Source organism: Phacochoerus africanus, chromosome 4 (assembly GCF_016906955.1).
Source record: "Phacochoerus africanus isolate WHEZ1 chromosome 4, ROS_Pafr_v1, whole genome shotgun sequence".
NCBI lineage: Eukaryota > Metazoa > Chordata > Mammalia > Artiodactyla > Suidae > Phacochoerus > Phacochoerus africanus.
The window spans coordinates 88,336,401-88,624,758 of record NC_062547.1 but is presented as its reverse complement, the minus strand read 5'-3'; the positions used below and the strand labels follow the sequence as shown (position 1 = coordinate 88,624,758).

Sequence of the window (288,358 nt, the reverse complement as noted above, 5' to 3'; positions counted from 1 at the left end):
TTTTTTTGGTACTGAGCTGCAGAAGGTATTAATAAATTTTGGAGATTAATCCCTTGTCAGTTGATTCATTTGCAAAGATTTTCTCCCATTCTGTGGATTGTCTTTTCGTTTTGTTTAGGGTTTCCTTTGCTGTGTAGAAACTTTTAAGTTTAATTAAGTCCCATTTGTTTATTTTTGTTTTAATTGTCACTACTCTAAGAGGTGGATCTGAGAAGATGTTGCTGTCCTTTATGTTGGAGAGTGTTTGGCCTATGTGTTCCTCTAAGAGTTTTATAGTATCCGGTCTTATATCTAGGTCTTTAATCCATTTTTAGTTTATTTTTGTCTATGGTGTTAAGAAGTGATCTAATTTCATTCTTCTACATGTGGCTGTCCAGTTTTCCCAGCACCACTTATTGAGCAGGCTGTCTATTCTCCATTGTATATTCTTGCCTCCTTTGTCATAGATTAGTTGACTTTAGGTGTGTGGGTTTAATTCTGGGCTTTCTATCCTGTTCCACTGATCTACATTTCTGTCTTTGTGCCAGTACCATACCGTTTTGATGACTGTAGCTTTGTAGTATAGTCTGAAGCCAGGGAGCCTGATTCCTCCAGCTCTATTTTTCTTTTTCAGGATGTCTTTGGCTATTCTGGGTCTTTTATGCTTCCAAACAAACTTTAAAAGATTTTGTTCAAGTTCTGTGAAAAATGTCCTTGATAATTTGATAAGGATTGCATTGAATGTGTAGATTGCCTTGGGTACTACAGTCATTTTGATAATATTGACTCTTCCAAGATAGTCTTAAGATAGTCTATTTCAACAAATGGTGTTGAAACAACTGGACATCCAAAAAAAAAATTCATAGACTATTAACTCAAAATGATCATAGACTTACATGTAAAACAAAACTATAAAACTCTTAGAAAACAAAATAGGAGAAACCGTATGGCTTTGAACATGGTGATGATTTTTTAGGTACAACAACAAAGGCATGATTGATGAAAGAAATAATTCATAAGCTGGACTTCATTAAAATAGAAAAATTATGCTCTTAAAAAGATAATGCCAAAAGAATTAAAAGCCAAGCCACAGACTGTGAGCAAATATTTGTAAAAGACCTGCCTGGCAAAGTTCTGTTATTCAAAACATAGAACTCAAAACTCAATGCTAAGAAAGTGAACAACCCAATTGAAAAATGGGCCAAACACCTGAACAGACACCTCACCAATGAAGATATACTGATGGCAAGTAGCATATGGAAAAGATGCTCCACATAATGTATCAGCAGGGAAATACAAATTAAGACAATAATGAGATACCACCAAATACCTAATAGAATAGACCCAATCAGAACACTGACAACCAAATCCTGGCAACAAATGAGAGTTCCAGCACTCTTAGTCATTGCTGCTAGAGATGCAGAATGATAGTCAGTTTGTATGAGAGTTTGGCAGTTTATTAAGCATACTCTTACATATGATCCAGTCATCACACTCCTTGGTATTTATCCAAAGGAGGTGAAACTTAGGTGCACAAAAATCTGCAAACAAATGCTTATAGTAGTTTAATTAATAATTGCCAAAACTTGGAAGCAATCAAGATGTCCTTCAGTACATGAATGGGCAAGTAAACTGTAATATATCTAGAGAGGGTAATATTATTTAGCACTAAAATCAGCTCTCAAGCCATGAAAAGACATGGAGGAAACTTAAATGCACAGTAATAAGGGAAAGAAGTCAATCTGAAAAGACTACATACTCTATGAGTCCAACTATATGACATTCTGGAAAAGGCAAAACCATGGAAAGAATAAAAGATCAGTGGTTGCCAGAGGCTGGTAGAGGATGATGGAAAGGGATAAAAAGAGCATTTTATTTATCTCTGTGCAGACCACAGAAGAGTTTTAGGGCAGTGAAAATATTCTGTACGCTATGATGTTAGACACATTTTTCCAAATGCATAGAATGTACATCACCAAGAGTGAACCCTAAGGTAAATTATGGACTTTGGGTGATTAAGGTAAGTCATTGTAGGTTTATCAATTATAACAAGTGTTTTACTTTGGCAGGGGGTGTTGATAAGGAGAGAGGCTATGCATGTGTTGGGGGTTAGGAAGTATATGGGAAATCTCTACACCTTTCTTGCAACTTTTCTATGAATCTAAAACTACGGTAAAAAATAGCCAAATAAATTCAAACAATGAAAAGTAAAAGTCACCTGTAATTTCCTTTGACAAAAAATTGCTAGTATTCCTACACACACACAATTAGAGTAGAAATATGCTATGCATGTTTTTCTGCTACTTTTTGTTCTCTTTTTTTTTTAAATCGCCGCACCTGCAGCACATGGAAATCCCCAGGCTAGGGGTCAAATTGGAGCTGCAGCTACAAGCTGCAGCCAGCAGCCTACACCACAGCCACAGCATCACAAGATCCGAGCCACATCTGTGACCTATGCTACAGCTTGTGGCAATACTGGATCCTTAACCCAATGAGCAAGGCCAGGGATTGAACCCAAATCCTCAGAGACAACATCGGGTTCTTAACCTGCCGAGCCACAATGGGAATTCCTGCTACTTGTTTTCTTATTCAACAATGTGTTGTAGCTACAAATAATATGTATCAACACCTTAATTTTTAATGACTGCATATTATTCCATTGGAGGTTCTCAGGCTTGGGGTCGAATCACAGCTATATCTGCTGGCCTAGGCCACAGCTACAGCAATGCCAGATCCAAGCTGGGTGCGACCTATACCACAGTTCCCCGCAACACCAGATCTTTAACCCACTGAGTGAGGCCAGGGATGGAATCCTCAACCTCACAGTTCCTAGTCGGATTCGTTTCTGCTGCGCCACAACAGGAACGCCCATAACCTGTTTTAACTATCTACTTACAAATACATTATATCCGTGTGTTTGTCTGTGTGTATATGTGTATACTTGCCTGATTATCACCATATTATGAATTTCTAGAAATGGAATTAACGAGTGAAAAGGAATGCCCATGAACCAGTTCGATACATAATGCCAAACTTCCCGCCAGAAGGGTTGTACCAATTTATGCATCCAGCACTGTTTGTTGATAAGAGAGCTCACTTTTCCAGGTATTACAAGTCTTTTTTTATCTTGGCCAATTTTTTAGGCAAAGAAATGATTCCTTATTACTTTTAACTGGAGTTGATTTCCAGAATTGTTGCACATATTTCCTTTTGTATATTGGCCAATTGTGGTAAAATCTGCTTGTCTATGTGCTCTGCCGTTTTTTTCTATAGGGATGTTTGTCTTTTGTCACTGATTTATTAGACCTCTTTTGTGGATTGGGACCATTGACTCTTTGTCCCAAATAATGCACAATGATCTCATTTAAATACAGTTTTCATGAAGCTGGTCTATAACGTTTCCTTTTCCCCTAGATTTGTTCAATCCTGGCATAGTCTAGGCAAGCTCTGTAAAATCCCTGCTGCTTGTCAGCTTGGGTATATTTTCTTTCTGTGTACAGCACTGTGTTCTTTATGTTTTCTTACATCCTGAGATGCTCCTCTATGAGGAGAAGGAATTTGTGGACTTACACTTTTTAGTGAAAAGAGAACGTCTTCCAGTTTCATAGCTATTTGGAAAAAAAACCCTACTCCCCTACCTGGGCTCAAAGCCTTACCTTCTAACCACACAGGTTAGTCTTTCTGGCATAGCCAGCCTCCACCCTGAGCCATCCTGTTAGTGTAAATGTAGTTACGGTCCAAAGGGCTCACTATGAATAACAAAGACACTTCTATGCCTTGGGAAATCCCAGAGATTTAGAGATTCTCTTCCAGGGACTAGGGAGAAAGACCACCCACCTTTTTAAATTAAACAATAAAGGTGATGGTGATGATGATAAAATGTCCAGTATTCCCCACTCCCTCTTCCTACTTTGGAAACAAAACACCCTAACTCAGTGAAACTCTTGTCTCTTAAGAGAATGCTTAAGGGAATTCCTGTCATGGCTAGGTGGGTTTTGAACCCCTCTAATATCCAGGAGGATGTGGGTTTGATCCCTGATCCTGCTCAGTGGGTTAAGGATCCCCTGTTGCTGTGGCTGTGGTGTAGGCCAGCAGCTGCAGCTCTAATTTGACCCTTGGCCCGGGGAACTTCCATATATGTGGCTCTAAAAAGAAAAAGGAAAAAGAAACGAAAATGCTTAAGAAGCCAGTCTCACGGGGAAATCTGGGGTCTAAGTGGGGACCAGTGTTTCAATTTCTCCTTTGGTACAGAAGAGATTCATGGCCTCGGCTTCAGGTAGGAGGCTTTCTGTTGGTCGATCCTCCCCAGCACACACTCAGAAATCTCATCAAACGGTTAACTTCCTTTCCTGCGAACACTTCTCTGGTTAACCAGCCCCTGGGCATTTTCCAGTGGAAAATGGAATTGCTGGCTTTCCCTGGCTCCTGTTTATAGTCCAGTGAATTGAAAGATGAATCAAGTAATTACCGTATTCCACACTGATCGAATACAGGTGGAGGTTGGAAAGCAGGAGAATGTCAAGTAGTTCATTTGGATCCATTGGGACCCATGGAGGGAAAGAAAGCTGAAAGGGAGAAATATGCAGAGACCAAAACAGCGGAAGACACAGCCTTTAAATAGGAACCATCTTAATGAGACTGTGTCACCTCAGAGCCAACAGATGTCAGCGGATGGGATGCACCTGTCCCTTGAGGTTGTCACAAAGCAAAATCAAGCACTAGAGCTCAAAATGGAAACTGGGAAACCAAATCGCAGTCCCAGATACATGTTAGCAAATAATGTCTCGGCTCCCAAAACAACAGGTGTTGCTCAGAGGGGGTGCACCTGATATTTCCACCCCCCCCCCCACCTCTATGGCTTCTCAGAGAGGAGCACTCTTTGGGGAATTTTACAGCCTGCTTCTTTGGTCGGTCTTTGAGTGATGGATTTTCACCATCAACAATCACTGATCTGCATACATTAAGTCAGGTTGCTTTGGCTATAAGAGCAGCTGGAGTTAGAACAGTCCAGGTCTCTGGGGTCTGTTTTGCAAGAGGATCATTTTAACTCAGGTGATGAATTCACTAGGATTTTGGAGGATGGCAAGAAGGAATCTGTTAGAGTGTTTTTTGTTTTTTTTCCTAGTTGTTGGTAAAGACAGAGCTCTTGGAACAAAGAATTAGGAGATGGGTTGGCTGCTATTTCATGTTGACCCTGTGAATCCCCGGTATGTAGGGCAAATATTTGCTGAGCTTTTTTTTTTTTTTTTTTTTCTTTTTAGGGCCGCACCTGTGGCATAAGGAAGTTTCCAGGCTCGGGGTGGAATTGGAGTGACAGGTGCAGGCCTACACCACAGCCACAGCAATGCCAGATCCGAACCGCATCTGCAACCTACACTGCAGCTCACGGCAATGCCGCATCCTTAACCCACTGAGCGAGGGCAGGGATGGAACCTATGTCCTCACAGATCCTAGCTGAGTGCGTTAGTACTGTGCCACAGTGGGAACTCCCTTGCTGAGCTTTTGCTAACTTAGGGCAGCTGGCGGAGGAGAGGTCCTACATAAGGCTGCTAAGCTGAGCCTTCAGACCTCCCCCACCTCCCCAGTGTGTTTGTGTTAATTGTTGAGGGAAGAGCATTTTAGAGGCCTCCACGAAAGAGGTGGCCTCATCCTCCACTCCCTTCTTGCAGAACTGCTGCTCCTGGGGCTGTGTGCAGACACGAAGGGAAAGGTTATTCAGAAATACTCCATTTCAGCCTCTAAAGAATGACATTCCAGGGACAAGTTTATGCTTTTGGAGTGGTGGTTCATCAAGACAGAAGCCAAAAGGAACTTAAGGACAGAAGAAACTGAACCAAAATAATAAGCAGAGGCCAAAATCAGAGGGAAGGCTGGGGGCAGCCTCCCACCCAGGTTTCTAACTCCTTTTACTGCACCTGGGGGAGGGCCTTGCCTTTGTTAATGTCTTTGTCTTGGCAACAAAGACCTTCTTTTCCCCACCAGGCCTCCATCTCTGCATTCCCCTCCCTGCAGAGATGTGGCACCTCTTGTGAACCCTGGGATTGCATTTTAGCCCCCTGAGAGGTTTTGAAATTATTGTTAGGGGAGGCACACTGTTCTTTGGCTTTTTAAGGAATGGTGCTGAGTCACAAAGATCAATGCTGTGAAGAAACAATAAAAAAAAATAAATGGAAGTATAGGTGGGCCTTCAGGCTCTGCTGGTATGCCCTTGGGTTAGGGGTTGGGAGGGTGTAGCAGGTAGGGTGTAGGGTGGCAGAAGCACCTTTGGAAGCAAGAAGGGGATAGGATGGCAAGGACATTTTGCTATCTTTAAGAGTGCACTGGGAGTCCCCACTGTGGCTCCTTGTCCCTCACTGTGTCCCTCACTCAGTGGGTTAAGGATCCAGTGTTGCCATGAGCTGTGGTATAGGTCATAGATGTGGTTCAGATCTGTGGTTGCTCTGGTTGTGGTACAGGCCAACAGCTGTAATTGTGATTTGACCCCTAGCCTGGGCACTTCCATATGCTGTAGGTGCAGCCCTAAAAAGCAAAAAAAAAAAAAAAAAAAAAAAAAGAGGGTAGCCTGGGTGGAGAGCCTCAGGCCTCCAGGCCAGATCAGCTCCAGGAAAAGATGCAAAGGAAGCAGCCTGACCCCCATGGCTCTTTTTCTCCTTTCCACCCCTCCCACTTTCTCCATGCTTCTTTCTTCTTCCTTTCTCCAAAAATTATTCCTCTGGGTAACTGGGTGACCCATGGTGGTTGCTGGTTATCCCTCCCAGAAATACTTGGGGATGATCTTTTCATTAAAAAAAAAAAAAAAAAGTACTTCTTGCCTTTACATTTTCAGTTTCATTGGGTGACAAGGACATATTGGAGGGCGGGCTGTGGGAAACTTGGTATTTAACCATTTGTTCATTTAACAAAGAATAATTGAGCACCTGTTATGTTCTGGATCCTGGCAGGGGCAAAAAGAAGGGTCCTTCATGTCTTTTTGTTCTTTCAAAATCAATGCCATGGCTGGTTTTCTCCTAAATTACCCAATGGTAGTATTCGCCGTGGTGAGTATTGATTTTCTTTCAAAGTCAACATGGATGTTCTCAATTAGGAAAGCATTAAGGTATTAAGAAACATTTGACCTTTCCTGGGTCAAATTATACTACAAAGGTTCTAAGCTTAGCTGAGAAGGGCTCCATATGAGTCATGTGCAGTTGACTCCAAGTTTGAATTTCTAGCTCTCACTCTTGAGCTCCATATGTATACCTCCACTTGCCTGTTAATCAGCTCTGTTCTTTTGTCCACAGGCCCCTCAAGTTGCACATGTCCAGAGTCAAACACACTGTCTTCCTGAGACACTCGCTCTCCTCTTCCTGTGTCCTCTGTGTCATGGAACATCTTCTCCCCCTACTAGCTACCCAAGCTGGCAGCCTGGGCATCTTTCTTGAAGATCTTTCCCTGCCCAATCCTTCAAACCCAATATCCAAGTCCTGCCTTCCTTCTACTTACAGAAGAACAAAGCTTTGTCATGTATTTAGACCAGAGCTGGCTAAAGGCATGCTTTATTTAATGTCAAGCACTTTGCTGGGAGAAAACTAGCCTAAGCAGTCAGGTGCTTTCTGTCTAATATAATACACTGAGTGGCAGATTAATTTGTACAATTACCAAGTTCATGGACAACTTTGGCAAGTAAATTCACTTTCCCTTAAGAAACACATTTATGACTTAAATAAATAATTTCTTCAAAGAATCCATTTTCTATCCCTAAATGATCACAAGCCTTTAACAGTTATTCTGAGAGAATAAATAAAAGCTCTGTAAATAGTTGTGAATCTTGACAAAACCCTTTCTCTTTCTTACTGAAAATCTTAACCGCAGAGAGGAACTGGCATCAGGATTCAAGATGCAGAATATATACTTTTAATCCTATTTGAGACCTTTGTTCCAGGTGGCTTTTTAAAAATTATACTCCTGTTGTCACTAGAATGTAAATGTGAAGTATTCTGTGTCCTTTTCTTCCTTTTTGGGGGGGGGGGGTGGTGGTAGAAGGGCCATAAATAACACAGTGCTTAATATTTTAAAGCCCTCATGTCAACAGTATGATTTCTTCTTCTTGTGGCCTGTTTGGGCTGCTATAACAATACCACAGACTTGGTGGTTTAAACAACAAATACTTGTTCTTACTGTTCTGAGAAGCCCAAGATCAAGGGTGGCAGATTCAGCGTCTGATGAGGGCCCACTTCCTGGTTCATAGATGGCCACCTCTTCCCTGTTTCCTCACAAGGCAGAAGGGGGAGGAAGCCCTCTGGGGTCTCTTATAAAGGCACTAATCCCATGTGTGAGGGATCCACCCTCATAACCTAATCACTGCACAAGGCCCCCACCTCCAAACACCATCATATTGAGGATTAGATTTCAACATATGAATATTGGGGAGACACAAACTTCAGTCTATAGCACTTCTCTTTACAGAGCTTCTCATAAAACATCATATTTAATCGATATTTGAAACATCATTTTTCATTCTGTATTCCTAAACTTCTCCTGTCTCTCTCTCATCATCTCTGCTGTCATTGCCCAAGTTTAGGCCCCATCATAATCCTCCTGGAGGGCAACTGAGGTTCGTATCAACAGTGATAAGTCATATTACGAATGTTACCTTTGATATGATGTAATGAGAACAGCCCTTTATTCTGTGATCTTCTTCTCAAAACCTATAACCCAATCTAACCACGAGAAAACCATCAGACAAATTTCAACAGAAGGGTACCCTATAGTCTACCTAACTGGGCTCCTCAAAACTTTCAAGGTCGTCAGAAGCAAGGAAAGCCTGAAGAAATTGTCACAGCTAAGAGGAGGCTAAGGAGACATGACAATACATAAAGTGGTATCCTGGAACCCAAAAGGAGGATTAGGTTAAACTAAGGAGATCTCAACTAACTATGGATTTTCACTAATAATAATATGACAAATAACTATAATATTGACTGTAGCAAATGTACCATATTATTTTAAATTGTTAACAGTAGGTAAAATGGGGGTGGGGTTGGGTAATATGAGAATTCACTGTATTAACTGTTCAATCTTTCTGTAGACACAAAACTACTCTAAAAAGTCAAGTCTGTTAATTAAAAGAATGATTTGCCTGGAGGAATGACCAACAATCCCTAGCGAGTACCCTCTTTCCTGCCTTGATACTTTCCTACCCATTCCCTAGTGTGCAGACATGCTCTTGCAATTCTTCTGCTTAAAATTATTTATGGGCTTCCCTTTGCTCCTTGATTAAACAGAAATTCTTTAGGGTGTCATAATAGGCCCTGTATAGAAAATAGGTGAATCTGTAATATTGTGATTTATGATGAGAAATATACATTTGGTCTTTGTCCCTGTTTCTGGCACAGAGTTCCTAAATCCTCTAGGAATTTCCTAAGTTATAAAAGGAATAAAGATGTCTTGATATTCATAATATACTCCTTTTAACCATACTTGGGTTTATGGTAACAAGGTGACTTTTGGAAAGCAGGAAGGATGGGAGCTGGTTGCCAGGGAAACCAACCCTATGATTAGAGGGTTGGAACTTTCAGTCCCATTCCTGACCTTGAGGGGAGAGGTGATAGGCAGGAGGCTGAATCAAGTGGCAGTGGCCAATGACATGATCAACCACACCTGGCTATTGAAGTCTCCATAAAAACTCAAAAGAACCAGTTCTGACAGCTTCTGGTTGGTGAACAGGTAGGGGTTTGAGAGAGTGGCACACTCAGAGAGGGCGTGGAAGCTCTGTGCTCCTTCTCACATACTTTGCTCTTTGCACGTCAGCCATCTGGCTGTTCCTGAGTCATGTTCTCTTAGAACAAACTGGTAAACTGAAGTAAAAGGTTTTTATGAATTCTGTGAGCTGCTCTAGCAAATTAAGCCTGAGGCAAGGGTCATGGGAACCTGTGATCTATAGCAGCCCAGATGACAACCTGGACTTGACATTGATGTTTGAAGGGGGCGGGGTGAGGAAGTCTCACAGGACTGAGGCCCTAACCTGTGAGGGTCAAAGCTATCTTTACAGAAACAGTATCAGAACTGAATTGAATTCATTGCTTGGCAATGTGGGAAAACACACACACTCAGGAGTTCCTGTTGTGGCACAGTGGAAATGATTCCGACTAGGAACCATAAGGTTAAGGGTTCAATCCCTGGCCTTGCTCAGTGGGTTAAGGATCTGGCATTGCCGGGAGCTGTGGTGTAGGTTGCAGATGCGGCTGGGATCCCGAGTTGCTGTGGTTATGGTGTAGGCCGGCAGCTGTAGCTCCAATTAGACCCCTAGCCTAGGAACCTCCATCTGCTGCAGGTGCAGCCCTAAAAAGACGAAAGACAAAACAAACAAAAAAAAAACACCAAACCAAACAAACCACCCCCACCACACACACACACAGAACTCCTCCCTGAAATACTCCTTTCATTCAGTCAGGATTCAAAAGAATAAAATAAAGCACTCTAGGCATTTTAAGCAGAAGAGAAATAGTATGGAAACTAGGTGTTGATTAAAGTGTTGGAAGATCTTGGAGGTGTTGCTGGATCTCCATTAATGCCATCACAACCATCCTGCCAGGAAAGATGGTACTTTTGCCAAAATTAGGAAGGTAGGAAATCAGAACACACTACCATGGCTATAATCCAGGTGCTAAGAAGCTGCTACCACCACCAAGAAAGCTCACCAACCATAAAGCTACCAACTAGACACTGGAACATGGCTGCAGAAAAGCTCCAACTTCAACAGAAATAGCTGAAAGCATCAAGACTATATGGCCTCTGTCTCAGTCCCAAACCTCCTAAATCTTGAGTAGTACATGTAATTTCTGGAACCTAATTTGCATCCAGGCCTCTGCTTGCAAGGCAATCTTGGAAAAGTCGTCTTTAGCTGTTCAGGGAAAAATAGAACAGAAGGTAGGCATGAACCCTGAGTGCCCATCAACCATCCCCCACACACCTTTCTCCTGTCTTCTCTTCCGACACAATTTTCTGGTTTTCACCATAACCCAGTAGCACCTTATCTTCTACCTGTTCCTTCCATGTTGCTGTCACTCAGAATTCAAACCTATATTCTCACTCTATATTCTCCTTCTGGGCAATTTCATGAACTCAGTATGTAAGGATTCCAAAATCATCATCCCCAGCCAGGTTTCTTTCACACATGTACCCACATCTCCAGCTGCCTACTGGATGTCTGCCTAGATGTGTCATAGGTACTACAAGCTGAATATATCCAAAATTACACTGATCAGGTCCCCTCCTCAGACCTGCTCTGTCTCCCGACACCCCTCTCTCGGTAAACAGTGAGATAAACTATCTCATTTCCCAAGCAAGACACCTAGGAGTCATCCTTGACTCCTCTTCTTTACCTTCCATGTCTAATGAATCCCCGAGTTAGAGAACTGTACATATGAATTATCTCTGGCATCTACTCATTTCTGCTATCATCTCCAACCTGAACTCCTGCAAGGACATCTGAACTGTTTCGTTGAGTCCAGCCTTGCCTTCCTTCAACCTGTCCTCCACACTGTATTCAGCAAGCTTTGTCAAAATCATACATCAGATCTCCTAAAACCCCTGTAGCTCTCCATACCCGCAGGATGGAGTCCAGAGTCATTAATACGGCTTTCATGGTCCCAGGCTAATATTTGACTTATGTTTACTGCATGGCTTAGTTATCTTGGCTGTTTAAATATGGAAATACTCCCATACTTTGGAACTACCTCCCCTACCACTTCACCATCCATCCACGGAGGATTTAGTGCTGAATCTGGTTCTGATTGGTTGATCCTTATGCTAGCGAGTACCCCTCAAAGTACTGAATAATGGGTGCTGCCATTGGCTTCCGCCATGAAAGGATTGACACATGTCTGAGTCTCGGTGCTCCCCTGCCCTCGATTCCCAAGTAGGTGTTGCTTACAGATCATTCTGCAAGCACACCAATCTACTAGGCTCCCCAAGCTCCAAGTCTTACCTCGGTGAAGTGCCCTAAGTAGAGTGTTCCCAACAACATTCTATGGTCAGGTGATGATGCTGGCTCTGGTGGACATGCTAGAACTCAAGGGCCCTCTGAGACTGGTCAACTACCAGGGGCAAGTACTCCCTCAGAGTCACCCTCGTCTGGCCACATGGGGGAACTTTAGCCTCTGTTGGACCTGAGTTTTCAGAGGCTGGGATGAGAAGCGGGAGAGCAGATGGGTAGATGGTGAAAGGTCCTAGTTAGGTCCAGGCAGGGTTTCTTCAGGAATAATGGACACTCCTGAGAAAGATGGGTACCCATAGGGATGGTTTGGAGACTGGTGTGAAAGTCATTTCTATTGAATTCCTCCTTTATTTATTAGAAGGGCTTGGTTAAAACCCACTTGATACCCACCTATCTTGGGCATCTACAATATTAATGTTATTACTAAATGTGGGAACTAATGAGGGTAGAGTGCCAACTCTGTTCTACTCCAAGTGTATATTAATTCGGTTGAGGAATGTGGATGTCATAATCCGCATGTTCTGGGTGAGATCACTGAAGTACAGAAAGGTTAACAGAAAGGTTATCTAAAACCAAAGGGTTCTCAGCCAGGACTCTCAACTCATGGTTCCGTACTTATCTGCCAACTAGAGCTTTTCATCTAGTCTGAAGGATTAGGTCAGACCAAAGTATGTCACTCCAGTAGCCAATTTTCATAATCTGGTCAATATGGAGACATGGAATAAATGAAAATCTAAAGTAGTAATGTATGAGCTAAGACATTTTGTTAACATAATTGCTCTTCTGCAAATGCCGAGAGAAAATGAAGCATTTTAAAAAATTTTATAGTTAAGTGAATTCTCCTTTTCCTAAGGCTATGGGTTACTTAATGTCCTGCATTTTAAAGGGAAAACCTTGGGAAAAGTTTTATCCCAACTCAGGGGCAACATTTATCTAGTAGCAGGTACATCTAACACAAAAATTTCGTCTTTAAACAAGTTGTACTGTGAATTAAATCTCTTAGTAAGCAAGAGACGGAATCAGATCTCTAATTTATTGTATTTAGAGAATAAAATGGGCTACAATTAAAAAATTAGAGTTTATTTCATTATTGACTAATTTATATTCATTTCTCAGTTGTTAAATACTTTTATTTCAATCCTTTTTTTTGGTCTTTTCTTCTAGGGCCATACTCGTGGTTCCCAGCCTAGGGGTTGAATTGGAGCTGTAGCCATGGGCCTACATCAGAGCCACAGCAACGCCACATCCAAGCTGCGTCTGTGACCTACACCACGGCTCGCGGCAACATCAGATCCTTAACCCACTGAGCAAGGCCAGAGATTGAACCCACAATCTCATGGATCCTAGGTGGATTCGTTAACCACTGAGGCACTCCATTTTCATCTCATTCCTGCACAGCTTATACAGTCTGGCCCTTGCCTATCTCTCTTCCTTTTACACTGTGCTCCAGCAATTCTGGAATTTTCAGCTCCTTGGAGTCCTCCCCTCTTCTTGGAACTTTCTTCTCTGGACAACCTCAATTCTGAGCAACAGCTTAATAATCACTTCCTCTGGGAGATCTTCTCTGCCCTCTGGAATAGAAAAAGTCCCCTGACTATACATTAGCAGAACCCTCCAGGATTTTTGCACCAAATCCTCATCAGCTGTTATTGCAATCACTTATCCTGGTCTTTCCTTCTTGCCACTGAGGCTATAAGCCCAGCAAGGGCAGGTCAGCCTCAGTCCTACTGCATCTTCAGGGGTCTACAGATGGCTGCTCAACAGCCACTTGTTGAATGAATGAATATCTGTATGTTGTCCTTCAAAGCAAATTGCATTTGCCTGGATGTAAAGAGATAATATAGCTGTTTATTTTTAAACTGACTGAAATTTTGCAGAAAGTTAAATTCACATTCTTTTCTAAGGGGGTTAAAATTGGGATCAGGAGTTCCCATTGTGGCTCAGTGGTTAACGAACCTGACAGTATCCATGAAGACGTAGGTTTGATCCCTGGCCTTGCTCAGTGGATTAAGGATCTGGCATTGCTGTGAGCTGTGGTGTAGGTCACAGACATGGCTTGGAACTGGCATTGCTGTGGCTGTGGCGTAGGCTGTCAGCTTCAGCTCTGGTTCTATCCCTAGCCTGGGAACCTCCATATGCTGTGGGTGTGGCCCTAAGAGACAAAAGACAAAAAATAAAAAATAGAAATAAAATAAAATTGGGATCAGAACCCAAAAAGTTTCTGACTGCCAGGAGTCTTTCTCTAGGGCTGGCTGTTTAATTGACTGAGCAAGAATTTTCATTATTCTTAAATTTTCCTCTGTTGTCCAGGGTACCTGCTCTGCTCTCTCTACCCACAGCTCATCACCTTCAGAACCTCCACATTTGAGCCCGGGGAAGGCCCCTCCTGTTGGTTGGAGTAGGACGGCATTGTGACCTTTGCTTGTTGGGTTTTTTTTTTTAAGACATGCAAATGTTATATTTGGTTGGGTCTGTGGTTAAACATGTCTTGAATGTTTCAGACCTCAACTTCTTGGTGATCTCATAAAGTTTCCACAGACTGTGTGTCATTCACAACCTAAGTATCTGGAAGGAAACCCAACTTTAAAATGCAGTTCCCAGTGATTTCAGCCTGAAAGGTGATCTGTCTGTTTTTCTGACATCTCCAAGTCACTGGAATGTGCATTGGCAATATTTCTAGACCAGATTTCTGGGGAACTGCCTCACTTGTCTAAGAGACACAGTTAAGTTAAAGACACTAAAACAAGGCTCTTGGCTTCCCCATTGCAACTACACAGATGGCTGCTTTGGAGACTAGCATATATACTAGCCGAGACAAACAGGCACATGTCCTGAAAGAAGAGAATTGTCCAACTGACCTTAGAAGCATGGCTTCTGAGAAGGCCATTAAGAATATCGTAATTGCTTTACATGGTCAGACCACTGGTTGATATAGCTCAGCATTCATTCATTTGACATACACGTCCTGCGTAGGGGCTACAGGCCAGGCTCTGTGCTAAGCCCGCATGAAATCAGACACAGTTTCTGTCCAGTTGGGCAGACACATACAGTGCCCTGTGCAGCTGTTCACCTGGTGGAAGAGTGACCACCCTTGCCCTGGAGGAGTTGGGGAGCTTCCTAGAAGAGGCTCCATAGGAACTGGGTCTGGAAGATCAGTGATCATTCACCTGTCTTAGAAGAGAGAAGCAAGGGAACATCAAGGAAGTAAGTGTAACAAAGGGATGGCATTGAAAAGGAGCACTCTGGAGTTCCCATCATGGCTCAGTGGTTAATGAATCCGACTAGGATCCATGAGGATGCAGGTTTGATCCCTGGCCTTGCTCAGTGGGTTAAGGATCTGGCGTTGCCGTGAGCTGTGGTGTAGGTCACAGATGCGGCTCGGATCCCATGTGGCTGTGGCGTAGGCCGGCTTGGTAGCTTCAATTCGACCTCTAGCCTGGGAACCTCCATATGCCACAGGTGCGGCCTTAGAAAAAGACAAAAAAAAAAAAAGAAAAAAGAAAAAGGGTGCTCTGTGTTCTTAGAACTTGCAAGCCCAGAACACAGGTGCCTCGAGAGGGGCAGCAGGAACATTTCTGTGGGACACGGTGGCTTGGTCTTCCTAGGCTGATCTTCACCACCTATTGCATCTACCCAGGCATTCCTCTGGCCTTTTTCGGACCCACTTTTAATTTTCATTTTCAACACCTTATAGGCGTAACAAGTTCCATTTAGAGGCCCCAGGCTGTGTAAAGATGTACTTCGTTTCAGTTGTCCTAAAATACTTCCCTAAATGATCCCCAGCTGGGTCATGTCCCCCCTCTTTTTTATAATTACAGCATTTTGGTCCTCCTACCTAATCCCCAGGAGTCACAGAGATCAAGAATGGATTTGAAAGGCACTGTTGAAATCCTGACTGGGGGAACTATGACCACCTAGAAGCCAAGAGCCACCCCGCTTCGCCTTCCACCTCACACCCACAGGTTGCATGTTGCTTTTTTGTAACGCTTGCCCCCTTTGATAACCTCCCTGGATGTTAATGTTCTCCTTTTATTTGTGTTTCAAATAAAACCAGAAAACCAATTTATTCATGGCAACGAGAACTAGATCTGCTAAGGGACTCAGGGTAGTCAGCGCAGGAGGCTCTCCCCTTGCTGCTGGTTAGAAGGATGCAGATGCTGAATAGCACCAGGTGCTGAGCGCCCGTGGCGTCTGTCTCCACAATAAGGACTCCCCAGGCACCTGGGCTAGATAGGCGAAGCCTGAGGCCTGGGAGGGCCCCCCCCCACAAGGACAGACTCTGGAGAGTCACCTGCTTATGATACCATAAGGATAAAACGTTCCTGGAACAGCAAAGTCCTTCTAAGTGAAATGAAAGTGGCTTTGTGAACAGTGGTCCTCATTCCCTAGGATACTTTGGGATGCTCCTGAAACAGGATGCTATCAGCCAGAGCCATTCTGGACCATTTAAAGGAAAGGATGGAACCCATCTCAAACAATCCCTGGAGTAAAGTGTTGGCTCCTCGTGTGCGAGTTTTCTTCCTCCTTCTCAGATACCTGAATGTGCATGGCTCTGCCCTGGGTCTTTTCCCTTTGGTTTCTCCTTGCTTCTTGGCATGGAAGGCAGTAGGATGGAGGGGCTGGAATAAACAGCATGGATCCAAGTCTGAACCCAAGTGAAGGGGGTGTTGGGGGGAGGAGGCGTCTTGGGCCACAAGCAATCTAAGGAAGTTTGACAAGGCTATGGGGGCTTCCTGGAACCTAACTGCCATCAAAAGGGTCTGGCCTCCAAGAAACAGATTGCCTAATGCCCTTGCCATTCTCAGTCACGGACCAGAAGAGCCTGTGGGAAGCCTGGCCCCCGCACATGGTGATGGATCTCGAAGAGCAGCAGCTGGGCCTCGGCCAACTAATGTCCCTGAACTCAGAGGTCTACGAGGTCCATGCCCGGGGTGGCCTTACCAGGAATCCACCTCATGTCATCGCCACCCGCCAGCTTCTCTCATGCTTCAGGTCTTAGACCAAACATCACTTCCTCAGAGAAGCTACCCCGAACTTGTGGATCAATGAGGTTTCCCTGCTCTCTGCTCCCCCAACACATCACTTTACCCCAAGTTCCTGTTCAATTATCTGACGCCCCAGATACACTCTGAACTCAGAATGGCTAGAACTGTGTCTGTACTGTTCCCCCACTGAATCCACACTACTTGGCAGCACCTGGCCCCTGGAAGACAGTGTTTGTTGCATGACTAAATGACTAGTCTCTGATGCAGGTGCCATAGCTCAAACTGTGTGACAGTCTCAGTTTTGGGGAAGGTGCTTCTTCTGAAATGGATCTTTCTAAATATAAGCATCACTTTTATGGGGTATTTTAAATTTTCAGGCTGAGGTTTCAGAACCATTTAAGAAACCCCTTGAGGGAAACATTCCGAGTTAGAATGATATTCCTGAGTCATGGTGGCTATTTCCCAATTCCACCTTGGCATAGAGTCTGGAGCCAGAGAGATGGAGATGACAAGATTTAGTAGAAACCTAGCTCCTGCTTTGATCACCAACAGGATCTTAAATTTCTTCTCTGAAAACCTGTGTTCCTACTTGTTTTCCTCCTTGGGTTATTAAGAGCCTCAAAGACCATAAGAAATATGAGAATGTATTGGCTGGTTCTGATGCCAGCCCAAGCCCGGCTTGTGTGTTACTGCTATTGCTTATGGACTACAGGTCAGGGCGAGGGCAATGCGGGTGCGAGTGAGTGAAGGGAAGGGATGATATAGATCAGGACATCAAGACTCCCCAAAATATTTGGGGGAGTGGTTGTGCCTTGGAAAGCACCATAGGGCTTCAGAGAAGACGGAGCTGCCTAAAAAGGACCCCAGACCTGTCTGGGAAGTAAGGAGGGATTCAGAAGCCATGGAGATCCCCTCACTCCCAGAATTGTGCACTAGGAGTAAAAATGGGATCCTGAGGTTGCCAGACTCTAAAGTGGTCTCTCAGTTCCAACGAATACTCTTCACTGGGAAAAATGTGGGCAGTTCTGTGGTATGAAGCAGCACTTCCTGACAAAGAAGTCTGTCGATCCATTTAAGATGTTCCGAAGAGTCCCTCAAGATGTCTCAAATGCCTCCGTCAAGTTGGCCAAGGCTCTAGGAAACATTACATGCTGCTGAGAACCATGTGGGGTTGGCAGAGGCTGCTCTTCTGCTCTGCGCACAGACCAGTTCAACCTCGGCCCCCCCCAACCCCGGGAACGACCTGCTGGGGCCCCTCCCTGCTTCCACTGGAAACACCTCGGGTCGGGAGGCCCTTCTCAGTGCCTGAGGTTGCAGTGCGTGCTTGGAATGCATCTTAGCATCAGAAAATCCAGAGATCTGGTCCAAGCCTTGATTTCACCGAATCAGCTCTGTGACCTTGGGCTATTTCCTTCATAATGACCTTTTCATCTATGAAATGGAGCAACAGCAGCAGCCTTCCTCATGGGTTTTGTATAAGCATTCCAGATAGCACATGCCAAATATCTGATACACAGTAAATACGCAATACATGAGCAGAATCATTATTGAACTTAGTTGGGAGTGGAAAACAGACCCGGAATTGGACCCTAGTTTTGCCACTTATTAGCTGTGTGACCTTGGGCACCTTACTTAGCTTCTCTGAGTCTCGTTATTTTCCTTAATTGTAAATTGGGAAAATAGTACTTAACCTTCAGCAGTGTCACAAGGATTAATTTAAGAAAAGTGCCTACTTAGGTGCCTGGCACATGGTACTCAATAAAAGGTATCTGTTTGGATTATCTGTAGATTAAAGAAGGAATGGAAATTCTTCATTGAGTTTGAACTAAATGAAGTACAAACTAAATGAAGTATGCATAGTATGTATAAGGATAGCATGCCAATTTGAATTGTTCTGCTAGAAACAAATTGTTTTCTAAAGCAGGCTGCCTGATATAAAAATAATAAGAAATTTAAAAATAAGAATAATAAAACAAGCTGCCTTTTTTTCCCCAGGTTAGATCAGTTCTGAACCTGTGGGCAGCAGAGGCAGAAGCTGGGGACTGGCCCAGGGCCTGGAAGGGTCAGGCCCTGGCTCCCCGCTATGGGGCCCTCCTGCATTCGCGTATCTTCCATGGGACATTTTCGCCTCCAGCCCAAGGTCCCCTGAGGAGAGCTGGAGCAAGAGGTCACCGTTATTTACGCTGCCACAGAATTTTCAGACCATGAGACTCCTGTCTCTCCCCAGGCTGGGCTGGCCCATCCCCAGGAAGGAAGGAAGCCAGGAGGTGGAGGAGGTTACAAAACCATTTCATATCCATCCTGTTTTTAATTGATTTCACAGTAGGGGAAGAAAAATCGGAATCCTTCCTACATGACCTTTCAATGCGGGAGTCCTCCTCGGCTCAGGAAAACGCATCTGGGAAGTGCTGGAGGTAGTCTTTGCGCACGCAGTTTTTCTGCCCACAGCGACAAGCGCGGGCAGTGCCAGTCCTGCTCCTGCCAGCACCCGCCCCGAGGGCTGCTCCTGTGGCCCCCAGTGCGCCACCCCCTTCCCACACCTGGGTGTGGGAAGATGGGGGCAAAGACGGGTGGCCGGGCCTCTGCCCTGAGCTCCAGCAGGACTCAATGTGCCCGCTGGGATCTCCCAGCCCCTTAGATCCAGGCACCCCCCACTTGTGGAGGCCCCAAGTCCACCTGAGATTGTTCATGGCTTCCTGGGAGGGGACAGGGGTGGCTAACATTCTACAGGTGCCTTTGGCTTTGCTAATTTTCTGCATCTTGTGCCTCCACCACCAGCAGCAAATTGTGTATGATGTGTTCTTCATCAGGATTCATTGGTTGTCAAGAGTGGCCATGGGAGTTACAGAGAAATTAGTGAACACATGCAGGTTTGAGACTCCTTTTCTTTTTTCTTTTTTGTCTTTTTTAGAGCCACACCCACAGCATATGGAGGGTCCCAGGCTAGGAGTCTAATTGGAGCTGTAGCCACTGGCCTACGCCAGAGCCACAGCAACATCAGATCCAAGCTGTGTCTGCGACCTACACCACAGCTCATGGCAACGCCAGATCCTTAACCCACTGAGCGAGGCCAGGGATCAAACCCGCAACCTCATGGTTCCTAGCTGGATCCGTTTCCACTGTGCCACGAAGGCAACTCCGAGACTCCTTTTCTTAGAAGGCAACTCAACCATCCAACCACGGATGTGGAGGGGATGGGGCGCATCTGCATTTATTAAATATTTTTAAATATAAACTCTGCCTCTAGGGAGGGAAACCAGGTAACTGAGGAACAAGGCAGGTGGGGACTTGGCACATCTTTTTAACTTTTGAATTTTGCACCATTGATATGTATGACTACTATACGCCTATATGTGCACACACATATATCATGTGTATATACATACACACACACAGACATTCATATGTATGTACACCTTCTGCCTTCTAAATGCCCCAGCCCCTGTCCCTCTAAAGAGCCAGTCCTTCAGGGCTGATTTCTCCTAACAAATTATGTCCTTAGCAATTTCATCCACCCTCTCTGAGCCTGCACAGAATTTCCAGTCAGTCTTGCTCAGGTTGGACCCAGGCACAAACCATCTCATGGTGGAGCAGGGTGTAACATAGTATCTATTTCCCCAGAGCTACCCTTGTCTCCAGTCAATTCTTTAAGGCCTACTAGTGGAGAAGTAAGAATGTAGACACCAGTGATCAAGTTTGCAGTCTTGTCTGGGGGTAGTTTGTGGTGCCCCCGAACCAATGACAATAGCCACGTCAAACATCACTGATCACCATAACAAATGCAGAAATGAAAAAGTTTGAAATATTACGAGAATTACCAAGATGTGATACAGACGCAAATGTTGGAAAATGGCACTGACAGACTTGCTCAACACATGGTTGCCACAAACATTCACTCTGTAAAAAAGAGAAAAACAAAACAAAACCCACAAACCTGTGCTATCTACGGAGCATAAAATAAAACAAGCTATGCCTATATAGACTATGTTTCCCCTGTATGTACATACCATGTGTAAAAAACTATGATAAAGTTTAATTAATAAATTAGGCACAGTAAGAAAATTTCTTTCCTTTTTTTTTTTTTTTGTCTTTTTAGGGCCACATCCATGGCATATGGTGGTTCCCAGGCTAGGGGTCTAATCAGAGCTGTTGTTGCCAGCCTACGCCACAGACACAGCAACGCCAGATCTGAGCCATGTCTGCGACCCACACCACAGCTCATGGCAACACCGGATCCTTGACCCACTGAGCAAGGCCAGGGATTGAATCCGCAACTTCATGGTTCCTAGCCAGATTCATTCCCTCTGCGCCACGATGGGAGCTCCAAGAAAATTTCTGAATTGTCACTCTTGTTCTCCGAAGACATTATTAAGTAAAATAAGGGTGGCTTGAACACAAGCACAGTGTTATCGCGACAGTCAATCTAATAACCCAGCTGGCCACTAAGTGACTAACCACAATCAGTTGGACAAAAGGAATGAGTCATTCCCCAGGCGAGATGGAGTGGGAAGGTGTACAATTTCATCATGCTACTCAGAATGGCCCACAATTTAAAACTTGGGAATTATTTCTGGAATTTTCTTTTCTTTCTGTCTGGCTGTCTTTTTAGGGCCACACCTGAGGCACAGGGAAGTTCCCAGGCCAGGGGTTGAATCAGAGCTGCAGGTGCTGGCCTACACCACAGCCACAGCAATGCTGGATCTGAGCCAGTCTGCCACCTGCACCACAGCTCATGGGAATGCAGGATCCTTAACCCACTGAGTGGGGCCAGGGATTGAACCCGCATCCTCATGGATACTAGTGGGCTTTGTCACCACTGAGCCACTACAGGAACTCTCTGCAATTTTCCGCCTCATATTTTTGGATCAATTGACCAGGGGGAATTGAAACCCAGGGTAAGTGGGGACCACTGTTCTTCTCACTTTTGAAAATGGAACCCAAACAGAAGAAGGCCTCCCTCCTACAGCTGGCCCCACCTCCCCAGTAGTTCTGGGCAGCGTGGGACGGTCCCGTCCCCCAGAGTCCTAGAGGCTCTTCGTGGGCTTCTTCCCCTCCCCCGTGCAGTGTGAATAGTGCTGCCCTTCGCCCCCCTGCGCTGTGGTCTCAGGGTTCAGCCAATCCCAGGAAGCTCCAACCCCAAAGACCCAGGTCTGTGAGGGGGCCTTGGTCCCTCCCCAGCTGCCACAGCTCCACAAAATTCCAGTACAGAAGGCAAATGGCTTCATCCTTTCTGCCTCAGCACCCCACCCCGCCCCCTCGCCTCCGAAAAGCATCTCCCAGGGCGCTGCACTCCGCTCCGCAGCTAAATGCCGGAACCAGCCAGACTCCTCCTCCGCCATCACCTCCCACAGCCTCTCCATCTCCAAATCCTAAAACCCGGACGTCTGCTTTGGGAGCCCAGAATAAAGTCTCATCGCTTGTCATGTTCAAACCGCCTCTGCCTGGGCTGAGCAGAGCGGCTAGTTGGCCACGTGGGGTCTCCCTCCACTGCTGGGAATCCCTGAAAGGCACAGCCCAGGGAGCGCTGGTCATCCCATCTGCCTCTTGGGGTTCCCCGCCGCCGCCTGAGCCCCCAGTTCACCTCCCGAGCTCCTGTAACTCGTTTCTCCAGGATGAGCTTCTTTAACTGTATAGACTCACTCTTTGCAAGTGGGCAAGTGACACTGCCCCCACACCATCCTTGATCCCACGCAATGTAACTTTCGGGTCTAGGACAGACGGTGGTTCTTCCTGAATGGCTGGGGGCTAAGAGAAGTGGATCATTTGCGTTCCTCTTGGGACTCAAGGCTGGAAAAGCCCAACCTCAAGAACATGTATGGCTCCCAACAGGCTCCCTGACCTCAACGGGACTCCTTAGATCCACACTGAGTCTACATCCCTCCACACCTCTTTCCACTGTCCCCTTCCGGCCTATGGCCTGCTCATGCTGCACCAGCACAACTGGCCCCGAAAACTTCCATTGCCTTCCAAAGAAACCCCATCTCTGATTCCCCAGGGCCTAGATAAGATCCCTAGGCCACTCAACCTAGCATTGCTTGTGTTATACTAATTTAAGCACCATGCAGAGGTAGAGAAAAGAATAGCCTCTCACTGCAAAGATACCACATTTTAACCTCCAGAACTTGTGATTATATTTGGTTACATGGCAAAGGGGCATTACCATCTCTGATGGAATTATTTGCCAACCTTGAGCCAGGGCAATTACCTCCAGTGCTGGCTTTGACGGGTCCATGAGCCAAGGAATGCGAGTGGCCTTGGAGACAGAGAAAAGAGCTTTACAGCTTCCAGAAAGGAACACAGTCCTGCCAGCACCTTGAGAACCAGGCCAGACTTCTGACTTAGAGTACTATAAAATCCTGTGTTGTTCTAAGCCACTAGGTTTGTGGTCCTTTATTATGGCAGCAAATAGGAAACCAATATCTGGAGGTACCAAGAATTCAGTCTTAAATTCTAACTTCGGGAAAAATTGTTCTAACTCCGTACCACTTAGCATCTAAACCTGCAGCTGTCTTACTCAGATTTATGAGGTCTTCACCATCTGTTTCAAGAACAACTTGCTTTACTTTGGTGTAAACAGATAGTTTATCCTGGTGATTTCCTTGAAAACAAGAGAATCTGCTCCCAAGTTTAAAGTGCCCATCTCCAGAAACCCAAATGGCAGTTCCTTTACTAAAAAAATTACACTTTAAGGTCCCCTTCTTTAGGAAGGCTCTCCAAGGCATCTTCCCTCCATTTCTTTTCTTTCTTTCTTTCTTTCTTTTTTTTTTTTTTTAAGGGACGCACCTGCAGCATATGGAAGTTCCCAGGCTAGGGGTCCAATTGGAGCTACAGCTGCCAGCCACAGCCACAGCCACAGCCACGTGGGGTCTGCGCCGCATCTCTGACCTACACCACAGCTCACGGCAACACCGGATCCTTAACCCACTGAGCAAGGCCAGGGATCGAACCCACGACCTCATGGTTCCTAGTTGGATTCGTTTCAACTGCACCATGATGGAAACTCCTTCCCTCCATTTCAATTGCTGTTATGAGGTTCAGATTTAGGCCAGCTCTAGCACTTCCTTGAGACAGCCTCGCCCTGCCCCCATTCCATTTCTCAGCACTTCCACTATCAGGATCTTTCTAGAGTCTGACCATCCTTCTCCTGTTGGTGAATATTCAATGGCTCCCTATTGCTCTCAGGATACAGCATGTAGCCTCTAAGCACAGATCAATCCCTGCCCACATTTCTGGCCTCATTTCCAGCACAGGAAGAACTAGCAGCAGGTGTGTCTATCAAACATGGAGGCACAGAGTCAAGCTGTGCAAAGGACTGGGGAAAGCAGATCCCCATAGTTTTGGGAAGTCAAACTTGGAGCACATCGCCTTGGCTGTGACAGTTTGAATTGTGTCTCCCCCAAATTCAGATCTTGAAGTCTCAGCTTCCAGCACCTCGGAATGTGACCTTCATTGGAAAAAGGGTTTTTGCAGCTGTAATCAGTTAAGATGAGGTCATACTGGAGAAGAAGGGTGGGCCTCTGTTCCAGCATGACCGGTGCTCTTATTAAAAAGGGCAAGGAAGCACGCACATGGGGAGCAGGCCACATGAAAAGGGAGCTAAGTGGCCAGGAGCCAAGAGACCGCCGGAAGCCAGGAGAGATGTCTGGAGCAGATTCTTCCCTGACACCTTCTCAGGGAGTGTGGTCCAGATGACATCTTGATTTCTGGAATTCTAACCCAACTGTGAAGCAACAAACGCCTGCTGTTCTAAGTCACCTAGGAAGTGGTGCTTTATTACAAGAGACCTAGGAAGCTAATGGAGAGACACCCCCCCCCCCCGCCACCCCAGTTTCTCAGCTTCAGACCTTCTCCACCATTTGCTGGTTCTGCCCATGGCTCTCTGTGTGGAAATGTGGGCACACAGTAGGGCTGCGAGAGTGGAGAGACTCGCATCTTCAAAGGTCCACAAAATTCATGATGATGCAAATTGAGAAGCCCCTGCCATTTACTCTCTCCCTGCTTCTCAACTTCATGGAAACCAGTGGCTACGAAGAGCTCATTAAAAGAGAGCATTAGTCAGTCTGTCTGCAGCAGGTTGGTTTTGTTCTGGTCCTCCTAAGAGATAATGAGGGGTCAAGGACCATTCGGTTTTCTCAAAACGTCAAATGTGCCATGGAGATCAAAGCATGACTTTCATCTCTTTCCTGTGCTCCTGGTGCTTCCTTTCAGTTTACCCCAATCCTTGTGTCCTCTTAATTAAAACCAAAATGGACTCAACTCTTCAGTCACATTTAAGAAGAGGTGAAGCCAGAGTGGTTATGTCTGGGCTCCAGGAAATGCCCTGAGCACAATGTCCATGTGAGAAAAGACTGTGCCAGGGAAGCTCCTGCTGTACAGCACAGGGAACTGTATCCACTCTCTTGTGATGGAACATGAAGGAGGGTCATGTGAGAAAAAGAGTATCTATATAGATGTATGACTGGGTCACTTTGCTGTACAGTAGACATTAATGGGACACTGTAAATCAACCATGATGGAAAAATTTAAATCATAAAAATTTTGAAAAAAAGCCTGTGCTAAGGGAAAGCGAACCCAAGCTGTGGCCATCCTTTCCTGGAAGGATGACCATCCTATGTCCAGGAGGCTGAACGTCAGGTGGGTCCCACCAGCTCCAGGGAGGAAGGAGACCAACTGGACACAAAGGCCCTGCTCAGAGGAGGTGAGGCTGGGACACAGGGCCAGGAAATGGGTGGGGGACTTGTGTCAGATCTGCTCCCAGATCCCCCCTGAGGATCATCTTTAGATGGATGAACGTCCATGGGCGAGGGTGAGGGGATGGAGGCTGGGCTTGGGGAGGAGAGGGAGCGAGGAGAAAAAGAAAAGAGAGGGAAGGACGACAGGTGGGAGGAAGCGACTGAAGAGAAAACGGCATCAAGGCTGATGCAGAGAGAGAGGCTGTGTCCTGTGGTCAGGCCCTGCAGACAGTCTATGGGGTCCTGGGTCCACTCCCTGTCAACTTGGCCAGCCCTTGGTGGGCTTGTGCCCAGGCAAGGCTGGCTTTCCCTGGAGGAGGGCCAGGCAGTGCCACGTAAGGGCTTCCATAAAGGCCACCTTCCTTCCCCACAAACATCTTCCCCATAAACGCTGGCCTCAACTGTCTTTGCCATTTGTCCCTATGGGTTAAAGAAACAATTAAAGCTAAGACGTCTTGAAGGTTGACGTGCTCCAGGCACTATGCGTTGTTCGTGTATGAGCTGATCTCCTAGCTTCCCGAGGTAGGTGCCCTGACTGATCATCATCTCCACGTTTCAGACGAGAAAGCTGAGGCCCCAAGTGGTGGAGTGACTCACTCAGTGTCATCAAGCTGCTAGGTGGCAGAGCCAGGATTTAAACACAGCCTGGCTGGCTCCCGAGTCCACATTTTTCCCATCGCACTACACTTATTTCCTAAATGAAAACCATCGGGAACTCTACTGCCACGGCTTTCAAAACCATGTGTTGCTCCCTAATTGGGGTGTTTTAGGAGGAGAGGTTGTTTTGAAGATAATTAATGAGAAACATTTGTAACCATGGCCACTGAGCACCTCTCTGAGGTCCTCCAGCTGGGTTCACTAACAAGTACTGTTCACACTCTTGTGCCTACCACCCCCTCCCCCACCCCTCCCAACCCCAAGCTGCCAATGGGAAGCAACAGGCAGATTCCACAAATCGTAAAACTCCATCTCGTTACCTTATAATACTATGTGTAAAAACAGGTCATCAGGCTGGCAAAGCTGTCACATCAAGTACCATTACTTAATCTTTGGAAGCCAAACGACAACACTGGATGATAGAAAAACAAGTCAGTTTGTCATGTGAGTTTACTGACCTTCTTCTCTCAGCTTCTATAGGCAGTGAGATTCCATAACAGTAGTATTACCAAAACACAACAGTAACTACTGTCATAAATTAGTCCTCTCCTGGACAACTTTTACGCATTAGAAGAGAATACTGGATGTGGAAATTGCCTGCTTAATTTTACCATTGAGAGAAGCAAGGCACAGAAGGAATACACGTTTAAATGATTTACTGAAGGTCAGCTGGAGGCCAGAAGTTTTTAATCCTAATCGTAAATCAAAATCACCAACAGAAGCTTCTAACTATGCAGCTACTTGGGGACCAGTCCAGCTCCAAGTCAGGACCTCAGGTGAGTGACGTCAAAGAGTAACTAGGCAGGTTGATTAGTGACAACAACCACTAGCCAAGGGTCCTGACCCTATATGATGCTCTCTCCCTCACCCCCTGTTGTCTTTTTCCATGCCTCTTTGTTATTCCCAGGATATATAAAAGAAAAAGACAGACATATTATCATCTGTGTTTCATACACATACAGAAAGCCTTTCAACAACATTTCCCTGTAAAGGCACGGCCCCTACCTCTATCTTGATACTTACTTTAGTGCATTACAAGTATCCCCCCAACCCTGTGCCATAGGGTGATGTTTGAGACAAGGACGTGACTTTGCTTCACAAGATTTATATATTTAGATGATAAGCTCAGTGAACAAACTAGATGTTCAATAAGTGTTTCTATATAAAGGAGGAGGAAAGAGGATATGAGGAAAATGGCTGTAAGAGGAACAATTAGAATCTTTTAATTCATGGGCCCCAAGATATTCGGAAAATAAGTATTTCTGTCAGTGACAGGAAAGGATATGTGTCAGAATTACTTAAAGGGCCATGAGGAAATCTTGGTCAATGGCACAGGTTGAACCACTATGGGAAGTTTCTCATTATGCTCTGACCCCATATAAGTTCTGGATAAAATAGAGCAACATAATGTTCCTGTTGTCGTCATCATTATTACCATTGTTTTACAGAAAATCTCAAAATTAAGCAAGGAAATTTCCCAGTAGGAAAGAAGGGGAAACTCAAACTCATAAAACTGTCCATAGGACCATGAGAAACATGTGTGGCAGACAAGATGCAGTTTAAGAGCCATGAAAAGAGAATTAAGCTTTGGGCCCGCAGGTGGTAAGAAGCAGAAACTGACCTCTTTTTTCCAACCCCCTAGAAACATCGATGGCTTGATGGATGAGGGAGCTGACATGTCTGAAGCAAGGTCCTGGAGCGACACCCCACTGTGTTTGGCAGACTGCGGGCAGGACGTGGCAGAAGTCTTCACTGAGAGGGGGCGGGTCAGAGAAATGACCAGTTGTGTCAAGTTGGCTCATTAGTTACCAGGGAAACCAGTGAGTGGCGCGCCCCTTCACCACCCCCTTTGATAAGAATAATTACCAGCTGGGGCCTGGGGCAAGTACATAGGAAGGTCAGTTATGTGCTTTGGGGACAGGTGAAGCAGGCACTGGTTGGTCAGGGGATGTTTAGAGAGAAAGAGAACAGCCATCCTGAGTGGCCTCCACCCCTCCACACTCTGCATGACCCTTCCAATCTTGGTCTGCTCCTCTTGGTCTGCGATATCCCTGGGGAGAACCTGACCTCTTTGAATAAAGTTAAAAGCCAGGACGAGCTGTTCCTTCCATGAAATAAGGACTAGAGAATTCTGCCCACTGGTCTAAGCAACAGCAGGAAGCTGACCATCTGCCCAGCGTTGTGGGTGGTGGAAGAGTAGACCTCTAGAAATCAAACTTCCAAAATTGTACCATGTGGAGGTGTTAGTCAGAATTTCTCCAAACCAGAACTAAAGAAAGTTATAGTCAAAAAATAAACATATAAAGTGTCCAGGAGTGAACCCTGCAAAAGCAAATGTGAACCGAACGATCTAGAAGCCCACATGACACATGTTCAAAGCATTCTACAGGAAACTCTACCGCAAGAGATGAGCTCCTGGTGAAGAGGTTTAATTTCATGAAGAAAGGAACGATCTTGAAAGACCGTCAACAGAGGAAATACTTGGGAAAATCTGTACCCCATCAGCAACAGATAATAGAATAACATGAAAAGGTTTTTAAATACTCATGTAACTATTCAAATGGAGGAAAAGGAAAAGACGCAAAGCAATATTAGGGCATTAGGAAAAAGGAACATGAAAATTCAAGAAAGCAGCATTTTCTGATATTAGTATATACACCCGAAAAATATAAGCAATGGGAAATGATAATGGGACACAGTGAGATGGTTAAGGACAAGATAAATAGAGAATGGTCTTCCTATATAAAAGCAATAACCCCTTAGGACATAACAACAAAAAGACCTCATTTGTAATAACCACAATAACAAAAATATATAAAATGTCTAGAAGTAAATAGGAAATATTTAAGATCTATATGAAGAAAACTTTAAAATTCTACTGAGATATGCAAAAGACGCTTTGATAAAATGTAAAAACAAACCCTCTTCATGCATAGGAAGATGTGATGTCAAAAAATGTTCATTACCCCTAAGTTAATCTCTTCTTGCTTATTTATTTTTCAGAAATAGAAGTTGATGAAATAATGGCCAAAGTTTTTCCAAATCTGATGTAAACAATATACCCACAGATCCAAGAAGTTCTGCAAAACCCAAACAAGTTAAAGACAAACCACACAAAAATGCATCATAATCAAATTGCTAGAAACAAGAAACAAAGATAAAATCTTAAAGGCAGTCAGAGCAAAACAAAACAAAACAAAACACATTACATATTGGGAAAGTTCAAAATTCTTTGGTCATTAGCGACAGCGGAAGCCAAAAAGAAAAAATAATTTGAACTGAAAGATTATGAAGATACAACATATTAAAATTTGTGGGCTGAAACTAAAGTGGAGCGTGAGAGAAATTTATAGCTTTAAACACTTACATTAGAAAAGAAAAAAGTCTTGAATCAATTATCTAAGCTTTCCTCTTAGGAAGCTAGAAAAAGAAGAGAAAATTCAACCAAAGACAGGCAAAAACAGACTTGGGCAGAGATGGAAGAAGCCCATTACAGACTCTTCCACTGATTAAAATACTGGTCAAAATACAAAGGCAGCTGCCTGAGCACTCTGAAAAGTAAAAAAAAAAAAAAAAAAAGCAGGCAGATTGAGGAGTCTAATATGAAGTAGCATGCTACATGGGGGCATGTTTCTGCCCCTGCTTCCCCCCACCACCACCCCTCCCCACCCCCCCAGGTTGCTTATGCCTTTGATCCAAGGCTGGGCTGCAGTCATGGCTCCTATGGAATCTCTAGTCATTAAGGAAAAGCAGAAGACTTTCATACCGGCGGACCTGCTCTAAAATAAATGCTAAAGGAAGTTCTTCAGGCAGAAGGAAGATGATAGCAAAGGACAACTTGAAACTTCGAGAATGAGGAAGAGCAACAGATATGATAAATATCTGCATTAATAAAAACATTTTTTCTCCCCTTCAGTTACTCAAAATGAGTATGACGACTGAAAGCAGCAATCCTAAGATTGTTCACGTTTCCGTGTATGTAGATGGACTACATTTGACAACTGCAACACAAAGAGGGGACAGTAAGGATCAGCAGGGTTGTAAGCTCTCTACGTTTTCCCTGAAGTGGTAAAATATTACCCCTAAGTAGACTGAAAGTTTATTCCACACACACACACCATATAGTAACTCCTAAAGCGTCACTAGAACAAAACAAAACAAAAAACCCAAAAAAGGTTGACCTCAAAAAGCCAATAGAAAAATTGAAATGGAATCAATAATAGTCAATGTTCAAGTAATCGAAAAGAAGGTAGGAAATAGAAAACAGAGGAACACAAATTAGAGTGGAAAACAGAACACGGCGAATCTTCTTTAAACATAAAAACACAGATGGGAGACAAGTAAAAGAATGGAGAGAAAGAGACCATGCTGGACTGGCTGTACTATTATCAGGTAAAGTAGATGTCAGGGCAAGGACTATTTCAGAGATCAAGAGGGACATTTCATGATAATAAAGGGCTCAATTCACTGAGAAGATGTAACAATCTTAAATGTGTATGCCTCTAACAAAAGAATTTCAAAACACATGTGCAGCCAGAACTCAAAGAACTGAAAGGAAAAACAGACAAGTCCACAATGATAGTTGGAGGTTTCAACAGTCTTCTCTCAGACAGATCAAGTAGGCAGAAGATCAGCAAGTGTATAGAAAACACAAACAATGCTATCAACGAACTTGACCTGAATGATGTTTTTATACAACACTTAACCCAGCAGCAGCAGCAGAATACACATTCTTCTCAAGTGCACATGAAACACTGCCTACAATAGACCACATTCCTTGGCAAATGCAGAATCATTGGAAGCAAACTCTAGTCTCAGAGGGGAATGGAATTACTCTAGAAATCAATATCAGAAAGATATTTGGAAAATGCTCATATTTTTAACGAGCAGAGTATCTGTGTTTATATATTACTTTTCTGTTTTGTGTCCTTAAAAATTTTACAGTAAAAATATAAACTAAAACTTTAAATGCTTAAACTAGTACAGAAGGAAAGCTTGGTGAGAATTAAAAGAATGAGTGCCCCCCCCCCATCATCAGATTGTTATCAGAGACTCTGATGAAACTCAAAGGAGGGAATGGGATGGGTAGGAGGAAAGTGAGACCCTCCCAAACACCCAGAAGGAAACATCTATAACAATTGAGAACATGGTAGAGGAGTTCCCGTTGTGGCTCAGTGGTAGCAAATCTGACTAGCATCCATGAGGACACAGGTTTGATCCCTGACCTCACTCAGTGGGTTAAGGATCCAGCGTTTCCATGAGTTTTGGTGTAGGTCACAGACGCAGCTCAGATCTGGCATTGCTGTGGCTATGGTGTAGGCTGGCAGCTACAGCTCCAATGCGACCCCTGGCCTGGGAACTCCATATGCCTCAGGTGTGGCCCTAAAAAGACAAAGAAACAAGAACGTGGTAGAATTCTCATCTGCAAGTCAACTCTTCCATGTAAACTATTCAACTGTGAAATGTAAGCTATAGTTCCATTTGGTCTGTGACACTTGGTAAAGTAAAAATAAGGGAAAATTGAGAACCTGCTCTCTCTCCAACAGCCTCTATTTGCCATGTCTCCCTTCTCTCCCACGACTGAATTTTTCCAATGTTAGGATTCCTGGCAGAGATTGGACAGAGTCACCAGGGACTCCGGGTCATGTGCAATGTCAGTTCAGGCCATGGAAAAATTCACCTGTTTCTGCTCACGGCTTGGCTCATTCCTCTCCCCTCAACATAAAACTTTTGTCAACCTCTACCTAAGCTGAGCAGCCACCACTATTACAGGATAGACCCTGAGGCCCAGCTCTGGGAATTTGAGCACATTGCCTGACTGCTTCGGCTTGGTTTCCCCATCTGGGAACTACAGGTAAAGAATCCATCTCACAGGAGCTGTGAAGATGAAATAAAATAATAGGTGTGAAAGTGCTTCGTGAGCAGGAAAAGCACCTCACAAATGATTTAGTCTGAGGCTCCGAGGGGGTGCTCCCTTGGGGTTGTGATCAGTTTCTTTCATCCTCCCAGAGATGGTGTGACCTGAGTCAGTGAATCGTCTTATCATAGATGGAGGGCAGAGATGGCCAGCTGACCCCCCAAATCTCTGCTCCCCCCCATGGGGTAGAATTGGTGCTGGAAAGTGGCTGGCCAGCCAGAAACCACATTTCCCAGCTCCCTTGGCATCCACGTCTAGATCTTGCCACTCTGAATGTGAGCCACAACTTTAAAGAAGCAGAAGTGCTTTCTCCTTGCTCTTTTCTGCTCTTCTAGCTGGCTAAATGTGGATGAAAATGAGCAGACCCAGCCAACAGGGAGCCACAAGCCAGAAGGAGGCTGAGTCTCTGCATCAGCACATGGAAGAAGAGGGGCCCCCAGTCCGAAAACATACCTGCATGGGGCCATTACAAGAGTATGTGATGTTTGTGTCATCATATGTTTTTGGAATAGGTCATAAAGCAGTTGGCATGACCTGAACAAGGAGGGTGCATAATGATTTCTAGGTTAAGTCCTTGCTCTGCCAAGATTTTGTGACCATGGCCATGGCACATGTTACCTGTACACTTTAAACCTCAGTGACCTCACCAGGAGAGTATGGATGATAATAGTTTTTTTTGGTGAATGCTGAGTTGTTGCAAAAGTTACTTGATATAAGCCATACAAGGTGCTAATAATGATAAATGTTCAATAAATCCTGGCCACTATTATTATTAGCAGCATGGGATTACCAACCCCGCCACCCACCCCCCTTTCTTTTTTTTTTTGTCTTTTTGCCTTTTCTAGGGCTGCTCCCGCGGCATATGGAGGTTCCCAGGCTAGGGGTCTAATCGGAGTTGTAGCCGCCAGGCTATGCCAGAGCCACAGCAATGCTGGATCCGAGCCGCGTCTGCAACCTACACCATAGCTCATGGCAATGCCGGATCCTTAACCTCCTGAGCAAGGCCAGGGATCAAACCCACAACCTCATGGTTCCTAGTCGGATTCGTTAACCACTGAGCCACGACGGGAACTCCTACCAACCCTTTTTTGAAGGGTCATTCATTACAAGAACAATTTCTACCTTGGCACCTTGTCTCCAGGTGACTATGGCCATTGCATGCATATCAAGTATTTTCTAAGGAAGCTTTTTCAGGGCTTTAATGTTTTCCTGGGCAGTTTAAAAATCTTTATTTAAACACAATTAACTGGCAAGTCTCCATGTCTAAAGTTTAAGGCTCAGCTTACACCTAAAGAGTCATGTGTTGGTCATGACTTGACCAACAATTTCTTAGAAGCCTCACTCACCTGCCCGCTCTCCAGGCTGCGGTTAAGAAGTCAGGGACGCTGTTGTCTTACAGCTGCAGGTCCGACTGTAACCAGCAGAGGGCAGTGCTGTACACAAACTGCTGCAACTTTTGAAGAGGCCCGGCCTTTCCATTACCAACGTTTTTTTCTTGTGTTTTGTTTTGCCTTTTTCCTCTCCCCATTTTCATTCCTCGCCTTTAAAACAATGACCATGATATTTCAGAAAAGTCTGGTTATCTTCGGTTGTGCTCAGTTTTTTTACAGATCTTCCGAGTCTCTGGATGGGTCTCTGGTGCTGGTGTGCTTGGAAGAGGCATGTATCCGCTGAGTATGACAGGAGACCCCGCGCTCTCCCGCATCTGCTGGCAAGGTCACTGTGCTCCTTGTCCTCCTTTCCTGAGTCACTTGACACCCACCTGGTTTCTTCCAATGATTCCGCCCCTTCTTCTCCCATTCATCGCAGATTCCAGGACTCGGTCCTATTACCTCAATGATTCTCAACTGTGTAAGCATGTGTGTGTGAGGGAGGGTGGGGTGGGTATGATACATTTAAGATTCTCCTCTGTGAAGTGTTTGGAAAACACACGTGCCCAGGTCTCATCCCAGAGCTCCTGAATCTGGTGCTGCCGGTGGGTGACGCCTGCAAACAGTTCCTAGGGTGATCAAGGTCTGACAAGCACTCCCACAGCCACCCAGCCTGCCCCTGGTGGAGTTAATGAGGACCAAGAGGAGGGCCCGGGGGCGGAGCTGGCATGACTCAGTGATTGATTGGTTGTTACTCTCCCCATTTCTCCCTGCAGGGAGATCTGAAACCCACTCACTCCCAACAGGTGATTCACCACTTTCCTAAAAGAGAAAATGAAACTCTCCAACTGCCCTGCTCTCCTCAATAATGCACATTCTCCACCCTTCCTCCCCACTCGGGATTCGGCCTCTCTTGGCTTCCACCTGTGTTTGGCTTTCTGGGGACTTTCTGGGGACTCCTCTCCTCCCATTATCCATCCCCCACCTGTACTACTGGGGTCTCCCTCTCTAGGGCTCCTTCCCTCCTTCCACAGCCCCATCACGTGTGCTCAAAGGGTCCCTCTTAGCTGCTCCCTCAACCAGTCATCACCAGTTCCAGGAGTTCTCCCTGCTCCTGATGATCCTTCCACTCCGTCCCCTCTTCCCTGCCCTTGTGCTGAAAAATGAACTCTGTCCCTCCTTTCTATGATGACTAATATCCTCTGACCTGGCCCATCTCCACAAAGGCCACCCCGTAGACTGACTCCAGAGATGCTTCTAGTTTGCTATTCGGACATATCCGGCCCTGACCGAAATCCTTCACTACTACCCCCTCCCCCACCACCAATGGACCAAGCCCCCTGCTCTGCAGCAGGTCACACAGGCCCTTCTCAACTTACCCTTCCCCAGCCCTGCACTCTGGCACGATGCACCCATCAGCCTCTTAAGGAATCTCTGCCTTTGTGTGGCCGTCCTTTCCCCATTTTGCTTCCTGAAGTAAACTCCTATTCATCCCACAAAACCCAGCTCAGGCACCACCTCACATGAAAAGCCTCCTCTGATAGCTCTGGAGAGAATTTCATCCTTCTCTCTTGCAAGATAACTCTAATCTAGTATCCGGCTCTCACTGGGGTGCCCTCCCACTCTTCAATGTTAATGTCGTTAAGTATTCTCTCTCTGCATACTTCATTCATTCAAAAATCTCTTGTCCTTTCCAAGCTGTGAACTTCTTAAGGGCACGGGCTGGGAATTGTTCATTTTAGCCCTCCTAGTGCCTAGCACTAGTACCTGGCTCAGTAATGGGAATGGGTTAGAGTGATTCTCTCTGCTTCCTTTCACGATCAAAGTCTTTAAAACAGCAGATCCCAGCCTTTACGGTGTGTTTGCTCCCCCTAAAGGCTGTTCTCCTCCCATGTTTCTGATCTTTTACAGGAACAGATGACCAGCCACGTGTCTCATGTCTGCTGTGCCCAGTTGATTGCCATCTTCTTCAACTTCTGGGTCATCTGACACTGGCGACTACCAACCGCCTTGACATTCTTCCCTTGGTTTCCGTAGTGAAGAGTCATTATTTTTGCTGTATCCTTTCCATCTCCTGCTGGGAACAGCACCCCAATCTTCCCCCAGGGAACCCTCCCTCCCTCATTCTCAGTCCGTGTGGTTTGGATGCCTCCATTTGTAACTCGAGATGGGGGTTGACTTAATTCTGCACATCAGAGCAGGACAACCCTTCAGCTTAGAAGTGGGCACATAATGAGCTACACCAGAGTCAGACTAATTCAGGGCCCTTCACTGAAACTGTCTGGGGAAGAAGTGCTCTTCTGGATGGAGAAGATAGAATGGCGCTCTTAGCAGCCGTTTTGTCATAAGCAGAAGCTTTCTGAGCCAACACGGGAAAGAGTAGGTAAAAAGAGTAAAAAGTCCTCAAATCATTGAGCCCCTGAATGCAAATGAGCCTGGACTACCCTGGACTGACTTAACCTGATATATACTCTCATTATTATCAAACTGATTTGAAACGAGTTTCCTATCACTCGTAAAAAAAAAATCCTACACACTACTATACAGAAACTAGATAACCAACAAGGACCTACATATAGCACAGGGAACTATACTCAATATTTTGTAATGACCTATATGGGAAGAGAATCTGAAAAGCGTGTATATATATATATGAATCACTATGCTAGTCACCTAAAACTAGCACCATATTGTAAATCAACTATACTTAATTTTTTTTTTTTGTCTTTTGTTGTTGTTGTTATTGTTGTTGTTGTTGTTGTTGCTATTTCTTGGGCCGCTCCCGCGGCATATGGAGGTTCCCAGGCTAGGGGTCGAATTGGAGCTGTAGCCAACGGCCTACGCCAGAGCCACAGCAATGCGGGATCCGAGCCGCGTCTGCAACCTACACCACAGCTCACGGCAATGCCAGATCGTTAACCCACTGAGCAAGGGCAGGGACCGAACCCGCAACCTCATGGTTCCTAGTCGGATTCGTTAACCACTGCGCCACGACGGGAACTCCTCAATTTTTTTTTAATTCTGACTAATTATAGTTACTATGATCTGTATGAGGTCTCCTCCTAAATTCCTTCCCCACCGCCCCCCACCGCTGCCCCATTGACTGCTCCTAGGGCACATGGAAGTTCCTGGGCCAGGGATGGAATTTGAGCTGCAGCTGCGACCTGTGCCACAGCTGTGGCAATGTCATATTCTTAACCCAATGCACCAGGCCAGGGATCTAACCTGCACCTTAACAGTGACCTGAGCCACTACGGTCAGACCCTTAACCCACTGCACACAGTGGGAACTCCAGGTCTCCTCCTATATTCTCTTTCTCCTTCACTGGTTTCCTGTTTTCCTCTTATATGTGTGATTCTGATGCTGATATAAATTTTCACTGGCAGAATGTTTTATAGCCTGGCCAGAGCCCTCTCCAGCTTTTCCGTGCGTACACACACACACACACACACACAGACACACAACACACAAACTCCCTATTGGACCCAACCAATCCTGGCGCTCTAGTTCTCCTATCTATGGAATGACCCAAATTCTCATCTCCCCTTCCAACTTCTCTAAAAAACCCCCACCCTCACTTTTTAACCACTTTCCATTCATTGGCATGCCCCCAATTCCTTTCTTTCCTGAAACCCAATTCTACCTTTCCAGTTGATCTTTTCTTCCCAACCTAGGGCTCTTTCTAATTATCTTAATTTTGATCACGGTATTAACATTTTCTAGCTTCCCCTGGTCAGCAGCTCTGGCTTTTTCCTTCATTATTCCTTCCCTCTTAGTTAGGGAATCAGCTCGGACTCAAGCTGGGCTAATGAGCATGCCCAGGACCAGGAGGAAGAAGAAACTGTCTTCTTCCTGGGATGCAGGGGTCCCCTTGCCTGGTGGAGAGTGAGACCACTCCTGGGGAAAGCAGACCTGAGAGGCAGAGAGCAGAGGCCTCGAGATAGGGCCATTCGAGCTGCGACACCCAGCCTTGCTGGATGCCAGAACTAAGCCCTGGACCTTTCCATTATATGAGCTATTACATTAGCTTCTTTGCTTCAGCGAGGTTGCCAGGTTTCTCTTAGAACCCTCTTGTAAGACAGAGACAGGCTTGTCTCAAGGATGCCAGAGCTGATGGCTGCTATTTAAGAAAGCTCAGACAGACTGACTGGTTAAGGGGTCCAGGAGGGATCTGGATGGGTTGGCGCTAGATGTCCTTTCAGACACTGAGAACCTGTGCTGGGTTCATGTGTGAACCTTCTCCTCCGTTTGGGGAACACAGGCTCTCCTTTCCTCGTTCTGCCTCACATTCCCCCCTTCATCAGGGCTGCTCCTGCCCCTTCCTCCCTTCGCTGTTAATGCAGGACCCCTTGGAGGGAACGCTTCAAGCTTTTCTTCTTAGCTTGGTCAGTGCTTATGGGAAGGCAGGGAAGGAGGAAGGGCGGGAGAGACAGGATCGAGGGAAAGGGAGAGGAACACCAGAAATCTTCCTGTTCCTGGTATTCGAAGCACTTGTCAAGCTCCATCTAGTCTCTTAATTACTGATTTGAAGTCCACTCCTTGCTGGGTTGGCTACTTCTAAAAATCCGAAACTCTCCTCTAAGCTTACAGGTCGCTTTTTAAAATGCAATCCATAGATGATAGTGCCAAGTAGCAGAGACGCCTGGGGCAGAGGCTTTCATTCTCCACTCCAGTGTCACCTTCTCTTGACCCCGTCTTCTTAACTCTACTCTCCCCTGATTTTCTTAGTTTCCTTCTTTATCAGAATGACGCGCTCAGACCCAGAGTGGATACCCTGAATCATGAGGGTGTATCAGGGCAAAATAGCAGAGGGTCCCTCCAGAGGTATTTAGACACGTGACACTATTGTCTAACTTCTCAAAGAGAAGCAAGAGAATGAGATAATCCTCCCCAGCAAGTTGCAGAAGCAAACAATCGAAGGTTTGTCTTCTCTGTTTTCATTATCAGAGACTTGACTAAGAAAGGAAGGAAGGAAGGAGGGAAGGAAGATGGGAGGATGAACGAAAGAGAAAGAAAGAAAGAAAGAAAGAAAGAAAGAAAGAAAGAAAGAAAGAAAGAAAGAAAGAAAGAAAGAAAGAAAGAAAGAAAGAAAGGAAGGAAAAGAAAGAAGGAAGGAGGAAGGAAAGGAAGGAAGAAAGAAAGAAAGAAAGAAAGAAAGAAAGAAAGAAAGAAAGAGACCCTAGACATCTACTTTCCATTGTCTGAAAAGTTTTTCCATCTAGACATTTCTTAAGTGGTTAGAGGGGTGCGGAGCGTAATTGTGGCTGCGGCTCCAGCTGGCCCAGATTTCCCTACAAGGGCCTCTGCCTCGCAGCATGTTTCAAATCGTAGTCACGGCCTCAAGTGGATGAGATTTCTAAGGGAAGGTTGCTGTGCATCCGTGCAGCCAAGAATTCCTGTTTAAATACTTATTGAGAACCCACCATGAACCGCACTCTATTAAATTCTGAGGAAGGAGACTCCAAGCCATGGGGGCACCGTACTCGCTCTCTGGATATTTATTATCTACTGAGACAGAGAGGGGACCCACCCACACATACACATGTCCCTTCAGCCTGAAGCCGGGGGTTCAAAACCCTGGCCTCACACTAGCGCCACCTGGAAAGATTTGTCAGCACGGTTGATGCCTGAGACTCGTGCTAAACAATGAACCGAGAAACATCTGCGTAGAGCCCAGGCACCAAGATTTTGAACCCCTGCCTCTCCCCGCATCTCGCCCCACCTCCCAGCAAGCCTAAGGTGCAATCAGCTTTAAGAAACTGGTGTACATGCTACCATTTCTTAAACACAGAGATTGGCTCTCGCTCCCTTTTTCCCCCAGCCAGAAGGAATAAATACTATTGATTCTCAAAAGGCCAAGTGTTTCCATCAAAGAAACACCCAGGAAACTTCAGACCAAGTTGTCTTTTCCAGAGGGCGCAGGAGGAGGGGGAGGTGGCTGTACCCCTGCCCTCACCTGGAAGGCTCCTTTACTCCGTCCTGATGAGAGGTAGGGTGCAGTCAGCCAGCCTGGGAAATGATGGACATCAATCCCAATACAACCCAACCCTTGGACTAAGCATCTCTTTCAGCCACTGGATTTGCTAGAAGGTGCCTACATCCATAAAGTCAGGGTCTGGTAATTATCTGGACCAAGGGAGAAGTACATTTCAAATCACAAAACTGGAATCTTCAGAGGCATCAGAGGATGACCTAGATTTTCTCCTCCTGGGTGTCCATCTCTGACCGCATTCCCAGCCTGCAGTGCAGAGGCAGAATCCCAGCTAACAGCGGTGAGCCGGGCCTTCGTGTCCCAGAGCAGACATTCCTGGGCCCTGACCACGGCTGCCTGGCTGGGAGATGCGGCTGAGTCTTGATTCAAGTAGTCGTTTCTTTCCCTTCATCTGCGTGAGCCCATTCAGCCAACACGAATCCATTGGTGCAACTGATTCTAACCTAATCGCCAGCACCCGCAGCCAAAACCTCTCATGGCCTGACCTCTCTCTGTCATTGTCCTCACTGACATAGCTGCGTCCCCTCACTGACAGTTCAGACCCGGCCAGACTCCAAGCTCTACCTCAGAATGTGATTCATCCGGGACATCAGAGCACGGGAGATGCAGACTGGAAACTTTTATATGCTACATGCAAACAACCTCCCCCCCCCCAAAGAAAAACCAAAACGAGACTGAACAATGAAGATGCAAGCTTCCAAATAACTGTTTCCCTAAGGGTATGGGCAGGCTGCTTTGTCCAGAAGGTGGCGCATTTTCTGAGGCTCCAGAGGGGCTCCTATGCTGACCTACTGCTGAGAAGGAAACAAGAGCTTTTGTACCAATAGAAAAATCCAATCCTCGAGCCCACCTGGACACACCATGTCAGAGCGGTCCAGGCTTCCCAGAAGGACTCTGGCATCATTAAGTCTCACTTGCTCACCAGCTATGTTTTTCCGGGAAGAGTGACACCTGGGGTTCTGGTCCTTCGACTGCCTCCCCCAAATGTTGGCCTTGTCCTGAGGGGTGAGATCAGTCCATTGGACCCCCTGGTGTCCTCAGCCCTCCTGCCCCTGAGACTCCAAGTGTCACGGTCTCAAATGTTACCTCTAGACCATCTCTAGGCGATCCTCTTCTCAGCTCTCCTTTTGAACCAGCTTGGAAGGAGAGTGGAAATGCCTGTCTCGAGACATACAGAGAGTATGTTTGTTGACCTTTCGGCAACAGGAGGTGGGGACTGTTTTCCTGGGGGGTGCAGGGGATTTCACCCACAAAGCGCCCACAGCACAGTCACATTCTAAAGGCTCACTCCAATGTTCACTCTTTTTTACCACATACCTGCTAGGGGCTAAGCTGCATACTCCACAGGACACAAGGCTGAGTAAGGAGTAGCACCTCAGTGAGGGAGGCCAGAGATGCCTAGGATTCCTAGAGAGATGCAGCAATATCAAGTGCTGTGATACTGATGTTGGTCTAAAATGATACCTCATGGAGTTCCCATCGTAGCTCAGTGGTTAACAAATCCGACTGGGAACCATGAGGTTGTGGGTTCGATCCCTGGCCTCGCTCAGCAGGTTAAGGATCTGGCGTTGCCATGAGCTGTGGTGTAGGTCGCAGACATGGCTCGGATCCCCTGTTGCTGTGGCTCTGGCATAGGCCGGCAGCAACAGCTCCAATTGGACCCCTAGCCTGGGAACCTCCATACGCTGCGGGTGTGGCCCTAGAAAAGGCAAAAAGACAAATAAAATAAAATTAAAATAAAATAAAGTAAAATAAAAACGATACCTCACAGCTTCATTCAGCCCATTTACAAAAAGGACAAAGTCCTCTCCCTGACTGCATCTCAGAAGGAATCTGGAAACTTATCCCATGTTGTTTCAGAGCCCCTCACTGAGACATCATTGCCAACTTTCTGCTGTCCTGGCCTGTCTCCTCCTCTGGTGATTGGTGTGGCTTTCTGTATGGCTGTCCTGTCCATCGTTAGGTGTTTTCCTCCTTAGGAATAGAGTAGTCTTAGGAGTCTGGCATAAGAGTGTGTTCTCTTCTGAACTCATTCTATGAGGATGGCATCACCCTGATACCAAAACCAGACAAAGATACCACAAATAAAGAAAATTAGAGGCTAATATTACTGATGAACATAGATGAAAAAATCCTCAACAAAATACTAGCAAACCAAATCCAATAATATGTTAAAAGGATCATATACCATCAAGTGGGATTTATCACAGGGACGCAAGGATTTTTCAATACCCACAAATCAATCAGTGTGATACACCACATTAACAAACTGAAGAAAACCATATGATTGTCTCAATAGATGCAGGAAAAAGCTTTAACAAAGTTCAACATTATTTCAAGATTAAAAACTTTCCAGAAAATGGGCTTAGAGGGAACATACCTCAACATAATAAAGGCCACATACGACAAACCCAAGCTAACATCCTACCCAATAGTGTAAAGCTGAAAGTATTTCTTCTAAGATCAGGGACAAGTCAAGGATGCCCACTCTTGCCACTTTTATTCAACATAATTTTGGAAATTCTGGCCACAGCAATCAGATTAGGAAAAGAAACAAAAGGACTCCAAATTGGAAAGGAAGAAGCAAAACTTTGCCTGTTTACAGATGACATGATACAATACACAGAAAATCCTAAAGATGCTACCAGAAAAACTGCTAGAGCTCAACAATGAATTTGGTAAAGTTGCAGGACACAAAATTAACATACAGAAATTGGTTGCATTTCTATATACTAACAATGAACTATCAAAAAGAGAAATTAAGGAAACAATCCCATCGAAAAGAATAAAATACCTAGGAATAAACCTACATAGGATGGTAAAAGACCTGTATTCAGGAAACTATAAGACACTGATGAAAGAAATTGAAGATGACACAAGCAGGTTGAAAGATATTCTGTGTTCTTGAACTGGAAGAATTAATATTATTAAAATGACTCTACTTACTCAAGGCTATCTACAAATTTAGTGCGATCCCTATCAAAACATCAGTGGTATTTTTCACAAAACTAGAACAAAACATTTTAAAATTTGTATGGAAATACAAAAGACCCCAAATAGCTAAGACAATCTTGAAAAAGAAGAATGGAGCTCAAAGAATCAGACTCCCTGACTTCATACTATAATACAAAGCTACTGTCATCCGAACAGTATGGTACTGGCACAAAAACAGACACATAGATCACTGAAACAGAATGTAGAGCCCAGAAATAAACCCATACACCTATGGTCAATTAATCTATGACAAAGGAGACAAGAATATACAATGGAGAAAAGATAGTCACTTCAATAAGTGATGCTGTGAAAACTGGACAGCTATCTGCCAAAGAACGAAATTAACTCATTCTCTAACACTGTATACAAAAATAAATTCAAAATGGTTTAAAATAAAAGACTAATTGGATACCATGAAATTCCTAGAGGAAAACATAAGCAGTACACTCTTTGATATAAATCAAAGCAATATTTTTCTGGATCAGTCTCCTAGAGTAATGGAAGTAAAAACAAAAATAAACAAATGGGACCTAATTAAACTTTAAAGCTTTTGCACAGCAAAAGAAACTGTCTACAAAATGAGAAGACAGCCTACAGACTGGGAGAAAATATTTGCAAATAATATAACTAATAAGGGATTAATATTCAATATGTATATAAACAGCTCATACAACTCAACATCAAAAAACCCCCAAACAACCTGATTTAAAAATGGGCAGAACTGAATAGACATTTTTCCAAAGAGGAAAAGTAGATGGCCAACAAGCACATGGAAAGATGCTCACCATTGCTAATCATCAGGGAAATGCAAATCAAAACCACAATGAGACATCACTTCACAGAATGGCTGTCATCAAAAAAAGAACAAATGTTGGCAAGGATGTAGAGAAAAGCCCTCCTCCCTGTTGGTAGGAATGTAAATTGGTGAAGGCCCTAAGGAAAAGAGGATGGAGGTTTCTTGAGAAACTAAAAATGGAACTACCATATGACCCAGCAATCCACTCCTGAGTGGAATTATATGCCCAACCCCCCCCAAAACCCCAGGAGTTTCTGTTGTGGTGCAGCGGAAACAAATCCGACTAGGAACCATGAGGATGTGGGTTCGATCCTTGGCCTCAATCAGTGGGTTAAGTGTCTGGCATTGCCGTGAGCTGTGGTGTAGGTCGCAGACACGGCTCAGATCTTGCATTGCTGTGGCTCTGGTGTAGGCTGGCAGCAACAGCTTTGATTCAACCCCTAGCCTGGGAACCTCCATATGTGGTGGGTGTGGCCCTAAAAAGCTGAATGAATAAATAAAAATTAAAAATCTTTGCAATTCTCACTTAATAAAACCCTCAGAGATATTAATTTTAAAAGATACATGCATTGCTATGTTTACAGCAGCATTATTTATAATTGCCAAGATATGGAAGCAAACGAAAAGTCCATCAGAAGATGAATGGATAAACACACACACACAGACACACAGACACACACACACAGGAATATTACTCAGCCATAAAAAATGGAATTTTGCCATTTGCAGCAACATGGATGGACTGGGAGGGTGTTACGCCAAGTGAAGTAAGTCAGAGAAAGACAAATACTGCATGATATCATTATACGTAGCATCTCAAAATACAAAAAACTAGAGAACATAACAAAAAAGAAACAGACTCACGAATAGGGAGAACAAACTAGTGATTACCAGTGAGGAGATAAAAGGAGGGAGGGGCAAATTAGGAGTAAGAGATTGAGAGATACGCACTATTAGGTATAAAATAAGCTGCAGGGATATATTGTGCGACACAAGGAATATAGCAAATACTTTATAAATGGAGTATGACCCTTAAAAACTGGGAATCACTATATTATATACCTATAACATATAAAATTATACATCAATTAAAAAAACCTTTTTTAAAAACCAATTTTTAAAAAAATGGCCACCATTCGCAACAACATGAACGGACGCTGAGGGTTAAGTGAAATAAGTCAAAGACAAATACCGCATGTTCATAACAGATACAAATATGAAATCATTATAGCACATGCCCCAAACTAACACAGTGGTGTATGTCAATTACGTCTCAAAAATTTTTTTTTAATGTAAACAAAACAGAAAACAGCACTGGGTTCCCTCAGCTGAGCAGTGCCCCGACGCGGCTACTGTCGAAGGCGAGGGAGCCAAGAACCCCATGCATTGGGGAATTTCGAACCCTCCACCCAGCCCTCAAACTAGTTCACTTGGAATGAAGATTAATTAAGACCAAAGAGGGGAACGTGGTCTTACACTGAAAGGTCCAGCCAAGTCCCACGGAGGTGCAACCAGAGAGCGTCTTGACCACACGCCCTGCGTTGTTCTGTCATCTGGAGTCCCTCCTGGCTTTGGTTCTCCGTCTCTTTTCTGGGAGGCAGTGGCGCTTGGCCAGCCCCCATCTCATTTCAGTTATTTCAGGGCATCTTCCTTTCCTAGATCAGTCTTTGGAGATCCAGCTCCCAACCCGGGTGTCTGAACTGTGGCTCGGGGCCTTAAGCACTGATGTCTGGGAGTTGGTTTGGGGTGGGGCCTGGCCTCCCAGGTCCCCAGCTTCCCAGGTGATTCTCTGGTGCCGTGAAAGGAATTCGACTTTGGTTTTCTCTCCCAGGCTTTCTCTTCCACTTTTATTCTGAGGGCTCGTCACTCTCAAGAGGGCGCTGAAGCCGGGGCAGTAGCTTAGTTATGGAAGTTCAACGTTCCTCTACCTAAAGAATTTTTCTCCCTTGTTTTCCACCAAGGCTAAGAGACCTCTGGTTCTGGCCTGAATTTTATCCTCAGTGTCACCAGGTCCCAGGAAACCCATTGCCCATATTTCTGCTTATGTTTGTAAAAACCTAGCCACACCTTTATATCTTAAAAAGCCAAACTTCAGGGCTGTGACTCCATATAAGTCATGGTCAAGGCTGGCACTCTGGGTGTGTCTTTGCCCATTTCTTTTTGTCTCTACTTTCCTCTGCCCCTCAGTTTTTTCATCTTTAAAAAAATCTTTGTATTAGAAACTGTAACGGCAATTTCATTTTTTCATGTTTGAGATGAATTTTTGAGCTTCATTCTTATTTCTTTTAAGATACATCTCCCTCTGAAAGAAAAAGAAATGGATTGTTACTTAGGTGGCCTTCTCCCAGTTTGTAAAGGCAGGATGGGGCAGAGAGTGCCCCATCCCGGGGTGACCAGAAGGCCCAAGTCCTGTCCCTCATCATTCACTAGCAACGTGCCCTGAGATGCAAGCCACCAACATGTCCTCTCATTGCTCAACTAGAAAATGGAAAACAGGAGTTCTCATTGTGGTTCAGCAGGCTAAGGACCTGACGTCTCTGTGAGGAGGCAGGTTGGATCCCTAGCCTAGCTCAGTGGGTTGAGGATCTGGTATTGCTGCAAGCTGTGGTGTAAGATCCAGTTTGGCTGTGGCCTAGGCCTCAGCTGCAGTTCCGATTCTACCCCTAGCCTGGGAATATCCATATGCCACAGGTGTGGCCATAAAAAGAAAAGAAAAAAAAGGAAACAGGATAACATCGTCACAGCCCATATAAACAAGCCATCCATGAGTGATCATGAGAATCAAATGAGGCAGTATCTGTGAACACAGTTTGAGGGGAAACAAAAATTGATTCCTTCTCACTGGGGGTAGTGTGAGCTTGAAGGGTTCCACAGGGTTCCATCAATGCTCGTTTCAATTTCTTTGGAAACCTTGCCTTCCCTCTTGTGATTGGAGCCCTCGCTGCTGCATAGGAGGCATTTCTCTTTCTGGGAAGGCTGATCTGAAGTTGGCCTGCTGCTTTCTGGAGGTTCCATTTCAGAAGGCAGCCCCAGTGAGATTCCATCCTGACATCTGCAAATCACATCCGCAGGGAAAAGATGACTCACTCGAGTTACTGTGTTAAGTTTTCGTGGATGTTGTTCAGGGAGTAGGTGTTGTCTTTGGGCCAAATCTCTTGAAATCATCATGACATCAGCCCTGTCTGTCACTGAAAAACCGACTGTGCCCTCATAGGAAGCAGGGAGAAGAGTGGCCACTGGGGACACAGGTTTCTCTAAGAAAGGTCCCTTTCCTAGCAGTTCTGCAAGATTTGATAAGGCAGCCAGCAAACGCAAGAGAACACCCCGCATATGTAGGAAAGCAGTAAGGGGGACCCGCCAGTTAGGGCTCTTCCTAAACAACCCAATACAAACGGAAGCAGCTAAGGTGACCCAACCCCCAAGAAAGAGGAGAGATGCAACAAACCATAGCTGAAGCTGTTCAGATGATCAGTAGCTGAAATTCTCGCTCCCCACTCCCTTTTTTTGACTACATCTGACATCACGAACTGGTCATCACATTGCCTGCAGGTGAACCGGGATGCAGCTCCAGAATTCTTAGTGACTCAATTGAAACAGCGGCTATCAATCGATGCAGGACGCTAATGGGTATGAAACGGTTGGAAATTCCCAGTGAAAAGGTTTGGGGAACTGAATTGGTTCATGGGTAGCCCTTGGTCAAACACTTGTATCATATGAGTATAGCTGGCCCTTCCTTCCTCCTTCTCATTTTCCTCCTCAATGGTATCATTGCATCTGCCATCATACAACTAATTTGAGTGGTTGTCACAGAAAGGCATATTAGTCTTGAAGTGGCACTCCACCAGGGTCATGGGGGCCTCCAATCTATCCTTTAGGCTTTAATCTTGGTGGCTAAGCCTGTTTCCCAGTCATTTCAGCACACTCTTCTCCTTTATTGTCCCTCCACTTTCGGTCGTATCTGGATACATTCCTTTTCTTTCTTTCTTTCTTTTTGTCCTTTTGCCTTTTCCAGGGCTGCTCCTGCAGCATATGGACATTCCCAGGCGAGGGGTCTAATCAGAGCTATAGCCGCCAGCCTACAGCAGAGCCACCACAATGCCAGATTTGAGCCGCGTCTACAACCTACACCACAGCTCACGGCAACACCGGACCCTTAACCCACTGAGCGAGGCCAGGGATTGAACCTGCAACCTCATGGTTCCTGGTCAGATTCGTTAACCGCTGAGCCATGACAGGAACTCCATGGATATATTCCAAAAAGAGACAAGAAACTATGTGCGTTGTCCCTTTCCATGTAGGGCTTTCTCTCTTTATATGAGTAGAATGAGACCACAAATCCAGAGCTGAATATTAATGAATTATTGAATCCCAGAGAAAAGGCTACTGACATTGAGGTGGACTCTGGGGAGAAAGATCTGGGAGGAAGGGAAGAAGTTCTACAATCAACTGCAAAGGAGCTTGGCCAAGAAGAGAAAAATTAAAGGGATTCTCCTAAAGGGAGAACAATATCTTCTACTGAAATACTCTATATTCAGTGTAGAAAGGAGCTCATTATCTTTTGATTTCTCCTTGGCCCCTTCGTACAGGAGCTTTGAAAGGAGCACTTACCCAGGTCCCAGCGTTCTCTTCGTCTTGGCTTGGTGACTTCAGTTCTGGGAAGCTGGGCTGCTTCAGAAAGTTGGCAGTTAGGTGTGCAGATGAGCAGAATAGGCTCCTGAGGGGCTTGCAGGGTTTCTGGCCTGCAAACAAACAGGAGAGCCAGTCCCCCTCCTTCTTCTAGTGCAGGCTTTGCTAAAGCAGCTTAGCAGGCCCTGATAAGGTGGCTGTCAAAGCTGGTGGGCCAGAGACCTGGCTTCTGAAGATTCGTGGGCATCGATCTCCATTGCATCCAGATGAAAACTTCTACCCCAGCCTCAAACCAAGGCTTCTCCAGTGTGTAAGTGGGAAGAGAACATGCTGCTAAGGTGTAGGCACAGGGTGGCTATAGGACATAATGAAACTTTTTAAAATTTCCTTTTATTTTTTTACATTTAAAAAACTTAAGCATAGTTGATTTACAATGCTGTGCCAATTTCTGCTGTGCAGCAAAGAGACACAGTCATACATCTACATATGCATATATACATTCACTTCCTTATATTATCTTCTCACATGGTCTATCCCAGGAGATTGGATATAGTTCCCTGTGCTGTACAGTAGGACCTCTTTGCTTATCCATTCTAAGTGCAATAGTTTGCATCTATTTAACCCTAACTCTCAGTCCATCTCTCTCCCTCCACTCTTCCCCTTGGCAACCACAATTCTGTTCTCTATGTCTGCAAGTCTGTTTCTGTTTTGTAGAGAGGTTCATTTGTGTCATATATTAGACTCCAGATATAGGTGATGTCGTACGGTATTGGTCTTTCTCTTTCTGACTTAGTTCACTTAATACGAGAATCTTTAGTTGCATCTATGTTGTTGCAAATGGCACTATTTCATTCTTTTTATGGCTGAGTAGAATTCCATTGTACATATGTATTAATCTTCTTAGTCCATTCATTTGTCAGTGGACATTTAGGTTGTCCCCATGTCTTGGTAAAAAAAAAAAATTGCTTTTAGAGGGATAGAATAAAAACACCGAAATGAGTGTAAGTCATCACTTCTAATTAGCCCTGAATTCAGTGCTGGAGGGAAATAATGAACCCAGCCATATTATAGAAGCCAAGAAAGAGGCCTTGATCCATCAGTAAACGCAGACTCCTCTATGGAAATGAGTGAACTCACCACTGAGCTCTCCAGCCACGCCCCACTGGACAGCCAGGCTAATGTGGAGCTGAAGTGTCAGGAGCACCAACTATGTGTGCTATGGGGGTTGTGCACATGAGGGAGCTTTGGCCAACATAAATCTGAAGGAACAGTACAAGGCTCTGATTCAGACGCACCTGTCATCACCTGGTCTCAGCAACCACTGTGGCCAGCAAAGATGCTCAGGGAAGTAAGTGACAAAGGCCAGAAAAATCAGAGAGACCAGAAGTTACCTAATTTCAAGACTGACCAAGAAGCAGGCTGTGAGCTAAGGTCTCACTTAATAGCTAAGGTCCTTCCCCTAGAATCTGAAGGATAGATGTGAAGGAGGGGTAGGAATCCCTGAGCTTGCTCAAGAGCTGCCCAGAGTGGGTGTGGACTTCAGACTCTGAAATCCTAAACCAAAAGGCACTAGGACCCCAACTCCAGCTTCACTGACCCCTGTGTTCTAGACATGGTAGAAATCGAGGCTTGATCTGCCAAAGAAAGGAATTAAAATGACCACCTGTCTTGAGACTGGGTCAAGAGCCTTACTTATGTTTATGCTTTGAGTGTGGGAAAGAGGGATGTAGGTTACAGAAGGAAGGGGTGGAGCTGATGAGAATGAGAGGAAATGCAATTTAAAATTTCCCATTCTGGAGCAAAGGGAGTTTGACTTTTATCCCAAGTGAAACCAGTCAACACATCCCAGCACATCCTGGGACTATACCTTCCCAGAAAAGTGTTACACCATATCCACTTTGTCATCCTCTGTTAATTCCTCTATGGCACCCAGGTAGGTAGATACGCTCATCTTTTTTTTTTCTTTTTTCTTTTTTTGTATCTTGTCTTTTTAGGGCCGCATGTGTGGCATATGGAGGTTCCCAGGCTAGGGGTTGAATCAGTGCTATTGCTGCGGGTCTACACCACAGCCACATCAACGTGGGATCCGAGCCGCATCTGCGAACTACACCACAGCTCACGGCAACGCCGGATCCTTAACCCACTGAGTGAGGCCAGGGATGGAACCCGCAACCTCATGGTTCCTAGTCGGATTCGTTTCCACTGCGCCATGACGGGAACCCCCTAGATACTCCCATCTCTTAAGGAAATACTTGTCTCTGTCTCCTTGCCTAGGATTGGGTGCATTTGACTAATCAGATTTTCTAATTCTGATGCTCTTGGATGTCCTGTCCGGAAAGAAACCTCCCCTGATTTCGCCACATCCTCCCTCACACCCAGCAGCTGACATGTCCCTTGTTGGTACTTTATAATATCTTGATCCCTATGTGTCCATCCCCTGAGGCCCTAAGACTACAAGGGGTGGAAGCTTTATCTTATTCCTTACCTTATTCCTGACATGTCCCCAGCATCATCTTATGGTCCAGTCAATGTTTCTGGAAGGGAAAAGGGAACTCAAATGACCAATTTGCCCAGGGTTGCTGGGATTTTCCTGGTTTCTGATTGTGTGTAAGTCCTGTGTCCTGAAAAACCCCTCAGTCACGGGCAAGCCAAACAACTGGTCACCCTGCCAGAAAAGAAAGAGGGAGGGAAGGAGGGCGAAGCCAAGAAAGAGGAAGGAAGGAGTGAATTAAATTAGGTCCAGTGGGCCGGGGGCAGAACCCTGTCAGCTGACTTTCTGGCATGGGAGCCGTCTGCCTTCCTGCCAAGCTAAGTAACAGGTGAGCTCTTGGGGACGCTGGGGACATACAGTGAGCTCATCCCTATAAAGGAGCAAAGAGAGTGTGGGCCAGATGTGATCCAGTCATAACTGAATTCTGAAAATAGACTTCTTATATGCCTTCAGGGAGATCTGTTGATTACCTACCCTTTGGCAGGTTCTGTGTTAGATGCTGAGAATATGCAAGAAATAAGGACAGGCCCTGTCGTCCAGAAGTCAGAAGAAGCAGGATAGGCTAAGGGAACTTGCCAGGCACCGAGCCTCCTGTCTCAGCCCGTGGGTAGGGCTCTACACACACGGTGGATGCACACAGTCCCAGGCTGGCATGCACACTGTCTGCCTGGGGAACCCTAGCGGACAGGGGTACCACCTTAGGATAGGCCTTCCCCGTGCATCCCCTTGTCTGTAAAGCCCATAGCAGAAGAGGGCTGTTGGCTGGCTGGTTTTGAAGCAGCATGTAGGCCTCTCGGAGGGCTGATAAGAGGATCACCAGGCCCCTAGCTTAAATTAGACTTGATGCCACGGCCAGGCGGACACGAGGCTGCCAGGCCTGGCACTGGGAGGAGGCCCAGGGAAGAGAAGGATGCAGGGCTTCCGCTGAGCTCGGGTCAGATGGGGCTAATCCCCCCCAGAGAGCAGCCTAGCCTGCCCCTTCCACAGCCCCCCAAGGAGGAGCCCCAGGGCCAGGGGCCAAGCAGCTGTCTCCTAGCCCAGGGATGTGGCACAACCAGGCCCCGTGTGACCAGACACAGGCCAATCAATGTCTTGTCCTCTTTTTTGCCTTACTCCTGATTTTCTGTTTTCAGCCTCAGATTGAGGCCCAAAAAAGCCTTTTTTTTTTTTTGCTTTTTCAGAGCCACACTTGCAGCTGATGGAAGTTCCCTGGTTAGGGGTCAAATCAGAGCTACAGCTGCCAGCCACAGACACAGCCAAAACACAATGGCTCTGTCTGTCACAACGGCCACAGCAATGCCAGATCCTTAACCCACTGAATGAGGCCAGGGAATGAACCCATAAACTCACGGGTTCAGTGGGAACAACGGGAGCCCCAGCGGGAACTTCTGCAACAAGACTGCTGTGGTGACTTTCTATCGAGGCCCACAGAAGAGGGACCCAGCAAATGTTGAGTGGAGTTGATTGTCTATCCCTGGGTTGGTCTCTAGCCCATCCTGAGAGTCGACCTCCACAGGTCTCACGCTGTGTCTCTTTGGCTCTTAACAATAGCTGACTTCATTTTGTCCCTAAATTCAGGCCCCACCCTGATCCCCTACAGTGCTTTCAGAGAATGGAATCATTTATGGAAAGAGACATGTCATCTCTGAGTTATTGCAGAACTCAAAAACATTGTAGGAGGCTCTTGTTTAACAGATCAGAGGGAAACAGACATGAAATAAGTCTCTGAATTGGGATAAAATCACCAAGCCTATAAATGACTTTTCTCTCTCGCCTCTTATCTGTTTATAGGATTTCTCCTCCCTTGTTTCTGGTCATGAGCTGAGGTGTATAACAGGAACACTGGATGTGTTTTGTGCCTTCTGGGAACTCACTCGTAACTGGGGTTTGTTACTATCACAAGGCAAAGACTTGGAGTTCAGTTCCTTAATGAGCAGGGTCCTAGAGGAAGCTCTGCCTCGATCTCCTACATCCCCTGTTAACGAAATATTTCCACACAGTATGCTCAGGAAAGAGGGAGAAAGAGGGAGGAAGAAGGAATCAGAAAGGCTTCCCAGAGGAGGTGGCATTCAAGTTGAGATTTGAAGGCTGGATAGGCGCGTACTATGCAATTACACTTAAAAGCAAATTCTCAGCCATCCATGATGAAGATACATCAGAAACATGAAAATGCAAGTTTAGATCAGAGATTTCGCTTTCAGGATGCACACAGGGGTTCTGCATCTATTTCACCCAGGCTGGGAGGTCTCCTTCCACAGACTTTCCAGTGTGCAACTGGTGTTCCTATCCAGACTACTGCCCTTTCAGACGCTGTAGGAGCCCATGTTCTCCATCTGTAACCGAGATAAGCAAGTGCACTCACACTCTAGAGAAATCTTTTCTAAACTAAGGGTTAAGACAGTAAGATATTGGCTCCGTTCACACTTCGCTAGAAACTTCAACTAACCAAAATGCCCCAAGCCCCAAGCCGGCTGGCTAATGGAGGTCTGGCGCATCTGTCTCGTTGTTTTGCTTTCTTCCTTCCGCTGGCTGCGAGGCCCTGGCTGTTGCTCTGGGCTCCCCTCTCTGCAGCAGCATCGTCCTCTCCTCTCCACCCTCTCACTTGTCACTGCCTGACTCAGCCGGAGCTGTGTGGGATCCGGCGGGAGTGAATCAGTGCGTTGGGACTCGGAAGGAGACTCACTGTCCATTTACTCCTCGCTTGCTAGGGTACAGCGAGTGCCTCCCCAGCTGACCCCACCTCTGGGGGTAGCTATTTTTGTGGGTGAGGCAGAAACCCCAGGCTCCAGAGTGTGGATAAAAAGCAAGGCTCCTGCGAGGGACGGTCAGAGAGATTGGTGTTTCTGAGGGAGGAGATTGGAACTTTGACAAGACACAGCTGGCTGAGGGCGTGAGCTAGAAGATTCCGCCCTGGGGTGAGGAAGAAGGGGGGGGGGTCCTTAAATAGCAGGTGGCTTCACTGTTGCTATAAATGAAAACAGTACGTTTTCACTGAGCACTGATTACGAAAATGGTCTTTTATTAGATAGCTGCATCCACCCCCCAGGACAGCACCGGAGGCTCTGGCTGGGGGGCTTTCCCTGCAGCTCATAAACAGGGTTGACTGCACCTCGCCCTGGCGCCAGGAGTGTTTGTTTTTCTTTCTGCTCAAGGACTCTGCACAGGCCGGGAATGAGAGACCCCAGAGGGTAGAAGGATCGTCCCAGGCCAGGGCTCTGCTTCAGACGCTGCCAGATTTAATTATCCTCTCCATTTGTGTATTTATCTGAGAGTCATTCATCCTTCTTTAGAGGAGATTGAAAAAGAGACCCACGTCTTCTGCCCTGGGGGCCGGGGGAGGGCAGAGGGGAGGGGGCTGGGAAGAGCGGGGCTTGTAAAGATGCTCGAAAGGCTTCTCTCCTTAAGGCAAAGCGGAATGTAATGTGTCTCGCCTCTCTTTAATTAACGAAAAAAATGCCTTCTGAAATGGCTGCTTTGGCAGGAGGTGAGGAGCGCTTCCTCTCTGAGTAAACCTCTTGCCTTCCAGCCTCCTTGCTTTGGGGAAGTTGACCCCCCCTCCCCCCGGGTCTCATGACAGGTTGGAGGAACCCACGCCACTGGCCAGCTTCCCAGGAAAACATGGCCACCCAGATGGTTGGAAAACCACAGTCAGGTGTGATGGAACATGATTGAGGATAATGTGAAAAAAAGAATGTATGTATATATATATATAGATATAAAACTGGGTCACCTTGCTGTACAGCAGAAATTGACAAGACATTATAAATCACTATAATAATTTTTTTTAAAAAAAAGAGAAAGAAAAAACACAGTCAGGGATGAGTGCAAACCTCATCATCAAGTCCCCATGCTAAGCCTGGGAGCCACTATTATTTTCTAAGAAGGAGTGAATGATAACAGCTGACTTGTACTGAGCTCATACTATGCATCAGGCACAGTGCTAGGTGTTTTATATCCATGAACTCATTCCATTCTAATCACTCCATGAAGTCAGTTCTATGTTCAGATGAAGCTGCCAAGAAGAGAGGAAAGAACTTGCTCACCAAGACACAGCTGGTTAGTGACAGAGCCAGGATTCAAACCCAGGCTGGTCAGAAGCTTAACGCTCTAAATTACCCTTCCACACTGCCTCGTTTCATGCTGCATTGAGAAGGAGTTCAGAATGGGCCATCCCCCAATGTGCCATGCTGGCACATGGACGGTTCTGAGATAAAGGTACTGAAAAGCAGCAAGTACAAGAAAAACACTCTGACCTTCCTTCTAGTTCTTAAAAGCAGGAGATGAAATTCCTGCATGAAAAATGCCTTCCTCATAGAAAACAAACGTATGGCTACCAAAGGGGAAAAAGAGGGCAGAGGGATAAATCATGAGGCTGGGATTAACACTGCTATGTATAAAATAGATCCAACAAGGACCTATTGTATAGCACAGGGAACCCTACTCAGTAGCTTGCAATAACCTATGAAGAAAAAAAATCTGAAACATATATTTCATATATATATATACACACATACAAACATATGTATACATAAAAACTCACATATATGCACTCTCACACACGTGTGTATGTATGTGTGTGCGTGTACATATATATATGTCACTTCTCTATATACCTGAAACTAGCATGATTTTGTAAATCAACTATACCTCAATAAATAAAAGTAATAATAAAAGAACAGAAAGAAAGATGTCTTCCCTTTGCCAGAAGGAAAGTAACATTCATATCATCAAGCATAAGTTGAGATTGAGAGAATTCTATGTGAACAGCCCTTGTTAAAAGAATTCTTATCTTGCAGCTGTCCAGTTTTCTGGGCACCACCTGCTGAAGACATGGTCTTTTTTCCCATTTTGTATTCTTGCCTCCTTTGTAAAAGATTAATTGACCCTAGGTGTCTGGGTTTATTTCTGGGTTCTCTATTCTGTTCCATTGGTCTGTATGTCTGTTTTTGTACCAGTGCTACGCTGTCTTGATGACTGTAGCTTTGCACTATTGTCTGAAGTCTAAGAGAGTTATGCCTCCTATTTGTTTTTTTTTTTCCCTTCAGGATTGCTTTGGCAATTCTGGGTCTTTATGGTTCCATATAAAATTTTGGATTGTTTGTTCTAGCTCTGTGAAAAATGTGATGGGTAATTTGATAGGGATTGCATTAAATCTGTAGATTGCTTTGGGTAGTATGGCCATTTTAACGATATTAATTCTTCCAACCCAGGAGCATGGAATATCTTTCCATTTCTTGGAATTCTCTTTAATTTCCTTGATGAATATTTTATAGTTCTCAGCATATGTCACCTCCTTGGTCAGGTTTATTCCTAAGTATTTAATTTTTGGGGTGGGATTTTAAAAGTTATAGTTTTTTATATTCTTTTTCTAATATTGCATCATTAGTATACAGAAATGCAACCAATTTCTCTTATATCTTACTACATTGCTGAATTTGTTGATCAGTTTGAGTAGGTTTTGTGTGGAGTCCTTAGGGTTTTCTACATATAGTATCATGTCATCAGCATGCAGTGACAATTTGACCTCTTCTTTTACAATTTGGATGCTTTTATTTCTTTTGTTTGTCTGATTGCTATGGCTAGGACTTCCAACACTATGTTGAGTAAAAGTGGTGAGAGTGGGTATCCTCGTCTTATTCCAGATTTTAGCAGGAAGGCTTTCAGCTTTTCTCCATTGAGTATGATATTGGCTGTAGGTTTGCCATAAACAGCTTTTATTACATTAAGATATGTTCCCTCTGTTCTCACTTTGGTAAGTTTTTATCGTGAATGGATGTTTTTGCCAATTGCTTTTTCTGCATCTATTGGGATGATCACGTGGTTTTTGACTTTTGTTTTGTTAATGTGGTGTATGACGTTGGCTGATTTGCATATGTTGACCCATCCATGCAAATTAATGAAACTAGAACATGCCCTCACACCATGCACAAAAATAAACTCAAAATGGCTTAAAGACTTAAATATAAGACAAGACACCATAAAATTCCTAGAAGAGATCATGGTCGAAACATTCTCTGACATCAACCATACAAATGTTTTCTTAGGTCAGTTTCCTAAGGCAATAGAAATAAAAACAAAAATAAGCCAATGGGACCTAACCAAACTTACAAGCTTTTGCACAGCAAAGAATACCATTTAAAAAATGAAAAGACAACCTCCAGAATGAGAGAAAATAGTTGCAAACAATGCAACTGACAAGGGCTTAATCTCCAAAATGTACAAACAACTAATAACAACCCAATAGCAAAAAAAAAAAAAAGAAAAGAAAAACTAAACAAAAAACAAAAATAACCCAATAGAAAATGGGCAGAAGATCTAAATAGACATTTCTCCAAGGAAGACATATGGATGGCCAACAGGCACATGAAAAAATGCTCAACATCACTAATTATTAGACAAATGCAAATCAGAACTACAATGAGATACCACCTCACACCAGTCAGAATGGCCATCATTAAGTAAGTCCACAAACAACAAATGCTAGAGAGGGTGTGGAGAAAAGGGAACCCTCCTACACTGTTGGTGGGAATGTAAATAAGTATAGCCACTATGGAAAACAGTATGGAGGTTCCTCAGAAGACTAAATATAGAACTACTATATGATCCAGCAATCCCACTCCTGGGTATATATCTAGACAAAACTATAATTTAGAAAGATACATGCACCCCTATGTTCATTGCAGCACTATTCACAATAGCCAGGACATGGAAACAACCTAAATGTCCATTGACAGATGAATGGATTAAAAAGATGTGGTACATATACACAATGGAATACTACTCAGCCATAAAAAAGAATGAAATAATGCCACTTGTAGCAACATGGATGGAACTAGAGATTCATACTAAGTGAAGTAAGTCAGAAAAAGACAAATACCATATGATGTCACTTATATGTGGAATCTAAAGTATGGCACAGATGAACCTATCTACAGAACAGAAATAGACTCACAGACATGGAGAGCAGAGTTGTGGTTGCCAAGGGGGAGGGGAGAGGGAGTGGGATGGACTGGGAGTTTGTGGTTATAGATGAAGACTACTACATTTAAAATGGACAAGCAACGAGATCTTGCTGTATAGCACAGGGAACTATATCCAATCACTTGCGATAGAACATGATAGAAGATAATATAAGAAAAAGAATGTGTGTATATATATGTGTATTACTGGCTCACTTTGCCATATAGCAGAAATTGACAGAACACTGTAAAGCAATTAACATAAGCAATTTTTTTAAAAAGAATTCTTATCTTTCTTTTACCTCCTCACATAGTGTAGTCACTTCTCCACAACTGCCTCTCTTTGCTAAAATAAAAGCAAGAAGGTTTTCCCATTCCTTGGGCCTTTATTTCGTTATGAGGGCTCCTGTGTCACATAAAACTCATATTAAATAAATTTGTATGTTGCACTCCTGTTGATCTGTCTTACATCCATTTAATTCGCAGGCCCAGCAGATTAAATTCAGAACCCTAAGAGGGTGAACGTCAAATTTTGCCTCCTCTATACCTGTTCCCTTCCAACTTCATCCTATTCTCTCACTCTCCCTTTATCTTCTCATCTGTCTTCCCAGACTTCCCTATGGACATGCGGCATTACCGTGGGAACTCTCTGTAAATGTTAAGAGTCTCTTGAGCAGGTTTGCTTTGTGTGGGGCTTTCTGCTGAGATATATCAGGGATGTTGCCACTTGAAAAAATGCAAGCAGAAGTTGTGTACAATCCACATGCTGTGTAATGAAAAGAGATGCTGAAAGGCTACCTGGTAGAACTGCCTTCTTTAGAAACCTGAGAGGACAAGGAGGCCATAAGCGGAGTCAAGACCCTGTCTAATCTGAGCCCTTCCAAGACAGCACACCCACCCAGAGGCACAGCATTCAAGAAGGTCCCACAGAATGAAGTCCCCTCTCAAAGGTACATCTTGTAAAGTCATTTCAACCAAATGAGGAAAATTGATTTCTCAACATGGAAAGATGGTTTTGACAGCAGCCCTGGAAAAAACACTGGCTCTTGGACACTCGATCAAAGAGAGGAACGTGGAGGCTTAGCTGGATTCCCCAAGCATTGTGTGCAGCTTCTAAAACCCTTCTCCTCCCTCTCAGAGAGAGACAGACAGACAGACACCTGCACATTCCAGGAGCAGTCCTCACAGGCATCTTATGGTGTGTCCATTCCTCAGGGGGGAGCAGCAGGCAGCACATCCACTCTCCAGATGGTGGGTTTTGGAAAACAGGGGCTGGCTGCTCCCCAAGCCCCTTCCTGATTGCCTGACTTTGGCTCAGGGACCAGGGTGGAGGCTGCTGCTCTGAGAAATGCATTTGCTGTTTGTCTGCAAAACATCTCTAAGTGATTGATGAACCTGCCCCAGGGAAGAAGAAATAAGTCACCAGGACCTGAAATACAGCCACCTCTAGAAGACCATATTTCATCCTTTCAGGAAGCCCCAAGCCACATGGACATGAATTAGAACAAGAATCAAAGAAGATCAGATTCCACCTTAGTTGTAAGGACTCCAGGAGGGCTAACAGAGGAGCCAAGCCCGTAAGGAGATGAGGAATTTACTCACAGTAAACCGTGACCGTTGTTTTCCCCTTTGGCTAACTGTCCCTAGTACCCCATCCAGCACCCCCATGGGGACAATTACTCTTTCTCAATCAGCCTTAGGAAATCAGGCAGCAGCCCTCCAGTCTGCAGGTGGAAAGGCCACAACAGGCCTATTGGCCCACAGAATATTGCTGGCTCAGGTCAGAGCTGACTTCAGAGCTGGCCCTCAGGGAAGCCACCATCCTTGTTCAGGCCAGATCGCCAAAGCCTGTGTCCCCATTTTGTGACCTGGTGACAACAGGGTCACCTCTCTGGGCCTTTGATTCTTCTTGTAAGAAAGGTAGGGATCAGACAAGATGTGTGTTTTCATACCTTTATCAGCAGTGGAGCCCATCTTTAGACTAAATATGGCAAGACGCCCAATAACCCAGAAAACAAATTCCAGGGGAGCTCCTTGGAGGTTGGGGTCATGTGATGCAGAGGAGTTTTATCATTCATATTCCAGCTGTGTCACTAACTAGTTGAGTGACCTTGAACAAATTACTCTTCTTCCCAGCCTTAGTTTTCTCATCCATAACCTATGATAGTACCTACTTCCTAGCACAACTGTGAGGGAAGATGAGATAACACATGTACAGCACTTTGTACAGAAGGTCTGGATAAGCACATGCCACTGTTATTCACCATTATTGGACTGTTGCAGGGTGGCCAGGCTCAAGTTTCATCCATTCCATCTTCCGCCTCATTTGACCGCATCCTTCTGTAGCTCCAAAGAAGCTCAGAGGGTCCTCAGGGCTCTGCAGGGCCCAGCCCGAAAATCACCGGATGGGTAAATGAGTGTTTGTTTCCCAGACTCTCTGAGATCAGTGTCTCTGCAAGCACTTACCAGATTCCTAGCAGGGGAAAACTTCAGGAGGTCTTGGTACAAGTCTGGGACCCTCTGCTTAACCTGCACACAAGGTACTGCTTATTTCCAAGCTTTCAGGGACGGGGGGTGAGGGCCACCAGGAGAGGATCCCCAGAGTGTGCCAGGATCCCATCTCCATTTCTGCCTCCTTCAGGGCCAGGACCCCCACCCAGATACTCCCTGTGGGCTCAAGGCCACTCCTACCAGGCTGGTGGGGAAACAGCTCTGAGGCACCTCCTGGAGCAGCTGGGGCTCGGCCTCCCGCTGACCTCCTGGATTCCGGCCTCTCTCTCTAAACCCATAGCCCTTGCCCATCCTCTCAGCCTCAGCTGACTTTCCTGGCCCTCACATGTGCCTGCCCAGAACCAAGGTCTCTGCCTGACCTCCCTTTGGCCTGCCTTGTTCTGTTATTGCCAGCATCCTGGTGGGACAATTTCATGGGTGGAATCAGAGTGCATTAGAGTAAGAAATCTTCAGAGATGCTATTTTCTGCCTAATCTGTTTTCTCCCCATGGGTCAATCTGGCTGCACTTTTATTTTGAAATAAAAGAACCCAGAAACAAATGAGCAAACACCTTATTGTGGAGAACCATCTGCAGAAAATCCTGCAGAGCAGCTCCAAGGTCAAAGCTTATCTATTCCGCCTCATGCACAAAACAGCCAGCAGGCAGGCCGGATGGGAAATCATAGTATCAGACGTTTGGGTAAAAGCCTCTTCTTTCCAATCACAGTAAAAGTAAGAGTTCTCTCCGCAACGCAAATCTTGAAACTAAGAACGTTTGTATATTTCACGGAAACAATCAAGACCCTGTTGAGCTGGCTGGGGTGGTCAGGAAAAATCCACAGCAGCCCTGAGATGCTTGCTTGGCTCTTTCCTTCTCTTTGATCCCAAGTTTTCATTTTTTTAAAAAATGCCATCTGTTCTTTCTATAACTCTCATGTTGAAGAAGAAGAAGAAGAAGAAGAATTTCAATTCTTGAAATTGTGTATTTTCTCTCTTTCCCCTCGCTTGGGTCCCTCTTCCTGCACAGGTGAATAAGGCAGGGAGTCAGAATTGAGTTTCTATTTTTACTGTGTGGGACTAACTCCCAGCAGGAACGGACGAGCCCCCGTGATGCCAGGCTAGTAAGCGGTGTTACAAGTAGGCCCATGGTAGGATTTGCTTTAGGTTGCTTATAGACCTTTCCGTGGTGATAGAAACATTCTATATCTGAACTGCTAAACGCCATATCTGGCTAGTAAGCTCTTGAAGTGTAGCAAGTGCAACTGAGGATGTGAATTTTTAAATTTATTTTATTTTAAATAATTTAAATCTAAAGTTAAATATTTAGATATGTGACACAGGCTAGAGGATCCTGGGGGTGTGTGTGTGTGTGTGGGTGTGTGCACATGTGTGTCTTAGGGGAGTCTTTAAGGGAGATAAGCAACGCTAAGATCCCACAGCAGGCTTTGACCCTCTCCTTCCTCTCCTGGTCTTCTCTTGGTCCATGGTCTTCCCATGCATTCCCAATAGTTTCCCAAACGTATCATGAAGCAGTTTCCTCCAGCACATGGCCGCATAGTTTTTATTCCCCAATGCTTATAGCTTCCAGTTGCAGTTGTCATTATATGGGCTAGCCTGGTCTAAATATACGCATCAAGGTTTCTAGCATAAAAAGTCTAAACCATTAAGTATTTTCATGAGAAGGAATGTGGGGTCAAGTTCCAGCCCAGACACGAATGCCATAATCCCTTAGAAATGTCTGCAGGCACAGGGAAAATGATGGTACAATTTCTCATGTCTGCCACCTCACAGTTCATCCTTGTTGCTTCGCTTCATAAACTAGTGAAGCAATCCCCTTGCATGCATCCAGTATAGTCTATATAGGGGCTGTCAGGCCTATGTGCTTGGATTTCTTTTACAATAGATACCCTCTTGTTTTCTTTTCTTTTTTTTTCTTTTTCTTTTTTTTTTTTGGTCTTTTTTTGCCATTTCTTGGGCTGCTCCCGGGGCATATGGAGGTTCCCAGGCTAGGGGTTGAATCAGAGCTGTAGCCACCAGCCTATGCCAGAGCCACAGCAACGCGGGATCCGAGCCACATCTGCAACCTACACCACAGCTCACGGCAACACCGGATCCTTAACCCACTGAGCAAGGCCAGGGACTGAACCTGCAACCTCATGGTTCCTAGTCGGATTCGTTAACCACTGAGCCATGATGGGAACTCCACCCTCTTGTTTTCTTTCTCACTCTCTTTCTCCCCATATACTCACCTACCTTTCCCAGGCACCGTTGTCCCCTCAACCCCAATATGGTGACACTTGATAAAGTCGCTTGGCAAGATACTAAAAAACTTTATAAATAAATCATATAAGGGTAATCTGTTCTTTAACAAGACTCAGCTAGGCCAGCTAGGTTGAATTAGGGGAAGGAAGCCAACCCATCCTGCCAGTCTGCCATGCTGGGCTAAAAGAAAAAAAAAAAAATGCCCTTGACTCCTGGTTTTCTCTGACTCAGGACAAAGCTCTTTTAAAGTTCTTGGTCATTGATGGTGTCTTCTAAGTCTCCTAACTGACATGGAAAGGGTGTGTCACATTGTACAGATGAAGAACCAAGAGGTCCAGGGTAGACAAATGCCTGGCTGATGGTTACGGGTTCATTTGTGGCTGGGAGCAGGGATCCCAGATTGAGGCTGAGGTGGGACCCAGCCCTCAGGGTCATGTCTGACAGAGTGGAGGGACGGCCTGCTAGGAGATGACCTACAGGAGGAGAACTTTTACTGAGAACAATGGGGAGAGGGCTCCCATTCCTCTTGGAGGAGAACATGGTGTCAATGTCACATTTTCAGTCCTGGAGCCACCTCCACGGTTCTGGGTCCAAGTCTTGTGGAGAAAGGGACTCTGAGGAGAAACTGGGAAAAGGGTTCAGAAGCTATTTCTGAGGGCAGGTAATAAAGGTAACTCCAGGTACGGTGTTCTCTGTAGTTCTACATGGACCACGCCAGGGCCCTATTAGATAAGGTCTCCTGGAAACCAAATACTGCTTTGCAGCTCTAGGCTCTGATGCTTGGCACCTGCAACTGTGTTCTTGAGGGAAGGAAGCACAGCAGGGGTCTACCATCCAGACGCAAACACACACAAGGTGCCATTCTTTTGCCCTCCTTCTTCGTAAGTCTCTTGGAGGGCTTGGGGGTGTGTAGACTGCTCCTTGATTCCCACCTGCCACTGCCATGGGACTCCGTGGTGATGGTGACCCACAGGCCCCAGTGGATTCCCAAGCAGATGGAGAAGAAGGGCAGGAGGAGAACATAAGGACTTAGGTGGGAAGGTGTGAGCTGCCGCAGGCACCCGACTCCCCGACACATGGAGGCCTTGGAGGTGCAGTTATTAAGTTGTTACTGGGTTATTATGATTCCGAGGACTTCTCTGTTATCAGCAGGCTTGGAGAAACCCAGTTGTACAACGATAAACAGACACATGAAAGTCTGAAGTGAATTTTACAACCTGATCCAAGCTCTCACCGGAGGATCCTACATGCTCAGGTGGTGCAGTCCGACCTGCAGTAGGATCAAAGGCAGAAGAAAGCCAGTGAAGGAAGTAAAACAGAGCACAGCACTTTTATAAAATGCTCACTTGTTTGCAGCAATAACATCTTTTCAGAGAGAAAGAGAAAAAAAAAGAAAAGAAAACACTGAGTATCTTAGTAGTGGGCCAAGAAGAGACCCCGGAGAGGCAAAGATGGCTCTCAGCCTGATGGACAGTTGGGTGCAGCACCTAAATCAGGCACTGTGAGAGCCCAGGAGGTCTGGCTTCATTGCATTGCTTGCAGGCCTCCAAACACAGCATCCTCAACAAATACTTGTTAGCTGATTCCCTAATTTTAAACTCTCACACATTTACATTTTTCAAGGAAATTTGGCAAAGGAAACCAAGGAACTATTTTTGGTTTCGCTTTAGGTTGCACTTTATTCTGCACCATTTTGAGCCAATACAGTAAGAATGTATAATTGCATGTCGGGCAGTTTTAGCACCTTTACAGAAGATGAACTTCTCACCACTGGTATTTATGTTCTGATGCAGAAGACATCAAAAGGAGATGCTAGTGAACTGTTCCCAGTTCAAGACCTTTTACCCTCGATCCATACCGGATTTTCTTTTCATGCATTTCCATGTCTTCTTTTCCTGTGAGAGTAGAAAACAGGGCTGGGAGCTGAAGCAAGAGCGAGGGCTATCAGGGAGTTCCCATCGTGGCTCAGTGGTTAACGACTCCAACTAGGAACCATGAGGTTTCAGGTTTGATCCCTGGCCTTGCTCAGTGGGTTAAGGATCCGGCGTTGCCATGAACTGTGGTGTAGGTTGCAGATGTGGCTCGGATCCCGCGTTGCTGTGGCTCTGGAGGCCGGTGGCTACAGCTCCGATTGGACCCCTAACCTGGGAACCTCCATGTGTCGAAGGAGCAGCCCAAGAAATGGCAAAAAGACAAAAAAAAAAAAAAGCGAGGGCTGTCAATCTTCATCATGGCGGCAGTGACTCTGGAGAATTCCTTTCCTTCAGGGCCCCTCCTATAGGAAGGGTGAACTAAGGAGCAAGGAGAAACACTGTTAGGGGCAGACCAAGCAGAGCCTGTGGGTGCAAGATATCCAGGACAAGGAGGGAAAAAAGAACCCTTGACTTCCTGCCACCTGGTTCTTCCCCCCTCAAAATAAATGGCTCCCCTTGAAGTGGAGGCCACTTCCGGGGAGAAGCAAAAGCTTAAACTCAAAAGCTTTTGCACAGCAAAGGAAACCATTAAGAAAAATGAAGACAACCCATAGATTGGGAGACAATCTTTGCAAACAATGCAACAGTCAAGGGCCTAATCTCCAACATATACAAACAACTCACACAACTCAACAACAACAACAAAACAACCCAATTGAAAAATGGGCAGAAGACCTAAAGAGACATTTCTCCAAAGAAGACATACAGATGGCCAACAGTCACATAAAAAATGCTCAACATCACTAATTATTAGTGAAATGCAAATCAAAACTACAATGAGGTACCACCTCACACCAGTCAGAGTGGCATCACTAACAAGTCCACAAATAACAAATGCTGGAGAGGGTATGGAGAAAAGGGTACCCTCCTTCACTGTTGGTGGGAATGTAAATTGGTGCAGCCACTATGGAAAAGAGTACAGAGGTACCTCAGAAAACGAACTAGCATATGATCCAACAATTCCACTCCTGGGCACATATCTGGACAAAACAGTCATTCAAAATGGTACATTCACCCTATGTTCATCACAGCACTGTTCAGAATAGCTAAGACATGGAAACAACCTAAATGTCCAATGACAGATGAATGGATTAAGAAGATATGCTACATATACACAATGGAATACTACTAAGCCATAAAAAGACAAACTAATGTCATTTGCAGCAACACAGATGGAACTAGAGACTCTCACACGAAGTGAAGTAATCCAGAAAGAAAAAGACAAATACTATATGATATTACTTACTTGTGGAATCTAAAATATGGCACAGATGATCCTATCTACAAAACAGAAACAATCATGGCCAAGGAGAGCAGACTGTGGTTTCCTTGGGGGAGAGGGATGGGAGTGGCATGGATGGGCAGTTGGGGGTTTGGGGGTGTAAACAGTTACATTTGGGATGGATGGGCAATAGAGCCCTATTGTATAGCACAAGGAACTGTGTGTGATTGGGTCCCTTTACTGTACAACAGAAATTGAAGAAACATTGTAAATCAAATATACTTTAATAAAAAAATACAAAAAAAAAAGGAACTGAGAAAGGAAGAAATAAAAAAGAGAAGCCTCTGGAACTGTGTCCATAGAAATGGCTGGACCTCTTTCCTCTTCACCCCCTTTGTCTTTGGCCCAACTCTAAATTATAAAACTCTTCATTTTCACTTTATCCTACATATATATTATTTTATGCAGTGCTTACAAATTCCTTATTATTGTTAATTTCATACTAAAATGTTTTTAGTTTCTCACCTCATGGTTTTTGGGTTTTATCTTAAATCATGTATTACTTTGTTTTTTATGCTTTTAATCCCTGATTAGAGTTCAGCCATTTGTTTTATTTTATTTATTTATTTATTTATTTAATTTTACCACTGTACAGCAAGGGGATCAAGTTATCCTTACATGAATACATTACAATTACATTTTTTCCCCACCCTTTGTTCTGTTTTATTTTAAATCTCATCCAGTTGTAGCTTCTTTTATGAAAAAAAAAAAACTTTATAATCTTTTATTAGAATTATACCTTTTTTTCCGATTTCCTACACACAAACTTTCTTAAATTTAATTTTTTGACCTTGAAGACTTTTATTTCTCTCATTTTTAAACCTAATTTATTTGAGTTATTTTTCTTCTTTTGTTTAGGCTGAAATTTCAAAGTGCTTATTTTTAAACTTATTTTAAGTTAATGTTCTGTGTTCCAAATGTTTGAGTTTAAGCCCATTTTAGTATTTTAGTCTTCTTTTATTTTTGAAACTAAGTCTTCAGAAAGGTAATAACCCTTCTGCTCACATATATTTATATTATTATATATATCTTATATGTAAAAGTTTCCATGATTTGTCTTCCAAATGGCCAGCAGAGATGTTGCACCAGTGTTAACAGAGGGAAACGCCCCTTGGGGTGGTCACCTTCCCTCCTGCTGTCCCAGCAGGCCCCCCATCTTCTTTTAACAGTTACCACCCCAGTTAAAGGTTGTCGGACAAAGACCCTCTCCTCAGCTGGCTGGAGAGATCTAAGAGTTAAAGCTCCAGGCAGTAAATGTCATTGAACAGATGGAGCCTTGGGAAAAACAATCCCCTGGACTTTCATTTCTTTTCTGTGCTCTGAGGATCTTCGGGGTCTGGGAAAAATCTGTGTGTCTGACTCTGAGCATCCCCACTCTGCTGTGCCTCAGGGAAGAGGATGCCATTCTGAGCAGAATTGTGATTAGTATGGCTAGGATGCCTGGTTCAACTCTCAGAGCCCCACTGGATTGATGAGATACTGACACTCTGCCATTTGCCTCCAAATCTTCTCTGAATCCCTTTGGAGGAGCCCCCTAAGGGCTGCTTCCCCAAGAGGGGGTCCGCCCCACTACTGGGTACTCCAGTGCTCTGTGCTCCAGCCTGTTTGGGGAAAGGTATCTTCCTCATGTCTTTCCTGACAGAGGCTGGCCTTCTCTCCCGTCAGCAGCCACCATCCGTACCTGTTGGTCTCCCTTGAGAAGGCTCCATTGGCTCTGTTTCTGGTGAGCTACCCCAGTGCAGACTACATGATTCAGAAAGCCCCTGGGAGCCCCGTAATTCCAGAGACCATCTAAACCAACTGTCATAGCTTGGAGGAGCTTGGCCTGCCAGCTCTGCTGAGCCGTCTTAGCTGGAAAAGCCCAACCGAATGCCACTATAAAAAACTTGATCTATGATGAGGACCTGCTGTGTAGCACAGGGAACTCTACTCAATATTCTGTGACAACCTTTATGGGAAAAGAATCTGAAGAAGAACGGCTACATGTATATGTATAACTGAATCACATAGACAGAAATGATAGCAGAAATTAACACGACATTGTACATAACTATACTTCAATAAAGCTATTTAAAAAAAAAGCTTGACCTAAAGCCCAGAGTTCTCTTTGAGTAACAAATAAAAGAATCTGTACCCCAGTGGAGAATCAGGTAAAGAATACAGTGTGATTGGGGCATATTTAGGCCCAGCTTTAGGTCACGGAATTCTTGACTTAACCTGGGTCACAATCATCCCACAGGAATGTTCATAGGATCCACTTTGTTTGGGTACATTATTCTCTTGGGAACCAAGAGCTGAAAAAGTTTTCTTTTTTCCCTAGGAAACATGCCAGGTTTGCATTCTCCACAGTCCAATCTGCTTCTTCCTGTAGTTCTGTACCCTGAGGTCTCCTGCCTGTAGCCAAGGAGCAAGCAGATGGGTTGGGGTGGGATGGGAACCGATGGAACTGATGCCGTAAAAAGCTCTTGACAGAAATAATACCTTGTCTTTCCTATAGTACTTAATACCACCCTTCTGGCAGTGGATGCTCATTCAGGTGTGTTGCATGCAAGGAACCCAGGCCACAGGCTTCCCCTGCTACCTCTGGGATGGCTGGATGGAGACATCCACATCAGTTCTCAGCCTCTAGGGGAAGCTCAAGCTTCCTCCAATCCTGGGCTGTGGGGGAGTGAGAGGAGAGGAGGAGGTGCAAGGAGAAGCTTCAAGCAGCATGCTCTAGGCATCGGGAAGGGACTCACCTGCCAGCTCCCTGGACAGTTCTTGGCCATGGTGCTACCCCTGCCATGGGAGCTGGCAATGTGGACAGAGAGGAAAGGAGCTGGGGGTCCACCTCTGCCTGCTTTGGCCTGAGGCCATTCAGAGGTGCTCTCTCCCGCATCAGTGAGCCTAAGCTGTCACATACTATGTGGGGTGTGGCAGCAAAGATCTGTGGCAACAGGGAGCCTGCATGTGCTTGGCCTCATCCTCTGTGCTTGTTCTCCTTCTACCAGGAGACTCTGGGCTGGACTGGGAGGGAGGGAGCAAGAAGGAGAGGACAAAGAATGACGGGATAGGCATGGGGGATGGACCACCTTCAAATTCTGGAAAACCATCCACCTGATAACAGCGACCTGTGATACTCAGTGCTACTGACTATAGAGGAAGAGGAACACTTCCAGGCAGTGCTGATGGAGGCTAAGTTAGATAACCCTTTTGAAGGACAATATGGTCACCGGAAACCAACATCTAAAAAAAGTCAATATCCCGAGTTTGAGGACCAACTCTTTATTTTTATTTTTATTTATTTATTTTTCGTCTTTTTGCCATTTCTTGGGCCACTCCCACAGCATATGGAGGTTCCCAGGCTAGGAGTCCAATCGGAGCTGCAGCTGCCGGCCTACACCACAGCCACAGGAACGCAGGATCCGAGCCGTATCTTCGACCTACACCATAGCTCATGGCAACGCCGGATCCTTAACCCACTGAGCGAGGCCAGGGATCAAACCCTCAACCTCATGGTTCCTAGTCGGATTCGTTAACCACTGCGCCACGACAGGAACTTCAGGACCAACCCTTAAGAGGTGAAAAATCATAGTTGGAGCAAAGACTTAGGTACAAGGAAGTTTATCACAGCATTATCTGTAATCATAAAAAACAAAACAAAAGAAAGCAAACCATAAAAACCCACAACTTAAATGCCAAGGGGTAGAGCTTATTTAAATACATTTTAGCTCATGCAGATGATGAACTATTTCGCAGTCATTATACATCAGATTTTCACTACCTATTGAGACAGGCAGATGCCCTAGCATAATCCCTATCTTTGAAAAACAACTGAAATTTGCCACATTTCCTCATTTCTAAGATACTAACAACTGAACGAGGCACCAAAGGCTTAACAAAAGTCTTTTAGGAAGAAATAATAATAGGACATTAGACATATATCAAGCAGCAGCGGAAACGAATCCGACTAGGAACCATGAGGTTGCGGGTTTGATCTCTGGCCTTGCTCAGTGGGTTAAGGATCCGGCATTACCATGAGCTGTGGTGTAGGTGGCAGACATGACTTGGATCTCGCATTGCTGTGGCTATGGCTGTGGCTGTGGTGTAGGCCAGCAGCAACAGCTCCGATAGGACCCCTAGCCTGGGAACCTCCATATGCCATGGGTGCGGCCCTAAAAAGACAGAAAGACAAAAAAAAAAAAAAAAAAAGGAATAGAAGACATACAGTATATCTCTGGGATTACTACTGATTGTTATTTTACCTTTACACTTTATTTTTTGTATTTTCCAAATCTTTAACAGTGAACATAACTGGATTACAGGAATGCCTGGACCCTTGTCAAATGTTTCCTGCAAGAACCTTGGTGATTTCTCCTGGTCCCTGTCTCCCTCCATCCACAGAGGTCAGAGGAGTCACCAGATTGGTGGGTTTAGAAAAGCCACTAGACTTGCCCAGTCCTTATCAACCCTCTTCCTTCAGGGAGCCCCCCTACCCACCCAGAGCGCACCCTCTTGATAGCCCCAGTTCATGGGGGGAAGGTAGGAGGTGCTGTCATTTGAGGGATATTCGGTTCAGCTCTGGGATTCGATACTAGGTAACCCAGTTGCCTGCAGATACAAACCCCATTCTCTCATATCAACTTTGTCAGTGAACCGGTCATATTTGGTTTGCCAAGCACCTATTTTTTGTCCTATTTCTCAGTTCAAAACCCAAGCAGGGAAGAGAAGTGCTATCTTGAATCCTCTGAAAACCTCCAACAAATGAGGTTGAATTTTGTAATCAGGTAATATCATCACAAAAAGAAACACATTCAAGTATAGCTAAGCCCCCTGGGGAATGATGCTACCCCAAAGTGAAGTCTGGGGAGGGGAGAGCGACCAGGCCACTCGAGATGGGCCTCTCTGGAGACCAGAGGACACGCCTAGGTCAGAGTTGCCCCGTCTCTCCTCTTTGTGCCTCAGCATCTCAGTTACAAGATGCCACTGAGAGAACAATCTGCTTTTCCTCGCCTTGCAGCATCACTTGGTTGCTAAGCAGATCCCTTGGGTAACTATGTGGGCATAAAACCTTTGCAGAACTGCCAGGAATCTGCTTCACCCAATTGTCAAAGTGAAAAATGAAATCATTCCTCTCACCTGTCACTACTCTGTACAAAGCTTCCATTATTGAATGGTGATGGCCCAGAATGTTATTCTCACCTACTTGCGGGAATATAAATGAGTTGCGCATGTTTCACCCCCAAGAGAGTGGGAGGGGAGGAAGAGGGCGTTGAGATCTCTCCAGCTGATACTCTTATGAGTCAATGATCGGGGAGAAGCAGGCGGAGCAAATCAGCAGTGTCCTCTGCCCTTGAAAAAACAGCGCCTTCGGGCAGGTGAAGACAGCAAGATTTAGAAGAGGCTCTCCTTCGGCTCAGAGATGCTCATGAACCCCTCTGATCACCCCTTGAATTAGAGTCAGAATCTCTGAAGGTGAGGGCAAGACATTTCTGCATTTCAAGGCAACTTTTTAGATGATGTGTTTGTGCACTGGGCACTTTAAAGGTTGCAAACAGCTGCTTTCTCTAACCTACACAAGCAAGGACACTAAAATAGCATAGGTGTTATGATCAATGTACGTCCCGGAAAGAGGAGGCCACTATCAGAGGAATGGTCCACTTGCACTGAGTGTAAGGAAAGCGTTGCTCTGAGTCTTGAGCAATGAGTAGACTTTGTCCAGGCCGAAGAGGAAGGGGCGAAGGACATCCTAGGCAGAGGACAATTACTGGCAAAGTCACAGCCACCTAAGCTGGCCTGATGCACTCTAAGAGTAATAAAAGCTCGAGTGTGCAGTGTTGGGAGGGGCACCACCAATGAGGGGAGGAGGGAGGGCAGGCCCTGGAGGTTAAAGAGTTAAGAATCCAACCTGTGGCCTGTGAGTGGCTCCCAAGAGGCATAAGATGAGATTTGCATCTTCAATAAGTCACTCTGAGTGCTGGCACAGAAGATGAACTGGGAGGCGCAAGCCAGGAAGCAGAGAGGCTGATTGGAGGCTATCCTAGCAGCCCAGGCCAGGCCCCAACAAGGGCATGAGGATGGCAGGATTGAAGCCCTGATCCTTGGCCCTGACCCACTTGGCCACCAGGTGGTCAGCACTGAACAGGAGCCACAGCACTGCTCCAATACCCTACTTAGGTATTGAAATAAAACCACGGAACTATGGCTTAAGCACCAAATACAATGATGCCACTTCTTTGCAAATACTTAAAAATAACTGTTTTCTCTTTTTCAGCCACACCCATGGCATACAGAAGTTCCCAGGCCGGGGATCAAATCTGAGCCAGAGCTGTGACCTGTGCCGCCACAGCAGCAGCAACGCCAGATCCTTCACCCACTGCACCAGATTAGGGATCAAACCAGCTCCTCCGCAGAGGCAAGCTAGACCGTTAACCCCCTGCACCACAGCAGGAACTTCAAAAATAAAATTTTTAAATCATCTCATGAAACTAGCTGTGGCTCTGAGGCAAGTTAGTTAATCTGCTGCTTCTCAATCCAGGGTAGGATCGTGCTGTGTTACAAAACACCCCAAGGTAAAAAGAGTGTATCTTCTAGGAGCATATAACCTCTCTGAAGATTGGGGGGCATTATTTTTTTATTAGTTCAAATGCAAACATATTATGTTGTGGGGAACCAGTTTGGACCCTGATGGCTCATTCTTCTCAGCTGTTGGCACACCTGTACAAGGTGGGGTTTGGTTTCCATGACCTCTGAAGTCCTTTCACTCTCTGATATGCAATGATTTTTTTCTTAACTAGTTAACATCCTCATCTTTTCCCCCTAGATGTCAGAGAGAGGTCATTTTCTTCTATTTCTGTAAGGTCACCCTCCTGAATTCACATTCCTGCTGCTGGCACCTCTTCACCCAGTTCTCAGATCCTTTTAAGCACAGGGTGGGGCCTCTCACCCTCCGCCCCAGCAGCACTTGCTCAGCCAGAGTGTCTTCTGCTCTCCCTTCATCTATCTTCTCTAGAGTTTGTCACCTTCCTCATCCTTAATTTAAAAAAGGAAGAGTGGGGGAGGCAGTCGAGACCCAGTAGCCCTTTCTTCTGAGAAGGGAGACTTCATCCTCCATTTGACTTTTCCTTCAATTACTGCTGGTTTGACATTTTTTTTCCCTTTCATTCTGAGATGTCCCTCCTGAACTCTCTCATTTGGAGTTCGAATTATTTTGCATTCAACTTTTCAGCTTTTGATTTAACATTTAACAACTTGGCCTGTCAGCCTCCCTTCCTTTTCTTCCAAAATGCTGAAAATGCTGTGAGAGAGCCGAAAGGAGTTATGACTTCAAGTCATAACATCACTTAGAGTGGAATTTGGCTGAAACTAGAACCAATTTGATTGGTTTCATCCAGCATGGAGGTAAGGATATAAGCCTGATGTTGCTGAGTTCATAATCTGCATTTTTCCCAAACTTTTGACATTATCACATACACACACCCCCCATTCATAAAAACTGTATTTTTAGGGATTTGGTTGGAGATTGGAAAATGTTGTCATGAATAGAACGCTAGTTTAAGAACAAAAACAAATGATAGGGATAAATAAATTTTCTGTTCAATGGAAAAGGAACCACAGTAAAGTGTCTAGGGAACATTCTTAGTTAAATCCTATAAAATTGGATTGTGATGATCATTGTACAACTACAAATGTAATAAATTCATTGAGTAATAAAAAAAAAGAAAAAAAAAACTTTTGAAAAATTACATGTAGAGTAAGAAACACTTGTGAAACCTCCAGATTTCAGAAGTCTTTTCAGGTTACTAAACAGCAATTCTTTTTTTTTTTTGTCTTTTTGCCATTTCTTGGGCCGCTCCCATGGCATATGGAGGTTCCCAGGCTAGGGGTCCAATCGGAGCTATAGATGCCAGCCTACACCAGAGCCACAGCAAAGCGGAATCCGAGCCGCTTCTGCGACTAACACCACAGCTCACGGCAATGCCGGATCGTTAACCCGCTGAGCAAGGGCAGGGATCGAACCCGCAACCTCATGGTTCCTAGTCAGATTCGTTAACCACTGCGCCACGACGGGAATGCCCTAAACAGCAATTCTGATCAAGGCAAACCACAGAGTGGTCTCTCAATGACAGGTGAATGAGCAAGAACCTTGAAAAAGGATCAGGGTGAAAAAGTGTTTAGTTATATACTTAGGGAGAAAGAATTTAAATTATATTTATAAAAAAAAATAATACCTGAATTTTCCATTATGTCCCAGAAAGTGTACAACATTATAAGGAAATGCCATTTAAAACCACAGTGAGATAACTCAGTACATGTACTACCCTAGACAATATGGAATCTAGGAGTCATTGTACATTTATTAAAGACATTAACCTGGTTTAGTTGCTGGGGTCAAAACTAGAGTGGATGGTTTTGCATATTTAATGAGGATGCTGGGGACCAGAGTGTGTGTGTGAAAATGACTATGACAATAGTAGTGATAATGATAATAACAGTAAGGAAAAGAGAAGCTCCTCTCTATTGCACCTACTCAAGTGCCAAGCATATATACGTGCCCAAGAAAGCACATTAGGAATTGAAACAATGGGACAAAAAACCCCGCTAAGTAATTATTTGAAGTTTTTGGATGTGGAAAAAACAGAGAAAAATCAAGAATTCTCAGGTTAGAGAGGTAAGACTCTATGGGGCTTGATGAACTTGTGAAATTCACCTTGGATAGCATTAACTCCAGCTAACTCCACTTGATCTAATTGTGCTTTCCAAGCAATCTTCCAATAATAATTTGGCTTTCCACATGGATTTGCCTGTAGAAACATAACCGCTGCTCCTGTGACCCATCCTCTCCAGACCCTTTCCCTGTTTCAGCTTTGGCACCAGCCAAGGGCAGGGCCAAGTTCAATCACTGATTCTTTCAAGGATATTTTCCCATCATCTATAAAATGGATAAGATCTAAGAGGAGGAAATAGTTCTTTAAGTGTTCTGAACTCTTGAAAATGAAGGTGTCATATCCATGTAGATAGAACTTAATATGATTCATCTTCCAAACTAGAATGGTTTTGAAAGCATCTAGATAATTATGCTGGGCAACAGGTATACATAAAGACTACCACTCTGCACCATCAGTGTGAGTTAGGAAATGTTTCCAAATGCTCGCTCAAAGACCAGGAGACATTTCCATGAGCCCACAGTAAGATCAGAAAAATGAGGCTCTGAAATGTTTTTCTCAAACATTATGAAATATTTCATGCAAACAAAAAGAAGATTTGCAATTGATGTGTAAAGCATAAAGAATAAAGTAACAGATGAAGTGCCTATAAATTTCTTCCCAGTTACATTACCCTCCCTCTTCCCTATATTATTTCCTTTTGTAGATTTTTTTGAACATTATGTAAATGGAATAATCATTTGGTAGGTATTTTTACAGAATTTATTTTAACTGCCTAACATCTTATACATGAGGAAGAATACAGGGTCACTTCTGTTATATTCCTACCAAAAAAACCTATCCTGAATCCAATCATAAGGCGACATCTAGGAAATCCAAACTGAGGGATATTCTACAAAATAACTTGCCCATCATTTCCACAAGAGTCAAAATTATGAAAGTCAAGAAAAGACTGAGGAATTGTTCCAGATTGATGAAAATTGAAGAGACAGAACTAAATGCAATGTGTGATTCAGAACTGTACACTTTTGCCATAAAGGATATTTTGGGACAATTAATGAAACTTGAATGGAGGTCTGAGAATTAGATGATAGTAATATGTCAACACTAATTTTATGACTTTGGTAGTTGTACCATGGTTATATAGGCTATGTTTCTTGCTTGTAGAAAATATAAATAAGAAATGTGTAGTGTCTAATTTATCTTCAAATAGATCGCTAAGTGTCACAGTATCACTTATTGAATAGGTATCCTTTCCACACTGACATCAGTGCTACTTCTATGGTATTTCAAGTTTCCATACATGTTGGGTCAATCTGGACACTCAAATCCATCCCATTGGTCTTTCTGTCTGTCCCTGAGCCACAGAATCATGTTCATTTTTCCTGAAGAGCATTTGGTATAAAAAAATTAAAATCTTCTTCTAATCAATTTGTTTGTATCATGACGAGGTCACCACTCTCTGAAGTGCTTCCCCCAGTCCCTCCCCTTCCTTATATCTCACATGCCAGCCATCAAGAGGCCGCTGGCTTTTTGTTTCTCAAACACACACCAAGCCTGTGACCTGGATGTCATCTCTGGAGGAGCAGCCCTGAGCCCTTTGCTCCTCCACATACCTTGGCTCCTGCCAAACTTTTTTTTGACTGTGGTGCCCCCATTGCTTGGTTCCAAACCCTCTCCAGGACATTGTATGCTTGGAAATACAACACCAGAGATTTCTTTCCTCAGCAGCTTTGGAAAGAAGTAGTCCTCACTGATGAGGGAAGCTTGTGAGCAAGGAAAACAGAAAGTGAAGGCCTCTTCTGCAAAGGATCTCTTGGGCCCCAGTGCACAAACAAGGTGTGCTTCCTCTTGGAGCCCACTAACAGCCGAAGGCAGCAGTTCTTGGGTTCTTGAAGTGCGGTCTGCTCAGCAACAGAATCACCTGGGAACTTGGTAAAAATGCATCTTCTTCATTATGTTGAGGTAGGTTCCTTCCATGCCCACTTTCTGGAGAGTTTTCATCAAAAATGGGTATTTGAATTTTGTAAAAATTTCTTCTGCATCTATTGAGATGACCATATGGTTTTTATTCTTCACTTTGTTAATGTGGTATATCACACTGATTGATTTATAGATATTGAAGAATATTTTAATCCCTAGAATAAATGCCACTTGATCATGGTGTATGATCCTTTTAATATATTGTTGGGTTCAGTTTTCTAATATTTTGTTGAGGATTTTTGCATCTATGTTCGTTAGAGTTATTAACCTGTACATTTCTTTTTTGGTGGAGCCTTTGTCTGGTTTTGGCATGGGGGTGAGGGTGGCCTCATAGAACAAGCTTGGGAGTGCTCCTTCCTTTGCAATTTTTTGGGAAGAGTTTCAGTAGAATAGGTGTTAACTCTTCTCTAAATGTTTGATAGAATTCACTTCTGAAGCCATCCGGTCCTGGACTTTTGTTTGTTGGAAGTTTTTAAATCACATTTTCAATTTCAGTACTTGTGAATGGTCCATACAGAGTTTTGATTTCTTCCTGGTTCAGTCTTGGAAATTTGTACCCGTGCAAGGCCATATATGACAAAGATAACAGTGAAAAGTTGAAAGAATTTCTGCTAAGATTAGGAATACGACAAGGATGTTATATATCCATTGTGAGTTGGCTGTGGACAAGGATGTCCACTCTCACTACTGTTATTCAACAGTATAGGCTCTGGCCACAGCAACCAGAGAAGAAAAGGAAATAAAAAGAATCCAAATTAGAAAAGAAAAAGTAAAACTGTCACTGTTTACAGATGATATGATACTATACCTAGAAAATCCTAAAGACATTACCAGAAAACTGTTAAAACTCATCAATGAATTTAGTAAAGTTGTAGGATACAAAATTAATACCCAGAAATCTCTTGTATTCCTATACACTGACAACAAAGTATCAGAGAGGGAAATGAAGAAAACAATGCATTTACCATCATATCCAAAAGAATAAAATACATAGGAATAATAAACTTACCCAAAGAGGCAAAAGAACTGTACTCTGAAAACTGCAAGACGTTGAAACTTTGATCTTCCTTCAAAGCATCACTGTTCAGATGCAATTACCAAACTCTATTGATTTTAAAGTCTCTACTTTTCCACACTTAGGGGCTTTCTAGGTGCACTGCTTTTTGCCAAACATTTTACAAGGTACTTTATTTAGTCCCAGAAATCAACCGTGGAAGGTAATACTCTTATTACCATCCCCATTACACATGGAGGAGGAAACTGAGGTTTAAGGAGGCAGAGGAACTTCCCCAGAATCATCCAGCTATAATATTTCAAAGGCAAAAAAAAAAAAAAAAAATTTCAAAGGCAAATCTTTGAAAGGCATATGTCTGAAACCAAAATCAAATTCTGGAGTTTATCTACCCCTATCTCCTTTTGCCCCAAAGAGCTCTAAAATCATCATTACTCTCCTAGTAATGGTTTCTAACTTGTACCTGGCCTTCAGTGAATCCTTAATAATGCCTTCAGGGTCTTTCTTGGAAGACGATGCATCCCAACACTCTAAAAAATCTTCCATGGAATTTCACTGCCTAAAGAATAATTTTAACCCCCTACAGCCTAAGGACCTCCACACACAGGCTCCACCATCTTCCCCAAGCTTTCCTCCTACCTTGTTCCTCTAACTTAAATCACATACTGCACTTGACATCTGCTCAATTTCTCACCCCACCTGAAAGACCTTCAACCCACTTGGGCAGTGGTACTTGCCACTCAGATTCTCTGACTGTTTCAAAAGACGGCAAATAAAGGTCCCATCAGTATGTATAAATTAAGGCGGTAATTTTACAATAAAACTGAGAAATAACGCCCTTGGTGACCAGCTGCGGTATATTGTATTATTTTCCACAATTATTCCATACTACTTCTTGGGGGAGGATTATCCTTTTCCTGTACCACTGACAGTGGACTTGGCCATGAGACTGACTTTGGCCATTGGAATTGGTGCAGAAGAGCCTTAGATGACATCCAAGCAGAAATTTTAAGAGCTTCCAGGTGGTTCACTGAACTCATCCCCCGCAGGAGATAACAATGTGGGGGGCCTCCTGCTTCAGTCTGGGTTCCAGATAAGGTGGGGCAGAGCCACAGCCAACTCACAATGGACATATAGCAAAAGGAAGAAGTAAGCTTTTGGTTCATAAGCTGTGGAGCATTCTGGGGTTTTGTTGTTGAGGCACTATCCTGATTGAAGAAACAGGGAATTTTTATTTTATTTCTTTTTTATCTTCTTGCAATGGAACCAACTAGTTCTCATCTGCCACCATGACATCAAAAGAAGGAAAACTGGGCCAATAGTGTGGATGTCTTCTGGGTAATGAGAAGATGCCTGACCTGACTATCTTGGCCTCTCCCTGGGGCAACTGACTACATAGGACATCAGTCCAGCCAGACCGCAATCTACATGGGTAATTACTGTCTTACCCGCCAGTGCCACACCAGGAGATGAGCACCATCTATGAATGAATGCGTCCTAACAGAGGGGAGGGTGGAGGAGGGGGAGAGCTGTGTCCATGCTCCCCACTTCCTGCAGGCTCCCACTTGAGGATCCCCAGTGTCAAGAACTCAAAGTCATCGGTTCAGGGGGCTCAGCAGTTGGGAAGAATTGGTATATGCCCCTTCTTCAGCCTGAGCCAGTCCTTCCCAAAAGTTCAGACTCAGAATGCTGAGCCGGATTAAAGCCAGGGAACCAAGGAGAACCTCCCTGTCAGCCCACATACACCTGTCTTGGTTGAGGAGGCTCCGTACACAGACTGGGATTAAGCTTGGGATAAATTTGCAGACACGCCACTCCCTGCCCATGGCTTTGGGGTGGCTTCTATATTACCTTCCTCAGGAGTGCCTGCTGTGCTTTTCACCTCTGACCCGGTGCTCTCCTATGCACTTTCTGTAATGACTAACCCAGGGTTGCCTGTGACAACACTGGACTTGATCCTCAAGGTCAGCTCGGATGACACAGCCTCCACAAAGCCTCTTCTCATCTGACTGTTAATTTTCTCCTTATTCTGGAAAGCAGTGGGCATGGTGCCAGACTGACTGAATTCTACATCCTGTTGTCCACAGAAATATCCTCGAGTGGTCACAACATTTATCATAATGGAGCAAGACCATCTCACACATTCTCTCATTTTTTAAACCTAGCATTGATTGACCAAAGCCAATTTAACAAACAATTTCAAATGAAGCATGACAGTCGCTTTAAGCTTAGTTACTAAGAGATGACCTCATTGTAATTTCAAAATCCAGAAGCTCATATTAACCTGCTTGACTTAATGTAAATTTTGTACCATTGAGAGAGCAAACCATCACTAAGACTTGGGCTGTAATTAGTATTTAGGGAATAAAGAATGAAAATAATTGTAGGTCGATCACTTTTTTTTTTTTTTTTGCCTTTTTAAGGCTGCGTCTGTGGCATATGGAAGTTCCCAGGCTAGGGGTCGAATCAGAGCTGTAGCTGCCAGCCTATGCCACAGCCACAGCAACTTGGGATCCAAGCCACGTCTATGACCTACACCACAGCTCATGGCAACACTGGATCCTTAACCCACTGAGTGAGGCCAGGGATTGAACCTGTGTCCTCATGGATACTAGTCAGATTCATTTCTGCTGTGCCACAATGGGAACTCCATAATCACTTCTTAAAAGTATATCATTGGAGGTTCTGGTTAGTGAAATGGGGCAAGAAAAAAATAAAAGACATACAAATTAGGAGGAAAAAAAGCCTATCTTCTTACTCTAAAAAAAGTTCAGGTACCACAACAATGTGAATACAGTAGCCCCCCTTATCCGAGGGGGATACAGTCCGAGCCTCCCACATACAGCACTAAGTAAAAGAATATCTGCATAGCCAGCATCACTACTCTTGTGCTTTGGTGTGATATTAGGTAAAGTAATTGTTACCTTGACAGTCGTTCTGATCGTTGTCACAGGAGGGATGGAGCCAGACAGCATGAGATTTCATCATACAATGCAGAACAGCATATGATTTAAAAATTGATGAATTGTTTATTTCTGAAATTTTCCATTTAATATTTTCAGGCTGCAATTGACCTTGGGTGACTGAAATTACAGAGAACGAAACCTCAGATAAGGGGGAGATGACTATATACCTTCTATATACTTATCTCTAAACCACATGCTTCAAAAGGGTTAAGACTGTAAATCCATGTTATGTGATTTTTACCATAATTTTTTAAAACTTAAAGTCCACCTAAGAGTTCCCTTCGTGGCTCAGTGGTTAATGAAGCTGACTAGGATCCATGAGGACGTGGGTTCAATCCCTGGCCTTGCTCAGTAGGTTAAGGATTCGGCATTGCATGTGCTGTGGTGTAGGTCACAGATGTGAATCAGATCCCATTTTGCTGTGGCTGTGGTGTAGGACGGCAGCTGTGGCTCCGATTCAATGCCTAGCCTGGGAATTTCCATTTGCCATGGGTGTTGCCCTAAAATAGCAAACAAAACAAAACAAAACAAAAAACCCTTAAAGTCCACCCAGATCTACGTAATGTGCCTGGCAAGGTTGCAGCACCCCTGAATCCTCGTATGGGACTGGGGTAGGTCCAGCTGTAACAGAATGCTATAGGTTAGAGCCATTCTGTAGTTACATAAATACAGTTCTGTCTTTGCCCCACCTATGTATTTGCTCAGATCTCCTGGGTCACTCACCACAGCAGGGATGCTCTAAGCCCTAGAGCCTGTGGATGAGGGTCCCAGGGCTGCCCTAACAAATTCCCACACAAAGGGCAACTTAAAACAATAGAAATTCCTTCTCTCATAGGCTGGAGGCCAAATGTCTGCCATCAGGATGTCTACAGGGCCATGCTCCTTCCTAAGGCCCTAGAGAAGGTCTCTTTGGCTCTTCTGAGCACCTGGAGGTGGCTGGCTGCCAGCAATCCTTGGCATTCCTTGACTTACAGATGCGACCCTCCAACCCCTGCCCACGTCTTCACGTGGGCATCTGCACTATGAGTGAAGATCCCAATCTCTCAATGTCGCTCTCTACTCACTGAATTTAGGGCCCACCCTATTCCAGTTGATAACATCCGCAAAGGCCCTATTCTCAAGTAAGGTCATGTTGACAGGCACCAGGCTATTCCTGAAGGTCGGGACCCCTTAAGGGCTACAGGTCTGACTTTGCTCCAAAGAATACATCCCCGCCTTGGTGCAGGTAAATTAGAGCCCTCCCACTAAACCCTGCATCACCATGGCAACTGAGAGCCCTGCCCGCCCGGACTCAGAAGGGTCTCTTTCCTGAAACCGCAGAAATAGCCTCGGTGCCACCTGGCTCAGCTTGCTCTGGCTGAGGACAGGCGATTACAGTTACTCTGCAGTCTTTCTGAGGCTTTCATAACCCCTTTAGAGTGGGAGAGCCACCTCCCCTGACACTGCTGCTTCTCTCCTCCACCTCTCCTTTCCTTCCTTGGCTATAAACACGGTACATGAAAAATGGCATGCGAGAGTATTTATTAGCAGTTTCCGACGTCCATCCCCCAGCCCCACTGATCCAGTCCTAGGGCGCTCCAAAACATCGTATCATCTGCATTTCATTCCTGGATCCTCTGTAGCCTATGAAAGAAAACAAAAGAGCAACGGCAAAAAAAAGGGAAAAGGGACTCTATGGACTAAACGAGAAAGCAGGAATACTGCGTTGAAGGGAAGAACCACCTGCTTCCACTGCCAGCATACTCAGCTTTAAGGACTTGAAATTAACAGGCAGGCTTTCATGTCGAGATTTTTAAATTGTATCCCCAGACAGCCAATCTCACATTTAGGTCAAGTAATTTCCAGTTTGCTGGATTCTTGTGTCATTAGGAAGGTAAACAGCCAAAAAGAAAAAATATATATATATATATATATACACACATATATATATATTCAGTGAAGTATATCAGAAAAAAGTTAAATTACATAAATATATTTGTATTTTTAAAGTTGGTATCATCAGCTTCTCAACTGCATGATTATGATAATTTAAAACCACATTCTCCATATGTTTTTTTTTTTCCGGTTGTGTTTAACTCTGTGTTGATTCGGCATTTTTAACCCATAATTCCATTTCTAGGAACTTACTGAGAGAAAATAATGAAATGTATGTACAACTATTTAAGACAAGGATTCTCATTTTCGGATAATTTATAACCAAAAGTTGGAAACAAATGTCCATCATCAGTTTTGGTTAAATAGATGGTGCTATATCATTATAATGGAATATTTAGCACATACTAAAAACTATATTCCTTTTTGCAAAAGAAAATAGAAAATTGGCCAAAATGTTTTTTAGAACACGTGTACACATTAACAGGTAATGGATTGGACAAAATAACTAAAATAAAAAAGTTTTTCTTTTGCATCCAAAAAAAGAAAATAAAATAAAAATAAAAACTATATTCTTAATGAATCCTTAAGGACATGGAGGAAAATATGTGTATACACACCACTACACATACACATACCTCAGATGGGATTCTCTGGCTGCTGGTATCAACACAAAACAATTTGAAATGGCTTAAGCATTTGTGACAAGGTGACAATGCAGTACATTAGAGAAAGAATGATCCTTCATGAATGGAACTGGATCAGCTTTTTTCCATGAGGGGAAAACTGCATTTTGAATTCTACCTTATGCCATATATGAAAAATCAAATATATATATATGCATACACACAGATATCAACAGATCAATTATATACATATACATATGTATATGTGTGTACATATACATCTATATACATATGTTCATATGTAACATAAATGTGAAAGCTAAAACAAAACAAAACTTTTAAAAAGAAACTTAAGAAAATATCTCCATGACCATAGAGTTAGGGTAGGCAAAGCTTTTTTAAATGGAACACAAAAACTAACCATAAAGAACAAAAGATAAATTGAATTTTACTAAAATAAAAAACTTTCGTTTATCAAAAACCATTAAGAGAGTGAAAAATTAAGCTACAAAATGAGGGGGGAAGCTGTTTACAAAATGTATATCCAACAGAGAATTCATATTCAGAATATATACAGACACACGAGCAAAAGACAGACAGATAATATAAGAGAAAATGGGCAAAATATTTGAACAGAAATTTAAACGGCTGATAAATCAGTAAATATATGCAAAGGTATTCAACTTCTATAACTATCAGGGAATCGCACATTTAAGCCACAGTGAGGTACTAATATATATCCAACAGAATGGTTAAAGCGAAATAGACAATACCAAGTATCAGAAAGATAGGAAGTAACTGAAACTTTCACATAGTGCTGGTTAGAACTCAACTGTGGAAGCGTTTTGCCAGTATCTACGAAAGCTGAACACCAGCACACTACAACTCAGCAATTCTGTTCCTAAGTATGTACGCAACAGAAAGTGTACACACATTCACTAAAAGAGGTACAAAACTGCTCATAGCAGTACTAACGGTAATAGCCCCCAACTGGAAACAACTCAAGGTCCACCAACAGCAGAATGAATAAACAAATTCCAGTGTATTTATAAGTTACACCACTGTAGAGCAAAGAGAAGGAACAAATAATGCTATGCACAGCAGCGTGGATAAATCTCAGAAATATAATGGTGAACAGAAGAAGCCAAAAGCAAAGAAAAAAATATTGGGATTCCATTCACATGAAGTTGAAAAGACTAATTTATGATTATTTGCATATATGGTTTACTTAAGGAATGGGAGTGATTGGGAATCACTTCTCGTAATGTTCTTTTTCTTGATATACATTTATTACATGTCTACATGTGTATTAATAACATATGTGTCTTGGAGTTCCCGTCGTGGCTCAGTGGTTAACGAATCTGACTAGGAACCATGAGGTTGTGGGTTCGATCCCTGGCCTTGCTCAGTGGGTTAAGAATCCGGCGTTGCCATGAGCTGTGGTGTAGGCCGCAGACGCGGCTCGGATCTGGCGTTGCTGTGGCTCTGGTGTAGGCCAGTGGCTACAGCTCTGATTAGACCCCTAGCCTGGGAATCTCCATATGCCACGGGAAGTGGCCCTAGCAAAGGCAAAAAGATAAAAAAAAAATAAAAATAAAAAAATACACATCTTCACATACATCAGCTTTGAAAAATGCATCATGCTATAAACTTGTGATGCATTTTTCTGAATGTATGTTATACTTCAAATGAAAGCTATTTTAATGGCTTAAAGGGATAGAGGTTTAATGAACTCAAGACTTACAAAGTAGAGAGGAAGGTGCCAGAGAACTGGAATACTGTCTCAACAATGTCGTTGGGGCTCCAGGCTCCCATCTTCAGGCTCCTTCATGCTCGGCATGTGAATTTCATCCTCAAGGCTGCAGGATGCCTGTGACAGCTCTAGGTATTGCCTCTGCATTTGAGGAAGACAAAAGGCCAAAATCAAAGAACATACCAACTAGGTCTGTGGAGTTGTGTTTATTTTAGTCATCATTTTCCATAGTTTCCAAAAGTTCCACAGTGATATGTATTAAGGTTTTTATTTTTTTAAAGAAAGCTCTAATTGAATTGGAATAAAGCAAAAATCATTTTCTGATTTTGAACTTCAAGCCCCATCGAGGTATTTCATAGGCTGAGTAATTGGAGACTCATTTCCATGCCTCTATGGGCAAAAAAAGTAGCATCGAACTTATTCTTGGGAGGGTGAGGACAATGTACTGCTCCCTAATTCTCACATTATATGGTGCACACAGAGACCTTGTGTGGGGGCCCATAAATGCTATTCTTTGGGAGCAGAGGTGTTTCTGACCTGAAATGACTTGGGGAAAATGGCAGCGTCCCACACAGCCAGGATTTGGTGTGTAGGTGTCTGCCGCTGCTGTTCAACACTTAAATGCATATTTTATCCATTTTTCTGGAGCTCTGCAGGGTAGAATTTAGCTCGGAATAATTAAGAAGAAATGCAAATCAAGAAATAAGCTTGGTTATGGTTTAATTCACTGAAAGAAGGCAAAAGTAAAAAGCAGTATAAATTACATCTCCACAGTGTTGATTTCCTGAAAAATACTATTGATCAACACCTTCTCTTAAGAAAACGACCTTTGAAATAGCTTGCGTTTTGAAAAACTCAAGTTTATTCACCCTGTCTGGATAATAATTCTTGACCCTGAGGCTTCAATTCTTTACTCACCTCCATTTACTCATTGAGAAAACCTGGTGACAAACAGACTCCATTTAGAGCTTCTGCTTGAGGGACCCGAACATTTTTCTCCGTCTGACTTACAATCCAAGGGCTGTTTGGAGACAGCCCACAAATTTTCCAGTGCAGAGATGTAGGAAGTTGACACGTAATGGTTCTGAATGGTGAGAAGGGAAATTGTGCTAAAGAAGAACAAAAAAAACCTATATGATTTTCAGAAGATGCATGCAGCCCTGTGTTTACTGCAGGGCTATTTACAATAGCCAAGACATGGAAGCAACCTAAAGGTCCAGTGACAGAGGAATGGATAAAGAAGATGAGGTACATATGTGCAGATTACTCCGCTATAAAAATAATGAAATGATGCCATTTGCAGCAACATGGATGGACGTAGAGATTGTCATACGAAGTGAAATTCGTCCGACAGTGAAGGACAAACATCTTATGATGTCGCTTATATGTGGAATCTAAAAAAAGGATACACACGTTCTTATTGGCAGAACAGAAACAAACTCACACACTTTGAAAGCAGACTGAGGTTTACCAAAGAGGATGAGGGTGGGGAGGGATGGACGAGGGGGGTTGGGATTGGCAAATGCACCCTGAGGTGTATGGAATGGGGACCTACTGTATAGCACAGAGAATGCTACCCAATATTCCGTGATAATCTATGTGGGGAGAGAATCTGAAGGAGAATGGATGTGTGTGCATGTATGGCGGGATCACTTTGTTGTACAGCAGAAATGATCACAATATTGTAAATCAACTCTACTTCAATAAAACTTTTTTAAAAACAGAAAAAAGCATAATTTTCAGACTTCACTTTCAGCCATATTTATATACAGCCCAACTTGTATGAGGCCCTAAAACCTGGGGTATTCAGAGAAAATCTCCCCTACCACAGGAGCCCTCCAGAGCCATGCCCTAGAGTCACCCGAAAAGCCACTCCTGTCTCCAAGCCCCAAGCTGACTCTGGGGCATCAGGCTATTTCTCACCTGCTCAGCTTTACTCTACATCAGGAACACGCTTCTCTTCCCTCCTCCTGTCTTCATAACCCAACGCAATCTGGCCAACTCCTGTGCAGCCATCAGGTCTCAGCCTAGACGTTTCTTCTAAGCCCTTTCAAGTTCCTCTGCCTGCATTTTCATGTAGAGCTTCCTTCCACCAAATAAGCTTAAAAGGGCACAAGGAGACAAAAATAAAATGTCTCCTATGACTCGATCTCCGGAGTCTTGCTCATGCGACACGCTAGTGACGTAAAAGTAACACTATTTGGTCACAACAAACAGAATGTTCTCTCCCGGCTTTGTAACCCCATGATACACCAGCCTATATGCCGATTAGATGCCTGTGCTTCTGTCCTGGCCTCTCCAAAGGTAGGGATGGTGTCTTACTCATCTTGGTTCCCAGCAGGAATCAGTATGGTATCTTGACATGGCAGATGTTAAAGAAATATATTTAAATGGAATATATTAAAAATAATATAGTGAATTGACCCAAATATAACTGGGCACCAAGCTTTCACCTTGAAGGTGTTTCATTCAGTCTTCCCAACTGGATTTATAAAAGCTGGTTCAAGGTCACAGTAAATATGGAAACAATACAGACTTTCCCATGACAAATTCAAGAAAAACTGTAGGCCAAATAGTGGAGTTGGTGTCTTTAAAACCAAAGCATTTTTATAGAAACTAAAACTTGAAAGAGAACTGAATCATGAACTGGTTGAGTAGTCTAAGATCCATTTTTCCAGTGGACTGCATTTGGGCATTAAAATAGTGATAGGAATCTTTTTTTTTTTTTTTTTTTAGAGTATACTTGATCTATAGTGTTGTCAATTTATGCTATACAGCCCAGTGACCCACTCACACAAAAATATACATTCTTTTTCTTGTATTATCTTCCATCATGCTCTACACCCAAGAGACTGGACATAGTTTTCTGTGTTGTACAGTAGGACCCCATTGCTTATACAGTCTAAATGTAATAGTTTGCATCTACCAACTCCAAACTGCCTGTCCATCCCACTTCTTCCCCTCTCTCTGCTGGCAACCACAAGTCTGCACTCCATGTCCGTGATCTGTTTCTGCTTTACAGACAGAATCATTTGTGCCATATTTTAGATTCCATACAGAAGTGATACCATATAGTATTTGTCTTTCTCCTTCTAACTTACTTGGTATGAGAATCTCTAGTTCCAGCCATGTTGCTACAAATGACACTATTTTGTCCTTTTTATGGCTGGGAATTGTATTCCATTGTATGTATGTACCACATCTTTTTAATATGGACATTTAGGTTGTTTCCAAGTCTTGGCTATTATGAATAGTGCTGCAGTGAACATGCTGGTGCATGTGTCTTTTTCAAGGAAAGTTTTGTCAGGATATATGCCCAGGAGTGGGATTGCTGGATCATATGGTGATTCTATATTTTGTTTTCTGAGGAATCTCCATACTGTTTTCCATAGTGGTGGTACCAGTTTACATTCCTACCCACAGTGTGGGAGGGTTCCCTTTTCTCCACACTCTCTCTAGCCTTTGTTACTTGTTGACTTGTTAATGATGGCCTTTCTGACTGGTGTGAGGTGGTACCTCATTGTAGTTTTGATTTGCATTTCTCTAATAGTTAGTGATGTTGAACATTTTTTTCATGTGCCTGTTGGCCATCCATATGTCTTCTTTGGAGAAATGTCTATTAAGTCTTCTGCCCATTTTTGATTGGGTTGTTTTTGTTGTTGTTGAGTTGTATGAGATGTTTGTGTATTTTGGAGATCAGGCGCTTGTCTGTTGCATCATTTGCAAAGATTTTCTCCCATTCTGTGGGTTGTCTTTTCATTTTTTTAAAAAATGGTTTCCTTTGCTGTGCAAAAGATTTTGAGTTTAATTAGGTCCCATTGGTTTGTTTTTGGTTTTCATTTTCATTATTCTAGGAGGTGGACCAAACAAGATGTTGCTGTGATTTATGTTAAAGAGTGCTCTGCCTATGTTTGCCTTGAGGAATTTTATAGTCTCTGGCCTATGGCAGGTGAGTTGTTACATGCTGCTTAATGGATTCTGGCCTCCATGGCCATCATCCTGCTGAATCTCTTTGTTGATGTGTGAAGACGTTCATGACACAGCTCTAGGTAAGAAAAGCAGATTATGTAACAGTGAATTCATTTACATTTGTAAAGCAAGTGCGCACACACGTGCATATGCGCACGTGCATCCGAAGGAAAAAAAGGAGAGCCTGAGAGGACACACACCAAAGGTTAACACCACTTCTTTCTTCTTCTTTTTCTTTTTTGTCTTTTTAGGGCTGCACCTGAGGCATATGGAGGTTCCCAGGCTAGGTGTCAAATCGGAGCTGTAGGCACTGGGCTACGCCAATACCATAGCAGTACCAGATCTGAGCTGTGTCTGTGACCTACGCTATAGCTCATGGCAATGCCAGACCTTAACCTACTGAGCGAGGCCAGGGATTGCACCTGCATCCTCATGGATACTAGTCAGATTTGTTTCTGCTGAGTCACGATGGGAACTCCCAACATCGCTTCCTTCTGAGTGGTGAAATTAAGGATAATTTATCTTTTGTTCTAAATACTTTTCCTGGATGTTTACAATGAGTAAAAACAGGACAATATTAAACTTTCATTGGAGATACAACAGCCATGGATAGTAAAACTGCATGCCAAGGTGTGTGTGAGGACACTGCTATTCTGAGGGGTACATGAAACTCTTTGATTATAAGAAGTGCCTGCCTGGTAGCTGAATTAATAACAGCAAAAATTTTTGCTATTGGTATATGCCCAGCACTCTGCTAAGCATTTTACATACATTAATTCTTTCATTTACATATTATAACAACCCTTTCCTACTTTATTATTTCTTATAGCACTTAACACTTTCAGATATTAAGCAGTGTATTTATTTATTTCCTTTCTTGTGTGTGGGTCCTCTCAAGAGAATACAAATTTCCTGAGGGCAGGGCTATTTGTTTTGATCACTGCTGGACCCCTAGTACCTACGGCAGTGCCTGGCATCTTAGTACTTGAATGAATAAATGAGCAACATCATGACATCATAGTGCCATTTCTACTCTATAACAAGGACACTAAGCAAGGCTAAACAATTTGCCCAAAGTCACACAGCTGCAAAAGCACAGAGCCATGTCTCCCTCAACCCAGAACTGCAGGACGACCTGTGCTCTGACCCACTTTGATCAATCACAACATATCCTTGAATGAAAAGCATCCGCCTCCTCCCTCTGCTCCCCCAGGCAGTCAGTCCTTGGAAGAGACACTGAGATGTCACAAAACAACTTGCGAGTATGGTTTCCTCTGACTCTTAAATTAGTAGGATCCTCACAAAATAGGCGACAATCTATTATTGGCAATGGCTGTCCTAACATGCCTGGTATTTTTTTCTGATCAAAAGCAGGAGAAAGAGGGCCTAGCAATCTAATCAGATCTAATCAAGTATTCACTGGATGAAGAAAAAAAAATCTAGAGCCTGGAAAATGGTCTTAAGACATTTTTTTTTTTTTTTTTTAATGATGAGTGTAAGAATTTGGACTGAATAGATGAAATCCCCAAAGGACAATGATTTTCTCAAGGAAAAATCCTCAGGGCTGATGCAAGGAGAAAGTACTTGGAGCAACACATCCAAATATTTGGGCCTATGGCCATGAAGATCTTCCAGTAACTTGCCCTGATCACTTTTCTTTTGATGCACAAGGCTTCCCATATAAAAATCTGTCAATTCTCCTGAGCCTGTGTGACTTTAAACATAAACAGCCACAGGTAATGTTTGCAGCCCAACACTGATCAGGGTGGGTGCCCAAAAGTCTTGGAATTCAGGGGCCTACAGAGAGAATCTTATGACCTCTCCCTTTGGCAGTTTGATTTCTCATAACAGCTTAAATGATTGGCATTCTAAATTATTATCATTATTATTGTCTTTTTAGGGCCTCACCCACGGCATATGGAGGGTCCCAGGCTAGGGATCAAATGGGAGCTACAGCTGCTGGCCTACACCACAGCTCACAGATCCTTAAGCCACTGAATGGGGCCAGAGATCAAACCTGCATCCTCATGGATGCTAGTCAGATTCGTTTCCGCTGAGCCACAATAGGAACTCCCCAACATTCTAAATTATTGTGTCTTTTGTGGGCTTGATTAACGTGAGTGAGTCCCTGTGGACCTGACAAACTTTAGGAGCTCTGTCAAGTCCAGTTTCTAGATCTTCAATGGGAAAACCAGACCTGAATCTTAATGACAGTTCTAACCCCCTTCCCCCATACACACACATGCCCACACACACTACACACACGAAATATGTTCAACATACAGATGCACACACAAACACACTCACATACACACATACATACACACCGATGAGGCCCCATCTGAGGCCCTGTTTGAACAGGCAGCCTCCCTGGATGACATCACTATCTCAACTTCCCTATAACTGCAAAATCACACAGTTGGAAAGATACATAAAACATTTCCTCCAAATGTGCTTGTGTTTCTCCATCTTTGGTGGTTTCCAACTTTTCATCAAGGGTAAACAGACTCAGGTCAACACAAAGTGAGCCCAGGTACAACAGCCCGCCCCACCCCCGGTTCTTCACAAAGCTGGTCCTAAAGGCAGCCAGTCAGCAGGGCTGTTCCCCTAGAAGCAGGAAGTGAGCAAGGCAACAGGGTTCCTGGACAAAGCTGAGAAGGAGACAAGAACAACCTTTCTTCTCTCCCACCCACACCAGCCCCTTCTCTGCAGATGAGGGCTGACAAAGGCCAGCCCAGGGGGCCTTTATGAAACATCCTGTTCAATGCTGCAAAACATAATACCCAGACATGTGAAAAGCCAATTCTCTGAGGATGCCATTGCATTACTCCTTATACCTGTCACTTTTTTTTATATTACTAAATGAATTTATTAATTTATTATCGTACAATGATCATCACAATCCAATTTTATAGGATTTCCAACCCACAACCCCAGTGCATCCCCCCACCCCACAAACTGTCTCCATAAGTTTTTCAAAGTCTGTGAGTCAGTATCTGTTCTGCAAAGAAGTTCATCCTCTCCTTTTTTCAGATTCCACATGTCAGTGAAAGCATTTGATGTTGGTGTCTCATTGTATGGCTCACTTCACTTAGCATGATAATTTCTAGGTCTATCCAAGTTGCTAAAAATGCTGGTATTTCATTCCTTTTAATAGCTGACTAATATTCCATTGTGTATATGTACCACACCTTCTTGATTCACTCCTCTGTCCGTGGACATTTAGGTTGTTTCCATGTCTTGACTACTGAAAACTGTGCTGCAATGAACATCGGCATACATGTGACTTTGCGAGTCATGGTTTTCTCTGGGTAGATGCCCAGGAGTGGGTACCTGTCACTTCTTAACTCACCCAGAATATAACCTAAAATCCTTACCTGGCCTTGAAGGCCAGGATGAACTGGTCCCCAGCTCCTGTCTTCATCCGCAACACTCCCTTTTTGCTTCTTCCACTCCAGCCACCCGGCCTCCTCACTGGTTCTTTAACACAACCCCACGCTGCTGCCTCAGGACCTCTACAATGCTGTTCCTTTTGTAGGGAAGACTCTTCCCCTGCAGATATTCACATGACCCATTCCCTCACTTCAATTAGGTTTTTATTCAAATAGCACCTTACTAGAGACACTTTGCTATCATACCTACAATATATGGCAGCCCCCACCTCCTCCTACCCTTCATTTTCTTATGCTGATTTATTTTTCTTTCTAGTTCTTATTCCCCACTGACATCCTATGTATGTGTTTACTGTCTGTCTTCTTCCACTAGAATGTGGGCTCCTTGAAGGCAGGGATTTTGTCTGATTTGATGACTACCATTTCCCCAGGGACTAGAATGGTACCCTGCCCACAGGAGGACACAAATAATATGTGTTGAATGAATGAATTGTGCTTCTCCTTTCTCATTTTCCTCTGTCCTAATTATTTTGGAGGCCTCCAAAGTTGTAAAATCCACAAATAACATTTGACATTCTCCCCAAAGTGCCTGGCATAGAGTGAAGTCCTTGGCAGAGCTGAGGCAGCCCAACCCAAAGTCTAGGGGCTTGTATTGGGTTGAAAAAGGATTTTTTTTTCCCTTTTATGACTGTAGCTGCAGCATATGGAAGTTCCCAGGCTAGGGGTCGAATGGGAGCTACAGCTGCTGGCCTACACCACAGCCACAGCAACAGTAGATCCAAGCTGCATCTGCGAAATATGCCATTGCTTTTGGCAATGCGAGATCCTTCATCCACTGAGCAGCAAAGCCAGGGATCTAACCTGCATCCTCACAGACATTATGTCAGGTTCATAACTCACTGAGCCACAATCCTCAAAGGATTTTCAATCATTAGCTAGTTGTACAGAAATCCACAAAAGGGACTCTAAAACCATTCCAGGGGGAGTTACTATCATGGCTCAGTGGTTAACGAACTCGACTAGCCTCCATGAAGACACGGGTTTGATCCCTGGCCTTGCTCAGTGGGTTAAGGATCTGGTGTTGCCATGAGTTGTGGTATAGGTTGCAGACGCAGCTCAGATCCCTCATTGCTGTGGCTGTGGCTGTGGCTGTGGTGTAGGCTGGCGGCAACAGCTCCAATTGGACCCCTAGACTGAGAACCACCATATGCCACGGGTGCAGCCCTGAAAAGACAAAATACATAAATACATAAATAAAATAAAAGCATTCCAAGGGTAATAGTCAAATTCATCTTTGGAAGAGAAGGGTTCTTTCGTTTGAGGAATTGTTTTGAATAGGCCTTTCATTCCTACAAAGAAAGGTCTAAAGTCTGAGCAGGACACATGAAGGCACAATTCTGAGATAAGAGGGTACAATTTCGCTCTCGTTCTACCGTACAAGATGTCTGTATGAGTAAGAGAGGTGTTGGTATTTTGATGTTTTACAGTGGCTGATCTGAAAAAACAAAGTTTGAGCAGGAGCTAGAAACTTAAAAAATAGACTACAATGGAGAAGTTAGTCTGCTCAATATGTGCAGAAAGTGGGGGCTGAAGGGGCTTCTGCAACATGGGATTCAAACATTCAGTTTTATTTTGTCTCATGATCCGTGAAGAAATTTCCCTGGTTAACCCCAAGGCTTCAACAAAAGCTGTGCTAACTGCTACCCATGTCAGCCTTGTGTTAGTGCTTCCTTAAGGAATCAGTGGAGACTGTATCAATGTCTTCTGATGGTGGAGGTCAAATGGGACCAGGGAAGCATGAAGAAGTAGTGGTGAGATGGCTAGAGGTGGAGGAGAATTTGGAAGCAGGAGGGTAGGGCTGTCAACAGGGAGAATAAAATCATTCAGAGAAATTCGTGGAAGTTTGGCATAGGAATCAGAATTTCTTCCCATCAGTATATCGTTATTTGGACAGTAAGGGAAAAGGGACTCAGAGAGAATGGAAGATTTAGGGACTTTGGGGCCCTTGCAGTGAATTCTGCAACACAGAATTCAGACTTGAATCTCAGTGATTATCTATTTTCCAAACTTCATGTAACCACAGAAACCTGTTCGTCAAATAAATCATCGTATGGAACCCAATGTGTAAAACAGGTCAAAACTGAGCTGCTGTGATGGAAAGGGAGAGGGGTTTGCATTTGTGCCCACTTGACTTTCCCAGTGGATCCCAGGTTGGCTCTCAGGTCCCTCTGTGAGATTCTAGTACTCCAGGAACACAGTTTAAAACCATGGATCTGGAACTCAAAGCAAGAACACACTCTTTAATAGTCCACACAGTTGATCCTTCAGCCTAACTCTGAGTGCTTGTTATCTGCTAAGCAGCATGTCTCTGAGCCAGCTGTCACTGATGGGTTCATCTCCCTTCTCCTGAACCAGCTTCCTCAACTGTGGGACTTCTGCCCACTGGCCCTGGTGTGAAAATCAAAGTAAGCCAATTCCTTCACTTCTTTGAAGACCTCTGATTTCCTTCCCAAACTTGTTTCTGTTCCCAGCCAAACATTCTCAACTCTAACTTTTCTCAAGCTGTTCTTACAGGTCATATACTATCTGGGCACCTGAAATTACTGATATCGATTGGAAGAAACAAACTCAGCACAGACTAAGAGTTAAGACCAAAACAGGGGCACAAAAACGACAGGTACAACCACCTACACTGTGAGGGCAGTAAAGGAAAATGAGAGATGTTGATCTTCTACTCTGAAAACAGTGCTGAAAATGCATGTCCCCCTGAGCACTGGGAAGTGGGCTGGAAATTAGGTCCAACTTCATTCAGCTCAGAGCTGGGCCCTGGATCACTCCCTAGCTGTCTCCAAACTAGGGACACGAGGGGATGGCTATTGGCAGCAGAGGCACTCAGTTCTTACTATTATTATTTTTGAAACATCCCCCAGCAGTCAGACTCTGGAAGTCAGGACAGTAAGTGCCCAGCATGGGTTCATTCCCACTCATCTTAATGGCCACTCGTGAGTCCATACAGTTATTGATCCTTACCTAATGCCATGGAATCTATTAACTAAAAAGAAGTGACATTCCATAAAAAGGGAGCCATCAGTTGTTTGGGAGCAGGATGTATCAGGCTGTCAGTATCGTTGAGTAATAATCACTGGATTTATCTTATGCACTAGTTTTGGTGGAGCCTATAGGGGGCAGGGAGGAGAGTTTCAAAGTATAGATAAAAAGTGCCTATGTGGCCAACTCAGCATCAGAGGCCCCCCACCATATTCCCCGAAACAAATCTTGGGCTTCCTGGTACCAAGATGCTACACATACACACACACACACTGGTGATGGCTTCAGGCCTGTGTACACTGTGCATCCCAACACTGGGAGGACAGGAAGCCTAAACTTGACATCAATGCCCATCCTTCCTCTCTGTGGTTCTACGGTAATCTTTGCCTGCAATAAAGCTCTTCCTTGAGTATAAACTGTTTGAGTCCTGGAGTTCCCTGGTGGCTCAGCATGTTAAGGATTTGGCATTATCACACCTGTGGCTCAGGTCACTGCTATGGCATGGATTTGATCCCTGGCCTGGGAACCAAAACATAAAATAAACTACTTGAGTCCTGTGAGTTATTTGTGAGTTCTTTTAACAAGTGAGCAGCTGAGATGACTCGTGCATAAATTTTTTGGTCTCTCTCTCTTTTTCTTTTTTGGGTCACACTCACAGCATATGGAAGTTCCCAGGCTAGGGGACGAATCAGAGCCACAACAGTGCCAGATCAGAGCTGTGTCTGTGACCTATACCACAGCTCATAGCAATGCTGGATCCTTAACCCACTGAGCAAGGCCAGGGATGAAACCCACATCCTCAGGGATACTAGTTGGGTTCATTACCACTGAGCCACAATGGGAACTCCCTCATGGGTAATTAACATGGCAATGGTGAGAAGGGACTTCAACTACGTGCCATTCTGAGGCCTGAAGGGTGCTTCTGATGGGAGAGTGTTAGTGTTTGGTGCTTCAAGCTCACAGCTTTTTAAGTGGGTGTGTTGAAGTACCACCTTCAGGAAGCACCTCCAGAAAAACAACAGGAACATGTTCTGGTTTGCTCCACCCAAAAAATATCTCTGACTTTGACAAAGAATATATCCAGCCAGAGTTGTATGTATGCAAACAGATAAAGAAGAACTACCATGTTTAATCCTCATTTTTTTCAAACTTTTCCCCACACACTCCTTTATTTTGGCCTTGTACCTCTTAGAAGCAACGTTGTGGTTTCATGTAGGTTTCATGTCTTTTCTCCACAAATAGAACATGACAGAGGCTTCTGAATCCTAAATACTGTCATTGGCATGGAAGAAAGAATCAAAGGTATCTTACATACACCAGGGGGATGACAGCACTGAAACCAAAACAGAGGCTTGGGAAGGAAGTCAGCTCAGGAGGGAAGAGAATGCATATGTAAGAATGAATATATGTGCGCATGTGTGTATGTTCATGTGTGTATGTAATTACACATGTAATTTCCACACATCCCATATATGTAGAAAGAGTGGTCTGTGATCAAAAATGAAACAAAGTATAATCATTTTATTCTCTTAGCTCAGGATCTAAATCCATGCTCTGCCACCTGCCTGCTGTAATTGTGTACAAGTTATTTAACGGCTCCGAGATGGATTTCCTCACCTCTAAAACGGCAACTTGTATGGAGCAATGTTCTGATGGGAATTAAAAGAGGTAACGCTTGAGCTATGCATGTTCTTAACCTGATGAACACCATTGACAGATTTCCAGAGGAGTCATTTTGACCTAAATTTGTTGACTTTCCTTCCTTTCTTGAGGATCTGTGAGAAGAAAGGAATGGAAGTCAGAGAAGAAGGGCCAAGGAGGAGGATGACGGGGAAACAGCACCAACTTCGCTCTCCTTGTCCGCACTGGAAGAATCTGCTAGGAACCAACCAGGAACTCTCCGTTCGGTCCACAGGCAAAGGAAGGGAACACCTGATCTCTTGGCCCCAGAGCCCTACCTTTCCCATCCGCTTGTTCCAGAGTCAGAGACAGGCAGGCCCCTCACCAGGGGTGGGGTGGAGGGTTGGTCACGTACGTCTCTGGTGTCCCTCGTCAGGATAGTCACATTCCAATCCTGTGCGCTTTCTCATGCTTATTTAATCTGATGCTTACAATCATCCTGAGAAAAAAGACTTCACTAAAGCACCTGACTTGCCCAGAGTCAGGACCTAGAAGGGCTGCTTCAGGATTTGAACCTTGTTCTTCCCATTACTGTGTGGCTTCCTCCTTAATACCAGAGCCATGTCTGACTCGCTGCTGGACGCTGCCAGGGTCTGGTCCCACCTGCCCAGCTCACCTGGGTGCACCAGCAGCCATGTCAGAGGGTTGTCAGCCTGCAGTCACCTGGGTCAGGCACCTTTCTCATGTCCTTTGAGGGTTTTCTAGTGACCACAGGAGCTTACAAGGAACACAGCCTGGAAAGCTAGGGAAAAGGAATTTAATTGCCCCCCTGGGCAATGCTCAACCTTGGGCAGGAGCGCGTACACATCAGCCCCTGGCATGTTCTGAGTGGTTTCCAGGGGTGCCCCCAGCACGATGGAGCTCCAGGTGTTCATGGCATAATAACCCACCCGTAAAACATGTCCTTATTGGCCCTTTCCCCCTCCTGTCTCACTTTTCCCACTTCCTCACGTAGGCTTCCTGGAATCACCTCCTGTGACAACAACCTGCAGTAAACCTTTCGCTCGAGGTCTACTTCTGGAAGAACTCAAATGGAGACAAATTTCAAAATTCATGTGGTTGCTGCTACTGTTGCTATTGCTTTTAATTATACTACATTCTCACCAAAAAAAAAAAAAAAAAAAAGCCATAGTGACTTATGGGTTGCTGATCAGTCAGAACCTAGTAACACTTTTAAGACTTGAAAAAACAAAAGACAAGCGTTCCCACAAAGCATCAGGTTATTCCTGTTTTGCTAAGTAGCTTTCTTGCCAGCAGCTGCTCTAATTTCAAAGCAAGGTGGTGATGGCTTTAAAGAGGCTCTGTCAATGCAGTTACAGATCCAGTTTGAAATTTCTATTAAACAATGTACTTTAGGATCTATTCTAAGAGTAGGAAATTCTTTCTTTCTTTCTTTCTTTTTTTTTTTTTTGTATTTTCTAGGGCCGCACCTGCAGCATATGAAGGTTCCCAGGCTAGGGGTCTAATTGCAGCTGTTTCTACCAGCCTACACCACAGCCACAGCAACGCAGGATCCAAGCTGCGTCTGCGACCTACACCACAGCTCACAGCAATGCCGGATCCTTAACCCACTGAGCAAGGCCAGGGATCGAACCCACAACCTCATGGTTCCTAGTCGGATTCGTTAACCACTGAGCCACGATGGGAACTCCTAGGACATTATTTCTTGATGTAAGAAAACAACTAGCTGTTTCTCTGTGGCTCAGTGGGTTAAGGATCTGGCATTGTCAGTGCTGTGGTGTGGGTTCAGTCCCTGGCTCAAAAACCTCCATGTGCCACAGGTGGGGCCGAAAAGGAAAGAAGAACCCGACTGAACGCATAATGTTAAAAAAAAAATCTATAAAGATGATCAAAGTATTTATATTGCAGAGAACAAGAGCAATCATCTCAATATGCATTCTGGATTTATCAACTGTGCACACATATTTTAGGAAGGTTTTGAGAGATTTCAGCATAATATCTAAAAATGACCAACCATTTTATTTTTAGCAAAAAGAGATTCTCAGTTTCTGGTAGCTGTCTGCAACTATAGGCTGAATATGTTTAGATTTTAAAACATATATGTGTAAAATTCTCACATGAAAAAGAGCAGAAGCACAACCCACCGGGATGATGGTTATTTATCCGCAGTTTATCCTGTCCGGGGATGCCAGGCTTGCAAGGCACATGTAATAAGATCACATGCCATGTTTTGTTTTATAGACGCTAACCATTTATTTAACAAAATGGACATTCCTAATATCAAGCACCTTTCTACATTTACAATTTCAGGGGAAAGAAATTTGTGTTCTCTCGTATATACGATTACAAAAGAGTTCCTTATCAACTGAGAGGGGTTAAAACACTTTCTCTACTGATCAGGATCCAGCATCCTTTCGTGAAGTGAGGTGACATTGTTCTTGCGGAAAAAGTCCATGTTTCTTGTCAGAGAAGTAAGTCTTACTCATACAGCCTTCCCTTCACTGTCCATCTGAGGATTTCTTTTACCAATGAAACGGGTGGGAGCCATTTCTCTATTTTGGTTCCCAATTTCAGGTATAACTTCTTCTAACTCGGGAAAGAACTCAAACAGACACCCCGAAGGGTGGAGGTTGTCTTTTTCATCCTCTCTACTCACGCGCTGCTCTAGAAAGTCAAGGGTTTTTTTTTCCAGTGGCTTTGCTCGCGTGCCGATCACTGTGCGTGGAGCTGTCATTAGCACACATGTGCAGAAGAGGCTTTGAAAAATGTTTAGCGCCCACAGGAAAGAACAAGAGAGAGTCCCCCCACCCCAATTCGAATGATTGCTCTGGCAAACTTTGAAAGCCAAGATCACTTGTGCCTTGCAGAATCCGGGGGCTCGATCCCCAGGTGCAAAGTACACTTTCCGGGTTTCTCCAGGGCAAAGGCAGGGTGGACCCCCTCGTTGAACCGGTGCCTAATGATGAAGAGCAACTGTCCAGTCTCGGCGTTTAGAAACAGGAGCCTCTGGGTGGTGTAGTCCAGCAGGATGCCCACTCTGGCGGGATGCTCCGTCACATGGACATCGCTCACAATGCCACTGTAGAAAAATGTGTATCTGGAATGGAACGGAACAGGAATTGAAAACTTCGGGAATCTTGAGGGACCCTGATAAAATCACTCGGGGAAAAAAATCACTTGGAGATAACCAAATTTTCAGTTATTCACTTCAATTCACAATACCGAGGTGCAATGACGTGTCCCAAATACTTGAACCAGATCCCTTCCTAGATGCTAAGGTGCGTAGCTCTTTCCAACAGATGAACATTTTTAATAATTTCGCTCCTTCTGCATCAGGAGGCAGTTCCAGAATAACCAACATATGCCTCCCTTGTGATTTTTTTCTCAGCGTTTTAATTCTTTCCCAGCTGCCCACATGTTTTAACTACCGCATTCATGGTGTGTCATTCTTTTGAATAAGACTCCTTTGAGGCTGCCATGTATTTTTAAAAGTCCCGCAGGCTTGCCTTCCATAAAATGTATTAATTTTACCATTTAAAAAATTTGTAAGAAACTTACATAAGGGCCTTTAGGAAGCCTAAAAACAGTTCATTATTTTTGCCCAGCGTCATCCTTGGTATGTACGTCCTTGTCCCAAACCAACTTTCCTTTTCATCTTCTCAGTGTTTTCTGCAGTCTTACCGCCAAGGGGGGTCATCTTTGATTTCTTTCTTCAATTCAAACAACTTCAGCAAGTATTCCTTGGGCATATCTGTGTGTCCTGCACCTCACTAGGCCCCTGCACCTCCAGAGGCTACGAGGGACCCGAGCCTGCCGTCCTTGCCCCCAGGAAACCCACATTCTCCTGAGCAGGAAGGAAGGTGATGGTGATTTAAACATGGGCTGGGGCTGAGACTTCAGCTCAGGGCACAGACTGGTAAGGTGTTTCCTAAACACATTCAATGAGCCTGGTCTGGTTGTGAAACAAAAGGTTCAAGACCAGGCTGGCAAGGAGAACTGGCTCAACAGAGGAAGCCAAATGGCTCTGCACAAAAAAGTAACACAAGGTGGGAGGCTTCTCCTGGCAAGTTTAGAAACAGAGGGTGGGGCCCTGAAAGCAGGAGAAGAGAAGAAATGAGAGATGGAAGAGAGAGAAGGGATGAGGGGCAGAGTTGTGGATGAGATAGGTCTGAGGGTGAGAGCAACACTGGGCAGCCTGGGGCTCTTGAACCGGGGTGACTCTGGTGGGGGTGAGAGAAGGACAAGGGCCTTAAAGACCTCTGATGTCTGTCTTAAAGGCCCAGAAGCTTGAGTGCAGGAATATTTAGGGAATGGCAAGTTGGCACCTTCCCTGCAGAATGAAGCTCACAGGAAAGGGCCGAGGTTCACGGGGACGGAAGGTCAGACTTCCACAGGGATGAAGGACCCTTTGGATGCCTTGCTAATGTGAAATAGGGCAGAACATCATGAAATTGGAGCACCTGTAGAGCCCGCAGAGGCTGCCCATGGCAATGATGGGGAGCGGTGGTGTGGGCTGGGGCTCTGACAGAAGGCTTGGGGAGCAGATGGCTCGCACTCAGCCAAAGAAGAACAGTCAGGACTGGACAGATGGAGGAAAGGGAGAAGGTGATCCAAGCAGCGGGGGCAGCAGAAGCAATGATAAGGTGGCCGAATAAACCTGTATATTGTGGGAGTTCCCATCATGGCTCAGTGGTTAACGAATCCGACTAGGAACCATGAGGTTTCGAGTTTGATCCCTGCCCTTGCTCAGTGGGTTAAGGATCAAGTGCTGCCGTGAGCTGTGGTGTAGGTCGCAGATGAAGCTCGGATCCCACGTTGCTGTGGCTCTGGTGTAGGCTGGCGGCTACAGCTCCAATTCGACCCCTAGCCTGGGAACCTCCATATGCCATGGGAGTGGCCCAAGAAATGGAAAAAAAAAAAAAACAAAAAAAAACCAAAAACCAAACAAACAAAAAAAACCCTGTATATTGTGGAGAAAGTTACCACCAGCTTGGCAGGTTAAAAGGGGGCATGTGAATGACTCTGAGGATGTCACAAGGAGAGGTGAGTCAGGGGCTAGGCTCTAGACTTGCCCTGTCCATTAGAGCAGCCACTAGCTGCATGTGGCCACTGCAAGTCCAAAATTCAGTTTGTCAGTCTTATGTAACCACATGTCACACATGGCATCATTTTCCTATCACAGAACTTGTCTAGAGGGTTCTGAACACCCAGATAAGCCATTGCCCTACCGTACCCGAAGGCCCCTGGTGCCCACAGGCCCAGCCTCGGTCAGTCCCTGAGTGATTCGCTACCATAGAGGTAACGAAGGGAAAGACATTCCTTGAAGCCTTGGACCCATCAGTTCCGCAGGCCCTGGAATTCACCCTGCCCTACTTCTGCACCATCTCCTACTGCGCATAGCACCTTCTTCTCCACCCTGCCCTCTGGCCCAAGACCAGGCCTCTCTGCCTGGTGTCTGCCTCCCTGCCCAGTTTGTGCCTGTCCCTCCTTGGGACTGCTGGTCCCTGCTCAAACAAGGGTCATCCAGAAGCCTGATTCTTGACACCTGCATGCCCCTGGAACTACCTGGGTGAGAGCCCCTACCTGGGGGAGCCCACCCCCTGGGAGTCTCACTGCTGGCCCAGAATGAGTCCAGACTCCATTCGACCTTGGTGATCCGTCCCCTTGGGGCTTCTCATCCCCTGGCCTGGCCACATTCTTCCTGGCATAACCCCCCCCCCCCGCCCCCCGCCGTGGTCCCACTGGAGTGCCAACACCAGTGTAGACATTTTTAGATTTTTCAGCAGCAAAGGAAGGGACGTGATGCAAATGATGTTTTAGAAATATTTGCCAGTTGTGACACAGAAGGGCTTGGTGTGGGCGGAGACTGGAAGAAAAGCACAGGCATGGAGGCTGTGGGCGAAGTGGCAGAGGAAGTGAAGCCCCGAACTTGGAGGGGTAAGTTAGGAACAGGCAGGAAGAAATGATTCTTTCTCCTTCGATGGTCTCTTTTGGCCTTTCCCACGGTGCCACCTTAGAGCTCGCATGCAATGCAAGTAGAATCAAGAGTAATACCACTTGGTTTAAATCACGAAGTCAGAAAAATGGAAAAACACCAGAGGGTCTGCCCCTGCAGTTGTCTCAGTGACCTAAAGGCCAGGGTGTTCTGTCTGAACCATGAAATGAGGCCCTTAAGACCTGACTTCTCTGTGCCATGACTACAGAGGCAGGCACACACCTCCTCCCAGAATCCACAAAACCTACCCTGGGCCTGGAAGAGCTGAAGACCAAAGTTGTGGAACTTGTTGAACAAAATCCACAGTTCTGTTCTCTAGAATCTGGAACTTTGTTATTGGAGACTCGTCTGGTTTTGGTTCTGAAGGATTCAAGTGTCTAAGGCAATTGTCATGAAATCAACACCTAGTTAAGCAATGAGGTCCTACTGTCTAGCACAGGGAACCACATCCAGTCTCTGGGGATAGAACATGATGGAAGACAATAGAAGAAAGAGAATGTATGTGGATGACTGGGTCACTATGCTGTACTGCAGACACTGACAAAACACTGTGAATCAACTGTAATGTTAAACAGAGACACCTCATTCCAGCTCTAAGTCTACTGATTATAGACTGTGGGTTTGAATGATTTTTTTCCGTGCTGGGCAGAGGCTGGGACCTTAAGCATGGCACTGTGCTGAGTATCTATTAATCATACTTGCTCTGACTTGATGATGCCATGACTTTAAATAGCTCTTGGAGATGGTGTCCGCAGGAACCATGTCAGAGAACCAAACTGCCAAGAAGGATGCAGGGAGAAATGTGCAGCCGGATATATGCAAAATCCCAATCTGTGGGCCTTTTTCTGGGAACTTGTTAAGTACAGCTTCCTTTTTAAGCATTGCATTTGAATAATGCCTCCCATTTGTTTGGTCCTTTACAATTTCAAAGCTCTTCCTTGCACCTGACTTTGTGGGACTCTCACAATCCCGAAAGGTAGCAGACCAGGCATCACTGTCCCCTGACAAGACAGATGAGGCACATCAGATATGCTCATAGGATTAACTCACTTCTGGTGAGTAGCCAAGAGGAGGCTACTCAAGGATGGAACCAGGACTAAAATAAAGTTTCTGGCTCCAGTTCTGTGCTCTTTTATTAGGCCATCAGTTATATTCAGTTCATAACATGCCTGCCTTACATCTCTGAGACTAAACACAAGTTAACGGCTTTCACATCAACCAATTAAACCATACTCGTCATACAGACTCGAGGTTAACAAACCTTGCCTATAAAGGGCCAGACAATAAATATCTTAGACTTTAGAGGCCACTCAGTCTCTGGTGTGAGTAGTCAACTCTGCCACTGTAGCACAAAAGCAGTCACGGGCAACATGTAAACAAAGGAGCTTGAGAGTGTTTCAATAAAACTTTATTTACGAAAAAGGCCGCAGGTCATATTTGACCTCTGGCCTGTAGTTTGCCAACCCCTGATATAGACCAATGGTGGTGGTGGAGGGGGGAGTGTTGGGCATCCCCTTCTTCCTCAGTCCTGCTGACTCCTTCTCCCTGGACAGAGCCCTTTCAGCCTTACTCTTGTAGTCTCTCCCCATCCTGGGATGAGCTTCAAAGGAAGACTTGGCCACTTTCCTAACTCTTCACTATGAGCTTCCTGAGGAGACACACATCCTTTGGGAACCCACTCTGCCCCGCGGGATGGGGAAGCTGGCCTGGCCAAGGCTCTGGGTGGGTACAAGTCTGTCTATTAATAGGAATTGATATAAGAAACACTCTTGTTCTCACGTATGAACTACATTCTGTAAAACTGGCTTCCACATTATCCTCCAGGAACATGTGAGAAAAAGAATATATCTGGGTCACTTTGCTGTACAGCAGAAATTGACAGAACATTGTAAATCAATCATTATTTTAAAAATTGAAAACAAAAACCAAAAAACCTAGCTTCCTCAGTAATTAGAGTAAGAGTTGAGTCTCCATATACTTGAACTCTTGTTTTCTTTCTCAGCTGACTCAGAATTTGAGCAGGGAAGGGAGAGGCTGTGTATTAGGCCCCTCAGAGCCCTCTGCCTAGACATGAATGCATGACACTCAGAGTAAGTGGGGAGGGTCCGGGCTGCGGCTTACCTCTGCGGCTCAGAGCAGTGCATGTACCACGAGCTCTCCCCCTGTCCCAGGGTGCCGGCCTGCACGGCCGAGCTGGAGCAGATGCCAAGTCGGTAAGCTGGGCAGTCTGTGACGGTGGTTTCCCAGTAATGGCGGCCGCAAGCAGGCAGCTCCTCACCCAGCACTGATGGGATTCTGCAGGCAAAGGTGATCAGGTATTGCCAGCCTTTATTTCATAAACATCAACATCCACAAATGCACACACAGTTTCAGCAGGATTCTATCCTTGGAAACCGCTGGAAGTCGGCTAAAAGACATTCATGGTTCCTTGGACCCCTGACCTTGACCTGATCACCAAAGCCTCCCTATGCATTTGACCTATTTCTACTGCCACACACAAGATGCACAGATTGCACACTGCTTTTCTTGGAGGAGCCGAGAATTCAGAAATAATTCAAATAATGGCAGGATAAAAAGAAAGGGCACAATCTTGGCTTCCTTTTGAGAGAATAAGAAAACAGAGGGAGGCAAGTAGGGAGCTCCAAGCGAACAGGACTTGCAAAGTTTTCTTCTAAAATTTGTGGTGGGCAGGGTCTGTGGGTGGGGGAAGAGTCTCCAAAAGCTTTAACCATGACTTCCAGGGTCTGCTGACCTTCCTGGGCACAAAAACCAAATGAAGTGCTGCTCCTGAACGGCAGACAGTTGGGGAGGCCAGATCAGGGATTAACCGGGTCTGCTGCGCATGCTCTGCAGGAGCTTGCGGTCAACAGCCTCTGGGACCCTGGCCGCTTTAGATGGTAGCAGGTATGCCTGAGAGGTGGTCAGAGGTCACTTTGGTCTCACCTCAGCTATTTTTAGAACAGAAAGGGTGAAGGGAACCAAAGCACTTACTGCTGATGGGTGACCTTGTGTGCATGAATCGCTCAATTTTGCTTTGAAATGGCTGAGGCAGCAAGGAAGTGTTTTTAATTTAAGCAGCATTAATAGGCAGTCAGCACCCTCTCCCTCTCCCCTTTAACAGATGAGAAAATGATGAATGCAAGGGAATGTATTTCACTTTCTCGTGTCTTTACCCAACAACCTCATTTCCGTGAGGGGGCTACTGATGGGCCTTGGCTCTCTGGAGCAAAGCCCGGCCGCCTGATATTTATTAGCTCCTTTTCAGGTTAATAATAAATAAACAAAATCCAATAAAGTACATTACGGTTTTCATCAGTTATTATCGATGAACTCTGACCAACCTCCAGTCTACCTCTTTTCTGACTTTTTGAGAACTCCGCAAGGCAGATCTACGTCTTAGATCTTTTTTTTTTTTTTTTTTCCCCTGAATTCACTCATTTGTACATGGTTAGCATCTCTGGTGTTCTGGGCCCCAGGCTGGATTCTGCGGATTCACAGATGCGGAAGACAGGGCTGCTACCTGAGGACTAGTCGAGATGAAGCAGATGACAAAGGACTCTGCAAGTGCTCAGACCTTTTTGCAGACAAGGTCAAAGGGCTCCAGGGCCCAGTGATGGCTTGGCCATTTCCAGGAGCAGTTAATAGCTAAGCCGAGCCGTAGACAGGTGACTAGCAGCATGAGAGGAAAACGGCCCGCATCACCACTGGTGGACTCAGGGCTGTACTGAGAGCTCCCTGGCAGCCTGCCCCAGGGCAGCAGCAGCATGTGCTTCACACGGTTCCAGTTTTCAAAAGTCTTTCACGTCCTTTCTCCCATTTGACCATTGTGACCCTCAAGATATCCACAGGGGATTGCAGACAAGTTGCAAGGTGGTTTCCTACCATGCCCTTGGCTTCTGGCTCTTCTTTACCCTGATGCTTCCTTTTTGTGGGAGCTACTGGGGGAGGAGGGGTCAAGATCCTCAAAGTCCTGCACGTGGCCAGACCCAGAAGCACAACAGAATGTCATTCTCTCTATTCCTTTTCCAGGGGCTAGATATACAATCGGGTCTGCTATTAAAAATAATGGAAGAGGAGTTCCTGTTATGGCTCAGTGGTTAACAAATCCAACTAGGAACCATGAGATTGTGGGTTCGATCCCTGGCCTTGCTCAGTGGGTTAAGGATCTGGCGTTGCTGTGAGCTGTGGTGTAGGTTGCAGACGTGGCTCTGATCCTGCCTTGCTGTGGCTGTGGTGTAGGCCAGCGGCTACAGCTCCCATTAGACCCCTAGCCTGGGAACCTCCATATGCCGCGGGTGTGGCCCTAGAAAAGGCAAAAAGACAAATAATAATAATGATGATGACGATGATGATGGAAGAATTAACCCAGGCTCTTTTTTCATTGAACCAGAGATAATGCCTTAAAACAGCCAATGTATTAAACAAAAGCATCTGTGCTTATATTTCCAACAAAAATACTGACACTTGCTCCAAGTTATGAACTATCTGTCACTTTCCCCCTAGTGATGAACCATCACCGAACTGTACCCATTTGTGCTCAATTCCACCCATCTAGGCAAGTGCACTAAACCAAGGCTGTGCTCAGGTGAGGCCGCCCCGAGGTGACGCACTCAGAAGATACTGCCAAGGCTTCTCCTGCTTTTTACTTACTCTGTCAGGCGTCTCCTCTCAGCGAAGCTGATCACTGTCCCACTTGAGGAAATCTGCAGAGCAGGATGAGCCGTTTCTCTCAACAAGAGAAATCTGGTTCCTAGTGCAGTTAGGAAAATAGGACACTAATGTTACCACAATACCGAGGGCCATCCCGGACCAAGCCCCACATTGCAGAATTTACTCTCCCTGGCCTCTGACATCAAAATCCCCTGCTCCATGTTTTTAGATCCACAGCATTATTTCATCCGTGATAAGTGAACTCCTCGGCTGGTCACCTGGCCTCACTGTGGGCCTCTGTACCAGTGCTCACTCTGTTATGCCACGTATGCTCCCTGCACCAGCAGCAACTACCTTACCCAGAAACTACTTAGAAATGTAAACTCTCAGGTCTGCCCCAGACCTCCTGAATCACAGTCTGTATTTCCATGTGCATGTTCACGTTTGACAGTGTGCTGCTGTAACCTGCAGGAGTGGTCCTAACAGTGGAAGGAGCATGCACCGTACTGGGACTGCAGAGAAGACACATGTGGACAGGCAGCCCCATGTCTTCTCTTCATACACATCAGGCTGGGCCTCGCCACATCCCATGAAAGGCACATGCACAAGTTTTTACTGGTTAAGCAGATCATTTACTGTGCCATCTTGGGGTCTAAGATCATAAAATGATCATCTTTCCACTCCGCATGTCTGTTCACAATAATTGAGAACACCCAAGCATTTCTTGCTGGCACCATCAGGGTATTTTCCCCAAAATGCCATCCAACGGTTTCATCACTTTCTTGAATTACTCATTTGTTTATTCATTCATTCATTTAACAAACACTAATTAGCCCAAAACCATGGGCTAGGTGTGGAAAATAAGCAGAAGAATAAGACTGGAAGCTTGTTCATGGAGTTCACAGTGTCATAAGAAAATCCCCATCCTACTCTTCTTCCAACACACACTCCAAACATACCTACAACTTACAGCACGTTGTGAGCCAAAACAGTATCATCTGGGGAGATTAATAACACATGGTAGAGCCCATATCCAGGTAAATTAGATCAGGATCTCCAGGAGTGGCCATGCCCCTACCCCCAACTGCACCAGTATTTTTTAAGCTCCTTGGCTGATTGCTCATGGCAAGCCAAGGTTGAGAACCTCTTAAACCAGAAAAATTAAAGAAATATCTTGGAGTTCCTGGTACAGTGCAATGAGATTGGCGTCATCTTAGAGACATAGGTTGGATCCCTGGCCCGGCACAGTGGGTTAAGGATCCAGCATTGTTGCAGCTATGGTTACAACAGCAGCTCAGATCTGATCCCTGGCCTGGAACTCCATATGCCACGGGACAGCCAGAAAAGGGAAGAAAAGAAAAGAAAATACAAGAGAAGAAAAGAAACATCTCAACCTTTGGCTCATCTTGGGTCCTCATGCCAAAAACCTAGCACTGTCAGCAGGTTAGGGGCTTAAATAAATTACCCCCCAGGATGTCTTCTCTGGGTGGTGAAAGGGAAGGAGGGGGAATGCTTGGAAATTCTTCCCTGTGTGCAAAGGAGAAAGTACCTCTGGTGGAAATGAGGGCAGCTTCACTCTGTTCACTTGTCCCGAATGCATTGATGGCTCTCACGTAGAAAAAGTAATTGTCATTGGGTTGGAGGTTAACTTTCAGCTGGAGTCCTTTAATTCCAGAAAAAGATCTAAAAGATGAAGGGAAATTAATAATTTTAAATGTAATGCTACATGCTAAGCAACTCATCATATTTCAGTCCTGGAACAAATGAAGATCAAATAATTTATTTTCCCCTTTCTATGACCATGGATTTAGAAAGGCAGATTCTACACAATGTCCATTGTCCCCTAAGATGATCCGTTCACTTCTACCTTTGCCAACTTTTATCTAATATTGTGCCTTCCAGAATGTTTTTTGGAATAGAACCAGACCGTTCAGAACTTCAGGAAACATACTAGCTTTTTGGTTAATGAGTCTCCAAGCACATATTATTTTCTTAATCAATTTTTGGCAGAGAGGGCACTTCTATATTAAGATGGGGTTGAGCCAATCTATAATGCAAAACACATTAATTAGCTCATTAACAGATCCTGAAGAATGGAAAACTTAAGGTGAGTTATGATTTTGCACATGGCCATCAGGCCAAAGCCAGCAGTTATAGAAACCGAAGACTTCTAAAGACAACAATGGTCTTTAAAGCAAGCTTAATCCTGGCAAGAAAAGAGAATTCTAACTGCCAAATAAAATCCCCAAAGTTGCTGTTCCTAAATCTCCAATTTACATTAAAAGAAGGAATTCCCTTCGTGGCTCAATGGTTAATGAACCTAACTAGCTCCATGAGGACTTGGGTTCGATCCCTGGCCTCGCTCAGTGGGTTAAGGATCCGGCAATTCTGTGAGCTCTGGTGTAGGTCAAAGACGAAGCTCTGATCCTGTGTTGCTGTGGCTGTGGCGTAGGCTGGCAGCTATAGCTCTGATTAGACCCCTAGCCTGGGAACTTCCATATGCCCCGGGTGGGGCCTTAAAACAAAACAAAACAAAACAGAACAAAACCAAGCATACATTAAAAGAAAAGCACTGGACATGGCATCTAGGTGGCAGCAGGCTTGGCAAGTACACCGTTAACAGCCTAACCATTTAAGCACATGTGGACTTGCTGGATTTGCAAACGGAGTTCTCTGGACTTGCCAATGAGCTGGAATAGTTCTGTGCCTCTTTTCCATTCTCTTTAATCTGCTGGATATCATGTCCCAGAGCATTTATATAAATACAGGACACAAGGGCTCTTTCTTTTAGCCTTCATTTGGAGAGGCTTTGGCGCATTCGGCTCCTTGCTAATAAAAGAAGTCCTAATCTGAGTGCTAAAGAATCAGAATCCTGTTCCTAGGAGATGTGCACTGGATCCTGGTCATTGACAACAAGGCTGCAATAGCCCTCAAGTTCATTCTGAGGGAGAGGGTTTTTTGGGTTGTTTTAAGCTGTTTGTTTGCTTTATTTGTTATTTTCTTTGAGTTTGTTTTGTTATTAATGAATGTACTCAAAAGCATTAGAATCAAAGAGTAGCCACAATTCATTCTCAGATTTTTTTTTTCAGGGTATTTCTGTTTTTGTTGACATTTCATTCTCAGTACCTGCCTTAAAGAGTATCATGGAGAACCAGGAAAAGTAAAAAGTATCATTGACCCAGGAAACAAATGAATATAGATGTTTTCAAAGGCAGAAAAAGCCGGTCAGAGTACCAATCCCTCCCCCCACCAATGAGCCGTCTGAAAGCACAAAAGCTCACCATGTGTTCTGCAGAAGGGGGGATGGGTTGGGAACAGGGGAGCAGCCCAGGTCTATTTATGTATTTGCTATTCAGTGTCCTATCTGGAAAAGGTCAGTACAAACTCCCTAAACCTTATTGGTTGTTATTTCAGAACCTACCACCTGACCAGGCCCTCAGAAAGTACTATCTTTAGATGCATAGAGAATTGGTGATGAAATTGAGCCACATGTCCACCGACAACCAACTATGCTTTTATTAAACAGTAAAAACCCAGGTCTTGTGATTGAGAATGCAATTGCCAACTACTATCTTTTTCTTTTCTTTTTTCTTTTTTTCTGTTTTTGTTTTTTTTAGGGCTGCACCTTCAGCAGGTGGAAGTTTCCAGGCTAGGGGTCAAATCGGAGATATAGCTGCCTGCCTACGCCACAGCCACATGGGAATCCAGCCACATCTGTGACCTATACCACAGCTCTTGGTATCACTGGATCCTTGACCCATTGAGCGAGGCCAGGGATCGAACCTACAGTCTGATGGATACCAGTCGGCTTTGTTTCTGTTGCACCACAACCGGAAGTCCCGCCAATATCTTGATTATTAGTCTGGGGTAGACGTATTGCCGATCTTTTCTGAATTGATGACTGAAGAGATGTTTTCAATGTACATTGATTATAACAAGCTTATTGTGTCACTAAACACACTCAGGTCTGAACTGAATTTCAGACTACATCCACTCCATTAAATAAATATTTTTGATCACTAATCATCTGCCTAGGCCCTGTCTCTGCCTAAGGGGGAAGGGGCAAGAATAGGTGAGGAAATTTTGTCTCTAGAAAAGGGATAGAACATATGGGCTTCCTTGTAATAATGCAGTTATAAAATGCCAAGGATGCAGTTTTGGGGGTAAGTGGTAAATGTTTGCTCTTAAATTTTATGAGTTCTGTCAAAGAGAAAATTCCATCTACACAGTCAGCTGCATGCTATGCCTTATTACTCATTTAAAGAATAAAAGTTTACATGGTACAGAAGCCAGTACTTGGAATCAAATCTGCTTTCAGTGTGAGAACAGGTCATACAGACCTGTATGCACAAGGCCCTCACTGAATCTATAAAAGCACCAGGCGTGAAAATGAAAGTAATATGAAAGGTGGCAGGGTTTTATTGTTATAATTTCTATCTTATGCTCAAGCACCAAAAATAAAGTTCAGTTAACAAACAGGTCGTTTCCGTGTCTATTTATTCTGGCTGACCTCACAAATATCACAAGTCTTCACATAAGCAGTCCCTACTTTTTAGCCAAATGAAAACTTCAAAACTTTTGGAATTTGAAAACTAAAATGCGGCACTCTTCATAGATCATATTTTTAATTTCAAAACCAAAACCTTTTCATTACTGCAACTGACACACGAGTTAAAATGAGCTTTGCATAGTTTGTAATTGAATTCAAATTCACAGAATATCCAAACTGGAGTAAGTGATTAGACAGCAAGTGGAACCACAGCAAGTTGTTGGTGCTTAGGTAAGAGAAGATTTTAGCCATATCAATAACATGGGTAGTCTGGATATCCCATTGTGGCACAGTGGAAACAAATCAGCCTAGTACCCCTGAGGACGTAGGTTCGATTGCTGGCCTCACTCAACGGGTCAAGGATCCAGCTTTCTTGTCAGCTGTGGTTTAGGTCACAGATGCGGTCAGATCCTGAGTTGCTGTGTCTGTGGTGTAGGCTGGCAGCTGTAGCTCTGATATGACCCCTAGTCTGGGAACTTTCATATGCTGAGGGTGTGGCCCTAAAAAAGCAAAACAACAACGATGATGACAACAACAACAACAAAATAACAGTGAGTAATCTGTTAGAAGTCTAGAGCCAATAATAAAATTCCAAAGGCAATAAAAAATATGAGTCTCATGTTGGGTCCTAACTGTGGGATCTTCCCTCAATCAAGAACTTTAGGTGCAGCAGAAAAGGAAGGCTTTTACAGGCAGAGATTCCAGCAATGTAAGGGCAAGGAAGCATCCAGAAACCCTGATACAAGAGCAAATTAACTGCTTACTGGTGGAGCATAAGATGCTATGGGGTTTGATCACAGAGGAGCTCTGCACCCAAGCAGGTCTTCAAAGGAGTCTCAGCTTGCTCATTGGTAGGAAAAAGGACATGTGTTAAACTCAAATGCTGTCAGGTAGAGAAACCTGACTTAAAGGAGACCCACTGTCTCCTCAGAGGTCTGAAGGACCGCCATGTGAATTCGTTACTTTGTGCAAGGAATGATTGAAAAGTTTGTCACAACTCACCATGGACAACAAGACAAGCATTATTTTACCTGGGAACTGAAAAAGATCTTGATGAAGTAAAAAACCATTAAGGACTTACTGCGTAAATGGGAAAAGAAGAAAAGCATTCCCTAATAATCTAATAATACAACAGACATGAGTTAAAAAAAATTGGGAGGTAGGAGGTAAAATTATTATCATTTTTAGACAATATGACTGCTATCTACAAAGCTCAGGAAAATCAGCTGAAAAACTCAAATTTAGTAAGCTAGCTGGATGTGAAACTAATTTAAGAAAACAAAATCCTTCATATGCAAATAACAGCTAGATAGACGATAAAGCAAAAGAAAGGTCTTATTTAGAATAGTGGCAAACATAAAAAAAGAGTATAAGATTTATATGAAAAATATCTCTGAAAGGAATACTGAAGGAAAACACAAAAAACTTGACTGAAAGGAAAGGCATATTACTTCTTGGATAGGAAAATACAATATCATGAAAATTTCAATGCTCCCTAAATTAATCTGTCAATTTAACAGGATTTCTAAAAATACTAAATTGCCAGGGGCAGGGGAGTAGAGATGACTACACAGTTTGATTCTAAAGATGTAGGTGAAAAATAAAGTAGCAAATAGAAAAAAAAAGTCATGAAGGGCAACCTAACTTACCATGAATTCTAAAATTATAAATCTATAATAATAAAAACAATATGGTATTGGGGTATAAATAGATGGGACAATGGAACATGTTATAAAGGTCAGAAATGGAGCCAAATGTGGATTCTTGAGTATATAATAATAGAAGCATTTCAAATCAGAAGGGGAAATGATGGGTTTTCTTATTGGTACAGCTGCACAGCCATTCCAGAAAAAATAAAATTGGATTTCCTACTCCATACTTCATTTCAAAAGTAGAAGTAAACTAGAATTAACATTAAAAAATATGCATGGCACTAAAACAACCAAAAAAATGCAACTCATATCATAGATAAGAGTTAATGTTCTTTAATAAACAGAGAATTTCTACAAATCAATAAGAAAAAAATACTTCAATCTAACAGGGCAAAAAAGGTCAAGGAAAGGAACAGTTCATAGAAAAGGAAGTACATGGCTCTGAACATATAGAAATATGTTCAACCTAATAATAGAAATGCAAAATTAAACTATAATAAGATTCCATTTTCTACTTATCAAACTATCAAAGATAAGTTTTATCACATCTCATGTAGGAAAGAGTATGCAGAACCAAGCACTCATATATGCTGGTGGATAGAGTGTAAATAGCTACAGCCTCTATGGAGACAGTTTGGTAATATTTATCAAAATTCAAAATCTACTCGATGTTCTATGATAACCTATATGAGAAAAGAATCTGAAGGGAAATGGATATATGTATAGGATGGCTGCTCTACTTTGCTGTATACCTGAAACCACACAACACTGTAAATCAATTATACTCCAACAATTTGTTTTTAAATGTACATACTTTTTAACTAGTCATGGTACTTCTAGGAATTTATCCTACAGATATACTTGCACGTGTGTGAAATAATAAATGCATGAGGTTTTTTCTGCAACACTCTTTGTAAGCATGGAAACACCTTAAGTGCCCCTCAGTTGGTCAAATAAATTAATTATATTGTTAGAACACAATGAAATTTCTTTTCTTAAATTGATGCAGTTCCATATGTATTGATATGAAATACCAAGAAATATTTTTTAATGAGAAAAGGTGGAAGAAGTGTATATAGCATGCAATCATTTGTTGAAAAAATATAGATGCTATATATGCACAGACTACCTAGAAAGATAAATACAAATCAAGTAACAGTAACTGCCTCTGGGGAAGAGAAGCTAGCAGACAAAGCATAAGTAGAAAGGAGACTTAATTTTCAGTGTTCTTTTTGATATGTTTTGAATTTGTACCATATATATGTATGTATTATCTATCCATTAATTAAACGATTTACTTTTGGAGCTATATCCTAAGTTCACGAGGTGGTTGAATGTGTTGGAAAGATGCACAATGGTGTGAACTTAGTAAAGTAGCTTTTCCAGGAATTTGATAATTCAACAATTAGCATTGACTAGAAGCAAGGATGCACATGTGCTCAAGGTAAGCTGAGGAGCTGGTCGCCACGAGAAGTGGCTGTCCTCTGCACTGCCACGTCTCATACCTGAATCTAAGCATATTTTCTCCCAGGAAAAGGGGGTGGCATGTGTACAAACAATATGGAAGAATCCAGTGCCATGACTCCTGGAGGCAGCCTACGGATGGTGCTGTCACTGCAGTGCACAACAGATGGCTAAGTATGGATTGTTTTTTAAAAACACTGTGGGCTCTTCTGTTGGCAGCGCCAATATTCAGCCAGTGAATCAACACCATTAATATCATATCAACACCATTAATATCATATCAACACCATTAATATGAACTGTGAACAGAGCACACTGCTGGACCCTAAGGGGACCAGCTAGTAAAGCAGTGTTTCCCATACCTGCTAGGGCACCATAAGATCTTTGAATCAGAACCTCTTAAGAGGGGCCTGTGAATCTAAACTCCAACGAGCATCCCTTCTTTTAAAAAAATAATTTTTATTTTTCCCATTATAGTTGGTTTACAGTGTTCTGTCAATTTTCTACAGTATAGCAAAGGGACCCAGTCACACATACGTGTATACATTCTTTTTATCCTCCATTACGCACCATCATAAGTGACTAGATATATACAGTCCTATACAGCAGGATCCAGTTGTTTTTTAACGATCAATTAGGTTTGAAAAATATAATCATAAGAGAGTGTGGGGTGAGAAGAGGTGGAAAGGGGAAACAGGAAAAAGAAGAAAAATCCATGAAAACATAAGCAACATTAAATACAACAACTAACTAACTGGCTTCAGCTATTGGAAGCCATTAATAAAATCTGAACTCACTGTAAACAGGGAACTTTTTTAAGATGAAAAATGTGGTTAAATCAAAACTAAGAAGAAAATTATATATTGGCTTTTGTTTTTTAAAAAACTTAATAAAAATTGGGGGCTTGTTTGTTTGTTTGATAAATGGGGATTTTTGAGACCCAGTGTTAACTAAGCATCACTGTTAGTTCATAATAGTACAGAAACGTAACATGAAGCTAAAGCCTGCTGACCATGAAACTTAGGTTTTCCTATAATTTGAGTCTCACAAAATCAAAGAGAGTGAAAAGATTCTAGCAGAAGGATCCTGGATTTTTGTTTTCTCTGTAGTTACCTTCCAACACCTGAATGACACCATTTCAAGGAGAGAATCCCAAGAGCCTTGTAATACTCATTCTTTTAGATTCTCTAAGATCTCCTTTGCCACTCCAAGGTCACAGAAGTGGACAATCACCTGAGGTCCCATAGAACTGCCTGCATAGAATGGAAATTTAACATTATGCTTTCAGATCCCAGTTTTAAAAATGGTTACTTAGGGAAAGTTTTTCTATCTTTTGTAAAACTGCTCTTAAAGACAATCACTATTATCTTATTCAATAGCCCTTATATAAAGATCTACATGAAAAATTCATCTTAGAACTGAATGTCAAGAAATATAATTGTCTCTTTTAGTGAAATGTTGTGCTTCCTTTTTTTTTTTTTTAAAAAAAAGATGAGTTATGTAATCTTTCTTTCTTCCTCTTGCTCTCTCCCCCTCTCTCTTGTTTGCACCTTAGCTGCCAGGAAGTTCAGATTTAAATTTTATGTTCCACTGAGGCTCTGTTCTTAACCTGTGCTTTTTTGATACAATCTCTGTACCCCTACATTATCTGGCTCTTGCTCTCAGAGGGGTTGCTTTTAGTGGTTCTGTCATGTCTGGGTCTTTTATTGTGAACAACTTGAATATTTTTGGAAATTGACAGAACATAAGTTAGAAGTGAAGGAACAGGTTGGGTTTCCATTGACTGAGGTTTTACTCTACAACCAGGAGTTGTATAAGATTTTTAATGATCAAAGTGAAACGAGATTCATTTGGGAAGAAAAATTCCATAGGAAAAGCTGAATGCCAAGAATTCTGGTGGGGGTGCCCCGGGGTGGGGGGTTATATTTCCAGAGCTCCCTTTAGAAGAATATGACAACCTGGGTCAAGAACAAGACATATAAAGATTGTCTATTAGCCCATAATTACTCAATGAATTTTGGCCCAATCATGCTAGTGGGCCTCCTGTCACCCCTTAAAGTAATAAGCACAGGGCAGGAATGACCTCCTTCACACCTAGGTTGTGGGGAAGGTCAGATCACTTGCTCTTCAAGTATAGTCAGCCGTCATCTATCCAGCTGAAAGCTTAGTAAACACTTTTTAAAAAGAAAAAAAAAAATGTTGGGATTCTTCATCTCCTGCTCAGGCACTAAGTTCATGAGGAAATTCAACCACATCTGTCCTTACTATTCAAAGTGGCAGGTGTCCCCAGCTGGGAATATCCAGCTCCCCCAGACAATTCTATTCCTGCCCCACCATGTGTGGCCCCAAAAGCTAGAAGCAGGAGGAACATGAGCTTCCAGGTCCAGCACCCAGAGCCCAACCCACCCTGAGGATGCTCCCAGGGAGGGTGGCCCTGGAGGGTCTCCCGCCCCAGTCCCCGCCAGCCCCTAAGAGCAGGAAGTTCACTACCAACCACTTTTGTGGTGTATTGAGTCTCACAGATTTGTCATTCAGTACACAGCTTCTTTCTGCACAGCCCACACAGCTAATCCCTGTACTATATTTCTCTCAGCTTTCCCTCCTCCACCCACAGTTCTGCTGACTTCTCTCCACACAGGAGAGACAGAACAGCCGAGGAAACAGGCGAGTGGTGGAAAATTTCTGAAAGTGTTTTGAGCCCACCCAACCTGAGGAGAGCATTCAAAGAAAAACAGGAAAGGGTGAGTAGGAGCTCCCTCAGCCCCCGCACACAAGCCGGGGATTGTCACTCCCGCCCACCCCCAAGCCCAACAGGGGCCGACTGCTGGGACACAGCCACGGGGCGCCCACACACCAAAATATGCAAATGTGCTTTCTGTGAGGATGATGGAATGGAGGCGATGGCTCGGCTATTTCAGACACCACGTCACGGAATGTGGGAGCACAGTAGGCTCATTGCATTCAAACACCTCCTCTGAGAGTTCAACCAGAACCTTTGGTCTTAAATTGGCATTTCTCAAGGCCATCATACTGGGAGAATGGAGGCAGGTCTGAAGGTGGATGTGGTTCTGATCTGGCAACAAAAATTAGAGCCCCGAATCTAAAGAATTAACTCCTAGTCAAGGTCCTGTGTGTCTGTGCGCGCACACATGGGTGCACGCAAGCATGCAATTTCATATTACTCATCTTTTCTCCCTTTTCATTTCCTTCCCACTTCTGTTCCTACTCCAGACCAGCACTTTTAAGGCTGTCTGTCGTTTCAGGGATTGGGGTGAAATAGAGATGTAAATTCACTGAGTTCTTAGTTCTGTTTCCTTCTCCATCTCTCCTTGCTGGAGATTCCTGCCAGTTAGATGACTTGGCAAGGACCAGAGAAGACTGGCTAATGTCATCCTCCATCCGCTCATTCGCTCGTTAAGACCTTTGATAAACAGGGGCATTAATATGGTTCCTGACCTTACCTGGGTTTTTTGTTTGTTTGTTTTTGTGGGACTTTTTTATGTTTTTTTTTGTTTCAGTTTTGCATTCGATTTAGCATAGAGGTTTTACATTGAATATAGAATTTATCTAAGGGTTAAGTAACCAATGGCTAAACAAGATTATAAGTGTGCTTCCCTATAAGTGATCCACAGAAAGGTTTCTAACCCACAGCTTAGATTTGTCCTATCTCCTAGTTAAACATCCAAGCACTAAAATTAACTCATTTACCATTCTTCTTTACTTTGTTGGCACAGGTTTTTGTTTTTTGTTTTGTTTTGTTTTTTTCCCCCATTTTGAATAAGAGAAGGGAAAGCCTCAAAGCTGGCTTAACTTTTTTGGTTGGTGTCAGTATTATGTGTTCATTGTTAATGAACCCATTCATGTAACACATATGTACTGAGTAGCTACAATACTTCAGATACTGTCCAAGGCACTGGAGCTGCAACTTTACATAATAATCCCTACATGAAGCCAACAAATGAGTGGGATCAGACCACCCTTGGCTTGCTGTTCTTTTCAAGACAGAAAATAACTTTAATTATGCACTGCTATGCAGAAAACCAAAGTGAATAATGTGGTTTGCCTTTGTTGGCTAGGGGTGATCAAGCTTTGAGGTTCTTTATTGATTCTAGTGTTTCAGTAGCTGTCTACTTGGGCAATATACATTTTAGTTAGATTGTTAATCTTTTGCTGAGTTTTCAACCATCAGCCATTGTATGGAATGTTTTAAAGTTGGTTATAAGAACCAGATGGTCAAAAGACCTAAGATGCCTACCCACCTCAGAAAAGCAGAATTTTCCTTCCCTCCTCAACTCTTAATTGGAGAACCTAAAGAGATACAAATGAGTTTTGCAGCCCTGGGCCTCTAAAATTAAGGATGAATTATTTCAGTCTATTGATGCCAACCTAAGGTACAAGGTGGTGATATTTCTTGTATTGGGGAGGGATGACCATGATGTGGTGCAGCATTGGTAGACTTATTGGATGAACAGGGTAATGATCTGTGGCCAACAAAATTCTGCATCCTTCAAAACATTATCTCTTGTGAGAGTTGGCAGGGATCAAGAGCCTGGAGAGTCATCCTGGGCTATGGGTTAAACATACTATTCTACCTCCTGGCACTGAGGGATCTTTTAGCACCTAAATGGAAAAGAGCTCCATCTCCAACACAGCTCCAAGCTATCAACAAGGCTCTGCCTGTGGAATGTCCCTTCACATCTAAATCTGCTGGACCATATCCATTCAATAACAAAGGATTCTTGTATTATTCCATAATGACTATAAACTTCTTCTTATCCAGTGTCTCAGATGTTCTCCTTTGGCAAGAAAAAATAAAATGAACCCAATGGCAAAGTCTCAAATGGAATAAACTAATGACAAGTCTTGTTTTAATAAACTCAACTTTTGTCTTAATGAAATTGGTGGATAGCCATTTCCTTCCCCCCTAGAAATAGAACTGTTATTGAATTCTCTGGCTTTGATGAAGACTTTGTTTGGAATGTATTGTTCATTGCTGATATCAAATAGACTTTTCTGAGGGCCCCCACATGATCAGAGAAAGGAAAAACATTAATCAAAGGGGTTTTGCATGGTACCGCATTCTCTCTTTATGTCTATGTTTTTCTTGTGGCAAAGGGAACCAAGGATACACAAGAATTCTCAGTTGTCAGGTTGTTAAGGCATGCTAACTCAAACTGTGTAATGACACAAGTTTTAGAACTAGTGGAAAGAATAAGACAAACCTGAATTTGCATCCTGACTCCAAACTCATACTCCATCATTTAATACCTTGGCCAAATTATTTCACCACCCTGAGACTCATTTAATGGAGATCATGATCTCCCTCCTAGAACTGCTGGGAGGATTAGATGAGATTTAGCACATGTCTTGGCATGTTGAAGGCCCTCAGTGATGCCATTTCCCCTTTCATCCCTGCTTTCCCTTCTCCCTGTAGCCACATTTATGAGATGACATCACATAGTGAAATGGCTACGAGGTCTCAGGGTTTCCAGATTTCTGCTGATTTAAGAATCTGACTGTGCTGATATTATTTATGCAAATGTCAGCTGGGGACCGGTGCTATCACAAGGATGAGTCATTCCAGAGCCCTCCTGAACAGCCCGATCTGGCCTCAGAAGGAACTGCGCTTTCCTCACGGATGGTGGAGAATGATGGGAGGTTGCCCTGGGACACAGGCACGCCTGATTAAATGCCCTCCTAGCATCAAGAGTTTTTGTAGAGAAGGTCCAGGATTCCCCTAAGTGACATTAAACAGTGGTTGGCAGCTTGGACTTTGAAATCCAACCAAAACAAGCTTTGAGTCCTGGTCACCACTCACTAGCTGCTAGCCTCTCAGAGCATCTGGTTTCTCTTAGCGTCAGTGTGAGGATTAATTAAGGCGATGTGCATAAAGCATTCAGGACAGTGACTTGGCACATGGTTAATGCTCAGTGGAAGCCAGTTATAATCTCTCTCTCTTTCTCTGCATCTCTGTCTTTTGTCTTCCTCTCTCTCCCTCCCTCGTTACTTTCTCTGTCTCTCTGTCTCTGTCCCCATTTGGGTCTGTCTCTCTCTTTCTCTGAGTTAACCTCTCAGCTATTTGCTAATCATTGCAGACTGCCTTCCAGCAATTGGCACATTAACACAGATGATGTTTCTTGTACATTTACTATGTTCTCACTTCTGCTGAAACGCCGGCAACCCACCCATACATACCCTACTCATCATTTAATTCATCCTTTGATCAATATTTTGTGAAAACTGTCTTCACATATTTGAAAGAAACTATAATTACTGCTCAGTCGTATGACTCTTTGCATCATAACTGAATAAATAGCTGTTGATTGATCATGAAGACAATTAAGAACTTAAATAACTCATTTTCCTAAAAAGCTCTAATTTCATACCATTATTTCCAAGTTCCATATCCTGCCAAAATAGTTTATCTTGGTGAATTTTGTTTGAACAAGTCTCTATCAAAATATTAATATTAATAAAAATTATCTGAATATTCATCACAGAACTCAAAGTTGCTTAGTGCCATGAAGGTTAAGAAAAGAGCACCTTAGTAAATGAATTAACATTTACCCAATGCCCAGTGGTGCATAGCCCTTTATTGATAAACTTTTGCTTCATAATTTTAGCTAGAGAGCTTTACATTTCTTTTTTCCTGGAAAAGTCTCTAGATTCTTCATTCTCTTGAAGAGGCAGATATGTCTCTGTGATAATATATATGTAATTAGCTCCTTTTTATTACCAATATATCACAGAGACATTCAAATTTACATTATATACAAGCTCACTATTTAGTTTCCCGAGTTAGGTGGTACCTATTTTGATGGAACTACTAAAAAGCACATAACATATGCATATATCCTGTCTAATGACTCAAGTTAAATATGCCTCAAAGAATGTTCTATCTTATTAAAATTCACATACATTTTTCTTACAAGGGAGTTATTACTCTGCATTGTAGCCTGTGTTTTATTACAAACTTTGAGTTCATTGATGAATAGTGATGGAGCTGCAAATCAAGTCAACACCTTAATTATCTCGGCAGGATTTTAGGAAGATTTTCTCGTTCTGAGCCCTGAGCTGGGTCCCTGGCACCTCAGGCTCTCCCCATGGGGAAGGATCCTTACCTGAGGCCCTCACCCTCCGGAGAGTGTTGTCTGCAGTACTCCAAAGTGTAGGTCTCAGTGGCCTCCAGGTTGGCAGGCCGCCATCGGATGGTGGCCGTGTTCCAACAGACAGTACAGTCCTCGGCTCGGATAACAGGGGTGGAGGGTGCTGCAGAGAGAGAACCAAGTCAAATGTGGAGCAGGCTATGGCAGTTCTGCTTCCTTGGCATGCTGGGAAGGATGCTTGGACATGAGTTTTATTTTATTTTTTATGTATGTATGTATGTATGTATGTATGTATGTATGTATGTATGTCTTTTTGCCTTTTCTAGGGCCACTCCTGTGGCATATGGAGGTTCCCAGGCTAGGGGTTGAATTGGAGCTGTAGCTGCCAGCCTACACCAGAGCCACAGCAACACGGTATCCAAGCTGCGTCTTCGACCTACACCACAGCTCACGGCAACGCCGGATCCTCAACCCACTGAGCAAGGCCAGGGATCGAACCCGAAACCTCATGGTTCCTAGTTGGATTCGTTAACCACTGTGCCACAACGGGAAGTCTGAGTTTATTTTAATTTTGATTGAAATATATGTTCTGGGTTGAAAACCCAAAAGGTATAAAGATGCATGTAGTGAAAAGTCTCCCTCTCATACCTACCTTCCGTATCTCCCAGTTTTCACCCATCTCCAAATAACCTCTAATAGTAGTTTCCTATGAATCCTACCAGAGTTTCTTTATATACAAACAAGCCAATAAAAACAAAGGTTCTTGTCCCCCTCCTGTTACACAAAAGTTAGCCATGATCTTGCCATCAGTAAGTGCTTAATAAATACCCATTTTAAAAGGCAAGAAGAAAGGATAAAACAGCAGCAGTAAGTAATTTCTTCCCCTGAGGTAGATACAATTACCTTAAAGGCAATGCAAACTTGGCTCATGATACACCTGCTTCAGTGCCCTCTGAGAATAATTCCCAGTTGAATATCATTGCTGAAAAATATTTCTGGGGACTTCTAGCACCTGTATGAGGAATACTGAGCTTCTTACCTTAGCAAATGTGAACTCTATACACTAGCTTTTCTCACCTCATATCTTTCCTCTCCCTGTTTTTAAGTCAAAGAAATAATACCAAAATTCTTGTGTCCTGCACACTCCATACTTTTTCTTACCTTAATACCTGTGCTCAAATATCTTCTTCAAATGGAACACACTCTCTTAACACGTTACTTCCTACAGATCCTTTAAAGGATTCAATGTAGGCATCAGTTCTAGGAAGCCATTTCTGATCCTGTCCCCGCCCCCTACCCCATGCCCATCTTGAATACCCTTCTGGAGTTCTCATAATAACCCATGTATAACTAGATCATGCCCTTAAAAATCTCTTATCATCTTCTGTTTTGTAACTTCTCTACTGAAGTATGAGCTTCTTGAGAAGAAGAACCCAGTCTCATTCACTGTTGGAAACGCAACACTGCACAACACCCAGCATGCAGTAGGTGCTTAACAAATACTTATTGCTTGACCTTCATAGTCTGTGAAGAATTGAGTGTTGTTTCTACTTCCCCCTTAACACCTCCTTACCTGTTCTAAAGATTGCCCTCTCGCTGGGCAGGCTACATCCAGTGAAGTTCACAGCCATTACCCATACTTGATAGCATCGGTCAGGTTCTAAATCTTCAAAAACGCAGTAGCTCTCTTTCACTGTCACTCTGTATTCTTCTACCAAGTCTAGCATAAAACACAATCATAAACTCTAGGGTATCTTTCCAAGTGAATTGAAAGTAGTAGTTACTAGAAAGTTCATCTACATGGTTTTTTAGTGGGAAACACAAACTGATAAGCTTATAGATAACACTATGTGATAGGCAGCACTTTCGACTACTTAAGAAACCACAGCATTCTGAAAAGATATAGTTAGAATGTCACAGTATTACTTGTGAATACTTACCAGAAAATAATAGCATATTAGTAAGATTCTGAGCTTCATATACCACAATTAAAGTAACTTATTTCCATAGCAAATACTAAAATTGCATTATTTATGTTAACTTAAGTACTCAGTAATACATTCTCAAGAAAATTCTTAAGAAACAATGCCAATATTTCAGGAGAATATGTAATAAAATAAGGACACCCCAATGTTTTCTAAACTTATGATGTTAAAAAGTGTCTTTATAGATTAGAAAACATTTTTGTATTCAGCTGATTTTCAAAGTTTCAAATCCTGGTTCCTTCTCATGAAATCCAGAATTGTTTCAACTATGGAGTTCCATAATTTATAGAACTACTTAAACACCTTTGAAAGAGCATAAACTATTCTAAGAAATAACTTTGTTCAATCAAGACATATCCTAAAATCACTTAAGTTATTTTACTTCAAATATTTTAGTAGTAAATATTACTCAATAACATTCTGAACACCTGCCTCTCAGGGCCAATCTGATTATTCTTACAGAAATAGTCTCTCCTTTCAAAAGAACACTTTTCTTTTCTAAATTAGCCTATGGTATTCCAGCTGCCCTCTCTTATTACTCTAGAATGTCACATCTTCAAAACCTCTCTAGTTAAAAAACCTAGACTGTTTCCTTTTAAAGTAAATTGAGGAGATCTTCAACTCAGCAGGTTTCTTCAATTGCATCTCTCTCTCCAAAAGAGCTTTACTTTCTAGACAGAAAGTTTGGCCTAAATAATAGCATAACGACATATACAATGAAAAATATTTTTCCCATACCCTAGAAACTGTGACTGCAGTTTTCAATGGAATCATCCTTTTAGGCTAAGTCCTGTTAGCCTGGTCCTCCTTTTAACAGTGGACATAACCTATGTTACTGGAAACCTATGACACACAGCATTATATCAGTCTAGATCATTAGATTAACTAACTGGCATCAGCAGAGTTCAAGGCATTTAATGAATGATACACGGCAGTGTTTGGGGGATGGCAGAAGGAGGTGAAACACTTAAAAAAAGTATTCCAGGAAATAAATAGTTGTTAAGAGGAGTCTGGGAGACCCATGATGCTCCATGATACAACTGGATACACAAAGAGGTGAAGTGTGCCATAACAAAACAAAGTCAAGCAAATAACAGAAGCTTTGGAGTCTGAAAGATCCGTATTTAATACCTTCCTCAGGATGGCCTTGGACAAATTATTTAACCTCACATCAGTTTTTTCAGTTCCAAATGGGGATAATAGCACTTTGCAGGTTGTGTTGTGATAGGTATACAGGTCCCCAGTAAGATAGGAGTTCTTATAGACCACTTAGCCAACTTTACAAAATACCTGTGGTGGCTTTCTTATTTTTTTCTAATTTAAATAAGTATCAAAAGACCTCCCAAAAAGACCAATATTGGTGACAGTGAAATACATTATAATTCACTCCTTATTACAAACCAGGTTCCTTGTGGCATGTCAATCCTGCCACATGCTCATCTGTTTTCCGAAATATACAGGTGTGCCTTCAGCAAGCAACACAGAATGCCAGCACTCCCAGTTCTGATTCATCAGCAATGCAACCTCAAACTGCCTGGCTTCTAGGTCTTATCAGAGGTCCTGCTGAACAGAGCGATATTTGCAGAGGCCCAACTATAAGATGCCATGCATTCACCTTCCTAAGCACCTTTAACTCCATCTTCGAATTAATTTGGGGCACCAGAACACTATACCTTTTATAATCATCTCATTCCTTGAGAAGTGTTAACTCTGCATTTACCTTTATAGTTTGTTTGCAGCTTTTAACAAAGGTGGATCTAAGAAAATACCAGCCATGACATCCAATACCGTATTTGCCTTAAATTTTCTGTGAGGACTGTGTCCTACATACAACTCATATCTCCTCTATAAAGTGGCATGCATTGTACTTGTCTTTTAGACTTCAGCTCTGACTGAAACTTGGTCTTCAAAACTTTGGTATGTTACTGCCTCTCTGAAAATGAGAATCACTTAATTGTTCCTGTTACCCTGAGAGCTCAAAGCCAAATGTGAATTTCAATTAGAGTATTCGTGTTGACCGTTGGGATGATATTTATGCATTTTTCTGTTTTCCTTGATCTTGACTTCCAAACTGTGCTTATATGTTATTTCCTTATATAATTGTTGGTTCATTGTTCTTTTTTTTTTTTGTCTTTTGTCCTTTTTTTTTTTGTTGTTGTTGTTGTTGCTATTTCTTGGGCCACTCCCGCGGCATATGGAGGGTCCCAGGCTAGGGGTTGAATCGGAGCTGTAGCCACCGGCCTACACCAGAGCCACAGCAACTCGGGATCCGAGCCGCGTCTGCAACCTACACCACAGCTCACGGCAACGCCGGATCGTCAACCCACTGAGCAAGGCCAGGGACCAAACCCGCAACCTCATGGTTCCTAGTCGGATTCGTTAACCACTGCGCCACGACGGGAACTCCCGGTTCATTGTTCTTATAAGTGGCTACAAATGCTTTGTAGAAAGACTCATAATATGTATGGGTTTAACTACTACACATTAAGATGTAGAAATGTATATATGCGTCTGAATTCATGTTAGCAATCCTACCGTTTACTTCTTGGTCATCTTGTGGCTCCTCCATGCAGTAAACCTGGAACGAGTCAATGACATCTTCCTTGCTCATGCTCCAATATACTGCAATTGTGGTGCTAGTGGCGGAATTTGGTTCTTGAGGTTCTAATCTAGGAGGCTGTGGAACTGGAATATAAGCAAGATTTATAATAATTAATGCTGTTTTTTTTGACTGATTGATTTTTCTTTTTCAAAAGTCACTTGTGCTTAATGAAAATAATGCAAACAATACAGAAGTACATGGAGTAAAACTGGGAGGGCTGCCTTGTTCCCAAACGCTCTCCCAACCCCAAGGATGGGAGGCAACCACTGCTAGAGTTGAATGTGTATTCCTCCAAAAGGTTTTCTCTGCAGTGTGTGTGTGTGTGTGTGTGTGTGTGTCACACACACACAGAAATAAACAAAAACAGATCTCCCGGTGGGATCACTCAAGTGATCTTCTGTAGTATTCTTTTGTGGTCCTCTATTCAGTCCAGCAAACTTATACAGGTTAAAGGATGCATCAAATGATTTGGTTTTTCTTCAAAACAAACACTTAAGGATGCACTGATAGATAACCAATGTTGTATTCTTCTATGTCAAAATAGAATCTACATGCAGATAGAGATAAATGAAACCCTTTTTAGCAAGCGTTGCTATATCATCAAGGCTGAAAAAGACTTGCATGAATAAAATACCTAATGCACTTTCTGAAACTACTATCCCATTTTCTTTTTTCAACATGACAATATCTACAATTTTTTTAATTAAACAAAATGTAAAAATTACATAGTGGGAAGTAACCTATTAACTGATTCAAATATAAAGTTTTAATATCTAGAATAAATCCATTTTTCTGAATTTTAAAGACAATGATATTCTCAAATGTTTTACTAGAGATTTCAAAAGTTTATAATGATGCATATGGAATATTAATGGCATATACAACACCATAAATCAAGATTCTAAGTGGAGTTCCCATTGTGGTGCAGCAGAGACGAATCTGACCAGGAACCATGAGGTTGCAGATCTGATCCCTGGCCTCACTCAGTGGATTCAGGATCTGGTGTTGCCATGAGCTGTGGTGTAGGTCACAGACTCAGCTCAGATCCCACGTTGCTGTGGCTGTGGTATAGGCCAGCAGCTGTAGCTCTGATTCGACCCCTAGCCTGAGAACTTCCATATGCCACAAGCGCAGCCCTAAAAAGCAAAAAAAAAAAAAAAAAAAAAAGAGGATTCTAAGCAATTCTCCTCCTCCTCCAAAATTTTCGAGAAAATAAAGGCATTGAATACATTTTACAAATTAGAAGAAAAGGTTATTCCTATAGTTGAAAAGATGTCCTCTTTTTAAATTTATTTTGGTGGTTATTATCTTCCAGTCAACAATTTCCTGAGAGATGAGTTCGCTGAATAATATAGACCAAATCTTATGAGATACTTTATTAAAAGTCAACACTGAAGAGAAAGAAAACAAAGGTTAGTTCAACAGAAAAGTGGAAATAAGAAGAAATAAATGGGTCTTAATTTAGATAATGGAACAAAAAGAGACACATTGAAAAGATCCAATAAAGAGATAAGGAGCTGAGGAAACACACAGTTATGAAAAATGAGCAGGATAAGAGAGTGATCACGTTCAAGGGCTCTGGAGCAGAGAGGCTGGCCTAAGGTTAAATGTCAGACCTCCCAGTTACAAGCTTCAGTCCTCCCACGTTTAAAATGGGAAAACAGGAGTTCCCATCATGGCTCAGCATCCACGAGGATGTGGGTTTCATCCCTGGCCTTGCTCAGTGGGTTAAGGATCCTACGTTGCCATGAGCTGTGGTGTAGGTCACAGACGTGGCTTGGATCCTGCGTTGCTGTGGCTGTGATATAGGCTGGCGGCTGAACCCCAGCCTGGGAACCTCCATAGGCTGTGGGTGCGGCCCTAAAAAGACAAAAAGACAAAAATAATAATAATAATAACAGAAAAAAATAAAATAGTAATACCATTTCCTCCCAGGGTTGTTGTAGGAAGCAAGATAATGTATACTATAGTGCTTAGCAAAATATCAGACATATAACCAGTGTTAACATTCGAAAAGCAAAATGGCCTTTGCAGGAGCACAGAAGGTGGAGGGGAGAAGGTAGGAAGCTCCTGCAGATGAAAGTGGAATTCGGGATCCAACATCTGGTAGAGCACAGGAGGGACCACAGAGGTAAGGTGTGCTGGGCAGGCCCCACAGCAAGGCAGGAAGCCTGCCTGTCAGAGCCTCCCCGAGGACTGATAATGGCTCAGACACTCTTATACTATCTTTGAGTTTTCTCTTTGTCTTCCCAGCAAGAAATCAGTGTCATATTCTAAAAGAGTCCACCCAGATAAATGTAGTTCAGTAAATTTTCATGTTTCCCAGGTTTATGGAAGAGCCAAGCAGATTGACTATTGTCAATCATCTCTGAAGCAGGGCTAAAGAACTTCTTGAGGTAGGAACAATGAAAATGCTCCTTTTAAATTGAATATGTTGGAGTTCCCGTCATGGCTCAGTGGTTAACGAATCCGACTAGGAACCATGAGGTTGCGGGTTCGATCCCTGACCTTGCTCAATGGGCTGAGGATCCAGCATTGCCATAACCTGTGGTGTAGGTTGCAGACGCGGCTCGGATCCCGCGTTGCTGTGGCTGTGGTGTAGGTCAGCAGCTATGGCTCTGATTTGATCCCTAGCCTGGGAGCCTCCATATGCCAGGAAATGGCAAAAAGACATAAATAAATAAATAAATAAATAAAATATGTAATAAAAACACTCCCTGCAAATCAAAGTCCAGGACCAGATGGCTTCACAGGCGAATTCTACCAAACATACAAAGAGGAACGTATACCCATTCTTCTTAAACTTTCCAAAACATTGAAGAAGAAGGAACACTCCCAAAGATATTCTATGATGCCACCATCACTCTAATACCCAAACCAGACAAAGATACCACCAAAAAAAAAAAAACAAAACAAAACTGTAGGCCAATATCTTTGATGAAGATAGACGCAAAAATTCTCAACAAAATTTTAGCCAACCGAATCCAACAACATATGAAAAAGATACACCACGACCAGGTGGGATTCATTACAGGTGCACAAGGATGGTTCAATGTATGCAATTCAATCAACATCATACACCACATTAACAAAAGAAAAGTCAAAAACCACATGATCATCTCAATAGAAGCACAAAAAGCATTTGACAACGTCTAACATCCATTCATCATAAAAACTCTTACCAAAGTGGATATAGAGGGAACATACCTTAACATGATAAAAGCCATTTACAACAAACCCACAGCAAATATAATAATCAATGGAGAAAAGCTGAAAGCCTTCCCACTGAAATCTGGAACAAGACAAGGATGCCCACTCCCACCACTGTTATTCAACGAATACAGTATTGGAAGTCCTAACCACAGACAACAAAAGAAATAAAAAGTATCCAAACTGGAAGAGAAAAGGTAAAATTGTCACTTTGTGCAGATGACATGATACCATATATAGAAAACCCTAAGGACTCAACCTAAAAACTACTCGAACTGATCAACAAATTTAGCAAAGTAGAAGGATATAAGACTAACATTCAGAAATCACTTACATTTCTGTATACAAACAATGAAATATTTAAAAAGGAATACAAAAATATAATACCTTTTAAAATTGCACCCCAAAAAATCAAATGCCTGGGAATAAACCTGTCCAAGGAGGTGAAAGACTTACATGCTGAGAATTATAAAACATTAATCAAAGAAATTAAAGAGGATTCAAATAAAAGGAAAGATATTCCATGCTCCTGGGTTGGAAAAATTAATATCGTTAAAATGGCCTTACTACCCAAAGCAATCTACAGATTTAATGCAATCCATATCAAATTGCCTGTGACATTTTTCACAGAACTAGAACAATCCAAAAATTTATATGGAACCACAAAAGATCCAGAATTGCCAAAGCAATCCTGAGGAACAAAAACCAAGCAGGAGGCATAACTCTCCCAGACTTAAAGCAATATTACAAAGCCACAGTCAGCAAGACAGTGTGGCACTGGTACCAAAACAGACATACGGACCAATGGAGCAGAATAGAGAATCCAGAAATAAACCCAGACACCTATGGTCAATTACTCTTCGACAAAAGAGGCAAGAACATAAAATGGGGAAAAGACAGTCTTTTCAGTAAGTGTCACTGGGAAAACTGGACAGCTGCATGTAAATCAATGAAACTGGAACACACCCTCACACCATGCACAAAAATAAACTCAAAATGGCTGAAAGACTTAAATGTAAGACATGACACCATCAAACTCCTGGAAGAGAACATAGGCAAAACATTCTCTGATATCAACCTTACAAACGTTTTCAGGTCAGTCTCCCAAAGCAACCAAAATAAAAGCAAAAATGACCCAGTGGGACCTAATCAAACTGACAAGCTTTTGCACTGTAAAAGAAACCATAAAAAAAAAAAAGACAACTTACAGCATGAGAGAAAATAGTTTCAAATGATGCAACTGACAAAGGCTTAATCTCTAAAACATACAAACAATTTATACAACTCAACAGCAAAAAAGCCAACAGCCCAATGGAAAAATGGGCAAAAGACTGAACAGACATTTCTCCAAAGAAGATATACAGATGGCCAACAAGCACATGAAAAAATGCTCCACATCTCTGATTATTAGAGAAAAGCAAATCAAAACTACTATAATGTACTAGCTCACACCAGTCAGAATGGCCGTGATTAATAAGTCCACAAATAACAAATGCTGGAGGGGGTGTGGAGAAAAGGGAACCCTCCTGCACTATTGGGGAATGTAAATTGTTACAATCACTATGGAAAACAGTATGGAGGTACCTTAGAAAACTATATATAGAACTACCATATGACCCAGCAATCCCACTCTTCAGCATATATCCGGACAAAACTTTCCTGGAAAAAGACACATGCACCCACATGTTCACTGCAGCACAATTCACAATAGCCAAGACATGGAAATAATCTAAATGTGTGTCAACAGATGAATGGATTAAGAAGATGTGGTTTAGGAGCTCCCTTGGTGGCACAGTGATTAACGAATCCAACTAGGAATCATGAGATTGTGGGTTTGATCCCTGGCCTTGCTCAGTGGGTTAAGGATCTAGCGTTGCCATGAGCTGTGGTGTAGGTCGCAGATGTGGCCTGGATCCCCCGTTGCTGTGGCTCTGGAATAGGCCCGTGGCTACAGCTCCGATTAGACCCCTAGCCTGGGAACCTCCATATGCTACAAGTGTGGACCTAGAAAAGACAAAAAAAAAAAAAAGAAGAAGAAGAAGAAGAAGAAGATACAGTTTATATACACAACGGAATACTCCTCAGCCATAAAAAGAACAAAATAATGCCATTTGCAGCAATATGGATGGAACCAGAGACTCCCACACTAAGTAAAATAAGTCAGAAAGAGAAAGACATATACCATATGACATCACTTATATCTGGAATCTAACATATGGCACAAATGAACCATTCCACAGAAAAGAAAGTTGTGGACTTGGATAATAGACTTGTGGTTGCCAAGGGGGAAGGAGTGGGATGGACTGGGAATCTTGGGTTGAGAGATGCAAACTATTGCCTTTGGAATGGATAAGCAATGAGATCCTGCTATATAGCACTGGGAATGATATCTAGTCACTCATGATAGAGCATGATAATGTAAAAATATATATATATGCATGTATGTGTGACTGGGTCACCTTGCTAAACAGGAGAAAACTGACAGAACACTATAAACCAGCTATAATGGAAAATATAAAAATCATTATTTAAAAAAAAAGAAAATGCTCCTTTTTTCCCCTATGAATTATACATTGAGCTGTAACTGCTTTATTATTTTTTTTTAATTTTTATTTTATGGCCACACCTGCAGCATATGAAAGTTCCCAGGCGAGGGGTGCAATCAGAGCCGCATCTGGGGCCTAAGCCACAGCCATGGCAACACTGGATCTGAGCCACATCTACAACCTACATTGTAGCTTGCAACAAGTGTGATCCTTAACTCAGTGAGCAAGGCCAGGGACTGAACCCTCATGGATCCTATGTTGGGTTCTTAACCCACTGAGCCACAATGGGAATTCCTATATCTGCTTTGGAAAAAAAAAAAAAGTAACATCTTTTCAAAAATCTCTCTCTCTCAAGTAGCTTAACCAACTTAATATTGAGAATTGGCCCCCAAATCAACACGTTTTAAGGAAGAAGCAGTTGTAAAGAGTTAAGCAAAGCATGTAGGTTAAAAATAATTTTGTACCTAATGGAATCCTTCCCCTAAAAAACATTCACATTAAAACATCTCTTTTAAAAACAAGAACCACTTTTATTTTTCAAAGTATTCTAAAATTAAAGAGGGGGTATACATATTCCACAGATGTACTCTGATAACAGCAGCTGGATTTGCAATTCCTGTGTGGAAGTACAACATCAGAAGCCCGGATTTTACATGTTAGCTATGCTATTTACACTTGCGTAGTAATAAAGTTGAGTAGGAGTAATGCCAAAAAATACAAAATGATTTTAAGGCTTCTTTGCCAGAGGCTAGGGAATCAGGTAGAGGAATTACCCCCATGGATTCCCTCTGCCTGATAGAGCATGCCGGTAAAGAGCTGTCACGCTCAGCAAGCTAAGCATAAGACCAACCCACACTTCAGTACCTGTGGTGGGTCCTCAACCTAGCTTTTCAAAAACATCCCCAGGAGAGCTGCATTATCCACAGTAGCTACAAGGTGAAAAGAACCCAAAAGTACATGGATAGCTGAATGGATAAGTCAAATGCAGTATAGACGTACAACAGAATGTTATCCAGCTTTAATAAGAAAGGATGTTCTGACACATGGTACAATACGGATGAACCTGGAGGACAACATGCTAAGTGAAATAAGCCGTCACAAAAAGTCAAATGCTTCATGATTCCACTTATCTGAGGTATCTCGAGTAGTTAAATTCATAGAGACAGGAATTAGAACAGTGGTTGCCCAGAGGTCAGGGGGAGGGGAAGGAATGGGGAGTTACTATTTAATAGATACAGAGTTTCAATTTTGAAAGAGGAAATGAATTCTGGAGCTGGATGAGTGGTGATGGTTGTACAATGGTGTCTTCAAAATGGTTAAAATGGCAATTTTTTTTTTCTCGGCACATGGAGGTTCCCAGGCTTGGGGTCATATTGGATCTACTGCTGCCAGCCTACACCACAGCCACAGCAATGTGGGATCCAAGGCCTGTCTGTGACCTACACCACAGCTCACAGCAACACCAGATCCTTAACCCACTGAGCAAGGCCAGGGATTGAACCCGCAACCTCATTATTCCTAGTCGGATTTGCTTCTGCTGCGCCACAATGGGAACACCTAAAATGGAAAATTTTATGTTATGCACACTTTATCTCAATTTAAGAAAATGTACGTATGAGCAGAGCCAAGGAAGCCTTGGATGTCACTAATCTACAGTTAGCCCTCCCTCCACAGCAATTTATTCCCCCTCTTTGGTGTAGCACCAAGGTAAAAAATGTTATTCCCATTTTGACCATTTAACTCTGTGACACCTAAAATATACAGAATATCCTCTCATTGCCCATCAGATATTTAAAAGACTATCCTTGTAAATGAACAACAGCATATAAGGAATCCCTTAAATGTAAAAGAGTTACTCTGTTAGAATTTCTTGTTTTGCAATCACTGCTCTATTCAAATGCTTCTTAAAGACATTACAAGAAAATACTCTTGTTCTGATACATTTCTACAGAAAATGTATTAGGATAAATGACTGAATTTTTCATCTTATATAATAGGGTTGATGGGTTGGGGGTGTTTTGCTTTTTGGTTTTTTGTGGGGTTTTTTGGTCTTTTTAAAGACACAGTAGCCTTTTAATAGCTACTAAATTAAAACTTCCTACAGGAATGGAAGTTAATTGGCAATTTGAAAACAGAAATCATCTTTAAGGTGGCTTTGAAAGACTGCAGCATCTTTTAAGGAGGGCATCTAAGCACATTTTACAGTTAGTGAAACTTAGTTATTTCACTGAAACACAGTAGCTTTGAAAAATCTAAATACATTTCATTGTCTTGTTTGTTAAAATAGCACATTAAAAAATATTTTTGAAGAGCTGGCAGGATGCTTTTGACAGTTGAGTAGGAGGCTCCTGGCTACTGAGCATGATGCTGAGCTGTTAGTTCTCCAAGTTAATCTATTTTATTTGAAAAAAAAAAGGAAAAAGAACTCAACTGAAGAGGGGGAAACCACTCAGAAAGAAAAATCTGTTCAACACAGATGAAATACTTGATTTTTTTCTATACCTGGCTCTCTAGAAGAGAGAGAGAGAGAAACTATTTTAAAAGAAAAAAAAAAAAAAAAAAGGAGACCCTTTGATTCTGCTGCTACTTCCTTCCACCTCCTCAATATCCCAGCATGGTTAAAGCTTCAAATGGAAATGCAGTTTATAACTGAAATGGTATGCTTGTCTCACGCTTTATTTCAGAATCTAGCTTTAAAGTTTTACAACTGAGCTGTTTCTTTTTCCAGTTGTATTTCCTTACATTCAAAATCTTTACAAAACAAACAAGAAAAAACTGCCAACTTTCATCAAGGTAATTAACATATTGAAATTCCTACCAGCCACTTGTTTTAACATCTGGTCACTTCTTGCCGAGCTGTCATCATAATGTTCAAAGAGTGAAAACGCAGCAGGAATTTTCTCTAAAGAAGCAGTGCTCTCCATTGCAGAAAGCAACCTATCAGGAAAAAATATGTCTCTATGAGTCAAGAAATTATTAGCATACACAATGAGAGCTAAGAACAATTATTCAAAATGAAGTTGGTGATACTGGTGGTGGTGGTTTTTGTGAGACCTTGTATCCAAAAAGGATTTAAACTGTTTCAAAATCTGGAAATAGATGTCTAAACTCTATTCTTGGGATTCTTCAGTGCAAAGGGTAATATTAGAAACTCCATTTCTATAGCCTTAAATCTGAATAGATTCCATTGAATTATACAGTCTTAATTTGGCTTCTATAAAGTTAGTCCTAAAATGATAACATTTCCATGATTGCTTTTATCTCCTAAAGATAAAAAGTCTCAGAGCCTGTCTGAAAATTCACATGCTGTGTGATGTCTTTGCTGTTTCCAACCCTCATTGCTGTACATCAAGTCATTTAGTCTTTCCAGAAAATATGTTCACCTACTATGTGTCAGGCAACTGTTCTGGGTACAGGGATATAGCAGTGAAGGAAGATAAAGTCTATCCATTCTTAAAATTCTAGACAAGCCACAATATATAAATTGACAGCTTGTTTATACTCAAGACCCTCTTAGGAGGAATGCCAACAAATACTCTAAACATTGACATCTACAGGCGATCTGGGCTTAAAATTTAAAAAAAAAAAAAAAAGGTTGATTCTGAGGAGGGAAAAGGGGAAGGAGGGATTGCAAAAAGTGTTTATTTTTTAGCATGAGGAGCCTAAAATTTGGTGAGTTCTCCTTTCTGTCTCTCACTCACACAGAACTGGAATTACCTTGCAGAAGTTAAGTCAACGGCTAGGAACTGCATCAGCTTCATCATCATGGACTTTGGGGTTTGGGCAGCACAGACCCACCTCTAAGGCTTTGCACCTGCTGGTGGAACTTTCCTCTCCTGGCTACTTGTGTGGCTCCTTCCTCACTTAATTTAGATGTCTGCTCAAAGGTCTCTACTTCACCTGAATACAATCTACATGCAAAATAGGACTTTGTTGGGTTCACTACTGCATTATAATCAGTTACTTGGCATATGGTAAGCTTTTAATAAATAGGTTCTGGATGAATAAAAGGACAAGGTTTCATTTGGTGAGAATATCCAGATCTCAGGTCTGGAAAATGTATCCATCTGAGGGGACAAGATTATAAAGTATAACTGACATATTTAAAGGGTGCCTGCTATGCTTACTCATGTTAGGAATAATACAATTCACTACCATCTTGTTTGGGGAAGATGATTCCAGTAGGGGCTCCAAAGAGGAGGTGATATTTGGGCTGAGTCTTGCAGAATGCATAGGAGTTTCCTGGGCAAAAATGTGAGTACGGGTGTTGCAAAGAGACAAACAGCATGAACAAAGGTGAGGAGTTGTGAAGGAGTGTGGCACTCGCAAGGGCCAGAAGGGACCACAGGCTACCTTGGGAACTGGGAGATGGAGACAGAGATGAAATAGAAAGGTGGTGTGTGGCTTGACTGGGAAGAGCTTTTCCTGTCCATCAGGGGTTTCCATTTTGTCTTTTCAGGCAGGGAGAGCCACGGAAGTATTTAGACAAGGGAAGTTTGGAAGAATATACTCTCACGAGTCTGAGGGAGGGTCAGAGCACGTCAGCTCAAGAGGTAGTAAGGTCAACTGGGAGAACCCCATAGTGCTCTAGGGGAGGGAAGAGAATGCATGCCTTCATTAAGGCTTTGGAGATGCAAAGGGTGTGAGCAATAGACCCAAGATGAACATACAGGGGCGATTAGTGCATGTACTAAGCCTTCTCAATCATGTCACTGACTAAGTGGAGGATTTTTGTAGCACAGACGTTCTGGCTATAGACAGAACATGTGAAATGTTTGAGCTTTCCCTTTGCACTGACCTGTTACATCAGGGTATGAAAGGACCAGTGGACATCTTTCTATGAGCAGGTCTTAGAATGGTTGTGACTTTCTTTTTCATTATAACACAAAAGAGCAAAACAGAGGGGGAAAAAATGCATCCTGCTAGCAGAACAGCATTTTCTAAGCAAATGTGTTTTTCAAAATATGCAAATTTTGAGTCTAAATATGCTTGACAGCATTCTTTAATTTAAACATTTTTAGTGCTGAGAAAATCATTTATTATACAAGCACTGCCTTTAGAGATATAATGTGACAGGAGGGAGAAAAAGCAGCAAGGGAAAAAACTAGATAATTAGCACTTCTCATAGAAAGGAACACCAATAACATTGAGACTGGGAGGCAGAAGTTGTCTTGAGAACATGAAAGGCTTCTTTTAGTGTAAAAAAAAAAATTAAGCTTCATCACATGTGCGCATGTTGAACAGGATTTTCTTTAATTGTTCATATTTCTTCCCCAAACCTCGAATTTTGTTATCTTTTTTCTTTACAGAAAAATAATGGTTATCCCAAGTGTACTTAGGCAACATGCAGCTTCAGCAAAGATTAATTCATTGTCAATTGGAAAATGAAATCAAAATTAATTAAAGTGACACACAGATGAACAAGTTCAAGCATGAAACCAAGGAAATGGTATTTAGAATTAAATGGATGTCAATTCACACTGGCAAGTTAATAGTTTAATGTTTAGAAAAGTAAAAATGTGAAGCAATAGCATTTTTAAAGGTAAATGCATTAGCAAATTTTCATTCACCAAAGTTTTCCTGCCAATCCATGAGTGTATGGAAAGTAATAAATAAGCAAATAACTCCTCTACACTGTGCAATGCATATGGAATGGCACTCTTAAATTCTTATTCTTTGGGGGTTAAAAAAAATAGCTCTAGTATTTACAAGAAATGTATAATTTTTTAAAAAGAAAGGAAACTGGGAACAAATCCTGAGCATCAGTTTCCAGACCTGCCAGATGTGCCTCTGACTCCTGCATGACAATAGGTCAACATGTGGATGCCTGGTCCCACCGTGGGTTCTCCTATAGTGCATCTGGGATGGAGCTCCAGGAGCTTTGGTCTAACAGACTGCACAGGTAATTCAGGTGCCGCCACTGGGCCAGAGGACAGGTTGTTATAAACCAAAGATTCTCAACCTTGCCTGTGTATTAAAATCACTTAGCAAGCTTAAAAATGCCCTGGCCACACCCCACACCAGTTAAGACAGAATCTCTGGAGGTTAAGATTCAAGCATTAGCATTTTTTTTTTAAAGCTCCCTGAGTAAATTCTATTTCTAAGAGAGCCACTCTACTGAAATCCTTATTGATTAATGCCAATATCAATATACAAACTATTTTTCTAAAGCATCTCAGCAATATTCTGTTCAAGAGATTTTTTTCCCAAAGGTAATAGGATTCATTTGTTTTTCACTTACCTAAAAAAAGCAGGTTTCTAATCCAAGTCTGTTTTTCTTTATTTTATATATCACAAATACAGATGTCTGATTTAACTTTATGCTATTTCACAATTTGGCATTGAATAAAGCAAACTGAAGATCATATTTTTGATTTTAGAAACTGATACTCAAGGGAAAAAAACTGGCTTAAAAAAAAAAATTAGGCTCAACCCGTAGGAAAGACCTCAGGCCTGGCTATGGGGCAGAAAGGCAATGTGTTAGATCAGTATAAGCACTTCATTATCAGCTGCTCCCGAAGATAAACATAGATCTGCTGTTACATGTTTTGTTTTTTTTTAATTTTTCTATGACTTTTTTTTTTTTTTTGGCCACACCTGCAGCAAGTGACATTTCCCAAGCCACAGATCAAACCCAAGCCACAGCAGTGACAATGCTGAATCCTTAACTGATAGGCCACCAGGGAACTCCTGCCATGTGTTTTTATAGACAACATGTCCTAATTTCTTGTTGAGTGTTGTGCCTTTGAAGTGAAAGAAGAATTTCTCTTAGGCTGAGCGTTAAGAACAACAACAAGAACAAAACAAAAATCAAAGGGGAAGATTCATTTAGGTGAGCTGAGCAGAACGAGAAGATAAATGCCTGCCTATCTTTTGAAGAGAAAATGAGAGAAGATTCCATTAAGATTACATAAGTCATCAAACGGCTCAAGGCAGATATGAATGATGCTTTCAAAGACTCACATTTCACCAATAAGTCTAAGTATCTACAAAATGTTCTGTATGCAGTGGCAGGAAAGATGGCCTAGCCTAGATTAGGTTGGAAATACAGACTACATTTCGATGAAGCAGTTAAAAATCTACATTATGATAATTGTTATTTAACTAAAGCACATGCAATTTTCTTGCAAAGCTGTCATTTAGTTTTTTTAAAAGCACCATATCTAAAAGTGCAAATCCAGCAGTTCACTAAATGTATGTATTTTTTCAACTGGCAGTTCATTTTCTATAAAGCATCAAAATATTAAAACTAAAGCATACAGTCATGCTAGTCTCAGTCACCACAACATTGTGCCATGTTTTATATACCTTTCATTGATTTCCTCAAATGACTTTGGGGGAGTGAGAGAGGGAGAGAAATGAGATTGAGAGAGGGGAAGGAAGAGAGGGACAGGGGTGACAGAATGAGAGAGAGAGAGAGACACTAATTAACAACAAGAAGAAAAACCCTGGAGCATTAAGATTATGCATGTTCTAAAACCATTACTCTTCTGCTACCCCGAGGCTGTTTCTCTTGGGGGGCCTTCCTTCTAGGCAGCAAAGAAATTAGTGCTCAGAAGGGGTGGGGGGCAGGGTCTGGGATGGTGGGGACTTTAGTTTCCAGGTCTGCTCCACTCTCTACCATCGGCTTCCGCTCTGCTTCTCTCCACTCATGAACAAATGGCTTAGCTTCCAGAATAGAATTCTCCAAAGCAAGAAAAATGACTGAACTTTGTTCAGTGTGAGAGAGGCAGCAAAATGTGATCAGTAGTTATCTCTGGGTGATACCTTGTCTGTGCTTTTCTCTATTTTCCAAATTTGCTAAAATGGATATATATTACTTTTATAAGTAGGGAAAAATGCTTTCTTTTTCCCTTGTTCTTCTAGAGAGAAGAAAATAGTCTTCTCAAAGAAAGGTAAGGTTCTTTGGGAACACGAAGCACTTTATTAATGCTATACTGCACATGAGATGATGCATTTTAAAATCCCAAAGCGTTGCCTTAATGAAGCATAAGGTGACTGAATGGTTTTCATCCTCCTTCGAGGATGCGGGTCCACCTCCCTCAAATGTGCACTGGACGGAGGCATCCCCAAAGGCAAATCAAAAGCCTAACATTGCCCCATTCTGCCTTTCTCCAGCTCCAGTCTTTACTGGAGGTCTGGGAGGACTGGGGAGCCTTGAAAGGGCAGTCCCCCCTCATCATAGAATGGTGCTTTCCTCTGGTTACTGCCAATTAGGTTTGGGCTTGCCCTCAGGGAAAGCAACTCCACTACTTTTGGTTAATCCTGGCTCCATGGAGAACCAGGGCTCTACTGTAGCCTCCAGGGAATTTGGAGACCAACAAACTGCCTCTGCGTGCCATTTGAGGAGCACTCAAGGGAGTCTCTGTCCACATGGTACTTGTTTGAATTAAGGAATTTGGTCCCCAGGAAGACCCTTGTAAAAAGATCAACATGGGAGTTCCCGTCGTGGCACAGCAGAAACGAATCCGACTCGTATCCATGAGGATGCAGGTTTGATGCCTGGCCTCACTCAGTGGGTTAAAGATCTGGTGTTGCTATGGCTGTGGTGTAGGCCGGCAGCTGTACCTCCAAATCGACCCCTGGGCTGGGAATCTCTATATGCCTCGGATGCAGCCCTGAAAAAAAAGGACCAACATGTTTCTGAACAAGTTACCATGCCATGTCGTCCTTTTGCAGGCTGAACATGCCCCTGCCTGCTACTCTCCCCTTGGTGAGGCTCAAAGGGAATGGTCCCTATGAGAGGTCATTTCAGATTAGGGAGTGGGTGTGCATGGGCCAGACACTGACAGACCAGGCCAGCACCTAAAGGAAGTGTGGCCTGAGTGAGGTTTTCAGGCTGCTTTCCCTCCCTCCTTAGAAGGTGACCAATCCATTGTGACAGAACCAACACATGATGGTGGGGCCTGGCTTCCAGGCCTCCTTCAGCTGAATCTGGGTGTCACAGCTTTAAGGATTGGCTGGGCCTTTTCTAAAGACCTCAGGCATCCCCTAATAATTTTTAAAATCAGAATGCTATAAACCCCAAACAGATGTCAATGATCCTAGGGAATAGTAAAAGATGAATTTTTAAAAACAGACTTGGGGCCAGGGTGGGTTCAAGGTGCCTGGACCTGTTTTAATTGGTGCTTACAGTCAAGAAAACGGTCTCATCAAGCTCCTCAGCTTCTCTCACGATGGTCTCCAGGGTGTCCTTGGCAGTATCCATGCTCTGCAAAAAGTGGACCATCTGGTCGTGCAGGAATTCCATCTTCTTTCTCTTCACTTCCTCGAAGCTCTGGGCTTTTTCATCATACTGAGCTAAAACCTTCTTCATCATTTCCTCATTTTGTTCTTCTAGCCTTTTTTCATTTTTACTACAGTTTTCCTATTAAACCAAAGCAATAAACAAAAAATACTTCTGAATGAAAAAAGAAGTACATTTTTTAAGATAAATACTTTTTTTTTTTTTTTTGGTCTTTTTAGGGCTGCACCCACGGCATATGAGGTTCCTAGGCTAGGGGTCCAGTCGGAGCTATAGCTGCCAGTCTCCACCACAGTCACAGCAACACCAGATCCAGGCCACCTCTGCAACCTACATACACCACAGCTCACCGCAACACCAGATCCTTAACCCACTGAGTGAGGCCAGGGATCAAACCCGCATCCTCGTGGATACTAGTCAGATTCATTTTCACCGAGCCACAATGGGAACTCCAGAAATACTAACCTTTTAAAGAATTAACCTCTGGCATCCTGATAAAGAGAATCACAGATTATCTGCAGTGTAAATTTCCAGCCCACCAACCCCTTTGCAATGGCACTCACTATAAGAGGCTTAACAAGAAGGATTTAATTAATGAAACACACAAACAATGATTTTCAGGGATAACTTGCCCCCCTGCATTCCCACATGATAAAATAAAAGTGGCACAGGGTAATGCAGATCCACAGCCTTCAGGTAGTAGAGAGGGTTTCGTGCCATTTCTACCACTCCACTAAAATCACAGCATGAGGGAGGAAACAGCCAGGATACTGGACAAGGTGCCACATTCATAAATGCTCATCAGGGGAGGGGCAGCTTCCGTCAGGGCAGAGAAGCTTTATCGCCCATCTGGACAAACTCAGATGCTTAGCTGTCCTCACTAGAAGGCTAGTGATAAGGTGATTATATTATTTACTGTCTGAAAGGAACACTTTGGTGGCGGGGGTGGGTGGGGGGCAACAACACTAAAAATAATCCGCAGGTGTTAACTGATCTACAACAGGCCTGGCCCTAGTGATAGAAAACAGAGCACTCGCCTTCTGCAGGGACCCTCTGCCAATCGTGATGGACACGTAAGGATGCCTGGGCCGAGACTGCATATGGATGGAGCATTGCTATCCCCTTCTTCACTGCAGAGGGAGCAGGGGCCAGCATGAACTGATCAAAGACAGCGGTACCAAGAGAGGTACTCCTCTGACCTGGGCATGGAACCCTAGGCAGTGCCTTTGAGCACCTCTGCAGAGCTGACCCACTGAATGCAGGGTGGTGGGGCAAATAACTCAGATCTGAATCCACATCTTGGCTCTCAACTTACTATGATCTTGGGTAATATTCTTAACTTTAAATTTTGGTTTCTTACCCATAAAATTGGGACAACAATAATAGCTCCCATTTCATATGGTTATTGTGAGGATTAAACCGAATAAAGCACATAAAGCATTTACCCTATCATAACATGTGCCCAATAAATGTGCGCTGTTGTTTTGCGTGTTTTTTTAATTATTATTATTATTATTATTATTTTAATTTTTGGCCTTGCCCATGGCATGCAAGAGTTCCCAGGCCAGGGAACACATCTGCGTCACAGCAGTGACCCAAACCAATGCCTGATCTTTAACCTGCTGAGCTACCATGGAACTCCTAGGTTTATGCGTTTTTAAGGGCAAATCATTTATTCTTAAATACAAAGTAGTTGCATTGATAACACACAGAGAAAAGGTTTAAGAACCTGACTTTTAATCAAACAAGACCAAAAATGGCAAACCTCCTATGCACACACAAACCCTAATTCAGGTCCTTTTAAGCTTAGAATCATTTACTTGTGATGCTGTGAACAAACCAGGTTAAAGTAAAAAAGATAACGTAACTTACCTCGATGGTATTAAAGAAAGATTCTATCTCACTAACAAAGGCTTCGATCCTCAGGGACTTTTCTTGTAAATCTTCTAGAAATTCTGCTAATTGAACCTGAAGAAAAGTATTAAGATATCCTTAGTATGTGACAATAGAGAAGAGAACTTCAAGCAGTGAGTTCCAATCTCCTTATAAATTGAGTATGTTTGGTAGAGATTCACTATATCAAGTTCACTAAAAACCAATCTTTAAGTTCTTTGCTGCTTCAACTAAAAAATTGACTATAGGTAATGCATGATAAACAGTGAGGAGGTTTGTGAGTGAAAGCAATAATTTATTTTCTTATGCAAGAGGAAGGACTTTTTGGTAAGTTGATGAGTTCAAAACATACTTGTTTTAGTAAACTACGAATTTAATTCTTCCTCCTTAGTAAGGCCTCGATTTTTACATATTGTCTTTTATCTATGATAGCAGACTCTTTTCTGAACTGGTCCAACATATTTGAGTAGCTGCCTCATATTTGCACCAACGGTTTCAAGCGCTTGCAGCACTTGATCCTGAGAAGGTGAACAGAGTGCGACCAGGCCAGAGGTAGCATATCAAATGATGAAACGTCTCTATTAAAGAGGACTTAAAGTTCTAAGGACTTTCAAAGGGTTAAAATACTCAAGGAGTGACAGCCAACTAGAAATCGTGTGGGTGATGGAAGATGGTACCTATGAGTTATAAACCCAGCTGTAATCTATCCTGAGAAACGGAACAAGTAACAATCCAGACTAAAAGAGCGTCCACCTGACTGATGCACTATCCACAGTGATGGAGAAATCACACTGACAGAGGTCCCTTCAGGATCTGGCCTCTGCTTTGCTCTCTAGTTCCTACCTCTTTCTCTACAACCACCCAGGCTCCAGTCACACAAGGCCCACCTTTCCTTGGACTCTTTCCACCTAGTGCTTTGCTATAAGGCATAGCCTGTCTCTAGAATGTCCTCCCAGCCCTTGTTTTCTAGGAGAACTCTATTTTAAGGGTCACCCAAGCTTCAGCTTTTCAGGACACCTTCCCCATCCCTCCCGGCCCACTACATCATTTCACTCCCTCCCAGAGGGTGCATTTCCCAGAACACTGTGCTCCTACAGTGCTGTATCATTTGGGGGAGCTATAAGTCCATCTTCCTTTAGTTCTGTTTTAATTCTTTTTTTTTTTTTAATTCTTCTTAGCTTTTATTTCTTTCTTTCTTTATTTTGTCTTTTTGCCTTTTCTAGGGCCGCTCCTGCGGCACATGGAGGTTCCCAAGCTAGGGGTCCAATCGGAGCTATAGCTGCCAGCCTATACCACAGCCACAGCAATGTGGGATCCGAGTCAGGTCTGCAACCCACACCACAGCTCACAGCAATGCCAGATCCCTAACCCACTGAGCAAGGCCAGGGATTGAACCTGAAACCCCATGGTTCCTAGTCAGATTCATTAACCACTGTACCACGATGGGAACTCCTCTGTTTTAATTCTTGATAGCTTTGTTTTAACTCTTGATATGGAATGGAAGGTCAATTAATAATGAGAAGGAAGGAAGGAAGGGAGAGAGTGAAGGAAGATAATATAAGCTACCACAATGGGGATGGAGTTGGAGGAGAAGCCCGGACCTAGATAATCTGCAAATGCAGCAATCAATTCCTGAATAATCACAAATGGTCTACTCACAAGATGCTAGAAAGTTCTCAAGTAACAACTTTTGAAATTTACTTTTAATTTTTAAAAGTTGCCAACCAATTCAACCTTCACAGTTGATCTAGTGAAGCAAGCCTCTTTGGCTTAGTCAACTAGTTTTCCATTTTCTCTTCCTCATGCTGTTTGGAGAAGATCCGGGGGAAAAAACAAAAACAAGAACTTTAAAATGGTTTTAAAGCAGGAGACATCATATCTCTCTGTTTTTGAAATTTGTTTTAAATTAACAGTATTTAGACAGATTTTTTTTTAATTTCTAACACTTTTAGAAAGAAAAAAAAATTATTAAGAAGGCTGAAAAAAATCTAGTCTTCTTTCTGCTGGCAGTGCCCAAGCATTGTCGTTAGTTAACAAAACTAAGTGACATCAGATAATGGGGCACATTTCACTGGTGCTGATGAAATGCATTGCCTGAGATTTCATAAAATCTACTCCCAAACTTTACCAGGTAGGTTCAAAATTTTTTCACCCTGGAGAAACAGAATCAATATCATACAAGATGAAAAAGATTACTTTTCTGGGGGGGAAAAAAGCCAAGATTCTAATATGATAGCATATTGCATCAAAATAAGGTTGACAAATATTGAATAGTGACTCAAGTGAATAATCCTATCGAAAATTGCTACCATTAGGAAGGCAGGGAGTGGAGCAACAGGGATATACAGAAAAGAGCATGAGCTCTGACATCAGACAGACCTGGGTACCAATCCTACTTCTGTCCTCTTTGACCTTGGGCTTAAACTCTGAGCCCATTCGTCATCTGCAAGTTGAAAACCATGACAGGACTGTTGTGAGGATTCAAAGATATCTTGTAGGGAATTCCCACTGTGGCTCAACGGTAATGAACCAGACTAGTATCCATGAGGAAGTGGGTTTGATCCCTGGCCTTGCTCAGTGGATTAAGGATCCAGCATTGCCATGAGCTTTGGTGTAGGTTGTAGACTTGGCCCAGATCTGGCGTTGCTATGAGGTAGGGTGACAGCTCCGATTTGGCCTGGCAACTTCCATATGCCTTCGGTGTGGCCCTAAAAAAAAACAAGAAAAAAAAAAACATCGTATCTTGTATATGAAGAACTTAACACATTGTCTGGCCCAGAGTAAGTGTTCAGTTCTTATTTTTTGTTTGCATTAGTTTTAGCCATTTTGTTTATTTTTTAATTTGAAGTAGAGTTGATTTACAATCTTGTGTTAGTTTCAGGTGTACAGGAAAGTGATTCAGTTGTACACACACATGTATGTATGTATGTATGTGTATATATATATATATATGTATATTATACATATTACAAAATACTAAGTTCCCTTAATTCTTGTTATTATTTGCCATTTCTGATTACTCTGGCTACTGTATGGAGAACAGACTGGTGAAATAAGAGTGAAGATTCCTGTTAGAGGGCTAGCGAAAGGTAGATGAGAATCTTCAAGACTAAATGCCTAATTTCCAATAGTATCTCTGAGGAAGTGGAATATTTAGTCACATTCCTAAGGACATGTGTTGTGACAAACTTTCTAGCATTGGGAGCCTAGAGACATAACCAGAAGGAATGAAAAGTTTTTCATCTCGAACATCAATTTTATAAAGAAGAAATGCAGAGAAAACCAAAATTTACAATATATGACCATCTTGAGTATTTTATCAAATTTGCAATAAAATTACTCAATGTAATGTAAATGTGTATTTTTAAAGGATGATATTGTAGATAGCAGAAAATAGTGTTTTATGCTCAAACATATATTTTTAAATTTTAAATTATTTCCCTTTTTTGGATAATGTTAAGGGCTACTGCCATAAGATATGTCAAGGCAGTACCCCCTGTGCTATCAATCCTGGTATCCCCAGAATCTAAAAATACCTGGCACATAGTGTGCACCCAATAAATGTTTGTTAAAGTGATCTTAACAAATAACTAGGGAAACAGTCTTAGCTTTTTTCCCCAGGATATTATGCTTAAAGATAAATGTATTAAATATTGGTCATTTTTAAATTGAGAAAATAAGAAAATGAAACATCTCTATATTACGACGCACTTATATGCTATAAAATCTATTTACCTTTACAGCACTTATGGCCGTATCAAGTGTTGAAACCTCATGGTCTTTGTGGGTGCCAAACATCTTGTCCACAGCAGAAATTGGGCATTTGCAAGTGTAGCAGTATGTGTCAATCTGGGACCTTTTAGGTTCCTTCTCTGCAACCACCTCTAATGATAACTGGGTTTGTTGTGTCATCTCTCTGCCCAAGTCTTTCTGTTCAGCAGACATGCTTTGTTCCACCTCACTCACAAATTCATTTTCACTGACATGCTCAAAGGATTCCTTTCCTTGAGATAACACATCCTCGGGGGTGGATTCTGAATACAGTTCTTCTGATAACGTGTCTTGAGTAACTACTTCATAATTCAGGGATTCAGCAAATTCATACTCGTCCTGAACAGGGCTACCACGGAGCCTGTCCGCACTTGGCTCAGGGGAGACCATTATTGGTGGTTCCTCTTGCAGTGTTTCTTGAACACAAGTGGCACCAGGTGAAAATTCTTCTTCTGGGAAGGACACTTGAACTGGGACATTCAGACTGACCTCTGGATTTGCATTTGCTGCCTCAATAGCCTGACTGCTCGTTTCATCGACTCTCTCCAAGACATGATGGGTGTCTTCAAATGGAACCGCATAGCTTATCCTCTGGGTAACCACTCTGACCTCCTCAGTGATGGGAGCTTTCCTCTGCATAGCTACAGTGTCAAGGGTCTCCACATGGCCTAGTGATTCTCCTTCCCTGTAAGCAGCTTTCTGTTTCTCTTCCAGACTCTCCTCCTCCGAAACAGTTCCAAACCTCCCCCAAATTTCCCCTTCTGCAGTTATTGGTTCATATGAATCATCCTTACCAACTGGTTTTTCGTCTAGACCTTGGCCTTGGTCCTTTTCAGTTACAGATGTGTCATGGAGAATGTCATCTTTGAGTATGTATTTCTCAAAATATATTCCCGTTCCATCATCGGTGTCAGAATTTCTGCTAGGAAATGATGCTTCAGAATTCACACTGTCACCTTCAGAAGCTGTCTCTCCTTCCCTCTTTTTCTCTCCAACTGCTTCTTCATACAGATCTTTGTATAAAAATGCAAGTGCAGGTGGTTCCTCCAGAAGTTCAGGATTAATGGCTTTAGCAGTGGTAGGAAATATCTGGGTTCGTGACAAAACTCCTTCCTCTGCATCAAATAAAGGCATCCCAGGTGACTTTGAGTCCACATCTCTATTTGTGCTCTTTGGAGCATCTCTGTCAGCTGATTTTTGGATAACCAAAACCTTTTGGGTTTCTGGGTCAGGTAATTTGTTATAGTCCTTTTCTGGTCCATAAAACCTTTCATCTAATTTCACCAGGTCATACTCATGTTCTAGGGCACTTTCCTCTGAACGTTCTGGGAAAGAGACAGTTTCTTCTGGAGCTTCTTTTGATAGTTCTGCTTCAACATTTAATTTCCATGGAGCTCTCTGTTTTTCCGGGTCTGGGGAGATGTTATAATCAATCAATGTATATTTTTCAAAATAATCCTCTTCACTGGGAATTGCGGGTGGATTAAAGGCTAAATCACCAGTTTCTGAATCTGGGGATAGCTCCTTTTCAGTTCTATGAGTTTCCTCTTGTTTGCTTTCTTTCAATGGTGTAACTTTTTTATCAGCATCTTCTAACTTATCCTGTAATGTTTTATGGCAAGCAAGTGCTTCACTCTTGTCATAGAGGGATAGAGGTTTAAATAAGGGCTTCTCTTCCAAATATTCTAACTTATCTTGCATTTGTTCACTTTCTTCCTGATCAACAGAAGAAATGAATGCAGGAGCATGAATATTCAATATCTCACAACCTTCAGAAATGATACTAAAGGCACTCTTCTGATCTTCTGAAAGTCCAGCTGGCTTACTAGTCGTAAATTCTCCATCTTTTACATATGTGCCTTCAGGCTCCTTGGAAACCACCTCATCAGCATGGACTGTTGATGCATTAATTATAAATTGAGCATAGTTGCTGCTTGCTAAAGAGTGTGGTTCATTTACATGGGCATCTTCCACAGCTTCCAAGTGGTGCTTTGAAATGAGAACAGATTGTTCAGACATTTCAGATGTTACATCTCTAGATGTTTGAACAGTATGGTCTTCATGCCTATCTGGAGTCAATTCTGACCATGATATTTCTTGTTTCTTCATTTTACTAATTTCCGGAGACCCTTCTGAAACACGTGTTTGTGGTTTCACAGACGACAACAAATATGGTGTTTCTAAGTTCTTCGTTTCACCAAAAGGATGATCTAAAATCCTTTCAGATTCTTTAGATGGAGATCCTTCTCTCATACTTTCTTTTGGGATATCTACTGGAGCATATTTTGGTGGCCCCGACACTGTGACCTGTCCCTTTTCTTCACTGTGACTCACCACATCCTCGTTTGACTTTTCCAATACCAGATTTCCTTCCTTAGGTGAAGAGCGGTCATCTATTTCATCACGATAAGGAAGATCCAATGGAACCAAAGTCTCGCTTTTCTCCACAACTTTATGTTCTTCTAATGGATGTGGTTGGACACTTACTGCCTTTGTTTCCCTGATTTCTGGGTAAGCCTCTGAGATCAGGGTTTCTGATTTTTCAGTAATTGCTGTAGTTTTTTCTAGTGAAAATGGTTGGGTTTCACCCAAAGAGTGACTGAAAGAGATCTCTAACTCTACAGGCATATGCCTGGCTATATTCTCAGAACAAGGCTGAATTTCTTGCTGCTGCTTTCCTTCTGAAAATTTTTCTTTTTCTTCTTTCTCCTCTTCAATAATTTTGTATCTTTCTTTGTGGTCTTCATTGTGACAGACCTGCTGCCACACAGCAGCAGGTTTTGCTTCTTTCAATGTAACAGGGCTCAATCCATGTGTAATTTGTGCCTTCCCTATTTCATTATCACCTCTAAGCTGTAATGGGGCCACAGGTTTTTGTTTTTCTGCCAGAACTTGCTTTTCTGCTGAAGAAAATGATCTCGTTCTCAAGTTATCTTCCTCCTCTGTTGGGCTAACAGATCTGAATTTTATTTCCTCTTCAGAAATTTTCAAGGAGGTACGTTTTGGCATTTCTTTCTCTAGTCTATCTTCATCAAGATGAATTAAGTTGCCTTTAGATTCTTCTATTGGCAAAATTATTGACTCCAGCTTCTCTGATTCCTCTGTGGTGTCTTTAATTGCAAAGCTAGATGACGGTGATTTTGGCTTTTGTGGCACTTTATCTACTGCATCAAATGAAAAGAGTGATTTTTCTTTTTGATCACTTCTTGGCTCTTCCTTAAGAATAGAAATATTCCATTTAGACGGAGGGGCGATTTCTGGCTTCTGGAGTCTTTTACTGTCAGTGACATGAAGAGGAACAACATTTTTGGCTTCTTCCACAATGGATTTCTCACCTTTGGGAGAATAAGATTGAATTCTAAGATGTCCCTCACCATCAGCAGAAGTAAGTATTGAGTTTAGGTCTGTCTCCTCTGTATAGTCTAGGACTTCTTTCTTCCCATAACCTTCACTAGATCCCTCCAAGTTGGATTTTGGCTGTTGCAAAACATCTGCATTTGATAAAGATGTGGGTTTTTCTTTAAAGTCTTGACCCTCACCAGATTTAACTAAAGTATCTCTGGGTTTGTCAGCAATTTTAGGTTTGGGCTCTGGTATTATGTGATCAGCTGGCTTCTCAGTTGCCTGAATGTCAGCTGGAGCTGGACCTCTAGACTCTATCACAGTCTCTGCTTTCTCTACAGATGGGCTTGGCTTGGCTTCTAAAGCTTCTTTTTTGGCCACTTTATTATCTGGAGTGCTTGATCGAAAAAACAAACTGGACATCCATGATGTGAAAGATGAAATCCCTTTCTTTCCCTTTTCCTCAGAAAGGCCTGGCTCCACTGCCTTCTGCACCTCAGGCGGCTTCTGTACTACCTCAGGTGACTCTGGGAGCTGAGGTTCTTCATTTTCTTGGGTTGAGGGGAGGGGTTTTGTTTGTGTGGGTATTTTCACTTCAGATGCTGGTTTCCCTCTCTCATTAGCATCATCTACAACCTTTGACAGAATCACTTTTGATTCTTCTAATGGCTTCTCTCCACGTGAAGGACACACAGGCTGCTGTGCTTCTTTTTCATTGCCCAATGCAGGTTCTACCTCTTCTGCCAGAAAATGGGCTGCTTTCACAACAGAAGGAAGAGTTTCTGATTTGACCTGGTCCACTGATGGGCCAGACACTGGTTCCCGGAGGATTATTTCAGATGGTGTTTTGATTTCTTCTTGGCTGTCTTCTATGCAAGGCCTGGAATATTCTCTGTTTGCTTTCTGCAATACCAAATTCTCATCCCCCATGAGAGGAAGGGTCTGCTTCCCCTCTGCATCATTTCTCTCCACTTTTCTAGCTGGAACTAAAGATTGTGGCTTGGGGGCCAGATTTATTTCTTCAGAAGAATAAGTCTTAGTTGACAAGGTCTCTGCATGACCTCTGGAGGTGTCGAGAGTAGGCACCTGTTCTTGTAATGGTAAGTGAGATTCTTCTGCAGAATGTGGCAGAACTTGCTTTCCGATTTCCATTGTATGGTCCTTCTCTGACAGAGTAGGCTTGAGCTCTCCTGTCATGAGATCACTGGTACCAAAGGAACCCAGCTGCACAGATTCCGGCACTCTTTCTTCATGATAACCTGCCACATCTTCTGGCTTTTTCAGCATCCAGTTTTCATCCTTTGGAGAAATAAGGGCCTCTTTCAAGTGTGTTTCTTTAACATATGTAGGTTCAGTTGTTGTAAATGATCTTGATTCCTCCAAAGGCAGATTTTCTTTCATAACCAAAAATGGTTTAGTACCCAGATCTTCTTTATCTGCAAAAGACCTGCTTACGTCAGGTAATTTAACAGTTTGATCTGAATGAAGTCCTTCTTCGGGCTTCTCTTGTTCCATAAGGAGGTCAGAAGAAGCAATCTTTGATGGCTCTGTTATACTCTGGGGTGCATGAAATGAATTTGGTTGGTCAGTTTCTTCCTTTAGTCTAATTATAGTATCTCCTGTCACTTGTGCCTTCAAATTTCCTGTCGACAGTAATGAGCTGATTTCTTGTTTTTCCCCCTTTTTAAAGTCAGCTGAATGGGTCAACTCCTCTGATAATCCTTTTAAAGACAACATGTGTGGCTGAAGTTCTTCTGGGCTGTCTCCTTCAAGCAGAGAGGTCAATGCTTCCTTTGACCCTAAGCTAGGAGAGAAAGATTTAATTTCTTGAATCTGAGGTTCCTCCCTAAGGCATGATGAAATCTCCGAAATTTCAGGCACAGGAGTTGACACATGAGGTTCCCTGTTTTCTTCTTTTCCTTCTCTGCTCCTAAGCTCAGCTGGGCCCTTTTCTAAGACAGAATCCCCTGTTTCAGTTACAGGAGCTTTTATTTGTTCTGTATCTATAGATCCACTTTGCCTACCTAAACCACTAGTGAACTCTGAGCCAGCATTTGGTAATTCTGATATTCGATGTGGCTTGTCTTTTTTCTCAGGTTCCAAAAAGAGCTCTGCTGGAGCAAGACCTTGTTTTTCTGATAGGAACTCTCCCTGACCTACAGAAGATGTCTCCATCACCTGTTTGTTCTTATAGTCTCTGAGGGTTGGTAATGCTGGAGGTAAATCTTCTGATGCTAAACGTTCGAACTCAGGAGAAGAACCTGCCATTTCCTCATTCTTGCCTTTTGGAATGATGTGTTTGGGCACAGGTGACACATTCTGTAAGGAAGGAAGTTCAGTTTCTGTTTTCTTTATCTCACCACCTCGGTTGAGCAAAAGCACATGTTCAGGTCCTGATACCTCTGCAGCAGACATGGACATTTTCATCTGTGATAGATCCAAATGTTCAGAGTCAAGGACGGGAGACAAAGAAAGATCTTGTTTGTTTTCCACCATTGCTTCCTTTGACACATCTGATTGCTGAGAAGGCAATGCTTTGGTTATTGGCAACTCAGGTGTAACTTCAGTTTCTATCTTTGACAAAACAGAATGCTCTGATATTGATGATATGCTTGGAGGTACATCAAATTTAATTTCTTTCTCTCTTTCTGACCAAGTTGGATGCTGGGATATGGCAGTTTCAGGGGGAGAACTAGCTTTAATTGCTACATTTTCTTCTTCTTTAAGAAGTGAATGATCATCTGTAGATGATACCAGTGGTGGCAAACCACTTCCTAATTCACTCTTTCCTACTTTTGTTAAGACTGAATGTTCCACAGGGGTCGTAAGAGACAAATCTGTTGGGATTTCTTCTTTTGCTAATTCAGGTAAACTTGAATCATGCTTTGTTACAGATGTGGTTACTGAAGGACTAGGTTCAATTTCTTGCCTTATTTCTTCTGACAAAGCTGAAGATTCTGGTACAGGTGGTTCATGCTCAACTTCCTTTTCCACTCCTGGTGAAGCTGACTGCAGCAGTCCAGGTGTACCAGTTATTTTAGAAACGTGTTTCACTTCTGTTTTCACTACAGATAAAATCTCAGGTCCAGAGAAAGATGTTTCCTTTAGAAGTGAATATGGTTTTATTACTTCAGGCTCATTCTCTGACAACATTCTCTGTTCTAGTTCAGATGTCACAGTTGGAGCTAAATCGGGTTTGACATCCTTCTTTGGCTCATCTACCAAGTCAGGCAGAACTGAATATTTCATCCCAGACTCTGGAACATTTGGAGGCTGAGGCACCATTTCTTGATCCCGTAATACATGTGCTATAGCTTCTTGAGAATCGGGCACAATTTCTTCCCCATTTTTAACTTTTAACAAAGCCATCTGTTCATCTGCAGATTCTGGAGTGAGTGATGCTTTGGGTTCTTGTTCTTTCTTAACTGCATGGACTGCGTCAGGTGAAACTAAACACTGAGATGTAGGCAAAACAGGTTTGGTTTCTTCCTTTACAATGGATGATTGTACAGGTGTTGCAGCTAGGGATGAACTAGGCTGAATCTCTCCCTTTTCTGAATCACTGGTTAAACATGGTGGATTCAAGTCTTCAGACTCAGGTTCTAAATATGTTCGCGTTCTCTTCTTCTGTGCCAAAATGAGATATTCAGATACAGATGTTGAGGTTATTTGAACATCTGACTTAATTTCTGCCTTCTCTGCTTCATCTGTTGAAGGTAGCTGACTCAAGTCTTCAGGTGTGGATGTGGAAGGAGGAGGTTCAGCTCTTTGCTGCTGTGATGAACTTAGATGCTCAGGGACAGGTGTCGTACTTGTTGATGCAATTTCTTCCTCATGTGCTTCTGCGAAGCTGGAATATCCTTGTGCAGCCATCGCAGTTAACAGTGAACCAGGCTCAATTTCCTTTTTGTTTGTTTCTGGAATCCTATATGGTGGGATGGAAGCTTGTGATGCTGAGTCTGGAGAAAAAAGTTCAGCTTCCTCAGTGTCTTCATCTGACAAAAGAGTGTGTTCAGACGGTGATGTTAAACATATTGGAGAATCACACTCAAATTCTCTTTTCTCTGCTTCCTGGGCTGCATAGGATGGAAATGAGAATTCTGACACAAATGCAGAGTCTGGAGAAAAAGGTCCAATGTCTTCTTGCTCTTCTTCTGAGAAGTTCACAGGTGAGGAGGTCCCTTTTAGATTCTGATGGGATATATGGATAATTGGTTCCTCCTGTGGTTCTGGTGTTGCAAATGGTGGCACTGAAAATTCAGAAGTAGAGATAGAAGAGGGTGTGTACCGATCCACTTCCACTGTCTCTTCTTCTGATAGGGCCACGTGTTCAGATGGAATGGTTGAAAGTGGTGGGACCTGGCATTCAGAAATCCCCTTAATTGTGTCGGGTGGAAGAGGGTGTTCAGGTACAGAGGCCACCTCAGGGGAATACAGCCCAGTGTCTTCCTTCTCTTCTTCTGATAGAATCTTGTGCTCAGAAACTTCTTTTGATTTTAACAGGGAGACATCATCAATTACTGTCTTTGGGGATTCCTGTGTTACGTTTGGTAGAACTGCATATTGGGAGGTCAGTGTTGAATCTGGAGTGAAAGGCTCATTTCCTAGGTTCTCATTCTCTGATAGGACCATGTGTTCAGATGTAGCAGCTGAAAGTGGTGGGGCCAGCCATTCAGAAGTCCCCTCAGTTGTGTCTGGTGGGAGAGCGTGTTCAGGGACAGAGGCCACCTCAGGGGAATACAGCCCAGTGTCTTCCTTCTCTTCTTCTGATAGAATCTTGTGCTCAGAAACTTCTTTTGATTTCAACAGGGAGACATCATCAATTACTGTCTTTGGGGATTCCTGTGTTACGTTTGGTAGAACTGCATATTGGGAGGTCAGTGTTGAATCTGGAGTGAAAGGCTCATTTCCTAGGTTCTCATTCTCTGATAGGACCATGTGTTCAGATGTAGCAGCTGAAAGTGGTGGGGCCAGCCATTCAGAAGTCCCCTCAGTTGTGTCTGGTGGGAGAGAGCCTTCAGGGACAGAGGCCACCTCAGGGGAATATAGCCCAGTGTCATCCTTCCCTTCTTCTGACGAGATCATGGGCTCAGGAACACCTTTTGATTTTAATGGGGACTTATGGTTAGTTGTTTCCTTCAGTGACTCTTTCGTTGCCTGTGATGGAAGTGAATATTCAGAAGCAGATGTGGAATCTGGTGTGTAGCGCCCACTTTCTGAGGCCTCTTCTCCGGACAGGACTACGTGTTCCAATGTAACTGTGGAAGACAGTGGGGACTGGCACTCAGGAGTCTGCTCCATTTTGGATGGTGAGAGAGAGTGTTCAGAGGTAGAGACTGAAGCTGGGGAATAAGGCTCAAATTCATCATTCTCCTCTTCGGACAAAACTGCATGTTCAGATACAGCTTTTACATGAGATAGAGAAACTGGCTCAATGTCCTGCTTCTCTAGTTCATAGCTAAGATCCTGTGGGACAGAATACTCTGATACAAAAGCAGAATCAGTCGAAACAGACTCATTTTCTTCTCTTTCTTCCTCAGACAAAACATGTTCAGATGTTGGTGTTGTCAGCAATGGTAGAATGGTCTCCTCTTCTTTCTGCTCCACTTCAGGGGCCAAACGAGGTGGGAAGGGCTCCTCAGAAACGGATGGGCTTTCTGGGTAATCAAGTTCTATGATCTCTTCTTCTACTAAATTGGAATCTTCAGGTTCAGGGGTAGCAGCTACTCGTAGAGATGTTTCTATTTCTTCTTTCTCTGGCTCCTCTAACACTAAAGGCTCAGAAAGAGAAATGGATAGCTCGGGCACATTTTCTTCCTTGTCTCCTTTGACACTAAGAGGAGGAGGGGTGAGTTGTTCAGAGACTGGCTCTGCCTGTTCTAGTGCAGTCAGATCCAACTCTTCTCTCTCTGGGCCAAAATCTTCCTGGATAGAGGCTGCAGGGGCTGGTGAACCTGTTTCCAGAGAGCCCTTCTCTGCCTCCAGTGAAATGGAATGGTCAGCAGAAGACACGTCTTCCTTCTTTATCTCATCCACTGAAGGTGGTGAGACTGAAGAGTCATGATCTTCAGTTATAGTTTCTTGTAAATCGGCCTCCAGTTTTTCCTTTGCTGGTTCCAGGAACGCAGCTGCAGATACATCCACAGTAAGAGAGGCAGGCTCCATTTCACGGGATTTTGCTTCATCAGCAGGTGGCTGTGGCACTGACTTTGGAGTGCTGACCTGTGGTTCTTGTTCTGCTATGTCGTCATTTGTATAAGAGGAAGGCATGGGCTTGGTGGCAGATGCAGCCCTGAGAGGAGAATCAATGTACATTTTCTCTCGATCTTCATGACTGAATAGGGAGGTCGGGGACTTTGACCCTTTGGAGAGTGCACCTCTCCAGGGTGAAGCAAGCTCTTTTACTTTATCTTCTTCTATGCTTTGGGCTACTAATTTGCCTGTTTTGGAAACTGCAGTAGAATCACGATTGCCTAAATCTGGCTCTAGACTAATGGATGCATCTTTCCCCCTCCTATAATGTATTTCTTTAATTACATAACCCTTTGGCAATGTTCCATAAAATTGTAGAGGAATTAATTCTTCTTTAACTGAATTAAACATCTTGATTTTATATTGCACTGTTCCTATGTAGACTGGTCTTAACACCAACGGCTTGTGTTCTTTGTATATTGCCCCAGTAATAGGAGGTGTACTTGAAGTGGATTTCTTTTTTTCTGTCTTATCATAAATGCCAGTAGATGACTTCTCTTTCTGGGTGTTCAGTACCTGGCTTTCTGAAATTGAGGGGTTACTTTTTCTGTTTGCTGGAACATCTTGGGATTCAAAAGAATTTCTTTTTTTGTTGCCTTTCCGACGTAATAATGGTGATCCATGTTTTGACTTAGGCTTTCTTTTCCGAACTTTTTTAACTTCATCCACAATAAAGGAAACATTCCCTGGAGGAGAATTCAGAGTTGACCCTTCCAGACTACACACACCAGAAGTCTGACTTTCTTCGGAGGCCCAAGGGGTGGAAGACCTGCTTGAATTGGTCTCCCAGGTTATTCCACTATCTTCCCGTTGAACTGTTACCATGGAAAAGGAGGGGTCAGATATGATACACGTCTTCTTGGTCTTGCCCTCTTCATCCTGGTCTGATAACCTGTAGTAAATAATGATATTAATAATTATACATATTAAGATATTATGTTAATTGCATATTATAATAATAAGTTAATATCCTGTTTTTCTGGGTAAAGGATTAATGTGAAAATAAATAACAGATAAATAGTGCCATCTATATTGAAAATAAGGAAGTATGCAACATAAAGTTTAAAAATTGAAGTTGGCCTTGAAAGATACATGCACCCGCATGTTCACTGCAGCACTATTCTCAATAGCCAAGACATGGAAACAACCTAAATGTCCATCAACAGATAAATGGATTAAAAAAATGTGGTATATATACACAATGGAATACTAATAAGCCATAAAAAAGAAAAAAGCCATTTGCAGCAACATGGATGCACTAGAGACTCTCATCCTGAGTGAAGTAAGAAAGAAAAAGACAAATACCATATGATATCACTTATATCTGGAATCTAACATACGGCACAAATGAACCTTTCCACAGAAAAGAAAACCATGGACTTGGAGAACAGACTTGTGGTTGCCAAGGGGGAGGGAAAGAGAAGGGGATGAACTGGGAATTTGGGGTTAATAGATGCAAACTATTGCCCTTGGAATGGATAAACAATGAGATCCTGCTGTACAGCCCTGGGAACTATATCTAGTCACTTATTATGGAACATGATAATGTGAGAAAAAAGAATATATGCATGTATGTATGAGTGGGTCACCTTGCTGTACGGTAGTAAATTGACAGAACACTGTAAACCAGCTATAATGAAAAAAATAAAATCATTTAAAAAAATAAAATAAAATAAAAATTGAAGTCAGGATACTAAACACAGTAAAACATCCCAAACTGGAATGAATCAATATCTTGAAAAGTAAAAAAAAAAAAGAAAGAAAGAAAAGAAAAGCTAAATTCACCGCCTTCCCCTATCAGGATTGCCCCCAGATCTCCTGTGGCTCACCGCCTAGTCACCAGGACATAATGGCACTTACATCTGTGCCTTCTCTGTTACTTCTATCACTACCTTGACCCAGCTTTTTATCACATCACCCCTAGATTATTTCATTAGCTTTTTAATTGCTCAGCTGGTATCATGTTTCCCTCCTACTCTCTGCCATCCTCAATCCATCCTGCCTCTTTCCAGACCAGCTTTACTAAGAATATTCATCATGCCACTCCCTGTTCAAAAATGTCCATAAATTCCTCATACATGTAGAAAAATAAGTTCCAAATACTTAACTCTCTGATCCCTAGCTGACTCTATTTCCAATACCTACTTCAACCCTGCCCTTATATGGTACATTTCTGTCTTAACTAGATAGTTTGCTGTCCATTAAAAATATACCAAAATATACCAAAACAAAAACAAAACAGTCTGCTATACTGTACTTTTCTCCTCTGTAAACCAGGGTTCATAAGAGAACCTACCTCACAGGGTTGCTGTAAGGATTCAATTAGTTAATATACATGAAATGCTTAGAAAATGTGCCTGGGATATAGATAGCACTCAATAAACATTATATGCAATCACAGAGTCTTTGGATTAGAGATCAAAGGAGTCTGGGTTAGCATTTTCAACTGCTAACAGAGGTGTGGAAGGTGGCGTCCTTGAGCTGCCCTCATATGCCCTCAAGAGATGGCTGGCTTTGGCCATGTCTTTCAATCGCCACTGGGCTCCTGTCCCAGACTCTGCAGCAATCTTCTCCGGAATGTTCTTATACTTTCTCCTCTCTTATGCTCATGGCGTTCCTCCACTTACAGTTCTTAGCTTCCACCTTAATCTATCCTACCTACATATTTAAATGTTATCAACTCTTCAAGGCCTAGTATAAAAACCTCCAGTGTTATCATTCCTGACCAATTCAGCAGTCATATTTGCCATTAAGTTCAAGATTGAGATAAATACAAAATTAATGACTGGTGTATATACTTCTCTATAACAATAAAAACAAAACCAAAAAACTCTATGCTAAAAAACCACTAAGCATAAGAATTAAATTAAGGCACTTTTTAAAAACATGATCAGAAATTAGGTCCCTTACCCATAATTATTTATCATTGGTCACTGCTTATATTAGTGGTTCTTAATTATGGACATATTTTAGAATCATCTGCAGGGGCATTTTCAAAAAAAAATACTGATGCCATCCTATATCCCTTCCCATAGAGACTGTGGTTTAATTACACTAGGGGAGGAAATTTTAAAGCCTTCTGGTGACTCCAATTGGCCTAAACAATCTGAGCTATGAACCTTAACTAGTAATGCCTTTCTTGGTTACTCTGAATCTTTTAAGTTTGTTAGGTTAGGCTGAGAGCCAAGACCATAAATCCTTGCAGGTACATTCAACTCTGCTTTCTTAAACCTCAGAGTTTCCCCAGGAGTCGGCTGCAAAGTGATTATGGACTGCTGAGATTCTGATCTCTCTAGCATTCCCACAGAGCCAGATGGAGCTTGGGGCAGCCAGAACCCCTGGGCCACTGGTCTTCAGTAACAAGCAGCCTCATCCATTCACCCCAGTGTGTGGAAAACAATTTCATTTTCAATATGTGCAGTGAGTGAAAAAGGCTGGAAAGCAATGAGAACAGGTTTCTCCATTTCCCTGATAACTCTGCTCTCACTTATTTGCTTTGGTATTAAACTACTGAACTTAATTAGCAATAATATCCTATCTTGGTTTGAACAGAATAGTATTTTTTTCAGGCTCTTTTACATACCTAATTAAACTTATTACTCAGAGCTTTCAATTCCTTCTACCCCCTCTCCCTTCTGTTTAACCTAACAGAAGCGGGATGAAATTAAAAATTAAGGTTATGATATGCAACTGAGAAATCAGCATTCTAAATGCCCATGATTGTAGTAGTATTACAAAAACAATTATAAATTCAATTTAGAGTTAATTATTGATTGTAAATTCCATGTACTCAACCAGAGAAGTTTTCATTACCAGCTAGAATGAGTTCATGAGTGCTGAGCAGAATACTCAAATGGTGATTATAAAAAGATAGAGAGGCCTACTGAGGTGGGTTCGGTCAATCATTTACTTATTCATTCACTCATTTATTTCTTCATTTAATACACTTTTATAGAGTTTAAATACTAGGAATGCAAATATAAAGACATAGAATCTTTTCTCAAGAAATTCAAAATCTAACAGGGAGACAGAACTAAACATTTTATTACAGTGTGATAAGTTTGTTCACAGAAGAAGGGCAAAATACAATGACAATGTAATGAAAGGAAGACTTCACACAAGAAAGACACCTGCAATGGATTTTGAAGAAGAAATATGAGTTCACCAAATATGAGGAATGGTGGTGGTGTGAAGATCAGAAGGTCATTCCAGGAAAATGCCACAGAACATGCAACATGTACATATGAATAAATCAGTTTGGCTCATTGAGAAACCCTAAATATTTTAGGATGTCTGTATTATTGGAAAGGAGCAAAGGAACAGAAGAGTAACAGAGCCAACAGGAATCAGAGAATGACTATATTAGCATGTGTAAAGTCACAGCCCAAGTATTCAAATTACATTCAGTCTAAAGAAACCATTTCCCTTAACAGAAGACCAGTGGTCCCCATAGAGTTCAGAAGTTTCTTACTCAGGAACACAGGTGTTCTCACTTATGCAAAGACGTATATATCTGCTTCCCATAATTAATGGATATTGGTGATAAACATCATCTTATTTATTCTCCTCTACTCCATACAAACCAACCATCTGATTACTACTGGCTTCCCAAAAAGATTTACATATCTATGAGAGTAAGGAGAGACACATCTTGATGACTTGGGTAGCTCACACCTTTCCTCCTTGCTGAATTCGGCAAGGAGAAGGTTCACCACTTCTGAGTTAGACCCACAACTGGTACTAGAGCTGAGTGCCAAAGACTTCTCCTTCCTTTTGATGATAACTGTTATCTGATTTCTTTCTACTCCTATTTGTTAAGAGAGATTTTTGACAATGGATGAATGCTAAATTTTATTATACAAGTTTTATACAACTATGGAGCTGACCATATCCACTATTCTGTTAATGTGGTAAATTACAATTACTGATTTCTAGATGCCAAATCAACCCTGAACTCCTGGAATGACTTCAATATGGCTGTGATAAATTACACTTTTTATATTAACAGTTAGATTTTGTTTAGGAATTTTGTTCCTTTGTTCATGAAAAACTGGCCTATAATCTCCTTTCTTACACTGTGCTTGCCAGGTTTTTGTATCAGGACTGTGCCGCCTCAGAGAACAAATTGGTTAATGTTCTCTCCTTCACTATTCTCTTGAAGAGTTTGTGGAAGATTATATTTTTTCTCACTTGCATGTTTGGTCAACTTTATTGGTGAAGTCTTCTGGACCTGTGGTCTTTTCTATGATAATATTTTACTTAGACATTTAATTTATATTAAAGTGTATATTTATATAAAGTATATATATTTATATTTAAATTATATTAAAGTTACATGATTACTTGGAATTTCTTTTTGTATCAGTTGTAGTATGTTGTATTTTTCTAAGAATTGATGTATTTAATGTAAGTTTTGAAAATCATTGGATTGAAATTGTTCATAGTATCCTTTCAGGATGTTTTAAGTTTTTGTAAGTTCTAAAATTATGTCCATTTTTTTTTCAATTCTGATATTGGTTATCTGTGTCTTTTTATTTTTACTTTTTTGTCTTTATAAAAATTGGCAGAGGGGAGTTCCCATTGTGGCACAGCAGGTTGAGGATCCAGGTGTTGTCTCTGTAGCAGGGCAGGTTCAATCCCCGACCCAACACAGTGGGTTAAGGATCTGATGTTGCCATAGCTATAGCATAGGTCAAAGTTGCAGCTTGGATTCAATCACTGGCCTGGCAACTTCCATATGCCATGGGTGTGGCCATAAAAAATTGTCAAAAGTTATCATTTGGTAATCTTTTCAGATAAAGTTTGGCTTTATTGATGTTTCCTATCTCATAAACGTCTGCTTTCCATTATCTCCTTTTTTTGACTTTGAGTTTAATTAGCAAGTATTCTTCTACCTTCTTTGGATAGATTCTGACATGCCATTAATTTCCACCTTTCTCCTTGTTTAATATTAACTTAAAGCATTTCTCTTTAACCACAGATTTTGATGTATCACATAAAAGTTGGTATAAAGTTTTTTATTATTATTAATCTCAAAGTATTTTCAAATTTCCATTAAGATTTCTCATTTGACCCAGAGATTATTATTTATTTTCTTTCAGTTTTACTGAGTTTTAATTGACATACAGCACTGTAGAAGTTTAAGATGTACAGCATAATGGTTTGACTTGTGTATGTCATGAAATGATTAGGGTAAGTTTAATGAACATCTATCATCTCATATATATACAACATAAAAGGAAAAGAAAAAACATTTTTCCTTGTCATGAGAACTCTTGCTACTCTCCTAAAATTCTCCAGTTTTTTCATTATAAATGAATTTTGAACTTTGCCAAAAGTTTTTTTTTTGCATCTTTTGAGATGATCATATGATTTTTATTCATCAATTTGTTAAATGCAGTGTATCATACTGATTGATTTGTGGGGTTGTTTTTTGATTTTTTTGGCAGCAGTATGCAGCAGCTTGATGTGGGATCTCAGTTCTTAGACCAGGCCACAGTAGTGAAAGTGTCCTAACTCGAATTGATTTGTGGATATTGAGCCATCCTTTTTTCCCTGGCATAAATCCCACTTGATCATGGTATATGATCCTTTTTAATGCATTGTTGAATTCAATTTGCTAATATGTCATTGAGGATTTTTACATCTATGTGCTTTGGTAATATTGGCCAGTAATTTTCATTTTTTGTGATATCTTTGTCTCATTTTGGTATCAGGGTGATGCTGGCCTTGTAGAGTAAATTTGTAAGTGTTCCTTCCTCTGTAATTCTTTGGAAGAGTTTGAAAAGGATGGGTGTTAACTCTTCTCTAAGTGTTTGGTAGAATTCACCTATGAAGCTACCTGGTCCTGCATTTTTGCTTGTTGGGAGATTTTTTCTTTTTGTTTGTTTCTTTCTTTCCTTTATTACTGTTAATCAGCTCATTTGTATCTTCTATTCCTTCCTGATTCAGTGTTAGGAGATTATATATTTCTAGAAATTTGTCCATTTCTCCTAAGTTGTCCATTTTGTTGGCAAGTAATCAAAGTACTATCTTATGATACTTTGTATTTCTGTGGTATTGGTTAAAACTTCTTTTTTTATTTCTGATTTATTTGGTCCCTCTCTTTTTTTTTTCTTGAGTCTGGCTAAAGGTTTATCAATTCTGCTTATCTTTTTCAAAGAACCAGCTCTTAGTTTCTTTGATCATTCTGTTGTTGTTATTGTTGTTTTGGTTCTCTGTTTCATTTATATCTGCTCAGATTTTAAGATTTCTTTCTGTCCATAAACTGTGGTTTTTGTTTCTTCTTTTTCCTTAGGTGTAAGGTTAGGTTGTATATTTGACATTTTTCTCTTTTCCTTAGGTAGGCATATATCACTGAAGACTTCCCTCTCAGAACTATTTTTGCTGTATCCCATAAAGTTTGGACCATTGTGTTTTCAATTCTCTCCAGCAAATTTTTATTTCCTCTTGGATTTGTTCAGTAACCCAGTATGGTTACTGGGTTCAGTATGGTTGTTTTGTTAGCATAATGTTTAACTTCAATGAGTCTGTGTTATTTGCAGTTTTTCTGGTAACTGATTTTTGGTCTTAGAGCATTGTGATTAGAAAAGATGCTTGATATTATTCCAGTCTTCTTAAATTTACTGAGACTTGTTTCATGGCCTATCATGTGATCTATCCTTGAGAATGTTCCATGTGTATTTGAAAAGAATGTGTATTCTGCTGCTTTAGGATGGGATGTTCTCTATATATCAAGTCTACATGATATAATATTAAAGCCAGTGCCTGCTTATTGATTTTATGTCTGGATGATCTTTCCAAAGATGTAAGTGTGTATTAAAATTCCATACTATTATTGTGTTGTTGTCAATTTCTCCCTTTATGTTAATATTTTCTTTATGTATATAGGTTGAGTGTGTATATATTTACAATTGTTACATCTTCTTGGAGTAACCCTTTGATCATTATGTAATGCCCTTGTCTCTTGTTACAGTCTGTTTTAAAGCCTATTTTGTCTAATATAAGTAGTGATATCCTGGCTTTCTTTTCATTTCCATTTACATGGGATACCTTTTTCCATCCCCTCATTCTCAACCTATGTATGTCTTTTGACATGCAGTGAGTCAATTGTAGGCAGCTTATAGATGGTCTTGTTTTTATATCCATTCGGAGTGCTGTGTTATTTAACTGGAGCATTTAATCTGCTTACATTTAAAGTAATTTTGATAGATATGTACTTATTGCCATTTTGCTAATTGTTTGGGGATTGTTTTTGCAGGGTTTTTTTTCCTTCTTCTTTTGCTCTCTTTCCTTGTCATTTTATGACTTTAGTGTTTGGATTTTTCTTTTTTGTGTGTTTCTTTGATGGATTTTTGTTTGTAATTACAGTGATGTTTATTTATTTGTTTTTATTTTTATTTTTGAAATTTTGTCTCTCTAGGGCCACAGCCATGGCATATGGAGGTTTCCAGGCTAGGGATCCAATTACAATGAGGTTTATATACAGCAGTATATATACTACTGTGTGTGTGATTATTTTAAGTTGCTGACCTCAAGTTCAGTCATATTTTAACAATCTAGCATTTTGCTCCCCCTACATACACATTTAATGCTTTTTACAGCATATTTTATATCTTTTTGCATTTTTTGTTTTGTGTATCCCTTAACTATATATCGTGTATACTATGATTTTACTTTTGTCTCTTAACCTTCCTACTAGGTTTATAAGTGGTTGCTCTACTACATTTACTGTATATTTGCTTTTACTAATGAAATTTTTCCTTTTGTAACTGTCATATTTCTAATTATGGCCTTTTTGTACATCAGAAAAATCACTTTAACATTTCCTGCAAGTTGGTTTTGTGTTGCTGAACTCTCTTGGCTTTTGCTTGTCTGTCTCCTTCAAATCTGAATGATAGCTTGTGAGGAAAGTACTCATAGTTGCACCTCTTTTCCTCTCATCACTTTAAACATATCATACCCCTCCTTCTGGCCTGCCAAGTTTCTCCTGAAAAGTCATCTCATAGCTTTATGGAAATTCCCTTGTACAATACTTGTTGATTTTCCCTTGCTGCTTTTAATATCCCCTCTTTAATTTTTGCAATTTTAATTACAACATGTCTTTGTGGTTTCCTCTTTGAGTTGATCTCATTTGAGACTTCTCTTTGCTTCCTGGACTTGGATGCCTATATTTCCTTTCCTAGGTTAGGGAAGTTTTTAGCTCTTATATTCTCTGCTCCTTTCTTTTTCTTTCTCTCACTCCCTCTCCCTCACTTCTTCTGAGGTCCCTATAATGTGAATGTTAGTGTGCTTGATGTTGCCCTAGAGATCTCTTAAACTGCCTTCATTTTTAAAAACTTTTTTTTTTTGTTAAGCTTGAGTGATTTCCACTACTCTGTATTCCAGGTCACTGATCTGTTCCTCTATATTATCTAGTCTACTGCTGATTCCTTCCAGTGTATTTTTTATTTCAATTATTATAGTCCTAAGCTGTGTTTGGTTTTTCTTTACCTTTTCTAACAGTTTGTTAGAAATGTCTGACTTCTCGCTGTGTTCATCCATTCTCCCAAGTTCCCTGAACAACATTATGATCATTATTTTGAACCCTTTATCAGATAGACTGCTTATCTCCACTTCACTTAGTTCTTCTTCTGGGGCTTTATCTTGTTCCTTCATTTGGAACATATTCCCTTATTGCTTCATTTGGCACAATTCTCTGTTCTTTCTTTCTTTCTTTTTTGTCATTTTGTCTTTTTTAAGGGCCACACCCATGGCATATGGAGGTTCCCAGGCTAGAGGTCAAATTGGAGCTACAGCTGCCAGCCACAGCCACAGCAATGCAGGATCCAAGTCACATCTGCAACCTATACCACAGCTCATGGCAACACCAGACCCTTAACCCACTGAGCAAGGCCAGGGATCGAACCCACAACCTCATGGTTGCTAGTCTGATTCGTTTCCACTGCACCACAACAGGAATGCCCTTATTTCTATATATATGGTATGTTGGTTACTTTTCCCAATCCTGGAGAAGTAGTCTTAAGTAGGAGATGTCTTCCTGTCCCCAGCAACACACTTCCCTTTGGTAATCAGAGCTGTGTTGTGGGGTACCCTTTAGATGGGCTGAGTGGGTCTTTCTGTTGTGACAAACTGACTACTGTGGGTGCACTGCTAGGTAGGTGTGGTTGTCCTTCAGTTTGATTGGTTGCCCAGACCCTGCCTGGTCAGACTATCTTAAATGTATTTCTCAAGTTCAAAATACATGGTGATTTCCTAGTTATCTTTTTGTTAATGCTCTCTACTTTAACTTCATTGTCATCAGAGAATTTATTTTATAGTAAGTTATACTTTGAAATTTATTTATATTTGTTCTATGGCTGCATAACCAAATTTTTCTTATTTGTTTGTTCTGGAAAAGAACGTGTGTCCTGCAGTTTTTCAGTAGTGTTCTACATATGTCAGATAAGTCAGACTTATTAGTTGTGCCATTCAAATCTTTTTATCTTTAATGATATTTTGTATCTGCTTGTTTTATCAGCTACTGAGAGATATCTTAAAATTTTTATCATAATTATAAAAACTTAACTTTGGGAGTTCCTGTTGTGGAGCAGTGGTTAACGAATCTGACTAGGAACCATGAGGTTGCAGGTTCAGTCCCTGGCCTTGCTCAGTGGGTTAAGGATCCGGCATTGCTGTGAGCTGTGGTGTAGGTCACAGACACAGCTTGGATCCCACATTGCTGTGACTGTGGTGTAGGCTGGCGGCTACAGCTCTGATTCGACCCCTAGCCTGGGACCTCCATATGCCGAGGGAGCGGCCCTGGAAAAGGCAAAAAAGACCAAAAAAAAACTTCTTTTTTTTTTTTTTGTCTTTCTTCCAGCCAACTTTACACTGTTTGAAGCTATAAGGGAAGGCATCCAATATAAGAAATGAAAACTTGGGGCAGTAGAGAGATGATGGCAGAGTAGTAGGACGTGAGGCTCACCTACTCCCACAAATACATTGAAAATACATCTACATGATGAGTCATATAGAAAATTTGCTGAAGGCTGGCAAAAGACCTCAGGATTCTGATAGAGCAATAAAATCTTCATGAAACCAGGTAGGAGAAAAAGAAAAAGTGAGAGAACATGAGAAATGAAGTGGGAAGGGAGCTGTACCTCAAGGAGGAGGAACTGAAAAGAAGAAAAGCACCTGTACCCTGGGAAGTTCCCTGACTAGCAAGAGGACGAGCTGGGACAGAGGAGGTACTTTAGAGCCTGGGGGAAAATGCATCAATGGGTGTGAAACTGTTAAAACAGAAATAGTCCTCCACAAATGGTCAGTGCTACCACCCTGTATTTCTCAATACCTGGTATGGGCTTGGGTTGGGAACTGAAACTCAGGCTTTGGAAATCAGATTTAGAGAGGTAGCTGGGGCTGGCAACATAGGGAAAAGCTGGGGTTGGCCACGTGGAAACAGACTGGAGGGACTAGATTCTAGGACAATCACACCTGGTGGTGTAAGCTGAGGAAACCTAGACAGGCTTGGAGGCCAGGCACCATTGTTTGGGGGTCATAGAGGGAAAGGGTGGGATCTACCACTACAGCCTTGTTTCCAGTGAGCACTCTTGGGCTTCAGGACACCACCTTTTCCAGCTCCAGGAGCCATAGCACTAGCAGCTGCTGCCTAACAAAAACAGGGGAAAATGCCTCACCATTGGGGCAACAGAGATCACTCATGTCAGTGGCTCAGCAAAGGGAGGGATTACAGGAACAGCTTTCAGCCCTGTGGTTATAGAGAGCCAGTCCTGAGAGCCTCCCCAGCAAAGGGAGGGACCGCAGAAGCAGCTACTGATCTTGCCAGGTACGAAATGGTCCTGAGAGCTGTCTGGTAATGGGACAGGTAGCAGGAGCCATTGCCACCCCACCCCCTGCTACAAAAGCAGTCATGTGAACCATGAACCCCTGCCACCTCCCTCACAGACCCTGTTCCCAGTAGCCACTTGACTCCAGTAGAGGTAGTGTGATACCACTGCTCCCATCACATGCTCTGGGTACACATGAGCCACAATGACCCCCAAGAACTCCAGAATGGGCATGAACTGCTATATCTACACACCTGCTGTCAATGGGATCACAAATATAGAAATTTAGACAATGTGAGATGAGAAAGAAATAGCTTTCAGACAAAAAAACAAAAACAACTAAATGAAGAAGAGATAGGCAATCTACTTGAAAAAGAATTCAGAGTGATGACAGTAATATCAGTAATATCAGAAAAGAATGGAAGCACAGATCAAGAAGTTACAAGAAATGTTTAACAAAGAGGTAGAAGAATTAAAGAAGAAACAAAGATGAATAGCACAACATCTGAAATGAAAAATACACTAGAAGGAATCAATAGCAGGATAATGGAGGCAGAAGAAAGAATAAAGTGAGGTGGAAAAAAGAGTGGTGGAAATCATGGCCATTCTTTCAGAAAAGAATAAATAAAGAAAAGAAGAATTGAGGAGAATCTAAGAGAGCTCTGGGACAACATTAAATGTACCAACATTCACAGAACAGGGATTCCAGAAGGAGAAGAGAGAAAGGACAGGCCAGAGAAAATATTTGAAGAGATTACAGCTGAAAAACTCCCTAATGTGGTGAAGGAAATACTCATTCAACTTGAGGAAGCACAGAGTCCCATACAGGATAATCCCAAGGAGAAATACAGTGAGACACATACTAATCGAACTGACAAAAATTAAATACAACGAAAAAATATTAAAAGCCACAAGGGAAAAGCAACAAATAACATACGAGGGAACCCCCATTAGGATAACTGCTGATTTTCCAGCAGAAACTCTGCTGCTAGAAGGGAGTGGCAAGACATATATAAGGTGATGAAGGGGAGGAACCTAGAACCAAGAATAGTTTACCCAGCAAGGCTACCATTCAGATGTGACAGAGAAATCAAAAGCTTTTCAGACAAGCAAAAGCTAAGAGAGTTCTGCACCTCCAAACTGGCTTTACAGCAACTACTAAAGGAACTTCTCTAGGCAGAAAATAAAAAACCACAATTAAAAACAATAAAATTACAAATGAGAAAGCTCACTGGTAAAGGTAAACAAAATATAAAAGTAGGAGATCAGCCACTTACAGATATGACCAGCAAGCATGAGAAGACAAGATGACAAATGTAGGATATTGAAAATGCATTTGAAATTAAGAGACTAGCAAGTGAAAACAATTCTTTCCATCTATAGATTGCTATATCAATATCGAATGGGAACCACAAACCAAAAAAACTAAGAGACTTACAAATAAAAAAGAAAAAGCAGGGAGTTCCCGTCGTGGCGCAGTGGTTAACGAATCCGACTAGGAACCATGAGGTTGCAGGTTCGGTCCCTGCCCTTGCTCAGTGGGTTAACGATCCAGCGTTGCCGTGAGCTGTGGTGTAGGTGGCAGACGCGGCTTGGATCCTGCGTTGCTGTGGCTCTGGCGTAGGCCAGTGGCTACAGCTCCGATTCAACCCCTAGCCTGGGAACCTCCATATGCCGTGGGAGCGGCCCAAGAAATAGCAACAACAACAACAACAATAACAACAACAACAACAACAAATAAAATAAAATAAAAAAGAGAGAGGAGTTCCCTTAAAAAAAAAAAAAAGAAAAAGAAAGCCAAATACAATACTAAAGACAGTCAGCAAATCACACGAGAAGAGCACAAGAGGAAGCAGAGAAAAAAGATACAAAAAACAAATCCAGAACCATTGAGAAAGTAGCAATAAGTTCATGCATATCCATAACTACATTGAATGTAAATGGATTAAATGCTCCAACCAAAAGGCAGAGACTGGCTGAATAGAAGCAAAAACAAGACCTGTAAATATGTTGTTTACAAGAGACCTACTTCATACCTAAGGACACATATAGACTGAAAATGGGGGGATGGAAGAAAGTATTACATGCAAAAGGAAATCGAAGGAAAGCTGGAGCATCAATACTCACTTAAAATAAAGAAAGTCACAGGAGACAAGGAAGGATCCTACATAATGATCAAAGTATCAATACAAGAAGAAATAACAATTGTAAATATATACGCATCCAACATAGGAGCAATATGATATATAAGGCAATAGCTAACAGCCATGAAAGGAAAAACTGACAATAATACAATAATAATGGGGGACTTTAACAGCCCACTTACATCAATGCATAGATAGTCCAGACAGAAAATTAACAAGGAATCACAGGCCTTAGACACCCTAAACCAGATAGACTTAACTGACATTTATAGAACATTCCATTCCAAAGCAGCAGACTAAATCTCCTTCTCAAGTGCACAGGGAACATTCTCCAGGATAGACCATATCTTAGGCCACAGATCAAGCCTTGGTAAATGTTTAAAAACTGAAATTATATGAAGCATTTTCTCTAACCAAAACACTATGAGACTATAAAATAACTACCAAAAAAAAAAAAAAAAACCCCAAAATCCACAACAACAACAACAGCAAAATGAAAACCTACAAACTCCGGGGAGCTAAACAATATGCTACTGAACAACCAATGGGTCACTGAATAAATCAAATAGGAAATCAGAAGATACTTAGAGACAAATGACAATGAAGATATGATAATCCAAAACCTATGGTACACAGCAAAAGCAGTTCTGAGAGAGACCATTATAGAATATAGTATTATCTCAGGAAACAAAAAGTCTCATAAACGATCTAACCTTACACCTAAAGCTACTAGAGAAGGAAGAACAACAGACAAAGCCAAAGTCAGTAGAAGGAAAGAAATCATAAAGATCAGAGCAGAAATAAATAAAATAGAAACAAAGAAAAGAAAACAAAGTTGATACACCTTTAGCCAGAATCATCAAGAAAAAAGAGGACCCAAGTCAATACAATTAGAAATGAAAAATAAGTTATAGCTGACACCACATAAATACAAAGGATCAAAAGAGGCTGCTACAGGAGTTCCCGTCGTGGCTCAGTGGTTGACTAGGAACCATGAGGTTGTGGGTTCGGTCCCCGCCCTTGCTCAGTGGGTTAATGATCCGTCGTTGCCATGAGCTGTGGTGTAGGTTGCAGACGCGGCTCGGATCCCGCGTTGCTGTGGCTCTGGCGTAGGCCGGAGGCTACAGCTCCAATTCGACTCCTAGCCTGGGAACCTCCATGTGCCGTGGGAGCGGCCCTAGAAATGGCAAAGGGACAAAAAAAAAAAAAAAAAAAGGCTGCCACAAGCAAATACATGCCAATAAAATGGACAACCTAGAAGAAATGGACAGATTCTTACAAAGGTTGAGCCTCCCAAGACTGAACCAGGAAGAAATAGAAAATTGAATAGACCAATCACAAGCATTGAATTTGAAACTATGATTTAAAAAACTTCCAAAAAAAGTCAGGATCTGATGGTTTCACAGAATTCTATCAAATATTCAAAAAAGAGTTAACACCTATTCTACTGAAACTTCTCCAAAAAATTGCAGGGAAAGGAATACTCCCAAGCTTATTCTATGAGGCCACCATCACCCTGATACTAAAACCAGACAAAGATTCCACAAAAAAAGAAAATTACAGGCCAATATCACAGTTAAACATAAATGCAAAAATCCTCAACAAGACATTAATAAATGGAATCTAAATTACATACTTAAAGGATCATACACCATAATCAAGTTGGGTTTATCCTAAGAATGCAAGAATTCTTCAATATCCACAGATCAATCAGTGTGATACACCACATCAACAAACTGAAGAAAAAAAACATACGATCATATCAATAGATGCAGAAAAGGTTTTGAGGAGTTCCCGTCTTGGCGCAGTGGAAGCAAATCCAACTAGGAACCATGAGGTTGTGGGTTCGATCCCTGGCCTTGCTCTGCAGGTTAAGGATCTGGCATTGCCACGAGTTGTGGTGTAGGTCGCAGATGCAGCTTGGATCCCAAGTTCTTGTAGCTGTGGTATAGGCTGGGAGCCATAGTTCCAAACCAACCCCAGCCTAGGAACCTCTAAATGCTGCAGGTGTGGCCTTAAAAAGCAAAAAAAAAAAAAAAAAAAGAAAAAAAGAAAATTAAAAAAAAGTAAAAGAAAAGGCTTTTGACAAAAATCAATACCCACTGCTGTTAAAAACTCTTCAGAAAGTGGGCACAGAGAGAACCCACTTCGACATAATAAAATCTATATATGACAGAGCCATAGCTAACATCATTCTCAATGGTGAGAAACTGAACTGAAAGCATTCTGGTAAGATCAGAAACAAGACAAGGATATCCATATTCACTGCTGTTATTCAACATAGTTTTGGAAGTCCCAGCCATGGTAATCAAGGAAGACAAAGAAATAAAAGGAATCCAAACTGGAAAAGAAGAAGTAAAACTATCACTGTTTGCAGATGGCATGATACTGTACCTAGAAAATTCTAAAGATGCTACCATAAAATTGTTAGACTTCATCAATGAATTTATTATAAAGTTTCAGAATACAAAACTAATACACAGAAATCTATTACATATCTATATACAAACAATAAAACATCATAAAGAGAAATTAGGGAACCAATCCCATTTACCATCACCTCAAAAAGAATAAAATATACAGGAATAAATCAATACTGTCAAATGTTTATCTAAAGAGACAAAAGACCTGTACTCTGAAAACTATAAGATGCTGAAGAAAGAAATCAAAGATGACACTAACAGATGGAAAGATACACCATGCTCTTAGGTCAGAAGAATCAATACCATCAAATGACAATATTACCCAAGGCAATCTACAGATTCAATGCAATCCCTATCAAATTACCAATGACATTTCTCATAGAACTAGAACAAAATATTTTAAAATTTGTATGGAAACACAAAAGATCCTGAATAGCCAGAGCAATATAGAAAAAGAAAAGCAGAACTGGAGGAATCAGGCTTCCTGAATTCAGACTATACTGCAAAGCTATAGTCATCAAAAGATGGCACTAGTACTGGAGCAAAAACAAAATTATAGATCAGTGGAACATAATCGAAAGCCCAGAGATAAACCCAAGCACCTATGGTCAGGTAATATATGACAAAGGAGGCAAGAACCAGTGGAGTAAAGACAGACTCTTCAATAAGTGGTGCTGGGAAAACTGGAAAGCTACATGTAAAAGACTGAAGTTAGAACATTCTCTAACACCATATACAAAAATAAACTCAAAATAGATTAAAAACCTAAAGGTAAGGCCAGATACTATAAAATTCCTAGAGAAAAACTTAGGGAGAACAGTCTTTGACATAAATTGCAGCAGTATTTTGTTAGATCCATCTCCTAGAAATGATGATAAAAACAAAAATAAACCAACAGGACCTAATTAAACTCAAAAGATTTTGAACAGCAAAAGAAACTATTAAGAAAAACAAAAAGACAGGAGTTCCCATTGTGGCTTAGCAGTTAACAAGCCCAACTAGCATCCATCAGGATAAGAGTTCAATCCTGGCCTCACTCAGCAGGTTAAAGATCCAGCTTCTCTGTGAGCTGTGGTGTAGGTCACAGATGTGTCTTGGATCCTGTGTTGCTGTGGCTGTGGTGTAGGCTGGCAGCTACAGCTTTGATTAGACCCCTAGCCTGGGAACCTCCATATGCTGAGGGTGCAGCCCTAAAAAGACAAAAAAAAAAAGAAAGAAAGAAAGAAAGAAAGAAAGGAAAAAAAGACAACCTACAGAATGGGAGAAAATCTTTGCAAATGATGCAACAAAGGGCGTAATGTCCAAAATATACATACAACTCAACAACAACAAAACAAACAACACAATTGAAAAATGGGCAGAATACCTAAATAGACATTTCTCCAAAGAAGACAGATGCATGGCCAACAGGCACATGAAAAAATGTTCAACATCACTAAATATTAAAGAAATGCAATTCTTTACCCTTCCAAGACAATGCAAAGACGTAAATCATTTTAATTTCAACTTACATGCTGTTATAATTGTACATTTTATTTTTTTAAATTCCATAGCCATAATTTTATTGTTTTAAACTGTCACTATTCATTTGTATATACCTAAATACTTATTATTATTATTTTTTTTTTACTTTTGTCTTTTTAGGGCTGCACCCTCAGCATATGGAGGTTCCCAGGCTAGGGGTCGAATCAGAGCTGTTGCTGCCAGCCTACACCACAGCCAAATTAATGTGGGATCCAAGCTACATCAGTGACCTACACACAGCTCACGGCAGTGCCGGATCCTTTTCCACTGAGTGAGGCCAGGGATTGAACCCACAACCTCATGGATCCTAGTCGGATTTGTTTCTGCTATGCCATGATGGGAACTCCAATACTGAACTTTTATTGTTTCATTTCATTCTCCATCTCTAACATTCCATCTGGAATCACTTTCCTTCTCTCTGAAAAAATTCCCTTTAGTATTTCTTTTATCCTACTTTTTTCTTTAAAAAAGGAGGTCTTTTTACACCTCCTTTCTTAAAGGGTATTTTTTCAGGGTATAAAATTCTAGATTGGTTGATTTTTCTCTCAACACTTTAAAAATTTCATTTCACTAGGTTTTTTTAAAATCTTCCATTGTTTCAGCTAAATCAGCTGTTAGTATGATGTTGCTTTTCTGAAGATAATCCAAGTTGTTTCCCTCAACTACCCTCCAGCTGTTTCTCCAAACTAGTTGTCTTTAGTTTTCAGAAGTTCTACTAACATGTGCTTAGGAATCTTATACTTCTTGGAGTTTATGTGGCTTCTTTAATGTTCACATTGATGTCTTCATCATTTTTTTTTTTGTCTTTTTGCCATTTTCTTGGGCCGCTCCTGTGGCATATGGAGGTTCCCAGGCTAGGGGTCCAATCAGATCTGTAGACGCCAGCCTACGCCACAGCCACATGGGATCCGAGCCACATCTGCGACCTACACCACAGCTCATGGCAATGCTGGATCCTTACCCCACTGACCAAGGGCAGGAATCGAACCTGCAACCTCATGGTTCCTAGTTGGATTCGTTAACCACTGAGCCACGATGGGAACTCCAATGTCTTCATCATTTTTGAGAAATTCTCAACCATATTCTGTTCCAATATTACTTCTGTCCCTTTTCTCCTCTTATTCTAAGGTTCATAAATTAAACATTCTCCTGTGTCCTTTCTGTGCTTCATTTGGATGTTTTTTCCAGTCTATCATCCAGTACACTAATTTTTGTTCCAACTGTGTCTAAACTGCTAGTAAAATCAGGTGTGTTATTTTTTGTTACTGTATTTTTAAGTTCTAGGATGTCTGTTCTACTAATTGTTCCCAGTTCTCTGAGAAGAGTTCTCAAGCTTGTCTCCTGTTTCCATGTTCCCCTCTCCCTACAAAAACTTAAGCATTACATAAGCACATCCCCCCTCTAAGACCCTTTCCCTTTCTGTAACAATCCAGCTATGCCCTATTAAGTCTGATTCTTTGTGAGATAAGAACTTGAAAGATTTGTGTGCTATGCTACTTCTTCATTTCTAAATTTCTCCCCAGTAAACCCTACTTTATATTTGTATTATGTGACACAGTAGTGTGTATATGTCCATGCCCCTTTGGATAGTAAGGATGGAGTGTGATAACTCCTTAATGGTGTTTTGGTATGCTTCTGGTAATACTCTTATATCCCATTGCTAAATTGACATTATATTTTCTAAACGATTTTTGAGTTGTATTAGTATAAATCATTTCTCAAAAGATGAATTTCATTAAATGTGTTGGGGAAAAAAATCTAACTTCTGAATTTCCAAAACGAAGAATAAGGTTTGGAATATGTCCATGTCAAAAAAAAAAAAAAACAAACAAACCTGTTTCCTGTCTATGTAGTTTCACTTTAGCTGAAACAGAGACTAATAACATACTGAAAATTAAATTATTAGTCATGAATGGAAAGAGACTTATGGTTTTATAATATTTCTCGCTTTATAAGAGAGGAAACCAAAGAAAGGGAATACATATTTTTCCAAATTTTATAGAGGAAAATGACTATCAAAGAGGTGCTACCAAAATAATAACATCCATTATTTCATCATCATCTTTGTTTTGATTGGTACTTTGATTTTTTTTACTTAGAGAAAAAAGCTACACTTCTGAAGAAGTAAAACATGTCCTCGAATTATTTTTATCTGAAGGCTAAGATTTAAAACAAACTTTGTTTCTCTTAGGCTAAAGATCTGTATTTTAAGAACTGGTGCTCCCTTTCCCTGACCAGCAGTTAAAGTGACATTAAAGTTCCTTATAGGAATATGATTATGAACAATACCTTATATTTTTATGATATTTTATTCTACTCTCTAGCAATCACAGTGCACTCACAGGAAGTGTTTCAAAGAAAAGAAGGTAATGGGTAGAGTTTTTTCCTACTAAATCTGCTAAAATGCATTATCAATTGTCACAGCAATGAAGTCATATATGATCTTGCTTATGTCGCAAACTTTGAAAACATGTTTTCAAAACCGAAAATGCTAAGCATGTTTGTGATGTTACAAACAATGTGTTAGTATTTTTACGAGGGCCTTAGAAAAAGTACCAAGAGGTCTGAAAAGCATAATCACTAATTCTGTAATTAATATTTCACCAAGAATAAGTTGAATAAACATGTCCTTAGCAGAAAATTAATCATATGCATTGCTGAACAAAAGTAATATAAAATAGCTTAGGTTAAAGGGAGCTTATAAGCCATGAGAGAGTTAAGAAAAAAAAAAAAACATGAAACCATGAATGAAAAAATTATTATTATACAGATTATCATGCCCTAATACAAAGTGATCATTCTGTGGTTATAATTAAGATCATGCAAGTTCAGTGTGGGTGAGAAGCATAAGTATCTTATTGTCACAGTGACCAGACATTTCCTAAGCCTGGAAGATAGAGTCCAATACTATTAGAAACCCAATTATCTTCCTGGCTTTACCTTTTACTTTTCCCCTTCATGAATCCTGTGCTCCAGCCAAGTACTGGCCTTACCTCTCAAGCTTTGCTTATACCCTTCTCTTCACTAGGAATGAATTATCTCTGCACATCCTAACTTCACAGCCTTCAGAGACCAGCTTGTACATCAACTTCTCTATCAGTTTTCTTTCCCTGAAATTCTAGACTCTTCATGTAATCTTCTCCTATAGTATTTACCACCTTACATTAGAGTTATTTTGTCATATATCTTAGCTACTCTACAAGGCTATAAACTACCTGTCAGCAGGGATCACTTCTTTAGTGATTCTTCTAGGGGCTCTCCTCCTGTGAAGTCTTTCCAAAATATTCACCTTCATTTTCAGAGGAATAACTGTTTTACTTTTGTACTTATTCCAACAGCTTTGGTAATATGATATCATATAATGACAAGGGCAACTAGGATGAAGAGGTTTGGGGATAATCACAACTGACCCTTAGTTAAAATGCAGGTCAAAATGATGGGTATTATTAGATAGTAGCCTGCTAAGAGACATGGTTAACATGCCTTAGGTATCAGTCTATTTTACAGAGAAAATGGGGAGCTGTGTTTACACCAGCCAATTAGGTTGAGTGGAAAGTAATTTTTAAAAGCTTAGAAGTTCCCGTCATGGTTCAGCAGAAACGAACCCAACTAGTACCCGTGAGGATACGGGTTCGACCCCTGGCCTTGCTCAGTGGGTCAAGGATCCTGCGTTGCCGTGAGCTGTGGTGTAGGTTGCAGACATGGCTTGGATCTGGTGTTGCTGTGGCTGTGGTGTAGGCCTGAGGCTACAGCTCTGATTTGACCCCTAGCCTGGGAACCTCCATATGCCGTGGGTGTGGTCCTAAAAATGACAATCAATAAGTAAATAAATAAAAATAATTTTTAAAAGTTTATATTCCCCTCTCTGTCACTTCTGGTTCCCATTCATTAGCATTTATATCCATGAAATTTCTGTTTCAGATAATTACAAAACTACGAAATTTCAATCATCACTGACTTTCAACTGATCTCATATTGAAGCACAAAGTCAGGACTCAATCATCTAACAACTATTTACTGAGCTCCAACTGTGTACTAAGTATTATGTTAGACATGATTTTTTATAGTAAGACAGCCATTTGGTGCAAATTTTTGAAAAGATATCTACAGTCACTTTAGATTAGCTAATTTGGTCTGAGCAATAGATTTATGGAAGAACTATAAATTAATTTTTCCTTATTTTGTTTTTCTAAAATCTGAGATGTATTTGCATGTTGCTACTGGAAGCAGCTCAACAGAAAAGCAAATTAGGTTCTTGCCTCAGGTCTTACCTGTCTAAGAGCATCACTAGACGCAATCGATATTCTCCCAGCCTAGTTTGAGAACACTTAGTGTGTGAACATTTTTGTGCTTCATCTGTACAAGGATGTATGAATAAACTCTGTGATATAAAGATTCACATATTTTTGGCTTTTTTTAAAAGCAGGTTTTTTTATTTGTAAAATATCTTAAAATACATGATTTCTGGTGTTTCTTTCCATTTGGAATGACATCAGCTAGTGTAACACTCCTTTCTGGCTGGCTTCCCTCCATCTCTTCCCCCATTCTATTCTGTTCCTTCTACTGTTAGGTATACAAGGCGAGTTCTCATGGGGAGAGGCCTGTAGTTTTTCAGAGATCATGACTGTGTATATAAACTATCTATTTCTGAGATTTGGTGTTAGCACACTGCTGTCCTAGACCTAAGCCACATTCTCTGATGTTATCGTTGTCGGTAATAAAGTTGACATTCTGATCTCTGTCATTCCTTTGATAATCTATCAATCATTTCAGAACTTAGGCAGAGAAAAGAGGGTTTAGCAATTATATTTGCCAATGCTGAGTATAAATAAATGACCACATGCACAGTGGTTGGTAAAGCCTCAAGTACACCACTTGACAGCAAGAACAAATATGATAGCTAATCATGTGCTTGTGAGAATCCACCATAAGCTGATATGTGGACCAATCAGACCAAGAGAAATTTGGCAGTCAGAACTCAGCAATGCCTTGATGGCATATGGATCACAAGCACCTGGTCACATGTCTATTTATTTGTATAAGTTTTAAGAACCCCCAAACTGCAATGGTTGACATGATGCTTTATAAGCCAAAGAGACCAATTTTTTAAAAAATTTTATTTATGTATTTCTTCACTGCTCCCAGCGCATGCAGGAGTTCCCAAACCAGGGATCAAACCTGAGCCACAGCAGTGACATCAGATCACCAATCCACTGAGCCACCATGGAACTCCGACAGAAACCAATTTTTAAAGTATACTACCTATGGTCAGAAATAAATAATAGTATATCCAAGGCAAAAATGCCCATGAGCTGGAAAGAATAAGGGTCGGCAATCTGAGTCAGATTATGCAGAAAAGCTAAAGTTGGTATTCTTAAATGGCTCAGGTTACTTCAGCTTAGGACCATGCTAGCACTAAGGCTGATTCTGCTGCCATCTGCCAACAGGATGGAAACCTGGATTTAGTGCTTGCTTATGCAGGGTCTGGCTTTTCAGCATGAAAACAAAACAAAGTCTCTGCTCTCATGTTGCTTAAATTTTGAGGGGAAGACTGAGAATGAACAAATGTTAGGTGGGGATACGTCCTATGATGAAAATAAAACACGGCAAATGGAAGAAAAGACAATAGTTATGATCTGGGGTGCTACGTTACATAAGGCAGTCAGGGTAGACCTCGAAATTCAAGAGATATTTGAGCAGAAATTTGAAAGGAGTGAGGAAGTGAGCATGCAAATATTAGGAGAAAGAGCAGAGCAAACAACAGTATGAAAGTTGCTGAGATGAGACTCCTCGGCAAACAAAAGCAGCAAAGATGGGAGTGTATTGGAGCTGAGAGAGAAAGAGAGATGAGATCAGAAAAGTATCTAGGACCCAGTTCACTTGGGCTTATCCATAGGAAGGGTTTGGATTTCACTCTGAATGAGACAGTAACCACTGGACTGCCAGCTCTACCATCTTCCATTAGCTCAGAGATGGGCAGCTACTCAGGCTAAGCTGGTTGGGGCTCATCTATGCCCCTCCTCTACCCCAGTCAAGCAATTTGAATCTTAAGCAAAGTGACTAGAAGGCTGAAACTCCACAGTACCCAGACCAGATAATGTCTTTCTTGCCCCACCCAGCACTCCCCTGCCTGGTTCTCCAGTCTACCATTTATTTCATGAGCTCTTTAAAGTTCTTCTAATAGCTCTTTAAAGTTCTTCTAATTCTGTTTGGTATATAAAGAGTTGTTTCTTTGCTTGCTGTTAGAGATGGCTAGCTTACCACTGCTTATTTCTCTTCTTCAGGGGCTTACAGAGAGTCTCCATTTCCTAGCCTCCCTTGAATTAGGAGTGGCCAGACGGCAGCCAAGTGATGGAGCTCCAGCCAGTGGAAGGGGAGCGCTAGTAATGTATGCCATTTCTAGGCATGGATCGCTAAAACCTCCCACACGTGATCCTCTGTGCTTTTCCCATGCATAGCTTGAAGCATGGCAACCTTAAATGCCCACGGCAAGGGCTGACCCACGGCAAGTAAGGTCCCTGAGTCAATACTTGGAGGAGAGCTACTTAACCAAGAATACCTGCAGTGGACTTTGAATAGCGCTCAAGAGAATCTTTGAGTGCACTAAGTCACTGAAATTTGGTTTGTTACAACAGCTAGGGCTATCTTATCTAATACTTCTTATCTAAACCCTAACTAAGAACAGACTAGGGGTTGCCAAAGGGGAGGGAGAGGAGTGGGATGGATAGGAGTTTGGGGGTAACAGATGCCAACTATTGCATTTGGAATGTATAAGCAATTAGATCCTGCTGTATAGTACTGGGAACTATATCTAATCACTTGTGATGGAACATGATGGGGGATAATGTGTAAAAAAACAATGTATATAAATGTATAATTGGGTCACTTTGTGTACAGCAGAAATTGACAGAACACTGTAAATCAACTATAATAAAAATTTTTTAAATAAAAAAATAAAAAATAAACCCTAACTACACCTCTCAGTCATCATTAAATATCTCACTCCAACATGAAACATCTGTACTCCTTGGCAGAGAAAACAATTTTTGAGATATATGTGTGTGTATCATATTGCACAATGAAAATATTCTTGTTGTAAAAAAATGAATCTGGGAGTTCCCGTCGTGGCGCAGTGGTTAACAAATCCGACTAGGAACCATGAGGTTGCGGGTTCGGTGCCTGCCCTTGCTCAGTGGGTTGATGATCTGGCGTTGCCGTGAGCTGTGGTGTAGGTTGCAGATGCGGCTCAGATCCCGCGTTGCTATGGCTCTGGCGTAGGCCAGTGGCTACAGCTCCGATTGGCGCCCTAGCCTGGGAACCTCCATATGCCGCGGGAGCGGCCCAAAAAAATAGCAAAAAGACAAAAAAAAAAGAATCTAACATTGATTAAGCAAAGTCTCCCATATCTACTACAACACCTATTATAGTCCCATAACCAGAGATAATGAATGCAGTTAATCAATAACATTTTACAATTTAAAAAACAAAACAAAAATGGAATCTGACAAAATAAGTAGTGGAAATTCTGTGTTTAAATTGTAACCAGCACTCCTAATGTGCAAAGTAATGGAATCTAAACCGAATAACACAGTGCCTGCCTTCGAGGAGTAACTGCAAACAGAACATTATAACACAGTGTGACACATGCAAGAACAGAAAGAATATGCAAAAGACATCAGACATGGATGTACAGAGAAGGAGATTTTAAAATCTTGGAGTGAATCCAGGCAGGCTGTACAAGTAGATGCATGAGAGGAGGGTCTGGAATGCAGTCACTGAGCATGAAAGGCTGATATAAGGTTTTGCAAAATGAAAAGGAATTTTCCAGGAGGACCTGGTTGGGGGTGGTTGGGAGGAATTCAGGTAAAAGGAATGACATGTGCAAAAGGACGGATGTGTGAACCCATATGGTATGTCTGAGGGTATTTTGGGGCACCTTGGAAGATGTCTGGAATCTTCTTGAAAATCAAAATACCCGAAGTTCCCATCATGGCGCAGTGGTTAACAAATCCAACTAGGAACCATGAGGTTGCGGGTTCGGTCCCTGCCCTTGCTCAGTGGGTTGATGATCCGGCGTTGCCGTGAGCTGTGGTGTAGGTTGCTGACGCGGCTCGGATCCTGTGTTGCTGTGGCTCTGGCGTAGGCTGGTGGCTACAGCTCTGATTGGCCCCCTAGCCTGGGAACCTCCATATGCCGTGGGAGTGGCCCAAGAAATAGCAAAAAAAAGAAAAAAAAAAGAAAATCAAAATACCCAGGGGCATATATGTTAATATTAGATGCTTCCAAATGCTAACGCAACCTCCAAGCAGACTGAGAAACACCCATCATCCAGGCTTTCCCAGGGCTTTAGAACAGTCCTGATAACTAGTTAATGGTGGGCTACACATATATTTGTTATTGAAAGCCAAGATAACTTGAGTCATCGAATGCCTAAAACATGCTTGCCCTGACAACCAGGACTAGATGAAGAAGTAATCCATCTGAAAGTACAGGGTTTCAAAAAGGTGACCATCTTTCTTCTTTCCTACCCCTACCTATACCCAATCAAATTATTACATGTACACCACATGCATAAACTTTCCCATTTATTTCAAGAAGGAAATGTCACCTACTGGTGGGTAAAGTTGTTACATGACTCATCAGAACAGTGACATTATAGGAGCCACTTATCTGCTCAGAGTTAAAAAGAGTAATTTGGGTTTTGAAATGAGCAATCAATTTATAAACACTTAGGGAGTATCTATCTATTCAAGACCTGGCCATGGACTGGGGACGATGACTCAATGGAATAAACTGTAGACAGACATCTGAATCCACCAAAGGGAAGTATAAACTCATTCACTAAATTCTCCACTATTACAAAAACCTAAGGGCAAAATATGCAAGACCTAGAAAACCCAAATAAATGAACTATGGTGTGACAGGGCTAGCGCATAGCTTGGTGCCCACTTTAGAGCAAAATGTTTCAGGTCAATTTTTTGTGGTCTTAGGAGCCCCTCAATGGCACTATTGACATTCAGAGTTACATAAATTTTTTGTTGGGGAGGGGGGCTATCCTATGCGTTGAGGGTGTTTAGTGGTATCCCTAGGCTCTACCTGCTAGATGCCAACAGTACCCAACATCTAGTTTTGACAAGCAAAAATGTCTTCAGAGTTATACTGGTTGAGAACCACTGGTATAGGTAGAACCAAGAGTGAAAGAGAAAATAAATAAATAAACAATCAACCACAGGCAATATTAACCTTGGCTGAGGATATAAACAAAAAACCATGGAGGATAAGAATATTCCATGTTCTGGGATTCCCAGCTGAGGAGTTAAATCCAGGCTTAGCTCTTTAGCACTGGAATTCTTCAATAGCTACTGACTATTAGCACAGAACAGAAACTGTACCCCACCAGCCACTGCTGTCAAATGCCTGTGAAGGTTGAGTGGTGGTTACCAAGAAACAGCACTTCATCTGAATAGAATGTGTCAGGCTGGGATCTTTTTAAAATAAATCAGTGAGGCAGGACAGACTTCTTCCCTGCTGTTCCACAGACTTTTTTTTTTTTTTACTGCAATTATAACTTCATAAAAGTACAGAAGATGAGGACTAAACTGGCCCAAAAAGCAGGAGAAATCTGATCAAGTTTCCCTATTTCGTCAGAGACACTCCTGCAATTTTTCTTAGGTTTGCAACAAAGAGTCCTTAAACTGTGGCCTTGAAAAGAACAATAACATATTTAAAAATAAAACTCAGCCCCTGTATTAGATGAAATGAAGGTTTGTCCATATACCTACTGTACAATGGCAACATTTTTCTTTTCTCTGTTGTTTTTCAAAGGAAATAATAGTAATAAAACACAGGAAGACTTCAGTCTAGAAGATGCTACTGATGAGCAGGGATGGGTGAAAATCCTCCTAACTCTGAAGCTTCCAGAGGGAGGACACCTCTGCCTATGCCAGCAAAGAGGCTTGAAGGACAGGAGGTTGGCTCAGCCTCAGAGATACACCACTGGAGGCTCCCTCCAGCTATGAAGAGAACATACTTGAGCATCTTATGTGCTACGTATTGAGGCGTACAAGACAGAAGGGACAGGAGTTCCCGTTGTGGTTCAGGTGTAACAAACCTGACTCATATCCATGAGGACGAGGGTTGGATGCCTGGCCTCACTCAGTGGGTTAAGGCTTTGGCATTGCCATGAGCTGCAGGATAGGCCATAGATGCAACTTAGATCTGGCCTATCTGTGGCTATGGCATAGGCCAGCAGCTACAGCTCCGATTCGACCCCTATCCTGCGAACTTCCATATGCCACGGGTTCAGCCCTAAAAAAAAAAAAAAAAAAAAGATAGAAGGGAGAGAGAAGTTAGACCAGAACCTTCTGAGTAACAATCACATGTCTTCTCTTTAATTCCAAAGTGCTCCTCCACTGACTTCTGATCTAGTCCCCAAACTAATGCTGCCAATAATCCCTCAAGGAAAATCAATCATGATGTTACAGTTACCGACAAATTCTCTGACATTTTCTGCCAGATCTGGATGAAAACTCATTAACACCATGAACTTCATGGTTTCCGCAAGTGCAGTGTTGGGAAGTATGTTCTTTTGTGCATACACAAAATGTTTAGAAAATTTCCCAATCTCCATTTTCTTCTTTATTCTTGAATCAACGATCTATAAATGCTGGTGTGGAAAACTTTATCATTTTTTAAATGCAAGTTTTATTTCCCTCTCCAATGCAGGCTTAAAAGCAGCTATAATGGAAAAAAAAAAACATTAAAAAAAAAAAACATTAAAAAAAAAAAACTGGAGAATTGCAACCTGAAAGATTCATCTCTGAAGAACACAATTTAAAAGTCTGGTCATAAAATCTACACTGATAATGAAACTTCTTTCTCTCCTTTTCAAACTTCCAAGCAATTGTCTGGCTATTTTACGTTCTTATACCCTTTCTAATGAGACAGGCTGGGACCTGGGAACTGGGACCCTTTGCTGCAAGGTTTGCACCTTGGCAAACATCTTCTTGTCTTCTTGAGAAAAAAAATGTGAAGAAACTACATGGGACCAAAAATAATTGTGTGCATGCACAGCTGGGGCAAATTATGGGCAAGAAAATCCAAAAAGACTAAGAAGCCAACTGACACTTCTGAAGAACCACCAGCAAAAGCAAGATACTGTACATGCTCCCTGCACACAAAGTGGACAAACCACCTGAGCCACCCCTCTGGCCCAACCCCTGGACCTGCTGCTACTCTCACCCCATAAAAAGAACCAGCTCCCCCCGCCCGCCTCTCCCCACCCTCCAGCAATCAAGCAAGGGAACCTATTGTTTGTTTTTGCTCCCCCTTGCTGCAGCAGGGGCCCCAGTAAAGCCTTGCCTGAATTTTCCTGTCTGACCTCTTTACCAGTTTCTATTGATTAGGGAAGCCAAGAACCCTGGACAGCAACACTACTTTTAGTGATTATTACAATTTATAAAATTCTGTCATGTTAGATGGGTGGCAGGGGAGCCTGGTTCCCAGAAAGTTGAAAGCAGATCGGTAGCAACCTGGCTGGAGCCAGAGTAACTGGGTGACAAACTCCAGAAGTTTACTCATTAGGCTCAAACACAACCACTAGAAAGAAATAAGGAATCTTTTACCTACAACATAAAGTAGACAATAAAACCAACCTCATAAGAGGAAGACTCTCAAATTCCAGGAGGAAAAAGAAAGAAAAAAATTGAATAAAATTCCTGTTGCTAGACTAGGAAATAACTTGCCAGTAGATTGCTCTAGCCTTTTTGTTTCTGATTGTAAAAGCTCAAAATTGGAATGAAGCAAAACAGATTCAATAGTTTCGTTCATTCTTACAGGGGACTATGCTAGGATAAATAGGATTAATGTCAAACTCTGCATCACCAAATCATTTTTATTATAAGATTTAAAGCATTTGAGATCTCTTCAGCAGTCCTAAAAATTAAGATGAATTTTCCAGAATACTCTCTTATTCATCACCCACAAATGACAGAAAAATCCAGCAAAAGAGATCTGGATCTAAATCTAGTATGTGATCTAGTAAAATGTTTTAAAAAGCATAATACTTATTAATACTTTCATACTTGTTCCTCAGTTGAATTAGAGTAAAAATTCAAGACTAATAGCTCCCATCTTTAAAAATATAGATTTGTCATAGTTCCTGTCATGGCTGAGCAATAACAAATCCAACTAGGATCCATAATGATGGGGGTTCAATCCCTGACCTCACTCAGTGGGTTAAGGATCCAGAGTTGCCATGAGTTGTGGATCCAGGTTGCAGACAAGGCTCAGATCCCAAGTTGCTGTGGCTGCGGTGCAGGCTGGCAAGTGCAGCTCCAATTCGATCCCTAGCCTGGGAACTTCCATATGCCATGGGTGTGGCCCTCAAAAGAAAAAAAAAAGAATAAATAAAGATTTTTCCTAATTGCCAAATATAAATTTCACTGTTGAATATGTGGAAAAACAGAAAGGCACAAAAAAGAAAATCAGTAACCCCAACATTCAAAAATGACTACTTTTAATATATTGGTGTATTTCTTTCATTCTCATTCTATCCTGAAATGTGCTCTTTTTATTTTTTTTTACAGAAACGGTATGTTTTATAATGCACTTTTTAAATTTAAAAATACATTCTGAACATTTTCCCGTGCTACTAAATATTCTTTTCCAACAGCTCTTCTTAAATTTTTTGGACTGAGAATCACTTTATACTCAAAAATTATTGAGCCCTTCAAAAAAGCTTTTATTTATATGGGTTGTATTTACTGATATTTATAGCATTAGCAAGTGAAATCGAAATTTTTAAAAATTTCTGTGCATTCATGTAAAAATAAAGTAACTCACTTCATGTCACCATCAATAACATATCTTACAAAAATGAATTCTTTTTCCTAAAATACACACACAAAAATATTTAGTGAGGAAAGTGACACTATTTTAAATTTGTACAAATACTTTCAATGTTTGGCTTAACAGGAGACAGCTGGATTCTCATAGCCGCTTCTTCATTCAAAATACAGATATATGCTGGTAGAATGATATGAAGGAAATCTAGCCTTAGACAGATATGCAGTTGGAAAAAGGGAAGAATAATTTTTCCCATTATTGTGGATATTTTTCTTTATACACAGCAAAAATTGACAGTTGCAGTGTTTTAAAGATGATTTGCAAAGTGGAATCTAAAACAAAAACAGAAAACAATGAACTTTTCATATTCTACACTCTCATGAGAGAATAAAAGTGGAAAATGAAAATGTCTTAGGATTACAATGAATAGAGTTTTGACCATGAGGACAACCTGAAAGACTTTGAGAACCATTGTCCTGTAACCTCACATGTAATAGTTAACATAGCATTCTATCACAGGATATAACCTTTTTTTTAAAATTTTTTTTAGAGCCGCACCCTCGGCATATGGAGGTTCCCAAGCTAGGGGTTGAATTGGAGCTACAGCTGCTGGCCTACACCAGAGCCACAGCAACGCGGCATCTGAGCTGCATCTGTGACCTACACCACACCTCATGGCAATGACGAATCTTTAACCCACTGAGCAAAGCCAGGGATCAAACCCACGTCCTCATGGATACGAGCCAGGTTTCTTAACCACTGAGCCACAATGGAAACTCCAGGATATAACACTTTATTCGACACCAGCTTGTCAAACATTTAGATTGTTGCCAAGCTTTTGCTATTATAACAAATGCTATGACAAACATCCTTGTAGATACCGCTTCTGCACATTCATTTCTTTAGAGTTAACATCTCAGGAAGTAGAATTTGAGGGTCAAAAAACAAAGTTATCTTCTCAGACTTTCTATCCATATTTCCAATTTTCCCTCCAGAAAGGTTTATTAATTTGCATTCTTATCAGTATCCTGTGTAAGTGCTTTACTTACCCACACTCTTATCAACACTGGGTATTGTGTGAGCCCTGTCACAAGAACTTACACAACTCAACAGCAAAAAAGCCAACAACCTAATTGAAAAATGGGCAAAAGACCTGAATAGACATTTTTCCAAGGAAGATGTACAGATGGCCAACAAGCACACAAAAAAATGCTCAACATCACTGATTATTAGAGAAATGCAAGTCAAAACTACTATGAGATACCACATCACACCAGTCAGAATGGCCATGATTAGTAAGTCCACAAATAACAAATGCTAGAGGTGGTGTGGAGAAAAGGGAACCCTCCTGCACTGTTGGTGGGAATGTAAACTGGTACAACCACTATGGAGAACAGTACGGAGATACCTCAGAAATCTATACAAAGAACTACCATATGACCCAGCAATCCCACTCTTGAGCACACACCTGGACAAACCTTTCCTTAAAAAAGACACATGCACCTGCATGTTCACTGCAGCTCTATTCACAACAGCCAAGACATGGAAACAACCCAAATGTTCAATGACAGATTATTGGATTAGGAAGATGAGGTATATATACACAACGGAATATTACTCAGCCATAAAAAAGAACGAAATAATGCCATTTGCAGCAAAATGGATGGAACTAGAGACTCTCATTCTGAGTGAAGTAAGCCCGAAAGAGAAAGACAAATACCATATGATATCACTTATATCTGGAATCTAACATAAAGCACAAATGAACCTTTCCACAGAAAAGAAAACTATGGACTTGCAAGAATAGACTTGTGGTTGCCCAGGGGGAGGGGGAGGGAGTGGGTTGGTTGGAGAGCTTGGGGTTAATAGATGCAAACTATTGCCTTTGGAATGGATTAGCAATGAGATCCTGCTGTGTAGCACTGGGAACTACATCTAGTCACTTATGATGGAGCATGATAATGTGCAAAAATAGAATGTGTACATGTATGTGTAACTGGGTCAGCATGCTGTACAGTAGAAAAAAAATGGTATTGGGAAATAACTATTTAAAAAAAAAAGAAAATCAATGTGACTAAGATGGATGAAATAGAATCCTTGAGATTTACTGGAATTCTCTGCTCACAGACTAATTCTCTGATAATTCCACCACAGTGTTTACTTACTGCCACCTCGAATTATTATAGTAATACCATGCATCTGCCACTTGGCAAGTTTCTTGAGAGAGAAACCATGACTCCTTACTATAGAGGAAACTGCAGTGCTGAGCCCATGGGACAGGCTGCAGAGGATAACTGTGGAAGGTGCATTTTTCACTGCAGAGAGACCTGGGTTTAGACTGTGGCTTCCCCACAGGCTGACTGTGTGAGCTTGGGTGAAGTACTTGCCCTTCCTTTCCTGAGCTTGAAAGTCATCATGGTAACAGGGAGACTAATATGAACTTCATAAGGCAGCTGTGTTGCAATGCTACGTGTAAAAGACCTCATAGGATACCAGGCAAATAACAAATGTTCCATATGTTTGTTCTCTTCCTTTTCCTTTCCAATGCTGAATTAACCTTGTGAAGGCCAAACTTTGAGGAGCTACCGATTCACTTTGATTTATGAATAAGGCTATAATTAATTAAGACAGAAGGCATCTGTTTAACAATAATTACCTCTGGAAAGTGTAACTGAGCAAACTTGATGAGTTTTCTAATTATTCTTCCCTGCATCACTCAACTGTTACTCATTCTCTCAGACAGTCGCAATTTATGAGTGTGCACTCTGTGTTCCCAAGACAGATTACACCCAGGCCCTAAGCAAAATAGAAATGTAAAATGAAATCTTTTTTTAGTGCCAGAATGCCACTTCTCTGATCACACTGAAACCCAAATGCAGAGAAAAGCCATTCATAAAGTTATGCTGAGAGAGCTGGTCTACCTGTACATTTCTGTGGCTGCAGAGACATCACCCCAGGCCCTATTCTGGTTCAAAACTGGCACTTACTGCAGTGAAGCTTCAGGACTGGAACATTTTAATGTGATCCTGATATGTATTCAAGTGTCAACAAGAAAGCTTTGATATTTTCTGATAATCTGACCAAGGAAATTAGGGAAAAGACGCTAGTGAGATAGGTGCAGTCTAAGTTGAAGTTCACTTCTGGTTTTACCTCAAAGAGTAAATAAAGCATGAATCAAGGGGAATTACTTATGTATCTAGGAGTATACTTCAACTAAGAGTGTGGGCTGAGGAGTGTTCTCTGGGGAATAGCATTGCTAGAGATGGCAGTATAAGCCCAGGAATATACTCAAGACAGGGGGTCCTGACAAATTATACTCAAAGGAGGGAAGGGGAACTGATACTCATTCATGCTCTACTCTGTTTCAGGCACACAGGATTGCCTGGTGTGTTCATATTCTCACTTACCCCACCCCAGCCACACCTACATCCTTCAGAGTTTGAGGCTCAGAGAGGTCAAGTGGTTCTCAGCAGCCTATTCTGGAGAACTGTATGTACTAAGGCTTTAACAGCTCCAGGAGAGATGCAAAGAAAGTCTGTCTGGGACTCTGATGCTTGAGGTCAAACTGAGATTGATCAGAACTATTTGCTACCAGCAACTGAGTGGTATATGCTGATGTTGATGTTAGCTCACCACAAACCTCTCTTTAGGTCTATAACTCTATGTTCAATAGAGCTTAAAAATTGGCAATGGGGAGGCATGAGGATGGGAGGGATTAGTTTCTTCATATCTGAAGCAGATTTTTTAAAATATGATGGTGGCATGTTATGGTCAAGGAATACCAACGGCAGCTTTGGGTTTCAATACTGTGATGTTCAAATGATTACTGATGTGGGGGATGGGGGAGTATTTCTGGGAATGTGGCATGACTCCACCTTTTGGGGGTTCTCATGACTAGCCCCGAGACCATTATTTCAAGGATATGTGTAGCCAAGGTCTGTGGTGGGGGGAGAGGGTGTTAGAAATGCTAAGAAGTGAGAGCACTCTTGATGCTAAAAGCCAAATGCTCTCAAGCACGCTCTCATAGAAGGGATTTATCTTAAGGAAATAAAGATTATCTCATAAAATCAAGGGCAGCCAAAAGAAATGTTCAGCCCTCAAAGGGAAGAGGAAACGGGAAATCCACCAGGAATCAAGGGAGCTACTTGTCTCTCTGTCACTGTGTTTGTCTTCCTCTCCTCTAGCATAGCCTCCTCGGTTTCTCTTGCACATGACTCGACACAGCTGCCACCAATGGCACCTTCAGCCCCAGAGTCTACAAAATTGTCTTGGAGTCCTTAGTTTTTCTTTGTAACAGACCATTATTTCAAGGACATTAAGTGATTCACCAAAAACAAAAGCAAAGGCTCCTGGCTTTCTGAAAAGGTATTTAATTGCTTGACCCCTTTCCAATTACTACATTCCAGAGAACAAGGAGAAAGGGGTGGGAGAGCAATGGAATCTCACCACTGGCTGTTGGCCTCACAGGCCTTGATAAAGAATGGGGCCCCCCTGGGTAACAATTAGGTCCAAACAGCTTTCACTCTCTTATGACTGGGTAGACAATAAGGTGTACTCACAGAATTCTGAGCCAGTCCTTCCCTGGTACGTGCTCTGTTTTGGATGGATAATTTTAAAGTTTTAGAAACTAATTTAAAAAAAGTATTTCATGCAAATGAAGACAAGAAATCAGAAGTTCAAAACTCATCTCAGATAAAACAGACTTTAAAACAAAGGCCATAAAGAAAGACAAAGAAGGACACTATTTAATAATAGAAGAATCAATTCAAGAAGAAGATATTACACTCATCACGGTATATGCTATTATAGGCGCACCCAAATACATACAACAAATATGAACAGACATAAAAGGAGAACTTGATGGGAATACAATAATAGTAAGAGAATTTAACACCCCACTCACACCAACGGACAAATCCTCTAGAGAGAAAATCAAGAAGACAACAGAGATCATAAATGACACAATAGAAAAGTTAGACTTAATTGACATTTTCAGGAAATTACATCCAAAAAAAAATCAGAATATACACTCTTTTCAAGTGCACATTGAACATTCTCAAGGATTGACCACATAGTAGGGCACAAAACTAACCTCAACAATTTTAAGAGTATAGAAATTATTTCAAGTATCTTCTCTGACCACAATGGCATGAAACTAGAAATCAACCACAGGAAAAGAAATGAGAAAGAAAACTGATACAGGAGATTAAACAACATGCTACTAAAAAACCAGTGGGTCAATGAGGAAATCAAAAGCGAAATTGAAAAAATACCTCGAGACAAATGAGAATGAAAACACAACCATTCAAAATCCATGGGATACTGCAAATGTAGTGCTTAGAGGGAAGTTCACAACAATACAGGCCTTCCTCAGAAAAGAAGAAAAATCTCAAATCAACAACTTAACCCACCACCTAAAAGAATTAGAAAAAGAAGAGCAAACAAAACCTAAAATTAGAAGGAAGGAAATCATAAAGATCAAAAAGGAAATCAATAAAATAGAGATTTAAAAAACAATAGAAAAATTCAATAAAACCAAGAGCTGACTCTTTGTAAAGGTAAACAAAATTGACAAACCTCTGGCAAGACTCACCAAGAAAAGGAGAGAAAGAGCTAAAAAAAAAAAATAAGAAATGAAAAAGGAGAAATTTCAAAGGTTACAGCAGAACTACAAAAGCCTTATGAGAATATTATGAACAATTATATGCCAACAAATTTGACAACCTAGAAGAAATGGACAACTTTCTAGAGCCTTACAGCCTGCCACAACTGAACCAAGAAGAAACAGATCAACTGAACAGACTGATCTCTAGAAATGAAATTGAATATATAATAAAAACACTCCCTACAAACAAAAGTCCAGGACCAGGTGGCTTCACAGGTGAATTTTACCAAACATACAAAGAACTGAAATCCATCCTTCTTAAACTTTTCCAAAGGTTGAAGAAGAAGGAACACTCCCAAAGATATTCTATGAAGCCACCGTCACCCTAATACCAAAACCAGACAAAGATCTGCCAAAAATAAAATTACAGGCCAAAATCTTTGATAAATATAGATATAAAAATTCTCAACAAAATTTTTGCCAGTGGAATCCAGCAACGTATAAAAAAGATCATATACCATGACCAAGTAGGATTCATCCCAGGTGCACAAGGATGGTTCAATGTATGCAAATCAATCAACATCACACACCACATTAACAAAAGAAAAGTCAAAAACCACATGATCATCTCGATAGACTCAGAAAAAGCATTTGACAAGGTCCAACATCCATTCATGATAAAAATTTAAAAAACTCTTACCAAAGTGGGTACAGAAGGAATATACCTTAACATAATAAAAGCCATTCATGAAAACCCACAGCCAATATAATACTCAACTGAGAAAAGCTGAAAGCCTTCCTGCTAAAATCTGGAACAAGACAAGGATATCCATTCTTACCACTTTTATTCAATATAGTATTTGAAGTCCTAGCCACAGCAATCAGACAAATAAAAGAAATAAAAATGTATCCAAAAAGAAATTAAATGTATCCAAATATATATATATATAGACTCCAAACAAAAACTACCCAAACTGATCAATGAATTCAGCAAAGTAACAGGATACAAGATTAACATTCAGAAATTGCTTCCATTTCTGGGAGTTCCCCTTGTGGGGAAGCAGAAATGAATCCATCTGGGAACCATGAGGTTGCAGGTTCGATCCCTAGCCTTGTTCAGTGGGTTAAGGATCTGGCATTGCTGTGAGCTGTGATGTAGGTCACAGACGCGCCTCTGATCTGATGTTGTTGCGGCTGCAACGTAGGCCGGCAGCTGTAGCTCTGATTGGACCCCTAGCCTGCGAACATCCATATGCTGTAGGTGCAGCCCTAAAAAGCAACAAAAACAGAAACAAATAAACAAATAAAAACCCCAAGAAATTGCTTGCATTTTTGTATATTAGCAGTGAAATATTAGAAAAGGAATATAAAAATGCAACACCTTGTAAAATCACACCCAAAATATTAAATACCTAGGAATAAACCTGACCAAGGAGGTGAAAGACTTATATGCTGAGAACTATAAAACATTGATCAAGGAAATCAAAGACTCAAAGAAATGAGAAGGTATTCTATGCTCCTGGATTGGAAGAATTAACATCTTTAAAACAGCCATACTACCCAAAGCAATCTACAGCTACCCAAAGCAATCTACAGATTTAAAACAATCCCTACCAAATTACCCATGACATTTTCCACAAACTAGAACAAACAATCCAAAAATTTACATGCAAACATAAAACACCCAAAATTGCCAAAGCAATCCTGAGGAGAAAAATAACAAGCAGGAGGCATAACTCTCCCAGACTTCAGACAATACTACAAAGCTACAGTAATCAAGTCAGTGTGCTACTGGTACAAAAAACAGACATACACACTAATGGAACAGAATCCAGAACCCAGAAATAAACCCAGAAACCTATGGTCAATTAATCTTCAACAAAGGAGGCAAGAATATAAAATGGGAAAAAGACTCTTTACCTCTTTAGCAAGTGGTACTGGGAAAACTGGGCAGCTGCATGTAAATCAATGAAATTAGAATAGATCCTCACACCATGCACAAAAATAAATTCAAAATGTCTAAAAGACTTAAACATAAGACAAGACACCATAAAACTCCTAGAAGAGAACATGGGCAAAACATTCTCTGCTATCAACCATGCTTTCTTAGGTTAGTTTCCCAAAGCAATAGAAATAAAACAAAAATAAACCAATGAGACCTAATCAAGTTTTGCGCAGCAAAGGAAACCATAAAAGAAAAAGACAACCTACAGAATAGGAGAAAAATAGTTGAAAACAATGCAACCAACAAGGGCTTAGTCTCCAAAATATACAAACAACTCATACAAGCCAGCAGCAAAAAAACCAACAACCCAATTGAAAAATGGACCGAAGACCTGAATAAACATTTCTCCAAAGAAGACATAAGATGGATGGCCAATAAAAATGGTCAACATCACTAATTATTAGAAAAATGCAAATCAAAACTACACTGAGGTACCACTTCAAATCGGTCAGCATGGCCATCATTAGTAAGTCTACAAATAACACATGCCTGAGAGGGTGTGGAGAAAACGGAACTCTCCTACCCTGTTGGTGGGAATGTAAATTAATACAACCACCATGGAAAACAGTATGGAGGTACTGCAGAAAACTAAATACAGAACTACCATATGATCTAGCAATCCCACTCCTGGGCATCTATCTGGACAAAACTTTCACTCAAAAAGACACATACACCCCTATGTTCACTGCAGCACAATTCACAATAGACAAGACATGAAAACAAAGTACACACCCAAAGACAGACGAATGGATTAAGAAGATGTGGTACACATACACAATGGAATACTACTCAGCCATAAAAAAAAAAACAAAAGAATGCCATTTACTGTAACATGGATGGAACTAGAGACTCTCACACTAAGTCAGAAAGAGAAAGACAAATACCATATGATATCACTTACATCTGGAATCTAATATATGGCACAAATGAACCTATCTACAGAAAAGAAACAAACTCATGGACATGTAGAATACACTTGTAGTTGCCAAGGGGGAGGGAGAGGGATTGGAATGGACTGGGATTTGGGGGTTAGTAGATGCAAACTATTGCATTCGGAGTGAATAAGCAATGAGATCTTGCTGTATACCACAGGGACCTCTATCTAATCACTTGAGATGGAACATGATGGAGGATAATGTGAGAAAAAGAATGTGTATATATAGTATAACTGGATCACATTGCTGTATAGCAGAAATTGACAGAACATTGTAAATCAAGTATAATAAAGAAAAATTTTTTGTCTATTTAGGACCACTCCCAAGGCATATGCAGGTTCCCAGTCTAGGCAACTAAATGGAGCTGTAGCCGCTGGCCTATGTCACAGCCACAGCAACACAGGATCTGAGCCATGCCTGCGACCGACACCACAGCTCATGGCAATGCTGGATCCTTAACCCACTGAGCGAGGCCAGGGGTTGAACCTGCGTCCTCATGGATACTAGTCAGATTCGTTTCCAATGAGCCACAATGGGGAATCCTAATAAAAAAAATTTTTTTCATAAAAACTCATTTGGGAAATCTTGTACTCAGAATCCTAGCCTCCCCTCTGTGTGGGTTCTCCTCAAAACTCATCTTCTATACAGAGGTCCTCCTTTTCCCAGTTTTGCTTTCTAGGATTTCAGTTACCACAGTCAACAATGGCTCAAAGATTCAAATGGAATATTCTTGAAATAAACAATTCATAAGTTTTTAATTATGTGCCATTCAGAGCAACATGATCAAATTTTGCACCATCCCACTCCATCCCACCCCACGCGGACATCTTCTGCTCCTGACATCCAACCATCAAATTGCCCGGCTCCATGATCCAGGATCACTCAAAGCAGATGATCCTCCCTCTGACCTACTGTCAATTCAATACTAGCCTAACCTACGTCACAATGCCTATGTCCTTTACATCCCTTTATCTCATTACGTTGGCATTTCATCTTTGCACATCACCACGAGAAGAGTGAATACAGTTTAGTAAGATATTTTGAGAGAGAGACCACATTCATAAAACTTATTACAGTGTATTGGAACTGTTCTATTTTGTTATTAGTTATTGTTGTTAATCTCTTACTCTTCCTGTTGTCTAAATTAAACTGTATGTATATATGTGTGTATAGAAAAAAAACATAGGATATAATAGAGTTCAGTACCATCTGGGGTTTCAGGAATCCAATGAGGGTCTTGGAACATACTCCCTGTGCATTAGAGGGGACTACTGCACTCTGGGCTCCTTGTCTTGACACATCGCCTTTTTTTTTGGCCACACCCACAGTGTATGGAAGTTCCCAGGCCAGTGATCGAACCCACACCACAGCAGCAACCCAAGCTATTGCAGTAGCAAGGCTAGATCCTTAATCTGCTGCACCACAAGAGAAATCCAAGATAGCTTTTATTTAGCATTAAATACCATTTTTTTCTGGATACCATCTCAGATACCAAATCATACCCAACAATTTTAGCTCATGTTCTTCTTGGACAGCTTACAGGTACAAATTTGGAAGCTTTTTTTTTTTTTTTTGGACTAACAGAAAAATATACTAATAGTTTTCAAAAAAAATAACAACCAATATTCTGACATAACATTATTAAAAAGATCAAAATAATATTGAATACATCTCCAAAAATTTGAGACTTGTCCTCAAACTCTTCTAAAACTAGCTAAACAGAATCTGTGCCTCCATTTTCAAGTTACCAGAAAAGAGAATCTCATACTACTTGAGTCTCATTTCTCTGCTTGACCAGGTCACAGCATCCTACCTTGTAAGTTGTAGCACAATTTTCCAAAGAAGGATGGACCTAGGTATACAGACTAGAAGGATTACATGGCAATTAATTTTCTAATTATAGCAAACAGAGAGTTAACAGACTTTAATAGGGCTCTGAAACCCCAAAGCAGAAAGAGCAAGGTAGGTAAGACAGGCCATGCTGAGGCCTTAATGAAAGACACGTTTGTTTTTGTATAATAAATGGAAAGTTAAAGCTAGAATAAACAGTAATAATCAGGTTCATCTGATATTTAGTGGGGAACGATTTTCAACCTTATGTGGTTGTTGGTCATTGCTCTGGGTTGTATTTTTGATTAAATTCCCTATGGAAGTAACAACTAGCTGATTGGCTCCATTGTTTTAATAAAAGTGTTGTACTCCCATCAAAAAAGCAAAATCTACTGCAGGACTTATTAATAAAACCAAGGATCAGGTAACAAAAACTGAAGAAATTCTTGTCTAGTGCTCATGCTGTTCTAGGGGACATGTGACACCCTTTTTGACTGCCCAGCATCTGATTTCTCTTGCCATTTGGTAAATTCCCCACTCTGGATCCCAGAGGAGGCAGAGCTGACACTGCCAGATACCATCCACTGATGACCTTCAGACCCATTCCAGGCTGATTTGAGGGCTCCTATTGGAAGAAACGGAGGTGGAGCCCCTCAATCTCTCTGGAGGTAACAGAGGTTACAGCTGGTGCAATACCGAGCGACTATTACGGAAGTGGCAACAGTACAAACAGTGACATCTACTGCCCAAAAGTAATGACCACTGTTTCCTTATCAGAGAACTTAAAAAAAAAAAAAAAAAAAAAGCTTTATTGGGATATAATTTACATACTACACAATTCACCCACTTAAAGTGTATAATTCATTGGCTTTTAGTATATCCGCAGAGTGGTGCAAACATTACTACACCATTTAAAACATTTTCATCCCCCAAAGTTAACCCCATACCCCTTAAACATCATCCCCCAGGTCCTCTCTCTATCTCCCTCCCAGTTCTAGGTAACCACTAATCTACCTTCTGTCTCGAAAGATTTGCCTATTCTGGATATTTCATAATGGAAATATACAATACGTGATCCTTCGTTCACACAGCATACTGTTTTCAAGGTTGAGGCATGTTGTAGCAAGAATCAGTATTTCGTTCCTTTTGAAGGCTAAATCATATTTCATTGTATGACTATACCAAACTTTCTTTATTCACTCAATAGTTGATGGACATTTCAGTGGTTTCCACTTTTTGGCTATTAGGAATAATGCTGCTAGGAACACTTGTGTACAAGTTTTTTGGTGGACATAGGTGTTCACTGCTCTTGAGTATATACCTAGGAGTCGAATTGCTAGGTCATATTGAAGTAAGAGTTTTGACTAGAGAAACACCCTCCCACCCCCCTACACCCCCACTGAGGAGGCAGCTACCTGCCTGTCAGCAGCTTTGCCTACCCCATACCGCCCTTCTTGTAATCTTGTAGCAACAATGCGTCTTATGGCCTTGCTAGCAGCTCTGCTAGCTGTGCTCCAAGGATTGCTTATCAGTTTTGTTTTTGTAATCTTTTTTTTTTTCCTTTTCAGGGCCGCGCCTGTGGCATATGGAGGTTCCCAGGCTAGGGGTCTAATCAGAACTGCAGCCACCAGCCTATGCCACAGCCACAGCAATGTGGGATCTGAGCCACATCTGCGACCTACACTACAGCTCACAGCAATGCCAGATCCTTAACTGGCTGAGCAAGGCCAGGAATCAAACCCACAACCTCATGGTTCCTAGTCATGATTTGTTAACCACAGAGCCACAACCAGAACTACCCTGTTTTTGTAATGTTGCTTACTCAGCTTCTTAGGCAGGAACACCATCTGCTAGGGGAAGGTGGGGGGGTTAGGGGGGTGGGACAAGACCGGAAGTCTGTATTGTATAAAAGCTACCCAGAGCAAAGACCTTGTGCTCCAGACTCTGGAGGCAAATCCTCTGAGCCTCCACTGGTGCTAAAAAACCCGGCTACTCCACATCTTGGGGTGCCGCTTGTCTCTTTCTGCTGCCATGGTTTCTGTAACAACATGGTAACTCTATGCTTACTATTTTGAGGAACTTCCAGATTGTTTTCCAAAGCCGCTGCAACCCCACAGCAGTATATGGGGATTCTGATTTTTCCATATTGTCACCAACACTTGCTATTGTTTGTCTTTTTTATTATAGCCACCTTAGCAGGTGGGAAGTTGTGCCTTGCTGTCGTTCTGATGTGCACTCCCCTGATAGTTAATGATGGTGAGCATCTTTTCATGTGCTCACTGGACATTGGTATGCCGTCTTTGAGACCTGTTGATTCAGATCCTTTGCCCATTTTTAAATCGGGTTATTTGTCTTTACATAATTGGATCATATAGGTCACCAGACCAGTTTTGAGGCATGGTTTTAAGGGTTGTTCCTAGCTACCTAAACCTACTCTTCCACAATTCTCATGATTCTAGGAGCTACCAATATCCTTTAAATAAAGTCATTTTCTGTTTAAATTGGCCACAGTTAACTTGTATGGCAACTCCAAACCCTGAGTGACACAGACTCTGGAATCCAAGGCAGCAGATTTCATCTAGAGAAAATCACCTACATAAGACTTTCCTGGCAAATGGAAACCTATTCAGTGGCAGTACTGTTACTGAAGCTTAGGTTTCTAAATTTATAATTCTAAACTCTTAAACTATGCAAATTCAATCCAAGGGAACTTATGGGACTGACAAGTGGAAACTTTGGCAGGTTGAGTAGCAAGTAGGAATTGGAGCAGAGAGAAACAGAAACCTCTTAAGTTTCTTGCCATTTTCCTCCAACATAAAGTAGGCCATTGATTCTTATAAGTTATTCAGATGATAAGGTCCTGACTTTCTGATGCTGGCAGTCCTCTCTCTGCCTTGGTCCTGTATCTCCCTGATCATCTAGGTTGCTCTCCAGGGACTCCACTAGGCTTTTCTTCCAAAGGGTCAACTGTGTAAATTAAGTGGGAGTCCTAATTCTGTTGGCCAACTGAACTATACATTTGCTCATCAGGCAATTTTAGTTCCAATATCAACACTGCTAACTTTGAGGATGCTTTCCCCCCATCCCGTGCCTTTTTTGTATTCTGGATTCTCCAAGGAGTCAGGGAAATAATATCACTCCCTCTCAGAGCTATTAGTGATCTGAGGACAAGGGTTTAGAGAAAGCTGGTTTTTTGTTTATTTATCTTGCAGTTTGCTAGGTAATATCCTTAGCTCCCTCCTCTGCAAAGAATAAACTGGGGAGGCCATCTGCCTTTAGTGCCCTCTCACTCTTCTTCTAAGCACCCACTTTTCCCTCTTCTTTCAGGAGAGCTTTTTAGATCCCATATCCAAAGGGATTTGTTCCAAAGGGAATCCAATCTAAAATAGATGCAGACAGGTTTACTAACCCTCTCCCAAGTATTTGCATTTCTACGTCATTAATCTCTTTACTGACTTGCATTTTCCAAATTCAAGACAATTCTGTTTTCATTCTCCATGCCATGGTTTGGGCAACTAAGAACAAGGTGCTTGAAGAATGGTGTTGATCTGAGAGAAAGAAACATGAGATCCTAAAATGCAACACTTTGTGGTATAATCCAAACAATGATTCAGTTAACCACCATTTCATAAGCACCTACTGTGTGCCCAATACTGTGTTCTAGCTGCTAGAGATAACAGCAGAGAAGAAAAGCAATGCCCCTGCTTCCAGTCTAGTAGTGGCAGTAAACAATCAATAAACCAAAAAAAAAAAAAAAAATTTCAGATAGTGATAGGTACCAAGAAGAGGAATATGAAATAATGAATGATGTGAAAGCTATGAAGAAAGCCCATTAGGCAGGGTGGTTTCGGAAAGGCTCTTTAGGAAAGTGGCATTTGCACTGTAACCTGAAAGGTGAATTTGGGGAAGAAACATTCTAGGGAGAGAAAAAGGCAAATGTGCAGAACCATATGCAAAGACACGCTTAGCAGGCAAGAGATTCAGAAAGAAGCCAGTGTGGTTGGAATATGGTGAACAAAGAAGAAGGGGATGAGATGAGCTGAGAGGTAAGCCATTCAGGTGGGCCTTGGAAGCCATGGTACAGATGCAAAGAGGTTCTTTTGCTCCAAGTCATATAGCTAGTAAGTAGTGGAGCCAGGAGGATAATCCAGGTCCTTTTAATCCCATCCAGTGCTTTTGCTTTATAATCTGGTTTATGTCCCAAATGGTGATTTACTGAATTCTTTTACTGATTCACTGAAGTCCTTCTTGAAGATCCTAAAACTTTAAGAAGAGTCAGATTGTTGTCTCACTCTCTTCTCTTCATTCTCTCTTGAAAAAACAAACGAACAAAAAAAAAAAAAACTATATGCGCAAACTTCAAAGTGAGGAAGGAGATAGATGGGCCCCAGCCTGAGAAGCTAGAATCTGTCCTCTGTGGACAGATACTTCAAGATAAAGATAATGGCAGGAGCAAGGAAAAGCTGGTCCTGCTTGGGTAAAAAATAAGGAAGCCATGTAATTCTCATTCCTAGGATCAAGGAGACCTCTCAAACTACACATGTGCAGAAAGGTTCCGCAGGGGTCAGAGAAGGGAGGAGGCCCTAGCCCATAACATATCCTGCCAACCTCCTAGAGGCCCTCACACTGGAATCCATCTTGGCTAAAAGATGTGTGCACACATCTGGGAGGGCCCTGATTCAGACCAAATATGGACACAAAGCCAAACAAAGAAAATGATTGGCCAGAGGGAACCAGAAAACTGCCCCCATATAAATGATTTAAATCACCCCCAAGTGCACAACTCCCACCGAGCCTGCCCATGTGTCCTTTTCAGACATACTCTGCTACTAAGGAACCCTTTACCTATTTCACTATTTTCCATCTCTTTGCTGAAATTCTTTCTCCGAAGAAGAGCCAGAGCCCTGCTTCCAGCCACTAGACCCTGATGGTCTAGTAATTGGGATTTGGTGCTTTCATTGCCATGGCCCTGGTTCAATTCCCAGTCAGGGAACTAAGAACCTACTTCAAGCCATCATAAATTCATACTGCAGCAACTCCCCTCACACCCTGCCCCATACCAAAAGTGTACCATGCTAAATCCAATACAAATTCTGTCCTTTTTTTTCAATTGTCTTTTTAGGTTCACACCGGTGGCATATGGAAGTTATCAGGCTAGGGGTCTAAGTGGAGATACTGCTGCCAACCTATACCACAGCCCCAGCAACTCAGGATCTGAGCTGTGTCCGCAACCTACACCACAGCTCACGGCAATGCCGGATCCTTAACCCACTGAGCAGGCCCAGGGATCGAAAGCACTTCCTCATGGATACTAGTCAGGTTTGTCACCGCTAAGCCACAAAGGGAATTCCCACAAATGCTGTCCTTTAAATGGAGGAGCTGATTTTTGAGGGGTAGGGAGGTCGGATCTGCAGTACAAGGAAGTTCTCAGACCAGGGACTGCATCCAAGCTGCCATTGTGACCTACGCCACAGCTGCAACAACGTCAGATCCTTAACGCACTGCAATGGACCAAAGATTGAACTCACACCATTGCAGAGTCAACACCAGATCCTTAACCTGTTACACCACAGCAGAAATTCCATTATAGATACTATAAATAAATACCTATTGAATATTTATCATAGGACACCATAGAGCATTCAGAGAAGTTATTTTGGTATTACTATGTTTGACCTTTGAAAATTCAAGTACACTGGATTGCTTAACATCTATTTTTAAACATAAGACCTACTCTCCCTATTACACATTGGAAACTTAATACAGTTAAGTTGCTGGTCAGATTAGCTACTACATAGATTGTCTGGGTATTTTATGCTCTGCTTTTAAAATTATAAATAAATTGAAATAATTAGTTTTTAAAATTAAATGCAAGTTAAAAAAAAGAAAGACAGAGCTCCTGTCATGGCTCAGGGGAAACGAATCTGACTAGTATCCATGAGGACGCAGGTATGATCCCTGGCCTCACTCAGTGCGTTAAGGATCCGGCATTGCTGTGAGCTGTGGTATAGGTTGCAGAAGCAGCTTGGACCTGGCGTTGCTGTGGCTGTGGTATAGGCTAGTGGCTACAGCTCCGATTCAGCCCCTAACCTGGGAACTTCCATATGCCACAGGTGTGGCCCTAAAAAAAAGAAAGAGAGAGAGAAGAAGGAAGGGAGGGAGGAAGGAGGAGAGGAAGGAAGGAATAAATTAGTTAATAAGGACCAGATGTGTGTAAAATCTTGAGATGAGCACTGAATGCATGAGTGTTCCAGCACTGGCTCTGTCATTAGACTATGGTTAGACTCCTATCATACTTACTAGCCCTCTGACATTAAGTCAATTACTCATGATTGCTAAGTCTCCACCTTCTCTTCCAGAAAATGATGAAAACAATGCCTGTATCATACAGCAACTGTGAAAATGACTCAAAGTAACAAGTGACTGTGCTTGGAACAGGCTAGCTACTCCTTGAGTCGATGTTGGTTTCCTTTCCTTCTCTGGGTCTCTATTCACTCTTCAGAAACATAAACCAGCCAGGAGATGATGCTAAAGTCACATGTAGGATAAGTGTCATTAGCAGCCAGGCTTTCCTGCAATACCTGGATCATAGGACAAGGAGGCCTCCTGCTTTAGGCAGATACAGAAGTTGCTGGCCAGATGACATGGGGATTGCCAGAAAATTCCCCATGGAATGAGCAGGAGGCCTAATAGACTGGGACTTGAAGGACCAGGGTCCTGGTCAAACCCTACCTCTGCTCCCCAGGCCCAATTCATTTGACCAATGCATTCACTTCAGCTATTGACTTATGAGATGACTTGTTGAATGTCTAATCTCTCCAGAGACTCAACTCTTAAAGATAAGGAGCTCTGTTTTGTTCACTCATTTCCAGGCCTAATTTGCTTTGTTTCATACACAGATGGCTGTCAACAAATATTTGTTGACTGCATCAGCTTCTTTTCTTATAGTAGATGCAATTCCGAAATGGGAGGCATCTCATATTTAGCTAAGATACACTGTGGCACTGCTGCTGTGGCCCATTTTGTTGGGCCAAGTGGCCTTCAGAGGGGGCCTTAAACTGACACCGGCTCCCTCATGCAAGAACATGCCCTGGCAACAGTCCTCAGACAAAGCTCCTGATATGACTTCTCCAACACTCCTTGTGATTAATGGTCTCCCCTGCAGTCCAGAGCCTTCCTCTAGTGAGTCCCTTAGATAAGACCTCTGCGACCTTGATCAAATCCCATTCATTTTGGTTTGCACTGAATGATCCAGCCTTAGTCCAAGAACCCCTAAAACACTCCATCCAGAGACCCTCATGAAGCCATGTGTCCTGGCGTCTGCCTCTCTCTCTGCCTTGACCTCCCTGTGTGGCCCCTCGAGGAATGTGCCATGCACTTCCTCCAGGATTTGCAAGTAGTCAACTTCTGTGGTTCAATTTCTCTTGCAGATTTTGTTGAACTGCTGCTCACCACCCAGCACCCTATATTCCACTCAATAAATGTTATTTTAACAAAGGCATTACAGGAGGAAACTCACTTTATTTACAAATCAAGAATTTTAAATGCTGTAGTGAACTCAACCATAAAGAAGAAACTTGAGATGAGTGCAGATTTCTGGTTAGCATGTGGATTTTTTTTCTTTCTTTCTTTCTGAGAGAGAGAAGTGTACCCCAAATAAGAAAACACAGTAATGGTTCCACGAAAGGGCTTTGAACATTTGCTTTGGTAGCAACAATTAATCTTCCCACATACCTCAGACTTTTATCAGATTAGGATGTGGAATTTTGGAACTGAATACACCCCAATTGCCTTAACAGAACACTTTTCTCTGGGCAAAAAGCAAAGCCTATTCTTACCCTACCATCGGATGATCTGGCTCAAGGGTCAGTCTACAGAGGCTTCCTGACGAGTCACAGAAAGTGGGAATGATAACCACAGACATCCTAATTGAACAATCCCTCAGTTCTTATCACTGTCCCTTGAAGGTACTGTGTTTCCAGAGTCCCTGGCTCTTGTCAATCCCTGGAAAATGAATGGTCAGCAACTGATGAAATTCTACCTCATCTAACAGGTTCAGCATCCCAATGAAGTTCGCTTCTCTAGGGAGTCTGTGTGGCTTGACACTCACTTACTCATTCATTCATTCATTTATTTTTGCCATACACTTACTCACTGAACAAATATTCCGAGTCCTGGAAATACGGAGTGATTCTCAATGAGAAAAAGAAAGCTTAGACAGAGTAATAATTAGCACAAGAGCTGGAAACAGGAACTAAAGAATATCCAATCACACATATTATGGCTGGAATATCTTTCTGCCCAGCTGCAGTATCACCTCTGCAAAACCTCTCTAAGTTTCATTATAAGAATAATACATGTCTTTTCTCTATTCCTTTGTTAATATTCTTAGTGTAATGCTTATGACATTATGTTGGGTTAACTGCGCCTCTCACCAGGCTGTGAGCTCCTTAAGAAGGAACTGGGCCATCCAATCACGCTGATGTTCCTGGTGCCAAGCACATAAAAAGAGGTATTATCAGGCCAGTATGGTCCAGTATGGTAGCCACTAGCCCCACATGGCTAATGAACACTTGAAATGTAGCCAGGTGGAGGGAATTAAGATGTACCATCAATGTAAAACATCAAATTGCAAAGATTTAGCACACAAAAAAGTAAAATATCCCATGAATAGTTTTTATACTGACTACATGTTGAAATGATAATACTTTGGATACTGAGTTGAATAAAATATAGTATTAAAATTAATCTCACCTGTTTCTTTTTACTCTTTTCACGTGGCTATGAGAAAATTCAAAATGATGTGTGTGGGTCACACTGTAAGTATTTTATTATCCACTATTTCTGTAAGATAATATTGGAGTAAACCAAAGATTACTTTTCTGGTACAAATCAGATCCAGTCTCTTGCAGCTGATTCCTTTGAGGTTTTGTTGTTGTTGTTGTTGTTGTATTTTTTGTGTTGTTTTGATAGGAAGGAAGGGGAATTTGAGCTCCGGTTCAGAATATCTGGGAAATATAAGACACATTTTTTTTTTAAAAACAAAATTCTATCAGTTAATATGTCCTGCCCTTTAGTAGGTTTGCTGTTTTAAAGCAAAAACATCCAGCTCTTGCTGTAGCCCCGTATATTGAGTCAAAGTCTCGCCAAGGGCATGTAATTCCCATGCAGCCAACACTTAAATAGCTCTTCAATTTCTGGCTCCAAGTGCCTCTGTTTTATCTTCTCCCTCAGTCTCTGGCATCCTAAGCAGTCACCCCTCCCATCTCAGCTCTTTCCACTGACCTCCAAAGAGGACTGGCTCAAATAACACCCCTGTCAAAACACCTAGGTAAGCACAGCAGTAGGAGACATCATATAAATAGATAAAGGGCAACAGAGTAGGTGCCATACTGATAACAAAAACTATTTACAAACTCCCCTCACCTTCCAACAGGTTTGTTTCTTACAATGATTAATTAAACATAAATGTCACTAATAATTTTAACTCTATCAGCTTAAGCAGACCTTTCTTATATAGGCCCTGGCCAAGTTGTCAACGAAGGTGATTTTTAAGTTTTAGGTACCCCTGTTGCAAAACTCCTCTATGTTGAAATAGAGAAATTGACCCACAGAAAATGATCCAAAACAAAAATTCTGAAAAATTTCTGAGTGATCTGTGGGAAAGACTAAAGAGTTGGGTTTTGGTGGACTAGTCAGAAAAATACGAAAATCATGAGGGTCTATGTACATATCTTCCTCCATATAAGAAACCATAAGCTTGAGACATGTCATACAGTATTTGGCACACAATAGGTGTTCGATGAATATATGAATGTATAGGTGCTTACCATTTAATAGGATAATGCAATCACCATAGTTTTCTTGTGTGTTTTTTAAAACCCTACATGGTACAGTAGAAAGAAGCTAGCTTTCTATTTCACTCAGAATAAAATTTGAAATCTTTACCACCATCTACAAAGTCCTACCTGATCTGCAACCCAATCACCTCGCAGGCTCATCTCCCAGCACTCTCCCCCTTGTTTACTCTGCTCCGGCAATGGGACTTCCTTGTACTCCTCAAACAAGCCACACATATTGCTGCCTGGGTGCCGTTGCCGTTGCACCAGCCTCTCCTCTTTGCCTGGATCATTCATTCCTTCAGCCTCTTCTCGTTTCAGCTCGTCACAGAGGCTTCCTTTATCCACTGATCCCAAACAGCACGACACTTACCCTACTGTATTCCTCTTCATATCACTTATTGCCAACTGATATATTACCTATTTTTTTATTTGTCTCCCCAACCTGGAAAGTCATGCCCAGGAGGGCAGGGACTTGGTTCATCTTACTCACTGCCTTATCCTTTGTGCCTAGAAAGTGCCTGGCATATACTAGGAGTTCAATAAATAGTGTTGAATGAATAAATTAATGAACATGAGACTGGAGTCCAGACAAGTGGATCTAGTCCTGATTCTACAGCTTAAAGCTGTGTGACTTTGAAGAAATGTCCCCTGATACTCAGTTTCTGAATGTGCAAAAGTATTGGTTGGAAAGTGACATTTCTATGGCCTCTCCCAGCTCTCAAATCCTGGGGATTTTACAGAGATGCTTTCAACATGTAACTTTTATATGAAGTTTCAGCAATATGGAAATCTTTTTTTTTTTTTTTTTGATGTTCACGAATGATAAGCCCTCTGGGCACTTCCTTCTGATTGAAGACGCTGCTCCAAAGGCCCCCAGTGAAGCCCTCGTCAATCTTTCCAGGAAGGATGGACCCCAAGACTTTCTCCCTACTTTGAGATATTTCATACAGGCCTTTTCTTCCTTAAATCTCTTATAAAGTTAACGATGTAATTATATTTTTCTGTTTCTCCACCTAGAATGTGAATATCCTGAGGACAGTAATGGAGTCTAAGCAATTTTTCATAACCCCAGCATGGTCCATGGCAAGTAGTAAGCTTTCCGTGAATGTTTAGTGAATGAAGTACAGGAAGGCAAAGTGGAAAAGGACCATTTCTCATGCTGAACAGGAAGCAATCAGTACTGGCAGCCAAGCTACCTGGGCATAGGGTAGCTTGGCTGCCAATACTGATTCATCTGAAGGGATGGAAAAACTACAACTTACTGAGAACCTATTAAAGGCCAAAAACTTTTTTTTTTGTCTTTTGTCATTTTAGGGCCTCACCGGTGGCATTCGGAGGTTCCCAGGCCAGGAGTCTAAATCAGAGCTGTAGCCGCTGGCCTACACCGCAGCCACAGCAATGCTGGATCTGAGCCATGTCTGCGACCTACCCACAGCTCACGGCAATGCTGGATCCTTAACCCACTGAGAGAAACCAGGGGTCGAACCCATGTCCTCATGGATACTAGTCAGGTTTGTTAACCACTGAGCCACGAAGGGAACTCCTCTCTTTTTTTTTTTTCCAAACAGTCTAATGTTCACATAGTTTATTTAACCCTTTGACAACCTTATGAATAAGGAATTATTATTAATTATCCCCTTTTACAGATCTGTAAAATTCATCCCGTTGGGTAATTTTGGAGCTCAGAGAGGAGAGGGTATTTGCCTACGATGGAATAGCAAACAGGGTTTCCATTCAGGCCTCTCCATGCCACATATCATATTCATATCACTGAATGATCTATGAGAAGGGGACTTCTCTGATCCAATATAAATATTAACATGTGTAGTGGTGAGCTTTCCTACACTAAAACGCATTTTAACAATTAAAGGTGATTTTTTTCCCCCTTGATTCAGAAAGGCGGCTACAGGTAATTCTATATATTATTCCTGGAAGGCCAAATAAAAGATTACTCTTTGTATCTTTTAAATTTTTAAAAGTAAACTTTGGGCTTTTTTTTGATAATAGAATATACTTCCTGGAGTTTCTGTCGTGGCTCAGTGGTTGACGAATCCAACTAGGAACCATGGCCTTGCTCAGTAGGTTGAGGATCCAGCACTGCCGTGAGCTGTGGTGTAGGTTGCAGACGCGGCTCAGATCCTGCATTGCTGTGGCTCTGGTGTAGGCCAGTGGCTGCAGCTCCGATTCGACCCCTAGCCTGGGAACCTCCATATGCCGCGGGAAGCGGCCCAAGAAATGGCAAAAAAGACCAAAAAAAAAAAAAAAAAAATATATATATATATATATATATATATACTTCCTGCTTATTATAGAAAAATCAAAAAAATGTAGATTAAACATAAAGAAAAAATGTTAGCCATTATCCTACCACTCAGAGATGACCACTATTAACTGTTTTTAATTTTAAGGTTAGTAAAAGGTAACATAACCTTTATCTTATTTATTATGTTAACCTTTATTAACCTTTTAAGTGTCTTTCCAGTACATACTTTATAGTGAGATCATTCTAAATCATAGTATGAATATTTTTTCAAATTCAATATATGCATTTTCCATAGTGTTAGAATTCTTTATAAATAACATTTTAATAATGGCATAATAATACCACATCATTATATCACTATTACTTAAGCTATTTCCATTTATTTACCTTTTTTTTTTTTCTTTTTTGGCCATCTTATACCATATGTTGTTCCTGGGCCAGGGATCAGATCCGAGCCACAGCTGCAACCTAAGCCGCAGCTGTAGCAACACTGGATACTTAATCTACTGTGTGGTCCCCAAGATCAAACCTGTGACCCAGCGCTCCCAAGACACTGCTGATTCCATTGTGCCGCCTCTGGAATTCCCATTTATTTACTTTTATGTACCTCTCAATTAAAAAAAAATAAGTTTGTAATTCAATGTCTGGGAATGGTTCTGCTCTCTAAGGAAAGGCAAAGACAAATTTTCCACTCAAGAAGAGGAAAACTCTCACGATTCAGATGAGGTCTTAATTTTCCTCTAATAACATTTCCATGTAGAAGCCAGTTGGAGCCATTCATATTTCCCCTACAGTAAGGAAGGACCTCTCCTCTGAAAGAAGGGAGGCAGTGGAAGTCTAGCTGTGGCTGGGAGTAAACAGCCCCAGGCTCACACCTTTTTGTTTGTTTGTTTTAGGGCCACACCTTCGGCAGCTGCAAGTTCCCAGGCTAGGTGTCAAATTGGATCTGTAGCCACACACACAGCCATAGTAACACCAGATTCGAGCTGCATCTGCAACCTACACCACAGCTCATGGCAACACAGGTCCTTAACCCACTGAGCGATGCCAGGGATCAAACCCACATCCTCATGGATCCTAGCTGGGCCCGTTACTGCTGAGCTCTGAGGGGAACTCCGCCAGGCTCACATCTTGGTTCTTACATTTACTTGCCTCATCCCCTCAGTAGATTTTATCAGAACAGGTACCTCAGAGTGTTGGTGGGAGGGTTTAAAATGAGAAAACATATGTAAACTCTTAGTAGTGAGACTGGCATGGAGTGAGTAAACCCTCTCTTAATTGTAAAACTTTGATGGAGGAGCTGAGAGGAAGAAAGTCTCCTGATTCTTACTTCTGCAAATTAGAGAACATTCCAAGCTCTCACCTGTAGTCCGAGAAGTAAAAAGAACTTCGGGCCATATTTCTAAACTCATGCCCATCAAACAGTTTGATTTCTGACCACATCTTTTTTTCTTTTTAGGGCCACACCTGAGGCACATGGAAGTTCCCTGGCTAGGGGTTTTATCAAAGCCACAGCTGCCAGCCAACGCCACAGCCACAGTCATGCTAGATCCAAGCCGCGTCTTCGACCTACACCACAGCTCACGACAATGCTGGATCGTTAACCGACTGAGCGAGGCCAAGGATGGAACCCGCAACCTCATGGTTCCTAGTCGGGTTCGTTTCCACTGTGACACGACGGGAACTCCTCTGTCCACACTTTTAGGTACAAGAAATTCGCAGATTCCTGGTTCCCACAGGAGTGCCTTCCAACTGACACCTCTCCTGAAAGGAGCTACAGCTGCATCTCCTTTCCACTTGCCCCCACCGTACCACAGTCCTTACACATCTCCTTTCCTTCTCTCTGCTACTGGCACTTCTCTGATCTACTCTACTCCCTTGTGGTGTCCACCCTATGGTGTGTAGTCAGAGCAGGCTGAGTGACGTTTACTGAAGGTAAGTCCTATCTTTACCTGAAGATCTGGACCTTTTTAAAGAGCAATTCACCTTCAATGTGCTACTGTGAATCACTGTCAGCTGCTCCCATTTTAAAGTAAATGGGTTTTCAGATTCTGGAGAGAGGGGCCACAAATTTTCACTGGGCAAGGATATGAGGATGCCTATTACCATTAAGAGAAAAATGCCATTGGGGTTCCCATTGCGGCGCAGCAGAAACGAATCCGACTAGGAATCTTGAGGTTTCGGGTTTGATCCCTGGCCTCGATCAGTGGGTTCAGCATCTGGTGTTGCCGTGAGCTGTAGTGTAGGTTGCAGATGCAGCTCAGATCTGGTGTTGCTGTGGCTGTGGTGTAGGCTGGCAGCTGTAGCTCCGATTCGACCCCTAGCCTGGGAACCTCCATATGCCTCAGGTGAGTCCCAAAAAGAAGAAAAAAAAAAAGAAGAAAAAGAGAAATGCCGTAAAGGCTAGGATTGACAGACCTGCCCTTCTCAGTACTTCCGAGGAACCACAGGTCCCTTACTCTTTGTTCCATCTCCCACAAGTCCTTTCTCTTCTGCATCTCCTGCCTATCATGCCCACTCCTTCTGGAGGCAACCACAGAATTACATTCCCTTCTGACCTTGCACAGAAGGTCTGTCCTTCCTGCCCCTCTCTTATATTTAGCACACTGTTTTATGGTCCCCATACTGCTTCCAAACTTCTTCCATAAAGCCCTTGAGGGCAGGGACTGTGCCGGCCTCCCACTTAGTAGTTACATGGTAAATTTGTGTCTGAAATTCCAGACTTCTTATCTGACAATTTGCCCTAATCAGTGCCACTCTGTGGGCTTTTTCAGCTTCAGCTCTACTGGCTTTGATTAAGCAGCGCTTCTAACTTTTGATAAGACGGGCACATCCATCTGTCACCTACAAAGCCTTTGTACTGATATTAATAGACTTAGGAAGGGGACAGAACTGAGGGACAAACCAAAAAACAAACAAAACCCCTAAAACTAAAAAACAAACCCTCAAACCCCATACTCAAAGAGAACCAGGAAAAGCAGAAACAAATCCAAATGGAGAGATGACTCCTATTACTTTCATTTTAGGGCCTACATTAGAGGGATGCAGAGAGATAGAAATGAAGGGAGACCCATAATTTTATATAGTACTACCTAGTTATATTCACATGCACTGAAAGGTTGATATTTAAGAGAAAAAAACCACCACCACCAACAGAATTTTAAGAAGAGGAGCGCCTGAAATCCGTGCTTTCCTCCAGAGAATTATGAGCTTTGTACCAAAATTAGGTCCTCCTCTAGCAGTGCTGGGCATCCAAGAGACCTCCAGTCATTTGAAGTTTCCAGAGCAGGCGTCTCCGCCTCCACTTGCACCCCACACCCTCTTCTCCTCTAACTAAGGCTTTCAAAATTGTTGCTAGGCTTTGGGCCAAAGCTAAGCGTTTCAGCCCAAATCTGCAGTTAGGGAGGACGCGAAGTAAATCCCCAGGAGTAAACAAGAGCCGCAAGTCACAAGGAGCTGCCTGTGGGGGGAGGGGTGGTAATGAAGGAGGAAGGGGGGATGGGGAGGGATGAACTTTGCTGCTGCAGGCGGGCCTGTCACTCCAGCTGACACAGGCACCTTCACCTTCAAGTTTTTCACCAAGTTAGCGCCCCCACAGAGAAAGTGCTTAGCTCGAGGGACGTGAACTCCAGCGCGCTCGAAAAGAGGAAAAGGAAGGGGGCGGCATTTCCCCGCGCAGCACCTGCCCTCCCCGACGGCCGCACTCGGGGCCCGGAGCAAGGGGTCCACGTTACCTGGCGTCCGGCTCCGACTCCGACTCCGCGGCCGTCTCGCCCTCCTCGTCCTCCGACTCCTCCTCGGTGTCCAGCTCCCGGGTCGCCTCCTCGTCCCCATCGGAGCTGAGGGCGCTCTCCGCGGCGTGGTTGCTGTCGCTGCTCGCCATCGCGCCTCGTCCGGGCCGGAGCTGGAGCCGGAACCGCCCGCGCCGCGCCTGGTGTTCTCCCTCTGAGGGCGCCTCCGGCCCGGCCCGGCCCTGCCCTGTCCCGGCGGGGCGGCTCGGGTTCCCGCCCGGGGGCGGGCGAGCCCCGCTACTTTAAATAGAAGGCGTCAAAAAGTTTCGCCACCGAGGTTCTGGGGCCTGGGCTCAGCTTGTCCTCTTCCCCGCGCGTCTGCCAACTCCCCCCAGCCCTCCCCGCCCGTTTGGACAGATCCCGGGCGGGCCGTTTGCGCGGTGGGAGAACATCCCTCCGAGGGGGCGCAGGCTCCCGCTGCACCCGGGAATTGGAAGGGGGAAAGGCACCGGGCCGCTCCAGCCTCTCTTTGCCCTCAAGTGGGTTTGGAGCCCAGCTGAGCTTCTCCATGGGCCCTCATCCCAACCAAGTAACTACCCTTACAGCGAGAGCAGAGTACTTAAGACTAGTTCAGGCAGTGGTAATTATCCCCTTCAACTTTGCTGTGGTAGGTTTAATTGCAATGCTAGTTTTAGAAATGAGAAAAACTGTCTCAGAAAGGCTTGAGTTCCTAGCTGGCTCAGGGTCTCCTTGCTAGTAAAGCGACCCAGTGGGAAACAAAGTCTGCCCATTTCAGAAACCCAGTTTTGAACCATGGATCAGTATTGGTTCCCTTCATATCTGCAAATCACTACGTTGTGTATTCTCCTCAGTGACCCCTGGATTATTCAGCCAGGAACTGTTATCTTCATAAATCTTAAATTTGTGAATAAGGAATAATTTCCCCCACGTTGACCAAAATCTGTTGTGTCTGGAACTCAACCCCAAAAATCCAGATCTTTAGTTGGATCCTGTTATGCTAATGCTTAAGAGCCCTCAGTGGCTTCCAACTGTGCAAAGACTGAAAAGCTCAAGCTCCTCAGGAAGAGAAGTGCTAAAAACACCCCACAATTTACAACCCATATCTTACCTTGTGGTCTCATCTTTGGAAGTCAGGACTTCCTAACATTCATCAAATCACACCATGGTACCTTTATGGACACAATTCCTTCTAAAACATTCATCCTAGCTTCAACATTCCTCCTACCTTCATCTTCCTGGTTATTCATCATTCAAGATCACACCTTTCTCTGAAAACCCCAGCTTAAGCTCAGTATATCTGTTCCAGGTTCCCACATTATCCCATACACAAATTAGGTTTATGTCTCTTTCCCCCAGGAGACTTTGGAAGTTTGTTACTCATCTTTGTCCCACTATCCCCATTTCTCACAAGCACAGAAGCTTAGCAAAGTACTTAGCACATAGTAGGTGCTTAAGGACTGTTCCCTGCACTAAAGAGAACAAGACAAAACCAGCTGATTACCTACTACAGGTAGAGATATCTTCATACTTTTTTTTTCCGTAAGATGATTTTATGGCTAGAAGAGCTAACACTGATTTGTTGTTTTTGCTTTTCAGAGACACAGGTGTGGCACATGGAAGCTCCCAGGCTAGGTGATCAAATCAGAGCTACAGCTGCCAGCCTACACCACAGCCACAGCAAGGCTGGATCCAAGTCATGTTTGTGACCTATACCACAGCTCACCACGATGGATCCTTTACCCACTGAGTGAGGCCAGGGACCGAACCAGTATCCTCATGGATACTCATCAGGTTCATTTCCGCTGAGCCACAACGGGAACTCCCTAACACTGATTTTTAATTACAGCAAATTCTATTCATAGAGTTGTTAAATGTGATCATGTAAATTAGGTAGTATCCACCAGTTACACTAGCTTGTATGTACACATTACGTCTATGGACATAGAACTGCAGATAGCTGAGGCAGTGCACAGAAACATCAGCTAAGGGGCATGAGAGGGAAGATAGCAAAGTCCAGCCTCCCAGAGTTCACTGAACCAAGTTTAATTAACAGCAGCAATATGCATTCTCTTACATGAGCTGGGTTTTTCCATGAGTAATCCGAAATATATGCTCACTAGGACAAAAAGAAATCAATTGCAGCTGTGGCATTAAACACTAATCAAAATTACAGGAAGCCACTGTATATACTCTCTACTTAAAATTTTATAGGAACACTAACTAGTCAACAAGATTTATCTGTAAAGACTGTAGCTCAAACCAATCCAAAATTTAGAGACTGCACATTTTAACTTTCTAATGCTACTTTAAGTAACAACAGATGCAAATAAATAAAAATGGCCAGATCAATACAATAAAAAATAAAAGAATTATTCACCAATGACATAATTCACATTGAAAAGAATTTCAGTCTCAAAAATTATCTCATACATTAGCCCACTTATCTGACATATTTGGCTGTTACAAAGTTTATAATCTTAGGCTTCAGTCTGATATACAAATGAGTGTAAATGTATTAATTTCTTATCTATTTGTTTTAGTTATACAGCTGAAAAGCAGCAGCAGTAAGATGAGGGGTGCAACAATGAAAGCTGAGAAAACAGTGGCAGTGAAGGAGTCCATGGTAGATTCTGGGGCTTTATTAGGAAATGTCATAACACTGTAGAGGCAGAATGCCTGAGACATTTACCCATCCCTGAGAGCTGCACAGAATTACTATGGAGTACTACAGCTACTATTTATTGTTTATAATTATTACCTGGTCAGCACTGGAATATTAATTATTCTCAACACATTCTGATAAAGGAGAGTTGCACAGTGTTAAATATATTTTAGGAAAATTTCCACCAAAAAATTAGTATATAAAACTTAATTGCTTCAACATACTGAAAATAGTCACCTGTATGGCAGGTTTCATTCCTAATAATGCCAGAGAAATAGGGTACTGATGTAGCTAGTTGGCTTAACCAAGGATGAACTTGATTTTAAGATTCTCTATGTAATCTAGATAATCTCGCACAGTAATTGAGATAACTGCAGCTTCAATCTCATCTTAGAAGTAAAGACTTGCACAGAAAAAAAGGAAAAAAATCAGTCATTTCCATATATAAACTTTATTCCATTTGGTCATACAAAAATTTAAACTTAAAGAAAAAAATGAAAATATGCACCTTTTACGAGTCAAAGCAAAAGTCTTAGCATCTGAATTGGTCTGCAAAAAACCCAAATACATTAGAGGTACAAACTGTGCTACAGCAGGTCTAAAAGAAGTTGTACACAGTCCTTCTGAAAAAGTTAAAAACTGTTTTTAAGATTATTTATATTTAAATTTACAGGCACTGACCAATTTACAAATATTTACATAAACCAAAAACACTGCAGCTTTTTTAGCAGCCCCTATTTCTTCACGTGGAAAAGAAATACTAAAAATGGTATCTTTACAAACATTAAGCTTTTATTTATATTTTGTTATGTCCTAAAACATTTCATACTGGCTTACTGCCTAAAAAATTCCAGTTGAGATTACAAATCCTATAACTGTACACAGAAAAAAACTCTGCTACTATCAATAGGATATAATCTCAACTTTGATCTTTCAGTTTGTGATGCTTCATGTCAAAGGGAAAACAAAAGCAGGAAAACGGGAAGTAAAGCCAAAGTGCGTATTGCACACTAGGCTAACATGAAGTACAAAGGACTTGATCTTTTCAAAATGTCTACAATGAATTCATTCTTTCAAACAATTCCCTAACTGCTGTCCAATACAGAGTTAGTGCTCATATTACTACAGTGCAAATGTTCTGTTGTTTCAACACAAAATTTAAAGCAATCTCAACTACACCAAAAGCATGTGAGGTACTAATGAAATGCTAATTAATATAGACTCAACCAAAGCCTCACGTCTATCCTGAGGAGTCGAGTGAAGACCTAAGGCAACTATCCAGTATTTCATGCCTCTGCTGTGATTCCACTGAAATAAGAGATTTCATTTTGTTTCAAGTACCCGAATAACTGACTTGAGTCTTCACTTTACTAGAACAGACTCAGGCAACAAACCATCTACTTTTCTCCAAAAAAAGTCCACACATCTCTTCAGTATTAGCATGTGGTACAATTATTTAAAGTTATATCAAAAACCTTTTATTTGTTAAGGTAATTCCCCCCAAAAATATTTTATCTGATTTCCTGAAAATTCATGCCATAATGTTACTAATCATCAATGTAAACATTTTTAAAAATACATCTTTAAATCAAAGTGTTTCATTAGGAAATGTCATAATAAAATATGCACTCTTTTTATAAGTATGTCCTCTTAAAAATAAAACATGAAAACAAGAATAATTAAAGAGAAACCATGATGACGGTAAACAAGATGCATTATGATGTTACTACTGTTCTTTATTAAGAAATAGAGGCCAGTTATCTTTTCAGGATAGCAGCTCTTAAAGGTAGTATACTGTTCAAATCCCGTTTGTTTTTCAATCGGTGCCATGACTGGAAGAGAATAAAAATCATTTTAAAACGTAAAATATATGTGGAACAAAAGACTGAGAGTTATTAGAACGTTAATTGTGGTTTTTCTAGGCAATAACATTTTGGGTGACATGTTTTTCTTTGTTTTTATCTCCCAAGTTAACAAAGTCCAAGTATTGTTTCTGTGGCAAGAAAGAAAATGTTATTTTAAAATGTTATACCCAGAGGTCCCATCCTGGCTCAGCAGTTAATGAATCTGACTAGCATCCATGAGGATGTGGGTTCCATCCCTAGCCTCGCCCAGTGGGTTATGGATCCAGTGTTGCCCTGAGCTGTGGTGCAGGTCGCAGATGCGGCTTGGATCCATGTTGCTGTAGCTGTGGTGCAGGCCAGCAGCTACAGCTCCAACTGGACCACTAGCCTAGGAACTGACATATGCCACATGTGCAGCCCTAAAAGACAAAAATAATAAATTAAAATTTTATACCTGTGTAGTTCCAATTATTAATAAGAAATGAATACATAGGTGGGACAAAAAGATACAACTGACAATATTAACATTTATTCACAAATTTAGATCATTTCATCTAAAACAGCAATGTAATTCATGTAGAACCTTTGGGTTTGAGAGGGTAATGAAAGATTACTTCAATTATCTGACTGACTTTTTTTGCATCTAGAAAGCTCTTTCAATTAAAAATTGTATTTATGAAGGAGAGAGTAATCTATAATAAAGCACCATATCTAATATATCTAGAAAAGAATGAACAGAATTGTTAAGAAGAAAGAAACTGAAATTATTGTTCATAAGCTAAAAATCTGGCCTACTACCTGGTGGCTGTAGATCTTGGTAGTTTGTTCTCACTTCAGCTGTTCCACTGACTAAAAGTATTGGTTTTTATAGTTTAACAATCATAATGAAAGCTCTCCCATTAATAAAAACAGCAATGTAGCAATGCGATCTTTGAGCTCTCAATTTCATCTGAAGACAAAAATATTCCCTCTTGGTACTTATTTTGCCCTGCAGAATACTGCATTTTAAATTTTCTATTCTGGTTGACAAACTGAGAGGACCTAATTTCTTAAAGGACAGCTTGTAATATGATTCACTTGCATTTTTAATCATCATCAAAATACAGTCTACTTGTATGTCTCAATAAAAAATATGCTTCTGAAATCATTTTTTACAAGTTCCCTGAACTTCTTCTATGAACCATTCTCTCCTCTATGTCTCACGGTACATATTCCTATTAATATGTTTCTACATATTGTACTGTTGAATTACTTGATAGGAACCAAGCCTAGCAAAATGACTGATGAATAAATTCATTCTGTAGACTAGAAAGCTAAGGAATAAACTACAATTTACATATGCATAGACTGAAATGTGTATGTATAAAATACGTGTGTACACAAACATACGTACACTTTTAACTTTTCAGAATATAAACAAAGATAAAATGGAGCTCTATTTCCTTGTTGCACTGGGTTATGCAGAAAAAAATTATAGAACAGATGTGGCTTTCTTCCAAGGCTACATGTTCCATGACATTTTAAGGAGGGAAAGGAATCTGTTAGGTTACATTCACTCATTTTGAGCGTTTAATAAGCTGACTGTGAAAATGCTCATTTCCACAAAAGTGAAAGCCACTGAGTAAAAGCAGAGTCGATCGCGCTGCAGGAGAAGTACTTCCAAATTCAAGCAATAAATTCCCTATTGTGCTACATTAATTGCTTCACAACATAGAAGCCAGAGCTTTTCTTTCCTATTACATTTTTTCTCATTTTCAAAGCTAGCTAGTGCAGTAAGGTTTCTAGAGTTAATGTGATGCATTGTTTACCTTTAAAAATTGATCCTTGATCACATCAAACTTCTGCTTTTCATGCACAGCTCTGGCTGTATTTGTTCCATCAAAAGGTTCTGCAATGTTAAGTTCATATATAAATAAGAAAATATTACAATGAGAACTTCAGTTTTTTTATGTGGTCGAATTATATGAAATTGCCAATATTTGACAGTTTTTGACCTACAAAACAGCAACTGCAAAAGTTTAATATAACATCTTATTAGATTTAGGCAAATAGACAATAGTTTTATAACAGTTACGAACTGCCTAATAAGGCAGAGACACTTCAATTAAGTCATCAGCATAGGTTTGTTAAGTCTAAATCATAAAAATGGGTAAGATTTCTGAAGAATTAGAGTCAAAAACTACCCTGAGAAGAAGAAAAATTAAAAAAAATAAAAGAGTCATCAAAAAGAATAAAGCACTACACCAAAAGAGGTGGTCAATGTCAAATATCACAGAAAGGTAATTTTAAATTTAATTCTAATTGAAAAGAGCACTGATTTGTCTAGTATGAAAAATGTCAATACCTCTGAAAGTTAAGGTTTAATACAGGTAAAGATGGAAGACGGTGCAGAGAATTATTGTATAACTAAATGGCTTCAAAAAGATGCATAAGAACAGTGACTTGTATTAGGAATTTGGCAGTAGGAAAGAGAGAACCAAGATAGCAAGTAGAGCAGACAGAGAACAAAGGAAGAGATTATATGTGTGTGTCTCCAACAATACCTACCTTCCATGATTTAACCCCCTCCCCCCGACTCACTCTTCACCCACAAAATAAGAGAGTAGAGAGTTCATATACAGAGACAAAGAAGCTGATCCTATATAACAGAACAAGAAAACTGAAGATAATAATGAGAAAAGGAGGATAACTAAAGACATTAGTTGGAAGGCGAAATCATACCGGCAATAAGTTAAAATTACTAGAGTTTAAGAATTCTGGCACTAAAAAAGAGAAAGAAAATACTTAGAAGAGCCAGTAGGATCAAGTTAAGAGTATTTTTCAAGGATGAAAAGACCTACATATGTTGTTAACCTGAAAGAGAGGGACTAGAGAGAGAACAAAGCTTCTAGAATGAGGGGAAAGATGTGGAAAAGTATAAAAGAAAAGGAAATCTGAAGGGGAGGTTAACTTCAGATCTGTCATATAATCTAGGTAGGGCCATAATTTAATTTTTTTCTTTTTTTTTTTTTCACCTTTCTGAGCAAGAAAGAGTTTGCTGTCACAGTACTTTTTTTAAAGAATAGAATAACGCCATATGTCAAACTATCAGATCACATATTGCATAGCACTTTACAACAGTATTTAATATTCAGAAGAGGAGTTCCTGCTGTGGCACAATGGGATGGGCCGCATCTCTGCAGTGCCAGGACAGAGGTTGGATCCTGAGCCTGGCACAGCTGATTAAAGGATCCGGTGTTGCCTCAGCTGCAGGCATAGGTCACAACTATGGCTCAGGTCTGATCCCTGGATCAGGAACTCCATATGCTGTGGGTGGCCAAAAAAAAGACGAAAAAAAAAAAAAGACAAGTAACTAAAATAATATACACCCATTGTGTAATTAAGCAAACCAAAGACCAAAGCAGAAGACAGAATTTCACATTTACAAACTCTTAATTTGCTGCATTATAATTCAAGATTAAAATATTCTAAATTTGATGTTTCCCTACAAATGTCAAATCTCAACTCCTTATACTTTTTTTACCTCAAGATTTACAAAGTCATCAACTTGGCATCTGTGAGAACAATTTCTGCCTCTTGAAGTCAGTTTCCACCAGTTCAAAGAGATACTCAACTAAACGTGGAGTTCCCGTTATGGCTGAGTTGGTTAAGAACCCGACATAGTGTCCATGAGGATGCAGGTTCAATCCCTGGCCTTGGTCGGTGGGTAAAGGATCCAGCACTGCCACAAGCTGCAGCGAAGTTCACATACGCGGCTCAGATCCAGTACTGCTGTGGCTGTGGTGTCGGCCTGCAGCTGCAGTTCCAATTTGACCCGTAGCCTGGGAACCTGCATTATGCCACAGGTATGGACTTATAAAAGGAAAAGAAAAAAAAGAAATATTCAACTACATGTAAATTAATATCGTCAGAGCATCTGATTTTTAAAGTAAAATCAATTTATATTCATAAAATATAACGCATTAATTATCAATACTTTAAGTATAAAAGAACTAATTTTATTTCAAAGAATCATCACATGAATATTTTCTTCCACTTACAAGTCATGAAACTACATTTCAACCAACTACAAGCATGAAAGGTGCCTAAAGGCTGCTCAAGTCTTACCAACTGGAAAGACTCAACACTTAAATTCATATTTATTACTTCCTACAACTAAAGAATTTTTAATTATTTTTTAAAAATTAAAATTTTATCATTACAAGATTTATAAACCACTTTAGAACATAAATGCACGGCTTTTAATTGAAATATAAGCTGAAATTACACAAGTAATCCTCTCAGTACCATGATGATAGTTGGATAGTAAACAGAGAGTAGGCTGTAGGAAAGCTACCTTCTACACAGATGAATTTATTTCTCCATTCAATACCATCAGGCCTGGGAATGGCTTTGGCTTCACGAACCGAAATCATTTGACTGTTCCAGCTATAAAAAGAAAAACACTGATCATGTTAACTATTTTCTTAACTTCTCTTTAATTATTTTTATTATATCAGTAGTTAGGCCTACTCTGGTTTTCTGATAGAACTGAAATTTGCTTCAACTCTCTGCACCTCAATCCCCATTTCCCCTTCTCTACTTCTTCTGTCTCCATAGCACTTACATTCTAACCATCTGTTTCTTTATCACGTTATTTACTGTATGTCTCCCCAAGCAGAATGAAAGCTCCAATATGCTAAGTTATTTATGCATATTTTTTCAGTGTGTATCTACATGCTTAGTACAAACTAGGTATTCAATATATATATTTTGAATAAATGAAGGAAGCAAAAAAATACATTCCTTGTTAACACCCCACTAAGAATTTTTTACTTGTTAAGAGAAAAGTAATCATTCTAAGTTCTTTTCTGGTATCATTAGATAAAATTTTTATTCAGGTGTACCTCTACTGATCGTTTTATGGTAGAAAATGTTTAAATTTTCCAATAGAAGTAGATGCTGTTTCAAAAAAACAAAAGCATACTGTTATTGCTGTATATCAGATGTAGCTGTTTTTTTTGTTGTTGTTGTTTTTGTTTTGTCTTTTCTAGGGCCACACGTGGGACATATGGAGGTTCCCAGGCTAGGGGTCAAATCGGAGCTGTAGCCACTGGCCTACACCACAGCCACAGCAACGCGGGATCCGAGCCACATCTGCAACCTACACCACAGCTCACAGCAATGTTGGATCCTTAACCCACTGAGCGAGGCCAGGGATCGAAACTGCAACCTCATGGTTCCTAGTCAGATTCGTTAACCACTGCACCACAACGGGAACTCCCACATGTAGCTGTTAATAGTGAGGTTTTATTCACTAAACAACTTTATCAGCATGCCTGAAGGTAACTGTCCAGTCTGCAGTGTGTCCTAACCTTACACTGTCTTTTTAAATTTACAATAATTTTTACAAGTTTAAATTATAATAATTTTACACAAGTACAATTTCCCTTTTTTTTCAAGGAACACTTTAAAACATATGACGATTCAGCTTGTACTCAAGAAAAAAAATGAGTTTAGGGAATAGCTGTTATCTTTTTTCTCAACCATATTTAGTTTTTGCCATCATTTTAGTAATAAGAAGAAAACACCAGTTTGGGACCTTCCAATTTGATCACTCATCCTACTCTATATCAGACAAAGAATCCATTAAGATAGAAATATGGATCCAGGATGGCATTTGTTTCTGGGAAAATGACTAATTTCTGTGTTAAACATGCAAGAAAATACTGCATGTTGTGATGTTTGATAACCGAAAAGGATCCTCCAACTCTAATTTTCTATTTTTTTCTAACCAAGAGTACAGCTTAGAAATAGTTTACAAAGACAGCCTTAAGTTCTTTAAAAATACATGTAAGAATTTAAGTTTTTTAAAAATAAGTGGGTTGTCAAAAAGAAATACTTAGTACTGGTTACAGTAAGATGTTTTAGATCCTTCATGTACAGCAGCTTCATTAGTATGGACTCCAAACAGAAAAGAAGTATACTGCTCTACTGGTCCAAGTAGGTTTCCAAAATTTTCTTAAAAATAACAATGTAAAGGGGAGAGTTATATAACCACATGCCTGAACTAAAACAGGATTACAGTAGAATTACATTTTGTGCTACTTCATGTTATACCACTTAAGACAAATTTCAAAAATAAAATGAACTTTTTCCTGAGACTACTTGTTTCTAATATGAACTTATAAGATAGCTGAATCTGCAATAGAAGTAAAATGGAAACATTAAGTCAAAGGGGGTGGATTGGGAGTTCCTGTTGTGGCTCAGTGGTAATGAGCCCAACTAGTACCCATGAGGGTGTGGGTTTGATCCCTGGCATTGCTCAGTGCGTTAAGGATCCGGTGCTGCCATGAGCTGTTATGCAGATCGAAGACTGAGCTTGGATGCCGAGTAGCTGTGGCTATGGTGTAGGCTGGCAGCTGCAGCTCCAGCTCCAATTAGACCCCTAGCCTGGGAACCTCCATTTGCCACACATGTGGCCCCAAAACTGGAAAAAAAAGGGGGGGATGGACTGCTTTTTCTTCTCTCAGACAAGTTTAAAATATTGAAATACTATATCCTGACATTAAATTAAAACTTTTACTTCATTAAGTCAAAGGAATTTTCCTCACTTTCATGTCTATTATATCAAATCCTGAATTTATATATTACATGTCAGTACTCGGTTCTAAGTTGGATCACAGAAACATATGTCACATATCTATATTCACTTTTTCATCCCTAACCAGATATCATTAATCTTTAACCTGTAACAGCCTAAACAACAGTTATTTAAATGACTATATCATTTGAGGTTCTTCACAGAGGAAAAAAAATGAATGTTTGAATCATTATTTAGACTGATTCAATCGGCTGCATTTTTCAAAGAACTTTTAAATATGTTTAAATTATTAAGTATTTCAAACCATAAGACATGATACATACACTAGTTTTACTCTTGGAGGTGAATGTAAATGTAGAATTCAAATGATAATTTACAAAGTTTCCCTATACATTTCCTTCTTTAAAAGAGGCTCTAAACTAAACTTATAGCCTTTTATCATAACAGATTTCGCTACAATAATTTGCTTCCCATGTGAAAATGTTATTGTCATTCAAAAAGTGTAAAATAAGATACAGTGTATAAAAGAGGAATGTTCCAGAAAAGAAGATATATGAGCTTAATTTAATCTAAAATAGATTTGATAAAGTATAATAATCCTTTGAATATAAAAGTGAGAAGTTTTCATGTAGCATAGCATGTGTTAGGGATCCAGCATTGCCATAGCTGTGGCACAGGTCGCAACTGTGGCACAGGTTCCATCCCATGCCCAGGAATTTCCACATGCCATGGCTGTGGCCAAAAAAAAAAAAAAGAGACTACTGACTCTGCATTACTAAGATGCTTGCTTTTTTATTTCAGTATAACAAACTGTAGGCATCTACTAATTCTCTTCTAGCCTTTCTTTTTGAGATAAAGTTTTGGGTTTTTTGTTTTTTGTTTTTCTTTTTTCAGCCACCCCTCATAGGCATATGGAAGTTCCCGGGCCTGGGATCACATCCGAGTTGCACCTGCACCCTTCACCACAGTGGCAGCAATGCCAGATCCTTAACCCACTACACCAGGCCAGGGATCCAACTGGTGCCTACACAGAGACAAGCCACATCATTAACCCACTGCGACCACAGCAGGACCTCCCAGTAACAAAGTATTTTGAGATGGCTGATTAAACTGGAAATGTAGTCTTCAACATTATAACTTTATACATTTGTTTGAACAAATGTCTATTTTTGTCCTATTACTGAGGTCTGGGAAGCAAACAAACAAAAAAAGAACACGCTTTGTTAGGGATGTCAAACCTTGTAAGGAGAGAGAAAACTTTAATCCTGGTGTTTTGCTTTGTTTTGTTTCGACTGGCTCCTCTTCTGCCTGACCATTTAAATTTTGGTATCTTTCAGGACTTGGTTTCTTTTAACCTTATCCAAGTGCTAAAGCATTCACCCCAGGCTTTAATACTCTGATGTTTCTTTACCAAATCTTTTGTTCCAGCTCTGAGCTTTCCACTAAGCCCAGGCCAAAATTTACAACGGACTACTCGAAACAGCCACCTAGATGTCCTACAGATGACCCTGTGCCTACATTTTCAAGACTGAATTTAATGTATTTTGTCCATGGTCAATTATTAAAAGCACTCCCTTGCCTATCCCTCAACTCTCTTATCTGCTCTTGTCAGCACTGAACTTAGTTGACTGAAACAACTATAATTAAATCTTTGCTTACTTCTTTCCCAAGCAGCTAAACAGGGCTGGAGAAGTATACGCAAACATGCTGACCTTTCAATTCATGATCACTTTAAATTCACTTTAAATTGGTGATGGCTCAGCTCAAAAAGATCCTAAACACTACTAGACATCAATCATACTATATTTCCACCATTTCACTCCCTTATTCTTCAACATGAAAATTCACACCCTCTCCTCATTTTTCAAATTTCCTCCCTCACAATCATTCCCAGCTGATGTGCACCCTTCATTTCATTTTAAAAAAACTGTATCAAAAGATAATTTCTACTAGCTCCCATCACATTTGGCTGTATCTATATATTCTTTTTTTCATTATTAATGAATTGTCAGTCTTCTACTCCATTTGTGCTCTAGATTTCAGTCCCCCCTACTCAAACAAGGAGAGTTGAACAATTTACTATGATTCTTCTGGTATCACTAATTTTGCCATCAAGATGGGTTAGTTCTTTTCTAAAAACAAAAAACTAACCTCACTTAATCTGCCAATTTCTACCTGATTTTTTCTTCTCCCTTTACAAGTATGCAAATTCCTCTACAGAATTAACTACACTATCTATATCTAAATCTTTTCTCCTTAGCTCACACCAATAATGGTTTTTATCCACATTATTCCACAGAGTGCTCCTGTCGAGGGTCCAATGGCCTCCACATGGACCAGTGCTCCAATGGTCAGCTTTTAGTTCTCACCTTGTACTTGATCTATCGAAAAATGTGACAGATAAATCATTCCCTCCTCCTCAAAATTCAAAACACCCCCCCCCCTTGGATTAAGGCACTACAGTCTATTGGCTTTCCTTCTTTCTCAATGATTCTTCTTTTTAGACTATTACATATTAGCTCCTTTCTCATACCTAATCTCATTTTTTATTTCATCCTTGTATGATGACATTTTTCAAAGAAAAAAAATGAAAAGCATAAAACTCAAAAAGTTAACATTTTGCTACATTAACTTGTGTGTGTGCATATATGAATACGTTTTGAACTGAACCCTTTCTTAAGCTGTGAAGAGCATGAAAGTTCATTTCTTTATCCTTTGGCATATATCTAAGAATAAGGCCATTTTCCTTATGACACCAACCACATCTATAAATTTATGTAACTCAAATGCCTCTTATAATTTCTCCACCCCAGTAAGACTGTAACCATTGTATTTTTGTTTTATCTCTTTAATCTGGAAACATTCCCTCCATTCTCTTTAAAAATGACATTGACTTTTTGAGAGACTAGGCCCAATGTTTCACAGAATACCTAATTCTGAATTCTTTCTCTCTTCAGTGCATCACTTAAAATAGTCCTGTATCGTCTGTATTTCCCCTACACCTCAACACTGGGGTATCTAAGGGTTTACTCCTGGGCCATTTCTCTTTTCTATCTATATTCCTTGGTTTTCCCCCAAAACTTCCTAGTTTTAAAATGCTGTCACAACTTCCTGTGACCTCTCTCCTGAACTCTCTCCTCAGTAACTCTACTTGAATATCTTCTGAGTATTCCAATCTTAAAACACTCAAAATGAGTAATGCTCCTCCCTTGTCTCCAAAAGGCACCTAATGACAATTCCATCATTTCAGTTACTCAGGCCAAAAACTTAGAAGTCATTCTTTTTTCTTTTTTTTTCCCCCTTTTTTAGGGCTGCACCTTCAGCATATGGAAGCTCCCAGACTAGGGGTCGAATCAGAGGTACAGGTGCTGGCCTATACCACAGCAATACCATATCCAAGCTGCATCAGTGACCTCACAGCAACACTGGATTGTTGCTGGATCCTTAACCCTCTGAACAGGGCCAGTGGTCCAACCCACATTCTCATGGATACTAGTCTTTCCACTGAGCCGCAAGGGGATCTCCCTAGAAGTCATTCTTGACTCCTTTCTCTTATGTCACAGCTAATCTGTTGCAAAGAAAAACATAAATGGAATCTGATCACTCCTCCTCCACTGCCACTGCAACCATCTCTATCCAAGCCACATGGTTTCCCTTAGATTATTACAGTATCTTTCTAAGTAGGGCCCTTGCTTCTGCCTTTGGCTCCCTCTTCAGTCTATTCTTATCGAGCAACCAGGGTGAGCACGTTATAAACTAAATAAGATCACATAATTTTTCTAATGAAATGCCTCCCGTGGTTTTCCATTTTACCCAGAGGAAAAGCCAAAGGCATCAAAATGAACTCCTAGACCCTGTATGATACAGACTTCCTTAACTCTGACATCACTCACTTCTACTCTCTGCCAGTCACACTGGCCTCTTGGCTGTTCCTTAAACATGTTAGGCAAACCTCTACCTCAAGTCTTTGCAGTTGCTTTTACTTCTGTTTGGAAAGCTTTTTTCCCATATAGATATGTAACTGACACCTTCCTCTCCATCAGGTCTTTATTTATTTCAAAGGTCAACTTTTTAGTGAGACTTTCACTCACCATGCTAGGTATTAAACTACAATAAAGGTACTAAAATTGCAACAACTACATATACCAGAATCTTCTATTTTGGTTTTTTAATGTTTCTTCACTTACCACCATTTAACGTAATATAAATTTTGCTTATTGTCTCTCTCGCCATACTACAATGTAAGCTCCATGAAGACAGTTTTGTTAACTGCTATATTCCCAGTGCATAGAATATAGCTTGATATTAAAAAAACAGTAAGAGGCGTTCCCGTTGTGGCGCAATGGAAACAAATCCAACTAGTATCCATGAGGACTCGGGTTTGATTCCTGACCTTGCTCAGTGGGTCTGGAATGCGGCGCTGCCATGAGCTGTGGGGTAGGTTGCATACGCAGCTCAGATCCCACGTTGCTGTGGCTGTGGTTTGGGCTGGCAGCTGTAGCTCTGATTTGATTCCTGGCCTGGGAACTTGCTTACGCCTTTTGGGTGCAGCCCTAAAAAGCAAAAAAAAGAAAATAGTTTGGTATAGAGTAGGCCCTTAATGATTTATTAATTAAATAAAATGAGGAAAAATAAGTACAATAAAGGAGGTAGAAAAATTAGACCTTTGTATTTCCTTTTTAAAAAAATATATCTACTTAGAGTACGTATGTATTTTTAATTCAATAGATACACTAACAGTAATAACATGTGATTAGGCATCCAAAAAATAAAGAGGATTATAAAATAGATACCTTTTAAGGCTCCTAGAATCTCTAGCATCTATGAGTTTGTAAGGTATTTAGAACTTAAATTTTTCTTTTTTGCTAAAATACAAAATGATTAAATCCTGACTGTGTTTTTTTCTCTAGGTTCCCTAAGCCACCAGATCTTTTTTCCTTTTTCATCAGTTCCCTGTTCCTAGATACAGTCCTAGAAATCTGGCTTCATTTTAAGAATTTTCTAGCAGCAAGGGTCAAACAGAAATGTGTGAGTGAAGTAGTTAAGAAAATCTTAGTAATTTTTAAAGTAATTTTCAAATCACATAAAATTTCTGCAACATTCATACCATACACTTAAGCATCCTTTAACAGACATTTAATTCCTTGTCTTCAAGAAAAGGGAATTTTTAGATTGAATATCTCAAAGTTCAGAAGAAATTCTTACAAACACTTCTACAGTAGTTGTTAGAATTCTTTTGCAAACCACCTAGTTCCTCACCATGACTACATTCTTGGCTACGCTCCCTACAGTTAAATTTCTGAAAATACCTGGGGTGAAACAACAACGTACCATACGATAAAAGAGTAGGTAAAGACGTCACCTAAATCGTGCATCATAATAACAAATCCAACCACAAGTTTAAAATCTCTTTCCATGCATCAGCAACCTATCCATTATCATTAGCACAAAAACTAGTTTCTGTTCATATCAAACATACAAACCTGCACAGCTACCACTGTGTTTCAGTCCACAACGAAGCTGGTTGTTTTTTTTTTTTTTTATAGTCACAATTTTATTTATTTATTTATTTATTTTTGCTATTTCTTGGGCCGCTTCCACGGCATGTGGCAATTCCCAGGCTAGGGGTCCAATCGGAGCTGTAGCCACCGGCCTACACCAGAGCCACAGCAACGCAGGATCCTTAACCCACTGAGCAAGGGCAGGGACCGAACCTGCAACCTCATGGTTCCTAATCGGATTCGTTAGCCACTGCGCCACGACAGGAACTCCGAAGCTGGTTATTTTTAAGGTTTTTCTCTAGATGCTCTACTCCTAAGCTACATATGACAGAAAAACACTTTCTTCCCTGAATCCTTTCCCTCTCTTCCCCCAATGTCTGATTTACAAGACCCAAGAGATGGTGCCAATACAGTGTAAAAATTAAGAATGTGGTTTTGGAGTCACCCAAATTTGAATCCCTGTTCTCTGGCTAACTGTATCATCATGGACAAGTTTCAAATACATAAATATCCTAAATTTGACAAGGGGTTACTGTGAGGAATTAATGAGATCATACATGGGGGATTACTCAGCATACTACAGGACATTAGGTAAACATTCACTAAACATCAGTGATATTATTATTGCAACGTCTTAAAAATCTTAACTCTAGAATAACCTTTAGTCTCTTATGTCCCATGTCTCATATAGTCTTAAATCCTTCCTGATCTTTATATAAATGAAGGTTTCTTCTGTTTTATCTTTGCTGCCTAGATTTATATTTGGACCTGGTCATTTTTAACGTGGATTATTATAACTTCTTTCAACTGAACTACTTTCCTTCAGCACTTTTCTAACTCCTTTTCTTAACCTAATTCAGTAATTTTTAAGTTACCTTAAGGATCTCTGACTCATATCCGTATGCTTTCTGATTCAAAATTATCTATAACAGGTATTTTTCAAGTACCCATTGTCTGGCGCTGAACTAGGTATTGGAGACACAACTGTAAACAAAAGAGGCACAGTCTGATAGAAACTTTACTTAGAAGAACTTAAAGAACACTTCTTTTAAGTCCTATGTTTCAAATCATCTCATATGAGTCAGGTTTCTTTAGAACTACTGTATAATAGTAGATAAACCAATGCCAACATTGCGGTAAAGAACCAGAGTGAATCTTGTACTCAAAACCATATTAAGTATTCCCCTTGCTACCTGTGTGATCTTTAGGCCAGTTTCCCCACCTCTCTATGCCTCACTGGTAAAATGAGTATGAAATAATAGCAACTCATTTGGCTATTACATAAGCTGAATGAGACGACATGTACAATTTGCTTAGAACAGTTTTTCCCACAAGTAACTATTACTGTTCCCCTCTCCAAAGTGGTACTCTATGGTCATTGTACCCTCCTCCACTAACTCTGCTCAACTCCTAAGTCCTCTCATTCCCTACTTCAAGCTTTTCCAAATTGATCGAAAGAGCTGAAAATAAGCCCCTAATCCCACTCTATATGGACTAAGAACTCCTATGAGACCTTTCAGTTATGGTCAGCATGATTATATACTTTACTGTTTATGTTTACATATCACCCTCACCAAAAAAGAGAGAGGAAAAAAAAAAGGAGTATTCTTTGCTTTCTATATAATGCAAATACATCTTAAGTAGATCTTTTTCCACTTTTGCTTTAGCTGTGTTTTTTACTACAAATTTTAAGTTCCTAGAAAACAGATGTTCCAAACTATACAGAAACTACATAGGACCAACACAAACATTTATTCAGACAGCTAAATATAAAATGGGATCACTACTGAAATCAACTAAAACTGGACTTATTGAACTATAATTTTTTTACTAGCTAGAAATAAGATACCCATTTAGTTTCTAATAATTAATCATGAGATATTAAATTTCATAAACTACACACTTCTGGAGTAGTTTATAACACTGAAATTGACAAATACAGTTTCTGGCCAACATGTAGCATTCACTTACTTATAAACAAATAAACACAATTTGAAGTTTCACTTACTCAAATTCTGTAGCATAATATTTAAGAAAGCCCAATAAGAGGTCCCCAAGATTTGATTCGTTCTTTGAGAGGTAAGGAGGAACATTATATGGAGCTTGATGTACGAGGTGCAGCTGTAGGGCAGGACTAAAAGATTCCTATCAAACAGAAAAAGGGAAAAATGTGAGGTCACTTAAACACACACCAAAAAAATTCATAAATCCCAACATAAGGCTGTCCAAAGAAGAAAGCATTCCTTTATGTTGGCAATTTGGAAATTTGAAGATTTTCTTCCAGTAAAGATTTCACCCATGTGTGGAACAGGCCAGAAAGTACGTGAAAAACTAAAATATTCTAATCCTTGACTGAGGTGTATCATTCAGTTACCAAATGAATTCCTATGGTAGCAAAAATTTTCTAATTCGTATATAAAACCTTACTGTACATAACAAGATTCTATTCCAACATTTCTTTATAAATATATCTCCTTAATTATTTCCATAAAGAGTACTTACACCTTCTGAAGTGTATCAAGGACAAGGTAAGAGCTTTTTCAACTACCACCTAAAATTCTTCTCAAAGGTCATGAATGTTAATATATAAATAAGTACTTACACTGATTTTAAAGATTTTTTTAATATTTTGTTTTATTTCAGTTTTGCACTCTGTATCTTAGAGGGAAAAGAAATAATGTTCACATGAATTGAACTTGAAAAGAAAGAAAGCAGAGAAAAGAAAAAAGACAGGACACATACCCACAAACAATATTTACCAATTCACTTTTTAGCACAATATAATTCATTTCATTTGCTTGCAGTACAGGCCCAAACAAAACACTTGTTAGAAAGAATACTAATGAGTACTTATTCTTTTTGCCTATGGTATGCCATTCATGTTTTTTTAATCATATCTTTCCTTTATTAGCAGCAAGCCGTGGTTCTAAAATAAATGAACTACAGAAAGTTTCCAGTAATACATATTCATATGTCAGAAAATACTCTTTCTCAGGTAATTTTTACATTTCCCCAAATTTTTTTTAATAATCTCCCTTGCTATCAGAGTAGAAAAGAGATCTTACAAAAACAAAAAAACCAACTGATTAAGACAGCAGAATGACACCTACACTTAAGGTTCTCAACTACCCAACAGATCAACCTTGCATTTATCAGTACTAATTCAATTAGTAATATCTAAATAACTCCAATATTAAAAAACAGAGGCTCCCCAAATAACTAAGTAGTAATATGGAGAAACAGGGTAGTGCATCTATTTAATAGTAGTCCTCAAAAATCATACTCATCAGTAAAAACAAGGAACAAGTTAAAAAATATCTTTTCCCCTGCCCTACTACCTATAATTCTACCAATAATTTGTAACTACCTAGAAGTGATTACCTTTCTGTCAGAAGAAAAATTCTATTCCAACCACAATTCACAAAGCTGGCATTCCTAAACTTGGGACTTCCTCTTACACTTCTACCAGATTTAGCGTTACATGATACAATTCAAGTAGAAATCTTATATGTCTCTAAGACTAGGGGGAATAGGAGAGAAGCATCAATTTGTAATAAAGAGTACAGGTAGAAGGAAGAGCAAGCGTACTGCCTCTACCCCCCTTTCTCTCTTACTTGTTAAGTGTAAAATTGGACTTAGGACAACATTATTTAAAATTGTAAAACTTAAATAATATTTTCTGGCAGATTAAACAAAAAGGTGTAAGTTCAGGAGTTCCCACTGTGGCTCAGCAGTAACAATCCCTACTCATATCCATGAGGATGCGGGTTCGATCCCTGGCCTAGCTCGGTGGGTTAAAGGATCCAGGATTGCCACAGGCTGTGTGGCACAGGTCACAGACTGCGCTCAGATCTGGTGTTGCTGTGGCTGTGGTGGAGACCGGTGGCTATGGCTCCAATTTGACCCCTAGGCCTGGGAACCTCCATATGCTGCAAGTGCAGCCCCAAAAGACCAAAAAAAAAAAAAAAGGTATAACATATGTTCAAATAACAGGGAAAAGACAAGTGCGTCACTGTTTAATAGTTTCTGCTCTGAAAGAGTCCCACTAATTTTGATTTCTAGCATCTAGCACAATAAGCATTCAATTTACAAAATAATGCTGAAACAGAGCAGCCCTTTTCTTGCCTGAAGTTTAAAATTCTTGAACCCTCTATAAAATTTTTATTTTGTTCAATGATTTAAAGAAAGAGATCAGAACTGTGAGATTAAAACTGTAGAATTGCAAGACCTACTATATTGAAATGTGGAATGACCATGGACAAACAGTTTTGGTCAGTGTTCTCTTAGCTCCACTGTTCTTTTTCAGGGACACAGATAAAAAGGACCATGTCATACCTATTGAGGGAGAACTGAAGGTGAAATCCAAACAAAAAAACAAAAAAATAGGATCCAACCAAAAGAAGCTACAAGTAGATAGGAATTCTTTTTAATCTTAAGTAATCCCCATTTCTGGTAATCATTCATATTACAGAAAGACTCTCTGCTTTAAAAAATTTTTCATCGAAGAATTCTTTAAAAAGAGCTCCCCAATCACATTTATGTACTGAAGAGTAATATTGGTACACAAGGGGCAATTCAAAAGCAAAAGAAATAAAAGCAGCCTTTAAAATTACAATCTAAATTCATGGAAAAAAAATTTAAGTGACATAACGTTATATCTGTTTTTTAAGGCATTTCTCCCCCTTGGATTACTGCTATTTACTGGTTTAATTTTTTTTAATGTTAGGGAAGATAACATTATTTTTTAAGGTTTTATCTTATCTTGGCCTTCTGATATCCAAATATGTATTGACTTAATTCCTGAAAACATTTTCCAGATGATATTTAAATGCTGAAGATACTTAGCTTCCATTGCTCTTGAAGCAATGCCAAGTTAAGAAAAATTTAAACAGGTAATCTCTTGAAGAACATCTGAAAAGTCTCATTGTTTTTGCCAATACAGTTGCCTAGCAAAAACACCTTTCTCTAGATTCCATCATCTTTTGAGGCTGTGTCATAATATCTTACTTTAAAGTCCGAAAACTGGACAATTAAATTAAGCACTTACTTTCTGGACGAAATTAGATTGGCCAAATTTTTACTTGGTTAACTGCTCTTTAAAACAAGGTATAGCTTAAATGAAAGATGACTGTTTTCCATCCCTAGGCAAAGAAAGTTAAATTGCACAATTTTCTAACAATACAAATTATTTTATAGCCCAGACAGAAATATTGAGGAAGATCTCAAAGAAAAGAATAACTGATATGGAGCGTTTAAATGGAGTTCTACCTGAATAGAAAAAGAACTAAATGATACATTCAAGTTCTACCAAAATTTTTAATTTCTATGCAGATCACTATTAACCTAGTGAAGGTACATTAAAGACTGATCACTGAATTATCTTTAAACTATATCTGTTATGAGTGAAAGCCTAAGTTTTGAAATCAACATAAGTATTTAACACAAAGTAGAAGTGCTATAATTAAATGGTTAAGAGCACAAGCTCTGGAGTCACACCTAGGTTTGAAGTCTTGTTCTTCTATTGGCTATATGAACTTAAGCAAGTTATTAGCTTTCCAAAGGTTAAGCTCCTTCATCCATAATATAAGGAAAATAATAGTATTCATAGGGTTGTTATAAGAATTAAACAGGGTAATGTATGGAAAGCATAGTAGCAACAGTACTATTTACCTATTAATTATTCAGTATACACCAGGCATCATTATTATTTTAACTATACATTTATATACCATAATGCAGTATGGTTACATCTTGCAACTTTCAATGTATTATTTTGAAATTAACTTCCTTACAATTTTTAAACTGGAAGTAGTGTCAATGTTAAAACTATTTTCTGATATTTCAAATAAAAATCTTCACCAAAATTCATCTTTTATTTTCAAAGGTATTCATTTATAGCCTCCATCAGTACATGCATTTTAAGACTGAAAAATGTTGCTATGTGAATATATAGCAACTTTTCAAAATTTCATGTACTCTATCTTATCAAAATTCTTTATTTCAGAACTACAAAAAGGAGGGTAATTTTCTTACATCCCTATTTGGTTAACATAAACAGCTTCTGAGACTACGAAGATACCACTAGCAAAGAAAACAAATATAAGTTTTGATAAATCTAGCTAGCATAAACCTAGGTAAACCCCATAATATACTGCTTACATTAAAATAAAAATGTCTTCACATGCTTAATCTGAGTTTATATATTTAAATTTCCTCAACTTCATTTCTTCAACTCACAAGTAAATACTCTGTCTTCTATCATTTGTTTCCTTTTTAGTCAATAATTAAGTAGTAATAATGATAACTATGATACATTTTCTAAGATAAAGATGTTTTTCTTTAACAATGCAATATTATAACTGAATTGAAACACTATACTAATTTTTTAATAAATATTTTATAAATTTTGAGAAAACATGAAAATGACAAAAAAGAATGTAATATACGGAACATGTTTTATTCCATTCCAAAATTATCTGATTCTTTTATTCCATTTTAACTATATGAGAGAAGCTCATATTTAAAACTGTGTTCCTTCATAAACTAACAGAAAAGTTTCTGTTACTGTAAAGTTTTAAATTACTCTCAAACTTATTTACACAAGCCGAAATTCTGGCATATTCGCCTTTCTAAAATAAAGGTATATAAATATATCTGTATAGAAACAATCAGATATACACAAATAAAATGAAATAAGCAACACAAATTAGATGAAATGACATCCTAGTGACTACTACTATCATTGTGCCCTTCCTCACACAGCACAGTATAATGGAAAAAATACCAGTCTGTGCAGCCATAATTTGTGACTAAACAAGCTGGATCGATCATGTAATCTTTCTAAGAGTCATCTGTGAAACAGAATGCCTTACAACTTTATTTTCTTAGGATTAAATATACTATATATAAAATGTATATTGCTGATACAAAAGATACTAAATAAATGATAGTTACTACTAGTAATAAGAAACAAGCTGATTTGCTTTTTCCATTAGATGGACCACTGAAAAAAGCATTCTAATAATCAGCTTACAGGTTTCACATAAAACAGGAAATCCTGCTAAGAGGGATTAGTAAATCCTTATCCATATAAGTATCAATCTTACAGTAAAGATGTGGTTTAAATATTTATGATAATGTAACCACACAAGAAAGCAAATTAAGACATTCTTAAATCTAGCAGGGCTTACTATTGGTACTTTTTAAAGCCTTGGGGCTGAGCTAGTATTCAAGATATTCCCTGGTTACAGGTGTAGAAATAAGATTATTAGCAAAATAGGGAGGACAGTATACAGTCAGAGGCAGTGTACGTGAACAAAAACCAGGACTCAGGACCCTATCATGGGAGAAAGCTAGGTGATTGGAAAAATGAAATACAGGGGGGAGGGGAGATGCACTGAGGGTTTGGGGTGGAAATGCTATAAAATTTGGTTGTGATGACTGTTATACAACTATAAATGTAGTAAAATTCACTGAGTAATAATTTAAAAAAAGAGAAAAAAGAAAAATGAAATACACAAGTAAAAATGAGGTTCTTCAAACTAGAATATACTAATAAGAATCTGGGTATCTTATAAAAGCAATTCCTCTTTCTCCCAGCATAGTGCTATTAAACTAGAATTTCATCAGTATTTTGTATTAGAAAAAAGAGTTCCATGTAGTGTAGGGTTTAAAGTAAGATTTCTGTGGAAGCATCTTTTCAATACACAACAATAAAATCCTTAAAGGACAAGTTTAACTATTAGATTCTTTGTATGCTGAAAATATATGTAGCTCTTTCTACACTGAAACCTCGGTCTTAAAGAAAAAGTTGGGACAGTAAAATGAAATGGTAACCACCCAGTCATTATCTCTGACCTTTCAGTATGAGCTAAAGAATTAATACTTTATAGAGGGAGGAAAACATTCAAGAATAAGGCCAAAAATTTCATGTTATTTTTATTTCTATACTTTCTGACACTTTTTTTTTCATATTTAAGAAAGCATAAATACTGATTTCAAGCTATACTATAAACTCATTATATTTTTTCATAGCAAAAATTCATTTTTAAAAGGAGGAAGATAGCCAGATTCCAAAAGGTCTCTTCTAGTAGATGACACACCACAAACAGGAAGGCCCCACCAAGTAAGGCTCTATTTACAGTGAATCCTTTATTATCTAGCACCTCAAAGTTATAAAAAAAAAAAAAAACCGTTCAAAAACATGAACAGCGGTTCTCAATCAAAAATTAAATTACACTTAATTTAGGTTTCATGTCAAGTATATTTACTATATTTTGTGTGATACATATAAAATAAATAAGTTCTCCAAAAACTGATCACTCAAGCTGGATGTTGTTTTCCTTTGTAATATGACCATTTAGTAAGTTTAGAAAACATCTCTTATTATAACTTCATTAACAAGTAAAAAAGTATGTGGCTTTAGAAAGTTGATCAAACATTCTAAACAATTAGCTTAAATATTATTTCAAAGAAAAAAAAAAAAACAGGAAAAAGAATGACTAGAAGAGTTCCTATTGTGGTGCAACGGGATCAGTTGCATCTTGGGAACACTGGGACACAGTCTGGATCCCTAGCCTGGCACGGTGAGTTAAGGATCTGGCACTGCCACAGCTGTGGCTTAGATCATGACTGCGACTTGGATCTGATCCCTGGCCAGGGAACTCCATATGCTGCAGGGTGGCCAAAAAAGAATGATTACAAAGGAAGACAGAAATTAGGGGACTAAAAAACAAAGAAACAGCAAATTTTGGAAAAAAGAACACAAAAACTAGAAAAGAAAAATATTCATATAAATAATGAATATGTACATTACCTAGGTTTCTGAATACATATTAAACTTTGTCTAGTAAGCACTCTTCATTTCTTGACTATTTCCAATTAACTTCACCAGGATCCCTTAACCTTTAATATCAGTGTATCTTTTTTTTTTGTCTTGTCTTTTCTATGGCTGTTCCCACGGCACATGGAGGTTCTCAGGCTAGGGGTCCAATCGGAGCTGTAGACGCCAGCCTATGCCAGAGCCACAGCAAAGTGGGATCCGAGCCGTGTCTGCGACTTACACCATAGCTCACGGCAATGCCGGATCCTTAACCCACTAAGAAAGGCCAGGGATCAAACCCACCACCTCATGTTCCCAGTCGGATTGGTTAACCACTGCTCCACGATGGGAACTCCCTTCACCAGGATTCTTAACAGTGTGCACACAAGGACAGTACACTGCTACCTCTTACTTGGTAAGATAAAATGAAAGATAAAAAGATTATCCAATCGTTCAACTTCTTCATTTTTTTCCCCCGATTTCAAAGTATACATGTGTTAGGCTGTAAAACTTCTGAATTACTAACTAAAGCAATGTTTTCAATCTATACTCAAAAGTAGCATGAAAAAAATTGGTCTGGGTCCAAATGGGCCTTCACCAACTATATTAAATTTCCATTAGTAATAATCATGAGCCTCATGCAAAAAGTCCCACCATTAACATAAATGATCAGATTGTCTTGGCAATAACCAAATAAAATATGTGTCTTCTGAACAAGTATATGAAAACACTTTTAACATTCCTGTGGCCAGTGTCTCAGCCTATGCAGAAAATATTATACACTTAGAAGATAACTATTATTACTTTTATATTCACATCAATACTGTACATAATAGTTCCACAAATACTTGTCACAATATGTATTATAATAATTTATAAGAAACACTTACGGGGTACATTTTTTGGATGGATGGAAGGATAGGTTCAGGTAGGGCTATAAAAAGAAAAACATTAAAGTTTCCATGATTCATGTAATTCATTTTACAAAGCAATAATTTGTCAGCTATACTGCAGGTATGAGACTACAGGAATTTTTCTGAAATTCAACAGTCTTTGTATATTTTTGCAATGAATTCTGTTCCTAAAAATTTTAATTCAAAACATATCTAAGTTGACAATTTTAAGGTCTGTTACTAAGTTACGCATATTTCTATGTAAATCAATGTTTCTTACATGATCTTAGAATAATAGGGCATCAGTAAATGGACACACATTATTTAGTCCAACATCAGACACACACACAAAATAAGCAAGACAAGGATTGTGGTACAGACACTGAAAAGACATTAAGATGGACATAGTTATCAAAAAAAATTTTTTTTAAATACGGTCCAAAGGCACTATTATTACAAGATATATCCATGGTAGACATTCCATGACTATTTACTCATATTATTGTTTCTAAGCAATTGACACTTCTGTCTTTATTATTCTTTTCTTTTTTTTTTTGGTCTTTTTGTCTTTTTAGGCTGCACCCACTGCCTATGGAGGTTCCCAGACTAGGGGTCAAATTAGCTGCCCACCTACACTACAGCCACAGCAATGTCAGATCCGAGCTGCGTCTGTGACCTACACCACAGCTCACAGCAACGCCAGATCCTTAACCCACTGAGTGAGGCCAGGGATCAAACCCATAACCTCATGGTTCCTAGTAGGATTCGCTTCTGCTGCGCTAATCCTATTATTAACTCTTAATCTTAGATTGCCATAAAAATCTCTTCCCAGTAGGTTTTCCCCTCATGCTTTCATTAGTCACCTTTTTCAAGCAAATGTAGTTTGTAACTAACTACTGAAATTTATGCTAGGAAATGCTTAAGTTAATCTTTGCAGCCTTTCTACAAGAGAGGACCTGCTTCCTTTCTCAGTTCATGACAAAAAAAGATATTAAAGCATTTAAAGTTAAATGAAACTTAAAGGTCATCCATCCAACTATTAATGTTACAGATGAGAATACTGACGCCAGAGAGGTAGAATAACTTGGCCAAACAAGATCACAAAAACTAGTTCACTGTGGCAAAGCTGGGACTGCTCAATACATCTTGCTGACTCTTAAATGATATGAAAATCAACTACTTAGTTCAATCTCTCTAATTTCTTCTATGGAAAAGTAGCTTAAATTTGCCAAAATACAGATTTACACATTAGGTCTGGGTAGCTGTCTTTTAACATCTAGAAATGGTTGATAAGAGTGCCGTTAACCACAAACTACCTTAGTAAACAGGACCACTTCATCAAAAATAAAATTTTTAACAAAATCCAAACCAAATTTTAACATGATTTCATTGCACTGGCAAAATACTAATATCTGAATTTTTAACTTGCTGCAAAACCACCATGAGGCATCCATGAGTAAAGTATGATTTTCTAAAAGGGCAATCAAATTTCCTAATATAACTCAAAGAATGGAAAGATAGGGCACATACTATTAATGTTCTTATATATATTACATGCTTTACACAAATCTAACATTAAAATCACAACTAAAACTAAAAAAAATTGATAAACACTAGGTGGTAGAACATGAGTGCTTGTCATGTTATTCTTTATATATTTATATGTACTTTATAGGAAATATTTTTCTTTTTATGGCCACACCTGAGAAATCTCCAGACTAGGTGCTGATTCAGAGCTACAGCTGTCGACCTACACCACAGCCAAGGCAACACCAGATCTGAACTACACCTGTGACCTACATCACAGTCTGTGGCAACGCCGGATATTTAACCCACTGAGTGAGGCTAAGGATGGAACTCGCACCCTCAAGGACACTATGTCAGGTTCTTAACCTGCTGAGTGAGCCACAAAAGGAATTCAGAGAAGTATTTCTAATCTCCTTAATTTTTAATAAAAGTGAACTGCAATCCACAAGAGTTCACTAAAAAACCAACAAAAGTAATATATGTTTCAGATTTAAGTGTAAAATTGGACAGAAATGATTAGTGATATATAGAGTAGTATCTAAAAGAGCCAACATCATGTTTAAAATCCTTTTGGGAGTTCCCACTGTGGCTCAGGAGGTTAAGGACCCAATGTTGTCTCTGTGAGGATGCGGGTTCAATCCCTGGCCTCGCTCAGTGGGTTAAGGATCTGGCTTGCTGCAAGCTGCAGTGTAGGTCACATATGCAGCTCAGATCTGGTGTCGCCGCGGCGGCAACTCCAATTCAACCCCCAACCCCAGCCTAGGACTTTCCATATGCCACAGGCGTGGCCATAAAAAGGGGGAAAAAAATCCTTTTGGAGGGACAAATCAATCATCAAAGTAGTACATATACAAAATAGGTCAGCAAAAAAAAAAAAAATATTATTGTTGTTCAGGAAGATAAAGATTATCTAAACTTTCTGATGATTACTGATTCACAAAATTTTGGCCCATTCAAACTATTTGAGTATCTCTCACTACTTCAAAAAAATTTACCTGATTCCACTGCTCGAATGAAAATATACTCTCTTAGGAATTCCCTCTGTGGCACACTGGGTTAAGAATCCAACTGCAGCAGCTCAGGTCACCGTGAAGGTGCAGGTTCAATTCCTGGCCCAGCACAGTGGGTTAAAGGATCAATGTTGCCACAGCTGTGGCATAAGGTTGCAGTTATGGCTGGGATTTAATCACTGGTCCAGGAACTTCCACAAGCCATGGGTACAACCATTAAAAATATATATATATATATATATTTATACTCTTATTAAATATACATTATAAAATATCTACAAGTATAGTAACATATAAAGAAAACAAATTCTGTCCATAAAGAATAACTTCTGAAAAATTACTGCCACATACCTTTTCAATATTTGTATATATATGACTATATACAAAAACTCAAATATAGCTACTATTTTTTTTTGTCTTTTTTTCTTTTTAGGGCCATACCTATGGCATATGGAGGTTCCCAGGCAAGGGGCCCAATCAGAGCTGTAGCCACCGGCCTACGCCATAGTCACAGCCACACCAGATCCAAGCCATGTCTGTGGCCTACACCACAGCTCATGGCAACACTGGATCCTTAACCCACTGAGCGAAGCCAGGGATCAAACCCACATCCTCATGGATGCTGGTTGGATTCATTAACCAATAAGCCATGATGGAAACTCCCAGCTACTATTTTTTAAATAAAATTGGCATCATGCTGTATATGACTTAGTATATTATGAATATTTTCTTATATCAATAAGTGTCTAAAACATGAGTTTTAATGTGTGCATCAATTTCATATTAGGATATAGCATAATTAGTTTGACCATTCTCCCATTCTTAAAAACTTACGATTAATTTTTTTTTGTCTTTTTGCCTTTTCTAGGGCTGCTCCCGCAGCATATGGAGGTTCCCAGGTAGGGGTTCAATTGGAGCTGTAGCCGCCAGCCACAGCCACAGCCACAGCCACAGCAAGGCAGGATCAGAGCCACGTCTGCAACCTACACCACAGTTCACAGCAACACCGGATCCTTACCCCACTGAGCGGGGTCAGGGATCGAACCCACAACCTCATGGTTCCTAGTCAGATTCATTAACCACTGAGCCACGATGGGAACTCCTATTTCTAATCTTTTTTATTTCAACAAACACCATGAGAAACATACTTATTTAAGTTCATTTATGTATCCTTGATTATCTACCTTAGGGTTAATTCCTAGAAATGGAATCATTGAGTCAAGTGTATGAACATAAATATTATAACATTGCTTTCTCAACTGTGGAAATACTAACCCAGAATAGATCACCCCCTAGACAATCTGGTAAAGAGTCTTACACTATCAAGTCTTCCACCCAATCTCCATGCCAGCTCATAGGAAATAATAGCTTCTTTAAACTAATAAGAAAATCATTTAATTCCTGTCTCATGTGAAAAATAAAAAACAAGATGAATGGTATTTATTTTTACAGGTTTATTTTTACACGTCTCTGAACATTCATCTGCCACAAGATAATGTTTTCTGCCACAAGATAATGGGTCCACAATACAGTGGTGAAAATTCTCTGAATACAAAAGTGAATATAGGGGAGTTCCTGCTATGGCTCAGCAGTAACTAGCCCAATTTAGTATCCATGAGAATGTGGGTTCGATCCCTGGCCCCACTCAGTGGGTTAAGGATCCGGCGTTGCCCTGAGCTATGGTGTTGGTCACAAGACACAGCTTGGATCCTGTGTTGCTGTGAGTGTGGCATAGGCAGGCAACTGTAGCTCCAATTCAACCCCTAGCCTTAGAACTTCCATATGTTGAGGGTGAATATAGGAAACTATCAAAAAATAAAAACAGTGAAACTTCTTTATAATGTTTCCCAGGGGTATCATTACTAAAACATCGGTTCAAAGCAACAAAATACGAAATGTGGTTTCATGTGCCTTAGAAGAAACTTTTTAGAAAAACTGTATTTGAATATAAGGTCAACAGGGAAGACACTATAACGAAGTTAACTGCATTTCTGTTTTAAAAATTGGGAAAAACCCCGTAATACTTACTCTGTAAATAGTGCAAAACCATCAATACAAGACTATAGCTGCTTAAAGTACCACGACTGGCATCATTTATCTCATGGTGACTCGCCCACTTCTTAATCACCAGTACTAACGGACGAACTCGATTTTCAACTGAAAGTAAAATTAAAACTTAAAAGTGGCAAGAAGATAATACAGTTCCTTTGAAACTTTACATTATTTTCCAACTTCATGCCAAGAGAAAGGGCAATGCTTCCTGTTATTAAACATTGTGTTCACCATAAATAAACAAATAAACGAGTCTTAACTTTAAAGAAATAAACGAGTCAACTTCTAAAAGGTACCTTAGTTACTACCTTTTAAAAACGATCAATTATTAAAATTCATTTTATTAACCTATAACTGGTAGTATGTGATTTTAGTGTAGCATATAAGAAAATGAGACACATTGTACATAAAACACAATTAAAGACATGTCAGTAGTTACCACACATCTTTTTTTTTTATACATACGTCTTTAAAAAGGAATAAAGAATGAAGGATAAACAGAGATAGTAATAATTATATGGAAATAAACATAAAACTTACGGTATGCATAAGTTCTGAGAAGGAATGTGTTTCTTATTCCAACAATATTGTTTACATTCAAGTCAAACTCCACACAACTATTAACAGAAAAGAAAAAAAACTTAAGCTCAAAACTACATAGAAGCTAAATTCATATTCATCCATTCATCCAATGATGCAAAACAGCATAGACTTAGTGACCTTAAAATGGGGCACTAAGGAAATAAGAACATATACTTTTAGTATGATTTGGTGTCTGTCTATTAAAGACATAAAACAGGATTACTGTTGAAAGATCCATAATGTACCAATAAGGCTCCAATTACTCTTAACAAAAAAAGTTTTAAGTTCACAATCCTAACCATACAAACAAAAGTACATGACTAAACACATTTCTGGGCAAGTTATGCCCTACAAGTTATATATTCTCAACCAATTTTGAACTACAGAATCATCTGATTTAAAACAACAGGAATGAAAAGCCAAATAAAGTAAAGGTGAAAAAATAAAAGCTCTATTTATAATTTTACTCATAACAACACCCTTTGATGTAAATATACATCAAATTTCACCACTTAAGGTATATTCTCAAGAGCACATTACACTTCCAAAAGGCAAAAGAGCACTTAAAAGTCTAAAATATAAAGATGTATCTATTCATCCTTTCAAGTGGATAGTCACAAATACTCAAAATGTCAACCAAAATAAACTCAGTACAGTTAAGCATGAATATTTGCTCAGACTGTTCTAAAACCAGGCCACTTCTAAAAACTGATGAAAATAAGCTACTGCATGACAGTATACATTTCTTAATTATCGACCTCAGAAGAACACCTAAAAATTATCTAAAGCAACTAAAAAAAGAGAACAATTACTCACCTCACTTTATCCCTGAACTTCACAATTGGCACTTTCGCGCGAATCAGCTGAGGTCTTTCAATGTAACCAGCTGAAGCATGAAAGATAATATGGGTATCTGTAAATGTTTCTCAAACTCACAGTGTTCCAGTGCACATTCTTTTAAAAGTAATATTTTACTTAGCTAAAACAATTTAAGAAAATACAGTCTTTGAGAGAGAAAGTCAAGTCAAAAGGACATTATCAAATTTATCTAAGACTGGAACTTCCAATACCATGTAGAGGGCTTTACATATTAATCCATTATTTTCAGAAATGTGGTCTAATAACATCTATAAAGAAGTTCATCAGAGCATTTCAAGAGTGAGAAATATCTGGGCCAAGAGCAGAGGGATAGCTAAATTCTGCAACAGCATATGACAAGATGTTATGGTAGCCATAGAAATCATATTACAAAGAATCTTAAATGTGGAAATGCTGGCAACATGATACATGGGGCAGTGATAAATTCAAATAAGTAAGATCACTAAGAGGAAAAACACATGTATGGATAGCTTTTTATGCTACCAATCTTAAAATTTTTTTTCTTGGGTTGAAATATATGTTCATTGTAGAAAAGTGAGAAAACACAGAAATGTATAAAAAAGAAATTCTGCAAACTCTTCCCTAACAAGCAATTTCATAATGTTTTAACTAAAAAAACACAAAAAAACCCACACATTTTAAAATTAACAATTTTCTGGAGCTTCCGTGGTAGCTCTGCAGTAACGAACCTGAGTAGTATCAGGTTTCATGCCTGGCCTTGTTCAGTGGGTTAAGGATCTGGCATTGCCGTGAGCTGTGGTATAGGTGGCAGATGCAGCTCGGATCCTGGCGTGGCTGTGGCTGTGGCCAGCAGCTACAGCTCTGATTTGACCCCTAGCCTGGGAACTTCCACGTGCCGCAGTCATGGCCCTAAAAAGACAAAAAAAAAAAAAAAAAAAACCCTGAGAATTTTCTGCCACAATGCTCTTAACACCAAAATCATAATACATCAAGCTTCAAATAGAATTATGTGTAGGAATTCAGTAGGGTTTAATGAAAAATAAGATTTAGAGTTACGAGTTTTGAGTTCCAAGTTCAAGTCCAGACTCCAACAAACTGCATTCCTCAGGCAAGTTACTAAACCCACTGACCACCAGTTCCCTTAATTATTAAAAACACCAACCCCCCTCCTCCAAAAAAAACTACTTTCATTTAAATTACATGACCTCTAAGGTCGCTTTTCCTTTTAATATTTTATGATTCTAATAATAGTTATTAAAAATTCACTTATAGTATGAATTACTCTTTTATTTAAAAGATGTGGAAACTCAAGTCCACTGAAATAAATCTTTTGCTTTCTTTCCTACAACTAATACAAGTTGTTCATGACAACTTGTTATATGCCTTTGCATTTTTCAGCTCAAAGCCTGAAACATAAGGAATACTTGTTAAACATAAGTGAACAAACTGTGTTTCTTTCCAACGTACATGATTAGTGTGACTTCAACTGCCCACAATATTCTGTGGAAGTTTACATAAATTATTTGAGGATTCCTATGTGGTACAGCAGGTTAAGGATCCAGCGCTGTCACTCCAGTGGCTTGGGCTGCTGCTGCTGCTGCATGGATTCAATCCCTGGCCCAAGAACTTCCACATGCCACGGGCACAGTCTAAATAAATAAATAAATAAATAAATAGAGGTGGCTTAACATTTGGGTTAAAATCTGCTTAGTCAGCTTATTCAAAGAATAAAATCTTACAACAGAATGGCCTAAGTCAATAATTTTGCTTTCTGTGAGAAATATATTTGGGCTTAACTAGAGGCCAAGTGTTGAGTGAAAATGTTTTTAAAACAAGCAAAGGGGTATGTTATTGCAAAACAGAAGAGATTCTCTCTTCCTCAAATGAATACCTGTAAGACTTTATCTGTATAATTCTCTTGGCTCTTCACAGATAGTCTGCATTACAGCTATTTACATCATGCTTTAGCTTCCCTAACTGTCTGCAAACATTTGAGAAAAAAAAACTAAAGGTTATGTATCTTTTAATTCGACACTACCCTCAGTCGGAGCTTGCAAGTAAACTCAACAAAGACTTACTGAATAAATGGTTACTCTTCTTTTTAATCAAATGTTAAAAAGAGGAGATCCCTTGGTGGCACAGTGGGTTAAGGATCCAAGATTGTCACTGCTGTGGCTCAGGTTGCAGCTGTGGCTCGGGTTCCTCAGTCCCTAGCCCTGGAACTTCTACATGCTGCAGATGTGGTCAAAAAAAAAAAAAGTTAAAAGGAATTCATTTGAGAGAAAGGATCCACATTATAACTAACCTAACCTAACCAGAAAATAAAGTGAGAGACATTTTAAATAGTTATGTTAAATGACATATGTACGTGAGGTATGTGAGACTTACAAAGTCTAGTACAGAAGTGTTTATGGACTAAGGTGAGTATATGCCGTGCTTCAGTCTTCTGATTTACCTGAAAAAAACACTGAAAAGTTAAAAATAAAGTGTTTTTCATTATCTTTCTAAACTTAGTGTTTTATTTTCTTGATGTATCCCAACAAAAAGAAAATATTTCAGCAGAGTTTCCAATATACAGTAAACTACATTTAAAAAGTCAACCGTTATGCTATCTTCTACATCACTATTTCTAATTACTGATTTTAAATGTAAAAGCACAATTTTAAAAGAAATATTGAAACAGCCACATGTCATCCTTTTCCTTCAGTATAAATGTACAAAAGCAATCTTCTCCAAGGAAAATAAACAGAATCTTAACTTTCTGTAACATGTTTTACTTCCCCATCTGGATTGTGAGCTGCTTAAAAATAAGGTTCAAATTATGGTGGTTAAGTTGTGAGAACATGATTTAGACATGTGAATAAGACTGGAGGATTAGTGGAATATACTTAAATCTAGTTGCATGAGAGAAAGTTTTAATTAAAACTCTAGTATTCTCCACTACATTTATTATTTCTGGGGTTTTCTTTTCTTTTCTTTCACCTTTCTCTTATATGATTTCACAGCCTAGAAAAATATCAAGAGTCTCTTTCCTGGAATAAATATCTTTCTGATTTGCCTTAACTAGAAGCCAATTTTGTTAGTGGACTAAGAGTAATAGTAAAAATACATATTACTATCCAACAGAGTTTTTGTATTTTTTAAGAGATGGAATAGAAGGCATGTTAAAATTACACTGAAATTAATCTTTAGTATTTCAGAAGAGACTTCAGCATATTAAAAAGCCTGCTCAAGTCAGCTTAATGAACACCAATTACTGTGGAATTAAGAATACACAAGAGTATCAGCTAATAAGAAATTCAAATAAACATAATACTAAATAACAAAATTTGGTTGCCAAATAAGAAAAAACCAACTCAAAATATCAAAGAAAATTACTTTAAATCACAACAATCTTATTTTAATCAGCGAAATCTCTCTTGTTGAATTTCTAAAATAAGTCCAAATCCCATAGTACTTGCAAGGGGAAAATAATAAAGATTAAATATAGAATCAATAAGAATTTAAATGGAAGGAAATATGTCAAGAAGAGAAAGACATGCTCGTCCTCTTTACTGCACCCCGGTAACATACCCAACCCAATGACATTTCGAAATAGAGGGAGAGCTCTTTAAAAACACACAGTGAATCCACCTCACTTTAACAACTTAAATAGACATTAATGCTAGAATTCGTTATGCTTTTTATGTACATGCCTTAAAAAAAAAAAAAAAAAAGCCTTTCCTGGCTTCCCCTGAATTACTATAAACAGAGAATTCAAAGAAGCAATTAAAACAAAACAGCCTTGTTTTTTCTCAATGACTTTTATATGAGATTTCTTCAATGACTTGACAGGAAAAACACATTTGGAATAATTGTTTCATTACTTACTGGTTCCTCTTTAACAACTAGACATAAATCACCATCACTGGTCCGAGTACCAAATCCATTTAAAGAGGACCCAACTAAAAAAAGTTTGCTTTCTAGAAAAACAGAAGAGAGTTATAAGGTATTATTTAAAATTAAAAACAGGGATGTATATACTTAAAAGTCATGAAAAACAGGAAAACATACGTGGAAATAACAGTTGAATTTCTCTCTGCAGCTCTGTTCGACAAAGTTCTTTCTTCTTTAAATCACTTACTTGCTGCTGACATGCTTCAAATAACTCCACTATCTGCTGACTCAACTTGAATACACCACACAAAAAAAAGTACAAATTTTGTTCAGAAATGTAAAAGTTATTACCATATTGAGAATAATAAAATTAATGACAGTATTTTTAAAATAAATACATGTTATCTCCTTAACACTTTCTAATACAAACTACTGTTACTCAAGCAACCATAATTACTTATTAATTGAAATAGTTACCGACTTTTACACAGCCAAGTATTACTGACACGTCACAGACAATTCATAATAAGTATCATCTATGGGTCATTATATTACAACCTGCAGTTGCATGGGATGTGAGCTAAGATTGCTTTTTACATTTTTAAAGAGTTATAAAAGCAAACAAAAATATGCAAGAGAAACCATATGTGAGTGGCAAAGTTGAAATACTTACTCCCTGGCCCGTGAAAGAAGTATAACCAACCCTTGATGTTTACACCACCAATACCAAACACAACAGACTTAAGAAAAAAAGTTCCTGGTTGTCTGTGCTCATGCAAACCACCCTACTCCCCACTCTTACAACACTGCCCTGAACCCTGCCTTCTTTTCTGCCATCTATAGACAGATCTCCCTGTTTATCTACCTATCTGGTTCATACTTTCCCCTACAACTCACCTCTTGCCATCAACACAGGTGACTTCCTTAGCTATGCTGGGCTAAATATCCTAACATACTCTAACCATTCATGAATTGTTTTTACTCCAATATTTTTCATCATCAGTGTTACACCTCCACAGCCATAACATGGTCTTCACAATAAAAAAGAACTTCAGGAGCTCTGAAATTTTAAATTCCAATATACTATCTTGGCTTCAATCTCCTGTCCAATTCTCACTTTCTTATTCCCCTCATAACTGCTCTAGAACCACATAGGTCTGGATTCTCTTAAATGTCCCTTTACTCCCAAACCAACAGCAACTAAAGTAGCATGGGAGTTCCCATTGCGGCTCACTAGTAACAAACCCAGCTAGTATCCATGACAATGCGAGTTCAATGCCTGGCCCACTCAGCATTTCCATGAGCTGTGGTGTAGGTCACAGATACAGCTCAGATCCTGCATTGCTGTGGCTGTGGTGCAGGCCAGCAGCTGCAGCTCTGATTCGACCCTTAGCCTGGCAACTTCCATCTGCTGCAGGTATGGCCCTAAAAAGACAGAAAATAAAAAATAAAAAATAAAAATAAAATAGCATGATTTCCTTCCCTACCCAGTCTGTATCCCACAGTGCACCCCATGAACCACTCACTCTCTTTTATCATGCCTTAACAGCATTATACCCTTGTATAACATCTGTCCTGCAAAATCCTAATCTTAGGTTCACTATAAACAACCACCTTCTCTGCCCTTATATATGAGTTGCTAACTGGAAAAAAAAAAAAAATCTAAAATCACAAAATTGGTATCTTTCCAACTTAGTTTAAGAACAACTTAAGATTGGCCATTGGCACCTCTCGGCAGTTACTTCCAAGTCTCCGGTTAGATAATGTTTCCAGCTCCGGTTAGATAATGTTTCCATTTACCATTTCAAAGTCTTTACACCTTTCCTCAAGTTTCCTATACTTAACTTCACTTTCTTTTGCAGATAACTTCACATTAAAATTTACTAAGAAAAGTGAGGATCCCAAATGTGACATTCCCCAGCTTCCTAACAGCAAACTATTTTCTCAATGAAATCTCATCTCCTAACCTCTCCTGTCAGACACACTGTCCTCTTCCTCAGTTCAAAGCTAAACCCTTTATAAATACTTTTGTATTCATGCCTTCTGGTCACCTCTAGGGCACAAATATGCCATCAGTTTTTGGTTCTATCTTTTGAATTACCCATCTCTCCCTCCCTCTCTGGGGCCTTTTCCCAAATCCCTGACTAGGCATAAGTCTCACCTATCATTTAAAACATTTCCTTTCATCACGTTTGGAATATTCATTTTAGGAAGGCAGAGACAGTCTGGGCAACTTGGCAATGAAAGAGACATAATTTTTTAATATCCCTGAATAACCAACCATCTCCTCCCATAAAAAAGGACAAAGCAAGTAGCAAAATAAAACAAACAGATCAAACCAAACCAAACCAAAGAAAAATGGCCAAGAAATATGGCACAATTAACTGACTACATACATATTACTCATGAACCCTAAAGTACTGGCAGTTAGGACCAAATGCCAGTAACAGCAAGACCCACATAGTATCAGAAATATAAAAGGAAGAAGAGGAAGGGAATTTGGGACAGCCCTAAAGCTAGAATATCCAGAAATCAAATTGCAGGTCCTGCTTCCCACTCCCTTAAATTGACAGGTCCAGTTCAGCGTGCAACAGCTACCAAAACTGTGAGCTTCACAGGCTACAACTCACAGGTAAATGCAAAGGATCACACAAAGATCACAGATCTCAAAACTAAGTGTAACTCCCTTCTAAGACAAAGCAACACACCATGTAGAAACTGCCAGAAGGAGAAATCTCAACAGTAGACAGCCATTAAGGGTAAAGGAAAGAAAGTCTAGAACTAGGATTATTCTGACTCCCAGAAAACATCTGACAATGTCTGGGTTATCACCACTTTGGGAATGGGGGCTACAAGGTGGTCATTGGTATCCAGTAGGTACAGGCCAGGATACAACTAAACGTCTGACAATGCACAGGACAACCCCCTGCAACAAAGATGATCTGACCAAAAGTGCTAATATTACAGAAAGTGAAAAACCCAGTTTTCGAAAAAAGCAGGGAAGGAGAAAAAGTCTCAGAAAGTATGTTTCTGAATCTACATGACAAGAGAAGAGGATTCCTAGAGCCACAAACCTAGAGAAGCTAGCCTATCCAACCCTCCCCATCTAAAAGCAGTATAGGAAAAGCCATCTCACTTAACCACAAGTAACTAGAAGAAACGGAATCTCAGAAAGGAAGGTGTGAATGGCAGGATAGAAAAAAATATTTGAAGAAATAATGCCTAAAAATGATTCTAGTCAATTCTCAAAGTTTTTATAAGAAAAATGAGAAGAGTAACATTTCCGCAGATAATGAAGCATATCAAAAACACGTGTGCACAAAACTAATGAATATTTTAATATAATATGCAGAACCAAGGCTTTTTCTCTCATGTTTTAATATCCAAAAAAAAGATAAGTGCCTATGAAGTATACACAGCAGCAAAAACATTTGTGAATTTACATTTTTAAAAATTATCAAAAAGAGCAAAAAATATGAAATACTTAGAAATATATTTTAACAAAAGATATACAAAATCTATCACGAAAATTATAAATATTGATGAGAGAAATTCAACAACTAAATAAATGTAGAGACAGAAGAAGAAAATTGGAGGATTTACCGTACCTTAGACTTAACCATACAGCTACAGTAGTCAAAACATTACGGCATTGGGAAAAGAACAGACAAAAAAAAGATAAAAACTGAATACTGAAATATTTATGAATGAAATATGATACCTGGAATTTGCTTCAAGCTAATAAGGGAGGATGCATAGACAAAATAAGACTGATCGTATGTTGCCAATTGTTAACGCTTGGTGTTATGAAGACTTACGATACTACTCTATTTTTGTATACATTTGGTATTTTCCATAATAAAAAGCTTTTGCAAAAAAAGCATCCATCTTCACAAAGAGACAGGAAAAAGGTTTCCAGGTAAAGTGGTTAAAATGAGATTTTTAAATGCATTTAAATAATTACATTTTATGCACTTAGAGCACAGCTGGCAAACCATGGTCTGCCTGTAGGCCAAAAACTGCCTCTGGCATCTTCTGTAGGGCCACCAAACTAAAAATGATTTCTACATTTTTAAAACATTGTTTAAAAACAGAAAAGAAAAGAAAAAAAAAGTTGACAGAGGGTACATGTACCTCACATGTCTAAAATATTTACTCTTTGACCCTTTATGTTTTTTCCCCTTGATCTTGAGAATCAGTTAGGCAGATCAAAACTACTGGAAGTCAGGGTAACACTAAACATCTGCTGAATAACAAAAAGACACTGATTTTTTTACAGCAACGCTCAAGTGAAATGTTACTATACTTAAAAAGTTCTTTCATCTGAATAACCATGTTCATGTATAAACATTCACATATGAAAAAATGTAAGATTACATAGTAAATATGAAATTCCATATACTTTCTCCTCTTCCTTTGCTACATTCATGGTAAGATTTCTCTCTCAAGTACTACTATAATGGAGATCCTATAGTTTTTTTTTTTTTTTTGGTCTTTTTAGGGCTGCACCCGCAGCATATGGAGGTTCCCAGGCTAGCGGCCTAATCCGCGCTGTAGCCGCCAGCCTACGCCAGAACCACAGCAACTCGGGATGGGAGCTGCGTCTGCGACCTACACCACAGCTCACAGCAACACTACATCCTTAACCCACTGAGTTAAGGGATCTAATCTGCATCCTCATGGATACTAGTCAGATTCGTTTCTGCTGAGCCATGACAGGAGCTCCAAAATCTATTACTTTAATTTAAAATTAATTGTAGAAGATAGCAATTTCTCACTCTATGTAAAAATTATATCTGTTCAAAACCTTATAAAAGATTTACCTAATATAGCTTAAAATATTAAAAAATTTCTTCCAAATATCAGTGATCATTTTTCCTAAAAAGTATTATAACCTATACTTAAACTCAGGCTCAAACCAAATTACCAATAAAGTTATCATTGCGTGAGATCAACATAAGCCACCATGGATGGATTTAGATTCGGAAGTTGAGTATGGATTTAGATTCAGCAGTTTTTAAATGTGTCAGTAAATGAAGCTAAGGTATAACTTTTGCATGGTATTCTCAGTAGAGTCTCCATTTGTCCCTTTTAGCTGGGTCCACATGTAAAAGAAAGTCAAAAAATCTTTCAGCTGGGAGTACCAAGACCAGATCATACACTACAATACATGAAAAAAGGTAATAGAGTTTCAGCTAAATATTAAGTACCATCTACAAACACAAATTAGCCGTGAGCTTTCACAGCAGGAGAAATAAAATTAAATATGGCACAGAAAACAGGTAATCAGTTCACAAACACTTCAACAAAACTGGCAATTCCTCAGGCTTTCTCACTGCCACAATCTTTGTTACACATGAAACTAGAAAAGCTGGTGCGAATTACTGAGTAAAATAAAGCTAGATATGGAATAAAAGTTTAAATTCATTCATGTTAAATACCCTTTCTCTTACATGAAATAAAATAGAATCAGGAAAATGTCATGCTGAAAACAAACCACTCCTTATCAGCATGTTAGACTACTATGTTTTTGTGTGTGGCGACAAAGTAGAGGCTTCTTAATTTATAAATTGGTACACTGATTACATCAGTTTGAACTACTGATTTTTTCTTCCCTGAAGCTTGATTGCTTTTAGGCACATACTACTACTTGAACTTAGCCTAAAAAGAATTGCCTTAAAAAAGGAGGGCAGGAAAAAAACAAGCAAAACAAGTTTTCACTTGAGGATCTCTTGGGCTGAGTCCTGGTCTAAATTTTCTACATGAATTTATATCTCAGTGGCTTTAAAACTTTTGACAGACACATATATTACCAAGATAGAGCTCTAAGAATAAATTTAACCCAGGAGGTAAAAGATGTGTACAATGAAAACTATAAAACATTGATGAAAGAAATCAAAGACTACCAATAAATGGAGAGATATCCTATTCATGGATGAGAATTAAAACTGTTAAACTGTCCACAGTACCCAAAGCAATCTACAGATTCAATGTAATCTCTATCAAAATTTCACTGAAATTTCTCACAGAAGAGAAAACAATCCTAAAATTTATATGGAACCACCAATGACTCAACATAGCTACAAATCTTGAGCAAGAGCAACAAATCTGGAGGCATGACACTTTCTGATTTCAAATTCTATTACAAAGCTATGGTAATCAGGAGTTGCCGTCATGGCTCAGTGGTTACGAATCCAACTAGGAACCATGAGGTTGCAGGTTCGGTCCCTGCCCTTGCTCAGTGGGTTAAAGATCCGGTGTTGCCATGAGCTGTAGTGTAGGTTGCAGACGAGGCTCGGATCTGGAGTTACTGTGGCTGTGGCATAGGCAGGGGCAACAGCTCCGATTCAACCCCTAGCCTGGGAACCTCCACATGTCGTGGGTGCGGCCCTAGAAAAGACCAAAAAAACCCCAAAAAACACAAAGCTATAGTAATCAAAATAGTATGGTACTGGCATAAAAATGGACACACAGACCAATGAACATAATAGAGAGCCCAGGAAAAAACCTACGCATTTGTAGTTAACTAAAAGGTACCAAGAAAATACAATACAAAAAAGGATAGTCTTCAATAGTGTTGGGAAAACTGGATGTTACATTCATGTAAAAGGATTAAATTGGAGCCTTACCTCATACTCTAAACAAAAGTCAATTCAAAATGGATTAAAGACTTAATTTTAAGACTTACAACTGTAAAACTTCTATAAGAAAATACAAAGGGGGAAAGTGCCATTACCTTGGTCTCAAAAGTTTTTTTTTTTTTTTTTTTGAGTAGACACCAAAACTCACAGGCAACAGAGGCAAAAATCAACAAGCGTAACTACATTAATTAAATCAAAAAAAGTTTCTGTACAGGAAAAAAAATGAAAAAGCAACATTTGGAATGGGAGAAAGTATCTGCAAACCATATATCTGAAAAGGAGTTAATATCCAAAATATATAAGAAGCTCATACATCTCAACAGCAAAAATACAAATGACCCAGTTCAAAAATGGAAAAGGGACCTAAAGAGGCATTTTTCCAAAGACATACAAATTGCCAATAGGTACATGAAAAGATGTTCAGCATTACTAAGCATCAGGAAAATGCAAATCAAAACTGCAATGAGGAAGTTCCCTTGTGGCACAGCAGGTTAAGGATCCAGCATTGTCACTGCAGGGGATAGGTTTGCTGCTATAGAAAGGGTTCGATCCCTGGCCCAGGAACTTCCACATGCCACAGGCACCTCCCCACCCCACCACACCCAAAAAAACACAATGAGATACCACCTCACACTTGTTAAGATGGCAATTACCAAAAAGTCACAAGTGTTGACAAGGACGTGAAGAAAAGGGAACCCTTATACACTGCTGGCAGGAATGTTAATTGGTACAACCATACTGGGAAACAGCATGGAAATTTCTCAAAAATTAAAAATAGACCTACCATATGTTCTAGCAATCCCTCTTATGGGTATATCCAAAGGAAAGAAAAAAATCTCTATCTTAACAAGGAATCTGCACTGTCATGTTCACTGCAGCATTATTCACAGTAGCCAAGAAGATAGAAAAAACTTAAGTGTCCACTGATGGATGAATGGATGTAGAAAATGTGCTGTTTGTGTGTGTTTGTGTATACACATACACAATGGAATATTTGGCCTTTAAAAAGAAGGAAACTCCGCCTTTGGAATGGATAAGCAATGAGATCCTGCTGTGTAGCACTAGGAACTATATCTAGCCACTTATGATGGAGCATGATAATGTGAGAAAAAGAATGTGTGTGTGTAAGAGAGAGAGAGAGACTGGGTCACCTTGCTGTACAGTAGAAAATTGACAGAACACTGTAAATCAGCTATGATGGAAAAAATAAAAATCATTAAAAGTAATAATAAATAAAAAGAAGGAAACTGCCATTTGCAACCACCTGGCAAAACCACCTGGAAGACACAGAGCTAAATGAAATAAGCCAGACAAAGAAAGACAAATACTACATGATCTCACATGTGGAATCTAAAAAAGTTAAATTCATAGTGGCAGAGAGTGAAATAGTAGTTATTAGGAGCTGGGGAGTAGAATGAGTGAAATGGGGAAATGTTGGTCAAATTTTCAGCTGTAAGATGAATAAGTTCTGGAGGCATAATGTAGAATACTGTGACTACAGTTAATAAGAACAGATATTTTTTTTCTTTTTTGGCCTCGGGGAGTTCCTGCGCCAGGGATCAGATCCGAGTCACAGTTGCGACCCATGTCGCAACAGCATCCACAGTAGATCCTTTAACCCATTGTTCCAGACCAGGGATGGAACCTGTGTCATGCCACTGCAGAGAAAGCCGCCCAGTCCCCGTTGTGCTACAGCAGGAACTCCTGTACTGTATGCTTGAAATTTTCTAAGAGAGTAGATCTCAGTGTTCTCATCACACACAAAAAAATATAACTATGTGAGGTGGTGAATGTTAATTATGTTGATTATGGTAATCATTTCACAACGTACACATGTATCAAAACATCACGTTGTGTATCTTAAATATAGACAATTTTTATTTGCCACTGATATCTCAGTAAAGCTGGAAAAAAAAATGATGGGAGATATGAGCATATACACATTTTAACTACATGAAATTTAATGAGCCGATAATTTACAAATATTTCATTCCCTTTTTCAATTTATTCTTTGTTCCTAAATAATGCAGAATATTGAAATTTTCAAAAATAGAGCCTCTGAGAAATCTGTAAGATAAATGTCCCCAAACTGTTCTTCCTAGGGTGGCAAGAGATTTGATAAAATTTGCTCCTTTCCAAAATTAAAAATTACACAAGAGATCTTGAACAATTCATAATCATCTTTCACCTTTACAATTCATATCAAGAAAACCTCAGCCTACCCTCTTATCAACTCAAAATTCAAAATCAATTATTTCAATTCATATAGTATCTTCAAAATAACAAGAATTTCCAAAATAAGTTATAATAGATGGAATTCAGGAGCTCAAATAACTGATTCCTCCACAGCCTCTTTTTGGTCCAGGCCAACATATATTCACCTAAAAGCTAGAATGAGTAAAAGTTAAAATTTAGATAAGTATCTCTGTTGACACTTCTGTTTGCTAAAAGAGCAACTTGAAAAAGAGAGGAGTTCCTGTTGTGGCGCAGTGGAAATGAATCTGACTAGGAACCATGAGGTTGCAGGTTCAATCCCTGGCTTTGTTCAGTAGGTTAAGGATCCAGCATTGTCGTGAGCTGTGGTGTAGGTTGCAAACTCCGCACGGATCCCGCACTGCTGTGGCTGTAGTGTAGGCCGGCAGCTGCAGCTCCAGTTCGATCCTTAGCCTGGGAACTTCCATATGCCGTGGGTTTGGCCCTGAAAAGCAAAAAAAAAAAAAAAAAAAAATTAACAAAAAAAAAAAAAGGAAAAAGAAGCCAAAAAGCTTTTGTGCTACTGAAAGCCAATCAATCACTCTACCTACAGGCAGGACCCATGCCCTTTCTACCTTCTTAAGGAATTTTATTCATGATTGTACTTTTCTCTCTAGAGCAAGTCAATCTCCACTCTCTACTGAAGCTTTCCCATAAACACTTACATGTGGTTAATGTTTCTTCAACCTCAAAAACAAAAAAACTCCTTTTTCCAATTTGCTGTCTTTGGCTCTTCCTCTTCAAAACCAAACTTCCCCAGTTGTAAACATGCTTAGTTTTCATTTCTGTTTTCCCACCCTTTCCTCAACCTATTTCAGTCAGTCTTGGATCTAGGCTCTCCTTTCTCCCTGGACAATCACACAGATATTCTTGGCTTTAATTATCACCTACATGCCAATGTTCACTGAATGTACGCTTCCAGTCAATACCTCTATTCTGAACCCCAGATCTATATAAACTATCAACCCTAAATATCTAATTTGATGTTTCAAATGCACATTTATAATAACATGTTGACAGAACTCATCAGATTCCTGGTCACCCTCCAATTCCTATCAAACATAAATACTCATCAATCTTGCTCCTCTTGTATTTTGCTCTGTCTCAGTGAATGATACCGCCATGCATCTAGTTACAGAAGCCAGAAACTTGGAAGTAATCCTCAATATCGTCTTCTCTACCTCATCCGGGGATTCTCAACTGGAGGCAATTCTGCCCCCCAGGGCACATGTGGCAACATCTGTAGATATTTTCAGTTGTCACAACCAGATATTAGTGGCATCTAGTGAGCTGAAGCCAGGAATTCGGCTAGACATTCTAAGATGCAGAAGACAACCCCTCCATACCAAAGAAAGTTGGTCTAAAATGTCAATGGTGCAGAGGTTTAGATGACCTAATATAGTTTCTCATCAAATCTTATCAATTTCACATCCCCCAACACAGAAGAAACCCATCAATTTCTCTTCATCTTAACTACAGCACCTCCTAATTCAAGGCACCATTACCTTTCACCTACCATACAAGTTCCCTACATCCACACCTGTTCAACTGCTTAAAATGAAGCCAGAGTAGTTTAATTTGTCTTCTTCCTGCTTAAAAAAAAAAAAGCTTTCCAATGTTCTTCAGTAAATGACAGACAAGTCCTTGCACAATTTGCCCGTGTGCCACACTTCAGCCATTCTCTCCCTTATCAACCCACCTCTAGCCACCCTTGCCTTTCAGTTCTGTGCATACTCCATGCTCCTTTCTACCTTCAACTATGCTGTTCCTTCTCTCTAAAGCATTCTCTCTAGCCCCACCCCTCTTTTTTTTTTTTTTTAAAAAAGCTTTTTGAGGCCACACCTGCAGCATATGGAGGTTCCCAGGCTAGGGGTTGAATCAGAGCTACACCTGCCGGCCATAGCCACAGCCATGCAGGATCCAAGCCTTGTCTGTGACCTACACCACAGCTCACGGCAACGCTGGATCCTTAGCCCACTGAGCGAGGCCAGGGATTGAACCCATGTCCTCATGGATCCTAGTCGGGTTCGTTAACTGTTGAGCCACAAAGGGAACTCCCTATCCTCACAACTCTTTCACTAGTTAGCTCCTACTTACACTATTTTAACTTAAACATTACCTCCTCTAGACCAAATAAATAAATAAATTTTCCTTTATAGCACTTATAAATATGTATATAAAATTATAATTTGCATGATTATTTTTAATGGCTCTCCCTCTCATTCTACTATCTGTACATGGCAAAAAGACCAAGTATATTTAGCAAAATGTTGTAGCATGACACTGCAGCATACAGCTAGCACTCAAAAATATTTGTTGAATACTAAAAAAAGGCAGAATCTAATCTACTTGAGTTTCAATTGTCACTTTTATTGCAGGTGACTTCAGGATTCATACCTTTGGCCACAGCAGTGCTTCTGAAATATATACGACCAGTTCAGCTACAACATGTTTTTCTACAATACCAATTAGCTTACAGACGATTGGTAAATAGAACAGTATCAATCTAACGTACTAGCTGGGTTGATTTGTATGCAGAGCTGAAATTGTGCAATTATATATAACCTTAACGAGAAAGAAAACAAACCCTCAGCTTGGCTGCTCACAGGCAGGAGTCCTTTTAGGTCTAAGACAACTAAAAGTAAGCTCTGGCATCCAGAGTTCCCACTCAATAAGCAGACCCCCAGCCTCACACAGCTCTCTGCTACTTTACTTCCTTCTCAGTCTACCTGAACAGCAGCCTCACTGACAGAGCTCAGGGCTCTCCACAAGCCAGCTTATCTTTAACCCTGTATTGTATATTTTTAAATATCCCCTGCAGCATCATCCAACTATGCTAAGCTACCTACCTGGTCTGTCCAAGTCCTTTCTTAAGGTATCAATTATTATTCTTGATAGTGTTCTGGTTACAAAATTGTTTCGGTTTTGCGTAGCGTGCTCCAGCCCTGTCTTCCCATAGCCCTACATTCTTCGTATGCAATTTGCAGAACATATGCAATCTGCAGAACATGGCGTCTTTCAAGAGCACAAACATTATAGCAGAGTTCTCCACAGTTCCAGATAACTCTTGACTAGTTCCTCAATCAGCTTATACACCCAAAATCTGGGTTCCTCATCGCAGTTAACAGTCCAGAATCAAATCATTAAAGTCACTGATATACCTCTCTCCCCCTCCCCTCCTTATCCAATCATTCCGCACCTCTATCAATTTTTCTTATGAATAGTCTCTCACATCTTTTCCACCACCATTCACCATAACTGAAAGCTTCAGCACCTCTCATCTGAAGGAATTTAATAATTAATAGCCTTCAAGGTAAATCATTTATCTTCCAGGCCCTCTTTATTCCAAACCAAACTCCACTACACTGCAAGAACTATCTTCCCGAAAATGCAAATCAAATTGTGCTAGTCCTCTACTCAAAAATCCTCAATGGCATTCTACCGTACATTCAAGGCCTCAAACTACTGTTCCACTTTTATTTCTCAATGAACCTCCTACTCATTTACAATGCAGCAGAGAAATAGAAGTAAACCATACAAACTGCTGAGCGCACTCTGGCAAAGAAAGACACTCAGTAAATATTAGCTACTACTGTCATAGATTACCTGATATTACAGTCAGTTCTAAGAATGTCATAGCCCTACCCTTGACTTTAAGCATCTTAAGTTTCTCCTCTTTATACTATTAGAGATAAGGGTCAAATCTTGGTTGTGTCACTTACTAGCTTCAGCAAGTTATTTAGCTTTCTGAGCCTCAGTAAAATTAAGATAATATCCATGTCATGGGATTGTTGAAAAGACTAATGACATAATACATGTAGAATGTCTAGAAGAGAAATCAGTAAATGTTAGTTTTCTTTAAAAAGTGTTCACTTGAAAAATGAACACAGAACTACTTGCCTACTTTCTCCCACAACTAGGCAAAAAGAGAGCAGCACTCAAAGAAATTAGTTTAAGAACAAAATCTTATCTTTATCCCTTGAGATAAGTGCTTACGCCAAAAACATAGGATTTAAGAGAATCTTTTTCTATGCTACTAATTACTAAAGAACAACTTATTGATACGCAACAATATCAGATGACTTATACTTACTAGTGTTAATTGTTATTAAATTTACTGAGACTCAATATATACCTAATCCATATGCAGAACTAGTAGTTAGTCAGTTCTAATAGTTTATTATAAACATATAAACACATGCAAAAAGAGAGCCTTAAGACTCATGAATAATATATTTCATAAAAAATAGGCCTACCTTCAGAGTTCCTGTTGTGGCTCAGCAGAAATGAATCTGACTAGTATCCATGAGGACATAGGTTCAATCCCTGGCCTCGTTCAGTGGGTTAAGGATCCAGCACTGCAGTGAGCTGTGGTGTAGGTCACAAATGTGCCTCAGATCTGGTGTTGCTGTGGCTATGGTGTAGACCAGCAGCTACAGCTCCAATTCGACTCCTAGCCTAGAAACCTCCATATGCCGCGAGTGCGGCCCTAAAAAGACAAAAAAAAAGGGGGGTCTACTGCATACATATATCAAAAATCCACATACAGTAAAAGATTATTATATCCTCATTCAAAGAATTGATCTGATTTGATTTACACCGCAGGCTTTCACAATATAGCATTATGAGAGTTTCCTTAAAATGAGAAAGCAAAGACAAGACAAAGAATTGTGGGGGGCAGGAGGGTACCAAAACATCCCAACTTAGTCTTTTTACATTTTTACTTTGCTTTTTCCTCCCTCACACTGGTATTGCCTGAATGCTTTTCCTACTTCATAATAAGAAAAAAATAAGAGCTTTTTTTCATAAATAGTGCTGGGACAACTAGACCAAGAGCAAGAAATGAACTTAAATCCCTACTTCACATAATATATAAAAATTAACTCAAAATGGATCAAAGACCTAAATCTAAGAGCTAACACCATAAAACTCTTGAAATAATATAAAGGCATTAACTTTTGTGACCCTGGATTTTTTTTTTTTTTTTTTTGTCTTTTTGCCATTTCTTGGGCTGCTCCCGAGGCATATGGAGGTTCCCAGGCTAGGGGTCTAATTGGAGCTGTAGCCACCGGCCTACGCCACAGCCACAACAACGCAGGATCCGAGCCACGTCTGCAACCCACACCACAGCTCATGGCAACGCCAGATCCTTAACCCACTGAGCAAGGGCAGGGGTCGAACCCGTAACCTCATGGTTCCTAGTCGGATTTGTTAACCACTGCACCACGACAGGAACTCTGTGACCCTGGATTAAGCAAAGCTTTCTTAGATATGACACCAAAAGCTCAAGCAACCAAAGAAAAACAAATAAATTGGACTTCTTTAAAGAACACCATCAAGAAAGTAAAAAGATAAGCCACAGAATGGAAGAATAATCTGCAAATTAAACATCTGATGAAAGTACAATATTCAAAACATATAGAGAACTCTTATAACAATTAAAAAAAAAAGCCCAATTGAAAAATGGGCAAAGGATCTGAACAGACAGTTCTGCAAACACAAATGGCCAACACACAAATGAAAAGATGATCAACATCATTAGTCATTAGGGAAATGCAAACCAAAATCACAATGAGATCACACCAACTAGGATGTCTATAATCAGAAAGACAAACAATAACAAATGTTGGCAAGGATGTGGAAAAATTGGAACACTCATCCACTGCTAGTACAAATATAAAATAGTGTAGCCACTTTAGAAAAAAATGATGAGGCAATTCCTCAGAAAGTTATATACAGACCTACCACATAACTTAGTAATTTTATCCTTGGTTAAAGACTCAAGAGAAATGAAAACATGTACAAAAACCTGTACACAGATATTCACATCATTATTCAGAACAGTCAAAAGTGGAAACAGCCCAAAAATCCATCAACTGAAGAATGCATAAATAAAATATGGCAATGGGGTATTACTCAGCTATAAAAAGGAATAAAGAACTGAGTATTGCTATGACATGGATGAATGCTGAAAACATGCTAAGTGAAAGAACCAAGACCCATATGGTGTATGATTCCATTTATATGAAATGTTCAGAACACACAAATCCATAGTGATAAAAAATCAATTAGTGGTTGCCCGAGACTGGGGGTGTCGGGGAGAGATGAGAAAGCAACTGCTATTGGATACAAGATGTCTTTGGGGGTTGATGAAAATGTACTGGGATTAGCAGTAATGGCTGCACAACCTTGTGGATATAATAAAAGCCACTAAGTCATACACTTCATAAGAGCGAATTTTTTAAGAGTGGATTTCATGATATAATACACCTCAATTAAAGAAAAAAGGAACAATAGCAGAACAAAAAGCAGCACAACTAAGGAATGAAGCAAATGCTCCTTTCTGACCCAATATTTCATATACACTCACTATGTTGCAGACCTATGCTGGCTGCTAGGACCCCTGAGATGAGTAAAACAAAGTCAATATACTCTCTTCAGCTCATTCTCCTTAGCCTACAAATGTCATACCTCTCAAGAGTAAAGCAGATTTGAAAATGCAAAAACAACGATTATAAGCCACAGACAATTCAAGAGAATGCAGATATTTACATCATACACTCTTCTAAGTTACCCAGAATTTTTTTTCTAGGTTTCACTAAAGACAGGGCTGGAGAAGTGATATGCTTCTGATACTAGTGTTAAATAACGTAATTGTTCTCCAGTGCTAATAGCATTTTCTGAGAATTATTATTTAAATAGCTTCATTTCATTTACTTGAAATTTTTTATAAACAATGTTTCTGATATATTTTTCTTGATCAAATCACTTTGAAAGTATTACTTTCTCACTGACTTTTAGATTCTCTATTTTTGACATTAAAAACCTCATAATAGGGAGTTCCCACTGTGGCACAGCAGAAACGAATCCTCCTAGGATCCATGAGGATGAGGGTTTGATCCCTGGCCCATGTTGCTGTGGCTGTGGGGTAGGCCGGCACCTGTAGCTCCAACATGAACCCTAGCCTGGGAACTTCGGGTATGCCATGGGTATGGCCCTGAAAAGCCAAAAAAAAAAAAGCCTCATAATAAACACAAATATCCCAAAAGTAGATGCTTTTTAATACAAAATCTATGTGAAAACTTATTTGTCTGTAATAAATCTACACAACAACAGAATTCTCTAAACTAAGAAATATGTTTTAGGCTCTAATCCCAGATTTTTATGAATCAGAGAAAACCTGATATTCTGATAAGAATGCTACGTTTCCATAAAAGAACTACTCACAAAAATCAAAGAATCAAATTTAGAGAGAAAAGTGTGTTGAATAGTACTTTACACAGTGCAAAAAAAAAAAAAAAAAGGTCATGTTCCACTTAACCTAAGAAATTAGATATTTCTGACCATTTTAATATGCTATATTAACTTCCCAAAAGATAAAACTTAAATCTAGATTATAATTACCTTATCTTTGGCCTCAGGCAGTGTAATTTCTCTAGGTTCTATAAATGGTATTTCTCGAAAATGTGGAACACATCTGACTGTGTCTGGTACATAGTGTGTATGAAACAATGGCGGCATTGAGTATCTTCTTTCACCTGATAAAGGCACTATGTGGTTAACTACAGTTGGCTCTTGGTGGGGTGAATGGAAACGCTGCCGTTTACCATCAAGAGGAAGATTCTTTTCATCGCTTAATCTCCTGAAAACAAGCAATATACCTTAGTGATTAAAAATATAACTTTCTGGTAACAAATAAAAGACTATTTAAAATATAAAAATAACATGACAATACTGACTTTTTTCAGCAAGGCCACATGATTAGCTCTAAATGAATCTTAAAATACTTTTGCAGCACAAGAGATGTCTTAGAAAACACTTTAGAAAAATATGTAATAATGTGTACTGTTAAAAACAACAAACCACATACATATATTAGCTAGTCTCCTGCATTTGAACTAACACGATATTTCATATCAGCACTGAAAACTTGACAAGAAAACTTTTATAGAATCGTTAACAATAAAAGATCTAAACTGTAATATAAGGAGGATATCATTAAGTGAACTGAATGCCACATATAAAAAAGGGCTCTTTGAGTCCACTTATGTTCTGGTTAATCAGTAACACCAAATTAAGAGATAGTAACTTTCTTAAAAAGCTTCAAAGACACTGTACAACTAAAGAAATTTGAGACTGAATCGTATTTCAGATAACAGCATTGTATTAATGCTAAATTTCTTGGGCATGACTGATGTTATTTTTGCTTATACAAAGAGATTATCTTTATTCTTAGGAGGAATGTACTCATGTGCTTTGGGGTAAAGTGAAATGATGCCAACAATCTTTCATACGTTTCAGAAAAAAGTAGAGGTAGGAAAGGAAAGAGGCGAATAAAGCAAATCTAGCAGAACTTTGAAAAATCTAGGAAAACCAAATATAAGTGTTCATTCTACTATTCTTCAAATTTTGGAGGAGGCTTAAAATTTTTCAAAATAAAAAGGGGAAAATACTTTAAAAGGAATTATTTGTTGGGAAATAGGGTATTTATTTCATTGATACATTAAGTTGTTTATGCCACACGAAATTATCCAACTTATTTTAAACTCCAAAATTTTATGGGTCATGGCCACTTGAAGGTTATATTTTCTCTTGGGATTACATCAATGCTTCTCTCCTTGACCCACAAAATAACTGGAACTCCTCCTACTCAAACATAAAGGTTATATAGTGCCAAAAACTTAAGTTTGTATTTAATGTTACTTTTAAAACAAAATTTAGAGCTTTATATACTCAATGTCTTTTATGAAGAAGGTCAATTTTAGTTTTAAAAATACAGGGAGTTCTGGGGTTTCCAACATGGCTCAGTGGTTAACGACCCCAACTAGTATCCATGAGGACATGGGTCTGATCTATGGCCTTGCTCAGGGGGTTAAGGATCCACCGTTCCCATGAGCTGTGGTGTAGGTCACAGACACTGCTCAAATCCAGCATTGCTGTATCTGTGGCAAAGGCTGGTAGCTACAGCTCTGATTTGACCCCTAACCTGGGAACCTCCATGAGCCACAGGTTCGGCCCTAAAAAGACAAGGAAAAAAAAAAAAAATACAGGGAATTCCTTGGCGGCCTAGCAATTAAACCATCTGGCATTGTCACTGCTGTGGCTTAGGTCACTATTGTGAGGCAGGTTCAATCCCTAGTCCAGGAACTTTTTCATGTTGCCAGGGCAGCCAAAAATAATAAAGGAGTTCCTGCTGTGGCACAGATGATTAAGGATTCAGCACTGTCTCTGTGGTGGTACAGGTTCCATCCCTGGTCTGGCACAGTGGGTTAAGGATCCAGCATTGCCACAACTGTGAAATAGGCCACATCTGCAGCTCAGATTCGATCCCTAGCCTGGGAACTTTCATATGCCATGAGTGTGACCCTCCCTACACCCCAAAAGATAAAATAATAATAAATATAAATGAAAAGACGTATAACTAATGGAATTTATTTTCCTTGATGTTTCACAAATGGGCTATCATGGCAATTTATAAAAAAAATAAAAATTTGAATAAAATCAATACTTTAAGCATTAATATACAGTTTTCCACAATGACAACTCTGATGAACAATTCACAACACAGTGCTTCTAAGTATGGGATCTAGATCTGGACCACCAGGGTTCAAATCCCAGCTATGCTACTTCTACCTAAATAACCAGTTCATTACTTCTGTGTGCTTCATCCAGCTTTCTCCTCAACACAAGAAGGGTGAGAGAATTCACCTGATAAAGTGTTGCAAAACTTAGTCAACTCATTATTTGCAAAGACCTTAGAATAATGCCTACTACATATGTAAGTGATTGGTAATTCTTAGCTAGTGTTACTTCTAATTTGACATAAAAGTTGTGGAATGTTATATAGGCTTTAAATAGCAGTATCTTGCAATATTGCCAAATCTTATTTTATCAGTCACCCCTAAAGTTCTGTCATAATCACACTGTGATAATTCAATTTCTTTCAATCAAAGTGGTTAAAATTGTTTCCTGACTTTTCTACGGAAAGCTTTATATCATGTGGAAATTTTCACTATAATATTTACCACAGAAACTTACTGGTGTAAGATAAATCAAATAGTAAGCTTTACTAAAAAGAAGCTGTTATAGGCTGAATTATGTCCTCTCAAATCCATATGTTTAAGTCTTAACCACTAGTACTTTAAAATGTGACTGTATTTGGACATGGGTCCTTTAAAGAAGTAATTAAGTTAACATGGGGTTATTAGAGTAAGCCCTAATCCAATATATAACTAGTGTCCTCAGAAGAACAGATTAGGACACAGAAAACACAGACAGAGGGATGACCATATGAGAACACAGAGAGAAGGCAGCCATCTATAAGCTAAAGAGGGAGGCCTCAGTGGAAATCAAACCTGCCAACACCTTGACCTTGGACTTCTAGCCACCAGAATTGTGAGAAAATAAATTTCTATTGTTTAGGCTACCCATTCTTTTCTACTTTGTTATGGGAGCCCTAGCAAACAGATACACAAACCCATCTGACTTAGTTAAAAATCTCAGTTAAGAGTAGTTATATGATGATAGTTATCCCTAAAAATGTCTAAATACTTAGAAGTTTTAAAATTCTATTTCAGGACTGGTAACCTAAGTCCAAGAAAACAAAATTCAGGGCACAGTGTCTATTCAACTTTAATACAAGATACATTGTTAAACAGTTCCTCAAAATACAAATTTTTCCTTTAAAATATGTAAGGAATACTTACTTCCTCCCTCGAAATAATGGGGAAGCTGAGGTCTGTATTGGACTGACATTTCCATATGTCAACTGCTGTAATGACACAGCTCTAGACAAGCTACCAAAAACAAAGAAAAAACAATAATAGTACACATTTTTCCTTAAAAACAAAAAACTAATTTCAGAAAAACTAAACAGTTCACCGATCCAAAGAAAATAAAACATGATCACATTTTCTCTAACGCCAAATGTTTCACTTAAAAAGGATTTGTGTCACATAGAAAAATGAAATTTACAAATGATATAAGCCAAAATAACACTATACTTACTCTGTATTTTGAAAGTTGAACTGTGCATCTATAAGCTGCTGGTGTGAATAAGGACTTGGTGACAGGGTGAAGAAGGTATTATGTTGTTGATGGTTTGGAGTAAAAGGCGGGCGACCCAAAATTGAGTTTGGGAACATGCTCTTGTTCACGAAAAGTGAACATGTATTCTTCTACCTGGAATAGTTTTAAAAAATAACTTGTTATAGCTTAAAGACATTGAGGTCGTTGAAAATAAGTTATTAATTTGTTATTTAATAAACAATTAGTTATCAAGTTAGGGATTTCATTTGCAAAGTTATTTTTTATGAAGTTTAAATAGATCTCCTCAGTCACACCCTAAATAACAAAAAAATTTCTAATAACGAATTTTAAATCTATTATTAACCATATTATTCAAAGCATAATAAAATTCATGCAAGTTTCTAATTTTATGATGAATTTATCCTACTAAGTTTACCTTAGTATCAAGAAATCTTTTAGAAATCAAGTTAACACCACTATACACTGATAATAAAAAGAGACCACCTAATACAGATACTTAATGAAATCATACAATTTCTTACATGTATTCTCAATCTAGTTTATTCAAAGGTAGAAGCCAACATATGACAACCTGATTCCCAGGACTGAGACCCTACAGATGTGATCAAACATGGAAAAACATTTGTATCGTCTAATAACTATGCATAAAATTCTGAGATTCCCCTCAAAGTCTAAATAACTTATTAAAAAAATTCAAATAAAAGAGCTTATTCCATAGAAATGGGGAAAACCTATATATAAAACAATCAGAATTGTTCACTGCCCCAGGAAGGAGACTACATATTTACTGTTTGCAATGACTGACACCTAAAGGCTGTAAATGTAAAAAGAGTAGGTTAAGAAAAAAGCTGAAAATCATTATTAAGTAAAGGCTACCAAGTGAAAATAGGATCTCCAGCCTACACTCCCAATTCGGGCAACTAGAAAACTCAACTATGGAATAATGGAAAAAGAAATCATATAATACAATAATGAAAGAAACTATAGCATAGTAAAAGTCATTCATCAAGAAAAATTTAAGCCTGCTAGCAACCTACAATGAAGTCTACTACTGAATCCATGCACACAGAGGCTTCCAATTTAGATTTTTAGTTAGAAAACAGGCATACATGAATCACCAGAAGTTAAAATTTTTCAAAATTAAAAAAAAAAATTTAAAGGTCTAAGAATTAACAGTAACAACACCTAGAACAAATGAAAACTAAGGAAAAAAAACTCCATAGTTAATGAAAAAACACTGCATAAGTAAAATAAGAATGTGCAGTTTAAAAAGCAGAAAGGGCTCTTGGAAATCACATAACTGAAAGCAGAAATATCCAGCAGGTTAAGGATCCAGTGTTGCCATGAGCTGTGGTGTAGGTTGCAGATGCGCCTCAGATACTGCATTGCTGTGGTTGTGGTGTAGGCCGGCGGCTGCAGCTCCAATTAGACCCCTAGCCTGGGAACCTCCATATGCTGTGGGGACAGCCCTAAAAAAAACAAAAAAAAACAAAAACAACAACAACAACAAAAAATATATATATATATATATCCAGCAGAAAGCTAAAAGATAACAATGAGGAAGGAACAAAAAGGAAAAATAATTGGTGGGGACAGACAGAAGGCTCAACATTAGAAGAAAATATAAGAGAACCAAATGATGTGATACAGCATCCAAGACAACAGAAGCCCCAGGAAGAATGGAGAAAACACAGAGAAGGAAATTACCAAGTAAATAAAACAAGAAAATGTCCAGGACTGAAGAACACCAATTCTTAGATTGAAAGGACTCGAGGAGTATAAAGCACAATTTAAAATCTATATAATGAAATAATAAATAATATATATACATACACATATATAAAAGCATATTACAGTGAAATTTCAGAATATCAAGAGGCTTATAAATATTAGAGAAAGAAAATGTTATAAACAAAGGGATGGTAGTTAAAATGGCTTTGGCCCTCTCAAGAACAGTGGAAATAAGACAAGGAAGTAAGTGCCTTTAAGGCTCTGAAGGAAATACTTTCAAGCTATAATTCTATACCCAGCTATGCTATCAGTGCAAAAGGAAAATTAAAAACATTTTGAAACATGCAAGTTATCAGAAAAAGAAAATATGGGCTCTAGGAAAAGGGAGATCTGATGCAGGGCAGAGACAAACTAAACTCCCCAGGATGACAATAAAGGGAAGCTAACAGCTAAAAAAAACACATAGAGAGAGGGTTTCAAGAAGATATCCAAGGAGGAAAAAAAATTAACTGGTAGATTACCTGATATATATGACCATACAGAAAAGTTTGGCTAATAGAGCTGAAATAATTATAAGAAGAAAAATGCACAAAGTTAAACATAGATTACGAAACTACAGAAAAAACACACTCGAAAGGTCATACCTTGGTTCTCTCAATAATATGAACATTGAAAATACTGATTTAGGAGTTCCCATGGCGCAGCATAAACAAATCCGACTAGGAACCATGAGGTTGCGGGTTCGATCCCTGCCCTTGCTCAGTGGGTTAACGATCCGGCGTTGCTGTGAGCTGTGGTGTAGGTTGCAGACGTGGCTCGGATCCAGCGTTGCTGTGGCTCTGGCGTAGGCTGGTGGCTACAGCTCCGATTCGACCCCTAGCCTGGGAACCTCCATATGCCGCGGGAAGCGGCCCAAGAAAATGGCAAAAAAACAAAGGAAAAAAAAATAGTAAGAAGACCTAAATAGACAATTCTCCAAAGATAGATAAATGGCCAAAAAGCACATGAAAACATGCTTAACATCACTAATTATTAGAGAAATGCAAATCAAAACTAAAATGAAGTATCACTTCACACCAGTCAGAATGGCCATCATCAAAAATTCTACAGACAATAAATGCTGAAGAGTGTGGAGAAAAGGAAACCTTCCTACACTGTTGGTGGGAACGTAAACTGGTGCAGCCACTATGGAAAACAGTATGGAGTTTTCTTAAAAGACTAAATACAGAACTACCATATGATCTAGCAATCCCACTCTGCACAAAACTTTCATTCAAAAAGATACATGTGGAGTTCCGGTGGTGGCTCAGTGGTTAACGAAACCGACTAGGAACCATGAGGTTGTAAGTTCAATCCCTGGCCTTGACCAGTGCGTTAAGGAGCCGGTGTTACCGTGAGCTGTGGTATAGGATGCAGACATGACCCGGATCTGGCGTTGCTGTGGCTGTGGCATAGGCCGGCAGCTATAGCTCCGATTTGACCCCTAGCCTGGGAACTTCCATGTGCCGTGGGTGCGGCCCTAGAAAAGACAAAAAGAAAAAAAAAAGATACATGCACCCCTATGTTCACTACAGTACTATTCACAATAGCCAAGACATGGAAACAACCTAAATATCCAAATTTAGGACAGATAAATGGGTTAAGATGAATGGATTAAGAAGATGTGGTGCATATACACAATGGAATACTATTCAGCAATTAAAAAAAAGCAAAATGCCATTTGCAGCAACACCAATAGAACTGGAGATTCTTATACTAAGTGAAGTAATTCAGAAAGAGAAAGACAAATACCAATTGATATCATTTATATATGGAATATAAAATACAGCACGTGGAGTTCCCATCGTGGCACAGCAGAAATGAATCCAACTAGGAACCATGAGGTTGGTGGTTTGATCCCTGGCCTTGCTCAGTGGGTTAAGGATCCGGGCATTGCCCTGAGCTGTGGTGTAGGTCGCAGATGTGGCTCATATCCCACATTGCTGTGGCTGTGGTGTAGGCTGGCAACTGCAGCTCAGATTGGACCCCTAGCCTGGGAACCTCCATATGCTGCAGCTATGGCCCTAAAAAAGACAAAAGACAAAAAAATAAAATAAAATACAGCACAAATGAACCTATCTACAGAAAGGAAACAAACCCATGGACATCGAGAATAGACTTGTGATCGTCAAGGGGAAGGGAGTGGGATGGACTGGGAGTTTAGGGTTAGTAGATGTAAACTATTACATTTAGAGTGGATAAGCAATGTGGTCCTGTTGTATAGGATAGGGAACTCTATCCAATCATGTGTGATGAAACATGACAGAAGATAATGTGAGAAAAAGAATGTGTGTATATATATATATATTTATATATGAATGACTGGGACACTGTGGTACAGCAGCAGCTGACAGAACATTGTAATCTACTGTAACAAAAAAAATTTTTTTTTTTAACTCCCTGGAAAGGATTTCCCTTGTAGCACAGCAGGTTACAGATGCAACATCACTAGCATCACTGCAGCAGAGAGATCTCTGGCCCAGGAACTCCCACCTGCCACAGACAATGACACCCCCCTCCCCAACCTGCAAAAAAAAAAAAAAAAAAGATTCCCTGAAAAGTGGAATAGCCCTAGTATTAAAATCAGAACTGTAGTGACTAAATCAATTTATCTTTATCCACTCACTTTGTCCGAATTCTTTGAACTACTACAGTCATTTCCAAAATGCAAAAAGTCTAATTCCTAAATCCATCGGACCCGCTGTCAAATCACCTACAGGAAAAAAGATATTTTTTTCCAAGAATTAGAGCCCTTGGAGTTCCCGTCGTGGCGCAGTGGTTAACAAATCCGACTTGGAACCATGAGGTTGCAGGTTCGATCCCTGGCCTTGCTCAGTGGGTTAAGGATCTGGTGTTGCCCTGAGCTGTGGTGTAGGTTGCAGACGCGGCTGGGATCCCACGTTGCTGTGGCTCTGGCGTGTCTACAGCTCCGATTAGACCCCTAGCCTGGGAAACTCCATATGTCGAGGGTGCGGCCCAAGAAATGGCAAAAAGTCAAAAAAAAAAAAAAAGAATTAGAGCCCTTGATCCCTGGCTTGGGGAAACTTCCACAAGCCCTAACGCGGCCAAAAAAAAAAGAGAATTAGATTCCATTCAAGTGTTAAAAAATAATCAAGCCACATGACTCCAAAGGACATTTCTTAATTAACTGAAAATGCTCTCTTTCACATGGAGCATTTTCTGATCAGACAAAATTGAGACTATTCACAACAACAAAGTAATATTACTATTACTAGCTATTAAGCAGTACATATTAAGAGCCTTCTGGCTGTTAAGGCCATGTGAAAAGCCTTGTGGTAATAAAGCATACAATATGAGGGGATTTACAAGAGTAGCTGTAGTTACAAACACACATACTTGGTCTTCAATAATCATCTTTCCAAACAAAACCATATACCACACATTTGTTAAGTTGCCAATTTAGCTTGACTTTTAGTTTCTCTTTCGTGTTCACTCTTTCAGTATACCAATAAAAATAAACAACTGCTATTTTAAACAAAGAGCTGAGAGACCTCAAACAAGGCAGGGATCCGGGATAATCCAGAATTTGTGAGACACATAAACTCCTCCTGTTCTAGCCTACAAAGAGAGATGAAGAGCCTATCTATAAAGGCTGAACGGGGCAAAAATAAAGGGGTTAAACAACAATCGGACGGCGTCCTAACCTGTGCATTTTCCCCATAAAACTAAGAACTGAGGCAATTTCACAACCGTTTAATGAAGTCTTAAATTTTAAAGGACCGATCCAGATATTTACCTTAGTTCCTCACCACCCTTTCAAACACCATGCAGGGTCCCAAGACAATCTTCTTCGTTCGGTCCTAGACTGAGAGCGGGGTGCGAGAAAGGAAAACGAGTGAAAAACGTAAATGAGTTCCTAAGATTCTTCAGAAAGTATAGAAGCCTGGGGACCGCCCATACGACTAGGATACCTCCCACGCCAAACAGTACAGTTTCAGAAAAAGTTCCCGGCGTCCCGCCCCCCACCCGAGCCTACAAGGTTGCTTTCCTCTTTGAAACCTCCTAACTCACAAGCGTTCTACGGGCACCGCCCGTCCAGGAGCCTCACGGCAGGAGCAGCGACGGCCCGGCGCGCTCGGTCGCAGCTTTCCGCCCGAGCCAGTAGTGGCCCGCGTGGGGTGGCTAGGCCCGGCTGCGGATCCGGATTGCGATCTAAATTCCGGGCTCGGCGGTCGGGGAGAAGCGACCCAAGAAAAGGCAGGGCCAAAAAGGGTGTGGGAGCTAGGGGGCAAGATACGGAAGACCAAAAAGTCGCCGAAAAAAGCGGCGTAGAAAGCCCCTTCGGAAACACCCGGAAGACCGTCCTGACCCCGGATGGAAACAGCGAGCAGGGAGAGAGAGGTCATACTTCCGGTAGTCGCCTCGCTCGCTCGCTCCCGGGAACTCTTTGCTCGAGTGCGCAGGTGCACAGATGCCGGGATTCTAGCTGCCAGAATAGGCGGCTCGGCAGCTGCGAGCGCGAGTACTGGAAGGGCTGGGACAGCCCAGGAGCTTCGCTTCACCTCACTGCCCCAAGCTCACAATGTGATAATCATTTTTTACCGGTCTTTCCTGTCTCTGCCGGTTGACTCCTCCATGGAGATTTCCTGGCCAAGTTTTCCCTTACCCTTCTGCACTGACCAATATTAAGCTTTACTTGTTTTTTCCCCATTAATAAACTGAGAACTACTTGAGAATAAACATGCCTTATTCATCTATAAAGCCCAGACTCAGCTCCCTGCCCGTTAATGACTAACATTCGCTAATTCCACAAATATTTAATATTTCTTCTTGAGTGAGCTTTAATAGTTGTGAAGATATCTAAGTTGTTGAATTTATTCATGGAAATCTGTTAACGATATTCCTTTACTGTCTTTTTTAAATCTATAGCATCTCATTCCCTCATTCCTGGTATTTGTAATTTGTGTCTTTTCTTCTTGTCAATCTGACAAAAGGCATATTTACTGATTTCAGATCTCAAAGTCAGCTTTTGTGTGCATAGATTTCCTTTTTCTTTTCTCTTGTGTTGATTTCTGCTATTATGTTTGCTTCCTTATGCTTTTTTTTTTGTCTTTTTTTTTTTAGGGCTGCACCCGAGGCACATGGAGGTTACCAGGCTAGGAGTCTAATCAGAGCTGTTGCTGCTAGCCTACACCAGAGCCACAGCAAGGCCAGATCCCAGCCATGTCTGCCACCTACACCATAGCTCATGGCAACACTGGATCCTTAACCCACTGAGTGAGGCCAGGGATCGAACCCACAACCTCATGGTTCTTAGTCGGATCTGCCTCCACTGCACCACGACGGGAACTCCTTCTGCTTTTTTTTTTTATTTTTGAAGTTTTAAAAATTAATTTTCCAGTTTCTTGGAAACTGAGGTCATTGATCTGAAATGTTTCTTCTTTGTAATACAAGCATTTAGTGGTATAAGTTTCCCTCAAAGTACTGTGTTAGCTGCATCTCCCAGATTTTAATATGTTGTGTTGTCATTTTACTTAATTTCAGAATACTTTCTAATTTCCCTATAGTTTTTTTCCTTGATCTGTGGTTTATTTATGTGTTACTTAGTCTCCAAGTATCAGATTTTCAAGATATTTCTGTTGATTTCTAACTTAATCCCATTATCATCAAAGAACATACTTCATAAAATTTGAATTATTTTAAATTTATTGAGACTTGTTCTGTTGCTCTGTCTTGGTAAATATTCAGTGTATATTTAAAATAAATGTATATTCTGCAGCTGTTGGGTTAAATGCTCTACAAATGTCAATCACATCACATTGCCTGATTTATATTTCTTCAAATGTAAATCCTGTGAAGGATTTAGAACACACTTACTGATTTTCTGTCTACTTATTGTATTAATTGTTAAGAAAGGAGTGCTGAAATCCCTGATTATAATTATGGGTTTTTCTAGTTCATTTTGCTGTTCTATCAGTTCTTGCTTCATGAATTGTGAAGCTTTGCTGTTAGTTGCATAACATTTAGAATTATTCTATTATTTAGGTGAATTTATCCTTAATTAAATTGAATATTAAAATTATTTTGTCATTATGAAATGATCCACTTTATAAATGACCCCCTTTTTTCCTTGTAATACTTTTTGGCCTAATTGTACTCCATCTGATGTTAATATAGTACCTCCGGCTTTCTTTTTTAGTAGTAACATGGTTTATTTTTAATTCCAATGCTACAAAAGTCCTCCAGGAAATTGAAGGGGGGTATATACTTCCCAGTTCTGGAAGGTCAGCACTACTTTGATACCCAAACTCAAGATGTTACAAGAAAAGAAAACCACAGGCCAATAGCCTCATAAACATAAATGCAACAATTCTTAACAAAATTCTAGCTATTCATGTTCTACAATGTATAAAAAAGATAATACAATATGACCAAATAAGGGCTTATCCCAGAAATGCTAGGCTGAATTAACATTGAAAAATCAAACAATATATTTCACTATTGACTAAGACTGAGAAAGAAAAACTGTATGAGGTACAGCCACTATGGAGAACAGTTTGGAGATACCTTAGAAATCTATACATAGAACTTCCATATGACCCTGCAATCCCACTCTTGGGCATCTATCCGGACAAAACTCTACTTAAAAGAGACACGTGCACCCGCATGTTCGTTGCAGCACTATTCACAATAGCCAAGACATGGAAACAACCCAAATGTCCATCGACAGATGATTGGATTTGGAAGAGGTGGTATATATACACAATGGAATACTACTCAGCCATAAAAAAGAATGACATAATGCCATTTGCAGCAACATGGATGGAACTAGAGAATCTCATCCTGAGTGAAATGAGCCAGAAAGACAAAGACAAATACCATATGATATCACTCATAACTGGAATCTAATATCCAGCACAAAGGAACATCTCCTCAGAAAAGAAAATCATGGACTTGGAGAAGAGACTTGCAGCTGCCTGATGGGAGGGGGAGGGCAAGGGAGTGGGAGGGAGCGGGAGCTTGGGCTTATCAGACACAACTTAGAATAGATTTACAAGGAGATCCTGCTGAATAGCATTGAGAACTATGTCTAGATACTCATGTTGCAACAGAAGAAAGGGTGGGGGAAAAATGTAATTGTAATGAATACATGTAAGGATAATCTGACCCCCTTGCTGTACAGTGGGAAAATAAAAAAAAAAGAAATTAAAGAAAAGGTTTTTTCACAAAAAAATAAAAATAAAAAAATTAAAAAAAAAAGAAAAACTGTATGATTGTCTCCTCCCCTAGCACAGTGTTGACCCCTGCTGCACTTAACCCCCAGCTTTGGGACAGAGTCAAGGAAGAATGACAGCAGAAAGGGACTTGAAGTTTTTGATGACGTGGTTTTTGTGATTGTCAACTTTATATGTGGCATATGATTGACATCATGAGCTCTTCTGTGATGTGGAGTCATCTATAATTTCTAGATTTGGATGTGGTAATGTGGAATAGAATAGAGAGATGGATAAAAATAGGACCACTGTTCTATGTTGTATCTGTTATATGCAATCTCATCTGCGGCATCTTGGGGATGGAGTAGTAAACAAAATTACCACAGTCCCTACTCTCATGTAGCTTACAGGGGCAGAGAGAATAACCTTGACAAATTCAGAAAACAAAAATTCAGGAGTTCCCATTGTGGTTCAGTGGTAACAAATCTTTGAGGATTCAGTCCCTGGCCCTGCTCAGTAAGGTAAGGATCCAGCATTGCCGTGAGCTGTGGTATAGGTCAAAGACTCAGATCTGGCATGGCTGTGGTGTAGGCCAGCAGCTGCAGCTCTGATTAGACCCCTAGCCTGGGAGCTTTCATATGCCTAGGGTACAGCCCTAAAAAGACAGACAGACAGAAAAAAAGAAAGAAGGGAGGGAAGAAGGAAAGGAGGAAGGGAAGGAAAGAAGAAAGAAAAAGAAAGAAAACAAAAATTTAATTTTAATGGTGAGAACCAAGAAAAGGAAAATACATGTTGCTATAAGAGCAAATAACCAGGGAATCTAATCTATGGTGGAGGGCAAGATGACTAAGGCTGTGCCCTAATCAGACCTCCTGTATGGGGAGCATAGTTGACTGACAACCCAGATGCTGCCTCTCTGGATCTACCACCTCATTTTGGGATTGAGGCCATGCCCCTGAGCTGCACCTGTGACGGAGCACAGCAGAGATGCTCTAGCCCACCCATTCCTGCAGGACAGAGGATCCCTCTAATGGGCACTTCTGGCTTGGGAACTCTGCTTTTGTGTAGCCAAAACGTTCTAAGAAGAGTGCTGTGGTCTTTTTCTACCCAATTCTCCTTCCTTCTCCTTCTATGGATGTCACACTTGCATTAGAACCTGAGGCTTTCCTTGCCTACTCATGCTTTCTCCCTTTTATCTTCTACAGGGATCTCCCCTAATAAATCTCTTGCATGTCTAATCCTGTCTTGGCACTCACTTCTTGGAGGATCTGAACTAACACAGAAGCTTTCCCTGAGAAAATGCCATTTACACTGAGACCTAAAGGAGTAGAAGTTGGATTAAAATGTGAGGGAAGAAAGAGAACAGCCCTAAGTTAGACAGGAGCTTGGCACAGTGCCTGGCACATGGTTAGTGGTCAACAGATGTTGCTTCACCAAATGGAATGCAAAGTGCTTTATGTAGGGCATGTAATGATTCCTCATAAACAATTTTACAAAGGGAGCTCTATTGTTATCCCTGTTTCACAAATGACAAAAAGGAGGATCAGAGTTGTAAAGTAACTTGCCTAAGGTCAGGTAGTAATTGAAAAGTACAGCTAGGATACAAACTTCGATTTGTTTGTTTCCAAGCCTGTTATTTTTAACTGCTTAACTATCAAGTTATACTGGCCACTTCAGAGGAGTTGAAAATGGGCTTTAAGAAGAAAATGCCGCGAGTTTCCGTGGTAGTGCAGTGGAAACAACCCGACTAGGAACCATGAGGTTATGGGTTTGATCCATGGCCTCACCCAGTGGGTTAAAGATCTGGTGTTGCTGTGAGCTGTGATGTAGGTCACAGACACGGCTCGGATCTGGCATTGCTGTGGCTGTGGTGTAGGCTGGCAGCAACAGCTCTGATTCAACCCCTAGCCTGGGAACGTCCATATGCCATAGGTGCAGCCCTAAAAGGACAAAAGACAAAAGACAAAAAAAAAAGAAAGAAAGAAAAAAGAAAAGAAAATGCCTATAATTTTGAAAAATTCATAATCCATGCAAAGGCTACTGCCTCTTCTAAAAACAGGGTAAGAGACATCATGAATTATCCTGGTGATGTGTATGTATGAAAGTCATGAAATAACTGGATAGGATTTCATCAGTGGAGTCCATGTTGTAAGCAGAATACACTAATTAGAGAAACAGAAGGTTGAAAGTAATCCTAGAAAGTTCTTCTTAAAGCCATGCTATATGGATGGAGTTCCCTGATGGTTCAGTGGGTTAAGCACTGTCACTGCTGTGGCACAGGTTCAGTCCTTGGCCTGGGAACTTGCGCATGCCGCAGGCCAAAAAAATAATAAAGTAACGCTACATGGAGATACATAAATGTGCTTCTAATTAGGAAGGAGTAACTGAAACCAAGAGATACATGATAGAGTTAGATAATTATTATAGTATTAAAACTCTTAGCTCCTGCCATGGTACAGTGGGTCAAGAATCCTACTGCAGCGGCTCGGGTTATTGAGGAGTTGGGGTTTGATCCCCAGCCTATGCTTTGGGATAAAGGATTCGACTTTGCATCTCAGATTCAATCCCTAGCCTGGGAACTTCCATATGCTGCAGGTGCAGCTGTAACATTTTAAAAAACAAAAACAAAAAAATATTAAAAAACTCTTCAAACTTGTCATTGTCTCACTACCCAGTGTGATCCTCTACATGTCATGGGAATACTTTCAAAAGTGCCTGCTTTTGAGTGCAACTTGAGAATATATACTGATTATTGAATTGAACACTATTCTTGGGAATTCAAAATACACTACTCCATCATCCTGCCTCTAATGCATTTATTGTAGAACAGTCTCAGTGAATGTAGAGTATGAAAACTAAAATGAAGTTGAGCAATTATCACCGCTCCTCATTTCACACGTAAGAAAACAATGGATGTGTTAAAGATATAATAGGAAATAAATTAATATGTACTAAATCATTTTAAGGATATCAGCATGAAATTCAACTTAGATTATTGCCTGAGACTAGAACAATCAAGGAAGGCAACTGCAAATTCTACACAAATACACTGTAAATGGAGTTTAGTATTCATTCACATGGATTGAGCCCTTGGAAATTTCAAGTTGAAATTACTGGCATAGGTCTCATACCTTCAAAAATTACTATAGTAAAATATAAATTAGAGTAGCAATTTGCTCAGAATGATAAATGACTGATTTAGTAGGGAGGGGGGTTAATGGATTCTATTGCTTTCTATGATTATAAAAGTAATGAAGGCTTATTGGAGAAATTTTAGGAAATGCAGAAATATATTAAGGAGGAAGTAAAACATTAAAATTGATGGAATACAATATAACTAAATTCTATGGCCTGAAAGCTGGCTTTTAAAACACTAATTTTATAAAGACAAAAATAAGAATTAAATGTCTGAAGTTCCCGTTGTGGCTCAATGGTAATGAACCTGACTAGTATCCATGAGGATGTGGGTTTCAACCCTGGCCTTGCCCAGTGGGTTAAGGATCCGGCGTTGCTGTGAGCTGTGGTATCTGTTGCAGACATGGTTTGGATTCCACATTTCTGTGGCTGTGATGTAGGCTGGCATCAACCCCTAGCCTTGGAACTTCCATATGCCACAGGTGTGGCCCTAAAAAGCAAAAAAATAAATAACAAATAAATAATAAACAAATGAAATAAAATAAATGCCAATCGAAATCTCAATTTTCATCATCATCATTGATTAACAGATATGAATCAATATGGCCCAGATTAATATCATAGTCTTTTATTGCTATGAACACTAAAGAACCAAACAGCCTAAAACAATATTCAAAGTAAAAGATAAATTCTGTGAATAGAAGAGTAATTGACTAGCCAATGAGGATCTAAAAAATCTTTCTTTGTGGTAGGTTCCAAATAACTTGTTAGAATAACTACAGTTAAATGAGTCAATTAGACCCCCCCAAAAAAACTATTCTTTTTCTCATTGACTCAATAGTCATTTTTAAAATAGCATCTGATTTTTTTCCAACCTGAGTCCTGAAATTATAGGAATATGTAGACTTTTCAAGGTTACATAAAGGTTAGCAAATTCTAAGGAGGTGTAAACGAGTAAAATCAATATCACAAACACTTCTTCACATAGTTCCATCACTAAGGATTTGTTTCACATTTACTCTCTTGATCTTGTTTCCTCTCCACACACCCTGGGCCCACCCCCAGGGAAGGTTTCACTCCCTAAGTTTGTTCATTCACTTAATCAGTTATTCAGTCAATCAATAAATATTTATTGAGCACCCATTATCTGCCAGATTTTCTTCTAGAGAAATAGTTACACCCAGAATGTCACTATTTGGGAGGTGGAGGGTGGCAGTAATGAAAACCTGAATAGAAGCAACAGCTAATTAGAAAAGGAGCCAAACTTCAAGAGCAAACAAGCAGTATGTGAATCAGATTAAACCCCAACAAGAGGTAGAAAAGTGTGGTTGAGAAGCAGTTTCATTCAAAAGAAACTTTCTGCAAAAAGAAAAGTAAAGGGCTGGGAGAAAAGTGAGCTTATGATACAAAAAGGTAATTCTCATAAGTATCAGAATGTAATGCTTCAGTTTCTAAATGTTTCTATTTGCATTCTGCCTAGCTTTATACCTCACCGTCTTCTCTTACAATTTCTTCTTAGGAAGCTCCCCTCAGAAGAATTTTTCAGGGAAATGTTAACCAGATGGTTTCTTCTAATCTTCCTCAGAAAAAAATCAAAGTAGGATTTGAAAGTAACACCGCCACCTACAAGTAAGTACTTTGAAAGAAAAATGACTGAAATTCCAATCATCTGGGTAGATGTCCAAGCTGCTAGAAACTAAGAATAAAGCTTTGGAATAGGGCTTGTGGTTTACAGAAAATAGAAATGAGATTAAAATAAGAAAAGAAAAAGAACTTAAAAATCTTGGCATCCTTCAAAGACAAAAAGTCTAGTTCTCACTGTGGTGCAGCAGGTTAAGGATCAAGCATTGTCTGCAGTGGCAGAGGTTCAATCCCCAGCCCAGCGCAGTGGGTTAAGTGACAATGCCAGATTCCTAACCTGCTGTGCCACCAGGGAACTCCAAACAGATTATTTCTTATAGACCTACTTTATTATTATTAGTGCTAAAGTTCAACTTAGGGTTCTCTCCTACGGTAGCAACCAAGGTGTTCAGGTAGGGCAGGGTGAATCAGATTCAATCCCTGGCTTGAGGAACTTCTATATGCTACAGGTGCAACCAAAAAAGAGAGAGAGAGAGAGAGAGAGAGAGAGAGGGAGAGGGAGAGGGAGAGGGAGAGAGCGAGCGAGCGAGCGAGCGAGCGAGCGAGAGAGAGAGAGAGAGAGAGAGAGAGAGAGGGAGAGGGAGAGGGAGAGGGAGAGGGAGAGAGAGAGAGAGAGAGAGAGACTAAAAGAGTTTATGTTGGGAGTTCTGGTCACTGGCTCAGTGGTTAACGAATCCGACTAGGAACCATGAGGTTGTGGGTTCGATCCCTGGCCTTGCTCAGTGGGTTAACGATCCAGCGTTGCCGTGAGCTGTGGTGTAGGTCACAAACACAGCTTGGATCCTGCGTTGCTGTGGCTGCGGTGTAGGCTGGTTGTTACAGCTCCGATTGGACTCCTAGCCTGGGAACCTCCATATGCTGCAGTTGAAGCCCTAGAAAAGACAAAAATAAAGACATAAAAGAATTTATTTTCCTGTCTATTTTGTCACCATATTAGCTACATCTTCCCAGTAACATGAGATCTTTGGTTGTTACCTTTTTCTTTACTTTTTAGGGCAGCACTTGGGGCATATGGAAGTTCCCAGGCTAGGGGTCGAATTGGAGATGCAGCTCTGTTCTAAACCACAGCCACAGCACTGCCAGATCCTTAACTCCCTGAGTGATGCCATGGATTGAACCCACATCCTCATGGATACTAGTCAGGTTCATAACCCACTGAGCTACAACGGGAACTCCCTGGTCAAGTTAGTTTAAACATTTCCACATTTCAGTTTCCTGATCTTCCTGGCGATATTATAATAGCATTCACCTCTGTTGGGAGGATTAGAATCTTAGTATTTATTAAGAATGGTTAAATTTCAACTTAGATACTCGTCTATTTCATCTTTTCCCGAGTATCATCATGGTTAGCTTTAACTACTAGTACTAGCCAGGACTCCTGCCCTCCCACCACCACCTGCCCCCAAACAAAGTTAACAGACCCTTTGGTTTTAGGTGAAACTCAGAATATGCATGGGATCACTGAGTAAGTAGTACACTCTGATTCACCCTGCCATGTATACCTGAACACCTTGGTTGCTACCATAAGAAGAGGACCCTAAGTTGAACTTTAGCATTAATAATGATAAAGTAGAAGTTCCCTTCATGGCTCAGTGGTTAACGAACCTGACTGGGATCCATGAGGATGTGGGTACCTGGCCTTGCTTTGTGGGTTAAGAATCCAGCATTGCTGTGAGCTGTGGTGTAGGTTGTAGACACAGCTTGGATCCCACGTTGCTGTGGCTGTGGCGCAGGCTGGCAGCTATGGCTCCAATTCGACCTCTAGCCTGGGAACCTCCATATGCCATGGGTGTGGCCCTAAAAAAAAAAGACTAATAATAATAATAAGGTAGGTCTATAAGAAATAATGTTTAGAGTTCCCTGGTGGCACAGCTGGTTAAGGATCTGGCATTGTCACTGAGGCTCAGGTCACAGCTGTGGCGTAGATTCAGTCCCTGGCCCCAGAACATCTGCATGCTGCAGGAGCAGCAAGGAAAAACAAAGGGAAATATTTACTGATTTTTTTACATTTTAGCTTTAGCAGTCACAGAAGGCAGTAGGCAGCACCAAATTCCAAATACATAACAAAAGTATCTATCTTTATATTAAAATTACACATATGGATGTTTCCACTGTGGCTCAGCAGAAACGAGCCCAGCTAGTATCCATGAGGATGTGGGTTCGATTCCCAGCCTTGTTCAGTGGGTTAAGGATTCGGTGTTGCCATTAGCAGATAGGTCAGACATGGCTCACATCTGGCATCGCTGTGGCTGTGGTGTAGGCCAGCAGCTGTACCTCTGATTGGATCTCTAGCCTGGGAACGTCCATATGCCATGCCTGCAGCCCTAAAAATAAATAAATAAAATAAAATAAAATAAAATTACACACATGAACTTTTGAGGCTAGTTTCTTTTAGGTATTGCAGCATCAAAATCACAGGAGCCTAACCACCCAAGACCACTTCATGGTGTCTTTGGGGGGTGGATGTGTGGAATTGAGGGAAAGGGGATAGCAGGAATGCTAAAAACATCTAATTGTCCTAATGCATTATCCAGATGGTGCCACGATGGTAAATCATCAATATTATTCATTAAATCAATCTGAATATCAACCAGCTCTTTATTTAGCATCTAGAAAGTAGATTTATCTAAAATGATAGATAAGAAATATAAATTAGGGAAGGAGGAGATGAAAAGATACCTTCCAGATTTCCTTTGTGGTGCAACAGGTTAAGGATCTGGCATTGTCACTCCTGCAGCTAGGGTCACAGCTGTGGCACCAGTTTGATCCCTGGACCAGGAACTTCCACATGCTGTGGGTATAGAGAAGAAAACAAACAAACAAACAAAAAACCTTCCAATTGAGGTTAAATTTAACTTAAAAACGAAAAATATAAAGATTAAAAATACAAAGATATGTTCAGCCATCAGTAGAATGACTTCTCTGGAAAAAAATTTTAAATATGCCAAAACCAAGTATTGATAAGGAATATGGAACAATGAGATATCTTAAATACTTCTGGTACTTAAAACCACTTTGCTTAAAATCACTTTAGAAAATACTATGGCATTTCAAATAAATTTGAGTAAGTCTACATCTTTCAATCCAGCAATCCCTCTAAGTATATACCCTAAAGAAATTCTTAGCCAGGAGATACGTGCAATTAATTCTGTTAATACCAGCATTGTTTTAATAGGAAAAAAAACTGGTAACTCAAATGTCTATTGCCAAGAAACTGCATAAGAACTGAATGCATTGTAGCTCGTTCATAAAATGAATACAGCAGTAAAAATAAACTACAGCTGCATTGGTCAACATGGATGAACTTCACAAACTTATGTTGAGGAAAAATAAAAGGAAGAAGTTGCAAGAGAAAAGAACTATATGATTCCATCTATATAATGTTCAAAAACATGCAAAACTAAACAATTTGTCACTTAATGATACATTCATATGTGGTAAAACTATAAAGAAAAGCAAAGGAATGATAAATACAAAATTCAGGGAGACCCACGGGGAAAGAGATGAAAGAAGAGGAATATAATATTGGAAGAACAAAAAAACAGGACATAGAGGGGTAATATTCTATTTCTTAAACTAGATGGCAGGTACCTGAGTGTCCACTTGTTATAATTAATAATACTTTATATATGCAGTCTATGATGACAAAATAAAATTCTTAAAAGTCAGAAATTGTACATCATAAAAGATATTTGATCAATGTGAGATTTAAGAGTTTTATAAACATTCAAAATCCAGGCAAAGTAATCTGAACATAAACTCAGGGAGGCCGCACTAGATTGAAATATTACGAATATAATCAATTGTTCAATAGACCCTTGATCTCACAAGGATTTTTAATTTTTCTGTGGTAAGAACTTGAATTCTACATACATAAATTCCAGTTTCACAGAATTTCAGGCTATCATATGAGTCTACCTAGGACAACTTGGTACACCTAAAAATTAACTTTATTGTTCTCTTCTTTATATACATGGGGCACTTTTGAATTAATTTTTTAAAATTATTATTTCTTTGTGGAAATAATCTCCCCAAGAAAGATAACTTCTAGTGCTGGTTTAGAATTAGAGAAAAAGAGAAACAGGCAAATTAGGAAGTATTTCCTAACCAAAAGTTTTATCCAAAAAAAAAAAAAGTATAAACAATTGATAAGTCTGTAATTTGAAGATTTCTGAAGGTGCCAAGATATGTACCCCAGGAATGAAGAGTGAATAAATTATAGAAAGAGGATTATTGCATGATGCTGGTTAAGAAGTAGTAATTCGGAGTTCCTGTCTTGGCGCATCGGAAACAAATCCGACTAGTAACCATGAGGCTGCGGGTTCAATCCCTGGCCTCACTCAGTGGGTTAAGGATCCAGCATTGCCAGAGCTGCAGTGTAGGTCGCAGATGCAGCTCGGATCCCATGTTGCTGTGGCTGTGGCGCAGGCTGGCAGCTGTAGCTCTGATTAGACCCCTAGCCTGGGAACCTCCATATGCTGCAGGTTTGGCCCTAAAAAAGACAAAAGACAAAAGAGAAAAAAAAAAGAAGCAGCAGCAGCAGTAATTCTCTTGACATACTCAAACTCCCAGCAAGTTCACTCATCTCAGAAGTGTATGCATTGGGCCATCACAGTTAATCATATTAGCCAACTAATTTTCCTTGCTGTGCTTTCATACTCTTTGAGCAATTGTGTGGTTATAATTTGACTTCCTGTACTGCTTCCCTACAAGAAGCAGGTGGACATTTCTACCGGCACAGTGCTGGATATTTTCCATCTGGTCTGCATATCCAGTCTACCCATCCCACCCTCCTTTCTGCCCGAAAGGCTAACCAGTATGGATTCTATCATCTGGCTCCCTTGCCCATTGGGCT

General features: G+C 40.8%; 2 protein-coding genes and 1 long non-coding RNA gene across 7 annotated transcripts; all 3 read right to left on the bottom strand.

Moving 5' to 3' along the window:
* Window positions 1-62,189: 62,189 nt before the first annotated feature.
* On the bottom strand, window positions 62,190-85,445 carry LOC125124331 (uncharacterized). Of its 2 annotated transcripts, none has more exons than XR_007134267.1 (4): window positions 85,259-85,445; window positions 84,332-84,481; window positions 80,048-80,206; window positions 62,190-63,498 (listed from the first exon to the last, which is right to left on the bottom strand). It is a non-coding gene; the product is annotated as an uncharacterized LOC125124331 (long non-coding RNA). The 2 variants fall into 2 exon arrangements; XR_007134266.1 differs by lacking the exon at window positions 62,190-63,498 and adding an exon at window positions 63,513-64,123.
* Window positions 85,446-98,618: 13,173 nt separating this feature from the next.
* Window positions 98,619-213,840, bottom strand: CMYA5 (cardiomyopathy associated 5). 2 transcript variants are annotated; one of them, XM_047778182.1, is made up of 13 exons: window positions 213,631-213,840; window positions 147,022-157,543; window positions 143,266-143,361; window positions 141,283-141,516; window positions 139,458-139,480; window positions 134,968-135,086; window positions 126,327-126,476; window positions 123,380-123,526; window positions 121,822-121,969; window positions 108,585-108,718; window positions 107,036-107,135; window positions 104,507-104,680; window positions 98,619-99,487 (listed from the first exon to the last, which is right to left on the bottom strand). In XM_047778182.1, exons 1-13 carry the CDS (start codon window positions 213,777-213,779, stop codon window positions 99,241-99,243), a joined length of 12,243 nt encoding a protein of 4,080 aa, XP_047634138.1. In that variant the 5' UTR covers window positions 213,780-213,840; the 3' UTR covers window positions 98,619-99,240. The 2 variants fall into 2 exon arrangements, 1 of the variants encoding a protein (XP_047634138.1); XR_007134508.1 differs by lacking the exons at window positions 98,619-99,487; window positions 104,507-104,680; window positions 107,036-107,135; ... (2 more) ...; window positions 123,380-123,526; window positions 139,458-139,480 and having other exon boundaries at window positions 126,339-126,476.
* Window positions 213,841-218,025: 4,185 nt separating this feature from the next.
* TENT2 (terminal nucleotidyltransferase 2) lies at window positions 218,026-275,901 on the bottom strand. Of its 3 annotated transcripts, none has more exons than XM_047778178.1 (16): window positions 275,585-275,901; window positions 275,310-275,378; window positions 269,741-269,914; window positions 269,440-269,529; window positions 266,138-266,375; window positions 250,017-250,131; window positions 249,834-249,925; window positions 248,352-248,430; window positions 245,940-246,009; window positions 245,082-245,158; window positions 244,518-244,646; window positions 239,950-239,993; window positions 232,247-232,383; window positions 222,491-222,582; window positions 219,963-220,042; window positions 218,026-218,142 (listed from the first exon to the last, which is right to left on the bottom strand). In XM_047778178.1, the coding sequence occupies exons 3-16, from the start codon at window positions 269,875-269,877 to the stop codon at window positions 218,068-218,070; spliced, it is 1,455 nt and encodes a 484-aa protein (XP_047634134.1). In that variant the 5' UTR covers window positions 269,878-269,914; window positions 275,310-275,378; window positions 275,585-275,901; the 3' UTR covers window positions 218,026-218,067. The 3 variants fall into 3 exon arrangements, with proteins under 3 accessions (XP_047634134.1, XP_047634135.1, XP_047634137.1); XM_047778179.1 differs by having other exon boundaries at window positions 275,310-275,373; XM_047778181.1 differs by having other exon boundaries at window positions 248,352-248,418; window positions 275,585-275,900.
* Between the last annotated feature and the right edge of the window lie 12,457 nt (window positions 275,902-288,358).

Excerpts from the sequence above, each read along its gene's own strand:
- CMYA5 (XM_047778182.1), bottom strand. The coding sequence starts at position 213,779 with ATGGCGAGCAGCGACAGCAACCACGCCGCGGAGAGCGCCCTCAGCTCC. Across the intron at positions 157,544-213,630 it reads GAGTCGGAGCCGGACGCCAG|GTTATCAGACCAGGATGAAG; the intron begins GTAACGTGGACC and ends TATTTACTACAG. Across the intron at positions 143,362-147,021 it reads CGGCCATAAGTGCTGTAAAG|GTTCAATTAGCAGAATTTCT; the intron begins GTAAATAGATTT and ends ACTTTTCTTCAG.
- TENT2 (XM_047778178.1), bottom strand. The coding sequence starts at position 269,877 with ATGTTCCCAAACTCAATTTTGGGTCGCCCGCCTTTTACTCCAAACCAT. Across the intron at positions 244,647-245,081 it reads TCTCAGAACTTATGCATACC|TTGAAAATCGAGTTCGTCCG; the intron begins GTAAGTTTTATG and ends TTTTACTTTCAG. Across the intron at positions 218,143-219,962 it reads TCAAGGATCAATTTTTAAAG|TCATGGCACCGATTGAAAAA; the intron begins GTAAACAATGCA and ends ATTCTCTTCCAG.